Here is a 204,711-nt window from a genome sequence, read left to right as displayed (position 1 = left end):
ACTGCTAAATTAAGGACTGCTAGCGCAGATAGCCCTCGTGTAGCTTTGCGCGAAACTCCAAACAAACCAAACCTTTAATACAAAACAAATATGTCTGTATAATTCTGAAATATCACAATGTTGTTAATGTGTGTGCATGCGTATGTGTGTCGCTTAACCTTGAAACAGTGACCATCATGAACTGATGCTGTTAAACGTTTGTGTCTTCTTTTAATATAATTTACAAACGTCACTCTCTAGAAAGAATTATGTCTCTTATCGTTTAAAAAACAAACAAACTACATTGTTCTCGTTATTAAAGTTAGTTATTGGTGTTTATTATCCTGGTTGTTTCCATAGTGACCCTGTTTATATATTTCATTTCTAGTGTTAAGTTAAATAGACATAGGATCACATTTTAGTTTGATTAAAGTGATTTTTTTTCTGGCACACGAAGTAATGCCAGATTGTAGTTATGATACAATCCATTGTGAATGAGTGTATATCATAACTACAGTGTGAAAGTACGTGATAGGTAGCCTGATGCCACCATAAATGACTCGCTTTTATGCAGAGCATTTAATAGTTCTTTCTCTACACAGGATATAGATGTATTCTGATCGAGAATTTAAAATGGAGACATTTCTTATACCTAAATGACACCGAAAACAAAGGTATGTGTATAAACTGGGGAACAAGAACCATCTAGGAAGAGACCTGTAACAAGTCGTATCCTTTATAGCGAAAACTATGCTGAAAGTTATTGAAAAGATACAATGCTATGAGACGGAGTGTGACGGACGTGGACAAATGGACTGTAACAATGTGGTGAGGCGACAAAATTGTTATATAATAGTATTTAACCGACCCAAACATCCACGTGCGTCGACTATTAGATGCCGATTCGAACATTCATTTGCGTTGTCTAACAACCACAGTTACTAGTTACCAGTTTTGTAACTGTATTTCGACGTAACAGTTCTAAGCCTAAAAGTTATCTCATCAGTGTAATAAACATTAAACAATATTTGCTATTACTGTTCCTTTAATATGAACAGCTCTTGATTAAAAAAAAACAAACTTCTATACAAATATTTCGTAACCTCTGGTTATCTTTTCATGTATTTCTAAGACATCAACAATTTATCCTTAAGTTTATATATATTAACCATTTAAAATATTTAATCAATTTAACTATCTTTAATATCTGATTTTTAACTTAAATTTCGTTTATACATTTCATTTAGAAACAGATTTAAATAATAAATTAGTCCTCACTCTTAGCTCAGCAACAAGCTTTAGAGCTTAAATTCTCGAACTTGAGGCTCGATTCCCGCGATGGACAATAAATATAATCCATTGCTTAGCTTTATTCTTAACATGAACAATTATTTTAGTTGCATTCTGGAGGTACTAAGTTATTTATTTAATGTTATCATAAATTTAACGAAAGATGGTTCTGCCTGTCACCTATGTAAACATCGAAAAGTGTCTGATAATCAGAAATCCTAAACATACTACCACGTGCTTTTGACAGTTCTACATACTACTGCTGACCTACGGTTACGACTAATGAATACTTATCTTTGGCTGCAGAAATACACCGTGTGTGAAATGTGATACGCTTTATCTACAGACAACACAACGCACCTGAACTCGATGGGAGTTTACTCATGAACGTGGGTTACAAAGAAAACATGATTTTGTTTTCTAATTTGTGTGGCGTAACACACCTGTAGGAACTGGGTGGGGCCTTGTATAAGATTCCTGACCGTGAAAAACCCTTACCTACTGTTTTATTTGTATTGGTGATTTATGTATTCATATCTGGATTTCTATTCAGTATAACTAATAAATCACTCGTGTTATTTCTGAGAACGTCAGAGGAAAGAAAAATGTATAACATAGATCCGCGAATAACTAAGAATCGGATGTCTGTCTCGGAGCCCTCTAGTTGAAACTTTACTGCACTTAACATAAAGATCTCTTGGTCTAGTGTTTGGCATGTGGACTGTAAGATCTAAGGATTTCGTAGTTGGGTTACCACAAAAAAAAGTCGTTCTTCGCTCTTTGGGATTGTGGTTGCGTAATAAGAGTTACAGTGAAACCCAATTATTCAGTTAGTGCCGCCAAAATGTCAAGGCTCTTGAATAGCTGCCTTCCATCCGTTCTGTCAGTTCAAAATCGAAGACAGCTAGCGAAGATAGCTCTTAGGTATCTTTACACGAATATCCAAGACAAACCGTAGCGAAATCTTTAGCATATTAAATAATAAACTGAGTATACGCGATCCATTTTCTGTAGATAATAAAACCTGTATACAGTGGAGCGCCATTAAGCCGCGGACCAGTAAACCGCGAAATCGCTTAAGCCGCTGTAGCAAGTCTTGTGAGCGATGTGAGAGAGGATTATCGCGGCTCACCACTAATTTAAGAACATGTAAAAACGCGGCTTACGAATTTAATCCTGGCTTTATAATTTCAAGGGGATATTTAAAAAGGATTTGCTTTAATTTGGGAAATAAATAAAATACATTACAATAGAAATCGACCGTTAATCTACCTTATCCGCTCTCTATGTCAGCTTTATGGAGGCCGCCATTGTTACCGAATCACACCTCTCCTTACATTAAAGTTAATCCGCGGTATATCCGTGAAAAAAGTGATCAATAATTAAAGTATTATTTTTAATTCGATAATCCGATATAATGATCACGCAATGGCCCAAAGAAGTTGATTATAAAAATCGACGCTAGGAGAGGATATCGTCTGTAAGGCTTGATTAGACATATTAAAAAGTCTGTATACGACAAGTAAGTTTCACTTGCTTAATGTTTCTGTAAGTAATGTATCAAAATATATAACAAAATCTGACGCAATACTCTCGGAAATTGTTTCTGATTAACTAAAATATTTTGTGCAAATATATTTTATGTAAAGTAATATAGAATAACGTTAAAATTCATATTGACGAGACCTGGCATAACCTGGTAGTTAGTGGGCGCTTGACTTGCAATCTAAGACAAAAGTTACGAGTTCGTCGAATCACCGTCACCAAACACGCTCGCACTTTAAGCTGTTGGGATGTTACATGTCCAGTCAATCCCACTATTTATTAGTAAAGGAGTAGCTCAAGAGCCAGCAGCAGATGGCAATTAGCTGTAGTCTATCACGGCATTGTTCTGGTACTGTGGATTTAAGATATATGTTAGGACTTGTGTCAAAAAACGAAAAAGACGTTTGATGATTTTTTGTTATGTATCTCCGGTTCATAAAGGACAGTTATCTTCTCTGTGTGGTATTTGTGTGAATACAGTTTTATATTGGGAATGTATACGATAACAGTGTGTGAGTTTTACCATGTGACTATCCCTCAAGGTTGTTTATCATCAATTCATTTTGTGATCGTTCAATCGTACACGACTTCTAAACGTAAGCTAATGTTATCTGTAACATAAGTTTACGTAGTTTGTGGCTGGTGCGAAGATATTTACTGCAGAACGGCAACTAGTGTGAACATCTGTGCTACACGTGTTAGCAACGTTTTATAGTAGTCGCTGCTCTGGTTCCGCCGAGTAATGATGGCACATACGAAGAGAAAAGGAGCCTTTACAATATATGCTGACTTGTATTATAGCAGGTATTATAGATCTATTATTATTCATATAATAAGGATTCTCACAACTTTCTTAAGGCATGTTTTATAGAAACGCTAAAGGTATAGTGACAATACGTACTGAAGGGCCATCGGAAAACGGTAAAACTGTTAGATGGAAGACAAATTTAAAATGGCATAATTTTTCGTTGTTAGTTTTTATGTTTGCTATGCCTGGTGTTGGATTTTATCTATTTTAGTATTGGTATAAATTCTTAGTAACTGTAAAAAATGCAGTTGAGAATTACTGAAATATGTAACTTAGTTGTAACATTTTTCAAAACGGTGTGTGTGTGTGTATTAGTTTCTTATAATGCTATTACATGTAACTTGATAGATTGAAAAATGTAATGGAAAATTGTGGCAGTCAGCAACAAATCACATACATTGAATATATATTGGAGAAAATTAATGCTAATGAAGTTAAGTAAACAGTATATACTTTTTCGTTGGTATTAAAGTCAGGTGTCATAGATTACTTCGGTTTGAGCTTTTCTTTGTTTTTTTATTACGTTTTTTGAGTTAAGCACAGGTGCGTTTATTTTTTCAAACGACGAGGCAGCAGTTTTATCACCTAGCGTGCATAAGTTTAATTATCTTCGTTATAAACTTCAGTTAAAAATAGACTAACTGCAGACCTAAATACAAATCAGAACGTTAAAGTGACTTACGAGTTAATTAAGACACTAAGCGTGCTTTCTTCTCATGGCGTAGCGGTAAGCTTTGAGAGGCTTATAACACTGAAATTCAGGTCTCGGTCCCACTGGTAATCACAGAGCAAGTAATCCATTGTGTAGCTTTGTACCTAAAAGCAAGTTGTGTAATAACGTATTAACTAGATGTGCTTTATATTAAGAACATTTAAAAGCAAAACAAAACTGAAACGACGATTATATTATTACATATAAATTTCGTTTGACGAACATCATAGATCAGTGGTTCCCAACCAGGGGTGCGAGATAGCGTTCCAGTGGGTGCGAGATAACATTTTTTTGGCCACCTTCACCTTTATTCTTAAATAAATAATTACTGTGAGGGATGCGAGAACACATTAAAATTTTTAGGTGGGTGCGGGGCATAAAAAAGATTGGAAACCACTGTCATAGATAATTATTTTCTGTGGTAAACCGGTTAATCCACCGCTTAGTTTAGATAGCTACGAAATACAAGTTAATCGTAAATCAATACATTAGGTATTATTATAAGGACAGTTATTAAAGTTCTGTGTAGGCAAATTATAAACACGTCAGGCATATATTGCTATGCCCCAAATCCTTCCATCCTCTTTTCCTTTTGTGGGTGGGGGGTGGGTAATGTTGATGTTCTTTATACAATTTTCAGATTGGCGTTCATGTACTTGAAGAGATGTTTATAAATAACGTTGTAAGGTAAATAACTGAATATTTACAGATTACTGGCTGTGTGCCACTTAATCTTTAAAAGTACGGTATTTAGCCGCGGCTATTGAGGATCCCCTTTTGTTTTTATTATATGTGCATAACATTTTTTCTCTACATACCTGCAATGATATACTTGTCTTGGCCGTGGTATATAAAGTTTACGGTATAACAAGGTAGCCTGCCTTGGCTGTGTATATAATACAGTGTGGGAGTATTCCTCACTTCTCTAATGGCAGGATTTTGTACAGGTAACATGACACTGTGTCTGCCTCATATCTATACAGTTTTAATGTAGACACGTGTTAATCTTACAGTCATGTTGGTTCTCCTCGCGCTAGTATTATACACAGGAACCATCGGTAGACTTGGTTTCAGTTTTGTTTCGACGTTTTATTTATGCAAAGCTACTGTCAGATTTTAATTTTAATATAATTAGTGACTGACACGTGAAATAATTAAAATCGCGGTAGATGTGAGACTACCAATACAGCTTACACTTTATTATATTCAGTTTCCTTTCTTTTGTAGGCCCAATTCGTTCGCTATTGGAGACACTTGGTGTTAAATATATATTGTAAAGGTTAAAAGAAGTTATAGTAATACGTTTTCATTTGTAGTGGTACGTGGCTTCCTTTTAAAGTCATGTTGGAACATTGTTTTACATGTGTGTGTTTATAATAACCCTTGTGTTGCGTTTACTTCCTTATTTCGTACGTGTACTGGACGTTACAGAGGAAACAGTGAAACTTCCACGTGACACACTATCTGTCGCTTATTCAATAAGATGACGTGTTTTGGGGTTTAATCCTCACTATCCGCTTTCCAGCAATTTCGTCGTAAATACTATTACTAGGTGTGCAATATATTTCCACCAAAATTCAGATTTCAGCGTTGTTTGGCTGTTCTAAACGAGAACTCGTCAACACACGTTTACGTAGCATCACGTATGGTACGTTTCATAAAACTTGAGGTCTCTTTTTAATAACTTCGGCATAGCTAGCGGGATACGCTATTTATCAGTTACGTAATGTATAACCCTAAGGCAATAGCTAAACGAATGTTAGCTACATGCTAGACCAAGACGGATGTTGTGGTTCCAGTGTGTTGTATTATCACGATTTATTTGGATCTATCTACCCTCTCTCCCAGTTTGCTGCTTTCACACTGTTGTTTAACGTTTTACAGTAAACAAGTTTCGTTAATTGTGGAAATTTCAATTGTTTAAGTAATACTTTACTGGGAATTGTTAAGGGGTTAATTGTCAACTTCAATTAGTAAAACACTCGTGAGCGGCCTCGCGTTCGAATCCTGCATGCGTGAGATAAGAAAATTGAAATTATCTCAAGAAAACTGACTCCCATGTAGTGGTCATCGCACAGCCCTAAGACAAGTCCAGTGGACAGTTCTTGTTTGTAAAAGAAACGTGTGGTAGTTTGTGCTGTTAAAATTACCAACATTTAATAGCTGGTTATTTCTTTTGCTCAGTTGATGAATTTCTCGCCTGAGCTCCTGAGAAATTCTGAATTCAATCCTATAAACGAGAGAAACGTGTAAATGTTGTTGTAGGGGCGTCGTGGTTTTCATACGTGTAAAAAGTAATTAGTTGTTTGCTTCCAGTTGAGGAACATTTAAATTACAAACTGCATTATATAGATGTACTTGTAATGTGCACCAGTGCATTGTTTAATATCACTAGCTAATAGTAGAAGCTAGGTGTGTTAGATGGTTCAAGTGTGTGTGTGTGTGTGTGTATTCATCTAATATATAATATATTGTTAAGAGGTTTAATTAGCTCTACTACAAAAAGAGGGCTGGTATGGCCAGGTGGTTAAGGCACTCGACTCGTAATTCCAAGGTCGCGGGTTCGAATCCCCATCACACCAATCATTCTCGCCCTTTCAGACGTGGGGGTGTTTATAAGTGACGGTCAATCCCACTGTTCGTTGGTAAAAGAGTAGTCTAAGAGTTGGCAGTTGGTGATGATGACTAACATCCTTCCCTCTAGTCTTACACTGCTAAATTAAGGACTGCTAGCGCAGATAGCCCTCGTGTAGCTTTGCGCGAAACTCCAAACAAACCAAACCTTTAATACAAAACAAATATGTCTGTATAATTCTGAAATATCACAATGTTGTTAATGTGTGTGCATGCGTATGTGTGTCGCTTAACCTTGAAACAGTGACCATCATGAACTGATGCTGTTAAACGTTTGTGTCTTCTTTTAATATAATTTACAAACGTCACTCTCTAGAAAGAATTATGTCTGTTATCGTTTAAAAAACAAACAAACTACATTGTTCTCGTTATTAAAGTTAGTTATTGGTGTTTATTATCCTGGTTGTTTCCATAGTGACCCTGTTTATATATTTCATTTCTAGTGTTAAGTTAAATAGACATAGGATCACATTTTAGTTTGGATTAAAGTGATTTTTTTTTCTGGCACGCGAAGTAATGCCAGATTGTAGTTATGATACAATCCATTGTGAATGAGTGTATATCATAACTACAGTGTGAAAGTACGTGATAGGTAGCCTGATGCCACCATAAATGACTCGCTTTTATGCAGAGCATTTAATAGTTCTTTCTCTACACAGGATATAGATGTATTCTGATCGAGAATTTAAAATGGAGACATTTCTTATACCTAAATGACACCGAAAAACAAAGGTATGTGTATAAACTGGGGAACAAGAACCATCTAGGAAGAGACCTGTAACAAGTCGTATCCTTTATAGCGAAAACTATGCTGAAAGTTATTGAAAAGATACAATGCTATGAGACGGAGTGTGACGGACGTGGACAAATGGACTGTAACAATGTGGTGAGGCGACAAAATTGTTATATAATAGTATTTAACCGACCCAAACATCCACGTGCGTCGACTATTAGATGCCGATTCGAACATTCATTTGCGTTGTCTAACAACCACAGTTACTAGTTACCAGTTTTGTAACTGTATTTCGACGTAACAGTTCTAAGCCTAAAAGTTATCTCATCAGTGTAATAAACATTAAACAATATTTGCTATTACTGTTCCTTTAATATGAACAGCTCTTGATTAAAAAAAACAAACTTCTATACAAATATTTCGTAACCTCTGGTTATCTTTTCATGTATTTCTAAGACATCAACAATTTATCCTTAAGTTTATATATATTAACCATTTAAAATATTTAATCAATTTAACTATCTTTAATATCTGATTTTTAACTTAAATTTCGTTTATACATTTCATTTAGAAACAGATTTAAATAATAAATTAGTCCTCACTCTTAGCTCAGCAACAAGCTTTAGAGCTTAAATTCTCGAACTTGAGGCTCGATTCCCGCGATGGACAATAAATATAATCCATTGCTTAGCTTTATTCTTAACATGAACAATTATTTTAGTTGCATTCTGGAGGTACTAAGTTATTTATTTAATGTTATCATAAATTTAACGAAAGATGGTTCTGCCTGTCACCTATGTAAACATCGAAAAGTGTCTGATAATCAGAAATCCTAAACATACTACCACGTGCTTTTGACAGTTCTACATACTACTGCTGACCTACGGTTACGACTAATGAATACTTATCTTTGGCTGCAGAAATACACCGTGTGTGAAATGTGATACGCTTTATCTACAGACAACACAACGCACCTGAACTCGATGGGAGTTTACTCATGAACGTGGGTTACAAAGAAAACATGATTTTGTTTTCTAATTTGTGTGGCGTAACACACCTGTAGGAACTGGGTGGGGCCTTGTATAAGATTCCTGACCGTGAAAAACCCTTACCTACTGTTTTATTTGTATTGGTGATTTATGTATTCATATCTGGATTTCTATTCAGTATAACTAATAAATCACTCGTGTTATTTCTGAGAACGTCAGAGGAAAGAAAATGTATAACATAGATCCGCGAATAACTAAGAATCGGATGTCTGTCTCGGAGCTCTCTAGTTGAAACTTTACTGCACTTAACATAAAGATCTCTTGGTCTAGTGTTTGGCATGTGGACTGTAAGATCTAAGGATTTCGTAGTTGGGTTACCACAAAAAAAGTCGTTCTTCGCTCTTTGGGATTGTGGTTGCGTAATAAGAGTTACAGTGAAACCCAATTATTCAGTTAGTGCCGCCAAAATGTCAAGGCTCTTGAATAGCTGCCTTCCATCCGTTCTGTCAGTTCAAAATCGAAGACAGCTAGCGAAGATAGCTCTTAGGTATCTTTACACGAATATCCAAGACAAACCGTAGCGAAATCTTTAGCATATTAAATAATAAACTGAGTATACGCGATCCATTTTCTGTAGATAATAAAACCTGTATACAGTGGAGCGCCATTAAGCCGCGGACCAGTAAACCGCGAAATCGCTTAAGCCGCTGTAGCAAGTCTTGTGAGCGATGTGAGAGAGGATTATCGCGGCTCACCACTAATTTAAGAACATGTAAAAACGCGGCTTACGAATTTAATCCTGGCTTTATAATTTCAAGGGGATATTTAAAAAGGATTTGCTTTAATTTGGGAAATAAATAAAATACATTACAATAGAAATCGACCGTTAATCTACCTTATCCGCTCTCTATGTCAGCTTTATGGAGGCCGCCATTGTTACCGAATCACACCTCTCCTTACATTAAAGTTAATCCGCGGTATATCCGTGAAAAAAGTGATCAATAATTAAAGTATTATTTTTAATTCGATAATCCGATATAATGATCACGCAATGGCCCGGATGAGGCTCCTCGGCGGAGCTGTTGGCGACTTCGGCTTTTCAGTCACAAAGACTTAAGCCGCGGTTAAGCAGGTTGACCCCCCAAATACCGCGGCTTAACGGCGCTCCACTGTATATAAAAGCAAACGTGACGCAAATACAAACGAACGCAATATCAACGCCGTTTGTTTTCTGGAATACCCAATAAACTTTATGTCGTTTCAATGGATGTTTTTCCTGTCGCATTACCGTGTGTAAGGCATAAATGAGGGAAAATTAATGTGACGTGTTTATTAGGGTATTCTAATTGGTTTTGACATGTACTTCTGTGAGTTATCCTTTCGTAACGTTCTAAGACGTCAGGCGCGGATATATATTTGTACTTTTTCATATTTTTAATGTAAGAGTCCATTAGTTTAGCCATTTTCTGCCAATATCCTTTTGTAATAATGTATAACAGCGACATGGTTTAGACAGAACAGTGAATTCTTAATAGTTTTGTTTGTTTATTTTTGACAGATTTGGTTTAGCTTTTTTCTTGTATTTCATTCATGTGGATAACTTTCTGTTAAAGGAGAAATAAACACGATTATTTTGAATGTAATTGTCAGTTTCATCTGTGAACTGGTATGCTCAGGTGGTCAAGGCACTCGACTCGTAATCCGAGGGTCGCGGATTCGAATCCCAGTCACACCAGATATGCTCGCCTTTCAGTCGTTTGGGCATTATAATCTTACGGTCAATCCCACTGTTCGTTGGTAGAAAAGTAACCCAAGAGTTGGCGGTGGGTGGTGATGACCAGCTGCCCTCCCTCTAGTCTTTGCTAAATTAGGGACGGCTAGCGCAGATAGCCCTCGAGTAGCTTTGCGCGAAATTTAAAAACAAACAGTTTCATATTTTGCCTGTGAATGTTTCATTATTTAGTGCAACAAAAATAAAAGTCGGAGTTTTTATGTTGTTGTCTGGTTTTGTTTTTCAGAGAGAACGTCATGGACCAGCGCTGGCAGGAATCCCAGCCTGACAAGAACAGTGATACGTCATGGAATACTGAGGTGTGTGTGTGTGTATTTGGGGTTAAGAGGGCCGTCCAAAAATCAACAAAAAATTAAGAACCAATACAGTCCGTTTTCGTTTTGATCGAAGTTCCGTACGCAGTCGGTTGTGTTTTAAATCAAATATAATATCAGTAACTGTGCCAAGTATTGTGAACAATTAATCAAGGAAGACAGGTTCACCTTCTAATAGTAATAGCAGTAGTGGAAGAAATAAACTTTCGCTTCATTTATTGTGGACTTATATAATGTTACAAACAACGAAAATAAATTTTGTTGCAATTGTCGTTCTAATTCAGAATTTGGTATTTGTTACTGAGTGTTTGCATTTAATATTAGAAACAACAACAATAAACATTCTTATAATGGTCGTTCCACTATTTGATATTACATAAACGTAATTCAATTGAATACGTGTTTTTAAAAGTTTGAGGTGTAATAATGTAATGGAACTCTTGCTTACATGATATTGGAAAAACGTTTTTATTACATGATGTACAACCACAAACTTAAAAATTGTTTTTCCTGTGTATACGTGGATTTGCAATAGGGGCCACGATTTTCCCGCTTCCCGCATCACCTTCGTTTTTTGTCAAGGATAATTTTATTTTTCTACATTTTTCTATTTTTCTCAGGGTGCAGATATACCGTCACGAGAAAGTCTCATGCAGATGTAATGCACTAGCGCTATCTGTATAAACATAATAGAATTATATGTTGCATGCCCCTGTAAATACAAGTGTTTTTACCACTATTTCGCCCCTGTTGGTGGATCTTTATTAAATTTGGCATGAAAGTATGTTGGGTCCAGAGAAGACGTGTGCAAACTTACAGTTTCACATTCTGGGTTTTGCTTTTTTCTATGGACATTTTGGTTTCTTTTTTAATTTATATATATAAAGGAAACAACTTTTCATGCCCTAATATAACCTTTTAATGATCATGAATTTACATAACTTCTGTTCACCTAGTGTATAACTTGTCAACCACACTATATCTGCCAGTGCTGAAGAATCCTTTTGCCTAGTACCAGGGCTCATTAGGCCAGCTTACATCGGTACCAGGTTTTAATAAAAGTGTATCAGTTGTTTTATTTTTGCTTTACATGGTGGGAGAAAACTTACTACATGGTTGGTACTCATGAAAATATTTTGAAGACAATTGAAATGACTGTATATTTGTAATGCTTCAGAGATTGAGAGAGATGGTTATACACCAGGAAAAAACACTCTTAAAAACATTGTGATAATCTTGTTTAAAGTTCAAGGCTTTTTCAAACAAGAATGTACTCAATGTGTTATAAACAAAGCAGTCAATATCTTTTGGCAAATGCAGTTGTGAGGTGTATGATCATAAATATAAAAATCAGTTGGTCCAATCAGTTAGACAGTCATGCTCAGTTTCTCTGAATTTCAGGAGTTATACCAGTCCAATTCCAGTTCCACCCCACCCCCACCCCCATAATACTTCCTTCCTTGATTGCCTGTTCCCATTTTAGTGGATTTCAATTGCTAATAAAGGTTTAAATATCTCAATTTGTTATGCTTTTCCTACTATCAAGCTTATCAAGGAGAGAGTATTTATACCAAGGATTTATTTAACACAGAATGAAGTGAATTCACTGTTTGTTATGAAGAGAAATTTATTAATAATGGTGGAATATTTACAATAAATGTGTTCAGTGCATGCTGGGAAGGGAAGAGACTCTTTAGGTAAAGGAGAAGTTGCCTGTGATAGGATTTGGTTTCCCATAGCTGGAAATCCATTTATATTTTTTACATCTGTTTATGGGTAGCAGAGTTGCAAATGCAAACTGGACAATTCACGTTTTGTAGGCTTTGGTTTCTCATCAGCTTTGGACTAATATACCAGTAATTTGATAAACACTATTGCTTGTCAGAACCCATTTTGGTATCTCTGATAAAGAAGATGCTAAACTTTACTCTTTTTAAATTATTACATCCTGTTAATACTTAAAGTTGTATGTAGTTTAAGCACTAGAATTAGGTTCTTTCTTATACTAAAAATAAGCACAGATAGCCCCCCGAGTAGCCTTGCGTGAAATTAAAAAACGAACAAAAACATATACTGAAAATAATTTATCCATATTATTAATTAATTTTGTTATTGTTGAACATACAACAATGATATAATTTTGAGTAATTTTCATGTTTGTTGTGTATTAGCTCTTCCAAAATGAAATAGGCCAGTTTGCTTTAACTGTTTTCTCAATGATTAAACATTTAAAAATTAATAAATGCAAGTTGTACAAAATCACGTTAAAATGGACACTTATGATCAAAATATAATGTAACAAAACAGAACTAAGACAAAGTAGTTGAAATACAGATATATTTAATGTGTAAGAAATTATTTTATCTAGAGAAATAGGGCTATAATATAATGTGAAAATAGTGTTTTTTGTTTCTTTTAAAGATAGGTAACAGTAACTAATTTTTAAAAACAGTTTATGTTTATTATATTTGTAACTAGTGTATAGTCTATTAAAACTGACAGGGCAAATTCTATCAATAGTATACCCTAACCTAATATTTCATAGCTAACTGAAATAAATACATTTTGCAAAATCAAGCTTCTTCATTGAAGAGGCAGAAAAGTGCAGTCAAATGCCCCTGCAAGTTTCTTTGTGAATTAATCAAAATTAAAGTAATTCATGAAATGAATTCAACAACTTAAACCCAAAATAAACCAATATAAAGGAACGCCTCTATACCTATATTAATAAAATAAATAAAATTATATATTCAAACATTAATACCGCCCTCTACATTTCGACACACAGTTACACAACCCCTTTCAAACACGTGGTCAGCTTCCGGTCAGTTACCTCTTTCTTTGTGAACCTGACGATGACCGAAGAAGGTCGAAACGTTGTTCGCTCTTCTATGTAAAAGTGTTTTCTCAGCCCAAACGAGCCGTTTTGCATATAAATTTCTCAACAAGTGGGTTTCTCGTCATCACTGATTATATTCATAGAATACTCATTGGTAAAGATGAGTTAGACTAACAGTATCTACATTCCAAAATGGCTTTTTTGTCATGTTGCTTAGCAACAAAAGTATAATCTAATATTATTGTTAATCTGTGTACTGAAAGTATAAAATGAATTGTACAAACAACAAAAGAGGAAAAGTATTTATTTGTTCATTTCTTAATTTAGTCCATTGATTAAAAGAGGTTCATTTTTTCTTATTAAAATGTTGGTGATATAATAGAAAATAGCTTAACTCTAAAATGATCTATGTTTAAGTTGATTTGATATTTTTACTTTAGTGTTAAATTTTATGTATTAGGCTTTAAGCTAGGTGATCCCATACTATGTGTTTACTCTAGGCTTATTATACCAACACCCACTACACTCATAAGGATTCATGCACTGTGACCACTTCCTCGTGGTCCATTTGCATCTTTGTCACTAAAATCATGAGAGGCAGATGATAACTAAACTAATTTATCTGGCTTTCATTACTACTCCTATATTGAGAAATCAAGTGTGGAATAATGTGTGACACATGCTGGTTTTTATGTAAGTTTGATTTTAAATATAACTTATAATATGCAAGCTGAAGATAGATTCAACAGTTATTTTCATGTGTGCTTCTATAACATAGAAACATGGTGGAAGGTATAGCATGAATGTACCTTATTATTCGTCATTCATATGAACATGAATACCTTTGTTTCAGCCACTTATTAATTTCAAGTGCAAAACTTTGAAATGAGTTGTTTTTGAAGGGTGATCCTATTTTATATTAAAACTGCCTAGATTGCTGTTGATGCAAAATACACCAATAAATATTTAATTGTGTAGATATATTAAAGGTAGTTACATACAGATCAGTTAATTTTGATATTGTGTTTATTTATTTGATGTTTTGTTTTTGTTAGTTGAAAGCGAACTACTGAAATATAATAAGGTAATTTTTAGTTTTATAATATTATTTTACTTTATTTTTATAAATAGTATTTACAGAATAATTATTACACAGAATGAAATATAGTGTCTTATTGAAACCTTAGGACTTTTTTTTTATCCCACTTGATCTTTCTTTTAAACATGTTCACTCTTTCAGCCACTGAGGTATTATATTGTTATGGTCAATCCCAGTGTTTGTTAGTAAAAGAATTGCCCAATAATTGGTGGTGGGTGCTGATGACTAGCTACCTTCCCTCTTGTCTTACACTGCTAAATTAGGGATGGCTAGTACAGATAGCCCCTACTTAGCTCTACATGAAATTCAAAAAAGCAAACAAACAAACTGTCTTTTAACTATTACTGGTTTCCTAAGATCTTTATGTAAATAAAGAGTATTATACTTGCTATGTAATATTAACTGTGATCATGAAAAGAAAATTCAAAGCTTTCACTGTTATATTATTGTTTATGTTAAAGGTTGATAATGAAACTTGATAGGTCTAAAATCTTTCCAACTCTAGAATATCTGTTTTTACTATGTTTTTCTTATAGTATCAGATACAAGAAACTAAATATGACAAATATGTTCTCTGAAACAGGGACCACAAGATCTTTTTGAACTTCTTGAGAAACTGTCGGCTAGCCGGCTGGACGACCAGAGATGTGTTTTGCCACCTGCTCCAGTAAGTAGAGTTGTGAATGTAATTATTCCTATTGGCATATTCTTGACATAGCTTTGCCCAATTGTTGTTTCTACTGGTTCCAGTAAATTGTTCTGAACTTACTACATATATTGGCATACTGGAAACAAAATTTTGTCCAGTTGTAGTTATGAGTTTGTTGTGAGTTCCAGCGAGTAGGATTTTGTGTTTCAGGCAAAAATGCTTTAAAAGTACACAGTAGGAAACAAGATTAAATGTATAATAATTGATTGAACCTTAGTTTTGCTTGTGTTTCATTAACTCTCATTATTGTGTACAAACACTCTGTCCCTAGAGCACTGCCATGGACACACATATGGTTGCTGTATATAACCTTTGTTTTAAACTTAAGGTATAATGCTAATGTGCCTAATTTTATATCACCATGAATGAAGCTTATTTTTAGAATTGTCAGTTTCAGGTAAGTAACAAAATGTCAAAACTTTTTCTTGTTTATCTGTAAGTGTGGCAGGAAGATAATTGAATTATGTTTGTCTTACAAACTGCTTAAAGTTTCTGATTGTGAAAAAAACATACAAACAAAACAAGATATTCACACCTCTATGAAATACTTGGCTGTTGTTCTGTTTATCTCTTCACAGTGTCACCATTCATTTTCATTCAGTGGCTAATCATATTTATACATGTCTTTTCATTTTTTGTGCTGGCTGAAGTAACAGGTATGTGTATGTATTGTGTATCTACAACCTGCATGATCTTACGATATCTGTCTTATGAATGTTCTAAGTATTCAGTCCTATTTATATTTGAATTAAGACTGACTGTTGTATAAGTTAGACTTGCATTTTTTCAGTCATGCTTTCATAATTTTCTGAATTTTTTTCCATTGAGATCGTGCTAGGTAGCATTTGTTTTCTCTTTCATCTGGATACTGTAGTGTATTAAGTATCTGTGCATTAAGTGTATTAAGTATCTGTGCATTAAGTGTATTAAGTATCTGTGCATTAAGTGTATTACATAACTGTTTGTAGGGAAAAAATGCACTTATATGAATTAATTGCATAATAAGCTTTAAACCATTCTTACCATGTTTTCTTAAAGTAGTATTTATATCAGGTATGTTCGTTGTACTTTCATTACCTTTTAGATTTTCCAATGGAAATGAACTTCATCAGCTTTTTAAATGCAAAAAGTTCACCAACTTGTTAATGGGTCCATAGCTTTGGTTATAGAATCCCTAATAACAAAGATACCATTAATATTGTAATTAATTTTACTAATTACTGTGTAAATGTTTACGTATTTTATTTAGAAAGTAGATGTTTCGTGTCAATGTTGTTATTTAATTGTTTCAATACATGGTGTTGTAATAGATGGAATGGTAAACTGACTCAGCCTAATACAATATGTTGATACCACTAGTAGTGCTAGCATGAAAACAAATTTTTAATCAATTTAATGGATAAATTAGATTTAATATTAATGTTACCAAATGTAAGGTGGGTCACACAAGTCATCAGCAGAAAATGAATAAAAATTTGAAGAATTGTAGTGAAATAATGTAATGAAATAGTTTTTAGCTCAACAAATGGTAAGATTTTTTTCTAATATGTACGAACATATGAAGAAACTAGTGTGAAAATCTCTCTATTTTGTATCTTCTTGCCTTTACTTTCTTTCAGAATAGATCCTCGCAAAGAAGGAAAAAAGATCAAAACCTGTTGAAAGAGGTACAGTTATTTCAGTATATTTTACAGAGAGCTCACACACTTAACATAAATTAAAGATACATAATAGATAGTAACATTAAATTGTTTTATATTATATATATGAATAGAATGTTATTAAATTAAAGCTTAAGATTGTTCCAGGAAAATAAAAGTGAAAGTGTTACAAGGATTTTGTGTTTTGTAATTTTCTTATTCAATCTTTATATGCTTGTCTATTTCTGTTTGTGAATAGTTGCATGATTTTCAGTTGTGTTGTAGGTACTTCATCAACTCCAGCCATATCCCATGATAGTGATTCCTCCATCTGGTGGCTACTGGGTTGATGGAACAGACCACGAATACAGGTTGGACTTAGAAGGAAACTCTGATGTGCCAGAGTACACGTCGCTCATTCAACTTGAGCTTGATGACACCCCAACTCTCTATCGTAAAATTTTTGTGGGCTCGGTGAGTGGCAGAATTTTATGTGTTTCAGGATTGGTTTGTTCATAGACAATCTTTATTGAAACCAAAAGACAAATCATTCAAAACTGTATGTAAGTACATGATTCAAACGTTTTTGAAATAAAACGTCAATTAAAAGTGTGTAGGATAATAAATAAAACGTTAACTACAAGTGTGTAGGATGATAAATAAAACGTTAACTACAAGCGTGTAGGATGATAAATAAAACATTAACTACAAGCGTGTAGGATAATAAATAAAACGTTAACTAAAAGCGTGTAGGATAATAAATAAAACGTTAACTAAAAGCGTGTAGGATAATAAATAAAACGTTAACTAAATGCGTGTAGGATAATAAATAAAACGTTAACTACAAGTGTGTAGGATGATAAATAAAACGTTAACTACAAGTGTGTAGGATAATAAATAAAACGTTAACTACAAGTGTGTAGGATAATAAATAAAACGTTAACTACAAGTGTGTAGGATGATAAATAAAACGTTAACTACAAGTGTGTAGGATGATAAATAAAACGTTAACTACAAGTGTGTAGGATGATAAATAAAACGTTAACTACAAGTGTGTAGGATGATAAATAAAACGTTAACTACAAGTGTGTAGGATGATAAATAAAACGTTAACTACAAGAGTGTAGGATGATAAATAAAACGTTAACTACAAGAGTGTAGGATGATAAATAAAACGTTAACTACAAGAGTGTAGGATAATAAATAAAACATTATCTAAAAGCGTGTAGGATAATAAATAAAACGTTATCTAAAAGCGTGTAGGATAATAAATAAAACGTTAACTAAAAGCGTGTAGGATAATAAATAAAACGTTAACTACAAGTGTGTAGGATGATAAATAAAACGTTAACTACAAGCGTGTAGGATGATAAATAAAACGTTAACTACAAGCGTGTAGGATGATAAATAAAACGTTAACTACAAGCGTGTAGGATGATAAATAAAACGTTAACTACAAGCGTGTAGGATGATAAATAAAACGTTAACTACAAGCGTGTAGGATGATAAATAAAACGTTAACTACAAGCGTGTAGGATGATAAATAAAACGCTAACTACAAGCGTGTAGGATGATAAATAAAACGTTAACTACAAGCGTGTAGGATGATAAATAAAACGTTAACTACAAGCGTGTAGGATGATAAATAAAACGTTAACTAAAAGCGTGTAGGATGATAAATAAAACGTTAACTAAAAGCGTGTAGGATGATAAATAAAACGTTAACTAAAAGCGTGTAGGATGATAAATAAAACGTTAACTAAAAGCGTGTAGGATGATAAATAAAACGTTAACTAAAAGCGTGTAGGATGATAAATAAAACGTTAACTAAAAGCGTGTAGGATGATAAATAAAACGTTAACTACAAGTGTGTAGGATGATAAATAAAACATTAACTACAAGTGTGTAGGATGATAAATAAAACGTTAACTAAAAGCGTGTAGGATAATAAATAAAACGTTAACTACAAGCGTGTAGGATAATAATCGTAGAACTATTGACTGAACGTTTCTCCAAAAATTTCTTAATTAGTAATTACATTTGATACACACTGGTTTTTCAAATCCTCACAGCATGTGAGAACATTTTGATGGAACTACTAAATCTAGTTGCATCAATAGGATAATTTATTATAAGATTTTAATATTTATAACCTAAGTAAAGAAAAAAGTTTTGACCCTCCATGAATATCTAATGTTTCATTTCTCACATCAGGATCACTTCAATTTCACTGCTATTGATCCTAATGCAGGTCACCTAGTGATGTCTGTTAAAATAGAAAATGTTGCTGACCATGATTGGGTATGGATCCTCCTTAGGTAAGTACTTATCGTACAGACTGTAAAACAATAAAAATATATATATATAGCCCAAGCATTTTCTGAAGGTGGACCTTTCTTCTTCAGGGGACAAACTTCGAGAGGCTGATAGTATTGGTAGGGGTCTGAGAAATTAAAAATAATGAGACAAATTTTAAATGGTTTCTTCAGAGGGTAAAAATGTAAAACATACAATGGTCCACATAAATCCTAACCCTAAACGTGCCTATAATTGCTTCGACTGTTGATTTTATTATTTTTACATCTTAACAGTTTTGTACAAGTAGATAAATTTTAATTCAAGTACATGATTTTCATAAATGATCACTTAGATTAAACCTAAAATAGAATGATTAACTAGTATATATATTATATATATTTCCTTAACTTTCTCTATCATTTTATCAATGACTTTTTTTTTCTTCAATTTTGTGTTGCCAATTTATAAAGAAAACATACTGTTACAGATTGTGAGAGATTTGTTTCATGTATTACTATAAAACATAAATTTAAAATTAAGTTGCAGTTCGGCATTGATACCCATTAAGAAGGAAAAGCTTTCAATTGTTTTAAGATTTAACATTAAAATGTCCATAAGCTTTTTTGTAATTTTAACTGTTATTGAAAGGTGATTAAGTTCCATGACTTATGTCACAGATCTTTTTAATCTAATGTATCCAGTTTACAAAAAATAACAAGTTAGATACTCTTTATTGTAATATAAAATACGCAAAATCAGTTACATGTGTCGCACCATATTTGAAAGCGTATTAACCATCACAGTGTTAGAAATGTTTTGATACATCCTGGTACTTGACAATTTTGTGTAAAAATATAATAATTTCAGTACAAAGTGTAATTAGAAGTTACTGTACAGGGAAATAATCTCACTTTATAAGAATGATTTACATGTGTTATAATGTGGCACCATAGGTGTGAACTGTGACATCCTCAACACCCATTGTTTGCTTCATGGCAAATTCTTGTATACTTGACAATGTAATGGCACCAGATTATTTTATGGCTAGATGGAGATGTTTCATCCCTTTTTGGGAAGATTGGTTTTACGGTGAGGTTGTTAAATGATTTATAGTTATATAACACAACATTGTAAATAATAGATCCTTTAATATTTTCTCTGAAGATGGAGAAACTGCCAATGCTTGAAGTTGTTGTGACGTAACTGAGAATATCTCCTTATATTAGTAACAAGCTAGTAAACAAGGGTGATCAGCTGTTGAATGCTTCTTTTTACACATCAAAATCAACATCTGTTTTTATATTAAAAGGATAGCCAAGAAACCTGGAATCATGGTAATTAGATTTGATCTCGTACTTGTCGAGTTCCCTGAAGTTGAATCTCATGAACTTTTTACCTTGGGTCTACCTAGAATGTGATCTTCAAAGCTAATATATTTACATAGAGAAGGATCTGTGGAAAGTTGTTCTAGATCTGTGGTTTAGGATTATTAACCTTGCATAATCAAAGCCTTTAGTCTTAGCTCCCTCTGACAATGAAGAAGTAGTTCTGTGGACAACACAGGAATGCTTTGAAAAGTGTAATCAACCTTTAGTACATAAACTACACAGTAAAGAAAAATGAGTTGTTTTGTAGGTATTGATATATGGTTCTTAAATTTGTAGTGAAATGAAAACTGTTGTATTTGTAGTTGAACTTCAACGTTTTGTTTTATTTCTTAGGACAAGTAAATGTTTACTACATGATGTTTTGTTGTACGGTTTGTTAGGAGAAAACTTCAGTATTAGCCAACTTGCCAAGGTAATTGATCACAATGTGTTTAAAAACTGTCCGTAATTACATGTCATATGATTGTTATGGAAGATGTAATTAAGAGGCTTCATCTATCTGTTTTGTTGTTTTAGGGTTAAGATGTACTTGTTTAGTACAGGTCATTGTTAAGCCTAATGCAATTTTTGATAGTATCTTCAGATGTTTCATTTAGTCACAAACAAAAGTGGATGAAGCCTGTTGTATTTCTCAAGAACCATTTATATATATTCAAGTCATAAAATGTGATTAGGCCATGCAGAGTTACTTATAGTTTGATCTTAAGCATCAAACAAAGTTTTATTGTTTTCATCATCTGTTTTTGTGGGGGTTTTATCTGAAAACAAAATTGTTCTTGAACATAAGTACAGGTTTGGTCATAATTTAAAGTTAAATCATGTTTCCTTCCTTAAAATGCCTTGTAAATGAATACTACTTTCTCTGATGAACATCTCTAGTGTTTTATTATAGTTGTAACATTGTAAATGAATACTACTTTCTCTGATGAACATCTCTAGTGTTTTATTATAGTTGTAACATTGTAAATGAATACTACTTTTTCTGATGAACATCTCTAGTGTTTTATTATAGTTGTAACATGAAGCAAATTTATTGTGAAAAAGTGCACTGATGTTAACTTATTTTAATACAGTAAACATTTAAATAAACATTCTGAAGGTGTGTGTGTGCAATGTTCACATTCTAAATTCAGTATAAAATACACTATATTTTATGAAGGTTTAGATGCACTGGTACAAATGTTGACACAGCTTGATGTATGTAATCACACTGTTATAATGGAAAATATTTTTATTTAAGTAAAGAACTGATTGATACATTTCATTACGACTGGCTGATACTTAAAATTGTTCGTCAGTGTCTCAGTATAAAGTGTGCTTGAAAAGCTCCCAACCTTGCAGATATATGTACAGTTTTTAAATTTATTACTTACAATATAACAGACATCTCAGTAATATTTATGTAACAACATTCCTTTTTCTGTTGTTCATCAGAGAAGCAAATGTTGAATTAGGGTTTTTTTTTTGTTTGTTGGGTTTTGAACAAAGTGAGGGTTACATGGACGTCCCTATTTTGAACTATTAAGATTAGAGGAAAGGCAGCTGTTCTACTGTTAATATTTGGACTACTTATGTAACTTAAACCATTAATTTTAAAAAATATGAGATTTTGTAACAGTTTACCAAATCATAACTAAGTGTCAATGGTGAGGAGTTGAAACTAATCAGTGATCCTCTAATTATTCCTTCAGGGTATTATATTGCTCTTCTAATGTTTGTACTGTTTGTTTTTTAAGGCATACAAACAATTTGCGTTTGAAAGTTACTTGATTTACATGACAAAATGTGTTTAATGTTGTGAATTTAGAAATACAAGTCATAGTAAAAATATCACAACTAAAAAATATTTAACTTTCTTTAATTTCAGATTTTGTGTGATCAAATAATAACAGAAACCTTTCAACCAGTGGTTTTTCCAAAGGTATGTAATTAGATTAAAAAATTCTACTTTATTTTAAAAACTTGAGAGACTTTCACAGGTTTCATATTAAATAGATTGAACTATAATTATTTAATGTTACTTCTAACTAAAAGCATTTGATTATTTCTTAAGTATGTTTGTGTAGACCATAACTACCAGGAGATCGATGTTAAAACAGTAAAAACGAAATTCAGTTCTACTAGTTGTGTCTACTTTTTTAAAACTTAGCATAGTACTATAAGTAATATTGTGTTACATGGACAATTTTTGTTATTTTGTAATTATTTTTTAACTATAAGTGTAAATATTTGGCTATATTTATCAGCTGGTGGAGTAGTGTTACTGATATGGTCTCAAGGGAGAAGTGTTGACAATAACGTAGCAGTGTCATTGATGTGGCTTGAAGGGAGAAGTGTTAGTTATTTAATAGTATTGTGAAACTATACAAGAATTGTATTAAAATTTCACTAACCTCTGTTTATTCTTCAACTCATTCCAGTCTTTCTAATTTATCCTGTTCAGCCTATAAATACAATCTGGGGTCTATTGATAGAACTTCTAAGAACATGTGTCTGTGTGTGAACTCTATATTTTAAGATACAGCAAGTGTTGAGGAACTAAACCTTTTCTTCAAGTGGAAGTATTTTTATATGTGTATGGTCAACCATAAACAACTTCTGTGTTGTTGTTTGTTTGCATTGGTGATCACAACTTTTATTCCATATCATGTTTGTCCCTGAACTCGAATATGCAGGATGTCTGAGAAGTCTCAAACCATTGACACTTCAGTAACTTTTAAATGGCACATTCCACATGCTGTCCTTATGATTTGAAAACATCAAAACAGGTTTGAATGAAGGGCAGAATTAATTTGAACAGAGTCGTGATCATTCACATATCTACAATTAAGAAAATCTGCAGACTCCTTGTGATTCTAGATTTTTTGGACACTGTAGAAAGAGAAAAATGTTCTGAATTAATAGCATTCATTGAATGTGTACGTTTGTGTTTATTTCATTACTGACTTTAGTATTTCTAGGCTTTGAATGCCCACTCAACAAGATGTTGCACATTAGTGAAAACTACAATATACAGAACAATGTTGAAAGTTAGTGGACCTTGCTTTGACACACATGTGCATCATCTTCAATTTAATTGTGGTGTCCATTGGTGGAATAGCAGTAACTTAAAGGACTTAACAATGCTAAAATCTGGGGTTTGATTCCTTACAGTTGACATAACAGATAACCCAGTATAGTTTTGCTTTGAAACAAAGAAGGAAATAAATAGTAACTGATTATAGTTTTCCACTAACTGCTGAACATGATATTGTGTACTATTATAAATATCACATTATGGAATGAAGAATGTCCCAGTGTTTGTTTTGCTCATTTTTTGTTGTTTAGTTGATAGTTAAACTAAATTTCATCTTACCGTAATTTATTAAAGAAAGGTAGATGTATATTTTTGCAAGAGTTTCATCTTTTTGTGTGAGTGAGTGAGTTGGTTAGTTTTGGTGCACTACACATGAATATAACATGTATTTCGAGATTGTATTGTTATAATCTTTATTCTGAATTTATAACTTACTCTGCAGACATGCAGGTTTTATTTGTCACATGAATCAGAAAGCCATTTTTAGGTGCCTTTCTTCCATTGTTGTTTTTAGTATAGAATACCTGTTCTGTTCATAGGAGACAATGCTGCATAACTGTAAATTGTACAAAGGTTTTGAAAGCAGTGTTCTTCACTGGTCATTTAGATGATATCCTTAAGTTATGGTCTCACTTTTATTGTAATGAGAATGACCAGTCACAGGGGTATTACTAGTTGTTATTAGTAAATATACCTTTTTCTTGTGAGTTAAAGAATGTTAGATTTGATCAGTCTCTAACATACTTTTGAGGAGTAAGCAACTTGAAAAACAGAATCCATTAGGAGTTACAGTCTGTCTGTCACTCCATAAAATCAAGTACACACATTGTGTTTTGTGCTTGCATTTGTGCATTTTGTGTTTCACCTTATGTTCAGCCTCTTTGTCATTCAGTATTGTAACTCTATTATTCAGAGAATGTTACTGATTCTTCTATTGTTAAGTAGACTTATCCTTTTACTGTCAAGTTAACTCACTTTTACCTGAATATATCACACTGGCTTCTTTAGTGTTTGTGAAATTTGCTGTTTTAAGGAAAACCATTCAACAAGGGTTTCATCCAGGGCAAGTTTATTTATTACATACAATAAGCACAGTGCCTAGAATCCTTAAAAACTATGGGTCCATGAAATTTTCCTTAAATGTTACCCTTTGGTTTAACTTGTACAGCTGGTAGTATCTATGAACAGAAGGCATCTAGACACTTTGATTATCTTAATCCAGTACTGGTTTCATCGAAAAGGCTAGTCTAAACATTGGGCTTTGGTGTTACTATCATTGTAGCCCTTGTTTCCTTTCAATATATATTTTTTTACATTGTGAGAAAAAGGTGAATGTAGTGTTGTCCTTCAATTGTAAATTATTATTATAAAATTGTAGTAATGTAACTAATTACCTGAGGTAATCAGTAGTAAGTTGGATATTATGTTACTGAATATTTGTCCAGTGTTTTTTATTTTTGTTGAAACTTGAATAAGATCTAACTAATAAAACTAAATAAAAAATACACATGTTTAATCTACAGTTCACAGTGTGATTCAAACTGAAGGAATTTCTTAATTAAAGAATAAATCCTAATGCATTTGTTAAGAGTTAAGTAACATAGCTAGTAACAAAGGGACAAATCAGTGCACCATCTTTAAATATTTTAATTTCTTTTTAAACATGAGAGCAATTGTAGTGTAAACAATCAGTAATGTAAATGAATCCATGTTATGTGCCTAAAATAATATTAAAACAATGCTGTACATGTGTATTAAAGATAATGTTTAGTAGCTGATTCTAATTGCTAAATGCTATTTTCGAACACTGTTGTAGAGTAATAAATAACCTACAGTACTGAGGTTTTGTTTCCTTTGTATGGAATAATTCAAACAAAAATATTTCTTTATTTTTTTTAATCATACAAGCTTTGTAAATTGCTGCTTATATTTTTGTTACCGTAGAATAGAGGTTCCCTGTCCTACACTTGTGAACCTGTGACGTACCCCTGATGCATATGACTTGTCAAAACAATCAACAGCATAATAGTGGTTTATATTAATAAAATGGTAATGGAAAGGAATAATTTAATGTTGAGTTAACAATGAGTGAATTAAATGCTGGTTAACTTGCAAAATTTGTTCTCTAGTTTTAGGACATGATTCATATTTTCTTTTTAATGTTTTTCAAAAGTTATTGCATACCAGTATAAAAGGAATCATACCACAGGTTGAAAACCATTGTCTTAGAAAATATATTTCAACTGTAAACAAAATGTTGCTTATGTTATAAATGATGCTAGAGTACAAAAAATATAAATGAGTCTTGAAAAGTATTTCGTAATTTCATGTAGATAATATGTACAATTTAAGTTTTGTACTTCTGTCTTTAGGCCTCTGAAATGTTGCTTGCTTATGACGAGCATGTTCTAGTCAACACGTACAAGTTTGGTATTATATATCAAAGAGTTGCTCAGGTTAGTGTATATTCATTCAATATTTTTTGTTAGCTTGGTAGTTTTGAGTACTCTGTTTTTTAATAAAGATTTTAGCAAATTACTAACCAGCTTGGAATATATAATAAATTTTGGGTTGGCCTTTGTTTTGTTAACTGAATCTTTAAAAACAAGGTAGTTTTTCTTATTAATTAGAAGTATTATTAGAATTATTCATATCTTATTTATCATTTATCTGTAGTAAAAAAAAGTACAGTTTTTTTGTGGAATAGATTATTTCTTTTATTGAACAGAATATTTATTCAGTTATAGTTGATACATTTAAAACGTTTGGAAAACTGCTACAGATAGAATAAAAAAGCCTCTATACAAACACTAGTAGTGTTACTGAAGGCTTGTACCTAATCAACTAGAATTTAAAGATATTGTGATTTCAAAAGATATTTTTAACTAATGAAATTACATGCAAAAGAATTTGACACATTTCTAAAAAAATATTTGCGAAATATTTTGTGCCGAAATTTTATACAGACAAATCATAAATATATTAATTATAAAAGATACTTGTAAATTAAAATTTTTGTATTAATTCAAAAGTGCATTTTTTTCTTTATAAATGCCATTGGAGAAATGTCTTAACTAATTGCACAGATGGATTTAATGTCTTGATATTTTTACATATTCTGCAGTATTTCCTGTACACAGTATCTGAAAGTCATATCCGTTTTTCTCCAAAGTATACAGATATTTCACAAAATGTTGTATGTACATTTACACAACTGAATCATTGAAATTGGGTCACATTTTGTAATCCTTAAATGTTGAGAATTACTGGTTATAGATTTCTCTAGACCAGTAACAACATGAGTGTTATCGATTCTTCTAGAGCCCAAACATAATAATCAAAAAAGGTCCATTGTGTTAAATAAAATAATAATTTGGTTAAAGTAAATCTTTTCCTCCCTAATTTGTATAAAAAAACAACTTTACACAATTGAAAAAAAAACTAATTATTTTTAAAATCTGTGTATCTGAATTATGGAAAATCTGTTATTAAAACTAAAATAACTTTAACACTCCTACTAAAAGTGGGGCCTAATAGGCCCTAGAGCAACTTGAAAGGTTATTAATATTAGGCTAATAATTTTGTATTTAAATGAAATTGCCATTTAAATCCATTAATGAATGGATTAACGAGATTCCCACTGTCCCTATCTACTATCTAGCGAAACCACAGCCAGAGGAACGGGCTTGGAGAAATCAGGACTTGAAACGTCTTTTCGTAGGAGTGTTAATGAAGTTTAAATTTTCAAGCCTGTTTTATTGTATATTTACCTGCATGTAAAATGTAATAAAATACAATGAAGAGATTCACAGTGAGAGCCTAAAAATTAATGTATATAGTTTATGTTTCATAAAATTCATGCGAGGAATTAAAGCAACTTGAAAGCATGAAATTAACGTGATATACAAGATGGTTATATATATATAGATGATATGTTTGTTTCGCAGCACTTGCTTTTCAGCTACAGCATTGTAACTAACAAGAATGGCTCTGAATTATTTTCAAGTACAAACTGTTAGCTTATAGTTCTTATCTTCTGACCAGTTTGAGATCTAATTACAGTTTTGGATTTGGAAGGTCATACCCTTCTGATTGATGTATTTGACCCACACCCAAGGTCTTGTACATTAATTTGCTCTAACTCTGCCAGGACAAATTTCAATTTGGGGGTATGTTGATAGAGATCTTGATGAGTTGTAAAATGGAATTTGGTATATGCACATCCCACGCTTGGTATTGCTGGTGCATAAAAATATATCTAATAGAAGAATGGGGGAGAGGTCTTATAGTTTCATTAGCTTTAATCCTGCCTAAAACAAGTTCAAGTGACATGACTCTTGTATAATTTGCTTTGTTTTTAACTTCTTGAAGACAAAGTAATATTTAACTGCATTAACATCTAAAAGCAACATTTTTACGTTTATTTAGACAACAGAGGAAGAATTGTTTGGGAATATAACTCACAGTAGTGCAATGGAAGAGTTTCTAAAAATGATAGGTCAGAAGATCAAGCTAAAGGACTTTAGAGGGTAAGATAAAATTTGTGAAGTTTTTAATTGTCTGAAGTGTTTTCTTGTTGTTAAAAAGTTATTACTAGCATTATTTTTGTAATTATTCAAAATTTAAAAACTTCTTTGCTTATTAAAACCTAGTTATGTTTATTATATAACATCTTAAGTTGAATTAACGAGGTTTAAAAATTTAAAATGTTTACCAGTTAACTGGTTTTTCACTTTTTCTATAAAGCTGAAGGATAACACTTGAAGTTTTTTAACCTTTCTTTAGAAAAGTGCAGAGAATGTTAAATTTCAAATATTCGTACCTGTTTTTGCATTGCAGGACTTTCCCTTATACAAGCATAGTCTTTAATATTAATAGCTGCACACAGCTGTTTCCACATATCAAGAAACCTCGTGTAATATTGAAATTCAAACATTATATATTTATAATTAAGGTACTCGGAGAAGTATTTCTGTAATACGCTGAGTTTAGATATCTTCTTAGTTAATTTGAAAGTTCACAGTGTATTTTTACACTAATTTTATGTAACCTTAACATGTGGAACCAGTTTTTTTTAAACCAAACTTCCTTCCTGGATTGGTTGAGCACCAACTTGGAGTTACTTGTTAAATTTTGCACGTCTCTTGTTTTTTAACGTATGAAAAACATACGAGTACACCCTGGTTTGTTTTGCATTGGTGAGTAATTTTTTTAACCTCTCTCCATTAATGTACTGACAAATTATTACTGTTTTTTAATGAATTTGCACAAAGTACTTCTTTAATGGAATTGCAAATTCTAAAAATAAATGCTTAATATTAAAGAATGTAACTTGCCATAAGATAAAAAAAAATTGTTACAACTGTTAAACATAATTTGTTTACAACTTTTGGTGAACTGTAGTAAGTTCCGTCATAATTATTCTTGATGTGTGGGAAAATAATTCACTTTTTTGCCATCCTTCAAAAGCTAGACTTAATTCTGAAGGTTTTGTATTGTTATCATTTTACAAAAAAAAAAAAAAAAAAAACATTAATTACATTAAAGTGTACGTTTTTTTAAATTGGGTTTTACTAATCAACAGTTCATGTAACTGCAATTGTTTTATTTTTCTTATTACAGATTTCGAGGTGGTCTAGACACCCACTATGGCCAGACTGGTGATGAGTCTGTGTACACTCAGTTCAGAGGGTGTGAAATCATGTTTCATGTTTCTACACTCCTTCCATATATTAATGGAGACCCTCAGCAGGTAGGTGGGTTGTTTTTTCGTAGCTTCGATGCATCCAAATTCAAAATTAACATAATAATTTTGTACTAGGTTTTTTAATACAGAAAAATATTATACATATAATTAATAACTAAGACCTTTGTTTGAAAATGTGTTGACTTTTAATTACTTGAAAAATGGAAGTAATAAAGGTGTAACTTAAATGACTTCTATTGAATAACAATGACATACAACACTTGCGAGTTCTTAAAAATTACACTAGCCTGCATCTGAAACTTTTTTTCCTGCTGATTGAGTTTTAAGACCCAATTACAGTTAATTCCATGGCAATGAATTTGGAAATGACCTCTTTGTTTCTTTATCAGGGCTGAGTATTTCACAAATTACATTTAAAAAATCTACTAGTGTAGTAACTTTCTGTCATACCTGAATGCATGATGACTGATTACCTTTGCTACAAACTAGTTAGAATATATAATTAGAAGATAAGAAATAAAGGTGCATGTTTTTAAATGAAATCATGTACAAAGAAACATATTGACAATTTTAAAAATGTGTGATAAAATAAAAAGAACTTTTGAAATACTGAAAATTTTCAAGAAAACTAAAGTTGAATTTCATATTAATAACAAAAATTATATTATTTTGTTCATAGATGAACACTGAGATAATTAGGATGTGAATATTCTTTTCTTAAATATACATGTAAGAAGTACTTTTGGATTATCTCTTTGTAGACACCAGCAGTAATCTGCCATCACGATGTTCCACTGCCCTTGGTATCTCTTCTCCATCATTTTTATGTCTTGATGGAATCTTTCACCCTGTTCCTCTGAGAAGGCACAGAGAGTTTCTGGAAAGTATTCCATATGACCATGCAGAAAATGAACTTTAAACACTTGTGTTGTAGCCTAGTTGCTTAAAAGTGTCATATAATTCCTTAACTAGACCTCTGTAGTCGTCAGATTTGACGTTTCCTGAAAGGTTCTTCATGACATTGACAAATGCTAACCATGCTCTTTTGAATAAGATTAATTGATTCAATAAATTTTTCATCCTTAAAATGCTTTCTTATTTGAGGACCATCAAATATACCAACTTTAAGTTTCTCGTTGCTCAGTCTTGTAACTTTTACTGCAGACACATTGAGAGCATGCGCTATCTATAGATAAGACCTTCACATACCACTTCATCAAACCTAACTTTATGTGAAGTGGCAGAAGCAATATTCTAGAATGTTGTATTAGTGGTTTGTTTGTGACATTTCTTTCTTCAATAACAAATTTCTCTCTTACTAGCCAGTTTTCTCTTGTCCAATGTACACTCCTGGCCTGACTGTTCTATAAGCACAAGAAACATGGGAATTTGGTGTATCCAGACTGTTGACCCAGCAGCATAGAAATAACCTTTTAAATCTCCACATCTTGTCCACATGCCTTCTGTATAGCTTATTTTATTTAGAATCAATTTTTAGATTTTCGTAACTTTAGTGTAGATGAACAGAATGTCCGATGAGAATAAGTCTAGTTTGTTACTATTATGAAGCAAAATGCATTTCAAACTAGTTTTTGAGCTATCAATAAATAGTCTCATTTTGCTTATATGTACAACCCACATGCTTAATCAAACCCAGGAGGTATGTGCAAAATACATATTCGTCGTGCATTTCAGAGTATTTCAACAAAGAACATTCTCTGCACCTGTAAAACGAAAATCTTGTACCTGGACCCAGTAACTATTTTTCAGTTAGTCTAGATCCCAGAAATTCTGCAGATACTTTTAGTAAGTCTAAGTCACAAACAAGATCATTCAGTTCTACTTGTGAAAATAACTTGGGATCAGCTGAAACATCTAGTGCAAAAGTCAGGATCCCTTCCTGAGTCATCTGGGTCAGAGTCAGGGTGCATGTAAACCTTTAAATTCAAGAAGTGGTATTGAATCTGAATGAGGAACAGGTCCTATGGCTAACAGTATATTTGGTACTCACTTAAGGATTTTGTTTTGCCTTTGACTTCACTTATGTTGACCATACAAAAGTAGCAATCATTGATATGATTTTGGGGTTCTCTCCAGATCATAAGGATTCCAAAACTTGGCTTTTTTTCTTGAACCTTTTGTCCAATGTCTCAAATTTTCAATACAAGAATGGCAAACAATATGGGAGCCCAATACTTGTCTTGATTGCAAAATTTAATTCCAAAATACACTTAGTAAGTGCTTTTTATAGTCATTAATTTTGTTTGCACTTCAGTTGCAAAACTGCCACAGATATAGCAAAATATGTATGAACTACACTTGCACTTTCTGTGATCCATAATACCAGTATACTTATTGCAGTTAAGTTTCAAACTCAATCTGAAAAAAAACAAAACAGAACAAATTAGTTATTACTAAAAGTATAATTAATATTAAAAATACAGTTAACATATTGAAAGTATGAATATATTATAATTAATTATAAAAAAATAAATATGTAATTTTGTTTTCTGGCTTTTGTGGGAAAACCTGACCTGACACTGAAAAACTGAAGTCATTTTCAGATTTAGTGTACTTTTTTACTATATGAACAACAGTTACTTTCAAGTTGGCAAAAACTATGCAGGGTGGTGTTGTAGTTAAAATTGTGGAGTATTTGACTTAACGAAAACTTCGGTGAAACATAATTATGTTTTTTTTTTATAAATTTATTTTCTGAAATTGATTCCTTTTTTCCCCAAATATCAGTTATTTATTTATGTACTGAAGTAAATTTTCATTTATTTTCCAGTTTATGAGAGAAAAAACATTATTATAATCTGTTAAATGTTAAAAAATGGTCAAAACATTTCCAAAACCTCGTGTATTTTAAGATCTTCAGTTCGTTAAACTATTCTGAAGTTAAAGAACAAAATGTTTTTACAATGACAGTTTTGAGTAATCAAATACAGTTTGTTTTTTTCGTGGTGCACGGATAAGGATTAGAAATCATTTTCATGATTTGTAAGTTCATTCTTGCTCATAACCATTTAATGTTAATCTGATAACCGCTTTTATTTTCTCAGCTTCAACGGAAACGTCACATAGGAAACGACATTGTAGCCATCGTGTTCCAAGAAGGCAACACACCTTTCTCTCCTACAATAATAACATCCAATTTCATTCATGCTTACATTATTGTTGAAGTTGTTAACCCTCAGACACCTGAAACAAGGTTGGTGCATTCTACATTATGTATATTCTGCATATTGATGAATTGTTGTTAGATTTTCTTATTATTCCATTGTAAAAGTGTCTTTGTTACTTTCAGAAGATCTATACTATGACAAACTGTTAGGTTTAGACTGTATCATGACTGCAAACATATACAATAACAGCATGTATTTACTTGTATGGAAATTTAGCTAGATGTAAACATTTTAAATTGGACGACTTGCATCATAATGTTGAAATATATCATTGATTTATCTAAATTTCTCAAACAGGACTACATCTTTCCAACATATAATTCTAATTTATTATCATTATTGTTTTATTTATGAGTTATATTTTAGTTTTACATTACAAAAAATAACATCATGACATTCTGAAAAAGCTATAGTGAATATATTTGTGTGTGTGCTTTTATTGTTAAATAAAAAACTCTTGGTTACATTGGAAATGCATTACATTCAGAAGAATTTAGTCTTAGTAAAATACAACAGAAGTAACTTTTGTATTTTTGTAACTAGACTATATAATATATGTTGTTACAAAGAACTCTATAATACACAAGTTTCATTCAGGCAAAAACTTTTTGTGGACAGAAGCAACACATTCATTTCATATGTGTGAGGTTATGACTTAACTCATATATTAACATCTCACCTTGCCAACAATTCATCTTTACTTGAGAAGAAGTCTAAGACATTCCACATATCCTGCAAAAAAAAGTTATCCTCTGAACTTCATCAACAATACTATTCAAAAGACATGGTGAGATTTTTTGAAAAAATCCTCTCAGCATTACCCTGATTGTAAAAAGAGGTTGCACTGACTTCATGAGCCTATGGTTCCCCCAGATTAAAAATGGATGATTTTATAAGTAACCTTATATTTAGATATATTACGATTCCTAAGCTACTTAGGTCACTGATTGTTCACAAATGTATCTATTCTTTGTATTCAAACGGCTGTACTAGGTGCCTGACACTGAATTACTGAACATGTAGCATTGTCATTGTATGATGACAGCTCTCAAGTCTTTGCAATTTGTGTGTTGTGCTTAACAGTTATATTTCAGGGACAGTCAAGTACTATTTGTGATAACATATAGTTAGTAGCATGTTTTATCAAAATACATAAAATATATGCTCTGAAATGACTTTAAATTCAGAGTTTTCCGTTTTAGTCCATATGGGATTTTATACGTAAATGTTTACTTAGTATTACAAAAATCACTCAATTTCCATTATTTCCTAAAGAGTTTAAGGTATTACAAGAATTGAATAAAAAAAAACGTGGATTTTTTTATTAGTTCTCAAAGCTCTTTGTACTCACTGAAGAACTGAGGTGATATTGATGGGTAATATGGCCAGCAATTGAATAACTTTATTTACAGATTCTTCCAAGCTTTACTGATGTTAAGTTGCAGCATACATATATTATGTGAATCATTGGATTGACAGTTAAGATATTAAAGCTGAAATGTTGAGCAAAAAGCCAATAGGGGGCGTCTTTTAAATTGTAATCTGGTGGTACTATAATTCTGTTAGCTTCATCAGAAAATGTGACTATTGATTACTAGTCTATATAGTAGCAAGTGATCATATAATGTGAAAAATATGAATAAAAGCTCAAGCCAAATATTAAATATGAGAAAATCACTAAACCTTAAAACTAACAGTGGAGTCCAGCTCATCAGATTGTGAAACATTTTTCTAAGATGTTTATTCACTACCATTTTACACTAAACTATTATATGGCATACCAAAATACTATTCATATTACAATTAAACCCAACATACGATATGAGCAATTCCAATCTAAATTTTTGGTCCTGTCTTCCACGGTGACTGTTCTAACAGTGAAGAAACAAAATTATTCAGTATCATACAATATGAGACTCTACTAATAGAAAAAAACATAAACAAATAAATTGATATGGGAGGTGATACGTGACTTGCTTAGTCTTTGTATTATTTTCAGGTACAAAGTTTCAGTTACAGCACGAGAGGATGTTCCACACTTTGGCCCGCCCTTACCACAACCGGCTATATTTGACAAAGGAAATAAGTTCCGAGAATTTCTCCTAGCCAAGCTCATCAATGCTGAACATGCTTGTTATAAAGCAGAAAAATTTGCAAAGTTGAAGGTGAGGTTTCTGTTTTTATACTGGATTTCAAAACACAACTGTTAATGTAACGAACAATATACTGATATGAATTTCACTTGTGTTCTACCCTAATTACTTTCTGGAGAATTACACTCATACTTGCAAAAATAAATCAATTTATTGATAAGATTTGCTGTTACAAAACGAATTACAACTTCAGTTAGTAATATTATTAGCTAGTCCTATTTTTTTTTCTCTTGTTTAACATTGTTTTATAACTGTTAATTTTGTACTATTTACTATGTTAGTAAAGAAGCAATATGAAAGTACATATAAAACGTATATTACAGAATTTTTCAGTTCGATTTTGAGTTCAAGCTACACTTTATAATAATAATAATAATAGTAATTTTAAATATGATTTTATGAGTGTTGTGTAAGATTACTAATGAACGAGACCAGTGCTTTTCTAGGAACGCACACAAGCTTCTTTACTGCATTCCCTACATGATGGCCTTGTTCAAAAAACGCAGGATTTCTGTGGTGCAGGGCTGTGTTACGAAAATAGCAGGACAGAAATGAACGACACAAGTTCCCGGTTTTTAGACTCCTTTCGGAGAGCGTTGACAGGTAGAAATCGCAGTCAATCCATAGAGTCTAACTTGTCCAACATCTCTCAGAAACGGTCTGCAGCTAGCACTAGTAGTAGTGGTGTCAATGTAATAACCATGGGAGATTCCACTCCTTCTGTAAGGATTTTGGTTTTTATCTGATCATGTGTTTAAATAAATATACTTTAACTGATTGTTTATGTTTTTTGGATTCTTTCAAGATATAAACAAATGGTATAGGGGAACTTTTAAGTTTTTTAAAATTAATTTGTTCAAGCTTATATAACGTCTTTAATCAAATGCAACTGATTAAACTAATTTTTAATCTTAATTTTGTGAACTAAACGTAAGGGTCAGCTGGACTTGCTATGCTATAAAGTTTAACCAAATTCTACGTACAATATTAATTTCTAGTAGTTTTTACATATACAGAAGAACCTTTTACTTTCTCTAATTACTTTTTCTTTTTAAATTAATACAATCTATATAAATAATTATACTATGCCAAAGTTTTGATAAAGCTACTGGTAGAATAATCGATTAAATAGTTATAAGACGTGCACCAGTGAACCACAGATTGCTTCTATAAATTCAATGAAACTTTTATGTCATTGAAGTTGAACGTGATGTGATTTGAAATTAGACAAACCTAGTATTAAACCGAAATATTTTTGTATTAATACTGATATATAACATTAACAGTGAAGATTATTTGGAACCTTCTATATTGAAAACTCTTTATGAACCACAGTAATTTGGAATGTCTTTGAATTTTTGCAGAGTACAAAAAATTCAGTAAAACATTTGTATCAGAGGTCACCTTCTCAGGGATCCACTCACAGGTAGGAAATCAATTTTCATTTTTTATGTTACGTTATGTCAACATTTTCTTATCTGCTCGTACCAATATATATAGCTCGGCATTTAGTTTCTAACAAATGTAATACGTTGTTTAGATGGTCTTCAGTGTCATAAACCTGTATTTCTAAACTTGGAAATTCCTTTTTTTATTTTTAAATATATCTGGATTTGTTATTTGCAGATATGCAAATGTTATTTCTGTCAATAATGTGGTCAGTGAATCCATCACTCCCATGTCAGAAATACAACATGATGGTGCCTAAATGGAATGTGTTTGGCAATGTATACTAATAATAAATTGACCATCTACTTGAAATGTTTACTCATTGTTTGTGGCTTGTATCGCTTTTGTATTTCCGTATTTACTTCCAATACCTTTAAATGAATATTGAGATCTTAGAGCATAAAAGTTTAAGACAGACATATATCATAAGTAAGTATGAAATCTTTGGTGACTTCTTAATGTGTTTTTCTCTGCAAATTATTTGAAGTCGAAACAATGACAGCTTAGGTGGAGGGTTTCATGAATATTCAGTTAGTGGACCTAATACACCAATTTCCGGCCCAGAAACCCCACCAATGATGCAACACGTTAATTATGAATCAGATACCTCGAGCTTAAACAGCTTGGAATTGGAACGTACCACAATGGCTTCAGAGGACTTTGGTAAATGTGGTAATAGTGGAAGCCTAAACAACATCCAGCCTTGTTCTTTATGCACAGAGAGCTGTAGGTTACATAGGCCTAATTGTGATGGTATGTACATATACATTTCTAAAAAAACACTTTTTCAAGATAGATGTGTATATATTACATTATATATTAGTCTTTCACTGTAAATTGTATGTTGCTGGAAATAAAAGTATTTCCCTTAATTTGTACCCAAAAATACAGGTTGGTTTCTAGCTGTAGCACGTGTTTGGATGATTTTAAAGATTTCAATCAAAATACAAAGGTTTGATAAAATCCAATAAGGTTGTTTAATGATATTTTTTTATTATTAACTCTTCACCCTAAACATATTGATGATGGTCATTAAATGTTATCAAACCAACAAAAATTAGAAACTTTATATGAACTTACGAGAAAAAAAAAAGACATTTTGTTATGTTCTAATCTATTCAAAAACTAAGTTCTTGAATTTGTTTAGTCTGAAGTTTTATAATTGGATATCAAAGTAAATGTTTCATGGAAATTAGTATTAAAATACAATAATCGGAAAACTTGAAGACAAAAGATTTGAGTGTTTTTATAAACACGCATGTGTTGAAATCTGAACCTGTTGTACGTTTTAGTTACCTGGCATATTAACTGTTTTGCAAATAGAGTACATCAGAGTACATTAGGTTTTAAATTTTCTGGCACATTTCAGCAGAAGATTATTAGAAATATTGTTCTTATAAGAATCATCAAAAGTGGTATTACCTTATTCTCTTTCAGCTTCTAGTTCAGGATAATTATAACGGTGAGTAGGTAATATATGATTAGGATTTACGTTCCCTGTGCATGTTGAAGTATCAGTGGACTGTATGTGGTCCATTTCATGATCTGTATGTAATTTTGTTAAATGCATTATTCTAACTATACTTTACTCATTTAACACCCAGTCTTTGAGTCAATGAAACCAATTTCAGGGGACTGGGTGGGTTACAGAGGGGTGTCACTGCTTCTAGTATTCAAGTTACACCAAAAAAAAGTTCTTTAATAAAAGGATTGATGTGTTAACCTAAAAACAATAAAGAAAAACTGTACTGTCAAAAGAACTCTCATTAATGTGTAACCATAGAGGTGGAGAGTGAAAGGAATTGGTTGGACTGTTCCTCTTGTACAAAATATTGAAAGTATTCTTGTTGGTTTACCACAGTCAATGAGATAGAAGGTGTTTATTAATGTTCCTCTGGTGCCACTGCTTCTTCTGTGTTACAGTTACTGTCTTGTTTGTAGCACTCCAGACTAATTCCTGCAGTCAACCTCGTGACAACTTCATCTAAGATTCTGAGTAGAAACAACCACAAGAAAGACAAAGATGGCTGGATGTCCCACAATGCTGCTTTGCACACGTTGATGGTGCATGTATTTCTCAGCCATCCATATTTACAAAGCAGCTTTATAGAACTGAGGAATCTCATTGTGTAATGTATAATGCATTGTGTGAGATGTTGAATTGTGGGTTTTATTCCTTCATAACCTGGAGTCTAGTGTGAGTTCAGTGATGTCGAGAAAATCCACTTGTAGAAAAAAATATACATGTAAAAATGGCTCATTTGGGTTGAGAAAATGTTTTACGTAGAGGAGCGAACAACGTTTCGACCTTCTTCGGTCATCGTCAGGTGACAACGTGAACCTGACATTGGTTGGGGAGTTCAAATCTCTATTAAAAAAAAAAACAGAAATCTTTGAGAAACAAACCTAGGAAAAGTGCTTACTTTACTCAAGGGCAAGGTGTTTAAACTGTTGAGAAAGAATTAACTTATGAATAGCAGGATGTCTACAGAAAGACCAGTACTTTTATTTTACTTTAAATTTTCAACTGTTTCATCAACTTAAGTTTATTTAAGAAGTATTTCATGAATCAATTTACAAGCCTGCTGGAATATATATTCGATATTGATTTGGCCTGCAACATATCTTATGAATGTACTCATGTTCTGTTGTAAACACTAAACGTAAAATTAGCCTGCCATTATAATTTTATTAACATTATTTCCACATTCAGAATCTCTAATCAGTTTCTTTTACTTGTAGAATTTGTAATATTTAACTTTTTGTACATAAAAGTTCACTTTATTTTCTAGTTATTAAATTACAATTATTTTTTCAGTCAAATAAAATAGTTTTAATTCCAGCTGTTCAAAGGCAGATCGACAACCTCAGACTCGAAGTTCTAAAACTTAAAACAGAAAGGCTCGAACTTTTGAAACAAAAAATGGTGAGTGTTACCAGTTTTTGAAGCTCCAATTATGGAAAAAAAAAAATATAGCCTTTTTTTATAATTTGTTTTGTAAAAAAAACTATTTTAGTTTCAATACCCAAACTGTATTTCCTTTCTATAGTAACTTGTTCATACCTCAATCCCTAGTTGTATTATACTGTCAAAATATTTATGGCTTTACCATTCCACAACTGTCATTCTGAAACATGTAAATCTCCAACTTTCTACGGTTGCAAGGTGTTCTTGCTATTTTAGTTCACACCTAGTGTTTAATAACATATATCATGTTTTAGAAACCTGCATGTTCACTAGAAAAGCCTGTGACCCTACTGAAACATCTGTTTTAAATTCATACATTTGTACACAGAAAAAAACTATGAAATTCTCTGCATGGCTAGTAAAACCTCTTTTCAAAAGTTTAGGAGTCAGTGGAAATATGTTTAAAAAGTAATTTTTAAGAGTCAGTTTTGTTTCTTTCTTTTTTAATATATTGACTAGTTTTTTGTTGTTTTTTTAAGGTGTTGGTTATCACGCCAAGTGTTCCAGTATAACAATAAGCTAGCAGGCCAATAACTGAAACCTGTTTCTAATTGCAGCATTTGTCTGTATATAGTTTTAAACTTTAAAGAATTTTGTTTGATGTAAGTAAAGTTATTTCTGTTGTTTTTAGTCCAGTCAACGTGATGTGAAAAAGTTGAATGAGTCAGAGGTGCGACTGACCACAGAACTTTCAACGATCAGAAAGGAACTTCTCAGATTACAGGCATTAGATGCTGAAGCATTAGCTAGAACATAGTTCTTTCATAGTGTTATTTAAACCACCTTTACAGAATGGTCGAGCAAGTCTGTAGCGTGAATGTCAGGTCCACGTCTGTAATGGTCAGCACAACACCTACTACGTTGGTTACAAGTGATAAATGTGGCAATAGAATGTAAATATTTATAGTTGAAAGTGCATTTAGTATGTACTTTAAACAACAGCAGTCATTGTGGCTGTTGTAGTAAAGTGTTTTATTAGTGGTTTGTCTTTTAGAATTACACATGGTCAGCAGTCTACAACAGCAATATTTGTACATTTATGTTAAGATATACAATTTGCACATGCTACTAGTCAGTAATGGATTATATTGTTGCAAGTGTTTGGTTGTGACAAAGAATACCAAACCTCTAACTGTTTATAAGAAAAGAACGATGAATGTTACTTCATTCCATGGTGACCTCACTATTAGACAGTTATTGACCAGTCATCTGGCACTGTTATTGTATTCAGTGTAATTTTGTTACTTGTAAATAGTCGTGCCCCAAATAAGCAATTTGATTTCAGCTCGTATTAACTTAATTACCTATGATAAAATTGTGTAACTTTTATACCATAAAAATAATTGGTCAATCAAAAATAAGTGTCTGATTATTTGAAATATTACTATTATTAATTTTGATTAATTCAAACTTATTCAGCTTAATTGGTTAGTGTTAGGACTTGTGAGAATAATTAAAATTAGTGTTTTGATTTTCTCTTACTCTCAAGTATTTATTCCAGTTTTCCATGAACCAATGAGTGTATTTAGTTGAATGTAACTGATCACCCAGTTTTTCACTAACCACCCAACAGCAAGTGATATTGTAAGAATTTACTTTTCAAACAAAAGTTTGTCTCACTTTTGAGTATTTATTAGACAGCTGGCAGTTATTGCTTTCCAAAAGTAACAGCTGCTGGGAAAATCGAGTACAGTGTGTAAATACAACGTCTACTTTTTATGTTTTATTAGGAGACGTTTGAGAACTGTTTCAGACTCACTCACACTTGCTGTTTCTCCATATTGTGTTTATTAAGTGCTTGAAAAACATCAAGGTTTTAAACGTTCACTACATTGGAAAATTAGTAGCCCACAATTAACTCAACAAATTAATTGTGATTAGTATAGACATTTCATATAACATTATTAAATATTTGTAACTAACGGAAACCATCATTATCATTACTAAGAGACTGTGGGTACAGCTTATGTTGGAAACGTCACAGATGTGAAAGTTGGGTAGCAGTAATGAAAGAAGAGATTTTACAAAACCTCTCTTGTCATCTTAACTTCTGACATAACTGTAAGAGGTTAAAGCATTATTCTTTCTTGTTTTCATTTTGTCAGAAAAAAAAAAGACAGTTTCAACAAAACTGTAACAGGTTAATGTAACTTTCTAGCTATCGTCTCCTGTGAAAGAACTTTGTTTATAGACTGTTTGAGGTACAGTAATTGCACCAAACACTCTAACAGGCAGTAATATATTAGTGAAATATTTCTCTATGCACAAAAGTTATGTACCTTTTCTTGGGTACATTAATTTATGTACTGCTCGTACGTGCACGTTTATTATACAACTAACATCACGTACAGAGTCTCCTATGGAAATACAGAAGCAGTGACTGATATAGTTGCATATTTTTATATTGTAAACACTGCCATAAACAGCTATGTTTGTAGCAACTCTATGTATAACTAGCATGTAACTTAGCAGTAATTATAAAGTAGGGAATGTACCAAGTAATTAAATGTACAGTGCATATGTATTATAAACATTCTAAATATGTACATACTAGTTAACCAGCCTACACAACAACATTAATATATTTTGTCATCTAGTTTATGTACCTTTTACTTGATTGTTTCATAATTTGATGGCTTTATTAAAATACTGTTGAAAGAACTTGGTTAAGTTTTATTTGTTGATAGGTAAACAGTTCATCTCCAGGAATAGTGGAAAAAAAAGTAAATAAAAGGTTTTATTGTACAAAGTAGATAAGTTGAAATGATGTCTTTACATAACAGAGATAGAGTAAAATGATGTACAAATGTTAATATTTTCACTCAATCTAAAGCTCAGTAAACTGCCAGTGTTAGTTGTTAAATGAAAATATCAAAGATGTGAAGTGCCATCACTGTATCCACAAATAATAATAATAATAATTTTCCTATTTTTATTAACAGATAAATGCTTTTAACTCTTCAGGAGTGAGTGCTCGACAGAAATGTTTAACATGCAAACTTGTGCGTGTGAATTTTAAGCAGTTTCTGGTGATTTAAATACATTATTGAAGCAAGAATGTATATGTGAGTTTATTAGGTATAATTATTTTAACTCAAGTTAAATTCGTAATAGAATTTTTGAAGCATCAGTCTCCAAATGACACCAGAGGTATTTGGGAACTGTTAAAACCACCTTGATAGATACTGTGCAGCAAGACAAGCACAGTATTATGGCTGTAGTGTTCCTGTTTGCTTATCTCACTACTGATTATGTGATGGTTTGACCTTTCCTATCAAATTGCAAGTGAAATCATTTCTGTTTCAACTGAAAGTTAAAAAACAAAATAGGTTGGGAGTTGGTTAATTACTTATGCTGACAATGTAGCTTTGTTGTTATAGAATGAACTTAGTACCAGTAGGTTGACCTCAGTACCAGCTAATATGGAGACTTGAGGATGTTGTATTTCATGTAACTGTTTATCATTTGACAAATGAAAACTTGTCTCAAAGATTCATCCAAAAAACCACCCTCTGGATTGAACTTACTTTTACCCTACAGTTTGTTGAATATTAAAGACACTCCTTAGCCCTTGAAGGACGTGTTAAAATTTTATGTATTTACTTATAAGATAGCTCATATCAAAAATACTAAAGGCTGTATAACAAGTGCATTATGTGGGTCTCGTAGCAAAACAAAAAGGGGGGCAGGGTGGCATATGAATTTTATCACAAGAATTGAGAAGACGTTTTACAAAATAACTAAAAAGTCTACAGGGGCTCTACTAATGAACCCTCAATTTTTCTAGATAAGACTAGATGTTGACAGTTTAAAAAACATGCATTGTGAGTCATTTCTTACATCAGGCTATCTCTTCTATAGTGACAAAAATAAAATTGTTGGTTTCTGTGATTAATATAAGAGACAGTTGCAATTAACCTATAATACAAGAGTTATTGAAAATATTAAAAGATTCTGTATAAATATATATATACTGACAGAAGCCCTTTCAAATATATAAAAAGTATATGTATACAATTCATGAACCTAGAACTAAATAACTTGTGAATAAAATAGTGCATAGGTTTGAATCATCTCATGTGGTTGTATTAATGTAACTTCAACATGTACATGTATCTTTAAATTTACACTGTCAGTTCTTTGGTGATGAAACCTTCTAGAATTTAACTAGATTTGACAAATCTTTTTCAGTGTGTTAAATAGTATACTATTTATCTCGCAACGTTGTTTGGTCATTTTCTATTTCTATTTGTGGGGAGTTATTATGACTTGTCATAAACAACCATGGTGGCAATTGCTCATTCTTGTTTCTATGGGAACTGTGGATTCTTCTGAATTCTTTGACAGAGTTCTGTGCAAATGGATAATTATAAAACCTGGGTTAACATACAAAGAACATGTATGAAAATACTAACTTTTTTATTGAAAATATGGGGGTCAACTTTTACACTGTATAAACTCTTATGGTATCCCATTTCAGTGCAAGAAGCTTGCTGTATAAATTACTTTAACAAATTGTACAGGAGATTTACAAATTCAAAGTTTCATAAGTGGTGCTTAAGTAATAATATTAAAACTTTTATTCAAGTTATAAGAAATCTTTCATACAAAAGTTAGAGTATTAAGAACAGTTTTGGTTTAACCTGGGTTTTAAGATCAATCTTAAGGTTGTAAATATGAAGTTAGAATAGATTTGTTGTTTGATATTAAATAATTGTACAATGCTGGCTGTAGAAAGAAGTTTGTTGTTAAGATTTTATTTACCAGGTATCTAATTACAGCTTTTCGAAACCTGTCAAGTATTCTAATAGATGACAAAATTTATAATTGTATTTCCAAACTTGACATAGCTTTACTATTTATTTTGACTTTAAATTAAGTTTGATAATCTGAAACCTTCAAAACAGTTTTACTTAAAGTGGTACATACTCAAGATACATCATGACAGTTTATATTTTGAGTAATAAAAATACCAAATACAATTTATTAAAAATGAAAATTAAAACCAAAAAAGTAGACTTTAATACTGATATCCATTCAACAGTTCAGAGAATGTTAGACTTAAATATCAAAGTAATCATTACAATATAATTACCTGATATGTTTCTATTCTATATAAAATAGAAATATAAAATTATTATTCGGAAAACATTTTGAAGAAATATATTGCAATATATACATAGAGGCACGTTAGTAATTGTGACATTCGTTATCTTGACAAATGAAAATATGACTGAAAATTAATAATTTTAGATAAATAACAAATATGAAAAATTGAAAGGAACCTTAGTTTTATAACTGAAAATAAGCCAGTATCACTAAACTATGTTAAATTTCATATAAATACATGTTTCAGTTGAACTACTGGCTTACAGCCATCTTGTTTTAAACTAAGTTTTAAAATATTTTGTACTTCCTACACTGATTCTTTTTCACATTAATTAACATATTTATAATTTAAACAAAATGATATATAACTCATTTATTGTCATAAAAATATTAACCTGGCATAATCTACTTGTTAATACTCTTTCTAATGTTAAAGACAGAGTCGTAAACTTTGTTATAAAAACCACCGGTTGTTAAAATAGTTGTAAATATCATTACCCTTAAAACATTCCACGGTAACACAAAAAAATATTGTGGATTTCAAATGAAATGAAACAGGAGCAAGTCATGAGTTTTTTAATGCTACAAGTAAAAATTATAGTAAAAACTACACAGAAAGAGAAATATATATAAACATGATCCTTTTAAACACAGATTTACATAATTTTATCCAATCAAACAAGATACTAAACACAGAATTAAAGAACTTAGTATTTTTACACTAATTCTTAACTTTAGTTTTATCATAAAAGTACCTAAAATAAATTTGTTTTTTTGTAAATTAACTGCAAACCACCAACTTTCCATTGTTAACTAAAATATAGTTTGTTTTTTTCCCCCCATTCTTAGTTGATACAAAGGTTTAACACAGTATTACTTCTGACAATTTATAAATGAACTTTGTAATAATGTGGAAGTTTCCTTGCTGAGATGTGTATTTCCTGGAGTTGTGAAATATACTCATTTTTTAAATTTAGGACATAATGCCTTTTCTAACCTCAGTCAAAGTAGTCCATGTTTGTACTGAATGTTTAAGAAAGAGTTATGGTGGTAAATGGTCCATAGATTATGTTCTCCTCTTCTGCCTCTAAATAGGCAATAAGTGTATCTTTTAATCTAAAAAATAATACATATATAATTAGAAGCCAACACTATACAACAACTATATTGTTAGTCTTACAAACATTACAGAATATACCTGATTTGAACTTAGAAGAGATGTCCATATTTCTATTGTAAGTTTGAATGAAAAAAACACAACAACTTAGGTTTTGCCCTAATATGATTGAAATAAAACTTATAAAGATACAAGTTTTTCTTATTTCTAAGCAAAGATATTTTAAGGAAATGAAAACAGTTTTAATTACATCCTAATACCACATCAGTTATCTTCTAGTGATATAACGACTATAAGGATGTTACTCACGGCCAATTCTCTTTCCCAGTCTCTTCATTAATGGGCTTCTTACATAGATAACTAATGGTACATAAACACAAGTTTTCTCTCCAGGATATCGTTGACAGGTAGTTTTTCACTTTGTGATCAATAGGTTCTTTAAATTCTTCTGGAATTAACTCAAAAGGATCCTGATACAATACAAACAGATTAGGAAGTTTGTTTGTTTCTTTGTGCTGAAACTATGCCCTTCTTATACAGTTTGAAAATTAAGTGTAAGAAAATATTCACACAAAACGTTAACATTTTTAGTCTTGATATCTTTTGGGGGTGTAGAAAGATATTTTTATTCATGCCAAATGATATAAGTAGAAGTCAATACAAAGTATACCACCACACAAATTATATATATATATATATATATTTTAACTCCAATTTTATTCATTATGAATATTTTCTGGGAGGAGGGACATTCCAACAAGTCTTAATTTACAGCATAAAATCTCATGGAATAAGAGTAAATTTTCAAAATACAAACTTGCACAAGTTTTAGAAAGACTGGTAACTTTGTAACTTGCTTTATATAGTTTTATTAAAATAAACAATATTTATTATCACACATCTTTGCACCTAAAAGTAGTTTGATTTTTAGTCTGAGGGCTATGTAGTTGCTGTTCATAAACTGTCTCAGGGGAACTATACTTGAAAACTATTCTTTATAATTATGTAACCAAAGGCTTAAGCTATATTCCATGGTTATGTTACCAATATTAAACTGTCGAAAATTTTTTCAGCACTTGTTATTATGAAAAACCAGTTCATTTTTGATGAATTGAAGTTTCTGTGACACAAATAAAAATGTTTTAAAAATTATAAAGTTTACATGAATTATAAAACAATTTTTGATGAATTAATGACACAATTTATACATTTGTTTATAAAACTATAAATACAAATCTCCAAGTCATCACAAAGGATTATTTCAACTGTATGATCACAACTGATACCAGTATAATAAGTTACATTAACTACAAAATTAACAGTTAAATCTTGTATATTCTGTATGAACTAGAAACAAAAACAGCAATGATATTCATGACAGAATACTTCACTGCTCTTTTCAAACCATTAATGTTCACCGGCTCAGACATTAAATACAGATTGTAAAAAAAACATTTATATTCAGGGAATATGTGAGGGACTAATTAACATTCCTGAAAATGAATAAAAAAGTTTAGTTATAAAGTTATTCATAACAGACCAGAAATGACAATCAACAAATGGATGGATTGTCTTGTAAACCATAGTTAAGTAATATTATAATGGAATAGAATGTGTCAAAATTATGTTTATATAAAAAAAAAAACTATGTTTGGACATTATTTCAAATTTTGTACAAAACTGATTTTGCCAAAAGTTTATCCTTTTTTGAATAGGGTGTGTAAAAGCCCCTTCTGATTCAAAATACTCAAACTGAAGAAATAAAGATGTGTTCAGATGAAAGACCTACAACTAATGAAACATCCCTTGCATTTAATGAAATTGGAAGACAAAGGACTATTCATTATTTTAGGAAACTAGGACCTACAAGAAAGAGTCGTACACAGTAAGCAAAGTGTGGCTTTGTGTGATTGAACTCTTAAAACAAGCATTGAGAAACCAACATTTCCATACACTAAATGCCTTATGCAAGTCTGCAGAAAAGAACGATATGCTTTGGAAATGACAGAGAAATATAAGTTCTTTTGCAATTAAAAATATGCTACAGAGTTATTTTCAAGATGCTCAGGTGTTAAATAAAGTATGATGAGGCATGGAAATATCCATGTGGAAGAAATGACACGATGAGATTTGATAATTGTTTTAATACAATTTACTGAACCTCTATAATAACTGGCAATGTCATTAAGAAGCAAAACAAAACTGAGAAATGTTCTAGGTTGACTAAGTATTACAAGAATTAATATTATATTAATAATGTATTTGTAAAAGAATATCAAATATTTATCATTTGAAGAAGCTGGGGGGACATCTGTCTCCGGGCGCCAAATTGATGTTACATAATTAGGAAAATTGTGTAACGAGGGGGTGCAAAAACTGATTTTGTCCCCAGGCACTGAAAACCCTAGCTACACCTCTGTGAAGAAGTCATGATGAAAACAAAATTTTTAATCAGAATGGTTGAGTAGAAAAACTCTTTAAGCAACTGATTTTTAAATCAGATCATAAAATTGTGGTAAGTTGACAAAGGAAGCTAAATCTAGTTGAACAATTACATTTTGCAGCCATCTCTAATTTTTCTCACATATGAGGTGTTACTTTAAACCTACACTTTAACTCCATTCATTTTACACCTACACTTAAATTCCTTTTGCTATAAAACTGATTTACACTCATCTTTTATTAAAAAACGTTTTGACGCCCATATTTAATCTCAATTGATAGATTTTTTTTCACACAATCATCTCTTTCATCACAAAAAAAACCTATAACCTTCTTTTACAAGACTGTCTTACACTAACTTTGGGCCACTTCTATCACACATCCAGGTTTAGCTACCTTGGTAAAAGTGTCTGGTTTTCATTTTATTATTGGACAAACTGTAAAATCTTGAGGATGTTGATGATAAAAGTTTTTGGACAACATTACTGAGTTCACAGGAAAAACAACAACTTTGTTTTAATAGATTATAATTGCAGCTGTTTGAGCAGGTTGCTAAGTTCTTGGCATGTGAAATATTTCATCAGAAAAACATTAACACAAAACACTTCAAAAATTCTACAGTATGGTTTAGATTTTTATGTTCTATACAATGTCACAAGTATAGTATTCTTAAAAATCTGAGGTATAAGGTTGAAAGCCTGAAGCTTTCAAGAATAACCATAATGTTGTACAATGTCAAAGATAATCTAGCCCTGACAAGTTGTTAATAACAAATCTCCCAACAAATGCTCTCTTCAATGTAAATTAAAAATGAATTAACAATAACGTGTATACTCTAAGACATATTAAATACATACATACAAACTAAGATCTCATTTAAAAAAGAATCACTTTAATTATAACACATTAATCTAGATTAACATTGAACCAGAATGACACTGAAATTTCTCAAATACTACCTATGGAAGCTTTCACCTTTCAAAATTTGAGGGAGTCTGAAAAACGTGTATACAGACCTTTTGACTAATCTTCCTTTGGTAATGTAAGTCATCAAACAAGTATCTCTCTAAAGAAATTTCAGCATTTCCTCCAGTAGCAGACAGAAATTTCACAGCTATCTCCACTAGGTCCAGGACATCACAAACGTCTGCCATGTTAAGGCCAAGGTCACCAACTAAATGTTTATGGAGAGTCAATGGCAAGGGTGCCTAGATCAAACAAATCAGAGTTCAACTTCACTTACGTGAAGTTTGTAAACTTAATTTTTCAAAATGTAGGGGTCAGTCTTACAACAATGCTGCTAACAGGTCTGGGCGTTATAAGGGTATGAAGCAAAAGATTATAGAAGAAAGTAAGTTTGCCATGTATGTGTCCTGTGTAACCCATTCACTAAATCTGGTAGATCAAATTGCTTTTGACTGCTGTCAAGTGTCAGTTAATTTTTTCTCTATAACACATTTGTTCTGTACATTTTATTCAGTCAATGGAAAATTCTTAAGCTTGTCTTGGAAGTGAAAGTGTGTTAAAATCCCTCTCTAATACCAGATGGGAGGCACGTACTGTGGCAACAACAGCAATTTTTAAGTATTTCTTTAAGATTTTGGAAGCTTTAGAATGTCTAGTTGAAGACCAGTCACAAAAGGGAGACACTAGAAAAGAAGCAGACAATATTGCAAATAAGTTGCAAGAGCTAGAATCTATTTTTATATTAATCATGTGGGATAATATTTTGAAAAAGTTTCATAAATTAAATCAGGGTCTGCAAAATGAGGATGTGAATGTAAAAATGTGCAGATCTGTACGGGTCATTAGCTGACCAGCTATGCACTTTAAGGGATGACTTTGAAATATTTGAAGCAGTTGCGAAGGAAATACTACCAGATGTTGATTACAATGCAGCTCAAACTTGCAAACGTATTAGAAAGAAGGTATTCATTGGCAGAGATACACAAGAAGTAGATCTGAATGCCAGAGATAAATTTCATATCACCACTTTCTACACAATTGTTGACAGACTGGAAACCCAGATGATAAGAAGAGGAGAGATGTACAAAGAAATAACAAATAGAATTTCTTTCCTGTGTGATGTGCCAAATGATGTTTCTTCATCTGCTGAAACTGAAAGGTACTCTCAGTGTTCCCAAAAGTTAATTGATGCTTACCCAGAGGACTTGGACACTAATCTCCCTGTCGAGCTTCAACAGTTTCACTCATATGTGCAACAAAAACTGTAAAAAACAGATTCAGTCATGCTCACCTTTATAAAATAATTTAAGAAGACAAAATTGATTGTGTTTTTCCAAACATAACATTGAATTGCATATATTTTTAACATTAATGGCCACAAATTGCATAGCTAAGCATTCATTTTCTCAACTCAAGCATATTAAAAATCCCAACATAACAACTATGCAACAAGACAGGCTGGATGCCTTGTCTCTGCTCAGTATAGTAGCAGATTTGTTACACCAAATTAGTTTTGAGGACTTGATCAAAGACTTTGCAATTAAAAAATATAGAAGAAAATTCTTTTAAAATTTAACTAAATATTAAGGTATAAGTAAATAATGTGCTTACAGGGTTTTGAGTTCAAAGTGAGAAATCATTAACATCAAAGTGGAAATTTTTTTTAATAAAAGGGTTTTGAGTAAATTTTTCATTTTTGTTGATATCAAAGTGATAATTGTTTACTCAGAGTGAAAACAAATATAGAGTAAAAAATAATTATCATTCAAAGAAGTGATTTCCCTCATCATTTCTAAATAAAAGGCCTCAGTCATTGTTTGATTTTGATCCATGCCCAATCTGTTAAATAAATAAAATAAAGTTTTTATTTAATATAGTTTTGAGGCCTGATCTTGAAGAAAACTGAAGAAGGGTTATAAATTTTTAAACTTTTATTTCTCTTTCAGCACTTATTGACTGTGCTAATGTCTTGTCAGTTAAGCAATGGAAGGGCAGATGGGGGCACCATTGTTGGGCTGTGCTTAGGACATCAGTTGCCCTTAATCTGGCCATGATATAGGTTTTTTAATATAACAGTCAATCCCACTTTTTCTTCGTAAAAGAGTAGTCCAAGAACTGGTTGTGGATAGTGTTCACTAGTTGCCATCTGTGTAGTCTGTTGCTTACAAATTATGGATGCTCAGCTCTAGAGTAGCTGTGTAAAATTCCAAAACAAAAACCTATGGTAAAGAAAAAGGGAGTATATTTACAATCAAGTAAGTGATACATTTGTTTGTTTGAAATTCAGCACATAGCTACACAATGGGCTATCTTTGCTCTGCTCACCACGGGTATTGAAACCCAGTTTCTAGCACTGTGAGTCTGCAGACATACTGCTGTGCCACTGGGAGGCCAAATAAATGACTTATGAAAGTGCCTTTAAATGTCAACATGAAAAATAAATGAGTTAAATAAACTATTTATAAAATGTACATTTAAATAAACACAGAGATGCAAGTAAAAAAAAAAAAAAGTTAATTTCAAACTGTTGTTAAAGTCTTGTCACAAGACAGATTAATAAGGTTTTCTTCTTCTGCAGATCCCCACTGGTACAGCGATAAGTCAACAAATTTACAACTCTAAAATTAGAGGTTCGATTCTCCTCTGTTGACCCAGCAGATAACCCAATGTGACTTTGCTATAAGAAAACACACACACGTTCTTCTGCAGAGATAAATTCAGTGGGGCCTTTGCCTTGAATGGGTCTTGGACCCATGCAAACTTCATATCTTCTGGAGAGTAATTTTCAAACCAATCATTGTGTTAGGTGCTTCTCAAAAACAGATTTTAGTTCGTGGGTCAAATCAACTTCATTGGATATAACAAGCTATTGCAACAGGAGGAAACAGTCTTTGCCACCATCTTCCTTCATTTTTCCTGCAAGTTTTAGAATGTGCTTGTTGCTTCTCTGCAGAGAGAGATTTCACGCATTTAGATTTTCGAAGAAATCACACAAGACCAAAAAATCATTATCCAAGACGTTTTTAGCACATTCGTGTTCTTTTTCTTTAAGATAAGAGTAGAGTTTCTGTCGTAATTCGAACACACGGGACAGTACATTCCCACGAGAGAGCTACCACGAGCTACAGTAGTACAACAAAAATGTGTGCTCACATCCCATATCCTCACACAGTTTGTTTTTTGTTAGAAACCTCGTCTTCTGTGGCCGAGTTTTTATAAAGTTCACCACTTTTAACCCACTTTCCAGGACTAGATTCTATGGAAGACTCAGGCACTTTGACGCAAGGCATCCCTGTGGAATATGCAGTGAATCCACAGTGCATCGAGAGCTTTGATTCGTAAGAATGCCTGCCAACGCATTTAGCCCAGTCTGAGTTGTTTTCACACATAAAAGTGTCAAGGATCTCAAACAAATCTTGAGCCTTTGTACCTGCAGTGATACTTTTACAAAAGAGGAAGTTTTCCACAATTTTGTCACCATCCACGAACCGAGTGTAACAAATCAAATGAACATCCTTATTACTATCCGTCACCTCATCCAGCTGTAACCCGAATTCCTTCCCTTTTATTTTTTTTCAATTATCTGATTGTTGAGGCGTTTGGCCATGTGTTGAATTCTATAACTGATAGTATTGTTAGATAAAGGCAGATTTACCTACCATAATGTTCACCATATCCACTGCAGCCGGTAAAATCAGTTCTTCTACGATGATGTGAAGATTTTTTTTTTTTTTTTTTTTTACATTTCCTGATTCTATATACCACCTTATAGGATGCTAGTAAAGCATTGCTTGATATTAATGCTTGTTTCAAAAATGTACCTTTTTGTTCTTTCAATTATTTTAACTTTCTGGTAAAAAATCACGAGATTTACTAGTCATGTTAGAATGATTGGTCTCTAAGTGGCATTTTAGTTTACTTGGAAGCATGCGTTCTGGAGCCGACACTTTTAGACACAGTACACACTGCAGTCAATCTTCATGATTGACATCTACCGAAGTAAAACCAAAATCTACATAACTATCATCATATTTCCATTTCTTCACAAGTTTACCACTGGTCTGTGGTTCGCCATCCTTTTCTTCACTCCCACACTTCTTATTAATGTTCAAAAATCTTTCCATTTTTATACACAAGGACTAAAAATAAACAAAATAATTCACTGAACTTCGCTAGATACTTGATCACAACACCCTTCAGTTATTTCGATTACTGACGGACACGGAGAATCGACAAGTATTTATACACTACGAAACTAAAAAGTTCGAAAAGTTACTGGTGTGGCCGAAAGTACAGGTAAACAAAAACATTCGAGAACGTCATCAAAAGTAATGTAGCGTAATGTAAGACAGATGTCGATATCGCTGTGTTTCCCTCGAAACTTTGAAATATCCAGCGATGCACAAAATATTCTGTACTTTAATTTAAATGAAGCGCTACTACCCTTATCAACTGTCTTGGGAATGCATCCATGTTAGCATATTTTGTTATTGCATATAAAACCATATTTTATGTGATAAGAACGACTTTTAAGAGTTATAAAACTTTAAATTAGCTTATTACTGAGCTATCAAATGGTCGTGCATTCGCCAAGAACCCAAAATATAATTATCAAGCCTACTTTCAAGGCGACACAACTAACCACTACAAGCTATTATTGTATAATGCAATCAACTCTTTGCTTGTAATAAACGTTTGCTTAACACTTAGTTCATTCAGAATTACATATCTTCATTTTCGTCTCTATTTTAGAGCATTTCTTCCCTGTTATAATGTCAGTCTATTTAACGAATTCACCAGAATAGCTTTTAAAAGTCTTAAATTTTGACAGTGAGGTAATACAAACAACCCTTTAAGATTATGGAGAACAAACGCATACGCATCAGGTGATTTGTTTCACCAAAACATATTAAGAGTTCATTATTTGATAAAAAAAATTGTTCAAGTATTTATAAAGAACTTGTGCTTAATTTAGAAATTTATATTTTAAGTTATTCTGCATTATTTTCAGTTTTTGCTACATATATGTATATAACATATATATATTAAGTCTTGCATAATCTGATAGTTAGGGCACTCGACTCTCTGTTACAAAACATGCTTACCCTTTTCTGTATTGGTAATATAATAACCAGTTTCACTATTCGTTGGTAAAAGCGTAGCTCTAAAGGTGGATGGTGTTAAACTAGCTGCCTATCACTGTTAAATTAGGGACAACCTGTGCAGATAGCCCTCAAGTAGTTTTGCTCGAAATATAAAAAAACAAACAAACAATCTTTATTCATAAAACTTTTGTTCACCTTTGCTCTAAAACTTTAACAAACCGTGAATCTTACATTTAATTTTTAAAAAAATATTCACAAGCAATCATTTATTTTATCTTTCTTTTGATTTTCGAAACTTTTTGTTTGTTATTATTAAGCACAAAGCTACACATAAGGTATTCTGTACTGAGCCCACCGTGGGTATCGAAACCCAGTTTCTAGCAGTAAAAGCCGCAACATTACCACCGGGCTACTGGAGGGGGCTTTCGAAACTGTCAGTTGTAATCACACCAATCAGATGTAGTTCTGAGACGGATTGGCCCTAGTGTCTATTATTGTAACAGGTTTAATTTTACTTGGGTCTTTTTAACTTTTAGTTATATTGTTATAATAATCAATCACTTTTTCTTTATGCTACACTTGGGTGTGTTTGCTTACTGTATAAGTGAAAGATGTAAAAACTGGAAGTATAGAGACCTCTAAGCTACTTTTAATTGAATCTGTCCTGTAATACCACCTTTAAATTATTTCTACAAACAGAAGACAAGTCATTTGGAAACCATGCTGAGCTTTATGGTAATTAGCTATAGCTAATTTATGAAAACTAGCTATCAATAAATCAAGGGCCCGGCATGGCCAAGTGTGTTAAGGCGTTCGACTCGTAATCCGAGGGTCACGGGTTCGAATCCCGGTCGCACCAAACATGCTCGCCCTTTGAACCGTGGGGGCGTTATAATGTTCGGTCAATCCCACTATTCGTTGGTAAAAGAGCAGCCCAAGAGTTGGCGGTGGGTGGTGATGACTATCTGCCTTCCTTCTAGTCTTACACTGCTAAATTAAGGACGGCTAGCACAGATAGCCCTCGAGTAGCTTTGTGCGTATTTTCAAAACAAACAAGCAAACAATAAATCAACCCCCTCCCCCAAAAAAAAGTCATAATTTAAAGCAAAAAACTTTTCCTGATGAAAACTTACATAAATAACTGTACTTTTGTAGTTTTCTCGTGTCTGTAAGGTAGGGCTTTTGATATACGATATCATAATTTTAAAAAAATATTTTGTAGCTGACGATGTGTAAGCTTATTTGTTATCTATGGAAACAGGGATAAAGTGGTGCTACCTGTGAAGAATCGAAATTTATCTTGAGATTCAATATGAATAAACCTTTAAAATTCTGGAAACCATGTTCTGATCAATGTATTTTAATCAGTATTTGTTAGAATGGTATGTTGAATTGGTAATATTCGTGTTCTTGGAGCTGCTTACTTCTAATGTCATTATCTTTCACTTAATACCACAGAGTCGATTGCACATGTAATATAAAAAATCTTGATCAAAGCACTATTCATAATTCTTACTAAACTCGCATTTAAAAAATATTTAGGTTTTTTTCTTACTCTATGAAGATTAAGCATACGAAAAGGTGTGCAATGGCTCAGTTTTAACTAGGGCAAAATTAGAATAAGAAAATATGATAGTTCGAGTAATATATATTTTATAGTGGTCAAATTAAACCGTTTTCTGGTTATTATCCCTTGTATCGGATACTTGTTCCCTTAAGTTTATCTTTCTTACTCATAATTTCATTCAGGTAAAAACTATACAGCCCTTCCTCTGAAACATTTCCCGCACGCCTATGACTAGAAGAATAATTAGTTGTAACTTACTTCATTTGATTAGTACAGTTTTTATGACACATTTTGCACCCTATATCATTCAAATTCTTGCATGTAATAAATTTAATCACGATGACGGACATACATATAATTTATCAATACCGTGTGAAAAAGTGGGAATACTATTATTTTACATTCTTCTGAGGGACTAGATAAAAAACAAATGTGGTGTTAGAAAATATTGTAGTATTAATACTAGCGTCGCATGACAGATTGGTTGGTTGCTACACAACGGACTGTCTGTGTTATGCCTACCACAAGTATTGAAACTCAATTTTTTGTTTAGAGCTATACAACGCTCCCTCTAATACTTGAAAGAAGCTTCTCGTGTTACCCTAATAAAATAATTCTGTAAATAATTGACTTCCCTAAGAATGAACGTAGATGTTAATTCACATCATATCTTCAAACACAGCAGTAACAGTGAAAACAAATGTAATATTAATGTCAGCATCCCACTAATTAGCCAACGACAAGCTCAATGTGAAAATACAAAATTTTGTTTTGTGGAAGATTACTAAAAGAAAACAGTAATTGTTTCTTTCCTTGACTACATTATCGATAATCATTCTTCAAAATTTAATGGACCCGGCGTGGCCAAGCGCGTTAAGGTGTTCGACTCGTAATCCGAGGGTCACGGGTTCGAATCACGGTCGCACCAAACATGCTCGCCTTTTCAACCGTGGGGGCGTTATAATGTTTCGGTCAATCCCACTATTCGTTGGTAAAAGAGTAGCCCAAGAGTTGGCGGTGGGTGCCTTCCCTCTAGTCTTACACTGCCAAATTAGGGACGGCTAGCACAGATACCCCTCAAGTATCTTTGTGCGAAATTCAAAAACAAACAAACAAACAATATTTAATGTACTTACAAGTAGCATCAGTTCAGAAAGTTATGCCATCAAAACTCACCCAAGAGTTTTTTGTCTCTGATATTAAACAGGCTATAGACAAGAAGTTATATACAGAGGAAGTTTGGCAATTTTTGATGAACAACTTCATCAGTGAAAAACAAAATGGCTTTCTATACCTCCCGAGGACAGGACTTAGATCCTGGGTGACTGCCTACTTCAGTATGCCACATATCTTTATATTACTAAAACTTTATTGTCGCACTGCCATAAATTAAATTTGATCTGAATGTTCGGCATTTGCTGTCTGTCATTTAATTAATTATCTGAGGTAAATACAAACCGAAGAAAGACTTGGTTTGGTTTGTTTTGAATTTCGCGCAAAGCTATACGAGGGCTGTTTGCGCTAGCCGTCCCTAATTTAGCAGTGTAAGACTAGAGAGAAGGCAAATAGTCATCACCACCCACCGCCAACTTTTGAGCTGCTCTTTTACCAACGAATAGTAGGATTGACCGTTACATAATAACGCCCCCACGGGTTAAATAACGAGCCTATTTGTTGTGACGGGGATTTGAATCCGCAACTCCCGCATTACGAGTCAAGTGCCTTAACCATCTGACCGTGCAAGGCTCCAAAGAAAGACCAAATGCTCTAGTTTGAATACGTAATCATTACGACACTGTTGTCAATACTGAAACCGTAAATTATTTACGGAAAAGTAAGAGTAAAGCTACAAATCAAAAGAAATATGACATAAAGACATAGTCTACATAGCAGAAACGATTATCCCATGTGAAGTTAATACACTCTGAGGAAAAGTAAGGTCACTATCAGGCTAACTATCTTCCATCTTAATGAAGACGTTGAGTTCTACAGATCTATGTCTCTTTGATGTTAATTGTTAAGCAACAACGACGATTGTGTTTTCCATATTTTATGAACATATGTAGGTAACAATATTGGGGGCTGAGAGGGACTTTGGCTCATTTTGGAGGGCTCTTCCTCCCAAAGCCCCCCCCCCCCTGACGCCGCCACTGTAGGCAAGACTGCCTATCAGTGTGGTTTTGTACTGTGACGATCAAATTAATATTAAGAACTTCCCAAGTAGGTGTTTATTGGTGCTTTATGGTCAGAAGTCCAAAGCTAGAGACAGTGGCAGCTAACTTTCTATAACTTTGCCATAAATAAACAAACAAATTATCAATAATAAGTTCTGATTGAAAGTAGTTAAGATAACCAATAAATTTAATTTCGAAGCGTCCTCTTGTTAAATACTAGGGCCCTTCACGCCGACTGGGTACCTTGTTGTGTACGACGGATGTTGTGATATTTGAGACGCCAGTTAAAACTGAAATAGAAACCGTTATATTATAACCCGAACGCTTTCGAAAGATGGACTTTTCTTCTTCGGGAGTAGTGAGGTGTAGTAAATTGCTTAATATCAGCTATTACGGTGTACCCTGGTTTGAGTTGGTGATAAGTAATTTTTAATCAGTTTAATTTGCGTCACAAAACATAAAAAATAGTACTATGTGTTGTTAATGATTATTTTAAGGAATTACTATTCTCGTTATTCACAAAAAATAACGAACTAGTACGGTGCATCGGTAGTATTATTCTTGATTTCAGATTGGTGTAATAGACGGCACCATGAATATGCAGAAAAGAGTACATTTATAATTATTAGTAAGAAATTTTGAGTGAAATTAAAAAAGAAAAAGAGAGTTCTGTATAATAACATGTCAACCACTATTTCTGCAATATTTAGTTTATATTATGTGGTAAAAACACTGTCTATCAATGCGAAGTATGAAGTTTAACTTTGGAGTATTTATTATTTACAAATTATGTATACCGTAGCCTATCGCATAGGCCTGTATCTTCGGTTTAATCATTTTAATTTTTCAACATGTTTTATGTATTTTAAAGGTTACATGTATTAATGCATCATTAGTAATTAGTAAATAGTTTTTTTTTTCAAATTTTAATTGTTTTTAATTTTTAGTTTGCTAAACTTTATGGAAGTGTTAGTAATATATGCTTAATCCATTTAGTTGCTGTCAGTTTAATGATAAGGGTTTAGTTTTTTACTCGTAATATGATTGTCATAACTAATTGTAGTACGAATAACTTCTAACATTTAATGTATATCATTGTTAGAAAATTTAATTTATATGTATAATAAGGACTTTTAAAATAATATGGAAGATTTTTACCGTTCGATAAAATAGCATATACACATTATTAATTTAAATATGTATGTGAAGGGCCCGGCATGGCCAAGTGTGTTAAGGCGTTCGACTCGTAATCCGAGGGTCACGGGTTCGAATCTCGGTCGCACCAAACATGCTCGCCCTCCCAGCCGTGGGGACGTTATAATGTGACGGTCAATCCCACTATTCGTTGGTAAAAGAGTAGCCCAAGAGTTGGTGGTGGATGGTGATGACTAGCTGCCTTCCCTCTAGTCTTACACTGCTAAATTAGGGACGGCTAGCACAGATAGCCCTCGAGTAGCTTTGTGCAAAATTCCAAACAAAAAAAAATGTATGTGAATCGCTTGAAAATGAAGTTTCTTGCAGTAGTTTAACAATAATTTTTTGTCATACACGTGCATTGGTTGATGGGAATTTTGTAAAACAAAATCGAGCTTCACCATTGTTGTAGTGGTAAAAAGTAACTAGGGAAAACTAATATTTTTCATGGGTGTGGTTTAGCTCGGCCAAGAAGTGGCATGATTGGCAATAAACAAGAAATGGGTTAATACAGTTAGACTGTGTTCCCATTGTATACTCGTAACTACACCACTGGACTTTTTATTGTAAATGAAATATGTGACGGTAAATTACCTGTATATTGTTTTAATTCCACAAATTAATATGAATTATTTACCGCTTAATGTTTCTAACAAAGTATCATGTGGTAATTAAACCATATAAATAAAATTTATTGGTAGGTAACATAAATGTTTCAATGACAAAAGCAACACACCTGAACTTCATGGTTGAATGTTTTGAAGTGAGTTTTTTGTTTGTTTTTAAGAAGGTGATTTGAAATAAAACATACGACTCAAAAATAAATGAAGAATAATTTTTATACTAAAATAATCATCTGTTCTTTGTTACCATAATTCTCAAGTTAAATTACACCATAAAACATTTGATACAATGTAATTAAATTTAAAATAATGCCTTGTAAAAAAAGTCCCGAAAATTAAAAATGTAATATTTCAATCTAGTTCCAAGAGATGATTATTCACGCTCAGCCACAAACATCTTAAGATGTTCTGTGTAACAATATAAGAAAATGGAAAACGGTTGCAACCTTACCAGGGGATGTTCATTCTGAATGGAAAGGGATGATGTGGAAGGTAAGATTAATTTTATTTGTCTACTGTTACTACTGTATGATTTCCAAACTGTTAGTGATATGTTTAGCTGTATCCCCAATAATATATCATGAGGTTAAGCCACATTAGGAAATTTAGATTACTTCTAAGTATGTATACTAAGCTAACAATTTTTATAGTGACAAAACTAATCATAACAAGAATGAACATATACATATATTAAACATTCCAACCAGTATTATTAACTAAAAATAAATAAACAGAAATAATAATAAGTATATATTATCCATGGAACACAAAACATTAACATAATTAGATAAATTAATTCTGTAAGCATTTATAAGTCTTCAAAGTGTTCATTTTAAAACGTTCTTTAACTAAAGCTTTATTTTTTTCAAATGGATGTGTTAACTAAAAAGGTTTAGGCTAGTTCTAAAACCAAATACTAAATTAACAGATTAATAATAATAACAATAATAATATTGAAGTCATAATTAAATCACATATATTTCAGTTTAATAATTAATTTTAAGAAAATTAATAATTAAGAAATAATACAACCTACAAGACCTGTAATAACTACATAAACTGGGTACACTTCACCAGTGAACTCATAATGTGGGTCTGTTTTGTATCATAAAATTTTCATTTAGACATCTCTTGTTCACAAAGCCATTTTTATAAGTTTGTCTGTAGTTGTGCAACTGACTTGGCACTTCTGAAAGGACCTCTTTATAATGTGGTCTCTTTATACATGAACCCCGTGGACTACATTATAGCAGAACTATAGCATAGTTGTTCTCTAGACCCCTGAAAAGCACAATACACTATCTGATAATATAACAATTACAATATTTAATAGAAACTTGTGTATTTGTTACAATGATCTGGTGCCATAGCAGTTACAATATTTCAGAAACTTACACAGTTTGCATTAACAATAAAGAGAGATTAAATTTATGGGTGTTTAAACCAACGGTAGTTGTCAGCATTCATTGTTAACATGAAGCGCGACTGAGAAATTAAGATGTAGGCAAGGTGTTTATGAAGTAGTTATAATTAGTAACCAAAACAAATTATGTTTATTGAAAGATGGAATAAATCTGGTATTTAAAATATAGAACTATTATTTTTTGGAAACTTGGAGTGTGTTGATAAGTTGTGTTCAGGAAATCTTGTAATGTTGAACAAACCATTGTAAACATTCAAGCATAATTATTTGGAATATTTTATATTCAGAAAAAAACCTTTATAAGGTATCTATAAAATGATGAAAATTAGAAACATTTTCAGGGTATGATAAAAAAAACCCAGTTGTAAATATTTTTCAGGTAACAGATAGCTCTATATTCAGGAGTTTTTCTGGCACAATACCTACTGTTACTTTTTGTTAGCAGATTGCTGAGGAAGTAGCATAGATTGGGGAAGACAACTCTTCACGTCACAGTGACTGGGTTTGTTCTTAACCTAATTTGCATTTGATAGTTGTTCTGTTTGAAGGATTATGAAACCATTGTTTGGTAACATTTCTCATATGTGTATTACATTTATTGTTTCCAGTTGATTAAAATAGGCATACGTGACCTAGTTTTTCTTTGATTTTACTATAAATCGGCCCTATGTATGTTAACTAGCTGATTCAATTCAATTTTGTAGTATTTAATGAAGGAAAAAGTTGTGTACAATTTTATAGTTATTTCTAGCCTAGCTTTCAAGACACTTTACTGTTTTATTTACAGGTTTTCACATTTTGATACAAGTCAGTAGAAACTTGCTCGTTTAATTCTAGAATCAGTACTTCCTTCTTTGTTGAACATTAAATGGAGCATTTGTTACATCTTACAATTTTAATCAGTAATACTCTAATGAGAATATAATGATTACATTTACAATTCTCAGTTTTATTCATTTCTTTATAGTCTGTAGTGGCTGTCTCATTGCAAAACTTGTATAACATATATATAAAATCATGTAAATCCACTTATTACAGGAGTATAGACAAGTTTGTTAGCATATTAGTAATTTCAAAATATTTTGTCAGTTAGAGAAACACATTGGGTTTTTACAGTTTGTATAAAAGTTTGTAGTCTCACATTTCACACCTAATAATTAGTTTCAGGTTCATTTGTTATTACAACTGACCTCTATACATCAGAATGGACATAAATTAGATACCTAAAACTTGTCAAGCAACTGCATAAAAACCTTTTCTTATTACAATTGACCTCTGGACTTCAGAATGGACATAAGGTAAACATTAGAACTCATCTATAAACCCTAGAAAATTCCTTTGTTATTACAATTGACCTCTCTACATCAGAATGGACATAAGGTAAAACATTTAACATTCATCTAGAAACCCTAGAAGAACTTTTGTACATCAGAATAGGCATAAGGTAAAACATTTAAAATTCATCTAGAAACCCTAGAAGAACTTTTGTATATCAGAATAGGCATAAGGTAAAACATTTAAAATTCATTAAAAAACCATAGAAAAGCCTTTTATTATTGTTATCTTTTGGACAATTTCCTGAATGTCATAAAAAGTTATGGAACTTCATTAATTTGAATGATTGTAAAAGAAATTAATACAGGTAACTAAAACAGCTGCTTGAATGTGAGATACTTTGAGCCAAGGTGAGCATTTTCCAGGTGTTGGCAGCCCCCATCTGATAAGATATACAGTTAGAATAGTGAATCTGGTGGTGTTTTGAAGTATCATTTGTTTTAACATAGAAGTTGCAAGTCATTATTGTGTCATTTAAATGATAGCAGACTTTTTAGCTTTTATATAAGGATCTAGAAATGTTGCCATCTTCTATTTTTTTTATTTTTTCTATACCATATTTCTAGAGTGTGTATGTATGTATAACATAAATCCTCAGATGATGTAAATGTATTCAGTTTAAATAATTTTTAGGGATTATATGAATCCTAGAGTTTCAGAAGTTGTTTGTTTTTGAAATGATAATTTTTTATTCAAGACAGAATCTTGATATCATGTGTTGTTTAAGTAGAAGACTAACATGCAAGCAGGTAAGTACACTGTAGTAACTGATGCATTACTACACTACTGACAGTGAGTATACTGTAGTAAATGATGCATTACTGACATTACTACGCTACTGACAGTAGTAACTGTACGTGACAGTGAGTGATGCATTACTACGCTACTGACAGTGAGTACGCCGTAGTAATTGATGCATTACTACGCTACTGACAGTGAGTACGCCGTAGTAACTGATGCATTACTCTAAAACTACTGGCCTGTTCATCCATGCAATTCAGTGTATAAGGCTTAACCCTAGAGATTGTATGTTATTTAGCTATCTTTCCTTGGTGTTGTGTTACACATTTAGATATATTTAGGTATTTCTGAATTTTAATAATTTACAACTGCTGTAAAGTGGACGTAAAGTTAAGTCCCTAATTTTAAATATGTCATTATTTTTTCCTGATTAATAGGAAATATAAAACAGAGTTTAGTGTGAAGCGTCATGTTAGATGTGTAAACTGAAGACTTTTCTCAGTTAAGTAAAGAGTGTAAAAGAATTTCTCATAAAACTATCAGAAACTTAGCTCTGAAACTGCCTATCATTGAAAGCAATCTAAATATGTCCTTTAGTTGTATCACTAGAATATAGCTGTCATAGTACAAGTTAGTTATACTCTTAAAGTAATGTAATTAAAAAAAGGAAGAAATTATAAAATATTTAAGAGTTCTCACTGAAACTTTAGTTTTATTATTTGGAGTGTGCCACACCATTTAGATTTTATTAATTTGCCTATAATTTTAAATTTGGAATGAAGTTTCTAAAATAAACAACCAATAATCAGACAGCTTCTCCCACGAAGACCTTAGAATTTAAAACCAATTAAGCAACAAGCATTTGAATAGGCAATTGCATGTACAGTCCACTTCGTTACTAAGGGTATTCAAAGTTTGTTTTATAAAAATAAGTCTCTCAGATTTATCTGTTTGAAAGTTTCCTTTCAGAAGAAAGCATCTCAATTTCATCTCAACACAAGAACGATCATTTGTTCTTGGCTGGCAGTTCGTGAAGTCACATTTCCACAGAGAAATAAGTTAGAGACAGGCAGGAGCTTGGAACACTTTTCAAAGTGAATGTCACCATCTCATGACCATGGGTATGTTATTCATATTTTGTACAATTCTGGTACATAATGGTATAAATGAATTTTAAGAATGTCATTTTGAAAATTAACTTTTGGATGGTAAAGAAAAACTGTCCAAAAGCATTTTTTTAGAATAACCCCTCACTTGCTATTTTAGGGAATAGAATTGTTGTTTTTTAATTATGGTCATGTTTTCCTCTCTGCTGATTGAACAGTCCTGTTTTCGTATAAAGAACAAAACTCTCTCCTGTAGTGATATTACATATAGTAATATGAGCAAATTTGATAATGCACTGTCTAGGCAACCCTGATTTTAAAACTGTTTGCATCAAAATCTTTTTATTATGATTCTATTTTGTGTATATATGGAGTTTATCATAAGTTAATTTTGTAACAAGGATAACTTGCTCTTTTGTACATTTAACAAAAATAGTTTAATACACAAACACTGAAATCACTATTTATGTAACTTGTTATGATTGCATTTATACAAATATTTAAGTTAGAATTGTCTGTCTTTCTGGTGTCATAAGCTATTGTGAGAAACTAAATGAACAAATTTCATCAAATTTGGTAGGGAAAATCAGGTGGGTTTCCTAAATATTGAGTTGAAAGAAACATACGTAATCAGATAGATGCAATGTTCTGTTTGATTTTGGCAGGCATTCATGTTTTACCCCTTTGTAAATGAAGGCTTGGCTAAATAGCATTTTATCTAATTGTTTAAACTTGATGTTTATCAGTGTTTTATTTAGCTATTTAATCTTCAAATGTAATTCAGTGTTCTAACTCTTTAATCCAGAATTGTATTAGTTTTACTGGTTCTCCATATTAAGTATGTTATAGTGTTCTATTAAATTACTTAACTCTTCGGTGTGACTTTGTTCTGTTTTACTATTAAACACTTGAATGTGGTGACTGACCTTCCATTTCCATTGGTTGTAATTATATTTTGACTAGTTGTTTAACATTGAGTGTATTGTAGTCTTTCTGTCTAATCAGTTGTTTAATCCATTAGTGTAATTTTCTGTTTGATTAGTTGTTTAATCTGTGAGTGTAATGTAATGTAATGTTCTGTCTGATTGGTTGTTTAATCTGTGAGTGTAATGTAATGTTCTGTTCTGTCTGATTGGTTGTTTAATCTGTGAGTGTAATGTAATGTAATGTTCTGTCTGATTGGTTGTTTAATCTGTGAGTGTAATGTAATGTTCTGTTCTGTCTGATTGGTTGTTTAATCTGTGAGTGTAATGTAATGTTCTGTTCTGTCTGATTGGTTGTTTAATCTGTGAGTGTAATGTAATGTTCTGTTCTGTCTGATTGGTTGTTTAATCTGTGAGTGTAATGTAATGTTCTGTTCTGTCTGATTGGTTGTTTAATCTGTGAGTGTAATGAAATGTTATGTTCTGTCTGATTGGTTGTTTAATCTGTGAGTGTAATGAAATGTTATGTTCTGTCTGATTGGTTGTTTAATCTGTGAGTGTAATGAAATGTTATGTTCTGTCTGATTGGTTGTTTAATCTGTGAGTGTAATGAAATGTTATGTTCTGTCTGATTGGTTGTTTAATCTGTGAGTGTAATGAAATGTTATGTTCTGTCTGATTGGTTGTTTAATCTGTGAGTGTAATGAAATGTTATGTTCTGTCTGATTGGTTGTTTAGTCTGTGAGTGTAATGTAATGTTATGTCTCATTGGTTGTTTACTCCTTTTGTAATGGGCTTGGTATAATATACACGGAGGAGCAATGTTTAATTCATCAATGTAGAGTTCTGTCTAATTATTTCTGTAATCCATCAGTGTAGAGTTCTGTCCAATTAGGTGTGTAATCCATCAGTGCAGAGTTCTGTCTAATTAGTTCTTTAATCCATCAATGTGGAGTTCTGTCTAATTAGTTCTTTAATCCATCAATGTGGAGTTCTGTCTAATTAGTTCTTTAATCCATCAGTGTAGAGTTCTGTCTAATTAGTTGTTTAATTCATCAGTGTAGAGTTCTGTCTAATTAGTTGTTTAATTCATCAGTGTAGAGTTCTGTCTAATTAGTTGTGTAATCCATCAGTGTAGAGTTCTGTCTAATTAGTTGTGTAATCCATCAGTGTAGAGTTCTGTCTAATTAGTTGTGTAATCCATCAGTGTAGAGTTCTGTCTAATTAGTTGTGTAATCCATCAATGTAGAGTTCTGTCTAATTATTTTTGTAATCCATCAGTGTAGAGTTCTGTCTAATTAGTTGTGTAATCCATCAGTGTAGAGTTCTGTCTAATTAGTTGTGTAATCCATCAGTGTAGAGTTCTGTCTAATTAGGTGGGTAATCCATCAGTGTAGAGTTCTGTTCAATTAGGTGGGTAATCCATCAGTGTAGAGTTCTGTTCAATTAGGTGGGTAATCCATCAGTGTAGAGTTCTGTTCAATTAGGTGTGCAATCCATCAGTGTAGAGTTCTGTTCAGTTAGGTGTGTAATCCATCAGTGTAGAGTTCTGTCCAGTTAGGTGTGTAATCCATCAGTGTAGAGTTCTGTCCAGTTAGGTGTGTAATCCATCAGTGTAGAGTTCTGTTCAGTTAGGTGTGTAATCCATCAGTGCAGAGTTCTGTCCAGTTAGGTGTGTAATCCATCAGTGCAGAGTTCTGTCCAGTTAGGTGTGTAATCCATCAGTGCAGAGTTCTGTCCAGTTAGGTGTGTAATCCATCAGTGCAGAGTTCTGTCCAGTTAGGTGTGTAATCCATCAGTGCAGAGTTCTGTCCAGTTAGGTGTGTAATCCATCATTGCAGAGTTCTGTCCAGTTAGGTGTGTAATCCATCATTGCAGAGTTCTGTCCAGTTAGGTGTGTAATCCATCAGTGCAGAGTTCTGTCCAATTAGTTGTTTAATCCATCAGTGCAGAGTTCTGTCCAATTAGTTGTTTAATCCATCAGTGCAGAGTTCTGTCCAATTAGTTGTTTAATCCATCAGTGCAGAGTTCTGTCTTATTTGTTGTTTAATTCATCAGTGTAGAGTTCTGTCTGTTTATCTGTTTGATTCATTAGTTTGATGTGGTGTTTTGTCTTATTTGTTGTTTAATCCATTAGTGGAATGAACTGTTCTGTCAGATTAGTTTTTTTATCCATTACTGCAGTGTTGTTCTGTCTGATTACTTGTTTACTCCATCAGTATAATGTAATGGTCTGGCTTATTAATTGTTTACTCCATTATTGTGATGTAGTGTTCTATCTAGCTGTTTTCTTAATGGTGTAACTGGCTACTTTTCAGTTTTCTGATCTTTCTTTGAATGTGATGTGTTGTTCTGTCTGATTAATTGTTTAATCCATTAGTGTAACGTAATGTAATATTCTGTCTGGTTGTTTAACCATATAGAACAACGAAGCTGCCTCGAAATTTGTTTCATGTTTAAAAATGCTTTGCCTAACTGTTTAACTCTAGACTATATAGCTATTTAAACAGTGAATACATAGTAGTGTTGTATCAAGGGGTTTAACCTGGTATGTAATATAGTATTTGTCCAGTTGTTTAAACAGTGAATACATAGTAGTGTTGTATCAAGGGGTTTAACCTAGTTTGTGATACAGTATATGTCTAGTTGTTTAAACACTGAATACATAGTAGTGTTGTATCAAGGGGTTTAACCTGGTATGTAATATAGTATTTGTCCAGTTGTTTAAACAGTGAATACATAGTAGTGTTTTATCAAGAGGTTTAACCTAGTTTGTGATACAGTATTCACTCTTATTGTTTAATGTTTCTTTTCTGCACAGCTGATTAACCCTAGATTGTAGCTATATTCTGTCATTTAAAACAAGAGCTAATCATATTGTTTAGCTGTTTAACCCTGTAATGTTCTACAAGAAACGTGTCTTCATCTCTTGTATGTTTTTCTTTTCTCCTGTTTCACTGTATAGTCTCACACAGTATTCTGTATGATTGTTTAATCGTCAAATATATATTGTACAGTTCTGAATATGTATTGTATTATACTGCTTTGTCTTGAGTTGTGGAAAAAAATATTAACTTGAAAAACATAATGCATTTTAGCTTACATGTTACATTAATGTACTACATATAAACAGTGAAGTTCACGTTTCAGGCAAGTCATTTAATATTATTAAGCCTAGTGTTATTTCTATCTATTTTAACCTGAAGTATGACACAATGTTTTGTAGAGTTTTATAAACCCAAAACTTTTTCTGTTTAGTTGTTTAATTCTTCTACATAGTGTAATGTTCTCCTTTACTGTTTAACTCCAGAGTGTGACGGTGTACTGGTACGTTGTTTAGCTCGAGAGTGTGACGGTGTACTGGTACGTTGTTTAGCTCGAGAGTGTGACGGTGTACTGGTACGTTGTTTAGCTCGAGAGTGTGACGGTGTACTGGTACGTTGTTTAGCTCGAGAGTGTGACGGTGTACTGGTACGTTGTTTAGCTCGAGAGTGTGACGGTGTACTGGAACGTTGTTTAACCCTAGAGTGTGACGGTGTACTGGAACGTTGTTTAACCCTAGAGTGTGACGGTGTACTGGAACGTTGTTTAACCCTGGAGTGTGACGGTGTACTGGAACGTTGTTTAACCCTAGAGTGTGACGGTGTACTGGTACATTGTTTAACCCTAGAGTGTGACGGTGTACTGGTACATTGTTTAACCCTAGAGTGTGATGGTGTACTGGTACATTGTTTAACCCTAGAGTGTGATGGTGTACTGGTACATTGTTCAACTCCAAGATGTTGCTCTAGTGGAACATTAGGCAGAGTACATGTTGTGGGTTTGGAAGATTTTAATGAAGTGTAGCTGCATGTTGAAAGAAAAGGAGACAATGTTTCAGCTTCAGGTTCTGACAAAGACCTCAGTATAGAAGTTGACAGTGTTTTAGCTTCAGGTTCTGGACCTCAGTATAGAAGTTGACAGTGTTTTAGCTTCAGGTTCTGATGAAGGCTTCAGTATAGAAGTTGACAGTGTTTTAGCTTCAGGTTCTGATGAAGGCCTCAGTATAAAAGCTGACAATGTTTAGCTTCAGGTTCTGATGAAGGCCTCAGTATAAAAGCTGACAACGTTTTAGTTTCAGGTTCTGATGAAGGCTTCAGTATAGAAGCTTACAATGTTTTAGCTTCAGGTCCTGATGAAGGCCAGACTACGCCCCAGTATAGAAGCCAAAACATTGTTGCTGTTTATTGCAACAAGCAGTTCAAGTTCATTGAAATTTTCAAACAATAAATTATTGAACAGTGATCATAATATAAGGTTTGTTTCACCTTTTCACTGTAAAGTTTGATACACTGTTCTCTCTAGCATTTTTGCTGGAAAGTCTGATACACTGTTCTCTCTCGGTTTTTACTACAGGGTCTAATACAGTTTTTCTCTGGCATTTTCACTCTAGAGTCTAATATACTGTTCAGTCTGGCCTCTTTCTTGTAGAGTCTAATATGCTGTTCTGTCTGGCCTCTTCCTTGTAGAGTCTGATATGCTGTTCTGTCTGGCCTCTTCCTCGTAGAGTCTGATATGCTGTTCTGTCTGGCCTCTTCCCTCGTAGAGTCTGATATGCTGTTCTGTCTGGCCTCTTCCTCGTAGAGTCTGATATGCTGTTCTGTCTGGCCTCTTCCCGTAGAGTCTGATATGCTGTTCTGTCTGGCCTCTTCCTCGTAGAGTCTGATATGCTGTTCTGTCTGGCCTCTTCCTCGTAGAGTCTGATATGCTGTTCTGTCTGGCCTCTTCCTCGTAGAGTCTGATATGCTGTTCTGTCTGGCCTCTTCCTCGTAGAGTCTGATATGCTGTTCTGTCTGGCCTCTTCCTCCTGAGAGTCTGATATGCTGTTCTGTCTGGCCTCTTCCTCGTAGAGTCTGATATGCTGTTCTGTCTGGCCTCTTCCTCGTAGAGAGTCTGATATGCTGTTCTGTCTGGCCTCTTCCTCGTAGAGTCTGATATGCTGTTCTGTCTGGCCTCTTCCTCGTAGAGTCTGATATGCTGTTCTGTCTGGCCTCTTCCTCGTAGAGTCTGATATGCTGTTCTGTCTGGCCTCTTCCTCGTAGAGAGTCTGATATGCTGTTCTGTCTGGCCTCTTCCTCGTAGAGTCTGATATGCTGTTCTGTCTGGCCTCTTCCTCGTAGAGTCTGATATGCTGTTCTGTCTGGCCTCTTCCTCGTAGAGTCTGATATGCTGTTCTGTCTGGCCTCTTCCTCGTAGAGTCTGATATGCTGTTCTGTCTGGCCTCTTCCTCGTAGAGTCTGATATGCTGTTCTGTCTGGCCTCTTCCTCGTAGAGTCTGATATGCTGTTCTGTCTGGCCTCTTCCTCGTAGAGTCTGATATGCTGCTCTGTCTGGCCTCTTCACTGTAAGAGTCCGATATGCTGTTCTGTCTGGCCTCTTCACTGTAAGAGTCCGATATGCTGTTCTGTCTGGCCTCTTCACTGTAAGAGTCCGATATGCTGTTCTGTCTGGCCTCTTCACTGTAAGAGTCCGATATGCTGTTCTGTCTGGCCTCTTCACTGTAAGAGTCCGATATGCTGTTCTGTCTGGCCTCTTCACTGTAAGAGTCCGATATGCTGTTCTGTCTGGCCTCTTCACTGCAAGAGTCCAATATAGTGTTTTGTCTGGCCTCTTCACTGCAAGTGTCCAATATAGTGTTTTGTCTGGCCTCTTCACTGCAAGAGTCCAATATAGTGTTTTGTCTGGCCTCTTCACTGCAAGTGTCCAATATAGTGTTTTGTCTGGCCTCTTCACTGCAAGTGTCCAATATAGTGTTTTGTCTGGCCTCTTCACTGCAAGTGTCCAATATAGTGTTTTGTCTGGCCTCTTCACTCTTCACTGCAAGTGTCCAATATAGTGTTTTGTCTGGCCTCTTCACTGCAAGTGTCCAATATAGTGTTTTGTCTGGCCTCTTCACTGCAAGTGTCCAATATAGTGTTTTGTCTGGCCTCTTCACTGCAAGAGTCCAATATAGTGTTTTGTCTGGCCTCTTCACTGCAAGAGTCCAATATAGTGTTTTGTCTGGCCTCTTCACTGCAAGAGTCCAATATAGTGTTTTGTCTGGCCTCTTCACTGCAAGAGTCCAATATAGTGTTTTTGTCTGGCCTCTTCACTGCAAGTGTCCAATATAGTGTTTTGTCTGGCCTCTTCACTGCAAGTGTCCAATATAGTGTTTTGTCTGGCCTCTTCACTGCAAGTGTCCAATATAGTGTTTTGTCTGGCCTCTTCAGTGTTTTGTCTGGCCTCTTCACTGCAAGAGTCCAATATAGTGTTTTGTCTGGCCTCTTCACTGCAAGTGTCCAATATAGTGTTTTGTCTGGCCTCTTCACTGCAAGTGTCCAATATAGTGTTTTGTCTGGCCTCTTCACTGCAAGTGTCCAATATAGTGTTTTGTCTGGCCTCTTTACTGCAAGTGTCCAATATAGTGTTTTGTCTGGCCTCTTCACTGCAAGTGTCCAATATAGTGTTTTGTCTGGCCTCTTCACTGCAAGTGTCCAATATAGTGTTTTGTCTGGCCTCTTCACTGCAAGAGTCCAATATAGTGTTTTGTCTGGCCTCTTCACTGCAAGAGTCCAATATAGTGTTTTGTCTGGCCTCTTCACTGCAAGTGTCCAATATAGTGTTTTGTCTGGCCTCTTCACTGCAAGTGTCCAATATAGTGTTTTGTCTGGCCTCTTCACTGTAGAGTCTAATATAGTGTTTTGTCTGGCCTCTTCACTGCAAGAGTCCAATATAGTGTTTTGTCTGGCCTCTTCACTGCAATATAGTGTTTTGTCTGGCCTCTTCACTGTAAGAGTCCAATATAGTGTTTTGTCTGGCCTCTTCACTGCAAGAGTCCAATATAGTGTTCTGTCTGGCCTCTTCACTGCAAGAGTCCAATATAGTGTTTTGTCTGGCCTCTTCACTGTAGAGTCTAATTGTGTTTAAGTGTTTTGACCAACCTGTATTACCACCTTACCACTTTTTCTTACAGATTAATAATTTTCTATTTTTTCTTTGGAATAAAAGCCAAACTAGAACACCTGTTAATCAGTTTGGTCAACTATATATTAACATTTATTTTTAAAAGGTGTCACAATAGAATTTTGTATAAATTGCCTTTTGTAAACAAGTCAGTCAAATTTAAACATAGACTTTCACTTGGCAATATGTCATGTCGTGTGTCAGCAACACCTGTTTGATAATTTTGAGTTATGATATAGTAGTATAGTTTTGTTTCTTGGTTATCACGAGATGTTAAGTTATAGTAAGTAATAAAATATTCAGTTGGCCTTAATAACAATGGTAATTTGTACAACACTAAGATTTTCTTGGCAAGCATTTACATTTTCTTTGCATATATTTCTTTCTTCATATGACAGTTTTATTTTTATTATTCTTTCTCATGTTTTTTACAAGAAACTTGTCTCCAATTCTTGTTGTATAACATATTTCCTTGGCTAGATGCCACCCATGCCAGGATGTGTCTTAAAACTCTTGCCAGAGTAAACCTGTTTTAAAATATTTTAAAAATTGTGAATATGCTGAAATTTTGTCATTGTGGTTAAAATTTTAAAACTCGAATGAATTTGAAGACTGTTAATTATATACGTTTTAAGCTTGTAAGACTTAGATAGTGTGCAGGAGGTCTCGTAGAATCATTCTAGTTTCTGTAGTTAGCGGGTTATAATAAACAATGTTGTCTGGAAGTGAAGCCACAAGATGAAAAGTAAAAGGTTTTGTTGGCAAGAGCTATTTTGGAAACAATTATAATACATTCAATTTGTATATATTATATACATTTATGGCACATGAAACTGTAACAAATATTCCAGGCTAATTTTTTCATTTATGAAACATCATACTAAAATAAACTAATTGTTTCTGACTGATATGTTTTGGAAATAACAATTGATTTTTAAACTCATATTTTTATGTGGTTGTTGAATCTTTTGAATAAAATGTAATAATGTTTTTCAAAGGACTTAGAACATATAAAACACTAACATTATATCTGTGTATCTGCCAGCTATTTACTAAAATTTATTAATTTGGTCAATCTATGAGATGAAGCATCCAAAATCATCTATTTTAAAATTTCATCAGTATCCAGAAGAAATAACTTTATGGTTCTTTAAAAAAAAAAAAAAAACTATATGAAATGTGGCCCACCACGACCTTTACATATAATTGGAAAATATTGTTCAGAGATATTTACTTATGACCAACCACAGAATCTAACTTTATCACGTTACTTATTAAGAATATAGAATGAATCACCTGTAGAAGACATCGGTAACAAATGAAAACATAGCACTGAAATTTGAAGAAAAATAGAGTAAAGTAACTTTGTTTTACATCGAGAGAAAAAGATTTAAAGATAATAACAGTTTAATGTAGTATGTTCCCCAAAATAAAAATCGTTACATTATGGTAATAAATTGTTATTTGTCAATCTATTACTGTATTAGCATAATATTCCTCCATACATAAGTCGGGAACAGTTATAAATAGGTAGTTGGAAAATAATAAGTCTTATAAAAGGCTCGAAAAATATATAAAAAAAGAAACATTTAATAATCATAACTAGAGAAATCTTTGATATTTTAGATGTTTTATTTAGTTTTGTATTTTGATTTATCATTAATATCAAAGTAAAAATATTCAGCTGTGGGACTAAGGTTTATAATGCATTTTTATTTACCATTTTGTGGTGGATTCTAATTGTTGTTGTGCTTTGCATACTTACAATAATACTCATAGAACCTCCAAGTAATTCAACAAATTCATAGCTTCTGCTCTAAGTAAACTTATTGTCTTCTGTCTCCACATTAACCATTTGTCCAGGAACCATTTTAGATGGTTTCTTTCTGCTATTTCCTTCATACATCCTCCTTTATAAAACTGGTTTCTTGAAGTGTGAATGTGGGAAATCCCCCGGTTTGTCCTGTTTATGTTTATCTACTGTTGCCAACATAACTCATTGAGTGCTCATTTTTGTTTTAATACCTGTCTCCAGAGGAGCTAATCGTGTGTAAATGATTATAGACCAATAACTTTCTTATTTGTATCTGGCAAATATTCCAGAATGTTTAGACTTGATGAACACCTGTATTTTGGAATTTTTTAAATTTTTTTTTCTAGTTAGCAAATTAAACAGTCAAGCAGGAAATCCTGAATCTTAGGGTAGGTGTCAGGTGAAATAGTAGGGCTACAGTTTTCAATTAAAGAAATAAAATATCCTCTTTCATTGATGTAATTTTTTGCCTTTCATTAAGTAGAACCTCAGGTTTGTATGTATGAAGCCACTTTCACAAGTTATTGCATTGAGCAATCAGGAAGACTACATACTTGTGACATCACTTCCGTTGTCTACAGTAGTGACCAATCGCGGTGGTAAAACGAAAGATTGTGTTGTGAAGCTTTTTTTTTTTTTTTTTAAACATTAGCGAAACAAATTGGAGGACGTTTTCGCACGAGTTCATTTCCTGTTATCAGAGTCTACAAAATGGCAAATAAAAATGTGGATTATAATCATAACAGTAATTCCATTAAAATATTTTAAAACTAAGCCTCAGTATACTAAGTAAATACTTTATATGATTACATACTTGTCTTCTTCATACGTTCAATAACCACTATGCTGATAAAGTGCACATAAGTTAGTGTGTGTGAATAGAAGCGACAAAAACACTGGAATCAGGTATTAAGTATTCATATTATATCGAATGGTATTATAATTAAATTATGTAAAAAATGTTCATATTATGCCCTTTTTTAATTTTGGCAAGAAAAAACAAATAACTAAAGCTTATTGTTTTGTTCTTGTTATAAATTAAAATTATGCATCTTTTAAGTAAGATTTATTGTATCACGAAAATTTTTTTTTTAGTTTAAATAAAACAAAAACAATGGTGAAAAAAATAGGCTTAAACCATGAAGGTTAAAGATTCGTCAACGTAACAAATGAATTCAAGATTTTAGAAGCTATATTGATGTATCGTTGAATACATTTAAATTTTTAATAAAGTTTTTTTTTTTAAATCGGTAAATCTTATTATTTAGTAAATAAAACAAAGAAAAGTATGTATAATTATAACATGCACACATCACCTCTTCAGAATTACAACTCCTGAGGTGCCACTCCGTAGAATTCTAAACTGGTACCAACAACCTCTGTTCGTAAAGATTCTGCTTAACGTTGGTTACAGTTTCACTTTAAGGCCTTTTTTTTTAACCGTTAAAAGACGCAGTGTCTGTTACAAGTAATTAAAATCACGTGTAACAACCCCTGTCACTGTTGTCTGCACTAGCTCTGTCATGCTTATCTAGGCCTCTTTCTCTAGGCTCTGTTGCGCTTAACTGCATGATTTATCTTCAACTTTCTTAGGCCCCAGCATGGCCAAGTGGTTAGGGCGGTCAACTGGTAATCTGAGGGTTGCGGGTTAGAATCCCCGTCACACCAAACATGCTGCTCGCCTTTTCAGCCATGGGGATGTTTTACGTGACTGCCAACCCTACTATTTGTTAGTAAAAGGATAGCCCAAGGGTTGGCGGTGGGTGGTGATGGTGAAGACAGCTATCTTCCCACTAGTCTTACACAGATAGTCCTGGTGAAGCTTTGCGCGAAATTAAAAACAAAACAAAAACAGCTATATTCAACTCTCATCCGACCCTTGGATGATAGGTTTCCCTTTACGTAGGGTCCAGCATGACCACGTGGTTAAGGCACTCGACTCGTAATCCGAGAGTCGCGGGTTCGAATCCTCATCATACCAAACATGTTCGTCCTTTCAGCCATGAGTCCGTTATAATGTTAGGGTCAATTCCACTATTCGTTGGTAAAAGAGTGGCCCAAGAGTTGGCGGTGGATAGTGGTAACTAGCTGCCTTCCCTCTAGTCTTAAACTGTAAATTAGGGACGACTAACGCTTTGCGCGAAGTTTAAAAACAAATAAAAAAAAACTACTGTACAGATAGCGTAAATATCCCTCTTTTATAGCTTTATGTGTATTTTCTAACACAAAAAACATGCTAAGCATTGTTGTTGAAGTCCTTGGTAAATCTCTGTAAAGACAACAACAATAGATATAATTGAAACTGTTGTCAGTCTCACTGTAATGTTACGTCACACCCACCGTACACATCAAAAGGTCGTGTTTCGTTAGTTTAGGAACGCGATATGCATTGTTATTTATGATCCAGCCGACTTCATCTTGGTACGTTTGGAAGGGAAACGTCATTTACTAAAGCTTCAGACAAATACGGATCTAGATATGGACAGGACAAAAATGATGTTTGTGTGTTTTCTTATAGCAAAGCCGCATCGGGCTATCTGCTGTGTCCACCGAGGGAAATCAAACCCCTCATTTTAGCGTTGCAAATCCGTAGAAATAATATACGCTGTAAATGTTTGAGGAAATACTGCTAAGAGAGAGCAATGAATATTGTTTATGAAAATTAAAAAAAACAAAACAACAACAACATGAAAGTGAACTTTTCGTTTTGGGTCTTTAAGCACGTGCGAAAAACATACGGAACTCAAATACGAAATGATAAAACTATCTTTGAACTATTTCGCCGCGCGCAGAAATACATTGTCTTTATACACACACACACTTATTTATACGTATAAAAATATAAGATGCAGTGTAAGACTGACAAACCATAGACCTCTAAGCCCGAAGGAAGAAAGTTACCCGACTGTTTCACACTCGTCTTAAATTGTGACTTAAATTCATAACAAAATATATTGAAATAGGTTATAACGCTAAATATTGTCTTTATCTCTCCGCCTAAGCGTGAAGAAACTTGATTAAATTTTTCATTAAAAAAGGCCTGGTGGTTACGGCACTCGAATCGTAATCCGAGGGTTGCGAGTTCGAATCCCGTCACATCAAACATGCTCGCCCTTTCAGCCGTTGGGGTTTTATAATGTTATGTTCGATCCCACTATTCGTTGGTAAAAGAGTAGCCCAAGAGTTGGCGGTGGGTGGTGATGACTACCTTCCCTCTAGTCTTACACTGCTAAATTATGGACGGCTAGCACAGATAGCTGTGGTGTAGCTTTTCGCGAAATTCAAAACAATCATTTTTATAAAAGGGTAAAACGATTTATTATAGAATGATGCAAATTTAATGAAGTAATAAATCTTAATTACAGCATGATAACTGTATAAATTATAATTTCTTGGTGAGGTCAAGGCGTGAAATTGTACTCGCATTCTTAGACTTGTAGGTTTAGGACAGGATCCGGGGAGCCCTGTGGATGATCCAGTCGCAATATAACGTTGGATTTCACAAATAAATATTGATTCAAAAACTAGATTTAATTGAATTTTCTCGAAAAAAAAACAACTTTTTTTTTCTATCACATACGTCTTGTAATTTATTATGATGTCATTTATTTCAGTGATATCTCTCCAAGTGGCAGAGCGATATGGCATATCTGCGGATCTGCTAGAAACCGGGTTTGCTTCAAACACATAGAACAAGGTTTTGTGACTGGTGAACGTGCCCCCCGCTGGTACAGCGGTATGTCTCCGGATTTACAACGCTAAAATTAGGGGATCGATTCCCCTCGGTGGGCTGAGCAGATAGCCTTATGTGGCTTTGCTATAAAAACAAAACAAAACAAAACAGACTGGTGAACGTAACAGTTGTGTATTGTCTGCACGCACAGCAGCTAATGTATCGGGCTGAGTATCGTAGGGATACATGGTTCGAGTTTACAAACGCGCTCCACATATTGTGGGTTCATTTGAAAAGTGAACTCCGTGTAGGTAGTGGGTGCTACTTACTGGTTGTCCACTTCCCTTCTGATTAGCACTTCTAAAGTAGGAAAGGTGATGTAAACTTTGAGGCCTCAGAATTGACTGTTCATCTCATACGCCACATTAGCTGCAGGTTAAACTAGTACCAAATCACGGTAACTCAGTGAGACTGCGGTAAGTCTTCGGCTTTGTAACACTACAATTCAGGGGTTCGATTCCTTTCGACGGAAACAGTAGATAGTGCGGAGTGGCTTGCAATGATACATGCGAACACACCAAGTTATGTCATTATGAAGCACAGGTCGTTGTTTATATTTAGCATTCATGGCAGAAACTGAGTGTGATGAAATGTTATATACGCACCTAATTTTGAACTATAGAATAGAAGACAACGAGTCAGCATCATTCTGTAACCTCCTTTCACCATTTTGTAGTATCGTTTGAATTTGAACCCTGCTCGCCAGCTCCGAAATTCAAAGCTCCACCAAATGGCCAACACGTTCCTTAAGACTTTTACAACCATATGCTAAAGTGCATCTCCTAACTATAAAAAAAAAAAAAACACACGGTCATTTTTATCTGTTCAGTGGAATATAGAGCATTGGGGAAAGTTTCTAAAAATGTTCGTAGTATTATAACAGTAAATCAAGTTCTGTATAGTTTTTGTTAAGCCTACTAGATACAGATACCGAAGCATATGTGTTAGATCTGTGGAACTGTTTTTGGTTTTTACCACTAACATAGTTACGCAATAAATTAAATAACAATAAAATAAGAAGTAAAATTTTACTTCAAAATTCAACCCTATTTGGGCTGAGTTCAAAACTTGTACCTATGAATATATAGGCTTAACCTTGTTGTAGCACTTCTCTTGAGTTTAATTTCATAAAAATTATATTTCCTGCAATAATTATATGCGTGGATTCCCCAGTTAAGTGCTGATTTGGTGCACATGCATTATTTTAAGAGATGATTAAGTTGTGAAGTCATGGATTTAATCAAGGAAATATCCATAATCATAACCATGGTTAGAGTAGGCTTAGTCGCTTATAAAAATAAATCTGTCATACGTAGTTTATGTATTTGAAATAGTGGCTAACTGCATTCTTTGCGGTATTATTCTGAATCGGTATACGTGAATTAAGTACAGAGAGAAAAATAATCTAAAGAAATAAAAGACACAGGTGTTTCTAAGTGGAACTATAAATCACCCTATTCCACTTTACTATGCACGATTGAATCTTGGCTGTGAATTAAGCATTGTGTGCTACAACCAAAATAAGCCAGGCGAGCTTCTTGGTTCGTACAGGTTTGGGTCCAATAAGAGGAGACAACCAGGTCATCCACATGGGACTAGCTTAAAATCAACGGGTTCACCACTCTCCCATTACAATATACTGTTCTTTTTTTTTTCTTTTATTGGCTCACATGGGGATTTCCTAAACAGCTGGATTCTGTTAAGTATTAAGTCCCCTTGGTGTATGCTGACGTATGTATTTCCTATACAATAAACCCATGATCGTAAAAAATTTTACGACCAAACAACGAACGAGTGGAGAGCGTTATTTTCTGAGAAAATGTAACAGAGACTGGCGTATTCTTTTCCACATGGGCAGCCACTTTGCCATTATCTATACTCTTATCAAATAGTATAGCGTGCACTTCTGTCCTAAATCTCAAAACGATGTACGCGAAATGAGAAAACATCAGTTTGATCAGTAGTCGATGAAATAATCTGGTCGTGATTAAACTTTGTGGATGACAATTACAGATGTAAAACTGTGTTAATTCTGAAAGGAAAAAATACCTTTTTTTTAAATATATTTTCATGCAACATGTTTTCATAATAATAAAACCAATGACATTTTGTGGTGTTAATTTGACTTGTCTATCTCACGTGACTGGGAAGGGTACCTGAAACGGTAAGGACAGGGGCACGGAAAGATTCGGAACAGCAAACAGACAAAATGGCGTGTGCAAATAGAACGGCTGTCTGTGTTTTTAACAGATTTGTATTTAATGACATAAAAGTATAATTCATGTTTAAATTGTGTTTATGTTTATTTTAGAAAATAACGATATTTATTTCAACGATACCAGTTTTATTTTATTAGATTTTTATGATCAACCAGGGAGTGAGTACAATTCTAGAACAGCCTATAGTCTAAGCGCTGATTGTCCCGTCCGCTGGGTAGAGACACGACATGAGCGATCAGATAGAAGCGGACTGCAGACGAGATGACTGCATTTTGTCCGATTCTTCTGTTACCACGTCGCCGTAGTTGAACGTGATGGAACAGCCGTCGTCTGAAGTGTGTACTCCACACCTGAAGAAGGTTTTAAAGAGATACCAGGTTGCGGCGGCGACAAGCTTACAGGGACCGAACACTTTAATGGCTGCAACGTTAGAAGTGTCGTCACCGACGGATAAGATGGGAATTACGGCAGTGACGAGCAAAGACTTGTCGTGGTCAGCTGCAACCAAGGCGGAAAGAACAGCCACGCCAACCGGTCAACGAGTTGACTATGACCCTTTTCTCGCGCCTCCACCTTTTCCAATTCAGCAGCCCCCAATTTTCACGCCGCCAGACAGGGGTCGCTGCGAAAGATCTGAAACAATTTTAGAAGGTGAGGTCATTTCGTGCTTTATCGTAGGGGGGGAAGAACGTCTCTGCTTTCCTCAAGTTTTGAACCCCGTACTTCGGGATTTTAGTTTACCACAGATATACAGTGTCTTTGCTGAGCTGAACATTCACTTTTCCAGTTGTACGCAAGAACAACTTGAAATCCTAAAAGCGGGAGGAGTGTTGCCCTTAACTGCTCCAAGTTGCGGCCTGATTACCAAGAGTGACGCCGAAAGACTTTGTGCGGTGCTTTTCCACAATCAAACCGTCGGAACTGTTCCAATAGCTGAAACGAAGCTGTGCGATAAACGTTTATTTAGTTTCAAAGTTTATCACGAATGCTTCGGAAAGTGTAGTGGAATTTTAACCCCCGATTTATATACTTCACCATACGCTAAATGTATTGAGTGTGTGGAATGTCACGGACTGCTGAGCCCACAGAAATTCGTGAGACACGTACATCGTTTCAGAGAGAATCGCACGTGTCACTGGGGGTTCGATTCAGCCAACTGGCGGGTTTATCTTTTGCTGAGTGAAGATCAGGACGGAATCGAACATCTTGAAGAAAACCTTGAAGATGTAAAAAGAAGGTTCGGCGTTTCACAAGCGTACACAAAAGAACAGGTAAACTATGCCGAAAGTCGTTTTCTTTTCCATTAAATAATTTCATGAAATTTCGCTCAGACATCAATATCCTATTTTAGTTCTAAGCCTAGTGGTTTTAAAGAACGTCTATTCACATATTAAGAATTGTTCATTTTGAACTGTTGTGAGAACCTTTACGTGAGGTTTTATTCCGTAACTGGAGTGAATTCCACACGACTAGAGATTTGTTTTGCGAAAACAATTAAGACTTATGTATGAACACGTTACCAAACCTTTTATTTATTTGAGAAGTCCCGGATGTTAGCTGAACTGTTTTGTTTTGTTTTTTCCCTATATAGAATTACATTAAAAAAATACGTTAAAATTGTTTATAAGCACCAGTAAAATCTGGGAAAGCATTTTCCTTTTTTTTTTTTCTTCATCTATTGGGTGAAGGTTAATGTTAGGGTTAAATCGCGCGACAGGAAGTATGTTGTACCTTGATGACGTAGATTAGCTTGTGTTGTTGAGAGTGAAGAACGATGTTGTTGTTGTTTTTGGAATTTCGCACAAAGCTACTCGAGGGCTATCTGTGCTAGCCGTCCCTAATTTAGCAGTGTAAGACTAGAGGGAAGGCAGCTAGTCATCACCACCCACCGCCAACTCTTGGGCTACTCTTTTACCAACGAATAGTGGGATTGACCGTCACATTATACGCCCCCACGGCTGGGAGGGCGAGCATGTTTAGCGCGACGCGGGCGCGAACCCGCGACCTTCGGATTACAAGTCGCACGCCTTACGATTTGTATTTGTTTTTATATAAGTCGCCATGCTGTCTGTCACCAAATGGTCTCCACATTCGGACTCACGTGCTCAGATGTCTGTATTTTTTTCTTTAACATTTAAATTAAACGTTTATCTTGCACTTTAAAAACGTTTTAAAGAAATTACATGCCCCTAGTAATAAGTATTTAAGGGTAAGAAAATGTTACTAAACATTTTAATCAAGATCAAGTTTGTAAGATCAAGTACAAGTATTTTTCTAATAACGCTCAGTATTAAATGTGAATTATTTCGACGCTAAAACAAGGGTTCAGTAATCGTGGTTGGATAAACACAGACAGTCCCTTGTGTTGTTTCTGAGCTACTGTAACTTATCTGGTTCTTACAATTCGACGTCCAGTCCATGTAACAATAACAGATTGGTTTTATTTCGCTAAGGTTACCTTACAGGCTTGTACATTTTGCAAGTTGTTGTAGGCCCGGGTTTAAAGTCACGCGAGCTGCACTACGCTAACGTAAAAATTAACTTACACGAGGTAATTCAATATGCGCGTTATTTAGTATAGATACGAAAACGTAAATACATGGATCAATTCACTCTTCGCAGTAGAAAACTTGTGTTTTCCACGTTTCGCTGCAAGCCTATTCAGCCATATTTACTAGTCCAGTATTTATAACCTAGGTTCATGATTTAGTTGGAGATATTATCTGGATGAACATGAACTTAGAAAGTGTGTAAACTTAAAAGTTATGTATAAAAAATCAGTGTATTTCTAGAAAAGGTAAGACAAATTGAAGGAAATGAAGTCAAAACGTGAAGTCAAGGAAATTATTCTGTTTTGTCTCAAAACTTATAAACCACGCGTCCTAATCGTGTCATTTAACGATTAGTTGCTATACATATTAAAAACTACCCGGTGATAATGTTTGTATTAAAATATACGTTTATAAACACAAATGGAACGTTTTATTGTTTACCATCAAGTTCGAATGTTCGTGTTTGAGTTGTTTCTAGAGTTGGTGGTTAGTGGGTCGTTCGACTCTTAATCTAAGGTTTCAGGGCTCGAAGCCCTGTCACCGAACATGTACGACCTTTTGGTCGTGGAGGCATGATAATTTGATGGTCAGTCCTCAGTATTCGTGGGCCTGGCGTAGCCGGTTGGTTAGGGCACGAATTCGAATCATCGTCTCACCAAACATGCTCGCCCATTCAGGCGTGTGGGCGTTATAATGAAACGGTTAATCCCACTGTTTGTTGATGGAGTAACTCAAGTATTGGCGGCGGGTGGTGATAAACACTGATAAATTAGGGTCGGCTAGTGTGTATAATCAATCTCTCGAGTAGTTTTTGCGCGAAACTGAAACCAAACTTTGACTTCATAGTAACATAAATAAAGTTGTCGATATGAATTACTACACAGTCTATGGAAGAAAACTCAGCATAACTTATCGAACTTATAACAGAAAACTTAATTTTCAGTCAATACATTCTGTTCTGTGGTAGCTCAGCGGTAAGTTGTGATGGTTTATAACAATAAAGTTTGGTGTTCAATTCCTCGCGATTGTCACAGTCCAGATAGCCCACTATGTGGCTTCTTAGCGCATAAAATAAAAAGCAAACTAATTTTATTTATGAGAGAAAACATGGAGTGACTTTCAATCTATGGAAAATTAGTGATAATTTCTATGGAAATCTTTGTTGTGTTTGTTTATATTGTCCTTTCGCAGAGGTTTTAATAAAAGAGGTAAGTTCAGTACTTACATCTGGTTTCAAAATTATAATATTAGCTGCATAAGCCTATTACCGTGCCTAATTTTTTTGTCATTAGTTTTTGATAATGAAGGAATATTATTGTGACATCTGTTAATAAAAATCGACTATGAAAAGTACACGTATAGTTTGAAGCTATTGTACGTCTTTCGTGGCCAAGCGTGTTAAGGCGTGCGACTCGTAATCTAGGGGTTGCGGGTTCGCTTCCCCGTCGCGCCAAACATGCTCGCCCTTTCAGCCGTGGGGGCGTTATAATGTTACGGTCAATCCCACTATTCGTTGATAAAAGAGTAGCCCAAGAGTTGGCGGTGATGACCAGCTGCCTTCCCTCTGGTCTTACACTACTAAATTAGGGATAGCTAGCACAAATAGCCCTCGAGTAGCTTTGTGCGAAATTCAAAACAAACAAACAAACGTCTTTCATTTTGAAGGTTATTAAATGTTATAACGAACACGTATAGTTTGAAGCTATTGTACGTCCTTCATTTTGAAGGTTATTAAATGTTATAACGAACACGTATAGTTTGAAGCTATTGTACGTCTTTCATTTTGAAGGTTATTACATGTTATAACGAACACGTATAGTTTGAAGCTATTGTACGTCTTTCATTTTGAAGGTTATTAAATGTTATAACGAACACGTATAGTTTGAAGTTATTGTACGTCTTTCATTTTGAAGGTTATTAAATGTTATAACGAACACGTATAATTTGAAGCTATTGTACGTCTTTCATTTTGAAGGTTATTAAATGTTATAACGAACACGTATAGTTTGAAGCTATTGTGCGTCCTTCATTTTGAAGGTTATTAAATGTTATAACGAACACGTATAGTTTGAAGCTATTGTCGTCCTTCATTTTGAAGGTTATTAAATGTTATAACGAACACGTATAGTTTGAAGCTATTGTGCGTCCTTCATTTTGAAGGTTATTAAATGTTATAACGAACACGTATAGTTTGAAGCTATTGTACGTCTTTCATTTTGAAGGTTATTACATGTTATAACGAACACGTATAGTTTGAAGCTATTGTACGTCTTTCATTTTGAAGGTTATTAAATGTTATAACGAACACGTATAGTTTGAAGTTATTGTACGTCTTTCATTTTGAAGGTTATTAAATGTTATAACGAACACGTATAGTTTGAAGCTATTGTACGTCTTTCATTTTGAAGGTTATTAAATGTTATAACGAACACGTATAGTTTGAAGCTATTGTGCGTCCTTCATTTTGAAGGTTATTAAATGTTATAACGAACACGTATAGTTTGAAGCTATTGTGCGTCCTTCATTTTGAAGGTTATTAAATGTTATAACGAACACGTATAGTTTGAAGCTATTGTACGTCCTTCATTTTGAAGGTTATTAAATGTTATAACGAACACGTATAGTTTGAAGCTATTGTACGTCCTTCATTTTGAAGGTTATTAAATGTTATAACGAACACGTATAGTTTGAAGCTATTGTGCGTCCTTCATTTTGAAGGTTATTAAATGTTATAACAAGAATGAACCAACCCTTCAAATATGCATCAGGAATGTTTAATTTAAAACTAATTAATTACACGCGCACTGCTGCTTGTTTTCTTGCGCACGCCTGGTGAATTTTTTTGACTTGGAGATAACCACGTTCTTTGGACCATGTATTAATATGCTTCTGTTACCAGTTTATTAAGTTCATTTGGGATTCTGTATTTCTCTGTTGGTAACAGAAAAAAAAAGATTTCATTGTATTTAGTTATAACAAATTATATTTGTGATAACGGTTAATGTACTATTTCTGTACTTTGAAGTTCATTTTTTGAAGCTCATTTTCGTGTGAATTTATTACAAGTAATTACTTGTCCACAAAATGCAATGTATAAAATACAACTGAATGTACTTCCTTAGAGTCCCCGAAAGTGTTCTGTTTCAAAACTAAATAAAACCAAACTCAAGAAGGAACAAATGTCTCATTTTGTTCTTTCCATGTTCATGTGTCGCGAACTTTTGTCAAATAGAATGTATAATTCTTCTCGAGATTCATGGCATGTACACGTTTTACTGACATAACGATAATACAAATTGTAACGATGAGCGTTCGTTATGTAACTTCGTTTTAGTGTCTATGAATTGACTGACAGACATCACACTGCTGCATAGAGTGTGAGTAGGTAAAACACGTAACACCTCCAGGCGGCCTTCGACCTCCTTACGGGGAAAACGTTGAAGATCTTTCCACAAACTGCTTATGTTGTTGGATGCAGCGCTGGATGTAATGGATTCATATACACCCTGTACCGAGTGAAATCCTTGAAGCTGTTTCCACAGGCTACTTTTACTGTTGGGTGCAGCATGGATATAAAGATGTACGTACAATCAGCAAGAGCCGTGTACTCAGTTGTAGGTTTGGATTAAAGTTCCCTGCGACGTGTTAGAAAATATTGCTCAGGACTATTAACCCTCACCCGTGTATGTTTTGTAGTTACAAGTCTCCTTGGTGTATGGTTTGTAGGTCGTAATAATATTAATACTCGTGAATGATCTCGTAAATTTCTTTAAATTATTTTTTTCTTTTAGTTTGTAAATAGAAATATGAGAGGTTACACGATATAGTTTTTAAATATTTTGTTGCTGCCGTATTCTGCTAGTTGAACATTGCTATGAATCACGTAAATAATCTATGATACCTAGTTAGAGCACGTAAGTAATGTGTGGTGTCCAGTTAGAGCACGTAAGTAATGTGTGGTGCCCAGTTAGAGCACGTAAGTACTCTGTGGTACTGGGTAAATTCACTTAAGTGATCCCTGTTCCCAGTTACCAAAATCACATATGTAGTCCATAACACCAGTTAGTAACATTACATGTGTAATCCACAGTACCAGTTAGTAACATTACATGTGTAATCCACAGTACCAGTTAGTAACTTCACGTGTAATCCACAGTACCAGTTAGTAACATTACGTGTAATCCACAGTACCAGTTAGTAACATCACATGTGTAATCCACAGTACCAGTTAGTAACATCACATGTGTAATCCACAGTACCAGTTAGTAACATCACGTGTAATCCACAGTACCAGTTAGGAACATCACGTGTGTAATCCACAGTACCAGTTAGGAACATCACGTGTGTAATCCACAGTACCAGTTAGGAACATCACGTGTGTAATCTATTACAGGGGTTCCCAAAAATTTTAGACCAACAGAGCTTCACATAATAAAGAAAAAACATTCTGAAACCTTAATTGAAAAAATACACTAGAAATAAAAACAATCGGTCACTAGCACCAGATAAAGTTTACCTCAATACCTCCTTTTAACTCTTCTGGCACTCGTTTCATTGCAAATACATGACGATGAAGACAGCAGTGATTACTCTCGATGTCCGGGTTTTTCTTTTATATGCGTGCCACTGCACCTGAAAATTTCCCGTCATAGCTGCAGCCCCTTCAGTGGAAATACTTGAGAAACGTTACCATTGGCTCTCATGTTCTTCCATAAATAAATCGATCAGTTTAAATATTTCTTCGCCTGTTGTTTGAGTAGGAAAAGGTTTGCAAATTAGCCTGTCTTCTTCAAAATTAGCTTTGTGAATGCAGCGAACAAATACAAGAAACATCGCGTAACCTGCGACATCTGTCGATTCATCCATCTGAAGCGAAAAAGTTGGACTCGCTTTTACTCGCCTCATTTACTCCGTTAAGTAATTTGCTGACATATCCTTAACCGAGTTTTCAGAAAGGAGCACAGAGTTGATGTTTTTAAGAAATTTCTCATCAATTGTGCACTCTACCAGATATTTTGCGCATAGTTTTATCAAATCTTCTGCAATTGTATGAACTTTATCTGCTTTTGCAATACGGTAACTAACACGATGTGAATCAATAAGAACATCTTTGTTGTCCTTGTGAAGAAACGAACGAAATGTAATTTTCCTTGTAATTAATTGCAAACACTTTCTTTTGAAATACTCGGAAATTGGATTTTTTTAATTGGGAGTGTTTGGTTTCCAGATGCCGTTTTACCCTTGCTGGATACAAACTACTGTTACTCACCACTGTTCCACATTCAACACACAACCCACTAGGTCCATCTTCATTACCTGTCCATGTAAAACCATATTAAATAAAACTTTCATCATACTTTCTTTTCTTTGTTGTTTCACTACTTGCATCATCTTGCACTGAAGTGCTTGCACACGACGATAACGCCGATGAATTCGTATTAGGCCTAGGCCTAGGAAGATATTTACTCGTATCATATTTATTACTGATATTCAGCCACTTATCCATTATAAGGGTGACAACTAACTATTAATTTGTCTAAAAACGTATTCTTATATCTTTGGCACTTCAAAAGTATTTTCACGGGCGTAAAATAGCTTCTTAATGAAAATTCGTTCAAGCACTTGAGTTTTATTATCATGCAATGACATGTTGACCTAAGATCAGTGTTGTCATAACGAAGTCAAAAATAAAGATTTGTGGAATAAAGGCTGGGCCGCTAAAATAATATATTTTTATAAAGAAAAAGGTTAACCTTTTACAATTTTTAACATAAATTTTAAAGCCAAATAACAAAATATTAAGCCAGATCTGACGTGCGTCTAAATCACGAACGAAATGAAACAAAATAAAACATGACGTCATGCGGGTGTATGACGTCACAGAGCTCATTGGTACTGAGTTTGTCTAATTAAAATACAACGCATCTAACTGAACCTAACAATTGCCAATTATAATTGTCATAAATATAATTATACTTATAAATATACTTTGAAATTGAAACACTTGATACTGCATTTAATTGCATTACAATGTTTCAAATTTGGACAAGTTTCAGCTGTGACGTCATGTTTCATTTCGTTCGAAATTTAGCCGCTAATCCAGATCTGGCTTTTAAAAGATAGTCTGTATGAACACCCAGGTTTGACCAATGTTTCATACGAAAATTACTAGGCTATCTTGTATTTCCAATGACGCATGCGATCTTCATGGTGCTATATCTACTAGAAACCAGTGACGCCACTGTCGAAGTTAATTGTGATTGTATTAACGCTTTCACCGCGAGAACTTCTTCTAAGCTAAATAAAATCGTCTGGTGTTACTCAGAAACAAATATTAAAAAGCCCAATACGTGAAAAACGTGTTACATTAAATATATATTTGACTTTTTTATACAGCGTATTCTGATTCAATTCTTAAAATTTCCTCGCGGAGCCCAAGGCCTCCGCGGAGCATAGTTTGAAAAACCTTGATCCATGGTACCAGTCATTAAAACCACAGTCTGTTTTTAAAATTACGAGACACGATTATTAGGTTTTATATTATTCAGATTTCTTCATTTTAATTCTTTTTAATGAAAGTGATTCAGTAGTTAACGTATGATTACTGATAGATTTAGGGTAAACATGTTCTTGTTGACAAATTGGTCCAATATTTCTTTGTGTTAACTCTCCTGGTTTTCAACATTAAGAAGAAAAAACTTTTAACGTATGCCAAAAGAGCGTAAAATTTGACGGCGGAAGGTGCTGCTATCTGGATGCCTTCTATCTGGTCAGCAGTTCTAAACAGTTAGTGACTATGCTTCTTAACGATCGTATGAGTGGCTATGTCTGAATCTTAAGGGTGCATGACATTTTTGGCCACGAATCACAGCGGTACGTTTTATAGTGCTTGGTGGTAAGAGATAAAGTTTTCTTGTCATTAGCCACTTCGTCATTCTTTAAAGTGTTGAGAACTTTGCATTTTCATTCTATGTAGAATATTGTTGACCATTTCTTGTTTATTTCTGTGTTGAATATTGACGGCCACATCGTTTTTTAAATATTATTTAAAAAATCTGGTTTTATTTGTGAATGACAAACTACGGTTAATAATTACTTTAAATGTTCATATTTGAAGGACGAGTGACTGGTGGAAAACACATTCATGAAACACTGTCGTACTTTATAATGATCTCGTAAATTTTCGCCACGAGCCAGTTGGCTATAAACATTTGTGAATAATGAAGCACAATTCTCTACTTGAAGTCCTTGTTTTCTTGTTTTCCTTCGAGGTTGACGCAACCAAGCTAGTTAAGTACAAAATTATCGAGCATTGGCTAGGGATGGTGTTGTATATTGGTAAGTCTGTGTATGTCACTTATCATTACAGTACAGCTATACTGACTAATGGCCTAGCATGGCCAGGTGGTTAAGGCACTCGACTCCTAATCCGAGGATCGCGGGTTCGAATCCTCGTCACACCGAACATGCTTGCCCTTTCAGCCGTGAGGGCGTTACACTGTAACGGACAATCCCACTATTCGTTGGTAAAATAGTAGCCCAAGAGTCGGCGGTGGGTGGTGATGTCTAGCTGCCTTCCCTCTAGTCTTACAGTGCTAAATTAGGGACGGCTAGCGCAGATAGCCCTCGTGTAGCTTTGCCCCCCGCTTGTACAGCGGTATGTCTTCAGATTTACAACGCTAAAATCAGGGGTTCAATTCACCTCGGTGGGCTCAGCAGATAGCCCGATGTGGCTTTGTCAAAAGAAAACACACATTCGTGTAGCTTTGCACCAAATTCAAAACCAAACCAAACCTGACTGTAATGAATTCGCTGGACGAATTCCCAACGAAACGTTAGGATAAACTGTACTTGAACAGATTGAGCGTCAAGAACACGAAACACAACTGCTTTTATTTTTTTTTTCTCTGTCTCTCTCATTGTCATTTTCTTTCAGACCTAAGATGGTTTCGAAAACCCTGAAAAGGTGAAAGAAACGTAATCTAAGTTCAGATTAACACTTTTGAATGCGGTTACTTGAAACGAGCAAGTTTTTAATAGATATATTAATTTTCAAGTTAGAAGTTTGAAATTTCCAGAGACGAGATTTTAGATTGTGATAAATAATTTATAAATTTGTCAGTATTGTGTAGCTGCTTATAATATTATATACATTTAGCTGTGCGCATCGCGTTAAGGAATATAAGGGAAAACAAACGTTTGGTTAAAAAACAACCCTTTTTTTTAATAGAAAATTAACTATTGTCTAATCTCGTTATCGTAGGTTTGGAATAAGAGAGAAACGTTTTGCTATACTAAAGTAACAAGACTTCTGTTTGGCTACTATAACAAATATTAAAGACTGTTATTTCAGGAACCACACTAACGAACTGGTGCACTAGTAGAATATTGATCTGTGATAAAGGCTTTAACCTGCTTACTTATTTTGACCATAATTGAAATTCGAGGACATGAACTGACAAACATACAGTTTGACCTATTTTCAAAGTAGGTTAGTACAATTTCACTGGCTCTGTACCCCCCGGACGCTTTAGGTCTTAAGGGAGTGAAATAAGCTATGTGAAGGGGTTGCCTTCTCTAACTTTCTAACGAAACAGGTAGAAGTTGAAACAAATATATGTATATATATATTATTATCAAATTTACTTTACTGTATCATGGTTGTTTGATAGGCCCTGATAAGAGGAATTTGTTTTTCACGTTAGATAGATGTGAGAAATGAGTCTGTGGTCTTTTTTATCGTGTATCATACATTTTTTTTTACGTTAAATATATAAAGCATTGTGCATGATGTACACGTATACGTGGTGTTGTTAACGGCAACATCATGTGATGTTCCGTTTGTTAATGAAAAATGTTCGAGTATTTTGGTACGAAATTGATAAGTTTGTTGCTGTCTGCACCTCGGTGAGTTTTGTGAGTCTGTAAACTTAGCTTTCTCCCGCTAGGGGGACCTTATAATATGTGGTAACGTGTGTTGAGGTTTTAAAATGTGGGAAAACGATGTTGTGAGCACCACCTCTCCTTAAAGGCGGCTACTGCCTAAAATGTACCACATAATGAAGAAATCCCGTTATCAGGTTTCTTTATTATCACTATTATTTAGAGTAAAGTGACGAAACAACAATGTATTATTATTACTAGTAGCAGTGGTATATATCATTTTTTTAAACCTTTTCGGTCTAAACAAATGTATGATCTAAGCACAGCCTAGTGGTTCGCATCCCGTAACCACAAAATCGATAGCACGTCTCACTTTGAGGCCACAGTGAGTTATAAGGGTGAAAGTCAAATCCTACTATTCAGTCAAAAAAGTGTTAGCGGTAGGCGTTGCGGTTAGTTGCCTTTGTCTCTAGTCCAACAGTACAAATTGAGGGACGAATAGAATATACAGCATTTGTATTGCTTTGTGCGCTCGTCACTAATAAACACCACCTTTTGGAAATGACACTCATAACGAATTAGATTTATATAATATCTGTGTTAGTGAAGGTAACAGATTATACTAATGTGACAACTTCGAAAATATTTCGTTTTGTTGTTTTTTTTGGCGTTATTTGAAGTACTTTTATTTAAGAAATGGGAATAAAGGTTAATATTAACTTATTATTAAAACGACGGTGGTAATTGAGTTTCTTTAGACGACACGTTATTATTATTAGATTGTATGTTGGTGATATATTAATAAAACGAGGTGATTGTATAGTTTGAACGAATCGATTATTTCTTTGCAAGTAGTTTTCTGTGGTTCCTATAGAAGCAAATTTTTATACCACCATTCGATAGTATCTAAGCATTTTTTTAAACTTCCATGCCTGTATGTACATGTATCTATTCCTACCACACTGATTCGTATTGATGCAGGCTCCGGCATGGCCTGGTGGTTAAGGCACCCGACTCGTAATCCGAGGATTGCGGGTTCGAATCCCCGTCGCACCAAACATGCTCACCTTTTCAGCCGTGTGAACGTTGTAATGTGACGGTCAATCCCACTATTCGTTGGTAAAAGAGTAGCCCAAGAGTTGGCGGTGGGTGGTGATGACTATGACTAGCTGCCTTCCCTCTAGTCTTACACTACTAAATTAGGGACGGCTAGCGCAGATAGCCCTCATGTAGCTTTGCACGAAATTCAAAATAAACTAATCGTATTGTTGGTGTTACAAACGTTGGAGGAAGAGGTCTTGTGCACCTGACCCTCCTGGGTATTCAAAAATTAAACGTACCCAAATACCTACAAAGAAGAAGCGAAGAGGTACAAACGTGTCTGGAATTTGTTACCAGTATCTCCGACAGCTGTGTCATTCTGATATAAACTTACAAAATCAATATGTCGTTCAAAAACAGGTAGTAGTAATAAAACTGTGATATAGAATATGCACGTTAAATTCAAATGATGTAAGAAATCTGATCAAGTTAACCGTGAATTTTCTAAACGAAAAGGGTTCTCATACAAAGTTATCAAAACCCTTTTTGTTTAGAAAATTCACGGTTAACTTGATCAGATTTCTTACATCATTTGAAGGTGATTAAAACTCCAGCGAATACAGATGCCAGGTGTTACCTTCATACAGTACTTGTTACATGTCTTTGGGAAAAGTTCTTTTGTATTTACCAGTATTTGGTTCCATTTTGCGGCCGAGTTAGGTCCAGTGGTCAGCGTATTAAACTGTGATTCTGAGGGTTCAGGGTTTGCGTCTCGTTGCCGCAAAAATATAAGAACATAATCGTGCTCTTCACTTATGGTCGTGAAAGCGTTATAGAATTGTCTCATTAGTCGGTGTGGTAAGAGAAATCGAAAGGTTGGCGGTGGGTTATGTTGACTAGCTGTTTTCTCTTTATCACCTCAAAATTAGGTACGTCTAGTGCATGTAGCCGTGGTATAGCTTTGAGCGAAATCGAACAAATAAACAATAAAAATTCTGCTTTTTTTATATTAATTGAAAGATGGTGATTAGTTCAATTATACATTATAGTCTTGGTATTTAATTTTTATCTATTCAAACGACTGCGTTCAGGAAAACCAATGGGGAGAATATTGTGAAACGAATCTGACCAAGACAACGTTCACAGTCGCGTAGTTTGATGTTATCACAGTTATATTGCATGGAAGGTATGTGTGTGTAAGGGCTAATGTCCCAAGTCGTATGTATTTAAGAAGCTTTGAACAGGTCACTGCAAAATATTACATCATTATGTCCGTCGTTTCTCTGGTTGCAGTTGTCTTAACAGCGTAAGTTTTAAAATACCTTATGTTTTATCTGTTTAGTTATATCATGTAGGAGGCATGGTTTATTATCCTAGAACCGTAAGTTGTGTAACTGTATGTCAGTATTATGTCAATAAATGTTTCAACACTGGAACCTGGTGGCTGTGGCGTTCAACTCATAATATGTGAGTCGCAGGTTCGAATCCCCATCACTGAACATGTTCGCACCTTTCAGGTGCAGGAGTTTTACAGTGAGACTGTCAATCACAAGCCTAGCCAAACACTGGCACTTGGATTGACAGTTGGTGCCTTGAATCACAACTGGAAACCATGAACGATATTACATTGAAACTCCGAACATTCTCAGGCCTATAAGCCCAGGCCCCGGATGTTTTATATTACCTAGTGAAGCCTCTTCTGTCAATCCCACTACTCGTTGATAAAGAATAGCTCAAAATTGGCGGTGGGTGGTAGTGTTTTCTTGCCTTCCTCCTAGTCTGTCACTACCAATGGATTAGAAACGATTAGCCCTGATAACCCTCGAGTATTTTTGCGCGAAATTCAAAAACAGAAGTTTCTGTGGTTGTGAACGAATGTAGATATTACAGGGCGAATAAGTGATTCCATAAAAAAAGTCGTTCGTTACGTGCTATAAAATTACAACTCACCAATATCATGTTGGTTTTTAAAGACAAAACTCTTTTGATGACTGAAAAAGTGTACGTCTAAGTATCTGCGCGTATAGGAACGCACTTCAAGCCCATACGCATAATGTTTGAAAGTGAAGTTGTAATTTCTGAAATCAATATCCGCCATATATTGTGCGAAGCATGCTAATGATACTGGAGTAAGGGGAGATGTTCTCCAAAAAGGTTTAAAATAGGTGCTGTGAGATTAAATATTAAAGCAATTTTGCATGAAGTATATTTTTAAACTGTATCTCAGAATGACTCGTATGGATATTAACACCTTTACTAATAAAGCAGAGAACAACGTTTCTATCTTCTTAGGTCATTTTCAGGTTAATACCAAAACCAGCCGTCCTGAGATGCACTTTTACTTTAAGTGGGTTTCTCGTCATCATGAAATAAGTTTTAATATATTATTTTTAAACAATTGGACTGTAATGTTGTTTGTTTATTGTTAAAATTTATCGCCAGAAAGTCACAGACACCTACTGTAAAGAATCTGACCTACAAAACCTAACAGTAGCAGTATGATTTCAGATTTCAATTACAAAGTATCAACAGAAATCATAGTATTCAACTGTTTCAAGACAACAAATGCCAATGATTCATCAGAGAATGTTAGATACCATAAACGTCTGCGCTATTAACTATACCAGTATAGTTATTTTACATCAGAAGATAAGGGTGTTCGGCCGAATTCCTCACTCTTCCTATATGCGAACGTGCGTGTACTTGTATTGCAATTCGTTTTTTTGTTGTTGTTGTTAAGCGCAAAGCTGCACGGTGAACTGTCTTTGTCGTTTTGAGCAAAGGTATTAAACTCTGGTGTTTAGCGTTATAAGCTTTCAGCTTACCGCTGAGCCACTGTATAATTATTAACTCCCTTAACAAATATTCTTGGTTGGTTTAAACAAAGTAGTAATACTTTCTAGACGCTTTAAATAGAAACATGTTATACAGGAAATACTGACCTCGTTCCGACACTAGGTGAGCTATTTCCCGCCGTTATAGATGCTTGATGGTCGAATAAGAACGAAGCATATGTGTAGTTGAAACGTCTAGTTTTTACCTTCGTATATTTGTTAACAACAACAAAAATATCTAATAGTATACAGTGAAATAGTGAACTTTATTAACTAATATTTAGTACGGGCTGTAATATTGGTCTCATGATTTTTAGATATTACAAGGGTTCGTAGGTAAGTGCCTGAAATTGGAGTTTTTGTTTGTTTGTTTTTAGAATTTCGCGCAAAGCTACTCGAGAGTTATCTGCGCTAGCCGTCCCTAATTTAGCAGTGTAAGACTAAATGGTAGACAGTTTGTCATCACCACCCACCGCCAACTCTTGGGCTACTCTTTTACCAACAAACAGTGGGATTGACCCTAACATTATAACGCCCTCACGGCTGAAAGGGCGAGCATGTTTGGTGCGACCGGGATACGAACCCGCGACCCTCAGATTACGAGTCGAACGCCTTAACCCACCTAGTCATGCCGGGCCCAAAATTGGAGTTCTCTGATATTATTTTGTTTCAGTAAGGTCGCTAGTTAATAAAATACTTTGGAGCTTGTGTGATAACGTTATTACTAAATAGGTCAGAATAGGTATAAATAGTTTTTTTTTGTGTGTATGTGGCGTATTATTCATTTTTCACCAGGAAAAAACAGACAAACGTGGTTTTGATACAGACGTAAAGGACAGAAAATGCCTTTTTTTCAATAGATGTTGCAAAAATTATCTTAACTAAATCATATTGCTTAGTAACAAAACAGTTCATGATGTAATATTTAGGTTCGACAAAGCTAACAAAGGGCGTGGCTTCATCGTATACTTTGTTACTCGAAATTGTAGGCTTTTATGTGTTCAGATTGATTTTTTGGCAGAATGCCAATAACAGTATATAAAACAATATATGTGTGTGTGCCGTTTTTTTTATTTGTGATACAAATTTTTGTGCCACCACTACATGAGTGAACAGGTACTTATCAGCCAACAAAACAAGTGCAATTTCCACACAAACAAATCAGTAAACATCTCTTTTGGTGTGGTTTAGTTCAAAGCTATACATTCGGCTACTTGCGCTCTGTTCATCGCGAGGCATCGAACACTCGAACTTCAGTGTTGTATGTCCGAAAGCTTACCGCTGGCCCACCAGGTGGCAACTTCTGTTTTAACTGAATACACCTGTTAATAATGACTGGAAGCACATTATAAGTTTTCACACCCCTTTTGGTTTTTTGTTTTTTTTCTCGCTCAGCGTCAAGGCTACGAACTTGTAACGCTAAAAATCGGGCTTTGAAATCCGCGGTGGCCAAAGGACAGATACCGTGTTTCTCCGATAATAAGACCTACCCATAAAATAAGACCTAGTGTGATTTTTGGGGATAGTTTTAATATAAGCCCTACCCTTAAAATAAGCCCTAGTTAAGAGTGGCAGGAAGAGGAAAGAAATAAAAAAATTAATTTATTAATTAGTTTAATAGTTAGTTAATTAGTTTGCTTAAGTATTAATCAGTTAGTTTAATAGTTTATTTTAAATGGTTAGTTTAATAGTTTTACTTTGTAACTTCATTTTTTTAATATATCAAAATAAGACATCCCCCGAAAATAAGCCCTAGTGTCATATTTTGGAGTGAAAATTAATATAAGCCCTGTCTTATTTTCGGAGAAACACGGTCAGTCAGTCTACCATGTACCTTTGCGCATAACAACAGATTTACATCACAAGTTATTGTTTTTTAACTTTGCACATTTGCCCTTGTTTTAGCTTTTTCTTTAAAAAAAAACAAACAAATTTTAGTAGTTCAAGAATATGAAGGGAAAAATGACTTGTTACCACAAAAGGTTTGTCACATTTTTGTGTTGAAGAAAATAAGATGACAATAAATTTTATAAAACGTGTAATAGTAAGTAAACGGGTCTGATAGAATTATTTGTTTTTTTTCGTCTAACTGGAAAAGTACGCGTTTACTGACAATTATGTTAAAATTTTTCATGTTATACATCATTAAGTGCTTTTAGAAATAACCAAGAACCGAAACAGACAAATGGAAAAAAAAAAGAAGAAGCGGAGATCACATAATAGGACGATTAAATTTTTCTCGCGTGCTCTGCAGTTTTACCGAGACTTGAAAAATGGATGTATTTTTTAACATCCGCAGGGCTTTTACAGGAGATAAGTGAATTACATACATAACATACGAAAGATTTAATGTGCAATAATGAGACGAATGAGGTGCATGAGACGTTTTTTAAAGAAGAAATAAATAGTGAGCCAGATCAGTGAGAGGGCGCTGTTGTGCCATTGTTATTTATGCTTCGAAATGCTACCAGGACACCCGAGCATTTTAAGATAATGAGACCATCTAGTCAGATTAACACTAGGATGAAACATATTTAAATAAATATATATATATTATAACCATAAAATATTAAAGCCATAAACCAAAACACGTTAACACGAATTTTTTGAAAATACGCTGCACATTTAAAAAAAAACGGACTTTGGGTACAAGCTACAACGTGGGATTATAAAATGTATCCGATATTCCAAAAATATAAAATATATATTAAGTTTCTGTATTTATAATAATTTTATATTTTTCAATAAACAAGTTTTTTTAAATAAGTGATAGGAGTTCCAATGGGAGCTAACTATTCAACTTGTGTAACAAATTTATATTACTATAAAAATATATATTTTGAAAAAAATGGTTGTACCTTATTTTCATTTTTTATTTATCTTTCTTATTTTTATGCTTATCTTTTTCTTACTCTAACTTGGGAGAGCAGTCACCTTCCCACAACTATCTGCAGGCAGTGAAAGGTGATACAGATGTGGGACGTTGTGGGCTTGAGCACCCACATCTCGCTTTCCTAATTTCTAATTTTCTTATGTGAGACTAGCGAATTGGAGGTTAAGACTGGTAGACGGTGTATCCCCATCGCAGTGTGGGTACCGTGTCCGCAGACACCTCCGAAACCTAAGATACATTTTATAATTCCACATTGTAGTTTGTATTATGGGATCGTTTTTTTAAAAAAAACGTGAAGCGTATTTTTAAAAATTCATGTTAATGTGTTTTGGTTTATGGCTTGAAAATTTTATGGTTATAATATAATTAATCAGAAGTTGGGATTTGCCGTTTTTAACGTAGTCCTTCCTCATGATTTTGTTTATTCATTTAACTTCATTTAGATATAATTATTTCATTTCACTATGTATATTCTCAACAGTACTATATTAAGCCGTACTATTGGCCAAATTTTAGGGCTACTGAGCCAAATGATTAACTGGAATGTGTAAAAAGAAAGAAAAATCGTGTTATGATGCATACTACAATCACGTTTATAATGAAATGGTTAGGTCTAATTAGCAATCACATGAAAAAGGTTCCAGAGACTAGGACCGTATTGAATATACTACAGTCAAATTATATGCGTATGTATGTCCAATGAAGAGATCGCATTTGGACGAGTAACCTCGCTTGGCCAAAATACATTTCTCTTTGCTTTGACCTTAAGTTTGATAAAGAAACACTTAGCTCTGAGAACTCGTTTCGGTGTCTGACTCTTGATTCTATCTGGTGTGTTTGTTCATCTTGACCTTTGATCCACAGTTTTGTGTCATGTAAATGGTGTTATACCCATACTAGTTTGGAAATCTAACCCTGTCGTAGAATTGTCGTTATGTTAAATATTCGGGTCTTAAACTCCCTATCCGCACGTGAAAAAAGGGGGTTGGTGTAAATAACCTCATTGGTGTCTTTTATCAGTGAGTCATCAAAGGATTATTTGCAGACAGATGAATGTATGTCTGTTTCACCCCCCCCCCCTGCTCCTTTCTTCCTCCCTCCTGCGTGTATGAGAAGAAAGCACTTCAGAACGACTCAAGTGTTTCTAGCTTTCGGACAGAAAAGGAAGAAGGACACAAAGAGGGGTTGATGACACCCCGGTGATCTCACTTGATGCAGTCTGGAGTACGCGATCATGAGACCGCTTGATTCGTAGCTACTCCATGCGTGACAAACCTGTTTTGTTATTTCCTGCTTTTCTTCCTGGAAGTCTTCGAGCCAGTACAAAATTTCACTAATGACTTTCTTAGAACCGGCCTTGAGCGCTCCAGGGTTAACCCTGTAATTTAAACTACCTTCGTAATGATGAATGCAACAGCAGAAATAAATGAGGTACATGAAAATAAGTTCAAGTGTTGTTGTTTTTGAAGAGATATTTCCCTTTTAAAAAATCATAAACAACGTTTGCATGTTTAGGTTTGTATATCATAATGTCTAAAGCTTTTACTTGCCATATTCCGTGGCCTTGATTTAAGATGGTGGACACCATTTGTGAAATTCATGTACTATAAAAAAAACACAAAAAAACGACAACAACAAACTAGGAAATGACTAATGGCTGGTGCAACTATAGAAAATATTGCCGCTACGCAGATGGTCAAACTACAGTAGGAAATAATGTGTACGTCAGGGAAACGACGTAACGTCATGATCGTACAGAAGAATTGTAAAGTCATCCAATGTTAAAAATTGGATGATAATGCTGTAAAGTTACTGGCTAACATGTTTCAAATATTACCTCATCATCTCCCAGTAGTGAGAATTTCACAGAGGTTTCACTGCTGTGTGGAGTACAGCACTATCCAACATATACCTGTAGAAATACTAAGATATATATATATCAACCTCTACATTCTTACATTTCTTTTTCAACACAGTATGTGCCACACTTATTGATTTCGTTTTTTAATTGTGATAAGATTCAGGCAGAAGTGGATAATATTGTATTGCCAAAGAATAAATCCATGAAAATGACTGCAAATTGTTGTTTACGTTTGTTTAAGAATTTCTTGTAAAGCTACCGAACGGATTTCTTCACTCTACTTTTGAACTTGCAATCCAGAGGGAAGATGGCCTAGTCGACAGCATCAATGGTCAACTTATTGGCTACTCTTGTGACTTGTCTGATCGAATAATGGTGCATAACTGTCATTCTTATCGTGCAACCAGAGTCTCAAAGTGAGGTATTTTTTGCTGCAACAGGTCGTATGGACACACTATCCATGAAAATACTTCTGGCTTGTTATTGAAAGCAGAAAAAAAAAATGGGGCAGAGACACATAATAGAATTTGAAGAAGGATTAGATATAAAGCACGTGTTTTCGTTCTTACAGACAGAGATTTCTTGCACAATGCAGCCATATCTTAGCATGTTGCCTGTCTTTGCTTGTTATTAAGCACAAAGCTACAAAAAGAGCTATCTGTGCACAATGGGTATCGAAATCCGGATTCTAGCAGTGTAACTCTGCAGATGTACCGCTGTGCCCCTTGGTATATCTGATTTAATTAGAAAAAACAAACAAACCAAAAACGTTTTTTAAAACATATATTTTTAATTATAGTTTTAGGATTAAGAAACATTAAAAATGGGACTGTTGGTCATAACATTGAATAGAATAATATCTTTTGATTCAAAATAAGGTATATCTGACTTTAAAGTACTATGAAAAATAGTGTAATACAAACAGAATTTCCAACAGTAAATAAAGCAACAGTATGCAGTGAATAGACTAAAACTATTTCATCCATTGTTTTGTAACATATTTTACTTACACACCTTTTTCATGCATAATTCTATAACACACATGAAAAACATGGTGGTGTTTTTGGATAACGGAAGTACAGAGTCAGAACTACTACTGTTTGGTGGCCTGGCACAGCAAGGTGGATAGGGCGCTCTACTCACAATCTGAGGGTTGCGGGTTCGAAACCCCGTCTCACCAAACATGGAGGTTTTATAATGTGACGTTGGTAAAAGAGTAGCCCAAGAGTTGGCAGTGGATGTTGATGACTAGCTGCCTTTCAGTGCTAAATTAGAGACGGCTAGCACGGATAATCCTCATGTATCTTTGTGCAAAATTCATAACAAACCACGACTCCTAGAGTTGGACTTCAGGTGTATAAACTAGGTAGGGTTTTTACTGCCTTTTTTCTGTATGTGTATTCAAAGTACTGAAAAAAAAAGGAAGTTGTTTCATTCAGACGTGCTTTATTGGTTTTTAGATTTCTTACCACATAATGTTTTACTTTTAACCCATCTTTGAACTACTGATGGAGCCCATTTTGGCTTTTTAAATTCTTTTTTGAGAGGGGTATTTAGGGTCATATTACGTGTGGTTCCATGAATTTCCTGGGTCTCTAATAATTTATGAAATGCAGAAAAAAATAAATGCAAATTCCAATAATGTTGCAACAAAACTCGCTAGGGGGCGCTATTTCATTTGTAAATAGTGGAAGATTTTCTTTAGTTTTTTGTATCAATTAAAACTAAATGTGTTTACAGAATAATTCTGGAAGATTGATAAGGTAAGTTCAAACCTCTTAAACAGTGATCACGTTGTTTATATATCTGTTTAAAAACTCCTCTGTAAGTTTTTTTTCTAAATTCACCAGTTTATAAAACTTGCAGTTTAAATTACATATCGCTGTTCTGTAAATCATATCCAGAGTGGAGGTAAGAATGGCTTATTGAGTGTTTATAATTGTAATAGGTTTCTTTGATAGTCTACTTGTCTCTACTGTTGTCATTACATTGTTATTGATAGACTTTCTTACTTGTTAGTTTACTCACCTCTACTGTTGTCATTACATTGTTATTGATATACTTTCTTGTTAGTTTACTCACCTCTACTGTTGTCATTACATTGTTATTGATAGATTTTCTTGTTAGTTTACTCACCACTACTGTTGTCATTACATTGTTATTGATAGACTTTCTTGTTAGTGTACTCGCCTCTACTGTTGAAATTACATTGTTATTGATAGATATTTATTAGTTTACTCACCTCTACTGTTGTCATTACATCGTTATTGATACATTTTTGTTAGTTTTCTCACCTCAACTGTTGTTATTACATTGTTATTGATATACTTTCTTGTTAATTTACTCACCTCTACTGTTGTCATTACATTGTTATTGATAGATTTTTGTCAGTTTACTCACCTCTACTGTTGTCATTACATTGTTATTGATAGATTTTTGTCAGTTTACTCACCTCTACTGTCGTCATTACATTGTTATTGATAGATTTTCTTGTTAGTTTACTCACCACTACTGTCGTCATTACATTGTTATTGATAGACTTTCTTGTTAGTTTACTCACCTCTACTGTCGTCATTACATTGTTATTGATAGATTTTCTTGTTAGTTTACTCACCACTACTGTTGTCATTACATTGTTATTGATAGACTTTCTTACTTGTTAGTTTACTCACCTCTACTGTTGTCATTACATTGTTATTGATATACTTTCTTGTTAGTTTACTCACCTCTACTGTTGTCATTACATTGTTATTGATAGATTTTCTTGTTAGTTTACTCACCACTACTGTTGTCATTACATTGTTATTGATAGACTTTCTTGTTAGTGTACTCGCCTCTACTGTTGAAATTACATTGTTATTGACAGATATTTATTAGTTTACTCACCTCTACTGTTGTCATTACATCGTTATTGATACATTTTTGTTAGTTTTCTCACCTCAACTGTTGTTATTACATTGTTATTGATATACTTTCTTGTTAGTTTACTCACCTCTACTGTTGTCATTACATTGTTATTGATAGATTTTTGTCAGTTTACTCACCTCTACTGTTGTCATTACATTGTTATTGATAGATTTTTGTCAGTTTACTCACCTCTACTGTTGTCATTACATTCTTATTGATAGATTTTCTTGTTAGTTTACTCACCACTACTGTTGTCATTACATTCTTATTGATAGACTTTCTTGTTAGTGTACTCGCCTCTACTGTTGAAATTACATTGTTATTGATAGATATTTATTAGTTTACTCACCTCTACTGTTGTCATTACATCGTTATTGATACATTTTTGTTAGTTTTCTCACCTCAACTGTTGTTATTACATTGTTATTGATATACTTTCTTGTTAATTTACTCACCTCTACTGTTGTCATTACATTGTTATTGATAGATTTTTGTCAGTTTACTCACCTCTACTGTTGTCATTACATTGTTATTGATAGATTTTTGTCAGTTTACTCACCTCTACTGTCGTCATTACATTGTTATTGATAGATTTTCTTGTTAGTTTACTCACCACTACTGTCGTCATTACATTGTTATTGATAGACTTTCTTGTTAGTTTACTCACCTCTACTGTCGTCATTACATTGTTATTGATAGATTTTCTTGTTAGTTTACTCACCACTACTGTTGTCATTACATTGTTATTGATAGACTTTCTTACTTGTTAGTTTACTCACCTCTACTGTTGTCATTACATTGTTATTGATATACTTTCTTGTTAGTTTACTCACCTCTACTGTTGTCATTACATTGTTATTGATAGATTTTCTTGTTAGTTTACTCACCACTACTGTTGTCATTACATTGTTATTGATAGACTTTCTTGTTAGTGTACTCGCCTCTACTGTTGAAATTACATTGTTATTGACAGATATTTATTAGTTTACTCACCTCTACTGTTGTCATTACATCGTTATTGATACATTTTTGTTAGTTTTCTCACCTCAACTGTTGTTATTACATTGTTATTGATATACTTTCTTGTTAGTTTACTCACCTCTACTGTTGTCATTACATTGTTATTGATAGATTTTTGTCAGTTTACTCACCTCTACTGTTGTCATTACATTGTTATTGATAGATTTTTGTCAGTTTACTCACCTCTACTGTTGTCATTACATTCTTATTGATAGATTTTCTTGTTAGTTTACTCACCACTACTGTTGTCATTACATTCTTATTGATAGACTTTCTTGTTAGTGTACTCGCCTCTACTGTTGAAATTACATTGTTATTGATAGATATTTATTAGTTTACTCACCTCTACTGTTGTCATTACATCGTTATTGATACATTTTTGTTAGTTTTCTCACCTCAACTGTTGTTATTACATTGTTATTGATATACTTTCTTGTTAGTTTACTCACCTCTACTGTTGTCATTACATTGTTATTGATAGATTTTTGTCAGTTTACTCACCTCTACTGTTGTCATTACATTGTTATTGATAGATTTTTGTCAGTTTACTCACCTCTACTGTTGTCATTACATTGTTATTGATAGATTTTTGTTAGTTTACTCACCTCTACTGTTGTCATTACATTGTTATTGATAGATTTTTTGTTAGTTTACTCACGACTACTGTTGTCATTACATTGTTATTGATAGACTTTCTTGTTAGTTTACTCACCTCTACTGTTGTCATTACATTGTTATTGATATACTTTCTTGTTAGTTTACTCACCTCTACTGTTGTCATTACATCGTTATTGATAGATTTTCTTACTTTTTAGTTTACTCATCTTTACATTATCGTTGATGAACTTTATTACTTGTCAGTTTACTCTGTTTTACTGTTGTCATTACATTGTTGTTGATAGTTTATCTTGTTAGTTTATGTACCTTTATTGTTGTCATTACATTATTGTTGATAAGACTTTCTTACTTGTTAGTGTACTTGTTTTATTGTTGTCATTACATTATTGTTGATAAGACTTTCTTACTTGTTAGTGTACTCTCTGTTTTATTGTTGTCATTACATTATTGTTGATAAGACTTTCTTACTTGTTAGTGTAATCTCTGTTTTATTGTTGTCATTACATTATTGTTGATAAGACTTTCTTACTTGTTAGTGTACTTGTTTTATTGTTGTCATTACATTATTGTTGATAAGACTTTCTTACTTGTTAGTGTACTCTCTGTTTTATTGTTGTCATTACATTATTGTTGATAAGACTTACTTGTTAGTGTACTCTCTGTTTTATTGTTGTCATTACATTATTGTTGATAAGACTCTCTTACTTGTTAGTGTACTCTCTGTTTTATTGTTGTCATTACATTATTGTTGATAAGACTTTCTTATTTGTTAGTGTACTCTCTGTTTTATTGTTGTCATTACATTATTGTTGATAAGACTTTCTTACTTGTTAGTGTACTCTCTGTTTTATTGTTGTCATTACATTATTGTTGATAAGACTTACTTGTTAGTGTACTCCCTGTTTTATTGTTGTCATTACATTATTGTTGATAAGACTCTCTTACTTGTTAGTGTACTCTCTGTTTTATTGTTGTCATTACATTATTGTTGATAAGACTTTCTTACTTGTTAGTGTAATCTCTGTTTTATTGTTGTCATTACATTATTGTTGATAAGACTTTCTTACTTGTTAGTGTACTTGTTTTATTGTTGTCATTACATTATTGTTGATAAGACTTTCTTACTTGTTAGTGTACTTTGTTTTATTGTTGTCATTACATTATTGTTGATAAGACTTTCTTACTTGTTAGTGTACTTTGTTTTATTGTTGTCATTACATTATTGTTGATAAGACTTTCTTACTTGTTAGTGTACTTGTTTTATTGTTGTCATTACATTATTGTTTATAAGACTTTCTTACTTGTTAGTGTACTTGTTTTATTGTTGTCATTACATTATTGTTGATAAGACTTTCTTACTTGTTAGTGTACTTTGTTTTATTGTTTTCATTACATTATTGTTGATAAGACTTTCTTACTTGTTAGTGTACTCTGTTTTATTGTTGTCATTACATTATTGTTGATAAGACTTACTTGTTAGTGTACTCTCTGTTTTATTGTTGTCATTACATTATTGTTGATAAGACTCTCTTACTTGTTAGTGTACTCTCTGTTTTATTGTTGTCATTACATTATTGTTGATAAGACTTTCTTACTTGTTAGTGTACTCTCTGTTTTATTGTTGTCATTACATTATTGTTGATAAGACTTACTTGTTAGTGTACTCCCTGTTTTATTGTTGTCATTACATTATTGTTGATAAGACTCTTTTACTTGTTAGTGTACTCTCTGTTTTATTGTTGTCATTACATTATTGTTGATAAGACTTTCTTACTTGTTAGTGTAATCTCTGTTTTATTGTTGTCATTACATTATTGTTGATAAGACTTTCTTACTTGTTAGTGTACTTGTTTTATTGTTGTCATTACATTATTGTTGATAAGACTCTCTTACTTGTTAGTGTACTCTCTGTTTTATTGTTGTCATTACATTATTGTTGATAAGACTTTCTTACTTGTTAGTGTACTCTCTGTTTTATTGTTGTCATTACATTATTGTTGATAAGACTTACTTGTTAGTGTACTCTCTGTTTTATTGTTGTCATTACATTATTGTTGATAAGACTCTCTTACTTGTTAGTGTACTCTCTGTTTTATTGTTGTCATTACATTATTGTTGATAAGACTCTCTTACTTGTTAGTGTACTCTCTGTTTTATTGTTGTCATTACATTATTGTTGATAAAACTTTCTTATTTGTTAGTGTACTCTCTGTATTATTGTTGTCATTACATTATTGTTGATAAGACTTTCTTACTTGTTAGTGTACTCTCTGTTTTATTGTTGTCATTACATTATTGTTGATAAGACTTTCTTACTTGTTAGTGTACTCTCTGTTTTATTGTTGTCATTACATTATTGTTGATAAGCCTTACTTGTTAGTGTACTCCCTGTTTTATTGTTGTCATTACATTATTGTTGATAAGACTCTCTTACTTGTTAGTGTACTCTCTGTTTTATTGTTGTCATTACATTATTGTTGATAAGACTTTCTTACTTGTTAGTGTAATCTCTGTTTTATTGTTGTCATTACATTATTGTTGATAAGACTTTCTTACTTGTTAGTGTACTTGTTTTATTGTTGTCATTACATTATTGTTGATAAGACTTTCTTATTTGTTAGTGTACTCTCTGTTTTATTGTTGTAATTACATTATTGTTGATAAGACTTTCTTACTTGTTAGTGTACTCTCTGTTTTATTGTTGTCATTACATTATTGTTGATAAGACTTTCTTACTTGTTAGTGTACTCTCTGTTTTATTGTTGTCATTACATTATTGTTGATAAGACTTTCTTACTTGTTAGTGTACTCTCTGTTTTATTGTTGTCATTACATTATTGTTGATAAGACTTACTTGTTAGTGTACTCCCTGTTTTATTGTTGTCATTACATTATTGTTGATAAGACTCTCTTACTTGTTAGTGTACTCTCTGTTTTATTGTTGTCATTACATTATTGTTGATAAGACTTTCTTACTTGTTAGTGTAATCTCTGTTTTATTGTTGTCATTACATTATTGTTGATAAGACTTTCTTACTTGTTAGTGTACTTGTTTTATTGTTGTCATTACATTATTGTTTATAAGACTTTCTTACTTGTTAGTGTACTTGTTTTATTGTTGTCATTACATTATTGTTGATAAGACTTTCTTACTTGTTAGTGTACTCTCTGTTTTATTGTTGTCATTACATTATTGTTGATAAGACTTACTTGTTAGTGTACTCTCTGTTTTATTGTTGTCATTACATTATTGTTGATAAGACTCTCTTACTTGTTAGTGTACTCTCTGTTTTATTGTTGTCATTACATTATTGTTGATAAGACTTTCTTACTTGTTAGTGTACTCTCTGTTTTATTGTTGTCATTACATTATTGTTGATAAGACTTTCTTACTTGTTAGTGTACTCTCTGTTTTATTGTTGTCATTACATTATTGTTGATAAGACTTTCTTACTTGTTAGTGTACTCTCAGTTTTATTCTCTCAGTTAACCATCAACCAGTAAGAGTGGATGTTTTATATGATCAGTGGTAGAGTGGATGAGAATGACCCATGTACAAGAAACTTAAATATTATAATGCAGTGGAATCAGAATGACCCACAGATGAATACATTAGTTAGAACTGCAACAGCACCACATACCCTCTGCTCAACACTCAAGAACTGACTGTGGATTCAGTACAGAAAATACCCAGAACAGGGCAGCACCAGCTGAGTTAGAATATCCACATGAAAAACTAAGAAAGGTCATTGTGACCGACCCTATCAGTTGAGGGTTAATCATACATACACACACATTCGTATTCTGGTTGTTACATAGTTATGCTAATGACAGTATAGGTACTAATTTTTAATATCATTTTGAACTGCCCGTTGCTCATGTTTTCTCATGCGTGACATGTTCCAAAGTGCGAACATGCAGCAATACATTTCACATTCTCCAGAGATTCTCGTCTAGTGGCAGCCATTAGTTTCAGCAAATGTTATGGTGGGTCAGCAATAAATTTACGAGCTTAGCGCAGATAGCCCATTGTGCAAAGTTTGCATTGAAACAACTACTGCTGTGGTTGTTCAACTGATATTTTCTATATTGTATCCAACATCTAACGTATTTACATTTTCTCTCAAATGCATGTACAAGACTCTGAAAAATAACCATTAAAACTGTTGAACTATGGTGGTTAACCAATGCTAATGATCTAATTATAGCGACTTCTAGTTCTGCTGAACTGTAATGGATAACAAAGGTCCTCATATTAGTGATCTAACTATAGTGAATTAAAGTTATTTTAAACTGTGATGGTTAACAAAGGCCAACATGGTAATAACCTAACTACAATAGTTCTGTTGAACTACAGTGGTTAACAAAGGACTTTATGTTGGTGGTAGAGATTATTGCTAGACCTGGTAATGATACCTGTGGGTTGGAATATCAAAGTAAAAGTGCCGCCCATTGAATCCAAAAATCACGCAGGAATGGATGGGGGGAGTACAACAGTTTCTAGTTGATGAAAACCACCTTATATTTCATTGGTACTTCATGTCAGAAATCTGTTTATCTGTTTTTTAGCAGTTTTTATCTAGTATCTTTCCATCAAAGTACAGTAAATCAACCCCAGCATATAATGATTCGTATCACTCCGTTGCACCTTGTTTGGTTGGAAATATTCATCTATACAGGTGCACGTGCCTAACTGATGTGGATTGTTGCCAAATGAATGAAAACAAGCAGACAACGCAAGTCCTTCATATTTTGTTCTTCGACGCCGTAAATATGGGTCTACGGTGAACGTTGAAATAGGGCATAGAGTTTACTTTGGAGCTACTACTATAAGTATGGTTTCTGTTATAACTTCAGTGTAAATATGTCAAGAATATTGTATTAGTATAACGTTGATTACTTTATATTTTGATGGCACGATGAACTTTATATACGGTGAGACAAAGATATTCCATTATTCGTCAGACATCTTTTATTACGTAGCTCCCTTGTGTTTATTGTGCCCTCAGATGGGGAAGGGGGGAGGTGTCGGGGGTATTGCAAACGGTTCTGTATGTGTGTGTGTGTGTGTCTGTTTTTCCGCGCGCGTCTCTCGATTGTTTGTTTGTTTTGTTTTTGAATTTCGCACAAAGCTACTCGAGGGCTATCTGTGCTAGCCGTCCCTAATTTAGCAGTGTAAGACTAGAGGGAAGGCAGCTAGTCATCACCACCCACCGCCAACTCTTGGGCTACTCTTTTACCAACGAATAGTAGGATTGACCGTCACATTATAACGCCCCTACGGCTGAAAGGGCGAGCATGTTTGGCTCGACGGGGATGCGAACCCGCGACCCTCGGATTACGAGTCGCACGTCTTAATACGCTTGGCCATGCCAGGCCTACATCTTTCGAAAACTAATAGACCGATGTACAAGAAAATTTTACACCAGATCGGAGATCAGTATGGAACAGTCCTCTCCAAATTTGGTCTGGATCCAATTCCTGCTGTGGATTCTGGGTCACCTTTTGAAGCTTTTTTTTTTTTTTAATAATGGGGGAGATAGAACATTTTGGCGGTTTGGGGTTAATAACCCTGTCAAATGTGATCGGATTTGTACCAAAATTTATAGGAATAGTAAGTGTGAGATCCCTCATCATGCTGCAAAGAATGATCCAGATCGTTGAGAAGGATTATTCGAGTTTTATAAGGTGAAATCCAACGTAACCACGTGCAATCTCGAGGAGTGACGGACGAGAGTTTTCAGTTTCTCTGGTTACTCCTGTTTACGTGTGGTTTTAATATATTGATGCACATGATTTAGAAGTATGTTTCTGAATGTGAACATGGGAATAGCTTATAGTCTTAAAAGTTACTCTGTCTGCTTTCATGTAACAGCAAAGTTCGTACAATCACACCTCCAAACGCAATGCCAAAAACGATACAAAAAACGCGTTTCTTTATGTTTTCTGGTGACTAAGCGATAAGCGCGAGGACTCGTGTTAAAAACACAGATGACCCATTGTGTGTAGCTTTGTGCTTAATGACCAAGAAATGCTTCTCAACAGTAGTGCTAAAAATATTTTGGGCATAATACACAAAGGAACGAAAGATATGCCGATTGTTAAGACGTAACTTACAAACTGCGGGTACCAACAGGATAAATAAGTTACATGTAAGAAATAAATCATTTTATTTATCGTATGCATTATTAAGAACTTCTGATTTAAAAAAAGCTAATTCGTGTTAATGAAACTAATTTTATAATAATCGAATTAGAACTACTAAACATCAGAAACTAGTTCATCAGAAAACTCAATCTATTATGATTACTTAAAATTAGAACTACTAAACATTAGAAACTAGTTCATCAGAAAACTCAATCTATTATGATTAATTAAAATTAGAACTACTAAACATTAGAAACTAGTTCATCAGAAAACTCAATCTATTGTGATTAATTAAAATTAGAACTACTAAACATTAGAAACTAGTTCATCAGAAAACTCAATCTATTATGATTACTTAAAATTAGAACTACTAAACATTAGAAACTAGTTCATCAGAAAACTCAATCTATTATGATTAATTAAAATTAGAACTACTAAACATTAGAAACTAGTTCATCAGAAAACTCAATCTATTGTGATTAATTAAAATTAGAACTACTAAACATTAGAAACTAGTTCATCAGAAAACTCAATCTATTGTGATTAATTAAAATTAGAACTACTAAACATTAGAAACTAGTTCATCAGAAAACTCAATCTATTATGATTACTTAAAATTAGAACTACTAAACATTAGAAACTAGTTCATCAGAAAACTCAATCTATTATGATTAATTAAAATTAGAACTACTAAACATTAGAAACTAGTTCATCAGAAAACTCAATCTATTGTGATTAATTAAAATTAGAACTACTAAACATTAGAAACTAGTTCATCAGAAAACTCAATCTATTATGATTAATTAAAATTAGAACTACTAAACATTAGAAACTAGTTCATCAGAAAACTCAATCTATTATGATTAATTAAAATTAGAACTACTAAACATTAGAAACTAGTTCATCAGAAAACCTTTAATAATTAATTGTAACTATAATGATGAATTATAATTAAAAGTACTAAACATCAGAAAACTCAAAATCATATTATACTGATAAATTATAATTGGAACTACTTAACAATCTGAATCAGTTCATCAGAAAACGTAACCTGTAATAATTAACTATAATTGGAACTACTTAACAATCTGAATCAGTTCATCAGAAAACGTAACCTGTAATAATTAACTATAATTGGAACTACTTAACAATCTGAATCAGTTCATCAGAAAACGTAACCTGTAATAATTAACTATAATTAGACCTACAAAAAAATCAGAAATCATTTCACCAGAAAACTGAACCTATAGTGATTAATTATAATCGGATCTACTAAACAAATCTGGTCATTAGAATTTAAAGTCAGTATAATCATCTGGTGGTGTATTTAAAGTCAGTATAATCATCTGGTGGTGTATTTAAAGTCAGTATAATCATCTGGTGGTGTATTTAAAGTCAGTATAATCATCTGGTGGTGTATTTAAAGTCAGAATAATCATCTGGTGATGTATTTAAAGTCAGTATAATCATCTGGTGGTGTATTTAAAGTCAGTATAATCATCTGGTGGTTATTTAAAGTCAGTATAATCATCTGGTGGTGTATTTAAAGTCAGTATAATCATCTGGTGGTGTATTTAAAGTCAGTATAATCATCTGGTGGTGTATCCTTGCCGTTTCTTATTACATCGACGAGTTCCTTGTGCAGTTAGATATGTTATAGTTCATGTCTTCTTTCGGAAGAACAAATCTGCCAGAATTACGTAAGAAAATGGCGCTTCTAAGAGCGTGACGTGTATGGACGAGTAAGGAGAATTTATAATTTCCCTCGTACCTTTAACAACTAATAAATAAACGAAGCATGCAAGACTACGAAAACGATTCTTCGGGATTAAACGTTTTCCCTAATGTATAAGCCAGTCTTACTAGTTTTATTTCCGACAATAGACATTTATTAGATCCACTTGTTGGATGTAAGAATATTTACCATACAACGAACACTTCGTGTAAACATTCCGTTCTAAACCACTTTTATATGACCCTTCTTTTGACCTTTATATAATTAATATATTACTTTAATGATGTGTATTGTATATATTGCTCTAAACCATTTTTATATGACCTTTATGTAGATACAATTTTATTGATATGTGTTAGATACAACTTTGTTATTGTATTCTGATATTGTTGTTTTTATTTCCTGTTCTGTTCCTGTAAAATAAGTTGTCCAATCAAAACAGCTGAATTATAATTAAAAAAACATTAACACAAGGTTGAACGTTTCGTTAACGTCATGTTGTTCGTTTTAACGATGTTGACGTCAACGAAACGTTTAGCCTTATCTTAGTGCTTGTTTTCCAACCATATTTAATTCAGCTGTTTAGATGTTATTTACTGCTGTCTTTATGCTAGATTATATTCACTGTATAATTCAGATTTTTATTTGTTGAGGGATGTTTGTTTTTGTGTTTCTAATGTTTTAACCGGTTCAAACTTGTTTTGGTTTTGTGGATCACCTAATGCGATACACGACTGATAGGATTATCAAGTGTTTCTGATGTTTTCATGAAATTAAAAAAAAAAATCGTTGAAACATGAAATATTCACGAACGATGGCTCAGGGTTCGATACGTGATGTCCCTAAACTCGCAGGGTTCGATACGCGATGTCCCTAAACTCGCTTAATACTTTCAGCTGTAGGTGCGTTATAGAAGTAACAATCCATCCCATTATTCGGCTAAAAGAGCCAGGCAGACACCTTGTGGCAGCGTATGGTGCTGATTGCCCTCCTTTTGATCAGTGAGTAACTCCAAAATGTAACTTGTTTACCTGAAACCTAGGGGTTTCTGAACTTTGTCAGGTTGTTTCTCTTCATTATCTTTAAAACTTGTACCACACAAACATGGTTCCAAGATTTCTAAAATTTTCAATTATCACAGGGTGTTCGGAAAGTCACTGTGCACTTGTACATTTATTAACAGACAAAACTGCACAGTGACTTTCCGAACACCCTGTTATTTAAAGCCTGGCGTGACCAGGTGGTTAGAGCGCTCGACTCGTAATCCTGGGGATCGCAGATTTGAATCTCCGTCATACCAAAACATTCTCACCCTTTGAGCCGCGGGGTCTTTTAAGTTACGGTCAATCACACTCTTCGTTGGTAAAAGAATATCCCAAGAGCTGACGGTGAGTGGTGATGTTTAGCTACCTTTCCTCTGGTGTTACACTGCTAAATTAGGGACGGCTAGCGCAGATGGCCGTCATGTAGATTTGCGCGAAATTAAAAACGAAAATAATAATCAGTGATGTCGAGAAACCCACTTGTTGAGAAATTTATATGCAAAAACGGCTCGTTTGGGTTGAGAAAATATTTTACATAGAAGAGCGAACAACGTTTCGACCTTCTTCGGTCATCGTCAGAAAAAGACATCAACATGACAAACCGTTGACTGACCTCATAATTAACAGATCCGACGGACAATTAAACACAGACGAGATACATCTACTTAACAAAGGACTCAACTTCGCAATAGCACCTAGGTACATTCCAACCATAGAAATCAAAACATGTTTAGAAGACTTAGCCAGGAGACTTGTGATACTTTCTACAGAGAAGAAAAACAAGGAAACAACCAAACACAACCAACATAAAGAAGACAACTTAGATAATTTTATTGACATCCAACAGCCAAACTTCCCAGGTAAAATTACAAATTTATATTTTCCAGAAACACCTAAAAACAACATCTTAAACGATTTTTTCAAAGAATTTTCTCACAAAACCATCAACATAATTTCACAAAACAGAAAACTAAAAACAACCTTACAAAAGAGACATTAATTCCATTAAAACCTAAAACAAGACAAAAACATAAAAATTCTAAAAGCAGATAAAGGTAACGCTATAGTCATAATGAACATGAATGAATACATTCAAAAAATGAATAACATCTTATCAGACACGAACAAATTACTACTACAAATGAAAAAAGCCAACACAATTTCACAAACACTTTATTCCTACCTACGTAAAACCGACTCACGCACACCGCAAATATACGGCATCCCCAAACCTCATAAACCAGATTGTCCATTACGACCAATAATGTCCACATATGAATCGTTTAATTACAATCTTGGTAAATACATAGCATGGGCATTCTCTAAATATGTAACATCAGCCAGCTCATTCATCAAAGACTCTTTTAATTTCAAGTCTAATCTAAATCAACTTAATCATAAAGCCTTAATGGCCAGTTTCGATGTTATATCCCTCTTTACAGAAGTTCCAACCGCTGAAGCCTGCAAGATAGCCTTAGAACTCTATATCCGAGACCCTAACCCAACTATAGAAATTCCCAGTAACCAGTTAGCAACCCTCATAGAATTCACCACGATAAAGACCAACTTCATGTTCAACAACCAAAACTATATACAAACAAATGGCCTAAGCATGGGCAACCCAGTATCACCAGTTCTAGCCAATATTTTTATGACACAAGTTGAAACACAAGCAATTAACACAGCATTACATCCACCACTATACTGGTACAGATATGTAGATGACACGGTTGCGGGATTCAAATCTACAGAACACATACTTAATTTTTTCAATCACATTAACTCTATACATCCCAACATTAACTTCACATGTGAACAGGAAGAAAGCAATCAAATATCATTTCTTAACCTCAAAATTACAAGAACTGACACACAATTCAAAACGGAAATCCACCGAAAAATCACCCATACTGGACTATACATTCCTTGGGACTCAGCACGTGAAACAAAACAAAAACTCAACATACTAAGAAACCAAATAACAGCCATAAAACTATCCTCACCAGATAAAATTAATGACGAATTAGACAAAATAAAACAATACTTCATCAACATCAATAAGTTTCCTCCACAAACCGTAGAAAACATTATACGCACACACCGAGACAAAAAGCAAAATCAACCAACTAAAGTAAATACAGCTCACGAATCAAAAAACCACGAAACCATATACTGCTGTATACCATATATTCCTGACATTAGCAAACAAATAACCAAAATTTGGCAAAAATTAGTAACAAAATATGACATTCCAGTTAATACCAAATTTATTCAAAAACCAGGCACAAAATTTGAGGTCTATACTATGTAAAAACTACACTGACAAACACCACACCAACATTATTTATAAAATACAATGTGATAACTGCCACGACTTCTATATTGGAGAAACAAGTAGAAAAATGGAAACCAGATTCAAAGAACATAAAAAGTCACCTTCACACGTTTTCGAACACTGCAAGTCAAATAAACACAACATAACCATAGAAAACACTTAAATACTAAATAAAGAAACAAACATAAACAAACGCAAAATTAAAGAAGCCTTACTTATACAACAACTCAAGCCCAAAATAAACCAATACAAAGGAACGCCTTTATACCTATATTAATATAATAAAATAAATAAAATTATATTCAAACATCTAATACCGCCCTCTACATTTCGACACACAGTTACACAACCCCTTCAAACATGTGGTCAGCTTCCGGTCAGTTACCTCTTTCTTTGTGAACCTGACGATGACCGAAGAAGGTCGAAACGTTGTTCGCTCTTCTATGTAAAATATTTTCTCAACCCAAACGAGCCGTTTTTGCACATAAATTACAAACGAAAAAAAACTTACTAATAAACATTTTTTTTTGTTATTGATCTTAACTGCCCGCGTGTAACCGGGTGAGCACCTAGCGGCAGAATAAGGAACTACATTTGTGTGGAATGATATGAATCATTTAGAATTAGACTCGTTTGTTGAGGCTTTTCAGTTCATCCTTATAGCCTGCAAGCACTAATACTGCATTGCAGTGTTTCAACAGTCAACACTCGTGCATTTAATACAGCATGTAGGAATAAATCGATAAAACATCACCAGCAGAATAATCAGTAAAACACGTGCCTCAATATTTAGGAGGCCCCCGCTAGTACAGCGGTATGTCTTCGGATTTACAACGCTAAAATCAGGGGCTCGATTCCCCTCGGTGGGCTGAGCAGATAGCCCTTTGTGGTTTTACTATATGAAAAACACACACACACAATATTTAGGCACTGTGTCCCTGAAACTGTGATATTTGTATCTGTACATCCATCAGTATAACTGTTTATCTAGCTATTTCGTTATAACTCACAATATTCTATTTTACTCTAAAGTTATATAGTATTAAAAATAATTATTGTATGGAAAAAACGTATTTTTAAATATGTTCAATAATGAAAAAAAATTGAATCCCCCTCTTCAGCGGAGTTACAACGATAAAAACTGAGTTTCGATACCCGTGGTGGAAGAACACAGATAGCCCATTGTTTGTGGTTGACTACAGACAAACGTATTAGAACCAATGCGTCAGTACTTTAAAATATTTCTTAAGTTAGATAAACAACTCGTTAATTTATTTTGAGTCTGTACAAGTAAACACGTGACATGGATTTTTCTGGGTTCATTACTTTTCGTTCTACGCTGTGAATCAGCAAGTCTGCGTACTCGTATTACGCCGATTTATACAGATGTCATTGGTATAACTTTAAGTGTATTTAACATAGAATACTATGGTATTCTTAAAACCTTCTTAACACTTGATAATATGGTACGAAGTTACAGGCTACGTTGAAAGGGAAGACTATTTTCGGTATTGGTTTTATAGTTACAGGCTACGTTGAAAGGGAAGACTATTTTTGGTATTGGTTTTATAGTTACAGGCTACGTTGAAAGGGAAGACTATTTTATATTCTAAAGACAGCTTGTATGGGTATTAAACATTCAATTCATATGAAGCACAGAACAACGTTTCGACCTCCTCAAGTCGAGAAGTTATTCTGTACTTTGTTCAAGTTTTTAAAACCTATACTATCCGACTTTAGAATAAATTTTTCCTACATGGGTTTCTCGTCATTATGAAACATCATTTTAATATTGATTGGATATTTATAAAATACGTGAACCATTTCAAAAACACCCACGCTTACGAAGTCAGTCCTAACTACTGCTAAACTTTTAATTAAAAGGCTCGTGTGCTTATGGGCACGTGCCCTTTTAAGCACACGTTTTATGAACATTGTTCTAACTTCGATGGTGCACTTTTGAAACAGTAACATGTTAATGGTAATGTGGTTCATAAGATTTGGGTGCAGCGGTAAATCTACGGACTTAGAAAGCTAAGATTAAGGGTTCGATTCGTTTTGGTAGACGCAGCAGATAGCTCATATGTGGCACAGAGAGATGCGTTTGAAACCTTGGGTCTTATATTTTTAGCATAAAAGTACTTTTTTTCGTTTTAGGAACACGAATTGGCTTATTCCAAAATAGTATTTGAAGCATTTTACGTCGGCTTGTGTTTTGTATTATGGTATTTTCAGCTCATACTAATAACAATAACTAGGATATCCTAAATAATAAAGTATCGCATGTCTCAGTATATAACAAGAAACACATGTGTGTATATGTACGTATAATTACGTGTAGACGTAACACGTTGCATAACACTGTAATTGGAATGTATCAACAGAAAGGTCAAAAACACGTTTTTCGGCGACTTTCACTTTTCTTTATATAAGATCTTGGCGCCGACCTCCTTTTGTTGTTTTGTTTTTTTTATTTCATCCAATCAGTAGATTTTTCCTAGATAGCAGATGCCAAGCGAGACGCCGAGCTGGTTTCACTCTCTGGATAGCCTTGCTGAGGGTGAACGTCCGCTTGCTTAAGAAGAAATTAAAAAAAAAAAAAAAACAACCTACAAGAAGTCGCCCGGGTAACTAAGTCTGACTGCCTGGCGTGATGCTAGGATCGGCAAGCCCACGTGCTTATGTAGCTCAGCAATTATAAAAGTAGTTTATAACGTCTTGGAGCCAGCTCGCGATGAGCATAGCGTGCCTCGCGCAAATCGAAACTATTTCCCGTCATTCGTATTAAAAATTATGGAAACTTGTAATATTAAAAAGCTTTTTGAATTGTCTTCGTGGGTGCGTGGGAGGGCGTAGCTGTGGCGTATGCATATACTTGTATTTATGTATCTATGTCTGTGTGAAAGATGGAATCCAGCAAATCCTTACATATAGGAATCATTTGCACTTAGTATTATACCTATTTTCAACCAAACAAACACTGCAGTGATGTAATAAAAACAACCACTTAGAAACACGAGTCCCGTAGTTAGTTATCGATAACATTCCATACTGAAAATGCTAAAATCTGAGGTCCGATTCCCTCTGGTGGAAAGTGCATCTTTTTGCTAAAGGAAGGAAAAAAGACGTAGAAACACGAAAACCGATATTTAAAACCATGATGTTATATTTAAACTTGTATCGAAGTAGTTTTTGTTTGTAAAACTTTTTTTTTTTTTACAAACAGTTTAAGCGTATTGTGTTAACTTTTTTCCAATGCTGAAGGACGAAAGACATGGTTCTATTAAACAGAATTCACTTATAGTACTAGCAAGATTGGAATGAAGGACGAAAGACATGGTTCTATTAAACAGAATTCACTTATAGAACCAGCAAGATTGGAATGAAGGACGAAAGACATGGTTCTATTAAACAGAATTCACTTATAGAACCAGCAAGATTGGAATGAAGGACGAAAGACATGGTTCTATTAAACAGAATTCACTTATAGTACCAGCAAGATTGGAATGAAGGACGAAAGACATGGTTCTATTAAACAGAATTCACTTATAGTACTAGCAAGATTGGAATGAAGGACGAAAGACATGGTTCTATTAAACAGAATTCACTTATAGAACCAGCAAGATTGGAATGAAGGACGAAAGACATGGTTCTATTAAACAGAATTCACTTATAGTACTAGCAAGATTGGAATGAAGGACGAAAGACATGGTTCTATTAAACAGAATTCACTTACAGAACCAGCATGATTGGAATGAAAGACGAAACTTACACACAACTTGATTAACCATCATTAATTTGCTCACAATGTTCAGCACCAGAAAGACTGTAACGAAACACGAAGTGTGCACAATAAGTGAGGTTCACTTTGTCACATTATTTACTACCGGAAGGACGAAACTTACGCATCATGTGAAATGTGGTAAATAGATGCATGGTAGTTTTAACGTGTTAAATTCATTATAACATATAAACATTTACACTGTGAGTGTTATCCTTAGGACATGTTTTGAGTTTTTATTCACGGTTCTGATTCAGAATGGCCCATTGGTTTATAGAACTTGAACCTTGGAAGTTGCTCAGAATATTTAGTAATATGTTCACATCATTGATATTTTTGATGATGGATTATGATGGATATATATACATACATACATACCGTGACACTTTTGGGGTGGATGAATCAAGAGGGAATCCTCAGTAGCTGCGGCACTTGAAAATAGTATAGGTAGGATTAGAGTAAATTAATCTACGAGACCTTGGGCCTGGTCAAATACATTAATCGAAGTGGGTTGACCATCTGAGTCCAAAGCTATAATTATATTTCCAATCAGTCAAGAAATTATCCAGTTGTGAGCTAAACTTTCTTCACACACACAAAAAAAAAACAACAACAACAAAATCGATCCATTCTAACGGCCACGGCTAAAAACAAAATGGTGCTTTCTCAAGTGTTTGTGACTAGGACAGTTACGTTACGTGTAATTATCAGATATATAGCTTCAGATTTTAACGTTAGGTTGTAAAAGAACTGACATTTGTGGATACGGCCCCGCCATGGCCAGGTGGTTAAGGCACTCGACTCGTAATCCGAGGATACCGGGTTCGAATACCCATCGCCAAACGTGCTCGCCCTTTCAGCTGTGGGACGTTATAATGTTACGGTCAATCCCACTATTTGTTGGTAAAAGAGTAACCAACAGTTGGCGGTGGATGGTGATGACTATTTGCCTTCCCTCTAGTCTTACACTACTCAATTAGGGACAGCTAGCGCAGATAACCCTCGTGTAGCTTTGCGCGAAATTCAAATCAAACCATTTATGCATACAGAATATGTGCATGCATGCGTAGAGTTAATTTCCCGAAGCCCTAGTTTTATAATGAAGGTGCACATTAATGTTATTGTATTGACGCTTGTTAAGCCTGGTAGGTGGAAGAAATACGAACATTATAGATGTATAGACAAATACCTCATAAAACACACTCGCGACAACAATTTTTTTTTTTTTTGTCGTTCATGCGCGGCCCGGCATGGCCAAGTGGTTAAGGCACTCGACTCGTAATCTAAGGGTCGCGGGTTCAAATCCCCGTCATACCAAACATGCTCGCCCTTTCAGCCGTGGGGGTGTTATAAGTGACGGCCAGTTCCATTATTCGTCGATAAAAGAGTAGTCCAAGTGTTGGCGGTGGGTGGTTGATAACTAGCTGCCTTCCCTCTAGTCTTACACCTGCTACTGAAGATAAAATATCTGAATTTATCGTACCTAAACTGCATTCATTGTTTTTAAACCTTGGAATAATGAAGGATATTGAGTAATATTGTATCGCTTCCTTATCTTGTATATGTTTGTTTGTCATCTGTTCTCCTGTTTCTAAACACCATCTACAACACTGGAATCGCGAACCACGAAGAGATTGACTTACACAGTGAAATGAAGCAACAAGTAACTGGTAGACGCATGAATAATTGGTTATGCTTGTTTTGTTTTGAATTTCGCGCAAACCTACACGAGGGCTATCTGTAAACCAAACCAATTATTCATGCGTCTATCAGTTACTTGAACAAGTTGTTTCATTTAACTGTGTTAGTCGATCTCCTGGTGGTTCGTGATTCCAGTGTTGTAAATGGTGCTTTGAAATAGGAAGACAGAGACAAACTAACATATACACGATAAAGAAACGATACAATAATGCTCGATATCCTTCGTTATTTCAAGGTTTAAAAACAATAAATTCAGATATTTTCTCTTCAGTAGCAAGATTTTCATATGTCTATCTAATGCACCAGTGTTAAATACCATTTCTGCTTGGGCTTGGCGTCGCCTGGTGGTTAGGGCGCTCGACTTGCAGTCCGAGGGTCGAAGGTTTAAATTCCAGTTAGCAAACATGCTCGCCCTTTTAGCCGTGGAAGCGTTGAAATGTGACAGTCAAACCCACTATTTGTTGGTAAAAGAGTAACCCTAAGAGTTGGTAGTGGGTGGTGTTGAATAGTTGCCTTCCCTGTAGTCTATCACTGCTAAAGTAGAGACATCTTGCAGAAATATCCCTCGTGTAACTTTGCGCGAAATTAAAACCAAACTATTTATGCTCACTTAACATAAGATGTACGTTAAACAAGCTAGTGGTAGAGGGTGCTACGATAGTTCACACAGTTATAATATTACAATATTCATTATTACATCGCCAAATATTATGTACAAGTGTTAAAAACTCAATATGTATATACTTAAAACACAAAATATATATAATGTGAAATAATGAGGGTATCTTGGTAGGAAGAGGTAGCAGTAGGTGTGCTTGTTGTTGCCCGTTTTCAAGACTCGGAAGTCTCTTATGGACCGATTTTGAAATGTCATTGATCAAAGTAGAAAGTTGGTGTCAATCTAGAAATAGCTCTTTTTATCAGCCTTATGGTGGTTATAGGAGTAGAATTTCCAGCTGAGTTTATGTAGCATTGCAGTGGTGAAATGCTAATGTACTCTATGGGTTATTTTAGACGTTTGTGTGCTCTCCTCTCTCATCTATGTGTGTATGATGTGTAATAGAAAATTAATACAGTATTTTTAAAATGAAGTGGCGCTATCTATGGATCTAATTAATTAACTTAAGTCAAAGATAATGAATGCTCAATAACAGCAATAATGGAGATGAGGTGGAAGGGGTGTGTGAGCCCCACATTAACATGCCCTTAGTTCCAAGCTATCACTCCACAAAGTTTGGTTAAGATTAGTCAAGCGACCCAGGATTAAATAGATAACGAACAGACAGATGGCCGAATTTTTGTGCTTCTGTATACACATAGATAAAAACGTTAGCTCGTATTGGATATAAAATGCAGGATGACTGTAATTGTGATATGCTAAAATCATCCATTAACAATTTGGTGATGGCGAAGAATATTGTTTTCGGTTAAAGAAACCTGAACCAAATAAATCGAAAAACAATTATAATGTTACATCAGAAGACCATTGTGTATTTGTAACGTTATCATATTACATCAGAAGACCATTGTGTATTTGTAACGTTATCATATTACGTCAGAAGACCATTGTGTATTTTATAATATTACGTCAGAAGACCGTTGTGTATTTTATAATATTACGTCAGAAGACCGTTGTGTATTTTATAATATTACGTCAGAAGACCGTTGTGTATTTTATAATATTACGTCAGAAGACCGTTGTGTATTTTATAATATTACGTCAGAAGACCGTTGTGTATTTTATAATATTACGTCAGAAGACCGTTGTGTATTTTATATTACGTCAGAAGACCATTGTGTATTTTATAATATTACGTCAGAAGACCACTGTGTATTTGTAACATTCAAAATACTTAAGTGAAATTATTTCAGAGACATTTTTCTTTCCATCTTTGTCATAAGGCCGTTTAATATTCACCGAAAGATGGCAGCATTGTGTATGTAAAGATGTGTGTCTTTTGGAGCAGAGTTAATTAATTCTTCGGAAATGAAAACGTTTTACTTGACTCGTAAGCTCGGCTGATAAATGGGAAATGAAAGTTTGTAATAATACAGCTGTGGTAGCCACAGAAATTTTACAAATCTTCTAGGGAGAAAGAAACTTGCCATGTTCATTGAACCTGAATGGAAAAGGCTTGACATGGCGGTCTATTGATGTTTTGTGAAAGCTATTTCATGTGAAAATAACGCAATCTCGCATGTACACAGTGAGATAATATATATATTCTATTATTACGTATTATATTAGGGCTTAATTTGTCGATTTGTACGTGTGTCGAAATACTCCATTCTTTAGAATATAGAGACCAATCAGTTTATTGGCTACAATAACTTAACAAAAGTTCAAACATAAATGGTTATGTTTGCTATTATACCGGGAATGAACTCCATTGAGATTAACGGAAAACAGTATCACAGCACAGACTTTGGCACATAGTTAACATGAATGGTTTTTACACCTTCTTTTAAATTTTAAAGGAACCCTCGTCACTCTCGGAACCCCAGTGGCACAGCGGTATGTATTGCGGACTTACAACGCTCTAAACCGGGTTTCGATACTCGTGGTGGGCAGAGCACAAGTAACTTATTGCATGGATTTGTGCTTAACTTCAACCGATCAAACCGCAGTTGAAATTTTACAAAATACAAACGCAGATCCGTTTTTGAACCATGCCAGTTTTCCGGTGGGAAAGCAGTTAATTAGCGGCCTTACAACGCTAAAATCTGGGGGTTCGAATCCCCACAGTGACACGTCAGTTTTCATGTAAAAGTGTTTATCCAGCCTTCACAGCTCCAAGGTTCCTTTGACCACCACAAGGGGGCTCAAACTTTAAAAAAAAAATCGAATTCTGGATATATAATATGTTTTAAATGGCTTTTGTTTATCTCTTACAATTTTAGATTTTCAGTTAATTTAATTCAGTGAAATCAACAGTCCCCACGTTCTGTCAAAAACAAACAAAAACACGTAATTTATATTCTGGATGGGAAATCAAAGATCTGAACCAACGTGTAAAATTTTATATTCTCTACAATTGCATAAGAACTCCATAAATCTTACTGTTACAGCCAGATACTAAAATAATGTTTTTCTAGTCGTAAACACTCCGGGAACCAGCTGTTTTTATTGTTTTATGAACAGTAGCCCATAGAATTTTAGAGCGGTGTATCGAAAGTATTGCGTATTTAAAAATAACTCAAACCACGTGATTGCTAACTACCATTGTATAAATAATTAAATATTTCTATAAATGTAGGAGGATTGCCAGGTGTCACTGCGTAAAAACAACAAAAGTCGAGTGATTGCTAGCTGCCACTTGTGTGTGGTCTCAAATGGTATGTCGGTGTCACTCCGTAATAAAAAAAAAAAAATCGTATTCACTGAAATTAAGTACGACTTAACCGTAGTGGTCATGTTTATGTTCTGTAAGAAAAAGAAACACAAACAACAAATATACACATAGATAAATAAAGTTTTCGCAAGCAGTCAATAGTTACATGTGTCTAGAGACGTTCAGAGAGGTCTGGGCTACTCTATGTTTTGAGGACCCTGGTTATAAAAAAAATAGATATATGGTGACACGAAAACAAAGTACGACAATCGTTAGCCCTAAATAAAAGTGAATCATAATTTGAGTATATAATGTGCAGCTCTAAGCTTGAGTGTGTGTCAAATTTTGGTCTGATTGGGAGACGCATAAAAACAGGTCGCGAAAACTTGACATATGCAAAAAGAAAGAAAAATAACAGGTTTATAAATTTGAGCCCTGGACAAATACATTCTTGTCCCACCACCTCTAATGGCGCTAGTTGTTTCTTTTCTTTTCCAGTTATCGTTCTTAATACCTTATTTGGATGTGTACACGCTACTGTAACTCCAGTCTTCTTTGCCAGTTGGTTTAATGGATTAATTCTGTTTGGTTTCGAATCTAGGAAACGAGAAGACATGCTCACACGTGATTATTTCAACACGTCATAGTAAGATACAAGCTAATAAGCTGTCTAAGTAACTAGATTACTCATTTGAATGCAATCGCATTACACAAAACATGTTTTCGTCCATAAATCATTTACCAAATATATATATATATTTCTACCATGAAGGCGTGGCATACTACTTAGAGTTGTACGTGTGTTTCACAGATCGAAGTGAGAAAATGTAGATCCATTAACGACCGTGGGTCAGGGGCTCGTCCTGGAAGCTTTTGGGTTCTAGATTAAAGTTTGTGTCTTCCTTTTGCTTTTCCTGGGATTTATTTTTCTAATTGTGATGGATTTTCACCGTGGCAGGTTTAAAAGGGTATTTATCACGTGGTAAGAGAGGACAATGGATTCTTTGTGCTGTACTTGTGCCTGCAGATTTAACACCGAATACACAGCTGTAAGGTTGAAGACCATCCCCAGTTTTGGTTGTATATTCTTCTCGGTGGAGAAAACTTTTAAGCTATAAAAAATATTCTGTTACCTGTTACTAAATGTTTAATTGCACTTTATCTTTCTTATAAGTGTATTCTACAGGGTGTTCGGAAAGTCACTGTGCACTTATATATTTATTAACACGCATGTTTCAATATAGAATACAGAAGGTAAATATGAATGACAATTATAAACAATGTTGAAAGTGACCCCCGTTGACATCAGTACAGGCCTGGATCCTTCTTATTTTGTTTCTAAACACCGCTATCAGTTGCTGGCTTGAAATAGACTGAATAAAATATTATTACAAAATTGTACAGTGACTTTCCGAACGCCCTCTAGTAACTTGACTTGGTGTATGAAACTTCTCGTTTCTGGCAAGTCCTCTGGGTAAAGTTGTTACAAAAAGATAACGTAAGTTTCAAAATACACCATGCAAGTTAGGGTTAAATCATATGTTAATTAACAGCTGTGAGCGATGTAGGTTAAAATATCTTGCCTTTGACCTTTCAAGAACATCGACCAGAAAGAAGGTCGAAACGTTGTTCGCTCCTCTACGTAAAAAAAATTTTCCCAACCCAAACGAGCCATTTTTACACGTATATCGACCAGAAATCACGTGAAGGAGAAAGTTAGCCTTTTCTTTACTGTCAGTAACTGTTACACATCTGTTCCTTCTATTTTTTGGGGGTGGGATGATTATAGAGATAACAGTTGGTGGAGAAAGTGGAGGTAATTTCATGCGCGCACTTTTCCTGATGACGTAAGCCTTTTGTGCCAGTCTTCGTTTTTCCGCCTCCTAGTGGTGATATATATCTTTGTAAAAAATATTTGTTTTTCTGTTTCTCCCCCCTCTTCAATCGGAGTTGTGCATTACCATGTTGATTTTTGACTTTTCGTGTGATTGGCTCTGCATTTTGAAAACTCACCTGTTTCATACGTTTTCCACATGAAGTGTTTCTCAAAGTGTCAGGTCGCGTTCTTCTTTTATTTTCTCTTTAAGACACTTTGCTCACCTTAACAACAAATGTCAGTAATAAACTTGGCGTATCGTACAGCCATTTAGTTTAAGCCTAACTATCTCGTGTTATCATTCATTTGTGCTTGGTGCATAGACGTAGAATAGTGGTTCTTATTCTATGAGGCGGGATGCGACGTTTTAAGAGGGGGGTTAAGAATCGCCAGAAAAATATTTCGTCTTTCGTTTGTTTATTTTAAGCCAAGTTTATCATTGACATTTTTTATCAAGGTGAGCAAAGTGTCTTAAAGAGAAAAATAAAAGAAGAACGCGATCTGACACTTTGAGAAACACTTCATGTGGAAAACGTATGAAACAGGTCAGTTTTCGAAATGCAGAACCAATCACGCTCGTGAATATAAGACTGGCACAGAAGGACCGAGATTTTAATTAACGAACAGAACAGAAGAAAAAGATTTGAAAGTCTAAGTAATATTCAAAAGACGTTTTTGTTTTTAAACAAAATCGGTCATTTCCTTAATTCTTACAAAGCATAAAGTATCTCCAGTTGGCTTAGCTGCATGAAATAATAGTTGTGGTTACTGTAGTATATTGTAACTTTTCATTTTATCTTGTTTATCTGAAGCACAATGTGAAACTGATAAGTGTTGACCCAGACAGACACTTAGTCTTCGTTATGGTTGAATAACACTTACGACTTAGCATGGATTGTAACCAGAAGGAAATGTGTTGACCTATATCTAAGTTATCTGCCTAAGCAGATGGAAAATTTATGAAACTAAATACTGCATTCAGTTTCATAAATTTTCCATCTGCTTTTTCAGACCCCAAGTAAGGGGAGGATGGATACCGTGGTAAATCAAGGGGCCCAGAATACCACACAAGTCTATTACCATAAGAAGATAATTCAACCGAGATTATGTCTGACTAAATGTTATTTACATGGCTAATTATATCCAAAGCCTCCTATGTCACGCTCTAATAAGTCGTGCGCGTGTTGAGTTTCAAATTGGTAACATTGAATAATTGTAGACGGTTTTGTTTCCGTCTTGTTTACAAGTGAACTCTTGACTGTTGCCTTAGTTGGCAAAAACCAAAAGATATTTCAAACGATCTGTCGTAAATCCTCTTCAGCCATCTTGTTGTTTTGTTTGTCTGTTGAGTGTGACTTCTGTGAGGTCATACAGGAGGTCACTTAACAACAGCAAAAGAAAGAAAAGAGGAATGTTAAGTTATAAAGTGATAAGGTTTGTATATGACAACTCAAAGTATTACCAGTCTTGAAAATGTTTTAAAAGTTATAATTGTACTTTCTAATTTGTCGTTGTGGGAAGGTGGGCTCGTGCTACGAGTTCACCCTGGAATTGGACAAAATATTGCGTGAGGTCTGATCCTTCTAAAAACCCATAAGTTAAATTAACAGAGAATGTGCTCTGTCTCCATAGCTACATCTTTCATACACAGTGTCCACAAAGCCTTTCGCTCAATACCAGGCCAACTGATATACAATATACACGGTGGCCCGTAAGTACCTACCCATCCATATGTTATAATGTTATATTCAATTAGGCATGTATTATAAATTTGTCTCTTTTTTTTCAGAGAAATATGGTTGATGTAAGCCCATTTACACTTGAAAATGTCTCGCAGAACATGGCGTCGCATAATATTATGCAGCGAGAATGAGGGACAGCACACAGATACAGTGGATACATAATATATATGGATGGGTAGGGACTTGCGGGCCACCTTGTATATAGTTCATAAACTAGTTGACGTGTTTCTCAAAAATCGGACTGTGCGTGGCACGGTGGTTATATCGAGCTGAACTACTGATCCGAGGATTCCTAATTCGAGTTTCGTTGCTGCAAAATCGCACTATGCACTTTGATGGCGTGGATATGTTATAAGAATGATAGTCAGTTACCAATATTTGATAAGTGGTAGCCCAAAGGCTGGCCGAAAGTTCCTGCTTTCCCTCTAATCTAGTAATTCAAAATTAGAGACGGCTTATCCCGGGAGCCCTTGCGTAGTTTTGAGCAAATATTTGTAGCAAATGAAATAATTTAAAAACCATTTAATAAAAGATATATTATTATAACAGAAACTCATTTTTACATATTATATGTATGTGTACATGCCCATTGTTTATATGAAATCGTTTACGTTGGGAAGTTTGGGTGCTCGTGGAAATAAACCGTTTAATTGTAGCGGTAATATTACATCTAGAGAGCGTTCTTAGTATTAATTAATGAACACAAAAGATAATTTGTGTTCATCTCTAAAGCCGGCACGTGAAATAAATAAATAGTGATGATAAGATGAGATCAGTTTATTTTCTGGTTTCTAATCACAGTAAAATAATAGATAAGAACTGATCAATCATTTCTCTATTTGCCACGTCCAAACGTTTAGACGATTCGTGATAACAAGAAAACCCACTTGTAGAGAAATATTATATATTTAAAAACGGCTGGTATGGGTAGAGAAAGCACTAGTAGAGGAGCGAGCAACGTTTCGCTCCTCTATTAGTGTTTTGTCTACCCATACCAGCCGTTTTTAAATATATAAAACATAACAACTCACCAAAAATGTTTTTTATGTGTTGTGAATCTGCTTCTAGTTCGTAAGTAAAATAATGCGTGCTAGATTCTTCAAAACTATAGTTTTATAGAATGTCAAATCAAAGTAAAAACGTTTTAGAGACATTTAAAAACAGTATATTTTCGGTAAGTGGGGATAAGTTCGGTATTAAGTTTGTGTGTATGTATTCTCGAAACGACTGGTTTGAGTATTAGAACTTTAGTTAAAGTACAGAAAGTTCCGACCTCGATAACACTACGAAATGAAGCTTTATTTACCTCACAGTTACGTAATAATGGCATTGCCATCTACTGTTAGAAAATCACACTATTTAAATTTTCTTCGTACACTAAGGATGTGGATGTTATATGACATTTACACTTCATAATTGTTCGGTTCAGAATACATTAATTTTTTTTTATATATATATATATAAGTATGTTCAACAACCACATTAAATTCTCGTGTAGTTGAATGCGGTGGATTCGTTTATAAATATCGCTGATTAAGTAACTAATTGTTTTAACTATAATAAGTACAAGCGTAGGTTTCGTGAATATACGTATGTCCTTACAGAGATTCTTTTCTGGATATTTCAAGTCGTAAAATTATTAAAAATTATCACAATTTTTGTTGGATTACCAGTTTTTTCTTATTTTACCCTCTGATATTTAATAGAAAAATGTTTGTTGTTAAACTCAAACTAACTACACAATGGGCTATAAGTGCTGTACCCACCACGAATACATAAATTTTAGTATTATAAGCCCCCACATAAGGGCTGAGCCATTGACAGGGGGAGCATGCGCAGAGAGAGAAGGTAATAGAAAAGTAACATACAAGTGGTTTCTTTGATAAATGAGCACACACACACACACACACAAACATAACTTTGGAAAGGTAGCAAAGAAAAGGAATTGTAGTGACGTACAGGTCCATTTTGGGTATGCTATAGTAGTGATAGTCAGTTCTCACTATTTGATTGGAATAGCCCAAGAACTGGTGATAGATGCAGTTGACTAGCTACCTTTCCTTTGGCCTTTGTGCAGGTTTACCAAAATTTCCAAGACAAATTAACTTAATAATACTGTGTATAAGTGAATTATTTTCATAGTTTGTGAATAACTGATAAAAACTTGTATTGTAAAGTCGTGTATATTAGGTTTGAACTAATTGTCTTATGGTGGAGAAACAACATAGTAAGTAATACATCAAGAAAACTACAAACATAAAATTAGTAGCTTGAAAAAAAACTTACAAAAAATAAATTGACCATGTTTGTCACAGACAATTTAAGTCTTCCCCCAATTTAAAAATCTAGCTCAAACCAGTTATGTACTCCCCTTTTGTTTTAAAATCCTGATTTCACTTTAAATATTATTACATACATTTATTTAAATTGACCATTGTTTAAATATTAAAAGGGTCTGGTTGTTAGAGCACTTGACTCATGATCTGCGAGTAACAGGCTTGAAGTGCTTCAGTGAACATGCTTACCCTTCAAGTCATGGGGGCATCATAATGTGTCACTGATAAAAAGAGTAGCCCAAGAGTTGGAATTGGGTGGTGTCAACTAGTTACATTCCCAATAATCTGTCATTTCTAAATTCAGGATGGCTAGCCCTCAAGAAACTATGCACAAGCATCATCAAATAAACAACCAATATTAAAATGTGATTATAAGAATTAATTAAGTAGGTGTAAAGTATTCTGTCTGAAGATGAGACTAAACTCTGGTTTCTCGGGACACACTGAGCAACGTTTTGTTACTCTTTACCCCAAATAAAAGACTTTGTTATTCAGGTGCTGGTTGAAAGAGATGCAGACTGTAAAAGACTGCGAACAGAAGAACCACCTTATCCATACCCATTTCATTCGGTGTCATGGGACCCAGCCTTAGCCTACTGGTACCATGCTACAACTGGTCCATGGACTACTATGTCTACTTTCAAACCATGGGTATCTGTACCTGCTGTGAGCAGAAGTGAAAACTACCAATTTGGTGCACTGCCTGTGCCGTCATACTTACCGTACGTGAAGGGGAGGTAAGTGGTGGTTTGGTGTGTCACAATGATCACCAAAACCTGATAATGATTTGGACTGAAATATAGGTGATGAGAAGCATTTTTTTTTCTGCCATGAAAGGACCATTAATACTTTAATAAACTCAGATCTTACAAACAGATTCTCTTATTAGCAAAATGGGTAAAAGTTTAAAATTTCTGTTGTAAGAAAAAAAATACTGACCTTAGATGTTCTTTGTTGTTCTGCTGCTTAACATAACAGCACAGTTAATAACAAAATATGCAGAAATTGGCAGTGCCTTTAGCAATTAACATGCCTTGATTGCAAATTCAAGGGTTTGCGTTTTTTTTTTTCACTCTTGCAAAACTGGGCTGTGCACTTTGGTGCTGTGGTTGCACTATAAATGTGGTCACATCCCACTGTGTGACCAGATAAGAAGTTTATACTGTGTGCTGTTGACAATCTGCTTCCCTTTTAGTGTGCTCGTTGCAAAATAAAGAACAGTCATGGCATTGTGGCCCACATTAATGCCCGAGTAGCTTTGAAGGAAAATTCTCAAACATAAACAACATTATACAATGAAACGGACCAATCAGGTATAAAATCATGAAATTCATATCTGAAGAAATTTCTCTCTCTCTTTTTCTTTACACTGCTGGCCAGAATTAGGCAGAATAAAAACTAAGCCTTAAAAATAATTTTACTGAAATAAACTTGAGGTGTGGTGTGACCTTTCTCACTGATTGTGCAAGTTTCGGGCAGAACTGTTTTGGTATTAACTTTTTTAACAGTTTGCTCGACAATTCAAGTTATTTGTTGTTCGTGGTGTTAGGACTTATCATTCTTCTTTTGATGTCGTTCTACAGTTGGTTATTAATTCTTTTTTATTTGTGTCAGTATTTTGTCCCCCTGCTTTCTTAAATATTAATTATTATTAATAATTATTTGTTTATAAATACACCACTAGGACACTTATCTCATAGAATGTACAGTGATGCATTAATTACAATAGTTGTTATTCATTTGTGTGCAGGAATATATTGAGACCTTTCTAAATAATTTGGGCCTTTCCTGTACAAATGCCGTATGGATGACCAGTAGACATTTCTTTATTAATTTTTTTAGGGGCAGTGGTCATATAATGATAATGGTAGTTCACAATATCCTAAGTTGGTATAAGTTTACCTTTTATATTGTACATTTATTATAACTATGTGTTGTGGGTCCTTTTTCAGGGGGGGGGTACAAGTCTGTGTTATATTCATTTGGGTTTAATGTTTGTTGATTGATTATTGGGATGATTAACATGGAGTAATTGGCTTTTTTCCTGGTACTGCTTCATTCTTTATCATGAGCATATCAAATATATTTTCTTTCTTTAGCTACAAGGAGTTTATTTATATTAATTAGAACTTGGTTGGTTTAGAGTGATTTTCAGTTGATTTATAGGCCAAATCTATTCTGTTAAAATGTCCTAAGGTTCATCCTAATGAGAGAGAAAATCCTATTTTGTTCATGAAATAGAAATTGTGTGAAATATGGAATTATTTTACTACAGAGGTGTTGTGTTGTTGAAATATGCACTTTGTTAACTATAAAGTTAATCTGTTACACATGTATTAGCATCTGTTATCTAGAGTTGTGTGGCTCAGTTACTGTAATTTTTGATATGGCAACTAGAAACTGCCCAACATCATACATGGGTTATTTTGTTTTAGGATTTTTGCCCACAGAGGATGAAAAATACCCTGAAATTGGGAACATTTTTACTTTTTGTTTAAATAAACTTTTGGATTTAAATTTAAAGACACAACTATTTAATAAGTTAAATAAATCAATTATTATCTTCCACAAAGAAGGGAAGGCAAGCATTGTCTAACACGGTCCTTTATATAAGTTTTGTAGTTTTAATGGGTTCCCTCAGCAAGTTTCAGTGACAGTTGAAAAATTGTTTACATTTCAAAACAAATGCTATTTGAAGTAAGAGTAGTGACTGCACATGTGTAGTAGTATATTATTATAATTATTTACAGGATTCATTATGAAACATTTTATTATAAAAATGATGATAAAAATCAACTTTTTTCCTAAGAGCTTGATAAACTAAAACTCAGCCTTACTTCACTTCAGGTTTATATATCTGTAAGTAAAATTAAGACCAAATTTTTAAGTACGTAAAATATAATTTATAATATCATCTGCAAAACCATTTCATAGAACTAAAAATAAAAAAAAATGGGAGTTTATTTACTTTAATGAAAATCCATTGATGAGCAGTGAATTATGTTGTCCTGTTCTTATTATAATTAAAAATACAGCGAAGTGTAGAATCTCAGACTTTTCACATTAACAGTTAATGGGATATTGAAAGTTTGGACAACAGAAACATTTAAAAAAATGCTATTTGTAGAGATGAAACTTAACACCTGAAAAAAATAATACTTCTTTACTTTCTTGATTTTGGATTTCTAGTGTGTCATCTTTGTTAGCTCCAGAAGCTCACCTGTTTCAGAGACAAGAGAGGACTTCTCACACTCCAACATCTGAAAGGTAATATATAGTTATAGAATGTTTCATTGGCCTGGTATGGCCAGGTGGTTAAGGCACTCGATTCGTAATCCAGGGGGTAATCCAAGGGTCATGTGTTCAGATTCCTGTCACACCAAACATGCTTGCCCTTTCAGCCATAGGGGCATTATAATGTGATGGTCAGTCCAACTATTCATTGGTAAAAGAGTAGCCCAAGAGTTGGTGGTGGGTGGTGATGACTAGCTGCCTTTCCTCTAGTCTTACATTACTAAATTATGGATGGCTAGTGCAGATAGTCCTCATGTAGCTTTGCAAGAAATTCAAATATAGACAAAATGTTTTATTTAAATGTACCATGATAGACACCAAATTGAATTAAAGTAACAATTATTCAAAGCTATTTAATGATAAGGTGTTATTATTATTATCTACGGCATTAGTTTTCAGTCACTTGTTCATGGTTGAGCCACAACCCATAAAAACACAAGAGAAAAGTGCTGAGATAGATTTAAATTTCATGAAAACATGGCCTGTACAGGTTTGAAGATGACATGAATAGTGTTTTTTCCTTACTTAACTCATTGTAAACTAAATAAACAGACCTCATAACTTTTGTTTTAAAACTTCTTTGCTGACCTGTAGCCACCAATTACAACACCTCTTCACTGTTGTCACTAGCCCAATGATGGTCCATAAAGTGGTTTACAAAGGTTTTATTGCTGTGTAACATTAATTTGTGGTTGAAAAACTGATTCATAAATATATATTATATATTGACTAATTGAACTAATATAGAAAAAATTGTGATTTAGTAGTTTTCATTTCAAAAACATTTGGATTTGTTTCTCTTAACTTAAGATCAGTTCAGTTATGGATTGATCTAAGTATGAAGAGAAAGGTAAATGGAACAGGTGGTAGCAAGGTGTAATGACCATCAGTTTAATTATCTTTGATTTGAAATGACCAGTTGCAAATATGTGCACATACAAACACACTAAAGGTGAACAGATACTTCCCTCTTACTTTCAAATGTGTAATGTGCAAATACAGAAATATCATTTTAAACAGTTATACATTTACAGAACTCGTGTTTAAAGAAATGCATTTCTCTCTCTCTCTCTCTGTCTGTTCACTTTTCTGCTGTGTTCACAGTCATTCGCCAACAACACCAGTTCAAAAACTACAAAATCTTAGCAGTAGAGTTAAGGAAGGTGATACATCAGACAGTTGTGACACGAGTGAGAGAGATTTGAGGAAGAGAAAAATTGCAAAGACAAAGAAGAGCACTCCAGAAACATGGGAATCATCTCCAGTGTCTTTAGAACTGGAAGAAACTTGTAGTTCCAGTGCAGTGTGTGGTAAGTACCAGCTGTATCAGGCTTTGAAAAAAAACAAACAGTTTGTCTGTAAAAAGTTGTTTTGAGTCTTGATTTTAAACACAAAAAATTATAGGCTACTTGGTAAACCTTAGACCTAAGGCCAGAGTGAGAATCTCAAGTTTAGTAACCCTTAAACCTAACAGATGCATGAACTACTTGAAGGCATACTGGGGAACTAGAATTCTTCCAGGGCTACTTATTTTGTTTGTATTTTTATTATTAGAGTTTCATTTTGTCTGGCACAATGTGTGTTTTTGACATCATAATGAAGTGTCTCAAGATAAATAATCTTCAAAAGAATTATCTCTGTTTTTGTGTAGTAAATCTACGTTATGAAAATGTTTGAAGTACTAGCTGTGACTTTACAAACTATCCTTCTCCTAATTTCTAATCTTTGTATGAAGATTTACGGTCTCGTGCATTTTTATTTCTGTCATTTTGGGGATGTATTTTTGTAGTTCTAACTTCATTCTGCAGATGGCACAGTTTGTTTGTGTAAGGAAACTGCAAAACAAATTAAAAGCTGAACACATTACGTTTCCAGCTGAGTTACTTATGTTAACAGCTAGCCTGTTGTTTTCTTTCTTTGTTCAAATTTTTTTAATCACATTTTAGTCATTTTTCTGTATTATAATAAAATTATTTTAATAGCTCTGTTATTACTAATGAAGGCACAAGTATTTTATTATTATTATATCACGTAATAAGTTATTTTAAATTTACACAGCTTAAGAAAATTTAAATGGGAAATTAACTTGTATCAGAATAATGATAAAATGAAAATTGACGTGTACAGTAAATGAAGTCAGTTACAAACTGCATATCTCATTACATTAGGACTTTTGCTTTGTATAGCTTGGCATGGTAAGGTGGTTAGGGAGCTCCACTTGTGATCTGAGGGTTGCAAGATTGAAATCCCCATCTCGCTAAACATGCTTGCCTTTTTTACCTTGGGAGCGTTATAATGTGACAGTCAGTCCCATTATTCACTGCTAAAAGAGTAGCCCAAGAGTTGGCAGTGGATGGTGATGACTAATTGCCTTCCTTTTAGTCTAACACTGCTGAATTTAGGAAGGCTAGCACAGACAGCCCTCGTGCAGCTTTGCACAAAATTCAAAACAAACAAAACTTATTGTTATTGTGGGCCTTTTGATTTATAGTTTCACAAAAATTTATCAGTTCTGTTTTTTGCACAAAAATGTGCATAACACAGAAAGGAAAAAGTGCTGATACAAACACTAAATTTTATCCTATAATAATTGAAAAAGATTCCTCAACTGGTCTTTGAGAGTGTACTACACAGTAATGACTTTCCCTAGATTTCAAAGAAAGAACATATTTCATGTGATGAATTGTGAGTAAAACAAAAAGTTTACATATTGTGAATTAACTTGAACATTTTCATTTCCAGTAGACACAGACTTGACGGAGAAATCTCCGAACATAAAACTTGACCCCAAAGGGGAAATCCTCACATTTGATAAAGATTTGGAGAAACTGGATGAGTTGCTGAAAGCCCACAAGGTTGATGAGACTCTGTCATCTAAAATCAAAACAGAAGTCAAAGTTTTGCTTTTCCATTACAAGAAGCAACTAATGGAATCTTTGGAACAATACAAATTATTGCAGAAGGTATGAAGAGTGTGATTTTATATTGTTTAATATTTTTATATGATTGTAGGTTTTTATGGGTTTTTTTTCTTCATACATATATTGTATTGTGGTCCTATTATTACAAACACCTGTAGACACATCAAAATTGGTTTTAGTGATAAATGCTTATCCAAGTATTAACACAAAAGTAGAGGTTTTAGTTTGACTGGTAGCACTAAACATATGTATTAATTAACTTTCCATTTTGGTCAGTCCTCTCTTTTAAAATCAATTTGTGACAACTTCGATTTTAACACCTGCCTCATGGTCAACAGGAGGGGGGGATCCTTCAAGAAACTCATGATTTAGGGTTATTTTGCTAAATATCAATGAATGAAACTTGTTAGAACTGCTAAAATGAAAAAAAAAAGAAGAACCAGCTGTTAATGGAAATATGACATGAGGAAATCTGTATGGATTATACTATGATGGTACCATACAGGACATTATTCCATCCTTATATTTAACTTTCATTGTACAGTGCCATTGGTTTTACAAGATATTGAAATGAAGAATTTCTTACATGTGATTGTAATCTCCACTTTGAAAAGTAATGTTACCACTGTGCCCATATTTTTATATTTTGCTGTCAGTGCAGTAAACACTTGGGGTTCACATCAACTGGGATCTTAAATCGATTGGGATATCTTTGACTGAGTTCTTCCTTCATCTAACCTGTACCCATGGTTTAAGTCAGTTGCTCTGTTTAGGCCATTGAATAAAGTATAAGAACTGCTGTGTTGTTTCATTTTACAATTACAAGTTAACTTTACGTGTTAGCTTTCACAGTCAAGATTCTGGTCCAGTGACCTATAGTTTGAAAATAATGCCACATATATTTTTGTCTTGTCAAAATGACCCAAACCTTTCCAGGATTACTCTCTCTCTCTCTTTTTTGTTTTTTCAACCCACATCAAGGTCCTGCTAGTGGCTCGTGCATGGCAGGTGTCACAAACACATGTACTGTATATGTTCTTTGTTCATTGGATAATTGAAAAGTGGCACAATGAATCCTTGGTTATGCTAAACAGTCGACTGTTAAGTTTCTTCTCTGGCCACTTTGACAGTGTGGAAGATAAAATAGGAACAAAGAAACGTGATCATAATTTGTATTAGCAACATTTAGTCACTGTAGTTGTGCACAGGTTGTCAAGAACTGTTTAAATTTTAAGTTTAAAAAGACTCACTGTGATTTATGTACTTTGTAAACATCTCTTCAGATAAATAATTTTTCTCATTACAGTCAGAATGCAGCCAACATGGCAGATACTATCCAGTAACATTTGTAAGATATATTATAGTATACATGTACATATAAATGTTAAATGCATGAGTAGTCTCTCTGCATTATATGTATAATTTTAAAAAAATACTGAATTTACAGAAAGTTGTGATGAATCTCTGATTAGTGCTCTGAACAAACTAATAATTTATTTACTGAATAGAATATAACTGGCATAAACCTATATACACCCTATTGTTGTAAGGGTTAGTAGAGTCTTTGATTGCCTAGATATAATTATTAATTGCTAATTACTAACTAGTTTTTATTCTTTTGTTTTGGTTGGTGTCTTAGAGAAAGTCCAGGGAAAACTTTTTTTTTTTATGGTAGTGATGACAGGGATTTGGTCATCAGTCCTTTTCATAGAAAGACTAGTGTGCCGTTAATGTTAGGATTTGAGTCAGCTAAGTGTCTTCAAGATGGGTATTCAGGCTTCCCTGGCTCACATGCTCGGTTGATTGTGTTATCACCAGTTCATATCCCCTTACTTTAGTCTTATTCCAATTTATTGTATGGCATTCTTCTCTTGCACAATGTGATGTTGTCTGTTCGTATGATTCACAAATACTATACTGTCTATAGCATTTGTTACAATGTTACAAACACCGAGGCTTAGAGCAGTTGCTTTGAGTGCATTATCTTCAAAATGTTCCCTGTATAGATTTCCAAGTACTGATTAAAGGGATAAGCCCACAGCTAGGCCTTGTGTTGATACAGAAAGCAGTGAGTTCTCTTATTGTGGAGACTGTCAGTTAGGTGCTGTCTTTAACTGTTCTGTGATTTTCAGGTTGTTTGCAGAGTAACTACAGTGTTTCAAGGGTTGGTATATTAATGAATATACTGGATAGACCAAAATATTATCTCTTGTGAGATTATTGTGTTTGACTGAAACTCAAAATATTAACAATTTCAAATATGTATTTTTGTACCATACAGGAACTGGAACACGTCCGTACCAGCAAGAGAGAGAAATTGCACAAAGCTCATAGTTCCAAAAAAGCACTTCAGAGGGAGCTCAAAAAGTTGAAACATCAACAGAACAGTGAAACGAAATTACTCACGAGGCTTGCACATGTAGAAGGTACCTCCTTTAATGAGGATAAGACAGATAATTACACCACTCTCCTGAGTCAGAACAAAGCTCTGCAGCAGGAATTGTTATTATTGCAGCAAGAAGTTGCACAAATGAAAGACAGTTTTGTGCCAAAGCAATCCCAAGATGTTAAGAGAACCATAAAGACAAGTCCACAAACTTTGGAGTTTGATTCAGAGGATGAAAATCCAACAGAAAAGGAATAAAACTTTAGTGAGAACAGGAAAAAGAAAATTTAAAACAAATAAACATGGGAGAAACATGGCCTTACTATTTCTGTTTTAGGCCAGAAAGGGAAACAAAATTTGGTGTTTATGCTTTGTTGCATTTGCAGATTTGAATTAGGTGCTCTGATCACGGTTTTTCAGTTGTTTTCCTCTCCCCACGTATGTTTTATTGACCGAGTAGTGAAATGTATAAAAACCTATTGTACAGGGTAATGTGTAAAAACATCTAGCCACTTGTTAATTGGCTCAAAATTAATATTTCAAATCATTCAACTCTGTTACGTAGTACAACTCTTCATCATTTACATAATTGTTGTTTATTACATTCTTTATATATATATAAAAAAACAACCTGGACTTTTGTAAAACACTTCCCTTTCAGGTTGGCAGCTGAGGTGGTGTTAGATCTGTTTGTGTTTGAATCTGTAAAACATTGGAACTTTTATACATTCTTTATCGTTGGGACATTTGAATATGTAAGTACCACCAAGTTTTTATTCCAGCTTTCTTTGTTACGTGAAATTAGAATTGAATTTGTTTTTAAGAAACAGAAGAACTTGTACTTTTCACTTTTTGTTTCTGTTGTTCTTTTTCAACTATTGTTTGACACAGAAAAATGTTCCTCATGAAATCTCTCTTATTATTATTCTGTCTTATTAAATTATTTTACTACAGATTTCATTTGCACTAAAACAAAAACCAAACAATGATCTTTGCATTCTCGTTTTTATTCTGTTCTAATGTACAAAATTAAGTGGTTACAACCTTTGGTTTTATATAGAAATATACTTTTAATTGGAACTTTCTCGATCTGTTAGTTAATAGTTGCAAATGTTTAATCTTGTGTAAAACTTAAATGAATCTTTACTGACTCATTGTTACAGGTCAAAGGTTAAATATAAATAATAAGACAGAAAGACTTATTTTTGTTTAATAAGTACTAATTATTTGTCACACAAGCAAGTGCTTCTGTTATTATTTTGCAGTAGTGAGCACAACCTTTATCTGGACCATGAGAAAATATCTCGCTTAAGTTACGTTGTGCTATTTTTTTGTACAGAAGTTTTAAATACATTATCTCAAAGCAAGAAGCTGGATAGAAACTGTATGCGTACCTTGTTTTTTACCGATAAATCAGTGTCTCAAATTTCAATGTTGCAGAGAGGAAGTTCATGTAATTAAAACTGATAACTTTGTCATCTCATACTACAGAAGTTTTCCCACTAGGAATGACTAAAGTTTTCTTTACATTTTATGTAAATAATATAAAACAGAGGAATAGCGTTATATATGCTGTTTCTTCAAAGTTTCACTGTGTACACAGTGCACTCATCATTCTCAGGTACTCGACCCATCAAAGATGTTACATGTGCCAGTTAAGCAGTCGGTGATATTCAGGAATCCATAAACAAACAAAACTGAGAAATCAAAGCACGGCAACACGTTTGTGCATGTTAATAGTTTTTAATTTATGCAAATGTAAAAACAGTTAAAAATTCTATCCGTTCAGATTGGCCTTCTTTCATATTATATACAACTCGTGCCATATGTTCATTGTACTAAAGTGAGATAAAAGTTTAAATTACTACCTAATGGAAGAAAAACCTCTTAAACAACATGCATCACAGGCAGGGTATTATAGACTGTTTTGTGTATTTGTGAAGGTGTGGTTTACTTTGTTGGTAAAACTGGGATGGAAAACAAAAACTTCCTGCATTTGTTTTTCTTTTAACTCAATTTCTTTATTGTTTGTCGAGAAAGCTTAAAGTTTGTAGATTTCTTTTTTTACGTAATTAGAAAATAAACAGTGAAATAGAGACTAAGAAAAGACTGACCTTCTAAGAACACGAAGCAGGTATGTAACTGTATGTTGTGCTGTTAGACCATTTTTCTTCTGTACTTTACTGTATATGCATTTTTTTAGCTGCCCTCATACAACTCAGTGGTAAGTCTGGAGTTATAAACAACTACAAATTGAGTTTAGGTATTTGTGGAGGATATAACACAATTTATTGCTTTCTGTTAAGGAATGTAACACATTATTCTTGTACTAGATTAGTAATCATAACTTCTTTCTTTCTCCAAGTGTTATATGAAAATTTTTTTTTAATTATACAGTGCATTGAAATGCATGCTTTGGTTTGTATAGGATAGAGGTTATATGACCCTGGTAGCCCAGTGATGAGTGGGAAGGCTTGTAACACTAAAAACCAGGTTTCAAAACCTGTAGTGGGCACATTTCACGTAATCCCATTGTTTGGTGTGAAGGTTTAACAATAAATTAAATATTACACTTCTTGCAGCCCATAGAAACAACACTAAATTAAGAAGTGCTTAATACAGTTTATTAAAGGCTTAACTTGTCTTCAAAGTGTTGATTTTACTTAATTCTACACAAATCCAGTGTTAAAGACTAGCAGAAATTCCACCTCTGTTTCATTTTTGGATTAGGCAAGATAAAAGTTTCTCACAAACCTTTTTTTTTGTTCTTTTTTTAATAACATTCAACTTTGTGAAGAGTTAGGTTGAAACACAACTTATATAAAGAGTGGATTAACAACATTTTTCATCTAGCGTGCCTAGCAGTGAAGCTGACATTGCAGATGCTTCTGGTATCTACATTTCTATACTCCCGTCCGTGTCAGTCAAATTCTCCAATAAAAATAAAGTTTCTACATTTTAAGTTTCAGAAAATATCTGATGAGAAACTGTTTTCTTTAAACCTGACATGTTTAATTTTTTGTAAGTGTAACTATTTTAAATACGCAGTATTGGTTCCTGTTCTTACCTTGTTGACCCACCATTGGATGAGAAAGTTTTGCCAAAAAGATCTGCATGTCTGTGGAGATGTAATAAAACTAATATACTCATCTGCTAATTACTTTTCAAGTTAATATTTAGTATTTTAAGGAGAGAAAACTTAAATCTTTCACATCCATTTCTACTGCCTCCCAATATTGTGATTCAGGTCATAATAAGAGTTCAAATTTGGGACCATAAGTAAGGGGGTACAGTATAAATGGAGAGCATAACAATTAATGTGGGGGTAGACCTATAGTAATAGTAGTACTTGTTTGAAGCTGGAATACACTTCAATATTACATTTCCTCTGTAACTCTGAGAAAGTCCAGAGGTCAGCTGTTATTTCACTGCTTTCCAGTGTCCATCTGATGTGTACATTTTAAAAAGCATACCATCATTTCAGTCTTGTACAAGATATTAATTTGTCATGAGCAATTACAGGGGGTCATTTTGTAAAACCTGTTTTATGAAGTAGTTGTATGTACGTGTACCCATTCAAGTCGTTTATCAGTTAAGTACATGTGAAGAGTTAAAAACAGTTCTATTTCTTGTTGTTTCTCTAGATGATTCAGTCATCCTTTACCTTATTGACTATATATAAAAGCTCACCTTTCTGCATTTGATTCCCTGCAAATTAGTACTGGAAGTGAACAGGTATTGGTACTGACTGGTATTAAAATTTCATTTATTATAATCATTTTTGGTATTGGTATGTATTCAAAATGGATACATAGTGTAAGCAGGAAACATTTCTTACGATTGATTTAAACAGAACCAAATTTTACAATATATTGAGTGATCACATTTTCTTTTATTTCATTCTGTAATATTTAACAACAATTTCTTGGGTCTCCGTTTTTACATTGCATTTAAAAAAAAAGGTTAGACTGTAAATAGAAAGATTGTTTTTATTCAGTATAGACTATAAGTTAGTTCCATGTGGTCCTGTCTGTTAGTTTGCATACTATGTTACAAATATGGTTTACTGTATGGCCAAGTATTTTTTGTTGGGATTTTTTGGAAGTGTGAGAAGAAAATATGTCATGTGGAATACAGTTGCAGTAGTAGTTGTACATGTATATTAAATATATTTCTTTAAACCATTGTTGCATGGGTACCGGTGAAATTGGGATTAAGCAATGACTAGAAGTTTCAGCATATGTCTTTTTCTCATAATATGAAAATATGTGCATGTACAATTCTGGGATTCATCCCACTTTCAGCTTCTGTGTGGACTTGGTGCTGTTGTTGCCTTATTTAAAACTATCAAAAGATATATAATGTAACGCTCAACGTATTTGACTTGAGTTTGTGTCGTAAGTATTGGTTAAATATTTACTGTTATTAGTGTACGATGCTTTTCTTTGACATTTTTTCATTAATAATAAAAATGACAGTCTTCTGGTACAAAACTATGCAGCAGTTGTTTTTGGTAAAACACTAGCTGAATTTTCATGCCATGTTATTGTATGTTTCTTGTAGTACTGAACCATAATACAGTTTTTTTATATGTAATTTGACATCTACATTAAGAACTTATAAAAGTTAAACACTAGTTACATTAACATATTGAGTTCTAGCTTTAGTGTAAAAATGTTAAGAACAGTTTTAGTTTTGCAAAAACAATTCAGCACACACACACACCTTTATCACAATTCTGTTTTGTCTGACATTTCCGTGACGTATTTCTCAACCATGGAATTTGAGTAACCAGTTTCAACTATTACTCGTTGAAAAGAAAACTGTCAAACATCAGTTTACAGCACAATTTGTCATTTTCCAAGTTTCAGGTAACTTTTTATCTGTATATAAGATGAAAAAACAAGCCTTATAAAGTTGTATAGCCATATATTTGCCCTCAGTCAGAGCTATTTTGTGGATTTCAGACTATGAACTTTCTGTGTCTGTTAATTAAACAGTAAGTATTGACAAAAGGAAGACCTTCTGTTTCTTCACTAAATATTAAAGTAAAGTAATTTGTACTGTTTAAGGTACAAATGCACGTCTGCAAAGTAAGTTACCCCCTCTTGTTTTTTTAATTGAAGTTGAATATGTGATGAGATGAAGTAACAGTTACCAACATCAGGATTAAGAACAGGAAGCAACCGTTAGATATGTCTATAATACGTGGTATGCACGTTGCATATAATTTTTGCTGATGTTATTGTTACTTCTATTTTCCAACCTGTTGCCCGAGTTGTAGTGAAGGATGAAGAATCATGATTTCCTGAAACATAACAGATGGAACTGAATTATTAGTTCCTTGAGGGACAGCCTTGAAGTAATAAATGAATCAGTTACTTGGACAGTTTCTGTTTCCACTTTGTACATTGAGAACAGATGCAGTTGCATTTTGATTCAGATTTTGACAACTTTAACTGCCTTAATATAATCAGAGTGAAATATTATGGCTCTACAACTGACTGAAGCTATTTTTCACATTGGGATAGCACATTCCCAGCTAGTGAAAGGCTTTGTTTGGGCTATTAAAAAACAATAAGCAGCCACTGGTAATAAATGGATCAAAGATGCCCAATATATATATAAAAAGGCTGTACAGAACATACACTTTACAACTTTTCTTCCAGGTACGTGCTAGCAATTGATGGGCAAATATGTGTAACAAAGTTGAGACTATAAGTAAGGGTAGCCACACAACTTACAAATAACATTCCCTTACTTCTTAATCCTAGGAACTTGTTAACTACACTGCACTTGTTAAATTCAGTGCTAACGAGGCCTTTTGCCCAACATCAGATGGAATGTGACAGACAGTGGTTGTGTTCCTATATATCAATCTTCACAAAAAATTACTGTTATGCTGTGCATAAGATTAAACAAGTGAACTCTAATTATTATAAACTTCGTACGTTTATAACACAACATTATTTATTTATTTTAACACTGAGGGTATGTTGTCTCGGGGGTTGTTTTTGATAGGACATTTATCCCATCACAGCCAACCTAAGAAGCCTTAGTATTGGGTTAAAGAATTCATCAGCACTGGATGTGACAAATGTAGTAGAGTTGACATAATTTATCTTATTTTCTTTTAATTGTAAAGATTGTGGGGCCTATTGGTTAAGACAATTCACAATCTGAGGATTGCAGGTTCGAATCTCTGTCATCAGCGTCATTCGTTGGGGTATGTGTGTGTGTATTTTCTTACAGCAAAGCCACAATGAGGTATCTGCTATATTCACCAGGGAGAATCAAACCTCTGATTCTACTGGTGTTCCACAAAGAACACCTATGCAATGGTAGAATTAACAGTGGATGGTGATGACCATCTGCCTTCCCTTGAATCCGTCACTGTTAAATTATGAACACCTAGTGCAGATAGCTCTCATGTAGCCTTGGAACAAATTAAAAAACAAACAATTGTTTCTCACTAGTTGTACGTGCATTCGCATCTTAAAAAATTATATCCTTATGTTATTCAAATTCACCAGTAAACTCTGTTTTTTCTTTAGTAGGGGATAAATCACAAAAATTACAATTTAGTGAAATAACTCAGGACCATAACTTAAGTTAAAACTACACAATGCTCTTCAGCTACATGTGTGTTCCTTTTGTTTCCTTCTTCAAAACACACAAACATAGACACAAGTTTTAAATGTGTTTAATTCAACAGAACATTCTCAGGTGAAGTTATTACAACTGTTAAGTATCAAATGAAAAACAAAAAGCCTCAGTTTGCTTATTATAACATTTTACTGGCATCTTAACTTCCTACAAGATGAGCATTTTCTTAATGTAGGTAAAGGGTCAACGAAATAAAGTTAAGATGAAACATTCAACAGTTCTTTCTTACTTTCCCAAACTCACCAGAATCCACCCTTTAAAAGTGCTCACGTTATAGGATTTTTATTCATTTATCAAGACTTCTTGAAGCTGCATTTTTTTTCTAACCTCAAAGTCATCAGAAATACCCTCAACACTGAACACAAACCTTCATTGTGCAGAGACTTGCAAGCAATAATGTTTTGTTTTAGAACAGGCACCTTAAATAAACTACATGATCCCTCTTAGATTAAGGTTTGAGAATGGTTTCTTCTAAGTACAGAAGGCCTCAAAACAATCACTCCCATCACAAGGTCAAGTTGTTAAAAAGAAGTTCCTTTATTTATTCACAGTGTAAATATTTATAAAATACAATATGGTCCTCCTGTATATGTTTACATAAAATGACTATTTTATCCCATTAAAAGACTAATATTAGCATAAATCACAAAAAACAAGGTGTTATTAGTGCAAAAATGAAATAAAATATGAGTAATATGCTTACTACCTTGAATATATATTTTAAATGTCACTTGTAATGAAACTGTAAAACAGTTAAAAACTGGCTGAAGAAAACAATGTATAAAAGAGAAAAATTCCTGTAATGTGGTTCTGGCAGTATACCCAAAGTCGGTGAGATTAACAAATTGCATTTCATAGTAAACTGTTTACACCAGATTCTGATGAGGTAAAACAATCAACTGGCTATTTTATAGTTACAAGATGAAAAATATCCTTTTTCCAAACAGGCTAGAGCAAAAAAAGTGTACAACCTGATGAACACTAAAGCTTCAGGGAGAAGTAGAGAACAAAAGATTCATAAAATATAATAGAAGTACAAACATCCTGCAACAGACCTTGTATGAGCTAGATCAGTTTCAAGTAGCCATCTCTAAAAAACAGATGATGTTTAATGTAGCAAAATAGATACAAACTAATTAGAAGTACTGAGAAGAAAGTACAAAACAAATCTGATAATCACAAGTAATGCGATGAATCAGGAAATTTATTGTTTAGCACAAAACAACTTAAAGGGCTGTCTGTGCTCTACCCACCATGGGTATCAAAACATGGCTTCTAGCAGTACAAGGCTGCAGCCATACAACTGTGCCTCTGAAGAATACAGATGATGCAAAACATTGAATAGAAGTCTATAAAAAAAAAAAAAACCATGTCTGATGTATCTTAAAGCCAAAACAGGCTATAATTGGTTTAATCTAGAATACTACAACGTGTTTGAAAATAGAAGTTGCTAGAATTTTGTGACAGAGTGTACTTATGGACAAATAATACAAACTATTAACATTGACAACTGAAGACTCGTAATATTTAAATTCATATTAAAATCAATAAAATGTAATATATATAAATCTATTATTAATAATTATACCGTAAACCTTTTGTCTTCTTCAACAACAGAACTAACTCGCAATCAAAAATTAATTTTTCCCACCAGTTGCCAAGTAACCAAAACTCCAATGTCCGATATGAATGCAGCTGCTGCCATTTGCTGTCTACGATTGTCTCCTCCAATCAGATCACAATCCGTCAGATTAACACGCGTGACAGCCCGTGGCATTTCTTCACTTCCTTCGAGTACTTTTCTAATTTCCTCCAAAAGTGCATGTCGCCATTTGATCCTAATGTTGTCAACAATACTGTCGAGCCAGTGATTCTCTTCCAAGTACCGAGAACTCTGTAGCATGATCTCCTTCCAGTGCAAATTGATATGAAGCTTGTCTAAATCTACTTGCCAAGCATCTAAGGAGGGCAAACCCTGAAAGGCCATACTCATCACAGAATTTGCTAAAGGCTGGGATTTCCACTGTTGTTGTTGAATAGGAAGAAGTTGGTCCAAGTGTACTTTAAGGCTACAGCATGCTTTCCGAATCATTTGTACCATGTGAGGTAAAGAGATTTTGCCATTAAGACACTGAGGAGAGAAGTGTTTTGCTAGTACTATTGACACCAAAGTTGCTACTCCAGCTGGTCCAGTCAGTTCAGATGAGTATCCCACTTCCGATGGGCACAACAATAGTGGACAGAGACTACCACAAGGCCCAGAAGAGAACAACTCCTCACACCAATCACCACAACTTGATTTGATTCGCTTTATGTAGTAGTTTATACATAAATTGGAAAATCGTGGCTCTTCCAACCTTAGGTCTCGTTCCTTGGCCTGTCCCAGTTCAACAAGTTCCTTCACTGCAACATTGTCTAGAGTGAAGTTTTCACTGAAAAAGTTAATGTGAGGTTTTGTACGATGATAAAGCCCGATGTCAAAAATCCACCTGCGGTACATTTCCTTGGGATTGTATCGTTCATCTCTATCAGCATAAGAGTAACGTAGCATGCCCAGCATACAACGAAACTGCTTAGACTCTGTACGTATCCATTCTTCTCCTGATCCTAAATTGCACGAGAGCAAGGTTTTGGGATGCTTTGAGCAACAAGAACGAAAGAGTTCAATCAACCAATCGCGAGGATGACTTGCTTCTGGTATTTCTATCCACTGCCACATACCTTCACACCATGAAAACACATGTCTAAGCCAGAGACTTGGTGGTGAAGATATGGTCCATAATCGTTTACAAGTCGATCCAAAGTGTAAGAGATCGAAAGGTGAAATAATAAGAGAACAAATGTGGTATAAAACTGGATCTGGAAGACTGACCAGCAGGGAGGACTGCTGCATTTTAGAAGTGGCCAAGTATCACCACAAATTTTATTTAATCTGGAAATAAAATACTTATATAAATATAAAACACAAGTACATCTAAGGTGCAAATTACTAGCTTTTTAATCATCTTACTCAGAACGTTAATTACAGCTACTCAGAAACGTGAAATAAGACTTGATGAAAAAACAGAATGAAATACAAAAACAACAGTAAGCATAGACTTTACCAGTCTACATGAAGCAACATGTTGACATCATGCACAACATTCTATTTTCTCTGACATTGTTAAGATCACTGGCTTACACATACAACAATAATGGCTGAATACATCTTATTCAATAAATATATTTTTCTTTCCTCCTTCCCCCCCCCATAAGTTACCCAAATGAAATATTGTTGAGACCAGCAAAACACTTGTGAAAATTTCTGAATATTCAGTAATTATTTCTTTGCAAGTAAATTAATACTAAATTTCTAGTGTACAATAAACTTAAAGTCAAATAACTGAGAATTGTATTTTAAAAATATAATAGTTTTCATGCAATAAAGGGTTAAATAAGCTGAATTTTAATACAGGTTTTTTCAAACCTTACACAAAAGTATCATATTACATTAAAATTAAGAGATAATGTCTACTGTGTCTGGCAGAGTATTTTTAAGAACAGATAATTTGTTACATTTTCTTTGCACATCGTACATGATTACTGTTTCCATGAAAGAAACAAACAAACTATTTCTTCCCAGTTCATATTTAAAACTTCTGGAATGACTAATATTTTGTTCAAGAATTTCAAAATACTAAGTAATAAGGTAGGAATTTTTTCCACCATAAAACAATATGGATAATTTATTTTAGTAGGGTTAGATCAGAATTTCTGAGCAAAAACTCACAAGATGAACAATTTGATCACAAGTTAGAAACGGAAAGTATGCCAATAAAAACTTGCATGTCAAACTTGAATATTCAGAGTCTAACTTAATTAAAATATAATGGATATTTCAATAATAAAATATACCAAGGAACATTAAAAAACTGAAAATACCGTCTCTCCATCAAACTATCACGCAAACCCCCGACCTTAGACGTTAAGTTTACCTGGATTATCACAATTATCATATTTACATACTGCTACGAAAAAATAGTAATTCCCTACCAAAGAATCATAAATTGTTATACATGCTGCTCAGTTTTCGTCCTGGACAGATGATGCGTCTGAACTGAAAACAAAAACAGTGTAGCAGTATAAGATACGCACAAAATGACCTAATTTAACGTGCAACTTGTGTACATTTACGGGCCGTAAACATCACCTCTTTTCAAAGGACGGCTCGCAGTTGCTATGTTAGCCTTATCAACAATTATAACGAATATATTTATTGCTTATGTTAATATTATCTTTGATATAGAAAATAAGGATATATTTGAAATATAGCTTCAAACATCTTAAAGCATTATTCACGAACTATACCAATATCCCAAGATAAGTACAATAATATTGTACTTATCTTGGTGTTATCCCAGTTGTCAGTCTCAACTAGCGCCATCTGTTTATGTTTACTGTAAATTTCATATTCGCGTAATATTTAAAAATAAATACATAATTCTTTCAAGATTATATAAAATCGAAAGATTTAGTATAAACACAGATAAACAGTTAATAACAATAAATACACTGTGACAGTCACATAACAAAAAAACACACCTGTATCTTTGTAATGATTATGTACGGTAGTACTTCTAGGTGTCTTCTGTAAAAGAAAGAAGAAAAAAAAAAAGACAGGTTACACAATTCTCGACAAATTTATCTATCGAAATGAAAACAAGCCAACGTCTACATTATTTCAAGATATAATTTGTCCACTTCTATGAAATGAATGACCTTTGACCAACAGAGAAAGAAGATATTCAACAGCTGGAGTGCTTTAGGAAAGTCTACCTAAAAAAGGCTCGTGTTATCGAGTATTTGGGCTTTTTATTTATCTTTCTTATCTTACAGACGGCCATTGACAAAAAGTGTCTTTTGTAATAACTATGATGTACAATTGTTTTCAAAAGCAAAATGGTGTCCAAGAATGTTGGGTATCTCAGCCATAAATAGTTTTAGTTTTCTAGCGCAAACCTACAGTTGGTTATCTGCGCACGGTTCGAACACTAGGTTTTAGCACTATTTTAAACTTAACTGATTCACCAAGCGAGTAGTATACTAATAATTAATGGTAATTTTGCTCTAATATTTAAACAAAATGTCATACAATATTATTATATGCAAATACTAACGTTGTATTAATCAAGTTTTTTATTATTTTTTTACAGTTCATTTATGTTGACGTGGCTACAAACAAAAATTACAAACATTGTAAGTATGATATTCTCATGCAATACCTAATAAACATGCTTTATCCAAAGTCAAGTGTTTAGTGTGCAAGTGTAAGTAATAGTTTTTTAATTTATCTTTTGACGAGATAGTCTTTAGACAATTTATTTTTAAGTGAATGAAAATATAATCAACTGTCCACATGGAAAAATTATGACAAGTTAATTATAACACTATCAATCTATACTTCAAACAAAGTCCTTATCTTATTAGAGGATCTTAACTTTTTAAAACTATGTCATACAAAGCACCCACCGCCAACTCTTATAGTAATGTCACTCTTATAACGCACCCGCGATTTCGAAGTGGCGGTAGCGAAAAACGAACCATACCAGAAGGGAAACTAACAATTAGATCACGTCTGGCCCATCATTCCCAGACAACGACCAAATATCATTTAATTCGTTTCGGACAAATAAAGTATTAGAATAATATAAAACAAGAAAATAGTGACAAATTAAAAATGTTGAAATTATACTATTAATTAATAGGTGGCAATGAAAATACATTTACAGAAAAATTTCAGTTAAATTGTTGACAGAATGTTAATGAACAACTGAGGAAACACATTTCGCCCATAATATCATTAACCTGTTGACTACCAAATATTGCAGCTGCTACAATACAACTCTAATGCTTCTTCATTTTGTAACTTTTATCGTGACGCCATTTTAGATCGTAAGTGAAACAATTTGTAAGAAGGTCAAATGCATGTATGGTGCTGACATCTAGTGTTGCAGTTAGGTAGTATTGAGAACGAATTAACTCGTTCGTGGCACTGTGTTACCGATCGGCTTGGACGAGTTATCTCGTCTACGGCACTGAACACGTTAAAGTACCAAACAGAAGGTGGGTTTGGCATTTTATGGCGCAAAGCAATTAAGCTATCTGCGCCAACAGGAGGGATCGACAGGGCTTATAAATAATTCACGAAAAGCCAACCATTCATCATACTATAATGGAACTCTAACTTGAAAGATACTGGACGGATCTTCACCAAATCTGGTATGGAACTTCATTAGCTCCATGAGGAAATACACACAAATTTTCAATTTTGCGGTTTTTACGAATGTATGTTTTTGAATTTCGCGCAAAGCTACTCGAGGGCTATCTGTACTAGCTGTCCTAATTTAACAGTGTAAGACTAGAGGGAAGGCAGCTAGTCATCACCAACTACCGCCAACTCTTGGGTTACTCTTTTACCAACGAATATTGGGATTGACCGTCACATTATAACGCCCCCACGGCTGAAAGGGCGAGCATGTTTGGTGCGACGGAGATTCGAACCCGTGACCCTCAGGTTACGAGTCGCACGCCTTAACTCACCTGGCCATGCTAGGCCTCTTACGAGTGTTTTTATGTGTTTTTTACCATTACTTCGCCCCATATCGATGGATCTTCATCAAATTTGGCATGAAGGTCTGTTGGGTCCATCAAGTAGATACATTCAAATTTATGGTTTCATATTTTGTATTTTGCTGCTTTTACGTGTGTTATTGTTTGTTCTTTTTTTAATTATATATAAAATAAACAACTTTATATGTTCTAAGATAATCTCTCATTAATCATAAATTTACATAACTTCCGTCCAGGTTACGAGTTCCTCAACTATTACTAATAATACGCTAGAAAGGTGTGACAATTCACACATTTCTGAAAACATTTTCGTCCACTACCTACTTGATCACGTCAGCGAGGCTAACGCCTAGATGGCTCAGACTATCGCTGTAAGATTTTCTTCAGCTCACTTGACTGATCTGCGGTTATCCGCTTTTGATATGCCAATAAATATATAGATTTCTTTTGTAAGTAGTAAAGATATCATGGAAGTACTTAAATATCTTTTAAAACCAATTCAACAACAGATGGCACTACATGTCGATATATAGATATACGGTATCTTTAACAGATAAAACACACAAGTAAACAAACAAGAGTATTAAGAGTATACGAATTTTAAAATCAAGTACCAACAGCACAACAAAAAATAATAATAATAATGATATAAGAATTAAAACCACAATAATAAATTTATAAAAATTTAAATCTCACTTTGGCAGCTTTATACACTTATCCAAGTAAACATTACATTTTACAAATTTGTGATTGTGATGTTGTTTGTTTGTTTGTTTTTTTTAATTTCGCGCAAAGCAATGTAAGACGAGAGGGAAGGCAGCTAGTCAACACCACCCACCGCCAACTCTTGGGCTACTCTTTTACCAACGAATAGTGGGACTGACCGTAACATTATAATGCACCCACGGCTGAAAGGGCGAGCATGTTTGGTGCGGCGGGGATGCGAACACGCGACCCTCAGATTACGAGTCGAACGCCTTAACCACCTGGCCATGCAGGGCCGTGATGTTAACTGTTGTAAACATTACGGCCAAGGATATAGCTAAACTGAAAGTTTATGGTTATTGTATTCATTCCATGAACATATAACAATGAAACGTAAACAGGAAAAACTAATTATAATTTTTAACCGAAAGTAGAGATCGTTTGTTATTTATAGAACGCTATATGAAATATCCAAAACAAAATAAACTTATAAAAAAAAAAAAAACGTACACGAACAAACGATATATCCAAACAATATCAATATTTATTTTTGTACATTTTACTGCAACGTTTGTCTTGGATACTTCTTACAGCAATTCTACGAACTTCACGAGCCCTACTTTCCGTTATAATTTTATTCACTTCTGCGAGTTAAATCTATTAATAATAAAACTATACACTTACGAAGAATACTTAAAATAACTTTAGATGATTTTGGTGCCCCAAGTTGATCTATATTCTTTTATGTTTCAAAATCACTACATACAATGAATATCTTCCTTCTTAGAAAATATAAAGACCCGGTATTAATACCTCTTGTAAATGCTGAACAATGATGTAGTTCTGATACATTTTGCTCTACAATGACTTCATATCATGAGCTGATTTGCATATTCAAAATATTTTATAAAACGTATTTACCCCATGTAGGCAGAGAGAAGTGGACTGTAATTTATCAGAGTAAAGTTAAAAACCTGTAAAACTTTTCCATAAAAAAAACTACAAACAAGATACTGTTATCGTTATATCTCATAACACTACGTGATTCAAGACGAGACTTAATGGGCGTGTAAATCGAGTAGCACGAGGTACAACCCACTTACTGACCTAGACCACCTACGGGACATTATTCCGTGTTGTAAAATTAGTATACGTTCCACTGTTCGGCCATTTTAACTATATTTGCATATAAATACAAGATGTATGGTGGTTAAATTGTATTTATAATGAGGTTAAATATACACAATTATTATTATAGATGTTTTTAACAATAAGATAAATTTTGAAGTTTCCTGAAAGTTTCAAAGCATATTATGAAAATCGAATGTTCTAAATTCAGAGGAAAATATATTTTGGTTGAAAGTTAGGTAATTTATGGAAAACATTTCGATTATTTTACTACTGTTTAATAAGATTTTGTTTTTATATACTTTCAATAGATGGCGTGCTAAATCATGTAGAAACTTCACAAATACTAATTATTACAAGATGTTTGTTTAAAAGTTAAGCTCAAAGATATCTATGCTCTGTCCACCACGGGTATTGAAAACCAGTTTCTAGCATTTTATATTAATCGATCGGTAACAAATTTTCCTGCATGTTTAATAGTTAGTTTAGTAATAATTACATCAATAAGTGTGTTAACTCTCTCTGGTAATAATTTTTTTTTTTACTCAGGGAGTAATTTACATTAATATTAACTGTAAATTAATATGTTTGAGTGAACAAAAAAATTCTTGCATTTTAACTTGAACGAAAAAAAAAAAGACTTCATATAAAGTGAACCCTACACAGCATATTGTATTACAACCGGATACGTGAGTGAAATATATAATTTCCACTTAATAGCTAGCTGATGGGTTAAATTTATTAAGGTCATCTTTCGTCTTCTCTCTTTCCTTTCATCTCAACATAGTCTATCATTACCTTATTGTACAGGTCCAACAAGAGGCTGTAGTGAATTAATTATAATCCATACGCTTTAAAATGACTATTATTGAGGTTAGAAATAGCCAAATAAAAGAACAAATTTAGTCTTTTGAACTCTCTTCCTGTAATTTGTTAACAGTGTATAAAAGTATACGATGTTAGCGCATCAAAGACAATTGGTTAGTTTTGATGTCCAGATTTGTACGGTTGTCTATCAAAACTTTTGCATACAGCTGTTAACATAATTAAGTTTAAATTAGAATTTCAATGTAATATACCATAACATTATACACACATTTTGGAGTTGCATATAAGACCAGATATAAATTCTAATATAATTTAACCGATATAATCCTGTTAATTTTCACGGACATTATTGTTATTAAGAAACATCATAATGTAGTGGGCTTTTTTTTTCTAAAACGTAAACAGCACAATATTGACTCTACGGAAGCAGGATGTAAGCTTGGGACCTTAAAATGCCAAATAGGGAGGGGTTCGATACCTGCAGTTGTCACAGCGCAAATCAGTGTAATTTTATGCTTAAAAATAATTAAATAAAGGTAGCAAAACGTTGTATCTACCTGTCTATTTCTCTATAAGAACTTGTACCGTATGTGTAAGAAATAAAATATATTTTAAATACGTAAATGTGTGTTAGTTTGCATTAGTCAAAAGTGTGCTGTAAGATCTATTCACCTGCTGTACAGAAACCTAAAATAAGAATTGTGGTTATCTAAAGGTTTATTATCGTTTAATAGTCAATTGGTTTATATTTAAAAATGGAGGATCGTGTAGGATGGAGATGAAATGTTAATATGATATAGATTTCACAGATGTTTCGTCTTCACTAAATCTACTTCAAAATTTTAAAACATATCTATCAGTTGTTCAATCTAACAGTTTGATAACCGCACGTAAATGGTGCACAGAACAAGTTGAGATATTCGCCTTCCTTAACGTATTCTTCAGATAAGGTAACCCTACCGACTGAAGAACGTTCTGTATACTAATAACGCAAGAGGGCGCGACCGTGAACCACCTAGCACGAGGACTCTTTCAGTTGATCAGCAGATTTGGGTCCAACGCTTTAAAAGATGGGGAGGAAATAGTGGAGTGACGAAGATCACGCGGCCACGACACGTGATATGACTTTTCACGCTTATGCATATTACAACATTACAGCTATCCTTTTATGGTATTCTTAGCGCATCATACAGTCTAAAAAAACAAGGCAGAGAGGGAAACACCTTGTCTTGTTCAATTACTCTTGTCAGTCCACGGTCTTCATGATGTTTCTGAAGAAAAAAAGTCGCACATATTTGGTGATCAAGCATAAATATCACTTGATTCTATGCTCACACAGAATATATTACTGTACTTGCTTATTCACTTTTATCCATTAAAACTGCTTTGAAGAAATATCACGAAGTATTTAGATGTTAGGCTTAGCTACGTCATATTACTTGCGGCCACTATTTGATTAAAACAATTTGGTAGAATGATTACAAAAACTGTGCCATTGATTAATTCCAAATTAGCGTTTTCCAACAACAACTATAAAATATTTTCTGTGGGAGCAGGCTTGAACTGTAAATAACTTAAGTTGATTTTAAAAGACCCAAAAGTTAAAGCATTTTCGAATAGTTGCCTATTCTCCGAGGCCCGGCATGGCCTAGCGCGTAAGGCGTGCGACTCGTAATCCGAGGGTCGCGGGTTCGCGCCCGCATCGCGCTGAACATGCTCGCCCTCCCAGCCGTGGGGGTGTATAATGTGACGGTCAATCCCACTATTCGTTGGTAAAGAGTAGCCCAAGAGTTGGCGGTGGGTGGTGATGACTAGCTGCCTTCCCTCTAGTCTTACACTGCTAAATTAGGGACGGCTAGCACAGATAGCCCTCGAGTAGCTTTGTGCGAAATTCCCAAACAAACAAACAAGCCTATTCTCCAGAGGCAGAAAACGATGACTCACATTTCTACTGAGTTATCACCACACTTCTTGTTCATAATTATTCAATATTAATAAATGCATATTTTCATAAGTTTCACTTCTATTTTGTCATAAGCTGCCGTAGCCATTGGTGTCCCAGAGTGAAGTAATTTGGTGTTGTTCTTTCTGGTGTTATTCATACTATATGTATTTTAATACATGCTTAATTTAGTAGTAATATATCTTGCATTCACCAGGTGGCACTGTACTGGGATAAATATGTAAAGTATTTCAGGATTCTCATACACACACACGTGTGTGTTTATAACATCTCCATATTTAAAAGTTGCTCAAATATGGAAGGAAATACCCAAAACACCTACATGCCCGAGATCTCGAGGAACAGTATTCTGACCCTTTCAAGGTTGCCGTAGCCCTACAAGGTTGTAGTGCAATTGACCCCCCGTAGTCGCAAGAAACATCATAGAAGATTACAAAACCGCAATTTGTTGGAATTTTTTTATAGCTCATAAATTACGTTATATAATTTTATATAGTTCAGATTTTTTTATTGCTCTAAGCAAAATATAACATTAAACCATTATTTATCCTACAGTTTTAGATAATTCATTCTACTATGAAATACAGGGAGTAGGAGTCCCCCGACCTTATTTATGTTCACCAAATATGGTATACTGGGCAGTTTAGGATGGGAGTTGTTAGATAAACGTCCTCCATGGAACGTAAGAGTTCAACATTTTCGCTATCGTTTACGATGTTATTTTGTATTCTTACCATACTGATTTGACTTCTCTATATAGTAAAAAAATGAAACATTTTCAACAAATTCGTTATATTTAACTGAATAGCCAAGTTGTGCTTCCACGTTTAAATACAGGAGTTATTTTGAAATTAAGTACGCTAAGCCTAAACACTGTCATTAAAAGGAAGCGATTTAACAGTATCTGCAACACGAGACGAAACTGCTTTGGGGTAATACAAGCAGTTTGAACTCGCCCATACCTTCAGTAATATTAACAGCCACCTTTATTTATAGTTTATATATCCTCCAAGAAATAATAATAAATATATAGTGTTCTATTTACTTACTTTTCTCAGAATATATTAAAACTTACCAAGTATTTTTCTGTAGAAGTCTGACATTTTTTTCCACGATAATATTACTTTTGACAAATTAGATAAAAAAACCAATGTTATTACTGTTAATCGTTTTCGAATATCGTGCGAAATGTTGGCACACATAAAGACACACTATTTCTCCTGCAAGCACAAAATAAGACATACCCTCTCGTTTCTGAAAAGAAATAAAGGAGAAGACCAGAGGAGTTAGTGCATGCAGTAAAATTGTAAACTGTGTGTATGATCTCAAAGTGGAAGCATCTCAAAATGATCCTTATTTGAATATACCATTCACCATGTCTTTTCTTGCTGACCAGTTCCGCAGAAGTTACAAACTTGAACTCGAAACAATCCGTGATATCAAAGGCTTGGAAAATCGTCTGCCGGCGTGACGTTAAATAATTTAGCTGCTTTAACTCATCCATGTTTTGGTATATACGACTTCTTTTTTTTTAACGAATAACATAGAATTAGTTACATGCTAAACACCTTGTTCCGTGACCTCAGTTTTGAACTACGCTCGTAACCGCACACAATGGTTCCACAAAACCATGTGGTTTATAGCGCCCTCTTCAGCATCGTCTTAATAGAACCGAAACAAAACAAAAAGATACAAGTCCAAACATTATTTTTTACTGAAAACTTTAAACTTACTCAGAAAAAGTAAAACAACTTTAAAATTTGTCTGCTGCAGTTCTGTGTCCAGACTAAATCCTGTCCTTTTTACACAAGTCTTCTTCAAAAGTTGAGAAGATATTCAAATAACTTATAGAATGTAACATGTATATTGATAATATCATTGGCTCAGTGGTAAAATCTGCGGTACAATCAAACTCACATAATAAAACCCAAGGGAAGAGAGTATTTATTTTGTAGTATAATCATTCTAAATTCCCCTTTAGAAAAACAAAACTTCACACCAAAGATAGCTGGGATTGGAATTTTCAGTCTTCTGTGCACATGAACTACACGGTCAGGACAGAGACCCTGAACATACGGGTACAAGCTTTCCGAACTGTGAACTAATTATCAAAGGAAAGGCGGCCAGCAATAATCACTTACTACCTAAAGTGCTATGTTTGGTCTTTGAACCAGATAGCAAGTGTCTTCACTTTCATAACGTGCTCACAGTCTACAGAACAACATCAAGACTCTAACCCCGGACCTTTGGATCAGTAGTCCGACACGTTAACCGTAGCTCATTCCACTCCCACCATACAGAGACATAATAATTTTGTAGTTATTCGGTTGTAGCTGTTAAAAATGAAATGCAGAATATTTCATCCCGGAATTTATGTACCCTATACAACTGTGGCAAATTCAATAACAAACATTAAATTAGTTCTAACCTGTACTTTTTATTCACACATACAAGAAGAAACAACAACTTAGGGTATTTCCAGAGCTTGAACTGCAGGCTATGCACCAGTGACCGATCCAAACAACGCTGCTACAACTTCTGTGAAATGTAGCATCCTTTCCTGACATGAGTAGTGTAACATATTTACCATTATGTATTTATTTTAATATCAATGCTAGTTTTAAATATATATTTATAAATGCGTGCAACTTACAGTGTTAAATACGTGTTGCGAAATTTCCACCTATTCTCTAAATTTGCAGAACATTCTTGGGCGTAAGAAATGACAAAGTACTTACGTGTGTAAATAAAATATTGTTGCCAACTGAACTTTCAAGAACCTTGCTTAAAGTTAATAAATCATGCATCAAGAGACAGTTTTCATAATATCGTTGGTTTCTTATAGTTAGTACACCATAAATCACGGAAGCTATAAATACGATTAACGCTTATTAACCAGGAAAGTACAGATGCTCAACCAGGATCATTTATAGATTTAGACATTACAAATCGTTTGACTTCAGTGAATTAACTTCCGACGTTAGTATTTCTATGAGGACATTACGTATTTTCGTCTGTGAAAAACTCGCGTGATGAGAGAGATAGCTTACCCGTTAAGTGAGCTGTACCAATAAACTTCAAATTAATTCGCTCATCGTAAACCGTGGATAAAATATTTAGTTCCAGACCAAATAGAAGACTAAATATTGTTTGTAAGCTTATAAAAAAAAAAAAAACTTTTATATATAAATTGTTTATTTGTAATAATCATTATAAATTGTATCGTTGTTTATATATTACAATATATTTGTGTTAAGAAAGAAAATTACGTGTGTGGATCTTGTTGGGAAATAACACAAATTTTATACGTATAGCCATTCAATTAACTTCTAAGTTAAAATTAAAATTTCTGGCTGCTTGAAATTATAATACGTAATATAATAAATTGGAGATAAATTATAATACGTAACAATAGTGTTACTGGAGTACCAAACGAGACCTGACATGGCTAGGTGGTTAGGGCGCTTGACTACCAATCTGAAAGTCATGGGTTCGAGTTTCAATCCCACCAAACGTGCTCGCCCTCTTAGCCGTGGAGGCGTTATAATGTAACAGTCAATCCCACTATTCGTTTGTAAAAGAGTAGTCCAATAGTTGGCGGTGGAAGGTGATGACCAGCTGCCTTCCCTCTAGTTTTACACTGCTAAATTATGGACGGCTAGCGCAGATAGCGCATGAGTAGCTTTACGGGAAATCCAAAACAAACAAACCAGCGGAGGACAAATCACAACAGAACCAAAAACTTTCAATATTAACATTCTAAAGGAAACACAGAACTGTTGTTTCTTGTCGATTATCTACTTGTTTTCCACTATATTGTCCTTTGTTTATTTGGAATTAAGCACAAAGCTACACAATAGTCTATTAGGGGTGGTTGGTCCTTTGTCATATATAAACTATTACTTGACAAAAGTCTGTGTCTCCACTTATAATTGACGATCTATCTAGTTCACTGATTGTCACTAAGCCTGATATGTATCCTTACGGATCCAGGGCCACATCTAGTATTGAGCATGTACGTCTGTGATTGGGATGTAGATAAAATTATTATTACACAACTGCTGTGTCGGAGCTATCCATCAACTTGTATAACAGTTTCTGTTCCGTCCTGTACAAAGACACATTCCACTCAGTAAATGTAGACAAGCATATTTTACTTCTTTTACAGATAATATATATACGCGTTTTCTTCCTCAGGAGTACTGCAATGTTTAAACACACACACACGTAAATATATATATGTATATACATACATACATAGAGAGAGAGACACTGGTCAACATCTTCAGTCCATGAACAAACTTTAATAGGTATTGGAGCCTACAGGTAAGACTTCAGGCTCACGGCGCTAAAACTTTGGTTTCAGTATCCATAGTGAACAGAGCACAGACAGCATGAGCTCAGAATTGTTTGGAAATCACAACCACTGATCTGTAGAACCGCGCATCTATTAATTGCGGTTTAACAGCAATTCTATAGGCTTAAAAATGCGGAAGAAACAGCACATGTTAAATCATTTTGTAACTTTAGGTTTAATGATAAACAAACACGGGTAGATGCCCGAGGTAAACTATGAACTACACGGATTGCGATCTCTATATCGGAGCTCGAGCTTTTCTTTGGGTAACAATTTGTGGAATTTGGTTACGAGAATTTGTAGAGGAAACTTCAATGTGATTTTTTCCTCTTTTTTTCAGGGTATTATTGATTGTTCTTATTTCAACGCCAAGTTGCATACCGAGTAATATGAACTGTGCCCATGTCGAGAATCAAACCCCCAAAATATATTCTCAAGACGGCTAGTATGGGTATTAGTACTTTAATTAAAAAAAAAGTATAGAACAACGTTTCGACCTTCTTAGGTCATCTTCAGGTTAACCAAGGTATGACCTTAGAAAATCGAAACAGTGTTATATAATTTATTTTCATTAAAGTTTTAATACCCATACCAGCCGTCTTGAGAATACATTTTTACTTCAAGTGGGTTTCTCGTCATCACGAAATCCCCAAAATTTTAGCAATCTTCTGACTGAACCAAACACTAAGTGCCACAAACTATTTTAGGTTTCATTTGTTTCTTAGATTTGAAAAAAGAAAAAAGTCATTTTTGTGTAGCTTAAAGTTTTATCTTAGCCCTGCAGATACGTAGATCTTTGTTTTGTTTTGCTTACAAGATATTCCAAGAAGTATTGATATAAATTATGGGATTTAGGTTTGAAAACGTATGAAACCTCCCGGCACGTGCACGTTAACTTAATGGGTACCAAGTCCACCATAATTTTATTTATGTGTGTGTTCTTATAGCAAAGCCACATCGGGCTATTTGCTGAGTCCACCGAGGGGAATCGAACCCCTAATTTTTGCGTTGTAAATCCGTAGACTTACCGCTGTACCAACAGAGGACATTTAGGTCTTTAATAATATTGGTATTAATAACATAACCTAGAACACAGAGTTTGACATCCGAGATAATTACACTCAGTGGTACTTTCTTGTCCATTTTCACATTCTTTTTATAACAAAGCAAACGGCCAAAAATTTGAGACGTTATTTTATGGACATTAAATAATACATATTTATTTATTTATTCATTTTGTTTATAAGATCACGCTATTTATATAGATTTGAAATAATAAAATTCAAGTATATGTTTATTGAAATATTTTCACTTAGATCTATTTATTGTAAAAACATTGATTTTGTTAAAAAGTATTATATCTGAATATGTTAACTGAAAAGCTGTAAGTGTTATTATATCTGAATATGTTAACTGAAGAGCTGTGTTTCCCAATCTCCCCTTCTTCCCTAGTGGCATAGTGGCATGTCTGCGGACTTACAACGCTAGAAACCGGGTTTCGATACCTGTTTTGAGAAAAGCACAGCGTTACACAATGGGCTATTTGTGCTCATTTACAAACAAACAGTCCAACCAATTAAACATATTATAAAATAAAGTATTTCGAATCAGGTGGCCTTTTTAATAATATATTCATATTTTATATATTTTTGTACAAGTTTAGAAATTTAAAACCAAAAAGTAGGAACTACTTTTATCTGCTCGCGACGAAACGGCCATACTACAAAAAAATAATAATTGTAATACAGTACAAGCTCAGACATTTAAAGCCAAAACGTATGACACTTGTACACAAACAAAACATCAACTAACTTTATCACTTATACGACTTAAACTCACCTGCTTTCTGGCAGTCAAATTAATTATTTTTTTTCTGCGGAACACTACAAAGATGTCAAATAATAGAAACTAAAAGACAAAAGTCGTGAAGTTTTCCACACGAATCTAAAATTAAAATATTAACCTTTTTTAGTCACTTCTTTTATAGAAGCAGAATAAATTATTCTTCCTCTGCAGGTGATGCAGTTACTGAAATCGTTGTTTCGAAGGGCCGAAGTACTCATTTGTTTTTGCGCAAGATACAGAGAACTTACGAGCCTTTATCAGTTGTTGTTTGAACAATGTCCAAGGCCCTTAAACATATGCAAACTGCCGTATTTTGGTTTTTGACCTTTACTTTGGTAGCTCTAGAATTTATGAATACCCGACCTCCTAACTGACACAACTAAGGTGCATTAACTTTATTTACGCATGGCTATGGCTTGTTATGTGCTTCAATTTGAATTTCTTTCACAGACTTGATACGTGGTAAAACAGCAAATAACTTTCGTAAACAAATTCTAATAAAAAAAACTTATACATAATACAAATGATTTGTACGTTTAATTGACACGATTGGATAATTACCACAAAGTAATCAACACTTGTTTGATTCTTCTGGTATGGTTTCAACTGAGAGACGTTTAGCAGCTTAAAATGAAATTCCAAACAAAGCGTCTTTACGCGTTGAATAACAACAAACGTGAGAAAGGAAGAAAAAAAAAACAAAGAACAAATTCGTCCGTGAAACAAAAAAACACACAGAAAACAAACAAACTTTATTTATTTAAATTATTTTGAAATTTAATAAATAAGAAAAGTTTTCCCACCTGAGTTAAGTTAGAAGTACATTTTGTTAGTTACGAACTAATTCACTTTTCTTAACCCTTAAACAGCGGGAATGTTGTAGGTGGCAGCATCACTTAATGATGGTCGCTATTTAAGGCTTAATATTAATATAAAATTACTTCCTATTAATTCCAATTTAAAAGGTAATATTAAATATTGTGTGTGCATATACGTATACATCGAAAACAAAAATTGCTTGGTGAATCTTTAAATTTTAATGATAATGTATAACTGTTAACATCGATATACAAATGCCTAAAATACTTAATGTCTAGGATTTTAATCCAATTGTAGGTATTATAATTTGCATTAAATATAATTTATTTTATCTATTGGAGAATATTTTAGGCTTCATTTAAATTAATAATCATTTTATTAAAGAAATATATTAAAATGAAAAACACCAGCATTCGTGGTCAAATGCAACATTTCTCACTCTTGCAATCCCAACATAGCCAATATTGACACCATAACAAATCGTAAGAAGCATACAAAAAAATCAAAAGCTGTCTATATCACAGCTTGGTACCTACATTTAGGTATATTTATACCAAATCCCACGCAAGCTGGTTAACATACGCAGGAACGTCAACATGAAATCCACAAAGTGTGCTTTTCTTTGCCGTAAAGTTGAGCAAAAGATAAAAATTCCAAAATTTGCATTAAATCCCACGTAAAATTGCCTAAATACAGCGAAGTAATTATCAAAACCAAAAAAATTATGCTGTTTGTGGAATCTTGACCCCTCCGTTTTCATAATTACTAAAAATGGGCAACCTCCCCCACTATTGTTTGTCATTGTGTTAGGCTCATGAACATTTATGCAGTGGTACCTCAGTTCTCGAACTTAATCCGTTCCAGAAGGCTGTTCGAAAACCGAATCAATTTTTCCCATAAGAAATACTGTAAATTAACTTAATCCGTTACAGACCTCCAAAAATTACGCATTATGAAGTATTTTAAGTAAAAATATTGCTTATTTATACTGTATAATAATACATGTCAACCACAAAAATATAAACACAACAAAAAAACAATAAATGAACTGCACTTTACCTGTGCTGAGGAGAGCTGATGGCGTAAGTAAAAAGTGGTGAGGAACGTGGAGAGTAGGAGGGTTATTATTGTTTGGAAGGGGTGTCACCTTCCATAAAAACGTCAGGTAACTCTCCTTCTGGAGTTCTTTCTCTTTGTACTGCTACAACCTGCTTGAGACTCACTAGACCTGTTTCTCACTAAAAACTTGTCTAATGAGGTTTGTTTCTGCCTGGGACCCTCCCCATGTCTCACCACACTATGTATGCCACTTCTCTCCCTAAAGTTTTCAAACCACCCCTACTAGTCTTAAAGGCATCACTTGTATCAGCACTCGTTCCAGGGGTGTTTTTCTGGAGGTCAGTATGCAACTGCTTTGCTTTCACACAAATGATGGTCTGAGAAATGCTGTCACCAGCTAACTGTTTTTCGTTTACCCAAATCAACGACAGTTTTTCTACCTCTTTCATTGTTTGTGATCTTTGTTTCGTAAGCACAGTCACTCCTTTTGCAACATCAGCTCCTTTGATGACTCTTTATTTTTCAGTATGGTGCAGACTGTAGACTTCACCATACCAAACTGTGTAGCAAGGTCAGACACGCGAACACCACTCTCATACTTTGCAATGAGATCTTTTTTCACCTCTATTGTGGTTCTAACAACTTATCTTTTTGGTTTGCTGCGTTCATTATCCTTCTTTGACCCCATGGTGGCTTATTTAATCAGAATATTTAGAAAAAAAAAACACGAAAAACGAGAACGTTCACAGCAGATTTTATCGGGGGTGTGGACTGAGTGACAGGTGCGGGTAAAATGTTTTGGACAAGCTTAGCGTGGGCCGAAAATGGTCGAAGGGTCGTTCGGGTCATCAGTCGGGTTATTTCGGGAGTTCGGGCCACGACAGCTTGGTTCGGAAACCGAGTTTATGTTCGACAACCGAGACATTTTTTCTCAAACAATATGCTCGAAAACCGATCGAAAACCGAATTGTTCAAGAAGGGAATCGTTCGACAACCGAGGTACTACTGTATTTGATTACAGTAACTATGACAGCACAGGAGCCCAAAATATACACTCTTGGATTGTTTTACCTGTGGCCACACATTATTCTTAAAATAAAATACTTAAACCGAAACCAAAACAAAACACGACAATTAGAGGTACAATCCTACCGAATTTCAAGTCAATCCGCAGGGAAATGAGGGATTGGTGGTTAACTGAGAAGTATTTGGAAAAAGAATAAACAATAGGAAAACAGTTCATCTCTTTGTGGAGACAATTAAATGAGAGTTGAAAAAAAAAAGGTTGTTTAATATTTATATTTGAGACCCCATTTAAACTTTTATAAAAAAGCCAAACTTAGGTGAGAGATCCAATCATCGTCATGACTAACAAACTTACAGTAATAAGAGAGTTTAGTACCTATATTTTTTTAACAAAGGCATAACTTTATTTGATGACAAACCTATAAAACAGTCGTTTATTCAGTGATGTTTATTGAAAAACTTAGAGAAAAATAAAAATGGGATTACATCAATGATATTGCCATACAATTAACGTTACGAAATCAAGAGGTTTACTGGTGTTTTAAAACCTTTATTTTTTTTTTATTTCACGCAAAGCTTCACGAGGGCTATCTGCGCTAGCCGTCCCTAATTTAGCAGTTTAAGACTAGAGGAAAGGCAGCTAGTCATCACCACCCACCGCCAACTCTTGGGCTTCTCTTTTACCAAGGAATAGTGGGATTGACCGTCACATTATAATGCCCCCACGGCTGAAAGAGCAAACATGTTTGGTGTGACGGAGACCCTTAATCTTAAGTGTTAATGCTGAAAATCTGTTAAAATGATTTGGACTTTCAAAGAGCTTTGTCAACAGAGTTAAAATATAATCCGCCACCCACAGTCTTCCTCTCTCACAAACAAGCTTATCTTCGGATGTTATCCTAGAGCCTTGAAGAGAGGGGATCTTTTTTTAATTTCTCGCAAGGTTTCGAACATAATACCACTAATATGCTGTGCTAGACAAAACTGAAAGCAAAGGACTAACCCACTAAATACCCTTTGTAAGTACATTTAACACTTTTGTACTACTACTATAAGTGTACAATATAAGACCGATATAATATATGGATACTTTATTTAATATTTAAAGTATATTTGGTAGTTCGCGATACAACACTTACACAATTGTCTTTCTTTTTTTGAGTGGCGGCGTAGAACACCAAAGTTCGATTGTAAGGTCCTGGATTCTAACTCTACCACACTTTATTTGTGCACACGAAACTTCCTTGTAAAAACTTAATGTAAACACAATATAATCAACAGATTAACCATAATGTTGCGAAATACACAGAACCTTCAGTTTCAGTAAGGCGTGGCAGTTCATAATTCAGTGTTGTCGATAGCCAATCCGTGCCAACAGGAACAATCTTGACAGAACACTGTGACTTACTGTCACTCTTATAACGCATTCACAGCTGAAAACTCGTATATGGTTCTGCAGCATATTGTCGGCTCGTTTAAGCCTTCCAATTCACACAGCCTAGCATTGTAGCCCCTCCATTACTCTTGTCGTGAAGTGATAAAGCCATTATTCAGTATACAAATTAAAACGATCAATTTATAGCTATTTGAACGTAAAAACTTAAAAGAAAACCTCGATCTCAGATCATTTATCAGGCACGTTATTCTCCGATATTATGTATATTACTACTCATTCCATTACAAAATGAATCGTCATTCATATATATATATATATATAACATTACATTTAATTCATTAAAGTAACTTAAAGTTGCCTGCAAGAGCTGTCGTATCAACTTCATGAGTCAACACTTACATTAACTAAAATAAGAACATGACAGTTTTTGTCACGGACCACTGGATGTCGGTTGGATAAGGCTGTCGATATTGTTTTGTGGAATGTCAGATGTAGTGCAATTTATTTTCGGTTCTAAGTCCGTATAACGGTATACAGTACATTTTGGTTCAGATTTGTTTGTTTTTTTGCTATTGTTTTTTCCTATACTCAGTGGAATTCCAGCTGTTGACTATAAAGACGCTGCTCCCTAGACAGGATTTAATCCAGGGGTTGTACAAAGGAAACTGTCTTGTGCAAACGCAAAACTTGAAGAACAGTATTTTCAATTTTGTAGATTTTTAACTAATTTTTCCAGCTTCACTCCTCACCCGTGGAAATGTTTGTATTCAACATTATCCTCAGGTAAGACCCTAAACGTACTTACAAAGTTCTAATCCATCTGGTGTTAACGCTTTAAAAAAAAACAAAAAACAACTACTCGAGGGCTATCTATCTGCGCTAGTTGTCCCTAATTTAGAAGTGATAGACAAGAAGAAGGCAACTAGTCAACATTCTTTACCGCCAACTACTGGACTACTACTAAATATGATAGGCACCCACGGCTGAAAGAGCGAGCATGTTCAATGGTGGGTTTCGAACCCAAGACCTTCAAATTGAAAGTCAAAGTCCTGATATATCATGGTTCCCGGAAAAAATAAACAGTGAAAACAACAAAAAAGTAATTCTAAATACAAATGCTTATTTGATAATATAAAGCTGTTATTATAAATCAAATAATACAGTATTCTGGGAACAGACAACGTTTAGGTTTTAATACAAATGTCACATAAAAGTAACACTACTTTCAGTTTTTCAACTAGAGAAAGTAAATAAGTAATTAAGTTTCGGAACATGTAATTCTTAAAAAGCTTATTTTAATTATTAATGTTTAATTGATGGCTTAAGCACGTGCAAGTAAATTCAACTTTAATACACGTATAATTGAAGTAAATACATCTGACCTACAAAAAACACTTGAATAAATCTATAATTTTCTTAGAAGTTTAGTCTCGTGTGTTTTGGACATTCTCTAAAGCTACGCAAGAGTTACATGAACTAGCTTTTTAAATTTGAACTAACAGGTTAAAGGGATGGCAGCTGCTCAACAGCAAACCGCTGCCTGCTTTGGGCTATTCTAATCGAATAATTTGTTTGTTTTTCGAATTTTATGCAAAGCTACGCTAGGGCTATCTGCGCTAGCCGTCCCTAGTTTAATAGTGTAAGCCTAAAGGGAAGGCAGCTAGTCATCACCACCCATCGCCCACTTTTAAGCTACTCTTTCATCAACGAATAGGAAAACTGACTGTAACATTATAACGTCTCTACGGCTGAAAGGGGTGAGCATGTTTGGTGTGACGGGGATTCGAACTCGCAACCCTCAAATTACGAGTCGAGTTCCTTATTCACCTGGCCATGCCAGGGCAGTTTAATCGAATAGTAGAAATAGGCAAGTTTTGCAACGCACACGCTACTCCAAAACGAAGAGTGTGACCTTTGTTTTTTGCGACGATAGGAGGAGCCCCACGAGCCCTCGGATCCACAGTCTGACACGCTAAATACTAAGCCACACCGGGACCAAGTTACAATTATGTTTCGGCTTTAAATACATTTTCTTAACTGCGCCTCCACACGTCTGATAAACGAAACCATTTTTGAACGGGGTATAAAAATAAAGGGAATTTCAATCTTGAAAATTAATGTGTTATAATAATTAACAGTTGCTATGCAAGTCAAACATGTTAAAGTAGGGTTGCTATAGCATCCGTCGGTTCCGACGCCTCCGGACGGAGATGCATTGAAGGAAGTAAAGACTAGATTGGTAAAAAATAAGATTGTTTTTTTTTACAAAATCGAAAACAACATGGAATAATTTAGGTTTATTCACTACTATGAAGCTTATGTTGTTTAGAAGTTTGGTCTGGTTATCTGGCATGGATGAGAGGAAACGAGATCTACATGGAAAAATTTGAGAGTAATTGGGTAAAAATGGTAATAAAGATCAGATGGCTTGGTCGTGTACGAATTTGACAGCAACCAATCATAGAATAGCTAAAGCTGTGTAGATGGATATACTATAGACATTTTTTAAGAACATAGACTGTGATGACGAGAAAACCCACTTGTAGTGAAATATATATGTAAAAACGGTTGGTATGGATAGAGAACATTCTACATAGAGGAGCGAACAACGTTTCGACCTTCTTCGGTCATCGTCAGATTCAAGTTTTGGAATTTCGCACAAAGCTACTTGAGGACTATCTGTGCTAGCCGTCCCTAATTTAGCAGTGTAAGACTAGAGGGAAAGTAGCTAGTCATCACCACTCACTGCCAACTGTTGGGCTACTCTTTTACCAACGAATAGTGGGATTGACCGCCACATTATAACGCCCCCACGGCTGGGAGGGCGAGCATGTTTGGCGCGACGCGGATGCGAACCCGCGACCCTCAGATTACGATTCGCACGCCTTAACGCGATTGGCCATGCCGGGCCTTCCCAATTAATAAGCGTTAATCACAATTACAGCCTCCGAGGTTTATAGTATACAAATTGTAAGAAACCAACAATATTGTGAAAACTGTCTCTTGGTGCGTCGATTTATAAACTTTAGGCGAGGTTCTCGAAAGTCCAGTCGGAAACAATTTTAACACTATAAATTACACGCATTTCTACATATATATTTAACTAAAACAAATAACGATACGCTATTTATATACATAATAGTAAATCCGTTACATGAGGGTCTTGTCGAATAAAGTAAACAGTGGAGGTATTACGTTCACTTGCGAATATTGGCTTTTCGAGTTTATAATATTTTAGTAATTAAACAGCCCACGTTGAGCTTACGTCATTCCTTATATCATATCTTTTTCAATTACATTTCGTTGGTTGTGAGAATTGGGTGATCTCATGGTAAAAGCTGCAGCGCATGTGTTGACCATTATTAAGACAGTAGATGACAGCATAGAAGGCAGCTGTTGAAACCACGCCACACTGTAGATTTTCCACCATGGAAGTTTGGTTTGTTTTAAATTTCGCACAAAGCCACACGAGGGCTATCTACGCTATTAACAAGTCAAATAAATCCAGGTTCCTAAATTGATCACAAAAGACGAATGGGTGTATTCTTAGGACTACTTATAGTTTGCATACACAAACCCAGGATTGTTTATTTCAGAACAAAGCCACATTTCAGCTATCTGCAGGGAGTCAAAGATGGAATTTATAGCGTTATAATTCCTTAAACTTACCTCTGCTCAGCCGGGAAAATTCGCACTTTCGATTTACATAAATTCAAACAGAACACTTGATTGTCGAGTTTATGAGTGGACAGCTCATGGAAGCAACACTGAATGTAATCGTATCTACTTCGCCGTCATTAGCGGTTACATACTGTTATTTTAGCACTTTCTCTTAACAACTAGCCTAAATTTGACGACGTGTCCTCAGAATCTACAGTTTCCCATAAAAATAATATCAATACCTGCCTAATTCTCTACAGTAGCGTTTTCCAAACTTTTGTCATTCACGCCCCCTACCTTAATAAATAAGTTTCTTGTGTAAACTTTTTTACGAGTAAAATAAACAAGTAAGTGACGAAATGTAACCCTCTGATAACATTAAAATTTTGTGTTAATTATTTATTATTTTCATTAATAAAAATATATTTAAATGCTTAATTAATTTTACAATATTGCACTGCTGACTCAACCCTAATCGCTAAATACCTCCCAGGTGATCATTTGTGCATCACTAGGAGGTTCACCCTACACTTTGAAAAAGGCTGCTTTACGGTGTAGTCTACAAACTAATGGTTTCTTTAATAACAATGTTTAGCTAGGACAGATGTGCTAACTTTATGTCCCCAATTTTAAAACACGTAGTTAAATTTATGTTATCCAGGGGAGTCACTAGATGGGGCCCACAGTATGATATTGATCATGCTTCTCTATTTTCATTTTCCAAGGCACCAACTGGGGATTCGGAACACTGTCAAATAGAATGTGGGCGCAGACTTTGTGTGCCAGCGTGTAACGACACCAAACTTATGGAAACTTTAACATTAAAAAAAAAAACACTTATGATAGTGATAAATATTTATATTTGGAATTGTGCGTAGTTGTACACAGAGGAACATTGTGTGCCTACAAAGAAATATTTTATTTGTTGTATTTTGAAAAAAAATAACGTATGTCTTTACTTATCGTGTTGAAAAGGCGAACCACTTATTGACGAAGTAATATTTTTTTGCCCCCATGCTACTTACAATTACGTACGCGCTTTTATTCAGCGTGCAAATAACAGGCTTTAAAGTGAGCGGATCTTACCCCCTCACTCTAAAACAGTATCATAGGTCACTTCCTATCAATAAGTTTTCCTATAGTCTTGACCATATCGATCATACGTAGGTGCAGAAGTATGGAAGACTGTCTCTCCCACCTTTTTTTTTTTTTAATATGAATAACCAGGTGACGTTAGTGACAATGCATTCTGGGACAGTTAGCTATGTCAGAGTTTAAATATCATTTACCTCAATATCAACAAAGATCACATTGTTGAACAATCTATTCATTTAAGTTAGTTGGGTTTACAACTTACAAATAAATCTGCAAACAATTTTCTTAGTAACGGTGGTTACTACACCTGGCTGTAATGTACTCATGTTGTACCCAAGATATTATGTTTTTCTTATAGCAAAGCCACACCACCGATGGGACTGTACCTAAGAATTCCACGAGGTTATTCTTACGATATCCACTTAAAAATTACTGCATTGTGTTAAAAAATAATAAAACACTGTTTCGTTTGTTGTTGTTTTTTTTACATTATCATATCCACCATCAGGCTTAATAAAATTGCTCATAAGAAACCTCTGGTACTAAATGAAACTTCGTCATCTTTTGAACAACTCTTACGATTCAACTTCCCTATGGTAAGGACTCTCCCATCTTCTGTACAAGCTTAATAATAGGGTTAAATACTATATATGCAAATTAAGCTGATATATTATACTACACATCTTTTAAATTCATTGCCACAAGTCACAGTGAAATAAAAAGAGTTACCTGGAAAGGAAAATAAGCCATTGTGAACAGTTTGTGCGCGCATATTAAACACCAGGGAAATTACATAATAGGTTGGTGATGGTGAATTTATAATGATTAGACAGATGTACCACACGACATAGCAATATCACCGATAGTTTGAATAACTATTTCAAAAGAAATTATTTATTTAAGTTGAATAAGTAAATTAAGTTTTTCTCACTATGCTGTGTTTAACCATTTATTATTTTCTATGCTGTTTGTTTATTTGTGTACTTTCTGTTAACGCTGTTTGTTTAGGAAACCTTTCTGCAAGTACAGGTAGTTTATTGCTATAAATAAAAGTATGTTACAGCATGCGCCTCGCGCTGCATTCGGTGTCACAACACGCGAATTCTTACTATGTCATTACAACAAAATATTCTGAAAATGCTTCACCGCGGTTGCGTGGTCTGGTTGGGCTCTTGCCCGGCCAATGCCTGAGCGAGAGAGGAAATGAATAAGCAGAAATAAAAACAAAAGTTGGTTGAAACAGGAGCGTTGTGAAATTTGAAGAGGAGGATAAACAAGCTAACTGACGATTTTGTATGCTGAATTTCACGCAAAGCTATTCAAGCCGTCCCTAATTTTAGAATGACAGGCTAGAGGAAAGACAGCTAGTCAACATCAACCACCGCCAACTCTTGGGCTACTCTTTTAAACAATATAAAATGGACCTCTCCACCATATTAAAACACTGATCGATGTTAGAATTCGAACCCTAGGCCCACAGACTGAGTCTTTAGTACGTTAGCCATGAAGCCATTTGAGTTTAATTTATGTTCCTTACGATATTAAATGTTCATTGACTCTTACGTGTAGTAACTCTTAATCTAACCGACTAGAAAAAAAAAAAAACATCTGAAAGAAATACTATATGAAATTATAGAGAAAAGTTTTAGAATATAACTTATCAAAATACATAAGAGAAAAATGAAAAAGGCATTTAAATGATCGTTTTATATGTTGGAAGCAATCATTGGAGAATTTATTAAAATGTATATTGAATTATCTACACTATTTTAAAGTTCACAGTGAGCATAATGGTTTGTTTAACTTATTTTTAATCTCACGAAGAGCCAAAAGAGAGTTATCTGAGCTACCTGGCCCTAATTTAGTAGTGATAGACTAAAGAGAAAGAAGCTAGTCAACATCACCCACCGCCAACTCTTGGGCTACTCTTAACTAATGTATAGTGGGATTGACCGTGACATTATAACGGTAACGGCTTAAAGGGCCATTCTAGTGCCTTAACCACCTGGTCCTGTCATGCACGTGACAAAAGTATGAAGTCACTCTGGTCCGAAGTATAGATAATGTTTTTAACTGATTAAAGTAATTATCGTACTTTTGATGACAACACTTGGAAAACTAATATAGAGCAAGTTGAAAAGTAGTTTCTTAGGGATTTAATGGTGAACTGCGATTTCGTGACATACACAAAAAGAAACTTTACAAAATGACATTACTATTCGCGTGACTCGTCCCGCATAAAAACACAATTTGTTGCGAAGAATTTATACAATTATGACGAGACCAAAGAAAGAAAGAGACTAAAAAGAGATCAAAAGAGCACTGTCCTACTGAAGCCAGGAACATTTCACAGTCAGAATTAGAGAAACCAAAAGAAACAGATATGGAAAGTGAACAAAGACTGAAACAGACAGTCCAAATAAAGATATTAAACATTAAACTTTTATTTAAGAAAACAGCATTGTGCAATAGATACTTGTGTACACAATTAAAAGGAGTGCAACTTTTAAATACTTGCACAATAAACAAGTTATTAAAAACAGGTACTAGCCCTAAAAAGACATGTTTTTATGCCCTCACCATCTTTAGATGAAAAAAAAAAAAACAAGATATGCACACTGTCCATCGCAGGTCAACGAATCACAGATTTTAGCGTTGTGAGCTTCGTGATTGAACTTGTACCATGTAGTATTGGCTGAACCATATCTGAGAAGTCTAGTTGCCTGCTAAAAGCTCGAAATTTATACATGTTCTCAGATGCATTCTCAACTATTTCGTAGAATTTTCAGAATCAAATGTTGACTTAAATAAATAATATATTTAGTTAGTTAGTTAGTTATTTTTCATCTTTTTATATTTACCTCCTTATTTTAACTTGGGAGAACAGTCACCTTCCCACAAATGTCTACAGGCAGTGAAGGGTGACATAGATGTGGGACGTTGTGGGCTTGAGCACCCCATCTCGCTCTCCTGATTTCTAATTTTCTTATGAAAAACCAGCGAATTGAAGGTTAAGGCTGACAGACGGTGTATCCCCACCGCAATGTAGGTCCTATTTCATCAGTCACCTCCAAAACCTAGGATACATTTTATAATCCCATGTTGTAGCTTGTACCTTAGGATCCTTTTTAAAAATATGCAGCGTATTTTGTTTCATGTTAATGTGTTTTGTTTATGGCTTACAAATGTATGGTTATAACATTTAGACAAAAAATGATAAATCGCAAATTCCGTACAACTTGCCACGTTACCAGAGGATGAAGCTGATAATCGGGAACACTCAACACTTTCAGGTTATGTTCTGATACAAATATGTACACACTAGCAGCAAAACTACTAATGAAGAAATGATCAACCCAGAAGAATGAAATGAGCAAGATGAGCGCTTTTACAAAACTAATCCAATTACAAGTTCTTTGGTAACAATCGACAACAGAAGAAAAGCATCAAACCGAACGCCTAAAATTAAACATGTTTGATAATCAGTACAAATTCGGAACTGCACCTCAGCCAGCGACTTTGTATGTTGTTGCTATTATTTTGAATTAAGCACAAAGCTACACAATGGGCTATCTGTGCTCTGCCCACCACGGGTATCGAAACCCGGTTTTTAGCGCTGCAAGTCCGCAGACATATCGCTGAGCCACTGGGGGCGACGTTGTATGTCTACATAAAATTGATGGCACCTTGACTGCTGCCAAGTACCAATCTCTCAAAAGCACTACTTATCTGGCGGAAAGTTTTGTTTCGGCAAGATAATGATCTTAAGCGTGACTAAACGATATTCTAACGGTAAAATGGAACACTCACAACCATGGCTTGTCCCGCATGTCGAGATATGAACCTTCTTAGAATTATACTGGGTTATGTAACACTGAGAAGTTTAAAAAGACCAGACAATTTACGTGAATTGGAAGTATAACTCGCGGAACAATATTTCGTAATAGTACATTGACAAAGAGTGACAGCACAAAGATACGGCTTAATGCTCTGTAACGCATTATACACCTTCTGTTATCACAATAATTATATAAATACACTCAGATACACACATGAATTTATTTCTTTAACTCGAGCCCCTAGTGTCTCATTCTGAAAGCTTTATGACATCAAAACCTGGTTTCGTTACCCGCTGCGAGCTCAACATATACAGTTTATTATGTAGTTTTGCGCTTAATAAATTAACCCAATTTTAGCTTAAAACAAATTGCTTCCACTAGTTTGGGTGACTGCCTTTCAGAATAAGTTTGTGGGCGTTTCCTAACGTCAACGTAAAAAAACTGTATTTGTATTCATTATAACAAATACCAGCAGCTTTAGTTTTCAACAGAACATAAAAAGTGACATGTTCATTTATTCTCTAAGGAAAGCCAGCTATTAAACAGCGTACGGCCCGGTGCTCGACTCGTAATTTGAGGATCGCGGGTTCGAATCGCACGAAATTTACTCCTCCTTTAAGTCGTGGGTACGTTATAATATTACGGTCAATCCCACTATTTGTTGTGAAAAGAAAAGCCCAAGAGTTGGCGGTGGGTGGTGATAACTAGCTACTTTCCCTCTAGTCTTACACTGCTAAATAAGAGATGGCTAATGTAGATAGTCCTGGTGTAGCTCTGCGCGAAATTCAAAAACAAACAAAAGAGTGGACACTTATACTAAAACTTTACAAAACCTATATTAGACCAGTAATAGACTATGCAGCTCCAGCATGGATAGCTGTAAGCGATAAAATAATAAAAGCCAAACTACAAACAATCCAACATACACTCCTCACAACAGCATACAGACTTACAAGAACTACATCATCTCAATTCATACACGAATATTCGAACACACCAACCATACCAGATAGACTCCTACATACTACAATAATGTACTTTAATAAGAATTGGATGAAAAACGAATTACTATGCGAACTAGATAGGTACCTCATACATGTTGAAATTAGTCCTAAACATCTCTCCCCGGTCAATATATATTTTAAACATTAAAATAAATAAATAAAAAATAATAAATATATAATAAAAATGTATGTGTTTATATATATATATACACATCATATAATGAATAAAAAATAAATAAAAAAGGGCCACCAACGAACTTGGCATCCAGCTGATAGGGCAAAATAATAACCATATATGTACCACAATACATGGACATTGCCCTGAACAGGATCGGAGTAATATTCAGTTCACTCTGACCTGAAAACGAAGTAACTATCACTATCAAATACTGCAAGACCACATAAGTACGAGGAAGAGGTCAAAGAGAACCTGACCCTCCAGGATACGAACATATAATACCCAAACACCGAGAGAGAGACGACTAACGGTCGAGTTTTGACACAATCTTTCACGCACTGGAAGGACATTGAGTTATTTCATATTAATTCACATTCTAAATTATGTGCGAGTATTCTAATTTGTTTTTTGTTTATCTCATTACTTTTGTTATCACAAAATGTCTTTCTTTACTGAAACATGTTTACAGAAAAGTTTTTAAACGAATATTAATAATTCGGTGAATCCAAAATAATCTTCTGACGTCACTTCCTGCGAAATTTCTTCAATCGGCATAATTTCCAGAACCGCTGCTTAAGAAACCCCATACACATCTTTACCTGACAGTATTAGAAGAAACTTAAGAATCCAATGCTGCCCGGTAAGATGTACTCGGGAAAGTTTCCGAGGTCCTTGCAAGAACATTTTGATCGTTCTGTGATAAAGACTGGAGAAAAGGTAAAAAAAAAAAAATTATGCATTCACCAAGATCAAAACATTTCACAAAATAACAAACATTAAGTAAAAGAAACAAACCACATAAAAAAGTAAAAGCGCAACATTGGGTAATAAAAACAGATGTTCCCTGGAGTCAAACTACAGCACAACGTCCCTAGTAGGTTTACACCCCTGAAAAAAACCGATAAGTGACACTACGTTGGATATTAACGTGTCGCTTTACAACCCTCGAGGGCCATTTTTTTTAAATTATTTTACGTTCGCTTTACAGATTCAAGGAAATACAAATTGAGGCCGGGGATAGAAATTTGGTTCGAGTGAGGAGTATCTATAATAAAGCCCCCCCAAAAAAAAAAAACATTGCTACTCCCATGACTCCATTCGGTTTATATTTAACATTTTGTTTTGTTTTTCTGCCAAAATAACGTCTGATTTATTAACAGTTTCAATGGAAAAATCCCCTTTACAAAAATACGTTTTTGAAACGTATTGTGCTTTTTCTTATTCTGTAGAGGCAAAAGAAATTCCAGGGTTTTACTCCAAACTCCAGATCTATGGCTTTGACAAAACAAAATGCAGCAGCAAGTGGGGCTACTCCTGAAAAAGCTACAAAGCGAAACGACGGGTTATTAAACCACATGTTCGTTGAACTTATCATGTGAAGTCATCAAGCTTCAACGCCCCTTTTACGCCCCTTAAAAAACCTACCAAGCGAAACATTGAGTAACTAAACCACATGTTCTTTGGATTTATCATATGGAGAGTCGTAAAGTTGCAGCGTAATGACCCTTATAGTTTTACATCTCAACATGAATGTTCCCAGAAAATTTTGGGTCTTTATTATTTCTTTAAACTTCCAGTTTGCAACATGTCAGTTCCTCTGAATACCACTGTTGAAATCTGTGACAAATTTCCTACAAAAATTGAAATAGTCTGGAAGAAAACTAATAACTGTTATTTAACAAACGTTTGCCATTAACATTCAAACTGAAGCACATTAACAGGATTCATAACACAAACCAGATTTCCAGGGTCGTATTTTGCCGTAATGGACGTTTGTGTTGCGTGTTGTTTTTGTTTCACTTTTAGGCAAATTATGATGATTTGTCCTTTGGGATGGCATTAAAAGGAAAGAGCCACCTGGGGTACAATCAGAACAGTTAAACTCGAACTGCAGTGACACTAAATGCGCACGAAATGTCTCGTGCTAAACACGAGATTTGAGATTGGCGTGTTTTTCCTTGGTCTCCATTATATGCAAAAATCACATGCACCATGATGCGCGTGTCACTCCACTGGAACAATTCGCAAAAGACAGATATGCTTTCATAAATATACTTTTTTCTTTAATTCTTGACAACAAAAGCTACGAGAAGCAGTTTATAATATAGTTGCTTTATAATTAGTGGTAAAGCTGCATAATTGGCTATCTGCGACACATCCTCCACTAGCGAGAAGGAGTTATAACCGTCACAAAAAGGTATAGTACGTTTAACCCATATTGTACTTTTAATTATAAAATGACTGATAATTTTAAATTATGAGTTTTGTTTTTTAATATTTAACCCACTACGGTGAATATATATTAGATATTAATAAACACATGGCACTCAGGATACTTAAGTCTTCAAAATTAATCGGCAAGTAGTGCTGAACCGTTTGTTTTCGAATTTTGCACAAAGCTACACGAAGGCTATCTGTACTAACCGTCCCTAATTTAGCAGTATTAGACTAGATGGAAGACAACTAGTCATCACCACCCACCTCCAACTCTTGGGCTAAATTTTTACCAACGAATAGAGGGATTGACCGTCACATTATAACGCCCCCACGGCTGAAAGGGTGAGCATGTTTGGTGTGACGGGGATTCGAACCCGCGATCCTCAGATTGCGAGTCCAGCCCCCCTTTAACCACCTGGCTAAGCCGGGGCCCATTGCCAGAACGTATGTGAATAGTTGAATGAGCTTCATACCCTTTATGTTTTGTGTTTTACTTTATCAAAATGAACTTGACTGCAACGAAACTCTTTCACAGAATGTGAAGTAACTGATTATTTAAACCACAAACGCTCTTGACATGCAAACTTGCTACAGTTAAAATAAGCTTGACGTACATCATACGCATTTGTATCAAAAGAGTGCATACGAAGTACCCATACTGTTTTATGGTCGTGTGTGTGTGTGTACCCACTGAAAATATCACAAATGTTTAACATTCGCGTTCAGAACCGAGATAGTAATATTTTGAAACTCGTCTAGAACTCGTATTAGGGTTTAACGTACGCTTTTAAAACCGAGTAATTATTGTTTACTAATCGCTCAGACTTACGTGTGTTGGTACAAGTTCATTGCTATTCAAACATTAGTTCAGCTGAGACTGACGTGTGTTAACCACCAGTCTCACAGTTATTAAAAACGTAATTCGAGTGAAAGTGAAATAATTAGTCAAAAATAAAGTAATATTATGTTATTAATGCTTACTTTCAATTCTAATTTGTAAATAACTAGTAAAGTTCACAAAAAACTTACATATCACAACACCATCTTAGTTTAGTTGACACAATTGTAGTTCGTGCATTTCGATAATATAAAAATTCTCAGCCACGACTGTGTCTGCTGTGTCCCAACCGGTCTGATGAGCCCTAGTATTTTTGTGCGAAAGGCCTCGTTGCCACTTGATACGACATATTAAGTGTGATTAGCATAGTCTCATTATTTCTCGATGTTTTTACTCTTTGTTAGGGGCTACCTAACTACTGAGACTTGGTACTTTAAAAACGAATGATATGCGACACAAGGAACTAAGAATTCGGGTCAAAGATACTCTCTCACATAACCGTCCCTTATTTGAAACTCTTGGTAAAAGGCAAAGCAACCGGTTAGGAACACAGATACTCTTAACCGATTTAAGATCTCCAAGTCGATGTCGGAAGATATCAAACTAAAAATAACATTTTTCTTAATATATTAGTGATTTCTTCAAAGTACAATTTTAAATATAACGTCGACTACCTACCACGTTCTGTTTGTTTGTTTGTTTGTTTGTTTTGGAATTTCGCACAAAGCTACTCGAGGACTATCTGTGCAGTGTAAGACTAGAGGGAAAGCAGCTAGTCATCACCACCCACCACCAACTCTTGGACTACCCTTTTACCAACGAATAGTGGGATTGACCGTCACTTTATACACCCCCACGGCTGGGAGGGCGAGCATGTTTAGCGCGACGCGGGCGCGAACCCGCGACCCTCGGATTACGAGTCGCACGCCTTTCGCGCTTGGCCATGCCAGGCCCGTTCCGTTTGTTGCCCGAGGCTTAACAACTAGGAATAACAGATGGAAAGTCTTACCAAAGTTGTTTATTTTAAACACACTCCTCAACGTTCATAATTAATTCGTAATAATTATTAGTATCCAATATTCACACTTCTTATAGTGGTGTTCCAAATTACTAAATGTTTCTACAATTTTACACAGTACGAAGGTTTTCTCAATATTTACGCCGCCTCCCGAGCTGAAAACAAAAGTTTGTCCTGTTCACTAATGCCGGCCGTCATTTATAGCATTTTACTTTCCGAAATTCATTTTGATGTACAGGATTAAAATGAACTGTCAACTCGAAAATAAAATAAATACAAATAATAACTAGTTCTCTACGTATTAGTATATTTTACACATGGTTAATTCGTTATGGATGACTTATCTGAAATAAGGTGTGCGTTTTTTGGTTTTTTTAAGACACTTATTTTAAATTCCTTCGATACCTGTCAGTCTTGTTATGCTCTTTAGGCTTAGCATACACACACGCTATGATTACACAAACAAGCTCCTATACAATTTATATAACGTTGGAATTACCAAGCACGATACAAAATTGTCATATTACATATAACATTTACCCCCCTAATATAGAAACTGGTGACAAAACTGCAGTTGCCAACGGATAGTGAGGTTGAACTTCTGAGAGTAATTCAACACATTTAAACAACTTTACAATCGTTTAAAACTACTGTGCCATAGCAACGGTGGCCAACCAAATTATCTGTCCTTTTTTGCACCCAGAGGAAATACAGTGTTAGTAGTTAATGCGTATGTTAATTGTTAATTTTGAGGCACATTACTATTTTTCAATGTTTACCAATTAAGTAATAAAAAACAAACATGAATGTAGATTTAAACCTATTAAATATAATAATAAAATAAATAAACTGAAGAACAAACAAAGAAATATCTCAAGAAAGAAATGACAACGTTATCACACCTTTAAAAAAAACAAACTTTGTCAAATATGTTTTTAATTAAAACAAATCACATGTCAGTGAAAACTCAAGGAAAACTTTAAATCTGACGTTCTAAATGCAAAATAATTAAATCCGTACCTTCAACAGGTCGACGAGCAACAACATTTCGAGCACAGCACACAATGAAACTCTCGCAGTAACAAAATTTGGACCAATATTTTCTATCCGTCTGGTGTACTTTGAGACCAACAACTAACCAAGTGAAAAGTTGTCATGCGTGGAGACACCTGAAAGCAACAAGTACGTTTAGTACGAATATTTGCTCCACCCATACCATAAGAACGAGGCGGTTTCGTGTACAAACGTTTTCAATCAAGTTAGTGCCTTGAAAAAGGGATGGGTGTTTGTAAGGTTAGCTTTACAACATGATATTATGTTAACCCTCACTATAAAGTTTAAACACTGTCATCAGTTTGTTTTATTTACAGAAAGTTTTGGTTAATTTCATAGTTTAGATACTTGTAATCAGGGGCGAAATGTTACCAACACTCACCGTTGCTAAGCGTCGGAACTTATTTTAGTTGATTTGTCTTCTTTTTATGTTTAGACGTTTTTGTTTTGTTTTTTTCTTTTTCAAATATAGGTGAATTTCACCCAGCTGATTGATTGTACTTTGCTTTTGAGAATTTCACCCCTGTTTTTATTAAGTACGAAATGATAAAGCGCTGAGACATCACACGCAGGTAAACCGTGTGCTAAAAATACGTTGCTAAATTGTTGACGCTACAATGTATTCGAATATTTACATTATAATATTCAAAAAATACACAAAGACTTCTGTTAAAATTTCTTAATTAACGCCCAGACGATTTTTAATACATGAATGGAAACTAACATACAAACTTTATTTCCGTAACAAAAAGGAAAAACGAAAACGCGGTTCATTTTCTTTACGTATTCAAAAGATACTCGTGGACTGGGCACGATTAGCAGGTTAGGTAACTCATATTGGTAAATTCGAGACTCGATATGCTACTGAAAACGGATCGCACTTCCAGTTATTGGAGTATCATAACTGTAACAGTCAACGGGTAAGGGTAGCAACTCTGGAAAAAGTGTTCTGTTGGTTATTTGTTCTTTCTGTGATCGACAGATTCTGTATGAGGAACGGCTAAGCCTTAACCTCAAGATCCCCCCGACAACAACCGTAGTCTTATGTGTCACAGTTCTTGAATGAAGAGGTAAAATTTTCCACTTAAAAGTTCTAAATCCTACACAACAGAATTGCTTTCTATTATGACTTAAATTCTAAAATTTCCCTAACTCGAATCAAATAAACGTTTTGTTGTTTGTTTGTTGTTGTTGTTTTTTTTTGGGGGGTATATTAAACATTGATTGGCTCACAGCTATTATAAACTTTCTGAAACTGAAACGTGGGGTGCTAGAGTAGAAATCAAACAATGAATAGCTCGAGTCGACAGACAACTTTTCTCACCTAAGGGAAAGTAACTGACATGTCCAAATTAAGCCTAACAACCAGACGAGGCCTCAATAGGATCATACTTGCGTCATCTGACGTCACTTCCTCGCGAATCTGCTGATTGTAAAAAGGGTTAAAAGTTATTCCTCATTTATGAACAGATCCCTCCTACTCGTTTTAAGAGCTCTTATTTATCTTCAAAACTTTGCTTCTTTTCTTTGATCTTAAATGGAATTTTATTATTATTTATAATACAAATATATACGACAGTTGAGTGTAACTTTACATGAAATTGGTATCCATGCAAAAACGAAAAAAAAAAAAGGATTTTGTACATCAGGAAAACAAGAATTTGTTTCTTGGTTTGTTTGTTATCAAGCGTAAAGCCATACAGTGGGTTGTGTGTTCGGTGCTCACTTCAGCTGTCGCAACTCGTATTGTAACGTCACAAACCTCTAGACTTTCCTCTGAGCCACTGTGGAGAGGATATATAGGGGGTAGCAGTTGAAATTCTATTGAATGTGGTAATTCTACCACAACAATAAAGTTTCGAGACGGCTCAAAATGGTAACGATATTTTTTGAAACAAATGTTCAACGTTTCGATAAGCTTACGTCATCATCAGGTGCCACTGATTTTGATGATGACATAAGTTTCGTTATGCACTAGAGGCGGCTTTAAACTTTATCCTACTATTCCAAATAGAAATCAAAGCTAAATACCAAAAAAAAATATTGTAGTAGAAATGATATCTAAACAGTGGACGAGGGAAGAAACTAGTCTGTCGTACTAGAAAATCAGATGCCTCCTGCTACTCCCTGGTATCGATGCGCATACAGGAAAATTGGAAACGTAGTGTAACAAACTTACAGGGTCAGACGATCACCGTTTCATGTAAATAATAAATACGGTTTAGTGAGCTCCGGTTTGCAGTCGCATATCAGAACAACTTGTAATCAAGGTCAATATATTTATGCATAAACACGTCTAAGGTCAATATATAGGTTGTAATGTCGAGACCGAATAAAAGGAAAAGAAATGAAAAGCGCTACACAAGGCCTAAAGTTTTTTTAGAAACTGATGTAGAAAGTCGACAAATCAGATAGATCAATCTGAATCACGTGATCGATGGAAGCGGAGCCAAGAGGAAAATGTTTTAAACAGAAAATTACACAATAATCAGAATAGGCTTCTTTTGACGGTTCTTACAAATCGCTTACCTTGTTAATTTGGCAGTCTTTTTTCTCGATAAATTATTTGATATTAAAATTCAACTATTATGCTAGTTGTTAAATTTAGTCTTAGTTCTCATTTGAATAGGGTTACCACCTTTGAAATGCAAAAAAAACACAAAAAACAGCCTTTCCCTCTGACAAGATTACCTCCCAACCTCAAACAACGAATTACAGAAACAAAATTAGAGATTTATGATAACATATTACAGTAATGTACTAACAACTACTTATAGTTGTAAGTTTTCACGTTTACCCACACATATCAACAGCTGCTATGTTTAACAGTGTCGATAAATTACCTCAACTGAAAAAAACAAAACAAAATTCTAACCACGATCTTTAACTGGACATAGCCTCAAATATTCCCTTGTAATGTGAAAACAACGCAAATCTTTGGGTGATAATCTCGTGTCTGAGATCGGGAGAAGTTTATCAATAGTATATTGTCTATTTTAGCTTCACTAAGTGTTTAAGAATATTTGTGTCTCTGGGTCACTAGAAAATAGTGAAATTTTTTATAACGTTACAAATTTTAGATGGTACGTTTTTTAATATCAAAAAGTCGTGAATAAGATATTTAAAAATACAGCAAAAGAATCATTAATGAAAGGAAATTAGGAAATATACTCTCACGAGTTACGTGTACTTACGAAGTGATTCAAAACAACCAAAACCTATACATATTAACAGGAACTAAATAACTCTACTTACACATATTTTGATTCTGGTGGAAAAACAATAGCACAATCAGCAGGTAGTGAGTGACCTGGAAACTGACCTCCACCGTGAAACTGGTCAACGTAGCGGACAGTCCGTGCTATACAACCGACTTTATAAATACTTAGCCAAAGAATCAAATGGACCATCCAACAGTTCACAACGGTGCTGGACTGTAGATAGTCTGTTTGTTATAATCATCCCCAAGAATAGTAAACATGCTGAACATGTAACGTCACCTGGTGGTCACAAATTCACGCTCCCCAGAATTATTATTCTACGACAAATTATATTCGTTTTATTGCTGTTCAAATATGCCAGTAAACTTTACAAGAACCCCTAAAAAGAATCCCAGTCGGCACGGGAAATAACCACTTAGGTATTACTCACTTTAACTCCATCTCGTGTATAAATACGCTCATACGTATCCCGTACTTTACAAGTGTGCTTACATGCGCTTAATGCACTTCAAAAAGGTCATTCGAAAAATATCGATATTCAAAATTACGTATCATGAACAATAATCACAAAACCGAAACAGAATTTTATTGTTTCAAGTAACAACGCGTGCAGCAGATCATTCGATCTCTAGTTTTTTCTCAGTTTGAGAGCATATTATTTGTTATTTTATTTATTTTTAAACCTTAAAGCAAATAAAGAAAAAATAAATCCAAACCAATTATAAGTACAACGCATCACTCGACTCAGTATTAGGCCTATTTTGAATATCTTAGGTTGGAAAATAATTGTCCAAAGAAGTCATTGTGCCTCGTTTGAATAATGTGTTGACTTAGTTCTAAACAGAAAGACTAACGAATTTTTATAAAGATATTTTTGTACGAAACTGATCAACCCAGTTTGAAAAACGTTGGACTAGAGGGAAGACAACTAATCAAGACCACTCTTGGACTACGTTTTACTAACGAATATTGAGATTAATCATAACATTATAAATTCCCCACGACTGAAAGGACAACAGTCTTCGATGATTAGTTTAGATCCCCACTTCCACCCTCAAATTATGCTTCGAACGTCCTAACCTTCCACTTCTGTTATAACCTTGAACTGAGGTAGTTTCGATTGTTCGTGACCTTGAAATTGACCTTGATTTGTACTCAAATATTGTTCCCATTCTAGCCTTTAACTCACCATAAACAAAACTGTTATTGAAAAAAATATATATAATTAAAACACGGCTGGTATTGGTTGAGAAAAATGTTTATGTAGAGGAGCGAACAAAGTTTCGACCTTCTTCGGTCATCGTCAGGTTCATAAAGAAAGAGGTAACTGACCGATAGCTGACCACATGTTTGAAGGGGGTTGTGTAATTGAGTGTAGGAATGTAGAGGTCGTGCTTAGATGTTTGATTATATTTATTATGTAGATATAAAAGTGTTCCTTTGTTTTTACATATATATTTTTCTCTACAAGTGGGTTTTCTCGTCATCACGGAAAACTTATTGCTCAAAAAAAGTTTTGAGCAATCGATAACGAATGGATTTAAAATAACATTACAATTTCTTTGATATATACATACCACACAAAAGTAAACTCAAGAAGAAGAAAAAAAGGCCGTTACACACATTTAACAATATCATAACAACCATCTATGTTAAAACCACTGGAAGAACTTTTTGGACCCACAGAGAAGTTCGTGTATCACAAACTGTCACTGCGACCGGTAAAGAGCAGAACTAGATGATAAATGAGGTAAGTTATCGTATTTACCCTAATCAGTTGCAGTTTCCTAACAGGGAAACAATGATATACCTTTGCCACTCGTCCTGAGCAGGTATGTTTCATGTATGATTACTTCAAAAGCCTGCTAAGCATTAATATTGGATCGTGTACGAAAAAATATCGGTCTATTTACTTATTTATATAACACATGAAAATTAAGTCACTGCACTAACTAGGTATTACTCCGCCAAAATTTATACACTCCACCTACACACAAGACTTCTATCTACTGTACACCAGCCGCCACCGCGCTACGAACGAAATAATATTGACAATTAATTTTGACTGAAGAGAAGAGCTTAAAGCTTAAATTTATTATTCAGTGGAAAGATGCGATTGTTAAACGTCTAAAAACAAACAGAACTTGTTCGTTTAACTCTTATTATTGTTGGTGTAGTTTCATTGTATTAAAGCATATTTGTTTGGTTTATTAGTTCAGAATGTTCGCCCGAAGCTACACCAGGATTATCTGCTCATAACCACTCCCTTTTGTTTCGAACTGATAACGACGAAAGAGGTTTTGTTTTTGAATTTCGCACAAAGCTACTCGAGGGCTATCTGTGCTAGCCGTCCCTAATTTAGCAGTGTAAGACTGGAGGGAAGGCAGCTAGTCATCACCACCCACCGCCAACTCTTGGGCTACTCTTTTACCAACGAATAGTGGGATTGACCGTCACATTATAACGCCCCCACAGCTGAAAGGGCGAGCATGTTTGGCGCGAGAGGGACGACGAAAGAGGAGTCAGCTAGTCAACAATATCCCCCTACCCAGTTCTTGGCACAATCTAATGAAATAGTGGAACTTGACCGTCACTCTTATAACGCACCCAAGACCCCGAAGTGTATAACATCTCAGCGTTGTAACTTCGCACACTTACTGTTGGGTCTTGTAGTGTCATTGGTATTTTGTTGGTAACGCTAAAAAATTACTGCAGCAACATGATACAAGCCAGGAGTCTTCGCTTTCACAGTCCGGGCACACAAACCAATTTGGCCATACCCGACCCTCACTAATCAAAGCTGACGTAATTGAAGTTCAACATATATATATGGTAATTCAAGCACACTTGATCTAAGGAAATTCAAAACAATCTTGTTGTACTGTCTCGCCACGTGACCTGAAGGTATACAGCGCCACACCAGCTCTTGACTCTCAAACAACCTCTGTGGGTATCCAGTTTGCCACGAAGCGCTCCGACGCAGGGAGGTTAAACTTGTTTTCACCAGGATAACTCGTTTCAAGGCTAACAGTTTTATAAACATCTCTTTTGATGGTTATCTATTTAATGCATATGCATACAAACAAGTAGTATCAATATGGCATGTAACATGTCTTTAGAGAACTAACAACTACAGTTGCACACAATATCACACTCACGTACTTGAAAATGGTTCATAGAACCACACTTGTAACGTAGAACAGACAGAATTGTGTGGTTTAGCGTATAGGGGTGTCCTCCCTTGTATAGTAATAGTAAACAAGGGTGTAAGATAGGTGTTGAGGGTGCCGAAAAGCTCCCCTCCTTCTGCTTCTCAGACCAAGATGTATGTAACTCATTTTTACTCGTCACAACTCTTAAGAATCATTACTTTTCATAAGCCGAAAAACTTAACATTGGCTCCCACTTTAACGGTCGTCCAGATCGGTTCGCAAAGTTAGAGCTATAATTACAGTGTATTCGGGGGGTGTATGATTTTTATTACCGATTAAAAACAGTTTGTATTAAATAAAACATACGTGTGTGAAGGATATTCCATAACAAATAAAACACCCTTAACGTTTTCATTGTTTTAATCTTAAGTGAGTGTAACTTTCGGTAATGCCTACAAATAATTTTTTTTAACTAATTAGTGTGGTCAGTACGAAATGCTAATGATAAACAAACTGGTCGCGGCAAAATAATATTCACAACTTATTTTCGTTATAGGGTACAAATTTTATTTGTTTTTTAAATGAACTACCCCACCCTCACCCTGCTAAACCAGTCTACGCCTCCGAAACGATTGATCATGCTGTCAGATTATCTGAAATAATTATAGAACGAACAATATTTATCCCAGAAGTAGCAAGTGCTGATACGAAAGCCAGGTTTTCTTTAAAATCATTTTTAACGAAAACATTCGCGCGAAGCTTCACAAGGGTTATACATGCACAACCCGTCCCTAACTTTCAGCTAATTAATTTTAAATGGAAAGCCTGAGCCAACGATGCCAACCTCAGGCTACCGTGCTATTATTTTCTGATCGAATATTACGATTTGACCATCTCTCTTCTTACGTATCCATGGCCCCAAAATATAAAGCGCATTTTATGTGGGTGTGTGAGATTCCTGAATCTCAGATTAATGTTCCTTACACGCGAAAAACAGCCAATAGTAGCGCAAAATAGTGGAGCTTTCTTTGTTTTGATAAGCCAACGTACGTTACTAATGTTTAATAACCTGAACAATTCTACAAAACTAATACGTTATTAAATAAACAACTATGTAAAGTATAGTTTAATAGATAAAAGTACATCAATTAAATAAACACAGAAACTCTCGATATATAAATACAGAAAATTCTAACAGTCGATTAAGTGAGGAAACAAAATATAAAGATAGAGAAATTAACGACCGGACGGCCAGGTGGTTAAGGCGCTCGACTACGAATCTCCGTCGCACCACACATGCTTTCAGTCGTTAGGGCGTTATACTGTAACGCTAAATCTTACTATTCGTTGGTAAAAGAGTAGCCCAAGAGTTGGTGGGGGTTGATAATGAAATGACTAGCTGCTTTCCCTTTAGTCTTACACTATTAAATTAGGGACGGCTGTCACGGACAGCCCTCGTGTCGCTATGCGCGAAATTACAAAACAAACAACGTTCAGACAAGAAGTTACAGGATGAAGAGGGCTAAAAGAACTCGACTTTCCCTGATTTCCAAGGCAAAAAATCTGACAACGTGAAGCTATGTATAAAGGAGATTTATTATGTTATATCTATATAATATTACACATTTCAGTAAATTATTATGATAAGCAAATAAAATAAACAATATCATCAATAAACTACTACGTTTTCTGTTTGTTTATTCACAAACGTTGTATGTTCTATTAAAAAAAATTTTGGGGGCCTCTCATATCGTTACAGCGTATGCTACTACTTCCGGTCATGCGCTGTCTGATGACGACCTTCAATCTTGAAAATACCTCTGCAACATAGTTTCTACTATAAACGACACTATCGTAAGGTTATCACGTCTAATTCACGCCGCTCTTCTTAGTAAAAAGTACCAAGTATAAAACAAAGTTGTCTCAGCGACTATTTCTACAGTCTGATTGTACAGAAAGTTGCACGAGATCCTTGTTCTGTCGCCTGGGTAACATAGCCGGTTTCTCTCATTAATATTTGTCTTCGTGGTTTAAAAATTTCACTGAAGTATTTAGATGTTAGGCTTAGCTAGATAACCTTTGTGCAACACTATACTTTATGCAAACAATTATTTTAAAATGCACAATATTTTCCAGTAACAATGAAGAAAGTCAGTGATAGCAGCCTCGAGCTGTGAAGAATTTAATTGTTGCTTTCAAAAGCTTTCGAATAGTTGACTATTCTTCCACAAGAGCGAAAAATACGATAATACACAAGAATACTGGGCTGCAAAAATTCCGTCATAATTATTCCAAAATTTAAAATAATAATAGTGATAAAAAACATAATAAATAAAGATTTTCTTAATTTACAGTTTTGAATTGTAATAGTCTCATAGCAACAATTAGAGTTGAATATTTTTTTAAATGATATTATTTTTGGCGTTATTATTACAAATACTGTAAGACGGGATTGATATCTTTTTTGTTTTTTAAGGTTTTTGCATCTAATTAACTTATATCGGAGAAAAACGTGGCCTAGCATGACCAGGAGCTTAGGGCGCTTGACTTCTAATCTGAAGGTCGCGGGTTAGTATCACCGTTCCACTAAACATGCTTGATTTTTCAGTGGTGGAGTCATTATAATGTTACGATAATGGTAAAATAATATCCCTGGAGCAGGCGGTGAATCTTTCAATGCTAAATTCTGAACGGTTGGCACAGGTAGGCCTCATGTAGCTTTGCGCGAAATTCAAATCAACCGAGGCCTGTAATAATACCACTTTCACTTACAACCAACCCATACCTCGCTTCTTCTTTGTGGGTATGTTGAATTTTAGATACCCAAGAGGGTCAGGTGCACAAGACCTCTTCCTCCATCCCTAACTTTCATGTAGGCTACTAATAGGTTGTTGTTGTAGTGCTTTTGGGCCGGAGTATTGGGTAATACTCTGGCCCTTTTCAGGGCAATGTCAATGTATTGTCTTGAGTTGCCCTCCTTTTTATTTATTTTTTATATTTTCTTCTTTTGTACATATATTTTCATGACTTTTTTTTAAATCTATTTATATATATATTTAACGGGAAAAGAGAAAGAAAGAAAAAGAAACTAATTATAATAATACAAAAAAACAACAAGAAAACATATACTAGTTTTAAGCGTCTAGTGCATGGTGGCCAGCTTTATTTATATTTCTTAAATATAAATTCACAGGAGAGAGGTACTTAGGCCTGTGTTCATCATGTATGTGGTATCTGTCGAGATCACACAATAAATCATTTTTATGCTAATTTTTATCATAATAATTTAGTGTATTATGCAGGAGTCTTACAGATACTGTCTCTATGTTTGTATACTTGTGTATGAAGTGCTACATGGTACTTTATAGGCTGAAGTTAGAATTGAGTTTTGTATTCTTTGTAGTTTCTGTAATTGTTTTGTGTTATGTTTATCCAGGCAGGAGATGTGTATTCTATTACAGGTCTAATGTATGTTTTGTATATTTTTATTATATTATCAGGTGATGTTCCTTGGTTTTTACCTGAAAGACTTCTTCCATAATTTGCTCTTTTCCAGATTCTCGTCAGGATATTGTTAGTATGCTGTATCCACGTTAATTCGGTATCGTAAGTTAATCCTAAAAATTTATCAGAAGTAGCAGTCAGTAAAAGTGATCCATTCATGCCATTCATGTATAACTTTGGTGGGTCTTTTTTTGGTTTATTTAATCTACTGAATAATATTATTTGGGTTTTCGGAATATTTATTTTTATTCTATATTTCTGGCAGTATTCTTCTATATTATTCACGACTGGTTGGAGGTTTGTTACTGCTATTGAAGGAGTGGGGTCGCTTTTCCAGACCGCTACATCGTCAGCAAATTGTGATGCAAAACCTAAATTTAGGTCCGAAAGTGGCATATTACTCACATGCATGATAAATAATATAGGACTAACTACTCCTCCCTGCGGGACTTCTGTCTCAGGTGAAAAGGACATCTACTTTACACGTTATATTGTCCAGAAAGTTAGATAGCCAGCGAATAATTGCCTGACAACCAACCAACATGGTTTGTTTTGAATTTCGAGGAAAGCTAGCCGTCCCGAATTTTGCAGTGTAAGACTAGAGGAAAGTTAGCATGTTTGGTGTGACTTAGATTCGAACCCGCGACCATCAGATTGCGAAACGAGTGCCTTAACCACCTGGCCATCTCGGCCTAGCTCGGTTGGTGTTTAGGAAAAATCACCAAATAGTTCACTGGTATATTTTGTTAACTAATATTATAATTTTAATTTAAAAAATAAACCCAGATATCGACTAACCCATTGGGACTCCGAAATAAATCCTATTAGGCCTCTTTGGTAAAGTGCGTAAAAAGTATATTATTGTTCAGCATAATAGAAAAATAGCTGTATTAACATATACGTTAATTCTACCAATACGAATATGCATCGAAAAGGACTTGCTCCACAATATTGCTGTTGAAGTATTCTGTCTTGTGTAGGAATCTCTTTTATTTAACACTTTTGATCTGTGAATGGTTCATGATGTGTTTTAACACTAAAATACATATACTTCTTACATATATATATATTTAATGTTTAATAGCAAATTTTTGGGCTCACTTTAGGTCTTTCCCCGGTAGAATTTCAGAGTCCTATCCCCATGTCTGAAAATTGGAAGCCATCCTGTGATAATTACTAACGTATCCCAATAGCCAACATTCTATGTTGTCATATTACTGGGCCACTTTTTGATTATTTTCTTTTGGATTGTTATTAATATATGGGACCGGCATGGCTAGGTGGTTAGGACGGCACTTGACTCATATTCTGAGCGTCGTGGGTTCAAATCCCTCTCACACCAATAATGCTCGCCCTTTCAGTCGTGGGGACGTTATAAATCGACGGTCAATCCCACTATTCATTGGTTTAAGAGTATCCCAGGAGTTGACGGTGGGTGGTGTTGACTTGCTGCCTTCCTCTAATCTTACATTAAATTAGGGATGGCTAGCGCAGATAACCCTAGTTTAGCATTGCGCAAAATTCAAAAAACAATTAATATATATCATATCTATATTATTCAAACAAACTATATGCGTTAGGAGTACGTCATTAATAAAATAAGTTTGTGAACCACCTTTTATTTTTTTGCATATTTCATTCGTGAAATAAGACGAATATAAAATACCATACTTGTGTGGAAGTCATTACAAAACGAAAACTAATGCATATTTTATCCCTAAGTCCTAATTAAGATGCGATATTACCTTTTTAGAGAAATAACAAACAACAAGTTCCAAAATTATAATTTACTTTAATTTTCTAACTCTGGAATAACATGATATGAAAGAGTTTTCTGATTCACAACCGACGTTCTAGAGCCAGTGGGAAATTTACTTTTACAGCTTAAAAAACGTAAACTTTGCAATTGTTTCGTTACGTAATGACGTCACTACTGGCGTGTTTTATGTCGTCACTCTCACATTAAATTCGTATTTATCTTTCTTCTTTTTTTTTTTTTGTTATTATTCTGAAGGATGTATAGTTCAAGAGCAGTTACTTCCACCAGATAAATAAATAGATTACGTTTCCCTCTAACAATCTCTTCTGAGTCGACTGAAAAACTACAAGTGCATTTTCTTTTAACTTATTCAAAAACTGATAAAGGCAGCCGCTGTTAATGTTAACAACCAATGTAATTACTTGTAATTTCATGCAGGCTGAAATACTGAAGACAGTGAAGAACAGAAAGCGTACCTTCTGTTGCCGGTTTCTAATAAAAGGGCCTGGCATGGCCAAGCGTGTTAAAGCGTTCGATTCGTAATCCGAGGGTCTCGGGTTTGAATCCCGGTCGCACCAAACATGCTCGCCCTTTCAGCCGTGGGGGCGTTATATGTTACGCTCAATCCCACTATTCGTTGATAAATGAGTAGCCCAAGAGTTGGGGGTGGGTGGTGATGACTTGCTGCCTTCCCTCTAGTCTTACACTGCTAAATTAGTGACGGCTAGCGCAGATAGCCCTCGAGTAGCTTTGCGCGAAATTCAAAACAAACAAACCTTCAAATAAAAACTTTTTATAAAAATGCATGTCGGGTTTGTTTGTTTGTTTATTTTTATACTACACCCACAGGGGCCGGATCGCGACGGTGCTGATGTGTTTTTTGTTTGTTTATTTTCCGATAATAAATTAACTGGGTGTAACAACTTGGTAATTTGCCCGATTTTTCAAATTTCGTAATTACGTAATTAAGAACTTTCCTAGATTTGAGGGAAATAACCAGTATCCAAATATAATGTTAAAGTATGCGTTAAATCAAATAGAAAAAGCGGACGAAACTGTTTTCTGACTTCACCATGGTCAGAATTAAGTTTATGGATCACATATTTATTTTTCAAGGAAAATTACGTTATGAAAGAAATGGAAACCAACGAGCAGGTTATTAGAACCTGGAGACAGTGGTGTCGAAGAAAAATAAAATGAAAAATGTTTTTAGCATTTGTCAGAGAAAATGTGAACACTATGAAATTAGCCTAAATACTAGCTGGTGAAAAGTTTAAGACCATACTGAAACGACGCGTTAATCGGTAAATACGTAACGAAATTTAGTCATTTGTGTTCAAGCGTGAGCGTTGTCAACATCTCCCACTGACATCTTCTGTGTTACATTGGGTAAAAACATGGCAAAGGCTAAAAAGTTGACAGAGTTTGAACGTGGCAGAATTGTCGAGCTGAAAAAGCAAGGTCTTTCTCAACGTGTTATCGCTGGTTAGATTGGGTGAAATAAAACTACTGTTGCAAATTTCTTAAAAGACCCTGAGGGATACGGAACGAGAATTTCAAGTGGTCGCCCCAAGAAGATTTCGCCAGCGTTGAGCAGGAGGATTCGACGGGGTGTCCGGCAAGGCACCAACCGATCGTCGAACTAGATAAGACCCTTACGAACGCAGAATGCAGCTCAAGAACAATAAGATGGCATCTATGAGAGAAAGGCTTTAAAAACCATAAACGTCTTCAAAGGACACGCCTCCTTCCACACCACGAAACAGCTCGATTAAACTTTGCTGAGAAGCACCAAACATGGGAAGTAGAAAAGTGGAAGAAGGTTTTGTTCTCTGATGAGAAAATATTTAACCTGGATGGTCCAGATGGCTTCCAACATTACTGGCACGATAAGGATATCCCACTGGAGACATTTGCTATACGACACAGTGGAGGAGGTTCCATCATGATCTGGGGTGCTTTATCCTTCCATGGAACAATGGAGCTTCAGGTTATACAGGAACGTCAAACAGCGGCTGGCTATATTGGCATGTTGGAGAGAACATCCTTATTGATTGAGTACCCTCGTTGTGTGTAAGTGACTGGATCTTTCAGCAGGACACATAATATATTTCTTATTATCAATAGTCAGTAAGTGAAAACACATAATAATATTTGTTATTATCAATAGTTACTTATGAAAAAACATAATAATATTTGTTATTATCAAAAGTTACTCAGGAAAACACATAATAATATTTGTTATTATCAATAGCTACTTATGAAAAAACATAATAATATTTGTTATTATCAACAGTTACTTATGAAAAACATAATATATTTGTTATTATCAATAGTTACTTATAAAAAAACACAATAATATTTGTTATTATCAATAGTTACTTATAAAAAAACATAATATATTTGTTATTATCAATAGTTAGTAAGTGAAAACACATAATAATATTTGTTATTATCAATAGTTACTTATGAAAAAACATAATAATGATTGTTATTATCACTAGTTACTCAGGAAAACACATAATAATATTTGTTATTATCAATAGTTACTTATGAAAAAACATAATAATATTTGTTATTATCAACAGTTACTTATGAAAAACATAATATATTTGTTATTATCAACAGTTACTTATAAAAACACAATAATATTTCTTATTATCAATAGTTACTTATAAAAAAACACAATATATTTGTTATTATCAATAGTTAGTAAGTGAAAACACATAATAATATTTGTTATTATCAATAGTTACTTATGAAAAAACATAATAATGATTGTTATTATCACTAGTTACTCAGGAAAACACATAATATGCCCGCAATGCCCGCAGGACAAATGGCTTTTTCATGGCGAATAACGTGTTTTTTTTGGACCATACAGCGTGATCGCCCCAACTGAACCCCATTGAAAATGTTTTGGAGTGGATGGCAAGGGAAGTCTATAAAAATGGACACAAATTCCAAACAGTGCATGATCTTCGTGAAGCCATCTTCACCACTTGGAATAACATTCCAGCCAGTCTTCTGTAAACGCTTATATCGACCATGCCAAAGCGAATGTTTGAAGTTATTCGCAATGACGGCCATGCAACTCACTACTGAGACCTCTTGTTGGGCATTTCCTACCCTGTTTAGGACTTCTTTTTGGTATGGTCTTAAACTTTTGACCAGCTAGTTAGTATTTAGACTAATTTCATGGTGTTCACATTTTCCCTATTAAATGCAAAAAAAAGTTTTTTATTTTTATTTTCCCTTTTCTTATTTTCATCTTTTAAAGCTCTACTCAAATAAGTGGTTGCGTCTAACAATGCAAAATGCATATTTATTCTTTATGTTCATTGGCTTTAAGATTTTGGCCAGCAGTGTGTATGTATATATATAAATGTTTAACGAGCAAAACAACTGGTTTTACAATATTAATGGGGTTTTATTAGTAATTGTAACTTGCTTTACTGACCTAAATTAATTTAGGTATGTGATTAATATTATAGTATTATGCCTAATTTATTATTAAGTATAACATAGAGGACCAGCAGTTCCCAGTGTTAGCCATAATATTGTTAGAGTAGAATATTGTTACTGTTGTTTCTACTATTCAATGGTTTCAGAGTAAGGTTTCTTGTTATAATCCTACAAAGTGTATTATAATACTTATGTAAATTCATGGACTGAGTTTCCAGACATGGCCCGGCATGGCCAGGTGGTTAAGGCGCTCAACTCGTAATCTGAGGATCGCGAGTTCGAATACCTGTCACACCAAACATGTTTGCCCTTTCAGCCGTGGGGGTATTATAATGTGACGGTCAATTCCACTATTCGTTAGTAAAAGAGTAGCCCAAGAGTTGGCGGTGGGTGGTGAAGACTAGCTGCCTTCCCCCTAGTCTTACACTGGTAAAGTAGGGACAGCTAACCCAGATACCCTTCGTGTAGCTTTGCGCGAAATTCAAAACAAACCAAACAAACCAAGTTTCCAGACAAGAAAAGATTTAGCGTATACGTGGAAGACAGTTGGTGACTTTGATATTATATACCACGTGTTATATAATCATTAATATAATTTCAAAGCGAGATATTGTTTGCCATGCTTTCAACCTATTCAGTGCCGTAGACGAGATAACTCGTCTAAGCCGATCGGTAACACAGCGCCATGGACGAGTTAATTCGTTCTCAATAATACCTAACTTCAACGTTAGATGTCAGCACTATACATGCATTTGACCTACTTATAAATTGTTTCACTCTCGATCCAAAATGGCGTCACGAAAAAAGTTACAAAATGCAGAAGCATTAGAGTTTTATTGTAGCAGCTGAAATACTTGGCAGTTAACAGGTTAAACATGTTAAAAATGTTTTTCAGTTCAAAACAAAGTATTCGTACTAGGTATTTATAGCGAAAACACTTGTCGACATCCCTAATTCTGATTAACTTAGCAGAATAAATCAGCTATATTAAGGAATTAACTATCACTCTTATAACGCACACACTGCGTAAAGTTCGGGCAATATTTTGTGATATCACACGGTTCTGCAACCCATAGCTCTATCACAGGACCAATTCACATTCGACAATAGAAAATAAAAGGTACTTACAAAGTTAGTTGATTTGTTGTTAAGCACAAATGTGCTGTGCCTCCCTCAGATTTTGAAGCACGGTTTTTAGTATTACAAGCCTTTTGATTTACCGCTGAGCCACTAGGGGGAAATTTGTTTGTTTGAATTTTGCGCAAAGCTACACGAGGGCTATCTGCACTAGCCGTCCCTCATTTAACAGTTTAAGATCCCCAACCGTCAGCCCTTGGGCTACTATTTTACCAACGAATTGACCGTCACATTATAATGCCACCACGGCTGACAGGGTAAGCATGTTTGGTGCGACAGGGGATCAAACCCGCGACCCTAAGATTACGAGTCGAACGCCTTCACCCACCTGGCTATGCTTGGCCGGGGGGAAAGTAAAGTGTTAGTAAGAATTGGGTAGAAGTGTATGTTACTAATATTTGATCGATATTCAATATTAGCCCTAGAATCGCTGGTAGTGTCCAGAACCCATCGGCTTTACATATTTTACAAATTATTTATGTACTAAACTGCTCGTAAGTCTGTAAGTGATGTTTTGGTCAGTTTCTCTAAAAATAGACGAGTCACACAGACACAAACATGCACATGCAAAACCAGATACTACAAATATTGTAAACTATCCAAATTATGGTGTCATTTATATATTTTTCATACAGAGTGAGGCTCCTCGTTGGGTGAATGATACGTTTACGGACTTACAACATTACATTCCGAGGTTCGATTGTCAGGGGCGGACAGAGCGCAGATAGCCTATCATGAAGCCTTTCGCTTAAACAAGCAAACAGACAATAAGAATAGAAAGCGTCAAATTATAATAACCCTCATAAAACATACTTTGGTAGTTTAAATAACGTTCAGTATTTGAAGAAGGTTTTAAAACACAATTTGCATTTGTCGATGTACTTCATCCACATTCTGGTAGGAAAAAATAAAACACAATTAACAATATAAAATGACAGATTTTACCCAGTCTTTTTGTCCATTCTCTGCAGTAAATGTTGTTACTAAAGGGCTTAAAGTACTCAGAATGGACCCCTACCGGTAATGAACGGTACCAAAGGCATTTTTATATATATAACAAGTGTGTATACTAAAAGCAAAACCGGCTTCTAAACAAATACAATTTCGTTTAGATGGCTATCAACACAACCAGTTTCATTATAGTTGTTGATGGGTTCAAACTGGCTGGTGGATTGCCAAAAGTTAATGTTTATTCGCTTTACGAGCATAATTTTATAAACAGTTTGATCCGGAAAAAAAAAAAAGACCAATCCTTACTGCTTATAAACTGATATCGATTTGGTGATCAAATTTTCTTTTCTCATTCGCTGTTGCAAAACACCATTTTATCTCTACTTACTAAACTAAAATCACCGTTAAAATCCTCACAATTATATACAGACAACACGTGTTCCACAACACTGGAAGACATATTCCACTTGATACTTGATAAAAGTGTTTATCACTTCGTTTCAAAAACCTATTGTCGTGACGCGTTCTATTGTTGGGTGGATTATTTTGGATTATTTAGTACAAAGTAATGCCAAATCCAGTCCGCGTAATGATAACAAATTAGTTTATTTCTTCAATAACGTTTGCTACAGGTTAAGTTCACTCGTACGCCTAACGTCACAAACAAACTTTTCAACAGCAACAACAAAAGCTCTGAAACGTTTGTACGTCTAACTTACAGAATTTCTTCGTCAGTTGATCAATAACAAACACACCGAGTAAATTCATTAACTGACTCATTAATTCATAACATAACTGATTTACTCGAAGTGTTTTCATCAGTTATGTTATTTTAATATTATATTGACTTAAGATAATACTTTATCGTATTATCAACTTAATTATCAAATATTTTTTTTACTTAAAATCTTATAAACTCTATAGGCAAGAAGTTTCACAACGTTTTCTTTAGATATGATAAAGCTTTCTAGAAGCACATATATAGAGCGACTACTTTTCAACCAATAAGAGTCAGTTTATTTGTTACACAACAGACTGTAAACCGTTTATAAAATTGTTGTATTAACAGTATTAAAAGTGTAGCTCCCTCTCCCGGGACTCAACGATAAGTCTGCAGGATTATAACACTAAAAAATAAGTTGGTTTCGATAACTGTGATGGGCATAATACATCTTTTAAGCTACTCTATCGTGTAGCTTTGAACTTGACAACAAACAAATATAAACGCACCTCTTGTTATTTGCCGGACGTAATTTCACGCTGTTAAAGACGTTATGAAAAGTGTGGTTCCCACAAACACATAATTTGTTATTCACCAAATGTAAGTTCACGTTTTTAATAGAGTAATAAAAAGTGTGATTCATACAAACATGCCTTTTGTATTATTATTATTTACCGGGTGTGAATTCATATTCTTAAAAGTGCAATAACAAATATGTGATTCTAACAAACACGCCCTTGTTTTTTGTATTGTTTAACTTGAGAATTCATACAGTTAGAGTTGTAAGTGTATAACAAATAAAGCTTTAGACTCTGCTGTGTATCGTAATGACTGAATTCAAACACGGAATGGAAGTCACCAATACTTACAGGCACTTCAGCCTTTCCGGACACCGCATAACGACCAGTGAAAACTGACCTCAAGACCAAACGTCGTTCTGTTTCACCCAAGGTACTCTTGTGGATTAGTCCTTCTAAACTACAAAGTTCACTCTGAACTAAGCAGTTGTCGTCCATTTCATCTTTATTTTTCGTCATGTATTTTATTTGTTTATTTATTGAAGTTTGTATTTTTCTCATAGCAAAGTATATCGAGCTATCTACCGTGTCCTCCGAGGAGAATCGAGTCCCTGATTTTAGAAGTGTAAATCCGAAGATTTAGAGCTATCACAGAGGAGGACGTATTTATTGGATTTCGCGTAAAACTACTCGAGGGCTATCTGCACCAATCATTCCTAATTTTGAAATGTTAGACTAGAGAGAAAGCAACTGGTTAACGTCACCCACCGCCAACTCTTGAACTACTCTTTACCACCCATTTTGTGTGCAGAAAATATCAAAGCAGATTTATAACTATACAACTTTGCGATCAATTAAAGATATAATATAATTAAGCTTACATATATTTAATGCGTGGACTCTTTAAAACATTATAATATTAATGTGAGTACGAAATGACTGTTTTTTTCCTCGAAAATGTAAATTAGCTTCTTTGTCGGGGGGGGGATATTTCCCCTGTATCAGAATCTTACAGGTATAAAAATGTGAAATCACTTTTTTAGACTACAAATGACTCTTTAACATTAAAAATAATCGACGTATTTGTATTTATGTATGATGTTTGTGTTCTTAATGAAACCAATTTGAATCGGAGCAACTGTACAGTCAGTGCAAATATAACTTGGCTCGTCTCATGCAGATCCACAAAATAGAAGTTATCTCCAAGAGACCTCACTTGGGAACAAAAAATACCCAAGATATTCGATGTAAAAAATCATTTCCCTCTACCTTACTTTGGAACAGGAAATACACGCTACATTCAATACCATTAAGTACATTTGTTTAAAACACAATGTTAGATAAAACAAGCGAGATGTGTGTGGTGGGAGAAGACACAGCTGAATGATTGATTAACACAGACCAATAATTTAATAAATTATTTGTATATTCATATCTGTCTTCTTATCGCTATCACACCTACAGTTTATCTTGTGATAATTTATCACTTTTTATTCTGTCTGCGAAAATATTCGGTTTTCAGTGTAGGTATGTGTACAACTAAACGTTTGGTTAAAGCCCCGTCTAAACACTCGAACACAAACGTTCATCTGGTGCTAAAGTTTGTTTGTTAGTCGCTTGTTACAAAACGCAGTCATCCAACAAAACTGGTTATGTAAGTTGGTGTATGAATTATTTACACTGGTGGTTAAAAGCGAGATGTCACAGTCATTTTTGACCAATCACGCCGTTCCTGAGCCAATGGAAAGGAGGTTCCTCTTTTCTAAAAATATTAGTGTAGGAAAAAATATTACGTTTTTTGGCGACAATGTTTGGCTGTTATCATTTTTCGAGTTGTTGGACATAAACCTTTAATCTGTTATCAATGATATTAAGGATGAACAACAGGTGAAACCAGCTAACATGACACAGACCCCCAGCGCTGAACGTACAGTGATGAGTTGTTTGTGTTTGTTAAGTACAAAACTACGCAATATGCTATCTGAGCTGTGCCTCTCTTAAGAATATCGAAACCCAATTTTTAACGGCTAAAGCACTCAGAGCTATTGCTGAGTCACTGGAGGACTCAGCGAGAAGTTCTAGGTTTATAAAAATACTGAAAATAGGGTTTCAATAATCGTGATAGGCAGAGTAGAAACAGGCCGTTGTGCAACTATGCGCCCATTAACAAACAAACCAGTTGACGCGACAAATTCGCACGTTTATTTCTAATAAGGGAAAAATTTACGAGTTTAAATATCACAATCACGGTGCACGCGCACGGCCTTATTTCCATATTCCAACGTTACGGACTTTACCCAGTTCTAACTTTTAGTGCAAGACGTGGTTAACGTTGCTGGTTACATCTCATTAATATATATATATACACCTTTTGTTTTATTTTTGTATTCATGTATATATAATGTATTTGCATTTTTCCACTTATAATAAAAACTGATGCCCAAATAAAAGAGTGATGAATGTTATAAATTCAAACCCCACCTCAGTTTCTGGGGTAGGAAAAAACAAATAAACTTTTTGAATCGAAATACAACAGTTAGTAAATTATCAATAAGTAAATTGTTCAATTTCAGACTTCAAACCATTAAGTGAGCTAAGTTGTTAGGTCCTTACTACAACATATTATAACACAGATTGTTTTATTACGAAATTGCAAAAAACAACAAACAAAAAGTAAATATTACACAATACCTTCATTAATCGCTCAGTTAGTTTTTCTAATCAGGGGTTCGATTCCCCTCAGTGGACTCGGCAGATAGCCCGATGTGGCTTTGGTATAAAGAAAAACACGTACACATACACTCAGTATGTTTCCGATGTTGATGTACATACAGTTCTTTTACTAGTGGCTCAGTGGTAAGCCTGTAGGTTTACGACCCTAAAGATTGGGTTTCGATACCAGTGATGAGAACAGTACAAATAGTCCATTGTGTAACTTTGTGCTGAACAATAACCATAAAAGAATCGTTCCACTTAAAACGTACACACACAAAAACAACACATTTGATGAACGTTTTTAAGGTTCGTAATTCTTCCTAAAATGTGTAGAAATAATGAATTATTCAACAGTCCTCTCTTTCAGTTTCACCAAGAAGAATTGCAGACTCAATAAAGTTAATCACATTTGTACCAACTTCTACCCAAGCATTTTTTTTTAATTGTAAAGTAACGACGAGAGCCCACGCATGCGATCATTCGAACACTTCCCAAGCCTCATTACCACAAACAAACATACCGATCTTTCCTTTTGCTACAAATATTACTAAGTTTAAAGCTCGTTTTACCGACCTCATTAGAACTCAGCAAAAAGCACGTGCCAAATGTTAATATGGTAGAGTAGCAGCTTTCGCTAAACGAGCCAATCAAAAAATTACATTAACCACCACTACACGGCCACCTAAGTTGGCTAGCTTTGGGCGCTAGAGGGCGGGACATTGTAATGAGTTTAAATTGACTATTGAAATAATGATGATGAGAACAAGGTTAGTTGTAATTACAAGAAATCATCACAAAAACAACTGCAGTTGGAAGAGTTGTAACATTTCTATTACACTATGTAACACAAGTTTTGTTCCTAGATAGTATATGTTATTTCTTAATTGCTTGTGTTGTACAGAAAATGGCCATTATTCCCTTCAAACTTTGCTTTTGTGACCTGGATAATGAAATTTAGAAATTAACCTATTTTCTGTATAAAAACGGGCAAATTTGCACATTTTCATTTACATAAGGTGTGAATAAAATAACATATGAATCAAGATTTACATGTATTTGCACTAACTTTATACAAAAATGTTTAGGAGTGAGTAGTTTTTCGAGATTTGCGACTGTAATGTAAATCACTTTCACGTATTATCCCCC

General features: G+C 34.2%; 3 protein-coding genes across 23 annotated transcripts in view; 2 read left to right on the top strand and 1 right to left on the bottom strand.

Annotated features, from left to right (window-relative positions):
* LOC143254266 (rap1 GTPase-activating protein 1-like) overlaps positions 1 to 43,380 on the top strand; it is a 191,988-nt gene extending 148,608 nt beyond the window's left edge. For 2 of the 9 annotated variants that reach the window (XM_076509155.1, XM_076509153.1), the window contains exons 2-18: positions 10,709 to 10,781; positions 15,318 to 15,401; positions 17,063 to 17,110; positions 17,369 to 17,557; positions 19,298 to 19,401; positions 21,103 to 21,181; positions 22,637 to 22,690; positions 26,218 to 26,301; positions 28,274 to 28,374; positions 29,468 to 29,597; positions 32,618 to 32,766; positions 34,740 to 34,905; positions 35,340 to 35,615; positions 36,258 to 36,319; positions 36,830 to 37,095; positions 39,174 to 39,268; positions 39,942 to 43,380. In XM_076509155.1, the coding sequence (XP_076365270.1) occupies positions 10,719 to 10,781; positions 15,318 to 15,401; positions 17,063 to 17,110; positions 17,369 to 17,557; positions 19,298 to 19,401; positions 21,103 to 21,181; positions 22,637 to 22,690; positions 26,218 to 26,301; positions 28,274 to 28,374; positions 29,468 to 29,597; positions 32,618 to 32,766; positions 34,740 to 34,905; positions 35,340 to 35,615; positions 36,258 to 36,319; positions 36,830 to 37,095; positions 39,174 to 39,268; positions 39,942 to 40,067 (2,076 nt within the window). In that variant the 5' untranslated portion in view covers positions 10,709 to 10,718 and the 3' untranslated portion in view covers positions 40,068 to 43,380. The other 7 variants (XM_076509160.1, XM_076509157.1, XM_076509154.1 and 4 more) reach the window with 7 other exon arrangements.
* A 14,484-nt stretch (positions 43,381 to 57,864) lies between these two features.
* Positions 57,865 to 143,612, top strand: LOC143254262 (uncharacterized). 7 transcript variants are annotated; one of them, XM_076509141.1, is made up of 10 exons: positions 58,171 to 58,418; positions 59,968 to 60,099; positions 61,410 to 61,532; positions 64,076 to 64,227; positions 80,019 to 81,152; positions 131,014 to 131,255; positions 133,708 to 133,785; positions 134,917 to 135,122; positions 136,558 to 136,775; positions 139,015 to 143,612. In XM_076509141.1, the coding sequence occupies exons 5-10, from the start codon at positions 80,196 to 80,198 to the stop codon at positions 139,375 to 139,377; spliced, it is 2,064 nt and encodes a 687-aa protein (XP_076365256.1). In that variant the 5' UTR covers positions 58,171 to 58,418; positions 59,968 to 60,099; positions 61,410 to 61,532; positions 64,076 to 64,227; positions 80,019 to 80,195; the 3' UTR covers positions 139,378 to 143,612. The 7 variants fall into 7 exon arrangements, with proteins under 7 accessions (XP_076365251.1, XP_076365256.1, XP_076365253.1 ...); XM_076509138.1 differs by having other exon boundaries at positions 58,173 to 58,418; positions 136,555 to 136,775; XM_076509136.1 differs by lacking the exon at positions 58,171 to 58,418 and adding an exon at positions 57,865 to 58,153 and having other exon boundaries at positions 61,410 to 64,227; positions 80,037 to 81,152; positions 136,555 to 136,775.
* Positions 143,613 to 146,298: 2,686 nt separating this feature from the next.
* LOC143254261 (uncharacterized) lies at positions 146,299 to 204,111 on the bottom strand. 7 transcript variants are annotated; one of them, XM_076509127.1, is made up of 5 exons: positions 203,542 to 204,111; positions 182,390 to 182,538; positions 150,367 to 150,412; positions 149,818 to 149,881; positions 146,299 to 148,717 (listed from the first exon to the last, which is right to left on the bottom strand). In XM_076509127.1, exon 5 carries the CDS (start codon positions 148,676 to 148,678, stop codon positions 147,416 to 147,418), a length of 1,263 nt encoding a protein of 420 aa, XP_076365242.1. In that variant the 5' UTR covers positions 148,679 to 148,717; positions 149,818 to 149,881; positions 150,367 to 150,412; positions 182,390 to 182,538; positions 203,542 to 204,111; the 3' UTR covers positions 146,299 to 147,415. The 7 variants fall into 7 exon arrangements, with proteins under 7 accessions (XP_076365242.1, XP_076365243.1, XP_076365245.1 ...); XM_076509128.1 differs by lacking the exon at positions 203,542 to 204,111 and adding an exon at positions 185,678 to 185,983; XM_076509130.1 differs by lacking the exons at positions 149,818 to 149,881; positions 203,542 to 204,111 and adding an exon at positions 185,678 to 185,983.
* Positions 204,112 to 204,711: the final 600 nt, after the last annotated feature.

The sequence above is a fragment of the Tachypleus tridentatus genome, chromosome 6 (assembly GCF_004210375.1).
Source record: "Tachypleus tridentatus isolate NWPU-2018 chromosome 6, ASM421037v1, whole genome shotgun sequence".
Classification (NCBI taxonomy): domain Eukaryota; kingdom Metazoa; phylum Arthropoda; class Merostomata; order Xiphosura; family Limulidae; genus Tachypleus; species Tachypleus tridentatus.
Note: the sequence above shows the minus strand (reverse complement) of the source record. Positions and strands in the feature narration are given on the sequence as shown.

Bases quoted from the DNA above. Each gene is read 5' to 3' on its own strand.
- LOC143254262 (XM_076509136.1), top strand. From the start codon at position 80,196: ATGGAACAGCCGTCGTCTGAAGTGTGTACTCCACACCTGAAGAAGGTT. The intron at 81,153-131,013 runs GTAAACTATGCC...TTTGTTATTCAG, and splicing joins AAGCGTACACAAAAGAACAG to GTGCTGGTTGAAAGAGATGC. The intron at 133,786-134,916 runs GTAATATATAGT...CTGTGTTCACAG, and splicing joins CACACTCCAACATCTGAAAG to TCATTCGCCAACAACACCAG.
- LOC143254261 (XM_076509127.1), bottom strand. From the start codon at position 148,678: ATGCAGCAGTCCTCCCTGCTGGTCAGTCTTCCAGATCCAGTTTTATAC.